The sequence below is a fragment of the Botryllus schlosseri genome, chromosome 10, assembly GCF_051294905.1.
Source record: "Botryllus schlosseri isolate E-star chromosome 10, Bs_hap1, whole genome shotgun sequence".
Taxonomy (NCBI): domain Eukaryota; kingdom Metazoa; phylum Chordata; class Ascidiacea; order Stolidobranchia; family Styelidae; genus Botryllus; species Botryllus schlosseri.
Genome location: NC_137245.1, coordinates 16,967,506 through 17,199,674, shown reverse-complemented (window position 1 = coordinate 17,199,674; position 232,169 = coordinate 16,967,506). Strand labels below are relative to the sequence as shown.

At 41.9% G+C, this 232,169-nt stretch overlaps 6 protein-coding genes and 1 long non-coding RNA gene across 9 annotated transcripts; 3 read left to right on the top strand and 4 right to left on the bottom strand.

The window, feature by feature from the left end:
- Positions 1-14,901: 14,901 nt before the first annotated feature.
- Positions 14,902-122,413, bottom strand: LOC145448144 (uncharacterized). The gene is made up of 15 exons (XM_080326472.1): positions 122,403-122,413; positions 35,406-35,672; positions 34,272-34,441; positions 33,211-33,316; positions 32,099-32,199; positions 30,743-30,859; positions 29,266-29,407; positions 29,061-29,189; positions 24,848-25,012; positions 22,606-22,738; positions 21,465-21,591; positions 20,272-20,329; positions 19,976-20,206; positions 18,757-18,958; positions 14,902-15,420 (listed from the first exon to the last, which is right to left on the bottom strand). The coding sequence occupies exons 2-15, from the start codon at positions 35,608-35,610 to the stop codon at positions 15,183-15,185; spliced, it is 2,124 nt and encodes a 707-aa protein (XP_080182598.1). The 5' UTR covers positions 35,611-35,672; positions 122,403-122,413; the 3' UTR covers positions 14,902-15,182.
- On the bottom strand, positions 50,210-122,683 carry LOC145448143 (uncharacterized). 3 transcript variants are annotated; one of them, XM_080326470.1, is made up of 15 exons: positions 90,786-96,101; positions 83,962-88,886; positions 83,352-83,548; positions 79,595-79,757; positions 79,359-79,526; positions 76,018-76,153; positions 73,267-73,516; positions 71,826-71,916; positions 71,475-71,532; positions 70,637-70,713; positions 70,121-70,574; positions 68,974-69,469; positions 68,770-68,912; positions 52,702-52,893; positions 50,210-51,213 (listed from the first exon to the last, which is right to left on the bottom strand). In XM_080326470.1, exons 3-15 carry the CDS (start codon positions 83,534-83,536, stop codon positions 50,546-50,548), a joined length of 3,081 nt encoding a protein of 1,026 aa, XP_080182596.1. In that variant the 5' UTR covers positions 83,537-83,548; positions 83,962-88,886; positions 90,786-96,101; the 3' UTR covers positions 50,210-50,545. The 3 variants fall into 3 exon arrangements, with proteins under 3 accessions (XP_080182596.1, XP_080182595.1, XP_080182594.1); XM_080326469.1 differs by lacking the exons at positions 83,962-88,886; positions 90,786-96,101 and adding an exon at positions 122,296-122,683 and having other exon boundaries at positions 73,267-73,499; positions 76,025-76,153; XM_080326468.1 differs by lacking the exons at positions 83,962-88,886; positions 90,786-96,101 and adding an exon at positions 122,296-122,682.
- Positions 122,684-126,632: 3,949 nt separating this feature from the next.
- LOC145448102 (uncharacterized) lies at positions 126,633-144,642 on the bottom strand. Its single transcript, XM_080326418.1, has 15 exons — positions 144,407-144,642; positions 141,117-141,266; positions 139,771-139,935; positions 139,627-139,706; positions 138,894-138,976; positions 138,285-138,377; positions 137,744-137,857; positions 135,838-135,908; positions 134,103-134,340; positions 132,191-132,597; positions 130,819-131,010; positions 130,490-130,538; positions 129,470-129,750; positions 127,547-127,601; positions 126,633-126,979 (listed from the first exon to the last, which is right to left on the bottom strand). Exons 1-15 carry the CDS (start codon positions 144,551-144,553, stop codon positions 126,888-126,890), a joined length of 2,217 nt encoding a protein of 738 aa, XP_080182544.1. The 5' UTR covers positions 144,554-144,642; the 3' UTR covers positions 126,633-126,887.
- Positions 144,643-160,355: 15,713 nt separating this feature from the next.
- LOC145448553 (uncharacterized) lies at positions 160,356-169,569 on the top strand. Its single transcript, XM_080326961.1, has 8 exons — positions 160,356-160,515; positions 160,682-160,805; positions 163,383-163,515; positions 165,014-165,088; positions 167,484-167,608; positions 168,562-168,650; positions 168,726-169,058; positions 169,196-169,569. The coding sequence occupies exons 1-8, from the start codon at positions 160,410-160,412 to the stop codon at positions 169,375-169,377; spliced, it is 1,167 nt and encodes a 388-aa protein (XP_080183087.1). The 5' UTR covers positions 160,356-160,409; the 3' UTR covers positions 169,378-169,569.
- Positions 169,570-174,394: 4,825 nt separating this feature from the next.
- LOC145448619 (tektin-2-like) lies at positions 174,395-181,461 on the top strand. Its single transcript, XM_080327061.1, has 9 exons — positions 174,395-174,649; positions 174,819-174,946; positions 175,018-175,164; positions 175,223-175,293; positions 175,726-175,869; positions 178,548-178,770; positions 179,464-179,607; positions 180,611-180,690; positions 180,963-181,461. The coding sequence occupies exons 1-9, from the start codon at positions 174,508-174,510 to the stop codon at positions 181,189-181,191; spliced, it is 1,308 nt and encodes a 435-aa protein (XP_080183187.1). The 5' UTR covers positions 174,395-174,507; the 3' UTR covers positions 181,192-181,461.
- A 725-nt stretch (positions 181,462-182,186) lies between these two features.
- Positions 182,187-230,091, bottom strand: LOC145448618 (ADAMTS-like protein 1). The gene is made up of 16 exons (XM_080327060.1): positions 229,687-230,091; positions 224,610-224,805; positions 224,362-224,541; positions 220,509-220,665; positions 219,670-219,831; positions 201,625-201,680; positions 198,653-198,948; positions 197,481-197,737; positions 193,799-193,981; positions 190,224-190,358; positions 189,627-189,842; positions 189,035-189,218; positions 186,518-186,749; positions 185,835-185,953; positions 184,530-184,741; positions 182,187-182,703 (listed from the first exon to the last, which is right to left on the bottom strand). The coding sequence occupies exons 1-16, from the start codon at positions 229,785-229,787 to the stop codon at positions 182,699-182,701; spliced, it is 2,691 nt and encodes an 896-aa protein (XP_080183186.1). The 5' UTR covers positions 229,788-230,091; the 3' UTR covers positions 182,187-182,698.
- Positions 184,782-185,521, top strand: LOC145448621 (uncharacterized). Its single transcript, XR_013917978.1, has 2 exons — positions 184,782-185,162; positions 185,234-185,521. It is a non-coding gene; the product is annotated as an uncharacterized LOC145448621 (long non-coding RNA).
- Positions 230,092-232,169: the final 2,078 nt, after the last annotated feature.

The following is a 232,169-nucleotide window of genomic DNA, read 5'->3' as shown; positions in this document are numbered from 1 at the left end:
AAGCTTTCTTCTCCCGTAGCAAGGCGGCTACTGGTTGGAATTGAACCAAATTTGGTGTGTAGGCTTAAGTTAGGTAACCTAACAATTTTATCAAGTAGCCAGTACGATTTGAGAAAAAAGTCATTTTTGAAGACCCCTAATGAACAGGGGTGTACGAGTTTTGAGCAGACGTTAAAAGGGTGTACCACGTCGAAAAAGGTTGAAGAGCACTGGCATAAAGTAATGTTAATAGGGAAAGTCATTGGAAACGTTGTCTTACTATTTAAAACGATTAATGACTTGAATGACTGGCTTACCCGACTTCAATCTGCTCTCTACATATTCATCATATTGAAAACGTATGTATCATTCACTGTAAAGAAACGAATGTGGGAATATCCGAAATCAACAATAGCATCAGCTCGGCTCATGCTGCAGCATTCCGAACCTATGAATACCTGCTTTGAAACTTCAGAATTTGGATTGGTACAAGAATAAAAATATTAAATGATTTTGTGAGAAGTAGACTCATATATGGCTGCAGCGTATGGTCTCTTTCAGAAAACGAAGAAACGTCCTGGAGGCTGCACTCGACCACGCCTTCAAAATTAGTAATGTGAATCTTCGTAAAATCTGTCGCATCTGACCTCTAATCATTCATTGATCACCAACAAGCTAAACATATAATTCGAAAACCTGACAGTGTCGTGACAGGGTTGTAACCAAGTCACATGGTTCCGAGTCACGAGTCAATCTTACTTTTGTGGTTTTGACTCGAGTCAAGTCGAGTCATTTTCAATTCATCACCGAGTCGAGTCCAAGTCACAGTATTAAAGTCATGTTTAACTCATGTTTTCAAACCTGCTTGGGTGATATGAAATTCCTAGATTGCCAAACATGCTTATTTTGTCCTATCAGAGTCTCGGCACATGTTTGTTTAGGCAGATAACGGACAGTTCCTGGCCTCGTTTACCGATGCTACAGATAGACGAGACAGGCCGTCAATATGATAACTTTACTAATCTTAGAACTTGAAATCACATATCTGTCTTGTCAGTCTGATACATCACAAATACAAGCATTCATTTTTTATGACGAGCACATCGACGACAGCTTACCAATAGCTGATAGAGAACCAACGAATTCACGTCTAGATGCCTGCTGATAGAGAATCAACAGATGCATGTTTATGTCTGGAGAGGTATTTTTACCAGGCCAGCATGCTGTAAAAGCGTGCATGCAGCTATGTGCACCTTTTGATATTACTGAAAGTTTTCCCAATTGCGTTACAGACTACATCGCAGTTACAGCATTGGGGAAATAATTGTACAACGGGGCTGTTCAAAAACATTTTTCAAAATTTCCGACTACTTCTTAAAATTGTTAGATTGCCTAAAAAAAAACTCAAATTTGGCTTAATTTCAGCCGGTAGAAAGCGATGCCATGAGAGAATATTTTGGATTAATTACAAATAGAGAATTTCGAATTTTACCGGCTACCTCATGATATTGTTGGATTGTGTAAAAATATGATTCATAGCAAATTTAGCTCAATTCCAACTAATTGAAGCGAAGTTATTAGAGTAGAATATTTTGGCTACGAAAAAATAGTCGGCTTACTACTAGTATCTAATTATACTATATGAAAGAATTTCTCACTAAAAATACTCCATTTATTTTCAAATCCAAAATTTTCTCCTCTCATATCATTGATTCTACTTTTTAAAATTGAGCCAGATTCAGCGTTCTTTTTATGCAACATAATAATTTTATCAAGTAGCCACCCAGTAAAGTAAAAAAGTTATTTTTGAACACACCTATTGTACAAACATCACATCACAATATTGGCCATTCATTATCACTCACGTGCACAATGCACATACCTAACAAAACGTCAAATGGACAGAGTATATGTGGAAAAAAAAAACTTGAAATACCAAAGTGCACAGGAGATCCTCAGATATATTAAAGCGATATGGCCTTACAATAGGGTTACCATATTTTTGTAACACAAATTCCGGACGCTTCTTAGCGCCTAATAGCGAATTTCAAAATGAGGTATGAGCACATTGTCGATCAATATGACGTCACACTAGCAACGCCTTGTCCATCGACTAGAGCAGTGGTTCCCAACCTTTTTCGACTCATCGCCCCCTTTTGAAGCTCCACACCGATCATCGCCCCCAAATATTGGAAACCGAAAAACAGCACTTCGTCAGGCCCCCCAAAACGTTGGTCTTTGGTCCCATAGGGTGATAAACCAGACCCCCCTCAGCCAGTGGACTTTTTGTCGCTACATATCGGCTATACCCTACTTCATTTACTGTTTGGTGGTAATCACCGTATTTCGCCTAAACGCGCGAAGCGCGACAAATTTATATAATTCATGTTTCGGTCAATATGAATCGGTCAATATGATCGGGAATTGCATAGATATTGCTATCAATTTTATATCCTCTTTCTGCTCATGTTATCAGATTTTCCGGTAGAGCTGAGTGTGGTGTGTGTTGGAAGAGGTAGGAATCCTAAATAATAATTTAGCATCTTCGGGCGAAATCGTTGCTATATTGACTTCGTTGCATGATACTCTTTCGTGACCTCCTATATCTGCTATCTCAGAAGATATGGAAATCGTCAAAACGTACCAAACTAAAAGACGCACATGATTTCAAATTGGTATTTCTTTACTGGCAAATAATTTTTTCCTTGCGGGATGGCATTTGTCCTGTAGGGTTAAGGTCGCCAGGACAGGAACATTCGGCACCAGTCATTGAGGTGCCTATGGACAATTAAACATATATCTATCGAAGTTTTCGGTCAGCACAAGGGCATTCCTTTTCGGCCAAGGTCTTATCGCTGCTGATCGTTCTGGCATACTTCTCGGAGTCGCATGTTACATGGCCTCTAACTTCATATGTCTTGGTGCGTCGTGGCCCAGTAATGGCCGACGCCGAAGTCTCACATTTCCATATCATTCGTATTTTTGTTGGGTGACTGGTATCCCCAAATCAAGATATATAAAATTATTAAATCGCGCGCAACGCGAAAAATTTTTGAATAAGTTGCACGAGTTTCTAAAAAAGTTACTCCATAATTTAAGTTAATTCACGAAGTAATTTTGAGCTCCCTTCGAGTTCGGGCTCCCCACCCCAATTAGGAGGTTTGGGGTGCGGCAGTTACGGTCCCGACTCCAAAATAGCCGTTTTAACGCGCCATCGCCCCTTCGTTGTTTTCGCCCCCTATCGCCCCCCTCGTCCGTTTTCGCCCCCCTATCGCCCCCTTTGTTATTTTCGCCCCCCTAGACCGCCAAATCGCCCCCTGGGGGCGATATCGCCCACGTTGGGAACCACTGGACTAGAGGTAGTCACGATCCGGTTCAGGAGTACGTGGTTGTGTGCTGTTAGTTGTAGCCCGGGCCGAGACCACATTTTTTCAGCCCCCTCCCGCCAAAATAAACACTGATCTTCGGCCCAGCGTAGGGTAATCGATGCAACTTCTGGGGGCTTACTATATGCATCTGGTCGTTAAATGATCTGAATGAATTATGTCAATAATATTGGTTGTTCCATATATTACTGTATAATTTCATCCTCTCTCCGCCCACATGATCAGAGTTAGCAGTAGAGCTGGTGGAGGATTATGACTTCGAAAATGCAAGAAGCGTAATTGTGCGTAGTGAAGTCATGGTCATGTCACAATGTCACATTGATAAGATTATTTATCAGCCTACTGCCTGTGCGCACTGCACCATGCACTGAGCTATATAAACATTGCACACCTGGTGGTTTTGGTTTCCAACCATTTATGGTCGCGACTTCATTTCCAATATGAAAATGTTCCGTGGCCCAGCTCAAAATTTGATAAGCTGATTACTAATTAAAGATCGGCACATTTTCCCAGACTTATCCACGGCCTGGAAGCTGATTTGATTACGTTCAACATCTTCATTAACCCCAAAATAAAGGCAAACTACCCCCAGGTTTATAACCACTATCTTTGAATAAAGCATCGAAACGGCGTACACCGACTCTACGAATATACCGTTATCTTGTAATTATAATTGCGATTAGGCTACAATTAAACTTATTTCTGTAAATGAATGTTATTTATATTTATTTGTGATCGCAGTTTTTGCGAGGGTGGTAGTCCCCACATTAAAGCCGACGTATGTGATACTAAATCGCGCCTAGCGCGAACAAAAATTTTATATAGCATAAATCTACCCAAAAATAATATTGTTGATGTTGATTTAAGAAAGAATTATGAGCTTTCTTCAAAATTCCGGACATTTCGGCATATTTTCACAATTCCTCCCGGACGCAGTTTTAACAGTGAAATTCCGGACGTCTGGCAACTCTACCTTAGAATAACCCACCTCTACTGAATACACATTCCACTGGTGCACTAGATGCAGGAATTTACAAGCATGTTTGAACCACACTGGATACTCATTCTTTCTAGTCGCCCAAAAATGCAAAGAATCGTCGCCTTCAAATCTACACTAAAGCTTATCAGTCTCTTCCAAGTACTTGACCATCCGAGTCATATCATTGGCTCTGATTGAACTTTGCTTCGATTGTTTGCTTGTATAATTGAAATGTCTTGAGAGTACTTTGATTGCGGAGGATCTATTACCCCTTCATCAGTGGATGATTTTGTGCAATGCACTGCTACTATGTACCATTGTCTGTTGTTTTTACGGCGGCATATCTGATATCAGATGAGTGCAACGAAAGCAGTGGTGCCAAATAGCGATTTTGGCAGAATTCGTCAGATGCGTTGATCTAGACAGCACGATTCGCAAATTTCTTCATCTTCAAGTCATATAAAATAAGCCGAGTCAATGACTTGGGTCGAGTCATGCCTAATGACTCGAGTACAAGTCGAGTCAATCCAAATATTGACTCGAGTCAAGTCGAGTCACAAAAAAATCGTGACCCGAGTCTGACTCGAGTCATTACAACCCTGTGTCGTGAAGTCATTAAAGTCAATAACCTTTGAAGATGATAAGAGAACCATGGAAGGAAGACCTTCTGCAACGCTGATGAACAATGTCCTTAATCGGAACGACACCGAAATCAGGACATTCTCGAAAACTGCACTTTCACGCGAAATTTAATTTATATTTGAAATCATTGATGCTACGCCTTATTTCGATGTATACTTCCATCACCTCGGTCATGGTGCTCTTATAATCTGAACGCAGACAGAGCTAGACCTATATGTAGGCCTATATATAACTCCAGCAAAATACGAGTGAAATATAGGATATGGGACTTTCTGGGTTTGTTTGGCCTCCATATCTGGGTTTTTCCGAAATATCCCAGTGGCATCACTGGTCCGGCATACTTGATAGAGCAATGCGTTTTCTTATATTCCGTCCTGATAATATGTTAGTATTATCATTATTATTAATGGCACATTTACAGTGGCGCTTATCGCCTTTTTCAGGCTTTGTGCGCCACGACACCAATATTTGTAAAGTTCATAATTCTTTGCCTTTCGTATTGTTAAGGACGACTTTCACTCTTTCTCCCACTCAGACAGTCTCTCTCGCTCCCATGCGTCCCCATCGTTGTCTTTGCTGCCGACTTCTAGCACGGCTCACTTTCAATCTGGGCTTTTTCAATGCACTGCAACTGCAGTGAGGTCGGCGATGAGGAGCCCAGAGAAACCTCCTACACATAGAAGTTGGTCCGAACCGGGATTCGAACCACTGCCATTGGTGTCGTCACGCTGGTGCTTACCTAACTGCGCCACTCGCCTCCCCAAATATGTTAGTAGTTCTTCGTTGACACGCGTGTGCTGTAGGCTACTTGCTGTGCGCTTTTGATTCCGAGGGGAAGTAGCCGTTGAAGTCTGAGGGATATTGACCGCAATGGAACTGATACATAAACTTGGCAATTTCTATCTTCCTCATATCTTCTATGTTTAGAACACCAAATATTTTTAACAGCGATTTATCAGTTGCACATCCAGGCTCCCGTGGGGCTTTGGCAATGATACATGTAGCCTACAGCACACGCGCGTCCACGTCGTCCAAATATCACGTGATCGACCGAAAAGATCATCTCTCTATCAAATATGCCGGACCTGATGTGTGAAACAGTATACCGCCGGCCATTCGAGAGTCGACGAACATGTCCAATGTCCATGTCCACATTCAAGTCGAAATACAAGCAATTACTATAGTAGGCCTATAGGCTACTAAATAAATACAGTCCATCCTCAAGATTACCGGACCACGACTGACCTATCGATGTCGCTTATTTTTCTATACTATCTTCTTTACTTTTATTCAGTGTGCATGCCTCCTCTTTACATCGCCTAGGCCAAGGTGGGTGTCTGATTCCATAGACTAGGCTACTCCAAGTCGCTTCGACATCTTCCTTTCTTTTCATCGTATCGCATTTTTGTGATGTATTGAACTGATAAAAATTGCTAATAAACCAATGATGATAATGAAAAGATTCGCGATTGCTATTTACAGGGTTGTAACCAAGTCCCGAGGGACAGTCAATCCAACTTTTGATGGTTATTGAGTCGAGCCCTTTCAGTGGACGGCCGAGAGAGTCACTTATCGTTTCGTCAAACATTAAATTCGACTGGATGTGACCAAAATTATGGTGACGTCTTGCTCGAATTCCGGCCGTAGCAGATAGCCAATACCGAGTAATACGTACACTCGTACAGGTAGGCCTACATAAAGTTAGGTGAAAAAGTTGACTTGAGTCAAATGGAATTCGTGTACCACCTAAAAATAGTACATTGAACGCTCTCTCATTCACGAAATTTCATACTGGTGACGTCATATTTTGTGATACGATTATTGATATAGAATGTTCTTTCCAATTCTCCATAGTTGCTGACGATTACCCCTGACGAGTGTCAGCCGAAAATATTCGGGTTCATTTCAATATGAATATACTATTCAATTGCATATTGAAGTCAGTGGCGGCTCGTGACAATATCGGGTGGTGGGGCAAGGGCCGCAAACGACTTGTTATCAATATGACGTCACAATAGCGTGTTTCAACGTTCATGATGGCCACATGAATTTCCCGTAAACAATGATTTTTAACGTAGGTGCCGCGAGAGGTTTGCCGGTGGCGTGACTTGAAGTGCGGTAACAAATGTTTTATTCATTGTTTTTTATTCAAATGAATATTTTACAAAATGTACGCGAACTAAGAATCGTTCCCATGCCACGAATCAATCATCAGGTTATCCTTAGTCGCATGCGTTATGATTTCGTGGTAGAGATTACGCAAGCGCCGAGTAAGACTATACCAAAAATACACAGACCAACTACCTACAAAGAGCATTCGCATGACACCTTGTGGTGTTTTAATCGTTCCATGCTCAGCAATTCTGTAAAGTGCTGCAGCGCCTCCGACCCGATTTGTATATGGATTCTCGTCCCGAAAGCGAGTCAAATCGATTTGCCCTCGTCCGAAAGTGTTTGGTACACGATCCTGATGCGTTACGACCAGGGGATAGGCAATCAAAGCGGTGGCACCCATAAACGTAAAACATTATAAAAAGCCAGCTGTTATCCATGGAAGATTGAGCTGATGCGCGTAGCAATTCAAAAAATGCGCATGCGAGTAAACTTCTTTCATTAAAACTTGTACGCTATGTCGCGATCCGCTCATGACTGCTGCGCCGTCGTAGGTTTGCGCAATAAGTTTCGACTCAACTGAATAGGGCTGTAATGTTTTTTTTAATACGTAAGAAATTCCGACAGCAGTGCGATCGTCAACAGCCACAAAGCTGTGGAATCGTTCGACTGGCATACCAAATTTCGTGAACCGAAAAATCACTAGTTGTGACAAACACGTAATGTCAGTTGTTTCGTCAGACTGAATAGATAGAAATTCAGCGTCAACAATCTCGGTAAACAAATGCTGTAGAGTGTAGATAGATGTGATATATCGAATCAAGCACATCATTTTGAATAGTCTTTGAGGTACCCTTAGCTACTGTCGCGGTGTCGAGATGTTCGCGCAAAATGCTATCAATGGAAGCCGTGTATTTAATTAGATCCAAAAATACCCCCCTATTGAGAGAGCATTCCTTCTCATCGTGGCCTCGAAGGGGCAATTCATGAACTCCAATAAATTTAATGGCATCAATCACCCGAGAGAGAACATGCCTATTCTTATCTACAAGCTCATTGTGCTTGCAGACTGATACGCGATAACTTTCATTGAGCTGCGACATTACATTTACTCTGCCAAACAATTTATATTTAACTGCACTAGCCATGTGCACTTGGGATTTTTGGTGCGTTTTCAGACGCTCTGACAAATGCTTCAGATCGCGATAACCAATTTTGTTCCAACAAGAGTCACTGCTTCCGGTACCGGCACTGTCGAATAAAAGACAGTAAAAGCAAAACAAGGCGTTTTTATCCTCGCCATAAGTAAGCCATTCATTTTTATCGAAATGCGCTGAAGAAAAGGCACGAGTGCGCTTTCCTCCGGCGTACGATTGGATCAATGGGCAATTTCTAGGCTGATACGGACCTAGTCGCTTTACCTCTAATTTTTGCTCTAAAGGCAGCTGGCTAAACGGCGTACGGAGCAAAGATTCAACACGATTCATGTTCGCACTTGACCTGACTACTTATCTGCAGAAATGGAAATGACTATAAATCGAGAGATTGCGTATGCCTAACTGGAAAGGTCAACGAGTTCGGACACATACGCAATTGTTATCTCATAGATTGGACAAGGAAATGTCATATTGAATCCAAAACATCATTCTGAAGAACTACGGATAGCAGCCTCGGAAATTCGGTCCCGGTACAGCTTGGGAGATTCTGGCCTTGAGGCTGGAGACTGTCACACGACACATACAGCTTACGGTCTATAGCAGGGGTGGGCAAACTACGGCCCGCGGGCCGCATGCGGCCCGCCACACCGTTCTGTGCGGCCCGCGAGAGTCTGAAAAAACGTTTTAAAAATATTGATAAAATGGGTACTAAAAATCGAATTAATGCAGTGACTTGATTAACTTTTTATTAGTATATTTCACCATGATAATTCTAAGACAGTTATTCTCAAACTGGTGCGCGCGCCCCCCTGGGGACGTGAAAGCAGCTGAAGGGAGGCGCTAAGCTGCGCTTTACAGAAAATATTTTCGCGCTCCGCGCGATTTACATCCAGTTCAATGATATTGCTCTGTCTTTAGTCTGAATTACATCTACAAATCTCTCATCCACAGTCGTAACCTTCCATGCCATCAAACTACCCGTTAGGTTTGCTAGCAACCTGGATGCGTTTTGTGATATGACGATAAGGGGGCGCAAGATCTTTCACCACCATAATTGCCTTAAAAAGTTTGGGAACCACTGATATAAGGAAAATACTTAATATCACAGCGAGTTAGCTGCAACGAGATTGAAATAATTTGGATCACGAGAGGGATTTCAGATTGGCCACTCCATTTTTAATAATTTTAGTGTTGTGCTGATAAAAAACGATTCGGGCGTGTCTTAGGTAGGTTCGTTGTCTGTATGCGTAGAATTGGGGTATTTATATTTTATCCACACATAGTAGAAGCGTGTTTGATGCTAACATGGATGCTGTCAGCATTGTGTGTCCTGGAACTGAACCAAAAGTGGAATTGGTAAATCAATGAGCAGATCGCTTCTCTCAGATTTAAATTTCAATCCTGTTCAAACAATCGGCTCAACCGACTTTGATCTCTATAGTTTTGACAAATTGGTTATTGAGGTCCTACAGCCTATGAGATCTCACCACTATATATGTTTCTGACGCGTGTACGATATCATCAATGCAATGTTTTGTTTGGTTTGTTTTAAATAAGCATAACTGTATTATCTCCATGTCCTCACTATATAATCAAATATCAATATTGCGTTTGGTTTATAATCCCAATTTTATACAGTGCGGCCCGCGAATGGATTCAGATGTTGAATGCGGCCCGCGAGCTCAAAAGTTTGCCCACCCCTGGTCTATAGTGTCTATATGTCTGCTGCAAAATCGCCTTCGGAAAATATATTACCGAATAAATACGTGGATGAAAGCCGAAAACTTGGTACACTGTTACATGAAATCATCGAGAAGTATAGCCTCATGACCGTTTTCGGTATGGTACACTGTCAAAATTAATACGAACAGATCAACGCCGAATTTTGCGTAATATTTACTGAGGAATCGGCTGATCAAGCGATCAGCTGTTAGCCGCCATCGAAAACGAAACAGCTATCGCGCTTGATAGGGGTTGTAATTGTGAGCAAATGGCCCGAAGGCCACCATTCCACGGTGAAATTGGCATTGGAGAATATAAAATAAAACTAAATATTTGAATGCAAACCGAGGATGTTAGTAAACTGTTTCATGATATCATCATCTCATCACCTATCTCAGTATAGAACACAGATACACCGGCTTTTGCGTGAAATCCGCAATGCGTTAGGTAGGCTAAGTGTCAGATCAGCGCACATCTCTACCATACTCGAACTTAATAACGAAATTGCTGCCCTAATCATTGAGCGTCAACCTTGAGACTTGGCACAGCGTTCGATACTAAAATCAAGACATACCATGTAAAAGTTCATGACGGATCTAGCTAAGGAGCATCGTTAAAATCAATGGAGACCAATACCGGCTTTGCGTGAAATATGTTTGCGATACATGACCGATCAGCACACACTCGACTTTGGAAACGGAATTACTACCCTAAACTTTGAGTAGAAACCCTGAAACTTAGGACAGTGTTAAATACCACCATCACGACATGACATACCAAGTTTCAAGAATTATCATGGTGTGAAACACCATCAAAATCGACCTGTACCAGCAACGGTCGACTCAACGCATATCACGGTATCCGAGTTCAGATATAGATACGATTGTTACATCACACCTTAGGGGCGAGCAAGCATATTTGCCCCGGTTGCTCGGCCATTTTACGAATAGGAGAGAGTAAAGCAACGTTTCTTAATTGTGCGCAGCTTTGAGAGAATAGATAGTGAAAGCTTGTTATGAGCGCTACCGGGGCAAGCCCCGGCTAGGCATTCACAAAGCGAAAACACAGAAGAGAATTCGATTTGCGCGGAGACTTCGCTATGTATGGGCATTTGCAAGCGAAAGCACAAGAAGAACGCGGGTTTCGCTGTGATCTCGATATATATTGAGCGCTGTGCGTCTATAAATGGTTAAATTGTTATTGAACATAATTTTAGGTGGGGCAATGCCCCAGTTGCCCTATAGGACGAGCCGCCACTGATTGAAGTTCTGTTCCTCCAAGAAGACCGTATAAATATAGAATGTAATATGGAATCAGCGTGTACTCAAAGGTGGTGTGGACACAGAAAAAATTCTCTCCTTCACGCTTCACTTGGGTAGTCCATATTGTTATTTTCGATCCGTTTTCAGTACTGATTAAGTGCAAAAGCCGGTATTGGTATATGTTGATTTTGACGATGTTTCATATCGAGAAGGGTGACAAGATTTTGAATGGTATATCTTGATGATGTTATGTAATAATACTGTACCAAGCTTCAAGGTCCTCACTTCATGATTAGAGCAGGAATCTCGTTAACGAAGTCAAGTATGTTATTGTCGACCCTTCTGAAACAGTGATTTAACGCAAACGCCGGTATCGGTATGTGTTGATTTTGACGATGTTTTATACCGGGATGGGTCACATGATTTGGTATGTTATATCTTAATGATATCATCGAACATTGTACCAAGTTTCAAGTTTGTCACTCAATTATTAAGGTAGTAATTGCCTCAGTGGTTCCGACGCATTGGCGTAGCCAGGGGCCAGCTACGTTTTTCGTAGATCGTCGTTTATGACCATAAAGTACAATATTTCGCACATTATCCGAAATCATCGATATTTATATAAGTACATGCGCCGAATAATCCTGTGCTTGACAAATGAGCCCAGTGGTAGGCTATACGCCGAGGCGACCCGCAAAATATGCAAGTAAGATTATCATGACCGAATTCATTCATCAACTTTGAAAGATTTTCGTGCTGTGCGCGGCTAGGTGCTGGATGCGCCCTGACTCTTCGTGTCATAATTGTCATTGATTTTGATGCGTATTATTATAAGTAGGCCTATTGTTTTCACCGATACCTAATCCTGTTCGCTCCTGTCGGGAGACTAAAAAATGTCATCAGCATTCAAGTGGCCCGCGCAATGGTTCGTAAATCTCATGTGGCCCTTTGGCTAAAAAGGTTGGCCACCGCTGCACTAATATGTGACTGTGATCACTCACCACCGTGATTCTCTTGATTTTTCAGTGAGATTGGTGACCAGGTGTATCATGAAGGTGTCATTACCAGAGGTGGTCAGTAACGAAGTACTTCTACTTTTTGGAAGTACTCAAGTAGTTTTCCTCTAGCCTACTTCTGCTACTTACTCAAGTATATATGATTTTCTCCACTTCTACTTCTACTTCGTAATATTTTGTGATCTACTTACTTACTTTTCGCTATTTTTAGTTTGTCAAGTAGAAGTAGTTTAATCCCCCAATACGGAAGATAGCCTGAGGAATTTCGGGGCTGCTTTCACGAAGTACCAACATTTAATATTCATAAAAGTCAAGTAAAGCCCAGGAATTTTGTTGCGCTTCGCGCACAGTAGTTATGGAGTGACAAATATGTTGTCACGAAAGTATCAGTGAATATAATTCAGGTACCGGATTGCTTGGTTTCTTTCACACCGCATTGTATAGCCCATATCAAATATTTCATCACAGTAAATAAGGCCCACCATAACGTTTGAAACTACCGTTTTTCAATATAGAAATTACGTATCGTATCTTAATCTAGCAGCCCATGACGTGTCCAGCTAATCTGGAAAATCCGGCATTTTTGAACGCTACACCTGATTTAGCAGATCGCCTTTGAAGCTTTATGGACAAAAGACATTAAAAATATTTTCCGCTTTTTAGAAGTGGTATTTGTATTTCACATTCAATTCCGAGTATCATACTTTGAGTTCTAATTACGTTCAGTTCTTTTGTCTGCAGAACACATATTGAAGCATAAACGCAACTGTAGTAATGCCTCTATTTTCCGAAAATGAAGTTACACTAAGTATAAATTTTACGATCCACAATATACTAATCGCGCAAAGTGTTGAAATCGTATCCGATACAACTTCAACTTCTCCGTATTGCTCTTCGCCTAAACTTGGGGCCTTAATGGGGTAGGTCGCCATGCCATGATATTTTCTAAACGGGGTCTTCTAGTAAAAAAAACTTTATTATCGCATTCTCATATCAATACTATAATTTGCATCCCATGATACGAAAGAATGCTCATTTTGTCGAAAATTGATATCTCATGGGATGCATCAATACGAATCAAGCTCTCTGCACGTTCCGCATAGCTCAATTTGCAGCTTTTGACAGTCCATGCGAACGAATTAAGACTGTTTTCAAAACTACTTACTTACTTGAGTAGATTTAAATTTGGTCAATTCTACTTCTACTTCAAGTAGTTTCAGGTTGCTTATGGAAGAAGTACTTCGACTTTTACTTGAGTAGATTTTTCCGTCGCTACTTCTACTTGAGTAGCTTCCTTGACTACTTTGACCACCTCTGGTCATTACATTCTGTGATTTAGAAATTGTGTTGGTTGGTTGAAGAATCGCTTGCAAGACCATTTTACAGCAATATATTTGGCATAAAACTCAAGTAAACGACTGTTTGTTGGTGAAAATGCAGGCATTCTGTTAAAAAACAGATTTTAAGATAGATGAATGTATAGTACTTCCTAAAACAGCAAAATAGGACAAAAACATTTAGACCAGAGGTCGCGGACTCGCGGCTCGATTGGTCATATTCTGATGAGACCCGCGGCTGGTGTCCGAATTCGAAAAAAACATGAGATATTTAAATTCCGACAAATTTCAGCTTCGCAACAACGAAACAAAATCTCAATAATACCATCTCATGCGCTCATCGCCCATCAATATTCATTATATAATAGGGTTACCATACGTCCCCTTTTAAGAGGATTTGTCCTCTTTTTTGACTTTTTTGAAAGTGTCCTCGGAGGACGCCCTTTTGTCATCTTTTTTGAGATTTTGTCCTCTTTTTTGAAAATGTAGGTCGGATTTGGAGGAAATTGCGAGTGATATGCCGCGTAAATTAGCACAGAAGTAACGCTCCGGCGGGTATTTCGCAGTGAAAAACGGCGAATTTAGCTCTGAGCGAAAAGATGACCTTAGTCATCCACCTGAAAATGTGGAGAGAAAAACGGTATTTTGAGTTCTGAGCGGACTGGTTTTGCAACTGAAAAAGTGTCCTCTCTTTAGATTTCCAAAATATGGTAAGCCTATTATATAACGACCTTATCAGTAACGGCAGCATGCTCTCGGAGGCGAATAGGCTCATAGCAACGAATGGGCATTGTCTTGGCGTGACAATTGACCTGGACAGACACAAGCGATTGTATTTTCCTAAATTGCGTGCAGTAGGGTTACCAATACCATATGTCTTCCTATATAAGATTTGTCCTTTTCAAGAAATCTAAAATGTCATCCTTTTTCGCAATTCGTCCTCCTTTATAGCTTTGAGAGTCAGGCGATCGTACAGAGACAACTAAAAATAGTACACGTGAAATATTGACTTTCGTGACTTGTAATGTGTCCTCTTTTCGGACCTCAGAAATTATAACCCTAATTTGTTGTGTATGCATACGTCATACGTCATTCAGCGGAAGTCGCAAAGACGCCCGAACGCAGCCACCCCTGATTAATTGCTGAAAGTACGTGGACACTCGATCAAATATACTTTGTAAAACTCTTTACTTGACAACTTTTAATCCCTTCGTTTCTACTTCCGCCCGAAATCTTACAAATCGCTACTTCTGCTGAAGTACAGTGCTGACTATTCTGCGGCCTCTTCGGAGAATACGGGACCGGCGACCAAAGCAGACGATATTAATCGCGAAAGAAATAGAACTGAACCAGAGAACATACAATGTCCACGCAATATAAATTACAATAAATAACCAACAGACACGGTCAAGGCAGAGATAAACTGTACAAGTGTCGAGTGTGCGACACGCGATCAAATAGCCACTTGAAAACAAACCACCAAGTACTAAAGAAATCAAATAATTTAAGGAAACATATCATTAGCGCGTTCAATATACTCGAAAACGGTGCAAAAATAAATAAGCGTATTGCAGAGTTGATACGAAACAGCTATTTCATCACAGGCTTATGAAATAATCGCAGGCAAATATAGCCCAATGTACGATACGCGACCATAATGCATAACAAGGCCAGTATGTAGACCCACGGCGGGTTTACGACTCCGTATTTATCCAAAATGTCCTGATATTCGACGTAACGAATAGAGTCCGCGCTTACGTTAGCGAGAGACGAAGTTGCGTTCTGGTACGTCACGCATGAGGGATAGTCGCTGACGTCAGAGTTGCACCTAAATTAAAGATGATAGAATATTTGAATACACCAGTAGTTTCCCAACTTTTCTGACTGGGCCACTTTGGTCGCTAATTCAATGTCTGATTAAAAGACTACTCCCAAGCCGTTTCGACACCTTCCAATAGCTTTTTATTATATCGCATTCTTGTTGGTTGTTTTCGAAGTGATAAATATACCAATAAATGTCTGTCTCACCATAGTGTCCTATATGGTGTCGACATAGGCGCCGACTTACGAGGTTACGAGGTGGCGCAGCCACCTCGTGACCAAATTTACGAGGTGGCGGCCACCTCGTACAAAATGCTCAGACGCCCAAGTGATTTGTGACCAGTAATTAGTAATCAGGCGAATCGATGCGACCTCGTTAGAGACGTCTTCGATTTCGATACGCGTGTGTGCCAGGTGCCACGGAGGTTTCGGGGGTCGAACATCCCTATTTGAAACGCGAAACCCCGTCATTTTGAAATGATCGTTAACTCTAATATTCAATTGCAATTCAATAATGGTGTAATCAGTGTTCCACGCAGCGGATGTGCGAGAAATGTGTTGTCAATTAGCGAGAAGAATCAGCTGTGATGATATCTCGCTGACATGATCGAAATTAGGTCGTTCATTCCCGTGCGCGTGGCAATGTCGATTTATCGCGTCTCGATCAAGCCTGGTTGCGCAGGCTTCAACAATCGCATCTGCAATAGGCCCATTTCACAATATATCATCGCTTAACTGCGCAATCGCATTTACATTGGCGGCTTCGGCCTGGCGTGCACGATATCATCGCTAGCCTACACAATAGCATCTGCAATAGGCCTGGAGTGAAAGTTATCATTTGCTTGCCTATGACCTAACTATCGCGTCTCAGGCGTAACATGCTTTGGCTCCTATTTGGAGACAATGCGGTCGAATTTGCGCTAATTAGTGATTGTTTTATGTCATATTGATTCAAAAGCGACATCGCGAAACTGAATAACATCGAATCGCTGCAAACAGGCTTTAACGTGCGAAATTGATTCCCGCTAATACTTGAACGCAACGATCAGAAGATGTGTATCATGTCTCTAGTTCCGAAATACGACAAAGGTTTGAAATCGGTGCCATCGAGTTCGGACATTTTGATTTGCGAAAGCTGTAGCCGAGACTGCGTAATGCGCGCGCTTATTTATTTAATTGTTCGCCGGAGATCAGGGACTCGCTAATTGACAGCACTCCCGGACTCTTTGGCAAGCCTATCATACGCCTAAAATCGTCGATACGAAGAGAATATATTATCGCCATTTACACATGTAAAATTGTACATGACCCGAATCCAATTGATGCTATATTGGTAAATTTGAAAAAAAATACAAATCCCCGTAATTTTTCGACTGGCTACGTGCCTAGCGTGTGCTGAGAAGCACGATCCCAGATCTCCTCTCCCGACCAGGCGCCCAAATATACGTTCTGCTTTTCTTGCATCTAAATTATGTGCGCCCGTATTCGTTTACAAAACCATTCATGAGCCTAGCTATAGCTTCGTGATGGGTAATCGGAGCGCGATATTGGAGGGTGTGTTGGTGTGTGCCTGCAAATTGGAAATTGTAATTACTTGTGCGCAGATTTGTTTCTCTAACAAGGCGTTGCCAGTGACATTAATCGGGAAATGTAGCAATACAGCTTAAACACCGATATAATGAGAAAACAATTGTCGCGACGAAAGTTACTCAAATATGGTGTCACATTCAAAACCAATTCGAATCGTTTGAACAGGGAACCTTCTACATTCCGATAAACTTGATTGCTGGATGTACTCGTATCGAGAACAACACTATCGAATATTAAACTATTAGGCATTAGATAGACAGTGGTTTTCTATTGGTAAGATGGTGGCATGCGTCCGGAAGTGGAATTAATTCTAGCCCAGGGCTGGCCAACCCGCGCCCTTAGAAAGAAATGTGTGCGGCCATCAACATGTAATTCAATTAGTATGCGCTGGCAGCCGTCGACATGCAGATTAGAATTTACGAATTGACCGATGTACTCCCGAAATGCTTCGCGAACGTAAATCGGGAAATGCACCCATGTTTTAATCATCAAACAATTGCCGTGATGCGAGTTGGTCAACGCGAAGCAAGAACCGCAATTGACAATTGCTGATTGGCTGCGCGATTTCGCGTTTGTAATCATCATGATTGTCTGCTTGAAGCATTCGGGAGTTGTGTGTTACTTGCAAGGCCAGTGCGTTGTGTATTTCGTTACTCACGCGGGGCATTGCGCGTGAATAACATTAATGCAACTGCAGATTCCGTCGGACGGACTGGTAGCGCAAGCCGCAGATACACTTCAAATGATCGTACCGTTTTAAGATTTCATTAAATAACTCGATTGCATGGTTTGATATTAATGAGTGCAGGGCCGATATTAAAACGTCACGCGAATGGTTTAACTCTGCACGTACACCAGCGGCATGCAGTAAAGTGCGTTTTCGTGCGGCGACGATGACGTCATCGCTATTATGACGTCACAAGACTTCGCCACCTCGTAAAAAAATAAAAGTCGGCGCCTATGGGTGTCGACACAGGCAAATCTCACGCCTCAGTGAAATTGTATCACGTCACAATTTCCATTTGGCTACAGGCAATTTGACGGTCATTTTTGACCGGCTTGCCGAGCATTAAATTTGGTAAAACGAGTATCAATCGAAAGCTGACTCTCCACTGATTACGAAAATGTAAATTTTATTCCGCTCGTGGCCCTGGAACTCCCACAATCAGTCTCGAATTTTTCATTGTTATGGAGATTGGCATTGGCACGCAACAATGCTGTCTGGCAAAACGAGAGAGTAGCTCAGGACGTAACAATGCCGTCTGGCGAAACGAGAGAGTAGCTCAAAAGAAAAAGAGCCAGACACCATTGTTGCGTCCCAATGCCAATCTCCATAACAATGAAAAATTCGAGGCTGATTGTGGGAGTTCCAGAAACACGAGCGGAATAAAATTTATATTTTCGTAATCAGTGCAGAGTCAGCTTTCGATTGATACCCGTTTTACCAAATTTAATGCTCGGCAAGCCAGTCAAAAATGACCGTCAAATTGCCTGTAGTCAAATGGAAATTGTGACGTGATACAATTTCACTGAGCCGTGAGATTGCTTGTGTCGACACCACGTAGGACACTATGGTCTGACTGACTGAATTGAAATAACTAGTTTCATATTTTGCATGAGTTCTGTGGATGTACCTTTCCCTCTTAAAGAGCTTAACAATCCTAAAGCCAGAAATCCCCCTACAGATACAAAATTACCTCCCAGAATAGAGTTACCCTAGTAAGGAGTTACTACTGGAGCAAACCATACTTACAATATCCTTTCGTCAGAGTCGAACTCGGAATACAACTCCAGCGCCCAGGCGCTCGTTATGGGCGAGCCGTACTTGAGCCACTGCAGCCACGAGGGAATGTTTTTCACGTAATATCCGCCCAGCAACAGAAAGGTGATCATCAGGAGAACCGCCATCACCAACCCGTGGTCGAAGTCCATCGTCGCGGCGCTTACGAAAAGACCTGAAACAGTCGCTCGCGTTATTGGCTGCCAGAATCGCGGCATGAATTGCGAGGTAAAATTTCCAAGCGGAATATTAACGGAAATTTCGAGTCGATCGGCGGTAGGATGTTATGGTCTGATCTGATCGGACTGATCAGAATGATATGATGTCACAATGTTCAAATTCTCAAATTCCAGCCACCAGCGATCACCGAACGATTGTTGCATAGCTATCGCAGGCACCGTGTAATATGATTATTGATTGGTAACGTAGCACTTACACTGTTTTGTACCATTCATAAGAGTTATGTTATGACTAGGGCAGCAGTGAACGCACAACTTCCGTGTCGTCAGCCAACAACTGCCGCTGTTGAACGTTCTTACTCTATTCTTGGCAAGCTACTGCGACACTTTCTACCCGAGGAAAGTAGGAAAGTAGGAAAGTATCTTTCGTTTTACTGCAACAAATTTTAATTATTTCTACCATAATACGCGAAACGTGAGGTAGCTATTGGAATTCTGCAAAGGGGCAGATTTCATTAAAATGAAGTTTTTTCATGTAAAAATTTGTCAGTTTTTGAGTCAAAAAAGTTTGAGGCCAAACTACTTCGTAAGGACAGTCAGTTCCAACCAGAAATGTAGAAAAGTATTACAATTCTAACATTGTGAGAAAACAGCTAATTTGCATACGTTAGGTCAAAATTTGGTCTAAATTAAGTTTTTTAAGGTCAAAAAATGTCAAAATATAGGTTTTTAGGTCAAAATCTTCCCTTCTTAAGATAAAAAAAATCGCTCTAGATGACTGATTGCGTTCAATCGGTCGTGTTTTAGACTGCTTACATTTCAACAGATTAGAAAGTCAATCTTTTTTTATTTTGAATTTTGCCCATAAACCAGAACTACTTTTTGAATCTACTTGCGTGCTTTTCAGACATTCATTTTCTACTTCAACATGAAGTAGCCTGAATTAGATATGACATCGCTTCGATACCGAATCGCTATTTCTACTCCTAATTGAGTAGCGACTCTGCACTTACCCAAAGATTGGGCTGCGATCGCCAGCGCCAAAAGCGTCAGCAAAGCCGCGAAAAAAGACACTGGGTTGTTGGCGCCGTTCATTCCCGCCATCCAATACGTGATAGTGGTGTAGATGAAAGGAAATATTAAGGTCAGAGGCAGCTCGCTGATGGTCTTCGCCAAGTAGTAGGCCGACAGCCTGTACGTGCCGCCCATCCTTTCTTTGTTAATGACGGTTCGCTCGCTGGGAACTGAGATACAAACGCGCCGGGTTAATGACACGCGTGGTGTAGCCACGGACGCTGTCTATACGTACATATCTGCAACACGTCGAAGAGCGGGTCGAAACTGCAGTACAGCGTCGAGAAAAAGAACTGTAAATAAGAGTGTGGCGATTAGTTGTCCGGTTGGGTTTAGTGGAGTATACGGCAACCGAAGACAGCGATATTAGTAGAAAGTTGTAAGGTATCCCATAAATGACGTGAAATAGGAAATACGGACGTCCGAGCGGGTAATTCGGGAGTCGGGTGAAAGTGATGACTTTTTTTTCTAGTCAACAAAGCAAGATTTCCAGTCAACATTACAAAGCCAGCTGTTTTCAATTTCGGTCAATTAACATTTATGGTATGGTAAAAGTGACCTCCTTTTCCGATTTCAAAATATTGTAACCCTAAAAGTAGTTTTGTGATTATGCTATCATCACTTTACTGAGTGAAGTTCTCATACGAACGGCGGCGAATATCCGTCGTATCACGGCAACGTTATATATATTTACGAAAATTGCACCTTTTCGTAGTGGCACTGGTCATTTTGCGAGAAGATGTATTATGCAGTTTCGAAAGAAGTCCACACGTAAAACTGTTGAAAGTATGCGCCACCTCGACCAAATTTACTTTTTCAAACCACATGAGTAGGCTTATGCTTTTAAGACCTTCGTTTTCGAGTTCCACGTAAAGTAGTTTTGAAATGTATTGGAAGTCGTTAATTCTAATTGCAATTTGCGATGTTGCTACTACTTGTTCTTAAATACCAACCTCTGTTTACACGAAACGTATTTGAACTCTACTCCCGGTAGAAACAGCTATTTACAAAATTACTGATGTCTAGTGATCGAAGGGTAATAATCGAAAAGCCAAGGTGAAGGGGTGCATGGTATCCTACTAAGTACAGAATCGCTCTATTACTGTGTGAGATGAGACAACCTCCACGATGTTGTTGTTAGTGGTATTCATAGTTCATGGTCATTTATACCAGGCCGACATTTTTTATTATGATTCTGCATCTGTCGGCTTATACCACGGCCCAATTCTAGGCTTTTAAAAGGCGGGCCAGATGGCGAGGAGGAGCCTAGATAAACCTCCATAACTTCCACGATATTACACACGCAAAATATAGCAAAATCAGGCTACATCTTTTAGAGCCGGTAATACCTTCTCAGATCACGTCACCGTCTCAACACTACAGCGCACGCGACTAGCTAACGAAACAAGATCGTAAAAGCGTGCTCACATAACCGGTGATGTCGTTGATTCGTGATTCTGATGGGTTGCCAACGCCAGTCTGCCACCACATCAAACCGCTGATCAGCGCCACTCCGAAACACTTGATGAATTTCAGCTTCGAGAAGTACCGAGACCTGGAGGTAAAGGAATAGGTAACGCGGGATGCACTTAAATCTGAAACAAGTATAGAGTATAGAGCATAAGTCGGATTTTAACGAAGTTATATATGGACATTTCTCTCAAGTATAGCGTTCGAGCATCGCAATGGTGACAAAGCGCTACGAAATAGTCATGATCTAGAAAAGGGAAATTATTTAGGATGGAGTGTAGCGGACAACACTTGGCCACGAAAGAGATGCATATGTGAACTTTGAACTCATTCTTGCTGTCCTGTCATAGACTCATGGAGGGTGGTGATGGAACACTAGACTTGAATCGAAGTTGAAATCAAATCACTTAAGTATATTCGATTTTGCCCAACCATGCACCAACCAGAAGCGAATCAATCAACAGCTAAAATACAGGAACGTATGACATGTCTGGATATAAACGGGAGAATTCGCGAGTTGTAGATGTCGAGCGTGAGCAGTATATAGAATCGCGGTGGACATCATTATCACAAAATGCCGAGAGCGCGACCGGCCGTTGGTAGCCAGCCGTGAAAGTCGAATAGATTACGAGTTCCGCGTCTGCTCCTAAATTATTCATCGGCAGGAAAATATCATCACGCACGTTTCGGTAGCGGAATTTACAACGTTTGCAACGGAAGAAATTTTCGCGACCTGGGTTTTTCCCGCGCAGCCAGAATAATGTCAAAGAAATTGAGCACTGCGTCGACACTACAGCGTCTATCTAAGACGGTATCACCGCTTTGAGTTCTGCCCATGCTATATATATATATATTTATATATCTTTATTGCAATCAAAGTTACAATATGTTATTTTTGCTGGGGTGTTGTTCTAAACATACAAGATATGAGATGGTCATAGTATCATTGGTACTCGGGTTATAGTAGAATAAGTGGTTTTCAAGTAAGTGGAAAGTAAAGCTGAAAATACTTGAAACAGTCTAAAATCATAACCACTCGAAGTAAAACTGCTCCGTTTCTGACCGCCTCTACGTGTAGGCACCGCGCGTCATCACTTACTTTCCCTGGATGAAGCTCCGTTCCGTGAGCACCATGAGCTGTTTCCAGAACGAGGTGGTCCATTTTTTTCGCCTGGCGGCCACCTCCTCTTCCACAGACCCTACAGAGCATCCGGCGGCAGAATCGCGGCGAACTAGAAACGACAAACGCGACCTTGACGTGCTTGACATATCCCTCGCGTCGACTATTTACACGGTTTTAGCGATCGGGCATACTTGGCGCACATTTCACAGACCAAGCACTCGCCTATACCTTCTGTTTTTGTAACTGCTAACTTTTGAATTAGGAAACGATGGTTCATGTGTATTGTGTACTACCATCACTTACAAGATTTTTAGACGGCGCTCTGTCATGACCACTATGACCAGCCACGTCCAGCAGTTCGATAATTGTGCGTTGTTGTTGTGGTTTTAGTATTCATGTTGCTTCGACTACATCGATCATTTTACACCACACCAGTGCGATATTTAGGGTTGCATTTAAAACAAATGGCTGTTTAAAACACTCCTGCACGTTTTAAACAGTGTTTTAAACAAATTATTTTTAAATAACATGTTGTATTATAGCCTAAGGACAATTACCACCCAATATATAGCCGACGCATACGATATGGGATGGTTGGAACCCTCACAATAGTCGGTTCAACAGCTATAGTTGGTAGATATTTCATCAAAGGAGCTATATTTACCCTATATTTTCAATTGTCAATGTCAATTCACCATGACGTCTCAATTGAATATTCGTGACGTCATGGCTTAAAAAACATGTTTTAAACAAGGGCCTTGTTTTGGCCACGTTTGTTTTAAATTGATTTTTGTTTTAAATGCAACCCTAGCGATATTATTTATTATGATTCCTCATCTGCCGACCTGTAATATTGCCCATTTTCTTTCCAGGCTTCGTGAAGACACGGTTTACGGGGACCAGCTAGCGAGGAGGGGCCTCGCTAGACCTCCAATACTTATTCAATATGCACATTGTAAAACTGCGGACTCGTTGCTAGGCTGGGCGAAATCAAGTTCCGACTTCCGAGTCAAATATTAAGCTTTCGAGTCGAGATTTCGTGCGTCACTCATTATGAGGTCGCGCGTAGGGATAATTTGAAACAATAAAACGCGTGCCGGAGACTACGATATTAATGGTAGCTCCCGCATGTACCTTTCATTCAACTTGATTGGAAGCAATTTCGTGCATGCCTACGATAAATATGACATAAAGCACTGTGACAACGCCGCAGGGTTGATCACTATACTTCAGATAAATATTGTTTCATGAACAGAACATTGAACACCCGAAAATAGGTGTATTTACCGGATATCCACCATAGCGTAGGGTGCAAATCAGTCTATCGACACTTCAGGTAGCGGATTTAGCTTCCACGCCGTGTTACAGTTTTATTACTTTCATTACATCCGTTTGTACTCGGGTGGAATCGACGGTATTGTTTCTACTATTATTCGAATGCCAACTTTGAGCACCTCAGGGACAGACAGCGATCGTCAATTCGATATCAAGGCCGCGAGAAAGAATTGTATCCGGGCAAAATCGTGGACGTTAAACTTCGCCCTTCATTCACAAGCTTACAGGGCTTGTGGGTTACAATCAGTGGCATCAATTGGCATCATGTAACAAGCGATAATAATGACACACTTCCGCCACGCAAGCCGTTCACCACTGACAACATTCATGCGCGGTGTAGACATGATAGCATCGGTAACTGTTGGTTTTAATGGTCTTCGAGTATCACGTCACAACAGTAATAATGGCTTTTAAAGTACAGCAATGTATATTTTTGCGGCCATAAGGAAAGTGATATTTCTAATTTATGGACCATGGCTACTTCGCAATGACTCGTGACTATTATGAGGGTCGATCAGCACATTACAGAAATCGCACCTTGATGAATATTTTTATCTTTGCGTGGCAACTGTGGCATGCTTTACGACGCTGAGACGCGGCCAACCTAGGCTTCGAGGCTCCCGGAATGGAAGTAAAGTATTGGAACTATGTTTGTTGTTGGTAAAATAATGCTACCGTCGTGAAAGCGTATCTTTCGTTACTAGAACTTGTTGCTTTTCAATACTCAACTAGAATCATTACAATCGATATTCAAATCTACAATAATCGGATACGGGTAGCAAATCCGACCTATCAAAGCCGCGCAAGTCGAAAACCTATAATTCTCCTCCAGCAAAACGCGCTACTGGCAGTGTGGCTGCTTTATCGCATACAATACCCGTACCTCCGTCGCCCACCACCAGTATCTCCTCCGTTCTCGCGTTTTCCTTGCCGTTCAAACCTCGGTAATCGTTCGCGTTCTCCTCAATCAACAGCGCAGACTTGTTGCGGTCCAATTCTTTCATTATTACGTCACTATTCGGCGTCGACGGCTTGTCGTCGCAGTTACCTGAAGTGAATGGCGGCGGTTTGAAGTGGCATTTTGCCTGGCGAGCGACGAATTTCAAGCGGAAAAACACACAAGCTTTCGATTTCGTTAACTTGACTTGCGGTTGGCGGGATTCAAGCAGACATGGGCTAATCGTGATTTGTAATCGTAAACGATAACGACGATTACAGTATTTTCAAGCAATCGTAACCGCAATCGACTACGTTCGAAAAATATATCCGAAGTATCGTACTCGATTTCGTTGTAAAAGAACGATTACTTTTTACTTGTACAAGGACTATATCAGCGGTTCTCAAACTATTTTCGATGCGCTCCCCTTTATGACAGTGAAACATTTCGCGCCCCCCTTATGGTGATATCAAAAATGATAAAGAGAGCAATCAGTATGCTAGCAATCCCCACGGATAGTTTGATGGGTCCGTGGACATATAAGCATGCGACATTACAGCATGCGACACTTCGGCATGCGACAATTTGGCATGCGACACATGAGCATGTGGGTTAAGTTACGGGTTAGGGGTAGGTTAGGGTTGGATTTATGGTTGGGTTAGGGTTAGGCTTTAGGTTAGGATATATATAAGGGTTAATTTCAGGGCTATTTTTCGGGTTAGGGTAAGTTTCTGGGTTATACAGTCACATGCTGAAGTGACGCATGCTGATGTGTTCCATGCTGAACTGTCGTTTTCCATTGTGTCGCATGCTCATTGCTCATATGTCGGGCAACCAGTTTGATGGCTTTGAAGGTCTTGGCTGTTGATGAGAGAATTCTGAAAGACGAAATTCTGACAATATTCGAAGCAATAACCATGAAAAGAATGTAAATCCCGCGGAGTTAACTTCGGCTTCGCACCCCCCTTCAGAGGTTTTCACGCCCCCCCCCCCTGCAGTTTGAGAACCACTGGACTATATGATAAACTGAACATTCGTGAACAAGGAATAGTACGTTATTATGTAAGGTTATTGCTAGCAGAACGTCGCGTTTGCCAACTCCACTCAATGTTTCCATGTTGCATCACAAATTATTGCGCTCCAATAAGTGTTCAAGGCAAAATAAATGTAATCGTGAGTAATCGTGATTACTTTTTCATGAAATCGTACTCGACAACTTCGAGATTTTGCTGTAATTGTAATCGCTGTATTCAGAAGTAATCGCAATCGAATACATTGATGAAGTAATCACCCCGTGTCTGGTTGCCGATAGCGGGAATTTCCGCTGCGCCAACCTGCATTCGTTCGCGGTACTTCTGATCGCGCGGTTAACCCGCATTGCGAATGCACCGCGCACTAAACGGTATCGGGGATATTGTGAGTCAATGAACTATCTCGCCACAACTATATGCACAATGGCGATCTGTATATGCTCGCAATACTTTCCGGGCCCCGCTGCGTAGTGAAATATCGGCTACAAGACCAAGCTTGGCACGTTTCGCACTATACAGTTCACCTGTAACATTTTCAGGAAGACCACAAACTACTTATATTTTACATTAGAGCATTAAATATGTCACAATTAGATTAGAATTACATTACTGGCATTACGTTCTAATTACACAGCTGAATTATATAGTTGTCGAGTATGCCGTGTTTATCTGGTCACGCGGGTATTCGCGGATAGCGGATGCACAAAATGAATTATGCTTCGCAGAAGTACGCGCTTGCTGCTGACGCGGTGGGATATGAAAGCGATTTCTAGTTTGTGGAAAATAAGTTGGATGTCGGATAAGTCCGGACATGGCATGGCAACTCATGGATTTATCGCGGATTACGTCAGTTACAGAAAGAAGAGTGGAATTGACTGGCCTGGCTGGTATTTATCAATCCGAATAGAATACCGCGTTTGCGACATCGCTTGATGTAGCGCGAAATAAACGACACACGCGTTCAACAATCGACTGATAACTAGCGCTAGGCAAATCGAATTCACGAATGATTAGACCCCTAAAATCCTAAGGCAGCAATAATTACCACATTATATACACATACACGACATTCATTTCCAGCCAAACCAAATTCACAGTGCTTTGAGACAATGCTCCTCGTTGATCGCTATACCTCACATGCGTAATGTCGTTTTTCCATAGACGCGCCAAAAGTTTTGAATTCTAAATGTTTGAAGAGCTTCTTGGAGGTACAGAACTTCAATATACAATTAAATAGTATATTCATATTGAAATGAACCCGAATATTTTCGGCTGACACTCGTCAGGGGTAATCGTCAGCAACTAGTAGAGAATTGGAAAGAACATTGTATATCAACAATCGACGTCATATTTTGTGATACGATTGTTGATATACAATGTTCTTTCCAATTCTCTACTAGTTGCTGACGAATACCCCTGACGAGTGTCAGCCGAAAATATTCGGGTTCATTTCAATATGAATATACTATTTAATTCTAAATGTATATCCTACGCCGATCGGCTAGTAAGGCTACAATCCGAAGTACATGATGTAACGTATTACCCTCGCAAGATATCATAACGCCATATAACAGGACTCATGACTTACATCCGAAATAGCACGGCAAAGCTGGGAACGCACTTATCGATTTTAAACGGAAATCCCATGCAGTAATCCCATATTATGCGCATTCTGTACTAATCTAAAATCGAAAATATGTGCCGACATCATTAGTATTTCGATTTCCGGGCCCAGAACGTAAACCGATTCTGAAAAGACCAAACACGCCAGGCTCATCTTTGAGATCTGACGCCGAATAATCCGGTGACTCCGCCAGACAAACGTGGATCTTCCTAGTAATTGAAACGGATTATTGCGAAACAATACATGAGATCAGTAGCTAGAAGCCAACCGCTGTCGACATCAACCTGTACAAATGTACAAGCTATTTCCGCGTACGAACGTAGCAACGCTTGACAATCATAAAGCGTAAGTAAATGGCATTGGCAATGACGATCGCGTGAAAACCGCTAACTGGCCAGACATCGAGTTAAGCACACCTTTACCGATACCGGAATATGATGGAAACCCGTTGATTTCAACATGAAAAGTATGGCGAGCGCACGCTATATTGATGCCTTAATAAAACTTCAGCACAAAACGACAAAATCAGCCAGCCGATCGCGAAATTTCATCAAGCTCCATTTGAAGGTCAAATTAAAAATCAAACGCAGTAATAACTAAAATGTAACATAGGTATAATTTCCTGAGTAGATTCACAGGAGTAATGGGGTTGGAGTTCGTTAAAATGCTCCGATTTCGACTCCAACTGCTTTAAAATCCAACCAAATGTTCTCAAATGTCACATAAAGTGTGGTTGCAGTTACAATAGTTACGAAGTATTTCACGTAAGCGGACCTTTGCAAACTTAATTTCTTTGTAAAAGCACAATTTTATTAATTAGAAGAAATATGTTGATTCTTCTGGTAATAGTGATCGCTAAAATGTAATAAAACGTATCATTTTCTGAGCAGATATACAGGAATGATGGTGTCGGGTAGGGCTGTTCAAAAATAAACTTTTTCATCAGATTTCACTGGCTACTTGATAAAACTGTTAGGTTGGTGAAAACAACGCTGCACACCAACTTTGGCTCAATTCGAACCAGTAAACGCGATTTTCTTGCAGTGGAAAGTTTTGAATTTATCATTAAAAAACAATTTTCAAAATTTTTCTGTCAACCCCATAAAATTGTTAGGCTTTCAGTAGAGATAATGCACACCAAATTTGGCTCAGTTCCAACCACTAGAAGCGAAGTTATTGCAGTAGAAAGATTTCCAATTCCATGATTTTATAATAAATATAATTAAAGAGTTGGTCACCGTAAATACTATTTTATTCAAATCCAAACTTATATAAATTTTAATTTTCAAGTAGCCTGTGAAATCTGACGAAAAAGTTTTTTTTGAACAGCCCGGTCGAGGTTATGTGAAGTAAATAACAAGAATCGTAGCTGGAGTCGGAATAGGTGTGTTTAGGTATTCACAGTAGAAGTAAGAATCGGTAAATATCAGGGATATCTAGAGCCGAGTTACAGGCCGCATGTCAAAGGTCACTATTTCATTTCCCGCCAATCTCGAACACGCACCTGAGCTGCTACCCTCTTTTAAGCACAGCGAACTCTTCAAAATCGGGCAATCCGGATTCTTGCACCTGTCCTGATTGCATTCGCTCAGCACATCCGCCATCTCCTCTCCCTCAAGCTTGGCCATGTCCACTGCGATCGAAACCCGGTTAGCGGCGTCAGATCCGAAACCCGGCGCGCGTAAAATAATCAATACTCAGTTACTCACGTATGAAATCGGCCGGGTTGTAGTGCACCACGTCGCAGACGTGCCCGATCTTCGCGAAATGACTGAGCACGTTTTCGGGCGAGCCGTAGTAGGCGACTTTGCCTTTGGAGAGCAGCAGGACGTTGTCGAATGAGAAGAACATCTGGGACGGAATTGCGATTTGTTTACATTGTCGGGTTCGGTCAGAGTTGTAATTAGGGTTGCATTTGAAACAAACGGTGTTTTTGCAACACTGTGTTTAAAATATGTTTTAAACAGTGTTTTAAATGAAGGCCTTTTTAAAAAAAAATGTTTTTTTTTCAAGTTGTAAAATTATACTATAATTGTGTAAATACTTTCCAAAAAACATGTTGTATGAGCCTACGGACAATTACCAGCCGATATAGCCGACGTATATCGATATAAGATGATTAGAACTCTCAAAATAGTCGGTTCAACAACAATAGTACAGATATCTCGTCAAAGGAGCTATATTTACCCTATCTTTTCAATTGTCAATGACAATCCACTATGACGTCACAATTGAATATTGGTGACGTCATGGCTTCAAAAAAATACAATAAAAAACGTTTTAAATAAGGGAGTTGTTTTAAAAATGTCTGTTTTAAATTGATTTTTGTTTTAAATGCAGCCCCAGTTGCAATAACTCGCGCGATGCTCGATTCGAGTCGCAATTTTTCACTGCCTTGACTTGACTCGAGACATTTTCTTAAAATGGAAAATGAGTCGACTTGCACTCCCAGTGGCACGGATGTCGGAATCGACCGCGCTCATTGATGACGACAAATCACTCGGATAACCAGACGTCGACATGCCTTCCTTGCGACGCATCGCAGCAGGAAATTAAATTTTGAAAGGAAACACACGCATGGCTAATCGGGCCGCGCGGACGCAGGCGCCAACTTCTAAATCAATTTCCACGAAAGTAATCCTGATACAGCCGCCTGCGAATATTTCGGTTTCAAGTGCCGATAGCCATATCCACTCGAGATTTGAGGTTATCGTTAAACGGCTCGCCGTTTATCGATCGCAATCCACAGGCATGTGAACCCGGACATAATAAAAACATGTACACTGTAAATACACGGGCGGAATATAGGTATATTTACCATACCTTAAGGTGCAAATCAGGCCATAGACACTGTCTGGTACCAGACATTGTTCTCGCACACATTCCAATGGGTGAAAACGAGTGATACAACAATCCGTATCGAGACATATCCCAAGTGTGTACCGCGTTATGTTTACGTGTTGCACCTTTTCGCGCCTTCTTAGGGTTGGGCACGATATCTGAACCCACTCCTGGGGTACATTTCTATAAGAATTTGCGTGTTTGATTATAGTTTTCAGCCATTGGAATGAGTGTGGAATCGAACTTTTACACCACGAAGTGTCGTTTACATGATTTGCACGCTATACACTATTGTGGAAATCGGGTAAATAGACGATTTTCGTTGAAAGTGCACGGCAGCTATACCTGCGCCGAAGGTTGATGTACGGTCATCAACACGGTCTTGTTAGTCTTGGTGGCGTACCGTTTCAAAGTCTTGGCCAGACCGTAGGCGGTGGCACTGTCCAGACCTGATGTCGGCTCCTGAAACGTACACAACAAGAGGGGCGTTTAAAATCGGACTATGGATGGTGTAAACTTGGTTTCTTTGGGCACGGTTCAGCGCGCTCTATACGCGGTCCCTTTTCGCAGAGAGTCACTAAATATTCACAAACGGAAAGCTGCATATCTCGAGCAAACTTTTGTAACAAAGCGAGTAAAATGTTTGAGATTGTCAAGATGCATGCTCGTTCAGTGTTGATTTTTTTATGCTGCCAGTGCCATGGATAGAGTGGCCCGCAGTTGAAATGCAATAGATTCCAACCAAAGATGTTATAATGAAGTTAAAATTATGACATATCAAAAAGGTTCACAGTGCAGAACCTACCAAGGTTCGTTTGTGAACGTGAAACTCTAAATTAATGAGGTTCACACACAGAACCCGAAGGTGAACCTCACGTTCACACGATCCCTACTTAAGAAGCCTATGTGGTGCGTGCGTACAATTGCGGAGCGATACGCGGTAACGGAATTGCGGTAATAAAATGTAAGCTCCCACCTAACCGAATCCGGCATTACGAAGTCGTGAACGTTACGGTGTTAAAAAGATACGCGTCAACACCTATTCTAAATTAGTGCACAATGCGCATTCAGTCTGTACAAAAGAGACTCAGGCCCCATATTGTTCGAAGAAACGGCTAAATGAATATGGCTAAACACAGCCTACCGCCCCGAGGAGTGAGTACATTTTGAATACAGTGACACGCATTCAATTATAGGCAAGGATGTGTTCGGCTTGTAACGCCGGCGCAAGGTCTGGTTTAAACGGGGAAATGCTAGCCAAAATAAAATGCATTCGCGCTATCGCACTCCTTGAAACCGTAACAGCAGATAAAATTTTACGTCCATCGCGGTGCCTCTATTTTCAACACGGCAGAATCCAAAGTGATGAATCAGCTATAAATCATATTTACGAAGATAGTATAGGGATCGGCAGTGTCGCACCAACAATATCGATAGACCGCTGCTTACGAAATAGTGCTCAGCCACTCATAATTCGAGCCACACTTAATCCCATGATACGATTGCTTTGACCACCTCTGGTTGATACGAAATCAGACTAATAAAAAACATTCATTGCATAATAAACCCCAACAGTCACATCCGGTACAAACTACACCGGTGCGTACAAAGGGCTGATTTGACCGAGTCATATCAATTGTGACGCGTCAATCTCCGAACTGACAAGTCACGCGAAGCCACCGGCTCGGCAAACATACTCACGTCCAGCAGCAATACGGCCGGGTCTGTCAGCAATTCGTTGGCAATGTTGGCGCGTTTCTTCTCGCCCCCGGACAGGCCTCTGACCATGGCACTGCCGATGACTGCAAGGAATATATAATTAACGTTACAAATTTGTCAAATTCACAATGGCTCTGTCGTGATTCAGTCGTGAATAGAGGAATCTGCCTTAGCCCTTGGTCGACGGTGAGAATATTAATATCCATCATTTGGCTCAAATCAAGTTCGACAATGCCATATTAGCAAGCAGAGGGAGTGTCAAAGTATTTAGCGCTGCTACTCAAGCAAGAAGTAGATGTAACGCAATGAATTTCCACTGAACTAGATGTAGAAGTGACATAACTACTCAAGTTTCGGAGAGTGGATTTGGTCGCGGGGTCGCATACTATAAGCAGATGAACGAAATTGCAAGATTAAGCGCGTAAGCGGTGTCTTGTAAAAGCCTAGATGTGGACCGTGCTGCAAGTCGGCAGCTACAGAATAAGAATGAAGAAAACTGGCCTAGTGTAAATAACAATGATAGTCTACAAACACCATGAATATCACAAACAACAACAAATTGCAAGATGTATCTTCGAAACTCTAACGCAAAAACAAGTAGTAACAGTGCTTGAAATATTCCGAACCGGTGATACAGCGGCTATTTCACGCGGTTCTAATGACAATTTCATTCATAACAAGCGACTGACCACAAGACTACTTCCCACATTTCATAATCGAGAGCGCAAAAATGTAATTTTGCCTTAAAATCGAAAATATTTTTCAACTTGGACACTTGACACGCACTAGTTAGAGTGATAATAATAATATTATTAGATGCAATGCAATTACGGGTCGGCCGTAGATATTGTGCAGTTAAAAATGATATGTTGCCGTTACAGCATGAACATTATTACTATATTCCCGGTTATGCACCTTTGTCGCCCGAGCAATTTTTACCTGGACATTGTCATGCCGTCTGTTTTATTAAACGTCACAATGGGTTCACGGCGTCATGCCGTTATCAAGCAATCGGTGCGACCGAAAATTTCATCCCGGCCACGCTGTTGGTAACGTGATGCTCGTTGCATAATCGAGGCAAATGCATCGCTTACTTGTTTTCATGCAATCTCTCATTTCCAATTCCTCGACAATTTCCTGTACGATGTCCTCCTTCACTTTCCGCGGCCATTTCTCCGGGAGACGCAGCTCGGCAGAAAACTTAAATTTCAACACGGAGCTTTTTCGATGCGTTTCACTTTCATTGCCCACCGCCGTTAACCTACATTTGGCCTGCCGCGGATAACTACCTCCAGTATAGCACAGACTGCAATTATAGCATCTGCTATGCGGAGATAGTCATTAACGAGGTTCCTCTACTTTTTCGGAGTACTTCTGACGACTTGCGGTTCATAGGCCTAATAAAGTGGTTTTAGTCACTTTTGCTTAACATTGTATATGGCAAAAAATGAATGGTATGAAACTAGTGAAAAACGTAGATTCAAAAATTGGATTTGGTCAATGGATCACACACTGGCGGTGTCTTATAAAAGCCTGCCTATAAGAAGTGGGCCGTGCTACAAATCGGCAGGTACGGAATAAAAATAAAGAATATCGGCCCGGTGTAAATGACCATAGTAGTCGACAAAACATCATGAATACGACAGCAACACACTTGCGAAATTTCAGGATGTGTTCTCGACTAACGCAACATTACCGATGACAACTCGATTGGCGAGACAGCGTAGTGTTATGATCCACGCAGCCGCAACACCAATGGGTTGCGGCCTTGCTGGTTCGAAACCGACCGAGGTCGACTCCAGAATCCCTACCCACATGTTGGAGGTTTATCTAGGCCCCTCCTCGCCACGTGATCCGCGTGTAGTAGTAACACCACGTTCAGTTTTCAAAACCAGAATTATAAAATGTACGCCTATACAAACTGTTGAAATAGAAGCAGAATTTGTCGAAGCAGTCAAAACTTTCGTTACTACTCCTTAAATGTAAAAGCACTTCGTTCCTGTCTGCCCCCTCTTCTGTTATGTAGCATGAGGCGTTATTTGGCATATTCTTGTTCTCCTTCCCGATATTCTGACTACACCGACTATATATACACCCCAAGGTTGCAAGAAAGCTAAAATATGTGCCTGCGCACGCCATCTCGAACCCAACTTACCATCAGGGTCTGTTTCAGCGTGAGGTTGGGGAAGAAGATATCCTCCTGCAGTACATAGCTGATCATGCGCCGCGAGTTTTTCGTCAGAGGCTGACCGCCGATAGTAGCCCGGCCAGACGTGCTCGCCACGCGCCCGCCGATGATGTTGAGCAGAGTGGTTTTCCCGGAACCTGGAAAAGCGCGGAGGCGATCAGCAACTTCTATTTCTAGCTTTTCGAGAGACGATGTTTTAAGCCTTCTACCGCCTCTCTACTTAAAAACGTTTTTCATGCAAAAGTACTTGCTTTAACGAATTCTGATGTTGTACAGTAGAAATTCGTTTTGGGGTAAGTTTGTATCACTATTACACGCAAAAACGATATAAGAACCTCGTGAAATAGCCTCCACAGTAACCGCTGAATATATATTTTTTCGAAGATCATAGAGTTATTGGAAATTTTGCGCTAGCAGTGGAGATGCGACTTGCAATTTGGACAGTAGCAACCACTGATTAACTGTCAAAATTATGCGAACCTCGATCAAATCTACTTTATAAAACAATATACTTCTCATTTTCTATAGTTCCACTTGAAGCAGTTTCGACACGTCTTGGAAATCGCCAATTCTACTTGTAAAATCCCCGTCTATTTCTACTTGAGTAGCGACGTTGGCTGCTCGACCACATCTTGAAAAGCGTCGCAGCCTCGCGCCGGTTGACGGACTGTTTCACGCGTGATTCACGCGAGACTCGATAGTCACGCCGCTACACAGCTACACAAGTGGAATTCCCGAGGGTGACCGCCGGACTATTGTGCGATTGTGCAGTGTCATCGCTGTGATAACGCGCAACCGAATCGAAAGAACTGACGATTGTCAGCGAGGTTGCGATCGATCGACATTCCTCGAGATTACGCAACGCGCCATCGTATTACTCAGCGATACAAAAAGCCGTTCAGAGTGCAACGTTGCGAGCCCATACTAACGACGCGAATACGGTTCACCGTGATTTCTATACACGCGGAGAGTAGTGGATTTGGTGGCCCCGTCCAATATTTATGATCCTCCCACTTCTGCACTTCAACACAACTGAAACTCGAGCGTATAGTACTTTCTATAGCTGTGTGGGAAGGAGATAATGTATACACAAACACTCACCACTTGGTCCCATCACGGCCATAACTTGACCCGGCTTCGCGCATCCGCTAACATCCGACAGGATCTGTTTCCCTTTCAGGTTCAATTTCAAATTCTCAAATCGCAGTTCCAGTCCCGGCTGCGTCGAGCGGTCGTGAGCGCCGCCAAGCAGCACAGTTGTGGCCTCGCCTTCTACGCTTTTGCGAGGCCCTGACTGTGAAGACATATCGGCGTTTCGCGTTAGATTAATCCTACGTTAGGATGCGTTACTTATCTACAGAGTTACGTCTGAAACAATCACAAAAACAGTCGCGGTAAATTACCGAAAACGCACATGCGACAATTTCGAATTTGCGAATCGCCTACGGCCGAAATTCTACGAAAACTATAAGAAATTTTCACTGCTCCGACTCCAGGTATACCGCCAAAACATGCGAAACATACACTAAAAGAATTGTCGGATATGACGCTGCTAATTGTACCTGAGTCCTAGGCCTCTCAGCAACAGTTAAACTAAAATCATGTCTGTGTAATTATCCGATTACGCTTGGAACAAGATTGAAATTTGTTATAGGATGCATTAAATGATAAAGTTCTATCAGGAGACCAGCATTTCTCGATACGGAACTCTTGCAGTGCTTAGGTGGGTGGACAAAAGGTTAATAACTTTACATTCGAGACAGCTACGACTGTCGAACTGTAAAACACATTGGATTGCCAAAGTTCGAACTGGTTCAACTATCCAAGCGTATATAACATCTAACATCAGTTCAGCTACCACAGATATCATGATATAATCGTAGCCAGATTTCTTTGCTTTAAAATTGAACTATGCTATGCCACAACGCGATACGCGGGCTAACGCAGCCTGCATTTGGGAGGAAGTAGTGCAGTGCAGCAGTAGTTATGCAAACCAACGCTATGCGATTTCCACACTGACAGCTTCAAACTGCCGTTTCCGTATGCTGGACGTTGCGCATTATATACATATGTTACGTATGACGCAATATTGCTTCCTTCACGTTGCCGCTGCCCGTAATCAAAAGATGGCGTAACAACAGCGCAAGAAATGAAATTGACGACGCGTCATGATGCAGCATTGTGAGAGATTTAGAGATTTTCGTGACAGCAACTAGAATTTCACCATACCGAAATTCTTAAAAAATGATATTTTCCAAAAATTCGGAATTCGAAAATTCGAATTTGCATACGGGCTAACACAGGATTGCGTATACGTTTGCGTTTACTCACGAAGTTACAAAATTTTGCTCGTACAACGACGCGCCATGATGCATTATCGCGAGAGGGTTCCAAGTTTAGAGATTTTCGTGATAGGAAGGACGATTTCACCACACCGAAATTCCATAAAATGATATTTTGTTAAAATTTCAGACTAAAAAACCTTCGAATTTGCGTATGGGCTATCACAGGATTGCGCAGACTATTTCGTTTACTCACTAGCTACAATTTTTGCTCTTCCACCGTGACGCAATCCAATCCCACAAGCCCTTTGCAATAGGAAGCAATGAGAATCCGCATTTTGGTATTGCGCAATATCCCCGGGAGCTGACGTCACTGAATCCCTTCGAATCAGTATATTCGTGCAGAGTATCTCACGTACATGCATTTCGATTATCAAAATTGTGTGTCCCACACTCTTTCATACGCGTCATAAGTAACCTGTTGACTTCTACCTCACCTCATTAATGACAGTATAAACTGGCAAGGGAATCGAACGCTTTGGAGTACAAAAGAAATGACTCACTATGAGGCCTGCTATTTTCAATGAATTCGATATAGACCCTTCAAACACAGGCAAGCAACAGCTTCTTGGAGGTACAGAAATTCAATATACAATTGGATAGTATATTCATATTGAAATTAACCCGAATATTTTCGGCTGACGCTGACACGCGTCAGGGGTAATCGTCAGCAACTAGTAAAGAATTCAAAAGAACAAAGTAGGTATATTCTCCATTACGTACCGTACGTACATCCCTACATATACGACAAAAGGTACCGGTGGCGGTACCGTTACTACGAGCTGGCGCTCTCAAAGTTCTCAGATGCTAATTCAACGCAGGCTATTCCGAAAATTCACGCTGGCTAGCCTCTGTCACTTATCATGCGACGCGTCGAAAACAGTTCAGCGCCATCCTTTCAGACACGGGAATACTTTATAACCGAGACCCTCCAGTTGGCAAGATGTTTTCTTAGCGACGCATTCAGCTGTGACGGTCGCTCTGACGGTACGTCGGCGTCATAATTCGTCATCTACCGACCTCAATCCATCTTATCACGAAAAAAGCCCTCCTTTTCCAAAATCATACCATATTTACACCGTGATTTCTGTTGCTATTAGACCTCCTTGTCGATCAGTATCGCCGGGGATTCATGGTCTCTCTCGTCGTACTTACGTTTGTGCACTGTGCAGTTGGCGCAGCTTTCTAGCTAGCACCCTCTTGTGGTTGATAAGTGAACTCGATTATAGTCCGTCCAAAAGTCATGCAATAACTGCATATAGTTGATTTAACTATAGATTACTAACCTACGGGGTTAGTAATCTATAGTTTAACTGCGGTCGGTCGGTCCGTCGTCCTTCCTGCTCGTATTTCGGCATCTGGAGCAGTTAAGCTATTTTGTAAGTGTAGTATCGGTGTTGCGGCCTACCACTCCATCCCGATTGATTCTATAAGTTTGCATAACATAGGCATCGAATTAGAATTTTTGTTATTAAATCAAATCTCAAAGCACGGGCGTTTGGTACATGGAAATTTGCACATAAATGTGTTAACTGTATCCGAATCAATACCATCCTTAAATGTTAAATGCAAAACTAATTAAATATTTAAGGCTAAAACAGCTCAAGTATAAAATCAGCTAAAATGGGATGTTTTGCGGGATTTTCTTTTGTAGCCTACTTTACATCACTTTCCCGCCTAGACCCAGACATTTTCTACCATCATGCTTTCATTATAATGCCCTTGATAGGCCTATCTCCTTCCAAAATATATTATGTCTTGATGGAATCGCTCCCCTTGCTCTTCTGAATAAGCTCCTGTCTTGTCATTAAACTCGGCTAAGTGAGCATCAAGCATTTGTAGGCTACTTTCATGGACATTCTGCACCCCATGTTTCCATACGACTTTACCAAATTGGCAACGAGTTCAGCAAAGTTATCTTCCTTGTTATTGCCCAAGAATCCATTCACCACATCTACACAGCTATCCCAAGCCTTCTTTTCAACATCAATAAAACACGTAGCTCTAAACAACCACTTGTTTTAAATGCAACCCTACATATATATACATATCGAAAACAAAAGAAGCTGTTCAAAACAATTGAGTAACATATGGAAATGAGTCAATGGCAAGTATGAACAGAGGTGGTCAAAGTAGTCAAGAAAGCTACTCAAGTAGAAGTAGAAGTAGCGAAGAAAAAAAATCTACTTTAGTACAAGTAGAAGTACTTCTTTCATAAGCAACCTAAAACTACTTGAAGTAGAAGTAGAATTGACTGACTTTAAATCTACTCAAGTAAGTAAGTAAGTAAGTAAGTAGTTGTGAAAACGATCGTAATTCGTTTACATGGATTATCAAAAGGTGCAAATTGAGCTATGCGAAAGGTGCAGAGCTATCATCCTTATGGATGCATAGATTGCATACCAGGAGGTATCCAATTTTCGAAAACATAAGCATTCGTCCGCATCATGGGATGGAAACAATAGTATTGATATGGAAATGCGATACTATTCCTCTTTTTAACCGAACATAACGTCTTAGAAAATATCATGGTATGGCACCCTCCCCTTATTAGGCCTGTAGTTTAGACGAAGAGCAATACGGAGAAGTTGTATAGGATACGGTGTAAACACTTTGCGCGATAAATAAACATTAATAAAAAATATGGTGGATCGTAAAAATGCCATATGTGTAGTTTTATTTCCGAAAATTAAAGGCATTGCCACACTTGCTTTTATACTTCAACCTCTTATCCAAAAAAGAACTGATATTAATTAGTACTCAAATTATATGATACTAGGAATTGTAAGTGAAATATAAATACTACTTCTAAAAGCGGAGCATTCATTTTGTGTTTTTAGTCCAGAAAATTTCGAAGGTTGGTATGCTAAAACAGCTCTAAAACTAAAAAAAAGTAAGAGTCCACTTTTCCAGATTAGGGCACGCCATGGACTGCTAGATAACGATATGATAAGTAAATGCCAGATTGCGTAACATCACTTTCAGACGTTACGATGAAGTGGCGAGATTGCGCAGTGGTATAATCCGCGGCTGTAACACCAATGGGTTGCGGGTTCGAATCTGACCGAGGTCGACTTCAGAATTCCTATACCTAAGTGATATACCTAAGTATACCTCATCCCCTCATCCGCGTAAGCGGTGTCTTACAAAAAGCCTAGAAGTGGGCCGTGCTATAAGTCGGCAGTTATGGAATAAAAAATTAATAATATCGACCTGGTATAAATGACCATAGTAGTCGACAAACACCATGAATAATACAAAAAAAACGTTATGATGAGCCATAATAGTATATACTGTGATGAAATATTCGACATGGCAACGGGCGACAATGCGGTGTGAACGGAACCATGCCAACCCGCTACCTAAATTATATTCACCGATACTATAGTGATATCATACGGGTTACCCCGTACCCACTGCGCGCGAAGCGCGACGAATATTCTGGGCTTTAAACAAATTAAATGTTGATGCTCCGTGAAAACAGCCCCGAAACTCCTCAGGCTATCTTCCCGTTTGAAGGATTAAACTACTTCTACTTGACAAACTGAAAATAGCGAAAAGTAAGTAAGTAGATCACAAAATATTATGAAGTAGAAGTAGAAGTAGCGAAAATCAGATCTACTTGAGTAAGTACCAGAAGTAGAGGAAAACTACTTGAGTACTTCTAAAAAGTAGAAGTACTTCGTTACTGACCACCTCTGAGTATGAGAGAACGGCATACTACAATCGCATGATACTGTTGGGGTGCTTTAGTCTAGGGTTGTGTAATCTGTGGGAGCAGCACTGTCTGGAGACAAATTTTTTCGCAAGAAATTAAGTAAATGTCACGTGCATGAAACGATAGCTCTGGTGAGGTAATAGCGACTCAAATTTCTACCAAATTGCGGCCCATACTTTAAAAACCACCGGTTTAACCGAGTCCTTTGCCAGCGATAGGTGGGATTCTTTGCTTGAAACCATAATTATGACAAAACTAAGAGTGTTTGGCACGCCCGTAGATAATATTTTGACATTGACATATTATAGCGTTCTGTACACGAAAGGTTGCTGTCGTTGCCGATCCCCGGTATATGTAGACCGACCTAATGACAATGGGGAGATAGTGTAGTGGCGAGCGCCGGCGCATAGTTTACGCAGGCTGCCCTGACTCAAGTCCCGCCGACGGAGGTTATTCCGCGCTCCCCGTTCCCGTGTCGGTGTTCTTACGGCGACAAAAGGCCCAGAAAAATATACGATGAATAACGAAAGAGGACAAAAGCAAGAAAGAGCATTTACAAACTACCGACGAATAAAGATTAACACCAAAGTAGCATGGCTTACTTAGGCCTATACCTGCCAATGCGACAGTGTTGGGATCAGGTCAAGTTATCAAATATTTTCAATTTGGGTCGTGTGATTTCAATGAGTAGATGCTTAATGCATATATGCTTAGGTATATTCGGACTTGGTGCCATGTCATTTCTAAAATACTGAAACGACGTGAGACACCGCGGTTATATGTAAATTGATGAGAATATCCCATTCAATAAAGCAATAGTTCTCACCCGGGTTGCCGATCGGACTGCTGAGGGGTAGGCCTACCGCGAGAAAATAAAGTAAAGTGGGCTGATGTCGACACGTAAAAAATATTGACATCCATAAACTATAAGTAGTGTGGTGATCGCTATCGTCTCATTTCGGTTTTGTTATTATTGCTTAATTGGTTGATTATCTACTGTAGTTCTGGGTATAAAACCATTGCGTTTCTATTCATTGTTTGTCTTAGTTAATAAAAGCCTTGGATGTAAAGAGGTGTATTCGATTCACAACAATTCGATTCACAACAAGTAGCATTTAGGAAGCCGCGGTGACTGAACAATGGTTTTTGTTGCTCTTGTTTTGTTGTATTCATGGTAATAATTTACACCATGCCGATATACTTTATTATGATTCCGTATCTGCTGATTTGTAGCACGGCCTACTTCTAGGCACGGACACACGCACACACCCTGTACGCGGATCGGATGGCGAGGAGGATCCTAGGTATACCTCCAACACTTGCGTAGGAATTCTGGAAGCTGATGGCTAGTGACCAAGTTAGAACTGGAAGACGGGAAGGGGCGTTGACACATACAAGAGCAGCTACGAACGCTGGAGTTAAAGACGGCGCGTGGATTTGTCACCAGATCAATACAAAAACTTCATATGTTAGAGAAATCGAATAGGAGGGGAGGGAGTGTTGACGATTGTCATGCATTATTTTCCTTGCGTAATTCAATCGATATAGAAATTTAATTATTAGTATTATTAGGAATCTTTTTTTTATTTCTTCTCGTCACTTGCGGGTATGTAAAGCGCCGGTCTGACATTTCGGCAGGATATTTTCGATGACGCTTAATTAAATGTGAATCCAATTCTCTTTACTATATTTCTCACCGCTTTCGATCGTTAATATAGGGCCTAATACACTTGCTCAGAATTCTACATAAGAGTATTAGGCAGTTTGAATTGCACCAATTTGCGTCAGAACATTCCAGTTTAGATAGGTTTCTGCGCCTGGATTTCGTCATCACAAGATTTAGAGCCTTGCAGCAGACTTGGACAACTAGATAATTCTAGTTGTCTAATTTCACTAAATTAGAGCGAAGTGCCAGTAATCTAATTCTAATCTAATTTGTGAAACGTCTCGATGCTCTAATTCTAATTCTAATCTAATTTGTAAAATGTTCTTATGTTCTAATTCTAATTCTAATCTAATTTGTCAAATGTCCCTATTCTCTAAATCTAGTTCTAATCTAATTATTGTTTTCCTGAAAATGTCTCTTTGTCCGAGGCATATTGCACTATTTCAGTGAGTTAACAAGAATATCTCCTCTTGCGCAGGGAAATCCAGTGCCAAACCGCCATCGCCTTACTTACACCGCACAGTCATCGTAGATATTATGACGAATAATAGCCTGCTAGAGTAGCTTGTAGTGTGCGAACAACATTCTAGTTTTTAAAACTTTACGTTAGTACATCGCCGTTCTGACTAACATGGGCGGTGCCCATGGTTACCATAAAAGAAGTAATATTTCATTAAAGTATAATAAAAATCGAGCCAAGCTTGGTGTACAGAAGTTAACAACTCTCATGGGTATGGGAATGCACTGTTGTTGTTGTTGTTGTTGTTGTTGTTGTTGTTGTTTATTAAACAAAAATATGTGACGCTTATCGCCTGACGGCCTTTTGCGCCACCCACTGTGATTTGATATGAACTGAATTTTGCTGTAACCATTTCCCATATACAACTTCATTCAATTTCCAAGTTTTTGGGAACTGAGTAATTCAAATTCTAATCTAATTTGGAAAAAGCTTAGTAGCTGTAATTCTAATTCTAATCTAATTTGGAAAAAGCTGTGTAGCTCTAATTCTAATTCTAATCTAATTTGGAAAATGCTGTGTAGCTCTAATTCTAATTCTAATTTAATTTGGAAAAACTGTGTAGCTCTAATTCTAATTCTAATCTAATTCAGAAAAGCTGAAAATTTTCTAGTTGTCCAAGTCTGCCGTGCAGAAACAAAGGTCCTGAAGCTCATGGTTGAAAGATGGAGTGAGGGGGTTAGGGGCGCTGTGAGTTAATATTTGGGAAACGTTAAAGTTATTGACATTCCGCGTTGCTCACGAAACTGCAAAGTGCGTTTTCTAAATGTTGCTATTGGCAATTCTTGTGGTATTTCGAACTGGTTGAATTAATATTTAATTATTGATTGATGTTGCCTTCGTTTGAATGGAGGTCCACCTCTAAAATTGGTAAGCTGCGACTACTAAATAAAACCTCGACCATCCTGCCCAGACGTGCTGAAACAAAGGTTAACACCGTCGCCAACCGCCTAGACCTACTCACGGGTCTATTTGGGAAGATGTTAAAGTTTACTATAATAAAAAAGGTTGGATTCCCCTGGGTTAGGCTTAGTATATATTTTCGTCTACTACGCTTCGTGCAGTGCATCAAAAAGGTCAACAAAGGTGAGACATTTAGCCAGGGCCGTAACAGTACTTCGTCAGCCCCCCCCCCCAAACGTTGGTCCTGGACCCCCCCATAGGGTGATAAACCCAACTTCTGGGGGATCTGCCCCCAGACCCCCCACGTCTTACGCTGTTTACCGCTACTTATCATCTACATTGGGTGTCCGTTTAGTGAGTCAGCTTTTCTCGCCTAAACCCGCGAAATTTCTATAATTCATGACTGAATCGGTCAATATGATCGGGAATTGCACATATATCGCTATCAATTTTTGTCCTCTCTCTGCTCACGTAATCTGATTTACCGGTAAAGCTGAGTGAGGTGTGTTTGAAAAGGTAGGACCCCTAAATAATAATTAAACATATCCGGCTGTATACCCGTTGTCAGGAACAAAACAGCACTTCGTCAGGCCCCCAAAAAAACTTGAGTCTAGGGCAGGAGTGGGCAATTATTTTTCTCCGCGGGCCAAAAGCGAAATAGAACTTACGTTGGCGGGCCGAGTGAAAAATTTAGCCATTTTCTCCAGCGGATTTTAATTTTGTTTCTCAATTAAAATTTTAATGCTGCTCAGCAGTGAATGTGTTGATATTAGGTAATGAGAAAGTGACGGTTAATTAAAACATATCCATTTGCCGTTATGATTCGAAACAATATTTAAAAGTGTAGCCACTAACCAGAATGCTAGCAGTTCCAACGGATAGTTTGATGGCATGGAAGATCATGGCTGTTGATGAGAGAATTCCGAAATATCAAAGTCGGACAATAACAGCAATAACTATAAACTGGGAGTATATCGCGCGGAGCGCGAAAAAAAATTCATCAAACTTCGGCTTCGCACCACCCTTCTGACACATTCACGCCCCCAGTTCGAGAACCACTGCACTGAAATGTATATGCAATAGTACAAAGCTTATTTTATTGGTCGCTGCCTTCCGAGCAGTGTGCCTGCTATGTGTGCCTGCTGTGTGCCTTTATATTGAGCGAAGCTTGCAGTTTCTCTTAACTTCGCCCTCCTTTGACCGAGTGTTTCGCGTTTTTGTCAAAATACCGACTTTAATTAAAATCCTTGAACTCGGCGACATGCTCGGCAAAAACCGAAGACGGGTTTACTTCTTTCTTCGGTATACAAATATTTAGTGCTCTTAATTCTAAACCTAAACCTTCTTCGAATTTCAGTTTTCGGCTTTCTATTTTTGGGCATGCCCGTTCTTGTCCTCTCTGCACTGGTAGAGCTGAGTGAGGTGTCTTTGAAACTGTAGAGCCCGTAAATAACAATTGAACATCTTCGGGCGGGCGGACTCGTTGGTATGACTTCATTGCATGATGTTATTTCGTGACCTCCTGTCTGCTATATCAAAAAATACAGAATCGCCCAAACGTACTAAACTAAAAGCTCACACGATTTCAAATTGGTATTTCTTCACTGGCATATAATTTTTCCCTGCGGGATGGTTGGCATTGTATTTGTAGGCATGAGGTGGATGTATCCTGTCGGAATCTATGTTCAGATAGATCAGTGGTTCCCAACCTTTTTCCACCCACGTACCATTTCGAGGTTTAATGCAGTGTTCGCGTACCACCTACATAAGTAACGCGCATTTCCACCATTTATGACGTCATACTCACGTATTTGACCCATGCGAGGTGTAATAACAAATGCTATTAAACTAGGCCAGGGGTGTTAAACATATGGCCCGTGGGCTGGATCCGGCCCGCCAGATGATTTTATCCTGCCCGCATAGCAATTCTGAGTATATTTAAAAAAAAAATTATCCATCACATCCACAGTCATAAACCAAATTACAACGTCCGCGTTGGCAGTTAAATGTCTTGTATTCATCACAACGCATACGCAGGGCTAACGCCAGATTATGACTAAAGCAAAGGAACACAGAAATATGTCAACTTGTATCGCCGGTAATGCCGCTGTTTTAGTGGTTCTTAACTGTATTCAACCGGACAATCATCGTATCTTCGCCAATTTCATTGCTTGCAAATAACGGTGTTCCGACTCGCTAGAATGAAACCCCTACGATCCGCGTATTATCTATATATGTTTGGTGATAGAGATGGTGTTAACGTGAGGTTCACGTTCGCGTTCTGTGTGTGAACCTCGGAAATTTAGAGGTTCACGTTCACAAACAAATCTTGGTAGGTTCTGCACTGTTAACCTTTTTCATATATTACAATTTTCACTTCATCATAACATCTTTAGTTTAAATTTATTGCATTTCAACAGCGTCACTCTACGAATGGCGTTGGCAGCATAAAAATATCAACACTAAACGAGCATGCACCTTGACAATCTCAAAAATTTTACTTGCTTTGCTACAGAAGTTTACTCGAAATATCAAGCTCTCTGCTGTGAGCTTCACCCGCAATCACACATCATCATGAGTGAAATACACTACATGTAGGTAGTCAGCGAATGATGCTTATTCAACCAATCAATGAGATTGATATCGTTGTCTGATGTAAAAAATCTGGCAGGCGTACTGGGCCAATCTTGACTTCATATGTCTAGTATTGTATCATAAAAACCAAATCCGTGCAATTGGGGTGTTGGCTACTGCTGTATAACTTGGTAATGGGGTAATATCTGTAGCAAGTATAGAAATCCGTTTTACACTCTGCTCAATATCAACGTAGCAATACTCAGACGTCGAATACTTTCTCCAGTCTGGCCTAGACCGTTAAGACGTAAGCATATATTCCCTTACAAGTAGGCCTACTTGTAGAAATTGTTGGCAAGGCGACGGATGGGATTATCATATCGTTTGATAACCCCAAATATGTACTTCAGCATTGTAGCATTATGTGACCCGAGAGGTCGCTAGGTATCGTGTGCAATAATATAGGCTATCACTTCACTAAAATGTAAGGTTTGAATTAGCAAAATGACGTCATGAGGTTCACGTTTGCGTTCACCTTCACACAGAACCTTTCAAAAAGGTTCGCGTTCACACGCATCTGAACCTACCAGAGGTTCACACCATCCCTGCTTGATAATAAAGTATTCCAGCGAGAAGCAATAGCACGAGGCAACATTTTGGATTTCGTTGACTGTCCGGCCTGCGAGCGATTTCATGACCTGGATCCGGCCCGCGATGCAATTTGAGTTTGACACCCCTGAACCAGGCATTATCAGCCAGGGCTGATGGGGTGCATGGAATTGTTTTTTCACCACCATTCACAGGAAGAACAACATAATGAAATAACAACACACAACAAAAGTCAATTTATTTAATGCGATATGGCTGCATTTGTTGATTTACCACTAGCTGGTCGATGAGTGGCATACGTTTGCTCACAGCGCATCGAAAGTCATGTATGGGCGCAACAAGTCGGTTTCGTTTCTTCGGCTTGATAGTCATCAGGAATGAAAATCCCTGCTCGCATTCCCACGTATAAGGGAAAATTAGCAGCTGGGGAATGGCGAGAGACGATGGCTTCAAAAAAACTTAAAATCAAGCTCACCTGAACTAATAACTCCCTTCGGTCGAAAAACAAAAACAAAATCTACTCGCGTACCACCTGGAAGACCTTCGCGTACCACTAGTGGTACGCGTACCACTGGTTGGGAACCACTGAGATAGATTGACTGGGGCAAGGAAAGATCACAGACGATGCTGCGCTAGCATCTATGGAGTGATATTGTCCCGTAGTTAGTCCCTCGCCATAGATGGCAAGGCTGCTGCTGGTGTAGGTTTAGGCCTAGCTGTCGTAACACGGTTTGTGTGAACTTGTGTGCCGTGTATAGGCCTGTGTCTCGTATTGCTATGGTCGTGTGCTTCCGTTATCAGTTTGCATGTATCGCTATGTATTGTGAGTTTATGAGTCTAGTGTGAAACGCTGTTTTGAGTACTGTGTCTGTGTCGTGGAATATAATCTTATTATAACCAGTGGTGGCTTTTGGGGTGGGGGAGGTGGGCGGTCGCCCGCCCCCCCTGGTCGAAGGGCCCCCCCTATTCGGATTATGCGCTTTTTTTAAGGATAATAACGAATAAACATGGAAATCCGTGTACCAAGCAAGAATATGATTCCGTACGGATGTGTCAATCATCATCAAATCTCTGCATTTGTTAGAAAAGTCCCGTACCCCGATGATCAACACGTCTCTGCATGCGGTAGAATTACTTAGTCTTGATGTAGTCTATCCTCAGACACATGCAATAATATACATAGCCGAATCCAGCACCTGTCCAAACCTTACCGCAGGTAAGGTGGGTCTGGGGGGCGAAGCCCCCCAGAAGTTACGGTTAGATACTTATAGGGCCCCCCCCGGTAAGTCTCGCCCAGCCCCCCCCCCCCCCCGTTCGTAAGGCCACCACTGATTATAACCGTATGGCATTGTGTACCGGGTTAGGCGTTTCGTGTTACGAGCGCGCGGAGCAGGCGGCGATCGCAGAGAGACGAGGTACAGAGCCCAGTAACACGACCGCGAACCCTGTAAGGTACTTGACGCCGCACCAGGGTCGCTACGCTATATGTATTTTGTATATATAACGAAGTTTTCGGTCAGCACAAGGGAAGTCCTTTTCGGCCAGGGTTTTCTCGCTGCCGAGCGTTCTGGCACACTTCATGGGAGTCGCATGTTACATGGCCTAAAACTTTATATATCTTGGTGCGGTAATGACCAACGCCGATATGCCTATTTCTATAAATCTTGCGTATTTTTTCTTGGGGGAAGAATACCCAATAATCAAGATATTTGACATCCTGAAATCGCGCCTAGCGCGTAAACATTTTGAAGAAGTTGCATAGATTTAAAAAAAATACTCTATAATTTTGCTAATTCACGAAATAATTTTATGCCCCCTTCGAGCTCGCCCCCTAATTGGGGGGTTTGGGGTGCGGCAGTTACAGCCCTGCATTCAGCTAAATAGACAGGGAAATACGTTAAAATGCGGGATTGATCCACACAGATCGAGAAATAAGGTCAGCCGACATCAGGCAATAATTATATCATATGCAAGTTTACCTGAATCCGAGACCGTCTCGAAAATGTCGGATAATCGTGAAACGCCTTTCTCCAATTATCAACTCTATCATTAAAATGCGTCCACAAGATTAAGTTTTTTTCGGAATGAACAGAGTCTTCTCAGAATTGTTTCGATAGAGCGTACCAAGGCCAACGAGGCCCGATCTGTGATATTCCAAAATAATTTCGAAATTTGAATGATAATCCTCTTATCAACCCAGCGATTATTAGGACTACTTGTGTAAAATTTTTAGTGTTGACTGAAGTTGTAATCCCAGATCGCAAGTCGAATTTGACTATAGGCTGATGTATTTCGTAGAATTGACATATATAGATTATACACAACGGGGTATTTGTTAAGTTTTACCTAGTCGTGCGTTCTCATGAAACTCCTTCCAGGTTGTGTGCAACTGTAACGCAAATTTACCTACACTATCTTAGAAACCATGCCCCGCAAAGAATAGATATGACTTAAACATGACTCATTTACGTACTGTTTCGGTAGCACACGACGATTCGACACCGAAGACAAGTGTCAAACGTTCGACAGTACGGGAGTGCGTTGGTCTGGTTCAGCTTCTCCGATTACGTATTCAAATAACAACAGATTTCGGAATTTCATTGTGCTGGCGAAACTGCAGCGGTTGAATGATCTGCGCTGTGATACCCTCCAGCACGCTGTTACGGCAACAGGATACTTGCACCACGCAATGTCGTTTTGTTGGACCTCACCCACATGCATTCTAACCGAGCTGTTAGGTTTGGCAAGATTATGCATTTCGCTACGTAGATCACAATAACTCTTCACGGGTACGGCATATGCCGTAATGAATATAGCCGTCGTTGGTTCTCAATTGGAAGTAACGTGGTAAATTTTTACAAGCAGTGATATCTAAGTAAAAAATGAAATATTATATGCCTAAAATAATGAGAACTCTTATGTGGAGTAGTCCAACATCATAACTACAGGAGTAAGTTACTGACCTCCGATCTGCTGATCACCTCAAGCAGTTACTCAACATATTCCAGCAAAATTCGAACAAAATATTAGCATAGCGGTTCCGGCAGGTATTAATAAATTTATAATGCTTTTCAAATCTGGACTTGACCTTCCGATTTGGCCGATACCTCAATCCACCGCACACGTTTTAATTTCTTGTCTATTTCTACGAGACTTTTCCTGGATTTCACATGTTTTGTTTAATTTGCTGCCATATGCCGAAATGCTTTTGCTTAACCCATGTGAGCTAAAATGGGAGTTATATTCAACAGACGACAGTTTCGACTCCTTTCGTCCCTGCCATTTGCTTCATGGCTACTTCGAAAATACCAGCGTATAACCGGTGAGAATACGCATTGCTGAATTTTGAAGCACCCTGACTGTTTCTTATAATATCTTTCTGCGAATTACAGCCACGAAGATTGAAAGTGATTGTGTGAAGTGGAATCCAGGGTTCAAAGCGTAGATCTGGAATTGTATTGAATGGCTGCAATTGAAACAATTCGTCACTGACTACGTCCTGAACCAAAGCAAGGCTATCTCAGTCTTTCACCCCCCCCCCCCCCCCCCCGGTACTCGAAAATCACGAAACCAGACTGCAAATTAGTTGCGATTTTACTACACCCACTGTAATTCTCGGTAATTGCAAACGGCGAGGTTAGTCAAATTAGTCGTTCTAACTCGCGCGAGGGAAAGCAGAAATACAAAAAATAAGCACCATCACACCGTGTCGAAAAGCATTATTGATATGAAATTGACAGCTACAAGGACGCGTGCGCGACAAGCAGAGAAACGCCGACAGTCCGTCTCAGTACCATGATGCGCACAAAAATTGCATACGGCTGTTGCTTTTTTTTTCGATTAGTTTTTACGCGTTTATTAGTAATTTTTTTATCATTTTTTTCGTAACACGGCAGTTGAATGAAATAGTCGCTAAATTTTAGCTACACGTTGGACCACAGCGGGGCTGTGATACGGGTTGGGACCAGGCCTCGCCGAATGGTCGGAAATGGCCGGGTCGTGCGCCTGAACCGATTTGCCATTCGGCGAGAATTTAGTGCCTGGTACATTCCCAATTCTTTTATCGACGGGTGGAGCCAGAGAGCCGTCGCCTTTTTCCATCAGAGCCATGGACCGCCTGAGCTGGTCTAAAGCCACGCCTGAATTGGGCGAGGTGAGAGCGGCCGCTGGTATGCAAGCGCGGTGCGGCGAGTCCCTTTTCACTGACGGTATCGGAATGCCGAGAGCCGCCATCGCTTCCACGACAGTGGTGCTGTGTTCGTTTCCTGCATGCAACGAAGCGACCACGTCTCGCCTAGGCGCCAAAGCCGGAACGCCCTGCGGCCTCGAGTTGGCGACGTAATTCAGCAGTCCCAGTCTTCCGCTGGAATCCGTGGCCGGAACGCCTATCGGCCACGATGTCTGTGGACGGTAAACGCTATTGGCCACAGCCATCGGAACGGCGGCCATGCGCGCCCCGACCTGGCGGTGGTGGCTGTACATCGGCGTGTGCTGGATGGAGGCTTGCGTTTGATGCCAGGAATTGTTGCGGGCGAGATGGTCCTTCCTGTCCTTGGCCGTGACTCGCTTGCGATCTGTGCCTGGCAAAGTAGAACAGCTATTACCGATAGAATAGGGTCGATACGACCTCAGATTTGGACAATTAGGTAATTCTAGATTAATACGAAACGCCGGTAATCTGATTTGGAACACGGGTGCAGCTATAATTCTAATTTTAATCTAATCTGGAAAAGATGGAGATTTTCTACCAGCATCAAACGAGTATAGCTTACACACTATCTCTACGTGATCTGGCCGTAACATGTCAATCAATAAATTAAATACTAGTTAACTTACAGCAGCAAACATATAAGATCAAAATCTCGGCTAAGTAGGGTAATAGTGTAAATATGACGTCAAGAGATGATCATGTATCTTTTTACAATCTATAATACGGTAATTCAAGGATATGTCGTGGTAATGCATTCCAAATGATAGGTCCTGTGCAGACAATCGATCCCTTAGTTAGGTAACGATTAGGTGGAGTTAAGTAGATATTTCGCTTGATGCATCCTCCGCCCTGGTTACACCCTCTGATTTATCAGCGTTGGCTGCACTGAAGTTATATCAACATTTACTCGTAGCGAAGCAACTAGGACTCGTGGCCTTTTGCGATGCCTATACAACATTACAAACAAGAAGTACTGCAGCTGCATTATACCGACCCTTGTTGAATTTAAAACCAACACATAATAAGCTATGCTGGAAGGTGATGTCTATTTGCGAGAACCAACACAGGTTTAGAACTGAGTCGCCATCTCCGAGACCACGGAAATAGTATTATACCGACATCGGCCAAACACATGATTCCCAATGATGCCAATGCGCACTGATTCTCAACAAAATTCGTACCTTCTCCTATACTCTACCAAATTAAGACTATTGTTATTGCAAGACGAGGTAGGTGTTTGAGTGCTCACAGTTACACATCATAACTAGGGCTGGGCAAAATCGAGTACCTGAGTGATTCGATTCTGAATCACGTATTACGCTTCGAGTCGAGTCGAGTTTCGAGTATCACTCATTATGACGTCACAACAGAATATACTGCTTCAAAGTTCAAATATGTACCTTTTATTTCACCACAAAGAATATAATGCCTGTTATCTGTCACATTTAAGATACTTTGGTATTTTTTCAACCATATTGATTTCATTGCACTTCTTGACAATGTTGTCGGATGATCATGACTTCGGAAATGTGATATTTCCTGTAACGTTCGTAGCTTTGTACTATGTCTCGCATGCTGCGACACGGCCAATCTATTTTTCAAGGCTTCCTCAGTGGAAAATAGCATCAAAACCATAGTTCTCGTTGGTAAATTAACTTTCTGTTGCGAGGAGCGTATAATTTCAGTACTCGAAAAAAATCGTCTTCTACTACTCGACTCGAATCATTAAAATTAATACTCGATTCAGATTCGAGTACTCGAATCATTGTGCCCAGCCCTAATCATAACTACATCAAGATACAGCTTTCAGTGCTAGATTTGTTGATAGTGAGAATACGACGAAAGCACGAGTACTCACTTTCCTTCGCTTGAGACGACGCCCTCTTGCGCTTGTGGCTCGCCCGCTGGTATCCGTGCTGAGCGACTTCACCGTCATCTTGTTGCGAATGCGAGGCAGAGCTCGCCCCTTCGACGGATCTCATTTCGTCCAGTCTCTCGCGGGCTGTCTTCTTCACCCTCGCTCCCATGTAGCATTTCCGAAGCTGCTTCACTGTTAACAAAATTATCCTGTGATATCGGTTGTAAAAGCAGCGTTCGGGGGCTCACGATATTAGTTCTTAGAAAAGGGCAACCATTTCACCAATCCTTACCCGAAAATGCGCAAAGAGGAGATGACAGCATTTGAGTAATATAGATATGGTGTTCCGAACTTTCATACCACGTACTCCTGGCAACACCGCCAATTCGATACCGGCATTCATGATAACAAAGGGAAATTCAAATTATCGCCCTACAACAAGCCTGCGGTAAGGAATGAAACTGCATTTGAATGTAAACCGAAACCTGGGGTCTGTAAATAATAAATACAATCGAAAACCTGCGGTTGGTGAAATGTGAGCGAACAGAAAGCTTTAAAAGCACGATCGACACCGGTTACGGCCTCAGTGTACCGTAACATTTAGTGAGCCCACTTTGTTGACACGCACTCTTATAGAGCGATACCGTGTGAGCCAAATCCTGAAGCTACCAAACTACGAAGCTCCTTTTATTTTCATGGTTGAAATAGGATAGGTGTCTGAACATTCCATTCTGATGTCAGTTACAGTTCTTCATTATCATGTGGCTCCCAGTAAGTCACATAAGTCAACATAAATGAAGCAAGGCAGTACCATACAGTGCTATGAATTCAACTTACATCACGATCCAATACATGGCTTTTGTAATTCCGTGTTTGGCATTGCATGTCAACTAGGCTATATAGAAACCAGTAAGGAACTCAATCTCTCATATCTACAGCCCTCATTATATGTCGCGAGTATTTCATTAATAGCAGCAAAGCAGCCCGGCGCCAGGCAATTGCAGCAAAGCAGATTCGCAGAATAACGAGCAGTTCACGAGTTGACAAGCTTATAGGTAGGGAGAGTACTGAATAAACATTGTTGACGTGACCGTCCAAGCCATTTTGTGATTGCCTCAGCTCGCAAACAATACTATGCACTACCTATTTTACTTCGAATGCAGTTATTCTCTAGCTAAAATTGTAGTAGTTACAATTGGCTATAGCATCCACGCACTCGAAACCGAATGGGTTTCAATTCGGAAAGATGTCATGATTCTTGTCGCAAAATGGCGCCCGGACTTGCACCTAATGGTAAGTGCAGTGTTGCAACTGTGACCAATTTCTTTTGTCGTGGCAATATCTAATGTCCGAGAACACTTGAGTAGCTTCCAAGTACAACAAAGTGAATAAATTTCACAAATTTGTTTGACCCAATCGCGATGCAAGCACATAAAAATAGATAGTGTGTACAGCGCATTCAGAATACTCCGCAATAGCGTCAAGTCGACCGCTGTCACTCTGTTAACAAGTTACATAGGCACCGTCGAAATTAAGGTAATACGACGATCCCACGTATCATAGGTGTGTATATATTGATATTTACATCAGCGCGGTGAAATGCCCACAAACAAAATAGCTTATATTCACTGACAAGCCATAACGACGAGTAAAATTCCTTTGCAAGTGGCTTTTTCAACTAAACAATTAGTTAGCAACGGCTACCGCGAACTAATACAAAATGGCGGATGCAACGCCTCGAGACATTTGAGTATGGCCGCTCAGGTGATCAAGACAGCTTCCAAGCTATTCCTCACTGCACAACTTGGAATTAATTGGTTACTCTGTTTATGACCTAACGAGGCGCATACATATATATGCCTGGCATACTTTCCTTACGGCCTGGTAAGAAGATCGAACTATTCTGCAACCTCAACCACCTGTTGCAACACTTGTGCTCGAAACGGCAAGCTAAATAAACCGTGAAATGCGCCCAAAATCAGCCAACTTATACCGACTGGCTCCAATTATGCTATACTGTATCGGTCTTGGACAGTTGATAATTACGATATCGCGCTAGCGATAGAGGCAGATAAAATGGCTGGGTAGTGCTGAAGCGTGGATATTTATATACGTAGTATCATTGTGCGAGGCACCAAGGATTAGAACTTTTAGAATATTTCAACACATATTCTCTGCTCTGCTTCAATATTGAACTTCCAGTCTTAATTCCATCGTGTGCGATATTCGTATCCTGCTAGGTCGTGCGACCAGTAAACTGTGCATCAAATGACGAATATATGCAAAATGTTTCGGAGCGATTGCTGGGAGGGTGCAACCTGGTAATAGCTGAAAAATATTCCCCGAATATCTTGGTCATGAAACGTGACAATACGCAGAAACTTAGAAATACACAAGCTACACGTATGCCCAAAAGCCAAACAGAACTATCCGCAGCGACCACCAATATAGTCTAGACATGGATAGGGCCACATCCGGACCGATAACTGTGATCAAGTAACTATACTTCAATAAAAATTGATAAGGTCGATTCAAATGATGGATACCACTTTTATGGAAGGATGTGATAAATGGAAGGATTAAGCATCGTGGCGGATTAGACCCATGTGGCTATCACGCGCGCTCATCGTGCGGAATGAACTTGCAGTACAGGCCGATAAGCGATCTGACAGACATCCTAGGCTGAATAAACATATTTGAAAAGCGCCGCTCTGATGGCAAGACATCCACGTCGATAAACCCGTCCGCAGCAACATCTACCGTGAGCTAACTTTTTTGCAAAAATGTCCGAATGTTACGCAGAAAGAAACTGCGAGCACGGAATGTGTACTGTATTCCAAGCTTTACACCTGAATTAACATCACCCACAAACGGAAGGCCAATCTTTAATCATTATTTCCGCAAACCTTCATCATCCATCACCAGGCATCGTTGTATATTGGGTTAAATTATGCGAAGAGTGGGCAGCGGCATTTAATACATTCTATTTACAAGTTCTTGTCCAAGGGCTTCTGATTGAATGACTACTTCAAATAGTTCCGGCATCTTCCCATCTTTTTCATTTTACAGATATCTTGTGTTTTCAACTTATCAAAATATTACCAAAACGAAACAGAAGCATAACCTTTCCATAGCCAGATCACGGGTTCCATACTAGACAATATTTATTAGCCTAACCATGATAATAGCGTCATTCTACCGGCGGCTGTGGGATTTATTTTCTCTTGTGGTTGAATCATTAACTGAAAAATTCCGATAACCGCCTTCATTCGCTTTTACGTATACTTCGATGTTAAGTTATATGAATAGTTTGAGAATCAATTGCACATATTGCTATGTTGGAAATAAATAGAAACCACAGAGTCCTCCAAGCTATAGTCTATACTGGTAATACAGAATACATCACGCCCTCTCAAGTTGCTTTACATCAATCTCGTGTTGGCATGCTTCATTCTCATATTATCTGACAAAATGCACGCTGTGGATGTGTGGTCGCCTGCTATCGAACTTTTCCGACGTATGCAATGAATTATTCCTCACTTTGCGCTGAGATGTAGTTTGAAAATAGTGATTTCCTTTTCTAGAAACGCACTACGGCCTTGCACACCCGCACCACCACTCCCTAGGAAAGCAGAGCTGCTTGGACAGATTTCATAAAATCCACTTATTTCCCTATGAAATGTATTTTAAAGGCATTTCATCAAATACAGCTCCAGCCCATCGCTGGTCTACACGGTATACAAATCACGGTTTCCTATAAACATTGTGCAATATCATCTCGCGGTCGCAGTCACCGCTTTGGGCGATTCGTGACATTTTGGCCAGAATGAGAATTGACTTTTGGTCGACTTAACTACAGGAATTGTATACTGCCTTGTTGAGGATATCATCACGAAGCTTTTCTTGGAACTTAAACTAAGGTGATTACGACGTCATTGGATTACATTTCGTGGCTTGTGGAGAACACCGACGGCTACTGCTTTCTTGAGTTAATGTCGAATAATAGAGATCGATAATAATGGACGAAGGGGGCATCCATTTATGTAGGGGTACCATATTTTTGACTCGGAAAATCAGAAAAGTTAGTTGATCAAGACTGAAAATAGCGGATTTTTCTATTTTTGCTGGGAATGTGGAGTTGACTAAAAAAAGTTCGTCACTTTCGATCGAGTCCCGAATTAACCGCTCAAACGTACGTATTTGCTATTTAGCGTCATTTATGCCCATTTTCAGTCGAATCTGTCCATTATCTTAGCTGTAACAGCTGTAAATGAGGACGAATTGACAAACAGAAGGACATTTAGGCGTCCTCGGAGGACATTTTCAAAAACCTGAAAAAAGGAGGACAAATCCTCCTGAAGGAGGACGTGTGGTAACCCAAATTTATGTGAATTATGTCACTGGATCTTCATACGCACCGGCCGAGTACTGCAGCGCTGACCTTTAACTTAACTCAACTCAAAAGGTCGCCCTTTTATCAATGCCCCAAAAAGTTTCCACACTGGAAGCATTAAAAGTCGGTTATTAACTGGTAAAGGAATTGAAAAAAATGTTTAGAAGTATGCGTTCCTGGAAATTTTGTGTTTTTTACCACGCATGTCTCGTACAGATATGCTTAAATATATACGATGTTATGTTGAACTATACTGTGGGACAAATTGCTGTATCAATAAATTAGCACAACCCAAAAATGTGAGGGACAAATACGGACAACGATAAGTAATTTGACTGCTATGGGCTGCTCACACTTTATTGGTCATCCACACAGCCTGCTCGCACTTTATTGGTTCCGTTGGTTTGCTACGTTCATGCCGCTGGACAACCACAGTGAAGCACGGGCGGTCGATGGCTGTGCGATGTGCGTTCATTGCCGTTCACGTGAATCAGTTCAAATCTTTTGGTTAAACGATGTGAATGTGATGACGAATTATATTCGTCGCTCTTTTCAATGATTTCGAACCAGAAACTCAGGGCATAGTTCGGAACAACATAATATAATTTTTCTTGAAAACGAACGTCATTCGTCACTCAATCGAGCGATTAACTTCACGAATACTATTGGTGCTGTAAGCATCTGAGCCTAACGGTCAATATTCAATTCTTGAAAATCTGTAAAATTGCTCAACATGTGGACACGAAGGTGGATGGATTGAAATGTCTTACGTTAACTATCGGGCCCACAAAGACCCCTTATTCGCACCCAGTATTGTTTGGCTGCTCAGAGAACATTTTGAGCCCGAAAAAAATCTTCGCACCGCTGGACCCAAACATCGTTGTATTTTAATTGGAAATGACCAACTCTGCCAATGCGCAGGAATGTGATCTCAGGATCTCGTTCTAGGCCTTTTACGACCCACGCACGGAATAGTGTAATTTTCCAAGGCACATTCTGGCGAATTGTTTAAATTAATAAAATTTCCGGGCATGCCAAGTTTCACAGGTTGGTATTCATGTTCTTTTATAGCGATCTTGTCACGCAGGGAGTAACGGGATGTTGAAATTCAGAGTTTGGACGACAGATATTAAGATTACTGTAAAATTCAGCGATTTCACAAAAATGTTCACAGTGTGAAGCTGCCATTGTTTTCCGACACTAATGTCTGAAAAATCTGGGTTTGTAATCTTTGCAGAAGTGAGGACAAAGACTTGCACAATCCATATAGTACCTGCTTCGCTTTTTTCGGGCTGCAGTCTGCTTTTACAACACATGATTGAAACTGAGATTTCCACAGCGTGTGATTAGATATCGTGATTGTCCGTGTTATTGTTAACGAAGGTTACTATTTTTCAGGGCATGAACAGAGGCTAGACTATTACCATCTGGGGATCGCGTCATCGTATGTTGGACAGATTTCGTTCCGTACGGGGTATGTGGATTTCTGAAGTCATTTATTATTAAAATGTTTTGCAATATATCTGCTGAAGTTTGAATTGAGAATTTCAGATATTTGAGGTTTTACTTTCTACGACGAAAATGTTTGAGTTCCCTATTATTGGCGACATAGTTCCAGAAGTCAGATTGAACTGAGAAATGTCTGGCATACCAAGCTTTTCTTTCTATAACGAAAATGTTTAGAGTTACTATTTCGCGACTGAGTTCCTGGAGTCAGTTCGAACTGAATAAATCTAGAACTTTCGAGTTTTTCCCTAGAAAGCCTAACTAAAAGATAAATCAATCCCGACCGCAAGGAGCTTTGTGACAAACTAAGCTGTATAACCAACTCCGCAAGAGCGGGACATGATATACTTTTGTGCGCCTTTATTCGTAACTGGTAACCAGTCAACGAAAATTATACTCCAGCGTATCCAAAATGGCGGCTGCGGGTGAGTTTTGGCGCACCCACCATCGAAGACCTGGAAGGCGCACCCCGTCACCGTATATTTTCATTTCCGAGCCTTCAAAATAGCTATATCGGTGTCATATTCGAACTGAATGCACGTTTAGCTGTCATTTTCCATGGGCGACAATTGCGTTATCGATACCGAAAGGAGTATTGACTATCGCGAAACGAACTCGGACTGAACACGCCGTCGCTTATCATTTTGTCTTTGGAAGCACCTTCCTTCAAATCTACAGTCAAATTTCGTAACAAAACGCCAGGAAAAACAGTTGAAACGAATTGTTCGCCCATATAGCATTAACGTGAGAATCTTCATGCGATCTATGCAATTGAGGGTTCGAAAAATGCGATATTTCAGACTTGTTGACTAGCGGGATCAGATTATACATGAACAGCAACGTTTGATGTGCAGTACACGCATTTCCGTCATTAATCAGGGCGGGTGAAATGATTTCGCATTTTGATGAACCCGTGTCCAGATATCGCCTTGTGTGTCGACATTAACGGTAAGTCGATAACAAGTGTTGTGGTTAGGGCTGGGCAAAATCGAGTACCTGAGGAGTGATTCGATTCTGAATCACGTATTATGCTTCGAGTCGAGTATCGCTGATTATGACGTAATAACAGTACATATGATGCCATGTACCTTTTTTGCCACCACAAAGAATAAAATGCCTGTTATTCATCACATTACTTATACTTTGGTATTACTTCGGCCCTACCGATTTCATTGCACTTTGTGACAATGTTGTGGGAGGATCATGACTTCGGAAATGTGTTATTTCCAGTAACGTTCGTAACTTTGTACTATGTTTCGTATGCTGCGATACGGCCAATCAAGGTTTCAAGGCTTTCACAGTGGAAAATAGTATCACAACTCAAATCATTAAAATAATTACTCGATTCAGATTCCAGCACTCGAATCATTGTGCCCAGCCCTGTTGTGGTCCTTGAAGGATATTTCTCGGTTACTAAGGTGTGGAAACTGCAGTAAATAAATGCAAACTAAAGCAAGGCATTTCTGTTCAATTTCGCTCCAGTACGAAGCAGTACGAAGCAGTAAAAGCTATTTTATGGTCATAATTGCTTTATTCGTATAGAAACGACCAGTCCGTTATCAGGCGGTCGCAGTCTCGGGCACTTTTCGAAATCGCCTCCATGCGCTGTCCAAAATGAATGAATGAGTGAATATTTTACGGCGATTACGCCTATACACTAATACAGACTTGGTGAATTGGAAATAATTTTACACAGCGTCGTTGTTCTTCCGTTTGTGCGTATGTGCGGAGGGACGGGTCGATTCTTTGAGATACTGATAACTAATTTGCAGATATTTTTTTTGCAAATACTAATGAGGATAGTTGGCTACTTGACAAAGTTTGGTGTTCGAAAATTACATACACTGGATACAGGTTATCGCCAATTATTTCCCGCTTCACAACTACGGATTCCAATTACGTTTAACTGATGGTAATATATTCATCGCATTCAGTTAAAGTTCTGGTAATTTCAAGCCAGAAGCTGCGGGCTTCACCAGCGATGTTGGATATCCAAACTGATGAAACGATGTTTTAGTGTTGAAATGACAAAGAAGTAATAGTGAGAATACTCAATTTTCAACTCAACATATTATTATTGGCACAACATCAGCACAAATATTTCTTACATCTGAACATGATTGCCTCATCTTTTCTTGTTGACACGGCAAGGAACCATAACCGAGACTACAGAATTTTCATTGCTAAATAGTGCTATTAGCATGAAGCCAGCTAAAAGATTTCTCAGACCGATTTATATATAACGAACGTCATTGAGTGGCATATTTCGAGTGATAAAACAAGTGAAAATAAACGGCCGCAAGCCCACAACTAACCTTGCCAAATGGTATATATATCACCAAGTTTTGTTGCATTTATTGAACTAAATATCTTCATCATGCTGGGCTTCCTTTAGTGTCCGATTACAACGCAAACCGTCCAGTATAGTGTTAACATTTGAATCGCAGTGGGCCATACAGTGAAGACACTAAAATGGTTTGTTTGATAGCAAGGTTAAGGGGGTGCCCGCAATTAATACAGGTCGAAATACAGCCGTAAGTGAATTGTAGTGGCATGTCAAAATGGTGGCTGGAACGGCAGTTGAGCCAATTAAATTTTTGGTATCCAGTGCTTGTTTGTAATATAGCCTGCTGAAGACACGTTATATAGAATATTAGCAGTATAACGGATGGGATAGCGGTTTCTGAGCAGTGAACGTTTGGGATGTTCCAAAATGACTTTTTTTTTCTAATTCTACTGGCTGCTTGATAAATTTGTTACCTAAAAAGCACGCTGCACACCAATTTTGATGCAGTCCCCACCTATAGAGGGATTGCTATAAGAGAAAAAAGTTTTGGATTTATTCGATAAAAATAGTATAAAAAAATTTCAAATTTTACTGGCCACCCCATGAAATTGTTAGGTTGTCCGAAAAAACGATGCACAACAAATTTGACTCAATCCGAACCAGTATAAGCGAATTGATTGATGTTCAAAATTTGAAAATTCATATCATAGCATTAAGAGCGGGTAGATCTATAATAAATAATTAAAGAATTTGACACTGTAAATACTACATTTTCCAAATCCAAAATTTTGTCTTCCAATAACTTCGCTTCTACTGGTTGGAATTAAGCCAAATTTCTTGTGCATCGTTTATTTTTCAGTCAACCTAACAATGTCACGGGGTTGCCATTAAAATTTGAAACATTTCTATATTCATTTTTACTAAATAAATTCAAAACATTTTTCTCTTATAGGAATGCCTCTATAAGATGGAATTGCAACAAAATTGGTGCGCAGCAGCCTAACAATTTTATCAAGTTGCCAGTGCCATTCGAAGAAAAAGTAATTGTTGAACAATGAACATCCATTTAACAGCAGGTCTTTATTTTGTGGAGGTCTGGATACAACTCATTTCACGCTACAGCTATATTTAGCAATACGCATATGCATGCTCTACAGGAAAGTAACTGTCCCGAGTATATAAACTCTCCTCTTCAAGACAACTAAATAGACAAATCTTAGTCGAGTGCAGAAGGGTGTTTTCGAACAGTCATATTCGTGAATTTTGTTTTAGGAACATCATCCACCTTTACGAAATAGTTTACTTTTTGTCATGTACTTCACGAGATGGAAACTGCGCCTTTTTATCTCATCAGTATGGTACTGGGCGCAACAATTTGAGTACGCCTGTCAATTGTAATTAAAAGAGTTTAGTAGTGAGAGTCTGTTTATTTAAGTAACAAAAATAGTTACAATACATCATTCCCACAGCTGGAGCCTCGAAAGCTCAGTCGGTCGCCCCCTCAACATCGAAAAAGTACATGTTCAACTCTTGAAGTCATTATTAAATAAAATGAAATTGTAAAGTCATTAGCACCATAAGACGTCATAATATAGGATGCTCGAATACTCCACTCCGGAATGGAATCAACCATGTAGCCTACTAGATTTTGTCCAGTTCTAGTGAGCCAGATGCTTGTGAACCGCTAGGTTCTGGGACTACAGCTAGCCAAGATCTGTATGTCCACAAGTGATGTTCGTTTTTTTATAAATGTGCTTAATTCAAATCATGTGTCGCACAGCGTTCCTCTATCACACGTTTCACGGGAAGCATAAAATAGTAGCATCTAAACAGTTTTGAAAATGATCACTGTGGCTAAGTCGAAAAAATTCAAGTGTAAATTTGCTGTAGGTCGTTGGAAGGCACAATTGCACGTTGCACATCTCTGGAAAGGCTCACGAAAACAAAATGGCGGAATTACGAACGTCCAACGAGAGAATAAGTTTCGAACAATAAATCGCTCGTCTAGCCACGCACGATGTGCGTTGTTACTCCACGGTCACGTAGCAAGTAATCTCAAAACAACGAGTACTGACTGTTCCGCTGCGATTTCAGCACATTTCCACGCGACTAGGACGTTGTATTACGCATGAATGGTCATTTCTCACTGTTTTTAAGCCCTATGAAATTACTATCCGAGCGTCACTGTGCTACCAGCAAACTGTGATAAATTCCCGCAATACTGCGTCGGATTATCGGCAAAATAGTATTCAGAAAGTTATTTCAGAGCTTCCGTCTGGGAGGAAGATTTAAAATATACTCCTGTCGCAGGATGGCTCATGTATTACCGGGACATGCCTGCCTTTCTATCCGATTTCTTAGACCTAGCTCCACTTCACCGTTACGAGATGGACAGTTTAAAGCTTGTAAACCTCAGCACTTGCTTTGTTATCAATTATACTATCAATAAGTAGGTGCAAAGCACAGCCGCCAACATTTACAGTTTGAAAATATTTGCCCATTACACTGAGAATTGTAGCGCCAACGCAAAACATTGCGATATCTTTGCGGAGTCATCGAAGCGCGCCGCGACTCCATCTCCGTTGAAACTAGTATGCAAATATGTGGTTTGATTCATTGAGTTGTTTGTCTCGGTACGCAACTCGTGAAACGCGAGAGGGCCGAGAGAGCGGTGATAAAAGAAACCGTTACTCTGGTGACATGTCGCGCAAAAGTAGTATGGAAATGAGTGTTGATTTGGTATGGGATGGTCGTCGTGAGTGACTGGCGATCACGCGTTGCCGCAAATCCATAAAGTAAAAACGAGATTTAAGACCAACCGTCTGGAATGGAATTACAAGCAACGTACACGGATGGGGGTATAGCTGTCTTACTAGTATGTCAATGCCGTCGTTGTTTGGGTTCACATGTTAAAACAATATCAGCACTGCACCGTGTACTTCGGTCAAATTGTTATTGTCTGCTGCACGCAAGCCCAAACCTTCAAAAATACGGGAGCCGGTTCCTTCATTCTAGTGTTTCTTGATTTACCATTTCTGTCTTTGTCTCTTTGCTCCTACTGAACTTTGGGAAGAAATTATTACTTTCAAATACATACCAGTGACTCTGGTCTTGAAAACTTTGACAGTCATATCTGACCTTCCTGTCAATGATCAGTTCGGCAATTGAAAAGATCATGTCATTAGTGACTTGCATGCTTATATTTCTTATGCTGGGAAACGTCGCCTTCGGTATTTCATGGTTGACGAAATAAATAAACTCTCTCTTTCTCCGTAGACAAAACACCTCGAGGGAGGTACAACGTGACAGACGATAATGAACCGATTTCATTTTTCGAATCCAAGTTGATGTTCAAATTCTATCGTTTCGTATCATGTCCAAACCTGCCGATGGTTTAAATCAGGGGTTATCATTACAGGGTTGTAAGTGTAACCAAGTCACAAGTCAATCTCACTTTTATACTTTTGACTCGAGTCATTTTCAATTCACCATGAGTCAAGTCCGAGTCCAAGTCACGCAGTAGAGTTTCGAGTCCGAGTCATAGGGTTTTGACTCGAGTCCGAGTCCAAGTCATTGTGCTGACCGTTCAGTTCCAAGTAAATGTCATGTGACATCCACTTTTTACAACTCTGCTCGGTGATATCGAATGCTTGGCATTCATAATATACTCATTTTTCCTCACTTTTAACAGTTTCTGTTAGCATTTTCAAGAACCAGTACTAATAAACGAAATTATATTGGTGTGATAACTTTACAATTTTTCCAAATTACAATGAAATGTCTGTGTTGGTAGACCCAGTCTCGAGTCATATGACTTGGTCCGAGTCTAGTCCCCAAAAAATCGCGACTCGAGTCGAGTCATGACTCGAGTCATTACAACCCTGGTTCTCAACCTGTGGGCCATGACCGTTTTCAGTGGGGTCATGAAATTTTTTAGCATCTCCAAGTCTACTCTACTATAACAGGCATATATATATTAAAATTTAATATAAACACCAATAAGTTGCTTCTTCATTTTGAGTAAATTTCCTTTGTTTGGCATTCAGATAATTTAATATTGGTATTTTAAAAGTTGTGCATGTGCATTGTGCAATGGCTACCACTGCTACAAGGAGGAAGTGTGAAGAAAGTGATCTTAAACTTGGCGTTACCAGTCTACAAGACGAAGTAGTCTGCAAGTCTCAAAGTGTTTTATATGTTTAATCAAAGCCGACCATACCATAAGCTTAATTGCATTGTCATTCCATTGCTGTTGCCTTTCCCACCCCACCAAATAAGACATTGTTAGAGCGGAAACAAGCACAACCACCACATTCACTGATTATGGAACAACCAACTGATCTACTATCATGATTATTGTGTGTTGTATTCATATCATTCTATCAGACAGTTTTTTAATTAAAACACGTTTCTTTATTTACTCATAAAGGTCGAAAAAATATATAGGGGGACCATTGACTTTCAAAATTCTCGAAGGAGCCACGGTATAAAAAAGGTTGGGAAATCCTGGTTCAAATTCTACATAAAGTTGCGTGAAATTTGAAAAATATTATGAATTCGAAGTTCCTCAAATCCAGTTCATCTGAAATGAATGGTTATGATCCGAACCAATTGCGGCCAAACTCTTAAAATCCATTCACAAAAACACAGAAACATGATCAATCGTTATCTCCGCAGACGTACCTTCCGTACGCCATTGATCGAAACGGTGTGTGTGAATGAGGTTACTTCTCATCTTGAAGAATGTGAGCAAGTCGAATCGAGGCACCCTGAACGCATGCTGGAATATACCTAATCGATACTCTATGTCTGAAGGCCACAGAATTTTGAAATCGAGTTCGCGCGAACCTAACAAATTACTGCCTTCCACAGAGTAATGGAGTGGAAATCCCGTACGATCCAACACAATGACGTTACGGAAAATTTCAATCTACAAGACAGCGCGCGACTCAAACGCCCGCGCTTTTGTTTGTCCAGTGTAGCAGTTCCAGCTCCTGACGAGAGGAGAATTGATTTGCAAACACGCTGAAACTTGCTAGGATGCCGAGCTCAGTAGAATGATCGCTATGTCACAGGGAAGCCAGATGGTTTAGTCAGATCCAGCATCGCTATTCGTGGTTTAGCCACGATAGCCCTATGTACGAGTGTAGCTCAGTTATTGAGATTAATTGGTAGAAGTACGGGTTCCATTGCTCGCGGGCGTAGTAGGCATGGGCATTCATTCGGTTACACTTTGGGCTCAGAAAGCTATACGAGTGAGATTTCAACTATCTAATTAACTATTTCTATCAGCTATCTGGTACATTTCAATATGTTCTGGTATGACGAAGATTGGTTAACACCTCGAATTTACAGGTACATCCTATATTTGTAACGCTAACCCTTGTCTGCCACCAAGTAACTCCGCAAAAATTACACACGCTACCATGTCTGCATTTCCAGTAGATCATTTTTAAGGTTAACGCTACACTCACTAGCTCAGGAGCTGTGAACTCCATACGTGGTGTACAACTAAGACCCCATTCGCTGCCCGCGGTGCTTGTAGCGTCATGTGCTGACGCTGGGGATGCACCTAACTTGAAACTGCATTCTCGAACGCGCGCACGAGCGTCGCGCGCGTAGCCGGCAGTTTTTTCTCTTGAGCAGACGCTCTCTTACGCAGTGTCTACTATCACGCACCGGGTGCCATTTATTATGGATTGCAGCCGGAGCCGGTAGTGTGTAGGTACCGCGGATTAGGTGTCACAGCCAGCGTCCGCTCTGGCAGGACATAGCTATATATCCAGATGTAAAGTTGACCTTCAGTTCAGTTTTTTTCACTCTAGTAAATTAATTAACAGCAGGATTGCGATGGGAGGATAGGTAGCGTTTTAGTAGAACGAATTATTAGGTGCGACTGTCGCAGCAGAATTGCCGTATTATTTATCAGTGGGATGTCCGTGGCAAAAGCGAGCAAAATAATATTTAATGAATAATTCGGAAGCGCAGCGAACCAAGTGCTACAGCACCAAACAAGTATTTGTAAACTGCTTCAGCAGAATTTGGGATCGTTCATGTTATTCATTGGTCGCATTAGTTATATTGTTGGGAATATGATACTGCCGATAAAGATCAGAGGAAGATTGCGAAATGTGTTCAGTTCAGTTCCGATTATTAATATTTTCATTATGGAAAGCCTAGTCAAAGTCGTTTCAACATCCTATTATCTTTATCATTTTATGGCAATCTTGTGCTCTGAATTTAATATAAAGGAACCATATTCCAAAACACCACAAGATAGTGATAAAAAGAAAAGATAGGAAGGAGTTGGGGCGACTTGAGTAGTCTTGCAATCCAATACCTACAATCTAAATAAGATGCATTTTGTTCATTAGAAGTAACACGAGATAACGTTAGACTTTCAGAAGATAACATTAGACTTTCGTGTGCTGCTTGTTCGCGCACTTTGTCCTTAGTCTTGAATATGCTTGCAAAGACAGGAAAGCAAAGCACTTTATCGTTCCGAGAAGGATTGAAAGACTGCCATTTTGAATGGCCTATATGCATAGTTTCATACACCTTTGCTACCTTGTGGCAAAACAAAATGGCGGACACACGTGAGTGCGATTATTTGTCTGATTGATCATTTCTGTTCAATCTTATAGTGTTGATGTTGACGAAACATGAAACGGCTATTGTAAGATCGTTTCCAACTAAAGTTGAGAGCCGCAGATGTGTCGTGAGCATTCGTGGTTCTGGTAGATTCAATCCCCCAGAGGCGACCATTCGATCAGACTTGTTACAAAAATCCATGCTGGTGCTATATTCGTGTTGTGATTCACGTTGTCATTACTATAACAGGATTGATTGAGTGCTGATTATTCCTGTACCAACAAAAGCTGCTTGATTATGGGAATTTTCCGTTGTTGGATAGTCGGTAGATTCAGTAGCTAACCCGAACTACGGTTCTTATGGTTACAATTGCCTGTTAGGGCTCTTGCCTGTTACGGCTTAAACACAACATAATCGTAACCAGAAAAATGCTGTCATTGGTCCATCTAGGACTCCAAGTCATAGATGTGGTATATTCAGGCCCCTGAGATATCAAATTACCTAAATTCAACTAATGCAGGATTCTGGTGTAGAAGCAAATAGTGCGCTTATGCTATACGTGCCATCTTTCAATTCAAACAGTGATCGAAGTTAAATGGAATTGATCTTGTGACTGCTTGCTGCAATTCCGGTGCCAATTTCGATAGAACGTGTGGCCCTTGTCCCGACAATTTAGCATTGCGGCGTGGTGTGCAACGGTGACTCGGTCAACGGCTGGATTTTTACTCTGTCAGCTTCCATTCCATGATGATACGGCGTAAACACCCGTCGGTTCATATCAGGCGATTGTGTTCGGTTTCGCATGCCTTCCATCTGCCATCGGGTTCCCACTTCGTTAACCGCATATACAGGATGCATCGTAGTTGCTGCATCCGTTCAAAGTTCACTCCTTGCTTTTCGCAATCATTTTATTTCAAACTCGTGCCGGCAGCTCTGCTCTCTAATTTCTTCGCCATATCACTCTCAATGCACGATTTAAAACAGTTTCGTGGCACGTTTCTTACTGCAACTCTTTTCTTCCTACCTATGCCTAACTGTGTGTCTTCCTGCAATGCTCCTAATTGCGTTAAGAATGAATGTGGAAGAAACATTTTATTTTATTCGAAAAATACGACGCCTGCAATTACTCAATTCCCCATTTCAATGGAATCAAATCCACGTCATATGGAAAACTTTCTTCTGATGCTGGGTTAATGCCAGGGCACCGTCTCCGTGATCATATCCGCATGGCCAAGAGTCAAATATATCGCACCATTGGCAAAATAGATGAATAAATCGTATCATTTCTTACCAGGTATGCCGTTCTGGTGCAGTTTCAAATGCTCTTCAAAGATGTTCCGGTGTCTGAAAAGTCTTCCGCACCCAGGCCAGTTACAAGTCTGGCCTCCCGACGAGCGACGCGGTTTTCTCGAAAACCCAGCAGTCAGCGAAGACCTGATTGAAAACTGCGCGTGTCAAACTGTTAACGGTATGTACAGTATGCAAAAATATTCACCCTTCGTCAGTAGGAGGCGATACAAATTTGTGAGATTGCATATGCGAAGCGACGCTAGCTTGCATCATTACCAAGGCGTCCAACGCTTCTCTGGCCTTGGGATCTGTAGACGTGTCGTTGACAGCACTAACTTGCGTGGTCCGAGCCTGTTGCCTGTCTGTGGGCTTGTGCGAGGGCTTCTGCATCGACAAGTCAAGGACACCATTTTCATCCAATAAACCCTCGTGGCTAGCACTTGTCGAGACGCTGGGAGTCGTGGACCCCGACGCTACATCGTCGTGGTCCATGAACGGGTCTGCGGTTGGGGGGGAGGTTGGCGAGTAGCTCACTTCTTGCTTGATCAACAGTCTAGAGCTGGAGACATTGCCCGTGTTTGACTGTGTGTTTTCCCTCTCCAAATAGGGCTGCTTGCTTAAAGGCCCGTCGTAATCGTCGCTGCTAGTGCCTTGTTCCAACGCTGTGTTCGGTACTTGTTCTTCGAGTGCTTCGTTAGATTCTAGTAAAGTGAGAAGGGTGTTAACGTTATGTCGACAAATCGGTAGTAGAATATCGTTGGTGTGCGAAGAAAAATTATCTTAATGGTGACGTTAGCAATAACACGATGCAACAATAGCGAAAATCAAAGTGTTTAGGCGTCACCGGCGATTTGGTATTCAACAAATGTAGATGGAGTGATCGAATGATTAAATTTGAAGCAGATATGTTTACTGTCCATAGCAAACGCGACAATGCTTTTCCAGCTCAATTTTCAGAATGATACTGGAGTGTCCCACGTTTGCATATATCATAAATTAATACTTGACACGTCTTGAGCCTGCTATATAACTCCGACATACGGTTGGTTAAGCGGAATATTGTCGCATCGCTATCAGAGGCGGTCAGAGTAGTAGTCATTGTGGTCAGTACTCGAGTGCCACGAAAAAGTAGAAGCACTCCAGTACTGACCACCACTGTAATATGATAGAAATTCCAAACGCGCCTTTGATTCCAAGAGCGATGTGCTCGCCGACCTAGATTTAAGCACAAAACATGTTTAAAGAGCGGCAGGATCGTGGTTACAGAAGTCGTGTCATGCCGCAGAGAAGTAATTTTAGGCGGGCGCCTCGGGGGCAATGTCACGCCTCTCTCTCGAGCTAGAGGCACTTACGCGCGCCTGTACGGCTTCCGCTTTTCCCAGGTCTTTTCGGCGAGGCCTGCGCATCGGGTGATGATGTCTCGCAGTTTCTAAAAAACTTTGGCGACAGACTGGAGGGCCTCGCGTCTTCCTGGCCTTTTGTCCGCGTGTCGCGCGAGGCTCCGGCCGCTTTCGAGAAATCCAGCGATTGCGCTCGCGCCCAACGCAGCTTGAGCGGGAAATTAAATTCGTTTCCCGACGAATCCGCGGCCGACTCGGACACGGGCGATATTTCGATGCTGGGAGTTGACCCGAAAGAAGCGGGCGACCCGGACGGGTGCCGGCGCCGCGGCGTGGTGTCGACGGTGAGACCGGCCGAACATGGTGTGCCAGACAGATGAGTGTAGTCCCGGTCCGTGGACCGGCTGTTATTCACTGATCTATCATCACTCCATGCACGGCCCTCGCCATTGTCTTCGGCGTCCCCCTGCAAACGTACATCGCGCCATAAAAGCGGACAATCTCGGTCATCGCCTGGATTTCACTTACGTTTCTTGGGGGGATCGTTACAAAGGGCTGTAGGCCGCCTGACGCTTCGCTAGGACTAACGGTGTAAACTGGACGGCCTGGATATAAAAGTGATGTCGTTGCGGTCGTGGCGATAACAATAGTTTTCTACTTCAATACAAGTAGCAGTGGAATATCAAAGGTCTGACTTGCTTGCCAAAGTAGATTTGGTCAAAGGGTTTAATTCTTTCGACAGTTAATCGGTGGTGGCTACTTTTAAAATCGCAAGACTTTGCCATTAACGATGAATGACACTATAGATAGATGCGATCTTCTAAAATACATTGAGTTACCGTGACACAGGCAATTTCATTCGTGCAAGAGATACAAACTTACCCACGACTTCCACGTATTTGGAAATCCAAATTGAGAAAAGTAAGTAGTAAGTTGAAGTAATCTATAAACATAGCCACTCAAATAGTGCAGTAGTTCCCAACCTTTTTATGGCCGCGACCCCATTTACGATGGGAATGCTACGCACCCCTCTAAACATGGTAACCTAATTACTAAAAAAAGGGTCAGCACTTTTGGTCATGGGGTTTTTCAAGTGTCCGTAGGAAGAACAACAGCCCTCCACCGGGGAGTTTGCTTTTTATCGAAAGGAATTTGTCTACAAGCTGTGCACGCGAGTCGAGTTGTTTTGAGTCTTTATCGATTGCGGTGAAGCGATTATCGCGATACGGGGCCATTATCGGTGGCACGCTTTATCGAATTCTCATGATTGGAAATCAAAACTGGCTGGAGCCAGGTCAGCAAGAGATCATTGTTAGCCCTCCCACTAGTTTGTTCAGGTGCGCTGGTAAACCGCATGTGTTCGCACCTGTATTAACAGTGGCGTGGCTCGCAGTGTTGCTATCACAGCGTTGATCTTGGAGTCCCTGCAAAAAAAGAGGAAGATGGTCAAATAGATTATGATAGTTCCCGCTGCATAAATCATGTACTTTTCACAGACAAATGCGCAGTGACCATTGTAAGGTATAATGACTCTCTGTTCCAGGAGGCAATAATCCCAAGAGTGATCAATCTAATGAATGATTACCAAATTGATTGGGTATTGATATATATAAGAGTAACAATATATCTAATCCTGTAATTAGCAGTCAGAGGCATGAATGGCAATTAGGGTACAGGTTTACGTCCTGGGAGCAGGGATATTGGCTTTCTGGCTTACCTTCAAACCAGGATATCGAGTGGCATTTCCCATTTTAACTTGATCATCATTCTGTATCTGATTACCCGAAGCCCTTGGGTGTTTTGGCGACCTGCAAAAAATGTGGGGCATGTAATATTGCTGGTCTGCTTCAAGCCATGGTACCATTCTAATTTGCATGTCAGCCTTTATGGGACCACTCCACATTGTTGGATTATCCACCGATCAAGGATAATCCCAGATATATCAAAGAAAAACTGAAATAACTCCGCTTCTACGGCTTGGAATTGAGTCAAATTTGTTTTGCATAGTTTTTGAAGACGCGCAACAATTTCATGGGGTTGGCAGAAAAACTTGAAAAAATTTTTTTTTGCATTTTTTTGCAAATTGAAAATTTTCAAACTGCACGAAACCCGCGAAGATTGGTTGGACTGGATTCAAATTTGGTGTGCGTCGTTTTTAAGGCAACCTAACGATTTAATCACGTAGCCAGCAAGATTCAGGAAAAATGGTTATTTTTGAACAGCCCTACTCCACAATCATGAAGTGGCATACATAACAGTTTGGTTACTAACAGTTCCGTATCAGGGAATTTCCCCGTTTTGAAACTTGACTCTTAAAAATCAACACCTCCATGCAGAACATGAATCCAACTAGTGTTCGAGATGGTTCCCGCCATTTTGAGGCAGGTTTCGAGTACCCTGCATTTCTCTGTTAGCCAGCCCAAAATTGTATCGAAGGCATGCGGTTGCGGTATGACATTTGATTTGATCTTTCGGTAGATACGCACACATTAGAATACAAACATTCCAGGGCAAGTCGTGGTTTTAGGTTATTGATGGTTGTCTGATTTGTCTTATCTTGGCTTAATCCCGTTTCTTGATCGACTTATGCCGAGTGGGTAATATTAACGTGTTGCTGTTATGGTAGTGTGTAGATGCACCCTAGTGCTGTATGCGAAATCATGAAATTTGCCTACATGTAGCATTGACTAATCGCTTTATCTTAGCTGTTTACAGAGACAACATAGCTCCGGTCACAGCTAAATCAAACGCTCCCTGTCATATCGATCTGCGATGAGCAATTGAGCATGGAATTGGATTTGAGAAAAAAATCAGATTTGGATCCGGACGTGTTTTACATTTTGAAATTCCAGAAACTGTGGACTCCATAGCCGATACCTAGACCCCGGCAATAGGGCATCAAGCAGTAGGCGGTCACCGTGATAGTCTGTCTGTTAAGAGGTGAGCTAATGAAATCCTTAACAGATTGAACAGTCGAATCGCGCTGAAATCAAAATAGGAACTCAAAATTTGCATGAAAATTGGAAAATACTGAAACTATAGCGTCCACGTCCGCATCCTGCCTTAAGTGGGGGCCAGTGAGCTAACACGATTCTTCCCCCGCAGGCAAAAAAGTTCGAACCGTGCGGCACAAAACGCGCCTCACAAAGCGTACTCACTCGGAATAGCTGCCCGGCTGAGCTACCGGTATCAACTGTGGCGGCAACGACTTCATCGATTCCTTGGCAGACGCTTCGATTTCGTCTGGCAGAACCCCCTTGGTTGACGATAGAAGCTGACGTACTTCGTTCAGAGTCGGGCGACGAGCGTTTTTCGCGACGAGGTAAGGGATTATCGTGGTCAGCGTCTCGGAGGTCGGGCTCATCGCCGGCGTGGCTTCGGACATCGCAGCCTGAGCGTTACCGGACACTGCGAAAGGCCAGATCACCAGATCAGAACTAATTACACATGGGGGGGGGGGGGGGGTGCCGGTTTCGCCCGTGAAATAGACGCAGCACTATACTTTACAAAATCTTGGTCAAAATTAACCCAGATGTAATTGTGACAAATGTACGGAACTCAAAACCAAGTATCGGAAACTATTGGTTTAACGACAGATTTGCTGCTGCCTTTTTGATATTATCGGCAAGGTGAAATCGAATTTTGTAGACTGGTGAGTGAATTAGGTGAGTGAATTAGGTCAAACATACGCCACTTAAAAGCAAAGCAACTGTTGGTTACTTCGATGAAATGACAAATTCGCTGCCGCCTTTTTGATATTACACGTGATGTGGTTCTATTGAAGTTTCTGCAAGGTGAAGTCCCGGTAGGAGCGGACCGGATTAGGTGGCGGTGAAAACAACACTTATAATACGCATCAAAATCAATTCCATGATTTTATAATAAATATTTAAAGAGTTGGCCACCGTAAATATTAATCCAAATTTTTCTGCTGCAATAACTTCGCTTCTAGTAGTTGGAATTGAGCCAAATTTGGTGTGCATCATCTCTACTGACAGCCTAACAATTTTATGGGGTTGACGGAAAAATTTTGAAAATTATTTCTTTTGTTTTTTAATGATAAATTCAAAACTTTCTATTGCAAGAAAATTTGCTTCTACTGGTTGGAATTGAGCCAAAGTTGGTGTGCAACGTTGTTTCACCAACCTAACAATTTTATCAAGTAGCCAGTTAAGTCTGAAGAAAACTTTTTTAAACAGCCCTAGTGTACATTCATGACGTAGCGGCTAGCGGCGCGTACTGCGGAAACTTTTCAAAGTTATTGAATGAATTCGGTCAATAATAATGTTACTTGCATATATTGCGGGTCGCCTCTGCATACCGCTGGGCTCATTTGGCAAGGACAGGATTATTTGGCACTTGGACTTATAAATATCAAAGATTTCGGTTGATATGCGAAATATTGTAACTTATGGTCACACATGACGATCTATGAAAAATGTGGCTCGCCCCTGGCTTCGCCAATGCGCCGGAACTGATATTTTTGTCATTAAATCCAAATTTCACGGACAGACTAATCGAATTTTGGTCATTTGGTTTTGGTAATTTATTTTCCGATCATATACCTAATTTCGAAAATTACCTATCGGGCCACTCAAAATCTTCTCACGAGCCATGGGTTGGCCGCCCGTGCTCTAATCAATAGATAAGCGTCCAACTTCTACAATTTGCAATTGAGATATAAAATTGTAATATATTTGGGCTACTAGCAGAAAAGTTGACACGTGGTCGAGAACCATTGGCTTGAACAATCAAGTAGAGCGAATAAGGAAATTAATGGGCGTAGCGATGGGCAAAGTCAATTTCAATAAGTCTTAATTCATGTCCATTAGGGCTGTTAAAAAATAACTTTTTTTCCTGAATCTTACTGGCTACATGATTAGGCTGCCTTGAAAAACGACCCACGCCAAATTTGAATTCATTCCAACCGGTAATCGGGGATTTCTTACAGTTTGAAAATTTTGAATTTGGTTGAAAATTGCAAAAAAAAAAAGTTTTCAAATTTTTCTGCCAACCCCATGAAATTGTTGCTCTGTCTTCAAAAACGATGCAAAACAAATTTGACTCCATTCCAAGCCGTAGAGGCGGAGTTATTTCAGTTTTTCTTTGATAATTCTGGGATTATCCTTGATCGATGGTAACCTAACGAGTTAATCACGTAGCCAGCAAGATTCAGTAAAAAAAAGTTATTTCTGAACAGTCCTCATGTCCATGCACACATGAATTGAATCAATACTCTTTCGTTTCTCATAGTAACCCCTTAATGAGAGTTTCCAGTACAGATAAAATGCACCTGCTTGCGGGCAAACCGTTGCATCAATTTCCCACGGATCATTGAGCGCATTGCAAACCAGCTCACATGGTTACCGGGGGCTGCCGACCGCTCTGCCCCTTGGGAAAATACGTTACATACCAATCATTGATTCCAGACAGCTAACAAAACTAATAATCAAGGCATTCCCAGATCTATATTGACAAGTCCAGAGTAGCAGCGGGATTCAATCGACCTTTGGGAAGAAGCCGGCTAATTAAGAGTAGCTCATTTTTTCATTCTGAAACCTCAAACCCAACCTCAAACTCAAGTTACATATTCTTGGCAAAATTGCTAAGTAATTAGTCGTGATCGGACTTTGAAAAACGCAATTAAGTCAGGTCTGGCAAGCTATTGTCAAGAGATAAAAAGTTGCTAATGGTGGGCAGTTGTTGTTTGTGGTATTCATTTACACCGGGCCAATTTTCTTGAATTTTATTCCGTAGATGCCAACTTGTAACACGGCCCACTTCTAGGCTTTTATAAGACACCGCTTGCATGGATGAGATGACGATGAGGAGCCTAGATAAACGTCCAACATTTGGGTAGGAATTCCGGAGTCGACCTCGGTGGCCTGTGCCACAGTATCGCTACGCACCTTCGACAGCAGTGCTTTTAACTTGTGGACTGATGATGTCGATAGTTGCTTCGGTCGACGGCACAGACAGGGGTACGGTTAGATTATGGTTGGATGAGGCGATGTCCGGTGGGAATGCAATATGCAACGAATTTGTCTGAAAACAAGCGGTTATGAGTCTGCCATTCTGCAAATTCATACGGCAGGCGAATTGTTTCAAACAGAGGTGATCAAGTAGAAGTAATGTCATACATTTCTTTTCGGGTACAAGTAGAAGTAAAAATTTCAAAGTAAAAAAGTAGGCAAAACCTACTAGAGTACTCAAAAAGTAGAACTACCCGACCACCTCCGATTTCAGAATGCTAAACATGAATGTATGTGCAATTGACTGTGTGCTGTACAGTGTACACGGCTCTATTCATAGAGGTCTAGATTGTCGGCAAATACACTCACCATTACGTTCAGAAATTTTTAACAAGCGGCAGTAAGTATTTTATCTCGTATCGCGAAAAGTATTGTATGCTGTTACGCGTGGGTCTTGCGTCTCATCATGAACAATGGAATAGAAATTAAGAACAGTCCTCAGAGTTAACCCCCGTACGGGAATTGCGTAACGCATGATGCCTAAAACTCACGCGCCTGATATCACGCGAGGCACTCCTCGATGCTTATTACGACTGTCGGCGCGAATCAATTTTCCCAGCAACAGTGGCTACCACTGAAATTACATGTTGCTAATTGGAATTGCACTATTGCTACCGTGGCAGCAAAAATGGTGCTACAAGCAATGTTCCCTCTAATTTTCCATGAGTCTGCACACACTCACCAAGTCATTCCGCGGTTACTTGGACAACAGTGCGTAACGACTAAAGGATTTTCTGTGCGCAGAGACCGTGTCAGCACTGCGCAATTGCGCACGTGCGCAGCTTAGAGGGAACATTGGCTACAACATAGGACTTCGGAACCATGTATTTTCTGTCTTGGCAGATATGACGGGGTTGGACAAAATGAGTAAATGGGTGATTCGATACCAGTACCACCTATTATGATAATTGCTCAAGAGGTTCAAATATGTATCTAGTTTGTGGGCACAAAGAAAATGATGACACTTGCACATTGTTCAAAATGATTTTGTTTACAAGTAGACGTAGCAATTTTCAAGTAACGAAAAGTACATAATTGAGGCCCAGTTTTGCTTACAAACTGTCTATTACTAGTCTAAAATCATAACCACTTGATAAGTAGTGAAAGGAGGAAAAAACCTCCTCAAGTACTTTGTATCTCTGATATCAGTAGCCTTGTGCAACATGTTTTTGATGCTGAACTATGGCTAGTCAGGGTTTCGAGGCTCCCAAAACGATTATAGAAACTATTTCTTGTTGATAAAATATTAGCCGAAAAAATGACGGATTTGAGTACGTGAAGCGTTGTACCCAGCCTTAAGTGAGACGTTTTAGTCTCTTAACCGACAACATAACATTATTAAAAACAACTAAGGATGGATATCTAACTAACATCTTCTTGCTACTCTGCATAAAAAAGCAGCGGAGCTAATAATCTAGCGACTGATACTGCGGAAATGGAAAGCAGCCCATAATCGAGCCACCTGTCGTCGGTACCGGGGTTATGTAAATCAGATTAGATACACTGTCATTCAACCGACTCGTGTTGCTTACAATCAATGGGCATCAAGATTATTACAAATTACGGCTACACCATAACGGCAGAACCAATATCCCCGTTCTAATTGCCGTAACCATGGCTGTGAACTAGTTTCATTGAACTTTCTGTTGGTGGAGTACAAGTTTGTTAAAATGCTCCGACCCCTTTAAAATCGAACCAATTACTCTCGAATGTTACTAAAAAGTGCTATTACTGTTGCTGAAGTTCTTTACGCAGGTGGACCTTCACTAACTTAATTTCTTTCTGCCAGCACGATATTTTAATTCAAACAATAATTTGAACCACCAGGTAATAATGATACCTAAAATGTAATAAATGTGTAATTTTTCGGTGTAGATTTACAGGAATGTAAGAGCTCTCTACGCAGTGTTGGCATGACTCGAGTCAACTTTTTCGTACGACTTGACTTGAGTCACTTTGCAAAAATGACTTGACTTGGCGCTTCAGAAATGCGGATTGACTCACGACTCAGAGCAAAATTTACGAGTCAATTTCAAGTCTTTACGAGTCAATTTCAAGTCATCAATAAGTAAATGGTGTCGGTGACACTTGCGATAACAACCGATCATACACTTATTGTGCGTTTCACTGGTCCTCCATTGTTACGTCAAAAATGAATTGGCCGCAAACGAAATGATCACGGCTTACGTTGCCGTAGTAGTAGATTAATAGCAAGGTATCTCTGTTTCTTAGACGACTCAGTGCTTACATTGCGCAGTGCTCACCTTTACCAACCCTCTTGTATGATTTAAATTGAATGAATAGGCTTATAGTTTATGCGTTTATATTCTCACGGATGTGTAGATGGGTAGTCTATTGTAACATATATCAATTTGTTTGAACTTCTGAAGGCTTCGTATTCGATCTTCCATTTTGGCTGATGATTACAGACGGTAGCGTGTAACTATATAGTTATGTATTTTATTAGCAGTTCCACGTGTACATGTGCGATACAACGCCTTTTTGCATGTATATTCAACTTTATATTCGTTATTTGATTCATGGCCAATTAATTCGTCTTTCACGCAGCTGGCCAATGTTATGACTTTGAATCATCACTCATACTTCGAAAATCGATTGACATGACTTGACTTGAAAATCTGCAATGACTCGTGACTTGAATGAAGGTTGTGACTTGATCCCAACATTGGTTCTATGATGCAAATATTCCGGGTTGTAACCAACTCAAAAGGTCCCGAGTCACAAGTCAATCTCACTTTTACAGTTTTGACTCGAGTCAAATCATTCATTTTCAATCCGCCACAGAGTCAAGTACGAGTTCAAGTCAGAGAGCAGACGGTCGAGTCCGAGTCATGATACGTCCAAGTCATTGTGTTGACTGCTCAGTTTCATGTTGAAGTCTTGTTAAACCCACTTTTATTAGCTCTGTTTGATGATATCGAATGGTTCGCATTTATAATATACGTCCGAGTCTCGAGTCATATGACTTGGTTCGGGTTATGCGCAATGACGAGTCCAAGTCGAGTCAATACACAGCTTGACTCGAGTCGGGTCATTTACATATTTTGAGAAGATGACTCGAGAGTCGAGTCATTATGAACCTGCAGATATTAGAAGTCGTTCTGTTTAAAGTTACCGTTCTCGGAGCCAGTATACTGAAGATGTCTCGGTCGCGGCGGCTATCAATCACAGTTTCGGTAAAAATAATAATCTGTCACCTGGCTTTGGGGTTGGTTAGCAACGTGCGTGTTTTGTGGGGTCCCGCTACCGTGCAGGGCCATCGACAAGTCAAACGTGTCGGGCCTCCTCGGATTGACGCCAGCTCCCGTCGTGACTTTGAACGACGACCTCTCGAAATTCAGGCAAGTTTCAACAACATTGGTCATCTGCAATAGACAACAGAGACCCTTACCCCGCGAAGGCCGAATGCAAAACAGCGTAGTTTGCCACCTACCTGCAGGCAATTGGCGGCGTGCAGCACTTGATCGCTATTCTCAGACGTGATCGCGAGACTTCCCGAGTAGATGTAATCCAGCAGAACTTCGAATCCTTTTGCGCTCAACATTTCAACAGTCAATGTCGAACTCTTTGCATGCTCGTACTTGGCGAAGAGAGCCCTGCGCGATATACACCCCTCGTTGATGTGGGTTCATTGAAAGCCCACAATCCGTACGTATCATTAGCGAGAGTGTCAAAAATCAATCCCATCCCGTAAGCTAATTAGACACCGGGCGTCCGAGGAATGTGAAATCAATGGGCCTCAGTATAACGCATGCTCGCTGCACCGTATGAATAAAATATTGCTATTAGCTTTTAATTTTTAAGATTACTGTTTCTTAGGAGGATTTGAATGACCCGATAATTCTTAGAAATTGGCATTTTAGATTCAGTATTATCAGCCAGCTGCTGCAGAATTCGCTGGGTGATATTATCCGATTGATTCGCGGAGTCGGAACATGCAGGTGGTGTAATGTCGGGTTTCCATTTTTTCTGAAACATATTCCGTGACCTGATGATTTCCAGACTTAACGGCCTAGTTTGCATGCAGGCATTCAATATATTAAATAATTAGGATCCTATGACGTTGTTGCGTTGCGTCATGTCATAGCACTGCGCTATTGTAATAAAATGGCTACAAAAATAATGTCAGTTTCAATCTCTGTGTTCAGACACTATTGCTATGGAAACAAAGTGTGTACCGGAACTTGAACGGGTGCTGAAATTGATAATAAAAACAACTTCTGCCCCTCGTCGTATTGGTGCGTCCGGGGCATATCTACCGTCTTTCAAGACCGCCATGACAGAATTTTCCTCATTTACCCAGCACTAATGCACCGATTTCTTCTGCCATGCTTAATTCTAGTGCAGTATGACAGAGTCACCTGATAAACAACCAATTGCAACTGGATTTATTCAATATCTTCAGCAATTAATGTATGTGATCATGAATAATAATTGAAGAGCTCTAAGTTGATTATCCTACTATATGTTTGCTTGACAGTCCTGACATGACTAGTGGTATCAATTAATGTTTGATGAGGAATTTGACAAAATTGCAAATTGCCAACAATCTGCTTATAATTCAGAAATTTCTGAAATACTATATTGAAGAAACCGATAACTAGGAATATTATTTTGCAGTGGCCATCTTACATGTATGTGTGGCAGGTGCAAGGAATGGTTTATTGACCATCTGATTAATGATTGATTATACACAGGAAATAACAAACCTATATATTAATGATCATGATCGCTTGCACCAGTGCCGAACTTGCCCTTCACATCTGTGCCTGTTCCTCAGTTAAGTGTGGAAGTATCCAAATCTGAGTAATTGTACAAGTTCACTACGGCAAATAAAATTTGCACATAGGTTTAGGTCATACACGGTCAACGAGTGAATTATCTCTCCTGTCAGATTTATCATTACGATATGTAACCATGATGATTGACGCAACGCCATCCTAGTATAGGGCTACTGCTTGATCAATGGGGCCGTCGGTACCGGAAAGCAATTTATATAGGATCTGGTGTGCGTGTGGTGATATAAAATTATTTATTTGGCTTTACCATGACCTGCAGTGCCTCAGCTTCCATGTTACCAAGGGCCTATAGCTACAATTCTGGTATCAGATTGTATAATTCCAAGAGTTACATCGGATGAGCGTATTGGCATAATCCAGGCTAATGTGTTTTGGGAGAAAGTAGCATATTTTGAAATTTTGGGGGTATGAAAATTCCAAATCGACCAAGATTTCTCTATGTTCCCACTTTGTAAATCCAACTACTGTATAAGATAAGGCACCACGGAGTGTAGGTAGTTAATTTCTCCTATACTATTGTAAACGTTTTCTATTCTTGATGATAATTCACGGAAAGCATAATGGTATCTGTCTCATTGGTCACTGTGTGGTGTATTGTATCAATACGAGACCATATTCCCATTTCCCAATTGATATCGGCTGCAGACAATGGTTTCCAGTAAAGTAAGGGGACAAAAGCCCTGGTGGGATTTGTGTAGATGACTGGCTATTACCATCCGGACCAGTTTGAATAATCCACCAACCCCTGTCACCTCTCATTGATTAACTGTGTAAACCAGAGTGGCTTGAAAGAGTGTATCAATGACCTACAGTGTTCCTTCTGTTGTGGTCAATGAGTCATCCACCCAGCCATTGTGTCTCACCGCTAAAGCATGCACACATGTATTATGCGCAACTTTTCACAAATATCCAAACTTCAATAGGTCTACCTACAATGTAAGAGTGGACAACTGGCGGATAAAGAAAACGACACTGTGCTATGTATACAGAGCAGCCCGGGTAAATGGATAATTTCCAGCGCTAACCAAAAAACAAACTTTAACATACATGAGCTTTGCAAAATATGGACCCACCACTAGTCAATTATTAAACTGGTCACTATTTGTGATAAGCAGACCTTGACACCATCGTTCTCAGCAGGTGGACAAGCCTGCTCCATGCTGACTGTGCATGACATGTGTCAAGCCCATCATGGTTAATATCCAATATCCAATTATATTCTATAGAAGAAATTTGGGTGAGGCGCAAGGTTGCTTAACTGCTATCGCGCAGTGATCCGTATATTTTTGCTGGCAGGGGACTGAAGCTAAGGGTAATCACAACCCCACAAAGCCGTGTCCCCTGATATCAGAGCAAATTACCCCTGCAGTATTCTATTGGAGATGATGATATACTTGAAGAACATCAATGTTTTGATTTTGCTTATATTTGCATCAGGATATAGAATTCAGAGTGATATTGAATTTCATGGTAATTTTGGAACAAATTCGAGTCAGCACCGACCACCTGATGCGTGCATATATGCCGATTTGAAAATATATAATCCCCTCAGCTCTGAGAAAGTACCATAGCAACAAGGAATGTAACAGGGATATAAGAGGCAATATCCACAGTTAAGTGCTATGGCTTCAAAGTAATCGTCAAATTGCAATGGCTGAGCAATCATGGGTGCATTCACAATCCTACCCCGTGAAGGAATGTGAATATATTCAAATGAATAATGTGTTGAAATAATGAAGAAAATTACAGATGTATTCCTGCAGAAATTGATTACCTATTGGTGGATGAACCCACAAAGACCCCTTTCACTGTGTCGCAATCCCTCCACTTGTCGAACAATGGAAAAGGCATTCAATAAATTAACAATGACAGATTACTTTCCTTCTCAATGGAATGTACATATAAAGTTTCACTTGACTGAATTCGTATATATATTAGATTGAAAAGATTAGGAATATTTGAAAAAGAGAATGGATCTAAGTAGATATGCTATATTAGGTTATGTAATGTACAACCAGAGTAAATGCCAATCAGGCCGTTTCCAAGATATGTCTACAATTAGTTATTTAGCCTTAATAGAATATTACCAATACATTACTTTCTTCTAGGTGGGAATCTGTCAACATTCATGACCACAAGATGGAAACATCTCTGAAGCTTGGAAACTCATTATGCAAATTTATACCAAGAGTAAAACTGACTCATTATCATCGAGTTCTGCAATTCCAGGATCTTGTTATCAAGCCGAAACACCAGTACTTATGGTGCTAGTTGGAACGAATCATTCACTGAAATACTATTCAAATATAAGTACACTTGAAACAACTTCATGGATTTGTAGGCTATAGCGGACGCGGTTTGGTCACAAGATAGTATATCATGATGTCTCACCTGAAGTATAGGCTGCACGCCGCCAAAAGAGGTTTGTGTGCTTTGAACGACTTCTCCTGAATGTTGATGGTGATGTCACAGAGGAAGCCCGCGCGTCGCTGGAGCTGCAATAGCTGCAGAACGTACTGGGAGTGCATCGCCTGCTGCGTGGCCAGTTTCGTGCCGTCCGTCAGATGGCCAGACATATAAACCGAATTCTGTACGAAAATTAGAACAAGTTACTATGTTTACCTACGCGATTTATGCGCAAGGAATGAACTGCAGCTTGTTTGTCTATTGGACGGCGCGGTTGCCTGAGCCACACTTTCGTCGCTGACCTACTAAAAACGTACTATCACCGCAGGCTGGTCTAAAAGTAACGACACGCTTTCGCTAGGTCTGCCTTAGGAAAGTGCAATATCTGTATCAATATACGAAGTTCATCTGATCTTTGACGCGTCGCGAATTTGCAAGTCCAATTCCGCGTTCAAGACAGCCTGATATTTTCAGTAAACAAGCCTCAAGTTTGCGGTAAGCTACACCGCTTAGAGTTGGTTGACAGGCGGCGCTACCGTTTTGCATACGCGTAGTGAAGAGACGCCTAGGAAAAGGTAGCTGCTCGAAAACCTACCCAGCGTGACAGATACTCTCGGTCTGTTGCACCCGACGATTTTACCTAAATTCACAGGCAGGGAATCTACGAACCGGAGCGCTGGGTAGATCATTTACGAATATGCAAACATACTGGCCCGCTGAACTCTCGAGGTATCGCCGAACTCAGAGCGAGTCGAATACATTATCGGGAGACTGCCTCTCGTTTCTGAAAGGGCTCTCGCGCGCGCGGGGGCAGCCGAACTCAAACCATCTTGCCGGGGGTTGACTTTGAATACGCGTCGGGCCGTGACGAGGCTTGGATGTGAATAGTAGACACACAAAAGACAACGGCGAAAAAACGGGCGTACATATGAATAGGTTTTTGAAAGTAACGGGATACTCTCGCTATTATACTGTTGGATTAGTTGCTTTCATTCGAGTAACGCTCTGTTTCATAACTGGCTGCGTGGAACGACTATTCTACGAAAAGAATTTTGAGACGGTCCGCAGATTACACGCGTCGCCCAGAACAACGCACGCATCAACACCGACGTCATTATTACCTAACAGCGGGGTCGTGCAGTGTCGTCGGGTATACCCCCGTGAACTTGCTGTTCTGCGCGGACTGGGGTGGGTAGCCTGATAAAAGCGGAAGCCCATCGGAGCTTGTGCTGTGCAGTGTGCACTGCACGGGTTCATTCGCACGTACGTACGTCGTACGGCGGCAAACAAGGTTGATAAGTTTTGCAATTTACGATCAAACATAGGAAACAAACCACTGATCAGAGTATACAATAAAAATATTATGGACTGGGTTTATTGCATCAAATAGAGCCACCTGAGCAAATTAAGGCATAAACCAAACCGTAAGTTAATAACTTAACGGTAACGTTGTAAACATTGCATATTTCTATTACGATTCACTGAACAGTGAATAACCCGCATCCCTAGAGTGCATCATTGTCACACTTGAATCAACTCCACAGATTTATTCCAATCAAGTATTTCCACAAAATAATTCAGCCTGAGTAAGAACATAAACTTCTCCAAATCTTACTGTCCCGCGTAATGTCTTGTGCGAATAGCGATAGCTTTACGTTGACAATTCGTAATTGCAGAAACATCTGGATCGTAAATAAGAACATGGCAAGAGCCTTTCTACTCAATCCGCATGATTAATAATAATCCATATTCACATCAAATTTACATCGATTAAATTACATTTCACCACGGCCTACACAACGTCATGCAGTAGAATAGTCAATTGTTGGATAGGCCTACCGTAATTCGTTAGTTTCGATTTTCATCAGTTAAAAACGCCACAACATTCGGCGCTATGGGCAGCGAAAAGATTGGAAGTCGAAACGATGTGGTAGAATCTATCAATCATATTCACTCCGTGGTAAGAACGCAGTAAAATGGGGTGCATGTATGAGGACCTGTTCCAGCACCACATTACGACACATCCGAAAAGTCTGGTACAGCAACTCCAATTTCCCGCTGGTTCGTTCGCATAATTTCCGTATAAAATTACAAACCTAAAATTTGAATGTAATGCCATCGCAGCCAGGGTCGTGGGATATCCGAACACGAGTCATTAATGACTCATGACAAAAAACGCAACATTCCTAGAAAGGGGACGAAAGGCATCCACCAATACCAGCAACATTTCCAAGAAAAGATATCCATTCGAAAGGTGTACGATATCACGTGGTATCGCTCGTATCTACACGCAACGCTGCTGATTAGACGCTGTACGAGCGTACGTGTACGTACATTCCTGTTGTATGAGTAGCGCAGAGGGCGCACCAACTACAACGCGACGCAGCGACACACCCACAGCGCTAACTGTTCGCTGTTCAGTATTGAGTCCTGTGTGTCCATCAGAAATATGCCGTTACTTATGGGATCATGGCACTTAGAGATACGCGTCTGATATAGCTTGAACTTGCGTCACTCGCAAAGTGCAACAACGAACATACAATTGCAATTTGATATTTACAAGGCTGGATACACGATTGTGTGATTTTGCTGGATACACGATTGTGTGATTTTGCAAAGAACAACATAATCTAGGACAGTGGTTCTCAACCGGGGATCCGCGAAGCAATTCCAAGGGGTCCATGAAACCTCTAAATTTGCAAAATGATTGATAGCCTAATTCGTAATTTTTTCAAATTAGGGAAACCATTAGGCAGCTTTCCACCACAGCTGGTAAAACCTCATTACTCCCATCATCAGAATAATCGTATGACATGAAATATCCTACTCTGCAAATTCATTTTGATTGCCAAATTGCCAATAACCTACTGATCCAAACATATTGCCGTTAGAGACGTCCATTTTATCCTGTGATATACACAACCACTATTCCAGAATAACTTCGAGATGAGATGCTGATAAAAATGGCTAGGTTGGACGTGATATGTTCGTTTCTTCATTTTGGTGCCATAAATCTTGCGATCACACCAAAAGTGTCGTTGGAAGAGTTACGCTTTAATATTACATTAGCCTCCATCTATCTTCATGGAAATGGATTTTCGGCACTCGTTCATATCAACTCGAAGACGCGGATTTTCAAGACCACGTACTTCAAGAATTACAGCTGCAAAATTAGCTTTGAAATAATAAATGTCTACCCAATTGCTACATAACTAGTATGATGTTATTTTCAAGAAAAGTCATTTTGTTGCTATTTATGACAAGCCTATATACAGTTCATATTTGCAGAAGACAGATGAAAGTCGCGCCATAATTGAGCTAAATTTGAACCAAAACTTGAGGGGGTCCGCGAGGGTACGTGTCGGTCGAAAAGGGGTCCGCGAAGCCAAAAAGGTTGAGAACCACTGATCTAGGATATGAAAAAACCCGCTGTGTAACTCAATTTCTGCATGTGCTAACCGTTCAATATACCGGCACTAGTAATTGTTTAATTCTGGTCGACAAGCCTTGTCCCGTGTATCTGTATAAGTAAAATCTCCCTAAACGCGTATTACCGAGGTAGATAATGACCCTTTGAACAGTGTGTTATGATAAGGATAAAGGCTCTCTCGCTCTATCTTCCGCACGTATTAGGTGCGCGGAGCGCGGTTGCTACTGTTTATTCCTGTAGAGTGCACAGTGCACACTGCACATCACCGGGTATCTCAGCGGTATCTAAGGTGACTGGTTACAGACCCGATAGGTAAAACGTCGGGCGGTCTTATGTTGATTATGGGCCGTGAAGTCAGATTCGCAAATAGAAAAGTCAGGTGTCAGAGATGTACCGAATTCTCTCCTTACTACCGATTTAGTAAGATATCGGAGCTAGAAAAGTTCAGAAATCACATGGGGAGTGGGAAGTCCTCTTAAGACATTTCGATTACGAATAAGTCTATCAGGTACCACACTTGGATGACAGACTTGGACTGGGCAAATATATTACAATCTTCACGCTATTACAACATCATTGGTTGAAACTCGTTGCATTTTAACTCAGGGCCACTCTATGCATGGCACTGGCAGCGTAAAAAAAATCAACACTTAACGACATGCACCTTGCCGATCTTTAAAATGTTACATGCGTTGTTACAAAAGTTTGCTCTAAATATTCAGCTTTCCGCTTGTGAGTATTTGGTGGCTCTATGCTGTGAGCTTGACCCGCAATCACACAACACCAAGAACTAAATATACTACTGCTACACGTTCGGTAGTCAGGGAATGATGCATCTTCAACCATTCAATGAAATTGATATAAAGAATACATCGTTGTCTAATGTAAAAAATCTAGCAGGCGTACGGGATCCATCTTGATTTGATATGTCTATTGTATCATAAAACCCAAATCTTTGCGATCGGGGTGTTGGCTATACCGTACAACTTGTTTATGGGGTATTGTAATATCGGTAGCAAGTATAGAAACCACTGTAGAAATGGTGTGAGCGCGAGGTTCACGTTCGCGTTCTGTGTGTAAACATCAGAAAATCAGAGGTTCACATTCGCAAACGAACCTTGATAGGTTCTGCACTGTGTACTTTTTTCAAATATTACAATGTTTCACACCACGTTATGATAACATCCTTGGTTGAAATTCTTCGCATTTCAACCTTGAGCCACTCTATGCATGGTGCTGGCAGCATAAAAAATGAACAGTAAACGAGCATGCACCTTGCCAATCTCAAAAGATTTACTTGCCTCGTTATCAGTTTGCACGAAATATCCAGCTTTCCGTATGTGAATATTTATTGACTCTCTGCCATGAGCTTGACCCGCAATCACCCAATCTCAAGAGTGAAATGAGTTCGATCATTCGATTGCTCCAGTTAATACATTTGGCGTCGTTTAAAAAGTCAGCGTTGTGGCATAATGTGAACAGAGTCGTCTCTAGGTATCGTATGCAATGTTCATTAATATATCACTTCGCTGAAATGTAGAGTTGGAATTAGCAATATGACGTCATAAGTTCACGTTCGCGTTCACACCATCCCTAGAAACCAGTTTCACACTCTGTTCAAGATCAATGTAGCAGTAGTCAGACGCCGAATACAATGTCCGGTCTGGCCTAGACCGTTAAGGCGTAAGCTTATATTTCCCCTCACCGAAATGTTGCGGGATGATTAGAGCATTTGATTACTACGGTTGATACGTTTGGCGACGTTAAAAAAGTCATTTCGCGTGTATTTCAGAATTGTAGCAGGTATCGTGTACAATGTACGATTGTACGTTAATATGTCGTTTCACTGAAATCTGAAATGTAGGGTTGAAATTTGCAAGATGACGTGACGTCATAGGTTCACGTTCGAGTTCACACAGAACCTTTCAAAAAAGGCTCGCGTTTACACGAACCTGAACCTTTCAAGGCACACCGAACATGCGTTTCTTTGTGCTACAAGTTTTGGCTGTTGTGGCACTACCGGGAGGTTTCAAGGCTTCCACAGTGGGAAGACAGTATCGAAACGATAACATTTTTTTGACAAGATGTAGCTATCTTATAGGGCAGTGGTTCCCAAACGGTGGGGAATTCCCCACTGGTGGGGAATTCAATGGTTTCTGGTGGGGAATAGACGCATTTGTTCAAAATTATATACAGGACAGTCTACATATTCACGGAGACACATGCGCAATTACCGTTACCAGTTAACTGCTCTGGAATACCAAAAACTTCAATATATATACAATTTGCATATCTGTATAATTGTTTAATTGTCCATAGGCGGCTGAATGGCTGGCGCCGAAGGTTCCTGTCCTGGCGATCTGAACCCCACAGGACAAATGCCATCCCGCAGGGAAAATTATTTGCCAGTAAAGCAATACCAATTAGAAATTGTGTGTGCCTTCTAGTTTTGGCGATTTCCATATCTTTAGACATAGCAGATACAGGAGGTCCCGAAATAGCATCCATAATGTAACGAAGTCAATATACCAACGAGTCCGCCGAAGATGTTTAATTCTTATTTAGGGGTCCTACCTTTTCAACACACCTCACTCAGCTATACCGGTAAATCTGATTACGTGAGCAGAGAGGGGATAAAAATGAACAGCAAAATATATGCGATTCCCGATCATATTGACCGATTCAAACATGATATACATAATTTTTTCGCGCTTTGCGCGTTTAGTCGAAATAAGCCAATGCACTTAACATAGGGTTGCCATACGTCCGGAATTTCCCGGACATGTCCGGAATTTCACTGTTCCAAGTAGCGTCCGGGAGGAATTTCTAAAATATGCCAAATGTCCGGAATTTTGAAGACTTGACGTATAGGATCATATTTTTTTCGTAAACAGCATAAAAACAATATTTTTGGGGAATAGTTATGCTGATGCATGATATTTTTCTTCGCGCTGCGCGCGATTTGCTCTCACATTTATTGATTTTAAAATGGAGACTACCACCCTCGCAAAAACTGCAATAAAATATAAATAAAAACAACCTTCATTTACTGGAATAAGCCTAATTGTAATCGCAATTATAGACGAACGGTATATTCCTAGAGATCGGTAAGGCCATTTAAATGCTTTATTCAAAGATAGTGGTTCCAAACGGGGGGAGGGTCGTTTGCCTTTATTTTGGGGTTTGCGAATATGTTGAACGTAATCAGCTTCCAAAATAGCCCGTGAGTAAGTCCGGGCAAAGGTGCTGACTTCTTTTAGTAAAAAGCTCGTCAAATTTTGATCTCGGCCACGGAACATTGTAATATTGGAGATGGAGTCGCGATCATAAAAGGTTGGACCACTGGACGCGACCACTGGATGTGGGGTGTTTATAAATCACCGTGGTGCGCACCGGCATAAGGCTGATAAGCAATCTTATCGATGTGCAATTACGCTCCCTGTATTTTCGAACTCATCATCCTCCACCCGCTGTACCGCTGACTCTGATCATGTGGGCGGAGAGTAGTATTTAAATAGTAATATATGGAACAACCAATATTATTGATAGAATTCATTCAAATAATTTAACGACCAGATGCATATAGAAACCTTATTCATATAGCGAGCACCCCCTACCCCCAAAATTTGCATCGATTACCCTATAGTGCGTGGGCTCAAAATCATTGTTTATTTGGGCGGGAATAGGGGCTGAAAACATGTGCTTTCGGTCCCGGTTACACAACGCACAGCCACATACTCCTGAACCGGATCGTTACCACCTCTGGTCCATGCGCAAAGCTTTGGTATTGTGACGTCATAACTCATTTTTAAAATCCACTAGTGGGCGCTAAAGAGTGTCCGGAATTTGGGTTGCAGAAATATGGTAACCCTAACTTAACAGTAGATAGTAGCTGATAAGTAGCGGGGAAAAAGCATATACTGTCTTGGTGGGGAATGAAGGTCCGGAATAAATCTGAAGTGGGGAATGAAGACAAAAAGGTTGGGAACCACTGTTATAGGGGGAGGAAGCGTATAATTTCGACGCTAGAGAATATCGACCTCATGACTCCACTCGAATCAATTATATTGATATTAGATTATGGACATAACGAAGCCTCTCCGAAGAGTATAGTTGAATGAATCTATTGAATTTAACTTTGAATTGTTCATATTAAACGCAAATCAACGGTCATTGATCTCAAATGGCGGACAAAGGAGAATATTGTGGAATACTGCTGTGGAATATTGTATAATCGCAGAGTCCGATATTATAATAAGCGCATTGCCGGTACAGCGAAAGCACATATCCTTTTTCATCGCTATATAAAGTGTTACAACTAATTTCGGTAACGTTCTGCATCGTGCATTTTGATTCCCACGATGGGAGAAAGCAGACTCTCTTGCTGGTCGTGTACCACAGCGCCAAACCGCGGAATGGATTATCACGGCCGTTTGTGGCTCATGGACTGATGAACAACAAATCCAGTTTGCTTCAGGCAAAACATGCGCCATGCACGATTCCCCACTGACGAACCGAAAAGGGTGTCTATCCAGAAAAATCAAGTGCGCTATATCAAAATCAAGGCAAATTATTCGGTATTTTTCTACAAGCTAACCACGTCGCAACATCCCAGCATAATCTGAAATCAGTAATGTTCCAACCCTGCAAATTCTTCGCTATCTTTCTACGAATATAACCAACCACGTTACAACTAACTCAGCTACTTCGACGCAATCCCTGTTGGCGGATAGTCGACGACGGGAGATCATCACAATCCGCATATTTTCAGCCGGAAGTCACGCTCATATTGATTTGTGAATGCGGGAATCAAATTTGCTGCGCGAAATCATTAACCAACGATGGGATTACCTCTGGCATCGAATGACGCGCGGGCCATTTGTGATGGATCTTTGCGAGCCCCACACGACCTGAACCTCTAGCGGTGGTTCGCAGTTGCAAGTTTGTGGCTGCGTTCGTTTGAAATTGTTTTCTGGGTGGTTCTCGAGCGCAGCATCTATTTAGAACAGATTTTTCCACAAAAAAAATCGACCAGGTTTAAGAATTTGTCAATATATACGAATTTTAGCGCGGTTCCGTGTAATTCTCAGTTAAGATCGTCCCTGTAATGTAGGTTTCGGTACATGAGAACGCACACCCCACGCACAGAACTACAACTCGGCACCAAAATACCCTTTTTTACCCTTGCTGCATGCCCGAGTAGTCATGCTGCATGCCTGGGTGGTCATGCCACACGTAGTTCCAAGGTCAGGCGGTTACAATTGAACTTATAGTGTGGCACGTTTGAGCTAACCTCAGGCGGGCTAAGAGAAGTGACTAAAACACTAGATTCACTATAAAATGTGCCTATGCTGACCAACTAACAAAATTTATTTAACAACTGGACTATTTCTTTCGCAGTTCGCGCAATTCCGCTACATGTGTTCGTAGTTGTTATGCGGGGATCGATATCTAATTTTATCAATATGATTCTGCCGCGCTGTGTTCGCATATGTTCGGCTCGCGGTTTAATCGCGTTATTTATATCTGCCCCACTAATCGAAAACGTTGCGCCACCCCGGGTAGAAATATAGTAATTTCGCATGAATATAAATAGACGAAACGCCAGGTCCTTTGATCGCCGCGCCCTCGACAATACGCTAACATTCCTAACAACAACATTGATACTATGGCAAATAACAAGAACCGCAGACTTCCGATTACTTGACAGATAAACTGTCACGGTATACTTGATGAGTATGGAATCTTCAAATAGTCCGGCGTGCACCAGTGCCGGACGCGGAATTTAGTTTTGGCGCGAAACGAAACGGTTTTGACAATGTCCGATCGGATCGGTGATGTATTATTCCGCGACCGAAAAACTCAAATAACTCCGCTTCTACGGGCTGGAATTGAGTCAAATTTGTTTTGCATCGTTTTTGAAGGCAGCGCAACAATTTCATGGGGTTGACATTTTTTTTTGCATTTTTGAGTGAATTCAAAATTTTCAACCGGTACGAAATCCGCGATTATTGGTTGGAATGAATTTAAATTTGGCGTGCGTCGTATTTTGAGGCAACTCAACGATTTAATGACGTAGATAGCAAGATTCAGGAAAAAAAGTTTTTTGAACAGCCCTTGTACACTGTACAGCAGGGGTTCTCAACTTTCCTTGCGTAACGGGCCGCATTTTAACAGCAAAAAGCGCTGCGGGCCGCAGAACATTATTATCGTATATTTGTGGACTATACTATTATATTTAGGCTAATATAGCCTATATTTACCAGTCGTGTATGGGCATTTTGTTTGTATGCATTCTACAGCATAATGGACAGCGTTCGTAAGCTTTCAGTTGCTGTTTCTAGTGAGATTGTTGCGTAAATCCCTTCATGAAGCGTGCATTGCATTCGTTCCCAAGTCGGTATGTGCACCTTCAAACCCTTGCACCAGAGAACTGAACTCTCTGTTTCAATGCGTGAGCGAGCAAGTATAAAACTACGGTAACTGTTTCTTTACAGAGGCCATTGTCACTTTAGGCTCTCTGTGATATGAGAAGAAGTCTCACGTCCGGGGAAATTTCTGAGCAAACCAATCAACCATTCTCCTTTCCTTCCATGGCTGATGCCCTGCACCAATAGTTACAGAAGTCAGCTTTGTTAAGTTGATGTTGTTTGCTAGTCCCATCTCCCCACGTTTGCCCAGCCAGCATTACGTCTACAAATATATCCACTCTGATAGAATACCCCAATACAATTAGCGTTGCAATGTCCGTAGATTTTGTCCAATGCTAGGTTAAAGTAGTCTGCGGGGCAACGTGTTTCAAAACATGCGACAAAAGATTAACTGACATTGCTGTTACCATTCTTGTCACGGTTGAATCAGACAACTGCAGCTTCGAAATTTGTTAGGTGAAGTTGTCCTTGCTGCTAAACTCCGGAAACAGCGGAGATTCGCACAGTATAGTAACGTTTTGTTGGAGAAACACCTTTTTTAACAGATTTCATGGGTTTAGCGATATACCAAGCAATTTTGAATCATGCGTTTTTAACGTCGTCGGCAATCTCAACAATGCCTCAAAATATGGATTGCTCAGCCTGAGACCTAGCTAGCAACGTTTTTTTCTAAGATCAGGTGATATGTGTAACTCGAGATGGACTGTCCGAAGACCTATTCAGAACAATAAGAATCTAAACTCGACCATATATCGAGAAACCAGAAAACATTGAAGAATGAGAATAAATCAAACGAAACAGAGACAGAGCGATAAGAGAGCTTTAGTGGCTAAATTGATACCGTATGCACCAATACTGTGCCGGTAGTAATTGCGATCATATTGAAAGATCTCGCGGGCCACAGAAAAAGCGTCTGCGGGCCGCATGCGGCCCGCGGGCCGCGGGTTGAGAACCCCTGCTGTACAGTGTACACTGTACAGTACTGTACGACGTACGTGTACGACTGTACGAGTGTACGTACGTGTACACTGTACACGGTACAGTACATATTACACGAAATTAGATTATGCATCTTACTTAACCGTCCTAGGCTCCTAATATTGTCATTAACCGACAAAAATGTTTTAGTCTGTGTGATATTTCTCGGCGCCATCTTTCGGTGCTGGATTACTTGTGGCTCGCGCTGGATGTTTATGTAGGCTATACCCGCTGGCCGTTGCAGTCGCAAGAACTTTGCATATGCGCATGTAATACGGCTCGAGTATAATCCCACACGTAAATGATTCCGCTTCGTGGCATGAGCCATGAATTTCTGATCACGATTTGTCTCAGACGCAGAATAAAAGCTAGCAGGGAGCATATTGCTTTTGCGTTCACATAGTCAAATTTGAAATTTGGACGGGCCCACTACCAATGATTTTTGGCGCCGACAAAATGTCCTTGTTGTAAACGGGGTCGAGTGGACGAAGAAAAAACCTTGTGCTTTAATCAGGTAATGTTTAAACGTGTTTCTAATGCTGATATAGTTAATAGGAAAACCTTCCCGGGTGACTTCTTTAGTAGGCGAACCTGATATGGCTATGATTGACACAAAATCTTTGCGTGGGTTGCGGGTACATTCGTAACCTAAGCATAGCAATAACCCAAATTCGCATCGCGAAAATTGCTACATTGTCGCTCGCATTCCGAAATATGTTTGAAATATAATTCTTCACTTCAAACATAATTTCACTCGTGAAAGTGAAAGCATTTCGAAAATTAAAGTGTCACGTTTTTCAACAAACCAACACGCAATCAGAACTTGAAATTGGCCGCGTTTCCCAAACGTATATAGTCCATGATAATTTTTAACCCGCATACGCCTGCCAATTAAAATGATTTTGAAATGAATATAAGCCGAACAATCAAGGAGAACAAGTAATACAGCGGTGTCGCCATATTGACATAAAGTACGATTTCTTTGACTTGATCATATAACTTAGCGCTGGCGATCCGCCTATTCGATGTACGCCCCTAATCAACCGCTATTGCTTTCTATAACGGATATAATCAATTAACATCCACTCGCAAAATTGGCACGGAGGCTTCGAACATTTCCGTGGCTATAATTTGGCGAATGCTACCTTTCTCTATCATGCGATGGACGAATAACGGTCGGGCCACAAGAACGTAAATTTGGTGGTTTCCCACGAACCGCCGTTCTAGTTTGGCGTAGCGGTCAAAAGCAGACTACTGCTCGATTCACAGTGCGAATGTGCAGCAGCGAATGCAATAGGCATAGTAAATCCGAAATTTACACGCTCTTGCTTTCGATAAATTCATCAGGCAGGAATTATCTATAATTCAACACGCTCGCACTGGTATTAGATTTATATTTACAATGCTGCAGCCATTTTTGGCGCGGTACGAAGTTGGCTGGAGGCCTTTGAGCAGTAAGCACTGAAAACTGAAACAGTGACGAACTGACGATATGCGCTTTAAACCGGGCTCCCGAGAGAAAATGCGTACTGGCGTCGCCAACACTTTAAAGATTAACAGGCGAAATATGCGTGCCACAATCCTTCGTTCCGAATTGCGGCCTACGTATCGACGATTCCTTATCGTAAAAACAAACGACAATGGGCCTCGGGCGAAGAATACATCGTTTATTATCAGAATATATTGTCTGGGGCGGCGTAATGGCGTCTTGGAAAGAGGTCATGTAAATAAGCAGCACGGCGACCTCGATTTATACAATAGTTAGCCAAACGCCAATGTATGCCAGTACCCAGCGTCTCATGCGAAAACACGGCACCTAAAATAGCCACCGATGAGTAGGGCTGGGCACAATGATTCGAGTACTCGAATCTGAATCGAGTATTAATTGTAATGATTCGAGTCGAGTAGTAAAAGCATTGAAATTTTACGCTCCTCGGCACTGGAAGTTAATTTTGCAACGAGAATAATAGTTTTGACAGTAATTTCACTATTGAAGCCTTGAAACCTTGATTGGCCGTATCGTAGCATACGAAACATATAGTACAAAGCTACGAACGTTACTGGAACTAGCACATTTTCGAAGTCATGATCGTCGCACAACATTGTCACCAAGTCCCATAAAATCGGTATGGTCGAAAAAATACCAAAGTATCTTTAATATGATGGATAACAGGCATTTTATTCTTTGTGGTGGCATAAATGGTACATATTTGAACTTTAACATATCACGTTCCGCTATGACGTCATAATGAGTGATACTCGATTACTCGACTCGACTCGAAGCATATTACGTGATTCAGAATCGAATCAGTCAGGTGCTCGATTTTGCCCAGCCCTACCGATGAGCGAAGGAAAAGACAAAAAAGCGTAATTTGTTGCTATTTTAAACCAACGTACGTGCATAAATTACAGTAGCTCTAAGATAATGCCAATCGTTGCGTGCCATAACCGCCAACACATCCGATAACTGTAATTTATTTCTGACGTACATCCGAGGATATGAGATGAATAAACTCAAAATCCAAGCTACTCAGTAGGCCTACTCATCATTTAGCACAGGGACCGGCAGCATACGGCCCGCGACGTGATTTTGAGCGGCCCGCAGAGAGTTTTCGGTCGTACATGTTAATGCGGCCAACGGACGCAGTCTGCCGCAATCCTCAACTTAATGAATTGATATCTTGGTAAATTTGGTAAATATCCCAATCCCTTGTTCGTATACAATGCATTGTACCTGGGGCGCGCAACATAAGGCCCGCTGTCACAATCTGCTGCAATTCTCCACTACTAGCTCAATACGTCAAATTATAGTGAATGTACCTTATTCATTCTTTTTTCGGACACAAATGATAGCAATTTTTAGTTATTCTTTTGTTCTTTTGTTTTATCCGAGTGCGTCATGCAGCCAGAGTTCAAAGAACCAGTTCACATCTTTGATCGACCCCAGATGTCTTATTGACTTCAGCAGCTACTGAAATACATTACATTAATAAATTCATTGAATACTGTTTTGGTTTCTATGCTTCAAACTTAAAATTTATATGAAATACGTTTAATATTTGTATAGGTGGATCAATACACGCTTAATGTATCGATTCAGGAATCTGTTCCGCCAAGTACTTCATTTCCCCATATTCTCACGACAGGAAAAGTTGCCCGCCCCCTGATTTTGCACTAAAGTTATTGCCGATTCGCATTTTGTTACGGCATATATCTAACCAACGGCAAGCCGCGAACATATGTTGCGATCATTATGTGCTTTCTTCCAAGATGCTAAAATGATGTTGCAAACCCCAAAACTCATGATGACGTCAGACTGCAGAGGCAAACTCGGAGAGTCCAACTTAGAGTAGGCCTATCCCATGACGAATGGAATGAAAGCTGTATTATTTGTTTTCAGCAGTTTCCATGTTACCTAACTACGAGTAGGCTACCTAATCACTTGCGCATCGTACAAAACCGTTTTTGCTCCGAGGCCCGGTTTCAAAATGAGTTTTTTTTTAAAGTAACGGTCTTCAAAGAATGCAAATGTGCAACATAGAAAATTTACCACAGGTCATACACTATATAAGGTCAGTAGAGGGTGTCCATTGTCCAAACGCCCGTGTCCAGTGAGAGAGCAGCACAAATGTTTTGATGGAAGATATTAACCTGATCAGTAGGGCGATTTTGTCAGAATAAGACAAAATTTTGTCAAAATTGTAGCGTTAGGTCAAAAATTGTCAATATTGTTTACAACCTGGATTTCGTTTATCGTAGATGTTTGCACTGTCGGTAAACTTATCATTTGACATTTTACAGCTTATAGCCTACTTTATATAGGCCTGCGAGCCTGCCATTGTAGACGGCCCGTTATATGCTCATGCTCATTGTGAATAGGGCTGGGCAAAATCGAGTACCTGAGTGATTCGATTCTGAATCACGTAATATGCTTCGAGTCGAGTCGAGTAATCGAGTATCACTCATTATGACGTCACAAAACCATAATGCCTGTTATCCGTCACATTAAGGATACTTTGGTATTTTTCGACCGTACCGAGTTCCTTGCACTTCTTGACAATCTTGTGCGATAATCATGACTTCGGAAATGTGTTTTGTCCAGTAACGTTCGTTGCTTTGTACTATGTCTGGTATGCTGCGACACGACCAATCGAGGTTTCCAGGCTTTCTCGGTGGAAAATAGTATCAAAGCTATAATTCTCGTTGATAAATTAACTGTCAGTTGCGAGGAGTGTATAATTTCAGTACTCGAAAAAATCGTATTTTACTACTCGACTCGAATCATTAAAATTGATACTCGATTCAGATTCGAGTACTCGAATCATTGTGCCCAGCCCTAATTGTGAACGATAAACGGCCGCATCCGGCCCGCCACGGCCAGACCATTTCGTCCGGCCCGCTAAGCTATTTTGAAAAATGGCGGTATTATCCGGCACATTTTTTACAAATGTTGAGATTTTTTGTACGAAATATCATCATCACATTATCCCTCAAGATAGCGAATGCCGAGTATATGTTCAATTGTTCGTAGGTCACATTATGAGCATCCGACAGTGGTGTTGTGGTTTCACTCTAGTCACCATCAGCAAGGAAAAGCCGTCATTCGCGTCCAATTCCGAGAAGGCAAAATATGCACACTCAATTCCGAGTTTTACGGAAAATGGACCAAAATGAAGTTGCTCACAGCAGTGAAACCGCCATAGTGAAAAACCGGTATTTGCAGGTTACATGGAGGATATAATTGTTACACTAAAATAGAATTCAAATATCTGTGGACGCACTCCCAATTTCGCTTATGACTTAACAGAACCTCTGCATACGGAGAAACCAGAATCGCGAAATAATATTAATGAACCAGCTTCAATATATCTCTCGTATTCCTCATAACGCATACAGATGAGGTATATCGTCCTTACAACTTATTTTTTCGCAGTTTATATTACCATATGCAACCAGCCATATACTTAATTTTGGTGATTCCATTGTTCGCTAATAAAGGTGTTGATAGAGTAGAACCCTATGATCCGCTATAACGTGATATATTATTGTGTAGGCCTAATAATTGAGTATTCAAAACAAAAACAAGGGTATGGAATTTCAATCATTTGAATGGTCCGGCCCGCGAACCATCAGAAGGTTTGAATCCAGCCCGCGACGCAATTTGAGTTTGACACCCCTGGTCTTCGCCATACCGGACAATATATTCGGAGTCTGAGTATTGTTGCGTTGATATTGAGCAGAGTGTGAAACGGAATTCTATACTTGCTACCGATATTACCCCAGTTATACAGCAGTAGCCAACACCCCGATCGCACGGATTTGGTTTTCATGATACAATTAAAATATCAAATCATGATGGACCCCCCTACGCCTGATAGATTTTTTTACATTAGGCAACGATATCAATTTCATTGATTGGCTGAACAAGCATCATTCACTGACTGCCTACATGTAGCGTATTTCGCTCTTGATGTTGCGTGATTGCTGGTCAAGCACACACCAGAGAGTCACAAAATATTCAGAAAAGGAAAGCTGGATATTGCGAGTAATCTTTTGTGACAAAGCAAGTAACAATTTTGAGAATGTCAAGATGCATGCTCGATAAGTGCTGCCTTTTTATGCTGCCAGCACCTTGCATAGTATGGCCCGCAATTGAAATGCAATAAATTTCAACCAAAGATGTTATAATGACGTGTAAACTTGTAATACATGAAAAAGGTTCACAGTGCAGAACCTATCAAGGTTCGTTTCTGAACACGAACCTCTAGATTTCTGAGGTTCACACACAGAACGCGAACGTGAACCTCACGTTCACACCATAGTGTCCTATATGGTGCCGACACAGCCAAATCTCACGCCTCAGTGAAATTGTATCACGTCACAATTTCCATTTGGCTACAGGCAATTTGACGGTCATTTTTGACCGGCTTGCCGAGCATTAAATTTGGTAAAACGGGTATCAATCGAAACCTGACTCTCCACTGATTACGAAAATATAAATTTTATTCCGTTCGTGGCCCTGGAACTCCCACAATCAGCCTCGAATTTTTCATTGTTATGGGGATTGTCATCGGGACGCAACAATGCTGTCTGGCGAAACGAGAGAGTAGCTCAAGAGAAAAAGAACCAGACACCATTATTGCGTCCCAATGCCAATCTCCATAATAATGAAAAAATCGAGGCTGATAGTGGGAGTTCCAGGGACACGAGAGGAATAAAATTTATATTTTCGTAATCAGTGCAGAGTCAGCTTTCGATTGATACCCGTTTTACCAAATTTAATGCTCGTCAAGCCGGTCAAAAATGACCGTCAAATTGCCCGTAGCCAAATGGAAATTGTGACGTGATACAATTTCACTGAGGCGTGAGATTTGGCTGTGTCGACACCATATAGGACACTATGTTCACACCATCCCTGCCTAGGCGACATTGTCAGAATGAAGCAACATGGTGTGTCCCCAGCAGTGTACGCGCAACTTGAGTGTAGCCAGCCAACAACTGCTGCTGCTGCTGAACGTTCTTTCTCCATTCTTAGCAAGCTTAGTAAGGACAGACACTTTCTACTCCGTAACGTAGCTAAGTATCTATCGTTGAACTACAACCATAATGCATGGCGTTACTGCTGGAATTCTTCATAGTTCAGATTTTGGGTTTTATTCAGATTTTTCATGTAAAAATTTACATGTTTCAAGTCAAAACTGTATTTTTTCAGGCCAAACTACTTCGTAAGGACAGTCAGTTCCAACCAGAAATGAAAACAAGTAGTACAATTCTCACATTATTTGGGGAAAACACCTAATTTACTTACATAGGGCCAAAATTAAATTTTTTAAGGTCAACAAATTTCAAAATTTTGAGTTCCCAGTTCAAAATCTTTCCTTTTTAAGTAAATAAAAAATCGCCCTACTGATCAGCATTCTTGAACACTACCATGAACCTTCACTGAACCTGCAAAAGTATACGAAATTTTCGTGGACCAGCAACCAACTTCTCGAGGACTACAGGTTGCCATCACTATTTTGAAGAGCTGGATTCAGCTTCGCCAAGTTTCACCGCACGCACCGCGTATTTCATTGATGTTTTGTTTCTGAATACATGAATTTCTAGGTCCAAACAGAATCCATGATTCTGTAGTAATGACGAACACGGCCACGAATAATAAACGAGGATTCGTATTTAGACTGATACAGTGATGCCAGATTACGGATGATACAGCTGTCTAGTTTCTAGATACCATGCGAAAGACAGGGGTTAGGTGTTGTACGCACACAGTAATTTTTTGGATTCCTACGCCGCAGTGAACTGCTTGACTGTCAAGATCGTCTGCATACACAAAGTTATTTTTACTTTTCGTGGCTGCGCATGAGATCCCTTGGCATTGACCCCTTTACAGGTGAAATCATTGAATTTTTGCATCGTAATATGGCACATCGGACTGTACCAATGATTGTACACTGTACAGTTTAGTTCAGCGGTTCGCAAAGTGGGGGACAGCGCCCCTCCTAGGAGCGTTCGCGAGCACGAAGGGGGCGCTGGCCACGAAACTGGCGATTGGGGGGCGTCGGCTATAAAAATGGGCGGTGAGAGCAAATGGGGCGGTGTAGGTTTAGAGTACAACGTGTAACTGTTGAGTAGTGTTGAAATGATTGATGTGTAAAGCAGTCGAATACTCGGTAAAAATGCAAAATCGATTCAGTCAAGGTAACTTGGGGTTGTAGGTCTATTCAAGCATCTGTACCAAAAAGTTCATTGTTCTGTTGTGTCATGGGTGTATTTTCACACCAGCAAACCAAGGGTGCTACATGGGTGAAAATACACATCCTTTTGGCTAAGAATGCACCTTTATCCGTCTTGGACGCGTAGCCAGCAAAAAAATAAGGGGGGAGAGGGGAGATAAAAGGGGGGTTTCCATTTTTTCTAATTTACTCATATAGGGTTAAGTACATGAGTAAATGCCGATTTTACATTCTCCTCGTGTTGACGAGCATACGCGTATGATAAGCTTGCCAACGAGTCCGGAAGTGCTGTCAATTAGCGAGTCCCTGATCTCTCGTGAGCAATTAAATACGCGCTCTTCTCAGCGCGTATTAGGTAGCCTCGGCGACGATTTGCGTAAGTCAAAATGTCCGAGTTGTTATGGAATCTGTCTTATATGACACCGATTTCAGGTGGTGTCATTTTTAAAACTCAAGCCTTGACACACATCTTCTGATGACTATGTGTCAGTCTTAGCGAAAATCAATTACGCACGCAGGCACGTACATGTTTGCGGAAATTCGATGTCACTCTTCAATCACAATCGCTAATCATTGTCTCCAAGGCATCGAAAAATAGGAGCCAAAGCATGCTAGCCCCGAGCCGCGATAGTTAGGCCAGCGATGATATCTTCCGTACCAGGCCTATTGCAGATGCGATCGTGTAGGCCAGCGATGATATCGTGCGCACCAGATCAATGCAATGCGATTGCGCAGGCAAGCGATGGTATAGTGCGCACCGGGCCTTTCGCGTTAATCAGGCCAGCGACGATTGCCGAGCGCGCGGCTATCAATGACATAAGTTCGCCATCATCTCAGCGGGGGATCGCGACCCCCGAACCCCGTGGCTGCGCGACTGATTCGTCTCATTAATATATACCTGTCATTAATACAGAACGACTTTCGTTTTATTATTTAGGCGTGGTGAAGAAGTGGGTCGGGGTGCGCTGGTACATTATTGGTTGTTCAGGGGGCGGTAGCTCAAAAAAGTTCGAGAAACACTAAGTCGACCATATCCACCAAACTAAGCGATCAATTTCTTGTAAAAAAAACGGATTGACTAGCCATATCGTCAAGCTCAACCCAAGGGCATATCAAAAATGTCGCTGAGATAGGTCGTTACAGGCCCTGCTTTCGCTCGACAGATCGCCGTCTTCACCGGAGGGTATCTGAATGCCTCGGAGTGTAATACGGCGACGAAGCCAAGATCCGATGGATATTATCGGGAGTGGGTGGGGGCAGTTGAAGTTGCACCCACGCACCTTGCATAAAGAACCAGTCAGGCATATCGTATTTGTGGTTTTGAAATTATATGGTACAAAATGTGACAGGATAGCGCCATTCCATGTGCAGTGTGCCTGTGCACATTTCATCTGCACCAACACATTAATTCGTACAGAATGTATTTGGTGACTTAAAAGTGACTCGAAATCCGTAAATTCGAGTCGACTTGGTGCGACTCGGGCCAATTAATAAATTTGCGTGACTCGATACATAAATTTTGAAAATACTTGGCTCGAGTCAAAATTTGCATCGACTCGAGTCAATTGTGGCACTACGGAGTTCCCGAGACTGTAGTATGCCCAGTAAGTCTTGTATCGCAAATAGAATTAGGAGAATGCAAATTTTGTAGTAAGCCGGTCAGAGTAACATATTACTACATCAGGTATTGTTGACCATGACAGCTGAAAGGGTACTAGAATAGCGCGTTGAGCTAATCAGACCTTCTGATTTCATTTCGACACCTTTAAGAATAACCTGAATTCTCGTACCTACATCTCGCATCCCGGGCTCAGAACCACTGGCATTGGCACTGTGAGCACCGTCTTACAAAAGCCTACAGGTCTCCCGAATAATACCATCGACTAGTGTAAGACGGTTAAAGTAGTCAATAAACCGGACAACAAGCATTGAAACCGTGGGCATCGACCTAACTCGCCATTTGCAAACGTTATTTGATCTCATCTGACGACTTATATTACACAAAACTACCGTCCAGGCGGCCATACTCACTTCTATTGGTCCATTAGTCGAGGAATCATGAGAAGAATATGAATCTATCCACATGCAGGACAATTATATTCGACCGCCCTAATCGATTGCGGAATAACTAATCAGTGACGTGTCTAATCCTATATACCCTGTGCAAGGGAAGGATATAGCATTGGACATGACAATCAATGGGATTTAGAAAATAACGAACCTGGTCAGGTGACGCGTCATTTAATATCATGATGAATACTCGATGCCAGCCACAGTCGAATTGGGGGAAGGCTCAGTAGGGATAAAGCTCAAGCGAGTATAGGTATGCTGTATAATCGAATCGGTGATCAATGCGCAGAATTGCAAATTGGGATTTCGAATCTATCGCAGTCGGACTACGTCAAGAGAGGAGTAGCTCAAGTCGCACCAACTTCACATTCATTCGCCGCCTCACAGTAAGTGCATAAGTGATATGATAAAAATGTGAATGCGTGAATACTAATTTTGCATACTGTTCATTGTCAAGCGAAAAGTAGCTTTTGAACGCCTTCAGCTAAGACAGGGGCGGGCAACTTCTCCAAGCGGCGGGCCGGATATACGAAAATTAAGTACTTGGCGGGCCGGATTGCTGAATCGATACATTATTCGCCCATTTATCCACATATACAAGGAATAAATTGTATTTAATGAATGTATTTTAACGACAGCAATGCAACTTCAAAGCCATTTCTCGCCAATATTGACGAAGACAATGTTGATTTGAGAACAGCATTGTCATACAGCAGGGGTGGCCAACCTTTCTGCCAGTCACGGCCGCATTTCGACTACTCATGTAGCCTACGGCCGCATTCCAGGGCATAGTCGTAATGAACTAGCAGGACGCCAAATACTCATGTTACAGTGTCCATGTCCATTTCCGGTGAACTCCGTATTAATCTATTTTATAATGTAGGCTGTTCATAATCGCGCCAAGCGCGCAAACTTTTTCAGATCTAGTCATCAATTTCGTCAATAAAATTAGTTTTACATATTATTTCTCCGCCCATGTGATCAGATTGATGGAGGGCTGTTTTCGAAAATGTAGGGCTGGTTGTGAAGGATGATGCATCTTCGGGCTGGCCAATTATTATTAGTCACTTTGCTGCAGGCTGTTCTTTGCATTTCTCGACCTCCCGTCAGGATTGTGATAGTGAGGAGCACACGATTCGCACACGATTCCGAGTTGGTATTTCTTTATGAGGCGCATCATTTGCCTCTGCTGTTCGCAACTGTGCTGTGGGCAACTGTACTGATTGCAAAGTGCGCAACTATATTAACATCGAAAAATGAAGTCGCATTGAATCGCGCCCTGCGCGAAGAAAATTTCAAGAATAATCAAAATCTTTCAAGAAATCGGGAGTCAATTCGTAAATTCAAATTCCATGTCGACGGCCACTAATACATACTAATTGAATTACGTGTCCACGGCCGCACAATTGCTTCTACGGCGGCAGGTTGGCCAACCCTGTCATATAGGCACCACCATGTCTGCTTCTCTCTTATCAATCAACACACGGTGCAATCCTTCATTAAGATTTCAAGGCGTTCAATAAGCCCGGTACTTCAAATTTACCAAGATATCAATGCGTTAGGGTTTAGTAGGTGACGAGATAGCGTAGTTGCTAAACTGTGTGGCCTATCTATCTCGATATTGAATTCATGCGGGCCGCGGCCTCGAAATTTGAAAGTGGCCCACGACGCGTTTTCAGTTGGCCACACCTCGCATAAGCGGTGTCTTACAAAAGCCTAGAAGTGTGCGCCGTGCTACAAGTCGGTGGCTACGGAATCAAAAATAAGAAATATCGGCCTGGTGTAAATGACCATTGTCGTCGACAGACACCATGATCACCACAAATGACATTAGGGTTCAGTAGGCGTACATCGTAAATGCCGATAATGCAAGTCTTCTCGCTTAGACGAACTTACGCGTAGGCTCCACCCTCGCTCGCTGCGCATACATGTGTATAATAACATACAGTCATTAATATTTGATGTATGTAAGTAAGTAGTCGTGAATTTCGGAAGACTGGGGCCGGCGGGCCACATTATCATGTAAGACGAAAAACTGTCCGCGGGCCGGACAAAATCCCTTCGCGGGCCGTATGTTGCCCACCCCTGAGCTAAGAAGTCGATAGCATTCAAAAACAAGTTTAACTGGCGCAATGTGAAGTAAATTCCGCCGACTTCGATCTTTTTCCCTCTCACAGGCTTGGCTGAGTCGAGCATTGAGCAGCGTCCCCTGGCTCTCAAAATCGCCCACAGGAGCAATATCGTCAACTGTGGGAGCCACTGATTTCGTATTAACAGACGAGGTTGAACCCGGGTCAGCAGCAGGAAATTGAAACGAACACCGGTAACAACACCCAGTAAAAGATTCAAGGGTACAACACACATATATTACAGACAGTCTTGTCAATGCACTCCATGCTACATCTTCCACAGCGCAGCCAACGATGGAGCGCGCTTTAGGGACCAGTAAAAATGAGGCGAAAACTTGAACCGCACAGCCTACCCGACACGGCTAAACCACCATTTATTCAGGAAGCGGTATTCTTAAAATAGAAAGCCGAGAATAGAGCGATGAGAGCAGGGAGAAATTTACCTGCTTATTGTCAATTTAGGGCGGGGCAAACCCGAGTGCTTGTGTGATTCGATTCTGAATCACGTAAAACGCTTCGAGTCGAGTATTCGAGTATCACTCATTATGACGTCACAACAGAATATAATATGTCAAAGTTGAAAAATGTACCTTTTATCCCACCATAAAGAATATAATGCCTGTTATACGTCACATTAAAGATACTTTGGTATTTTTTCGACCATACCGATTTCATTGCTCTTGTTGACAATGTTGTTGGATGATGATGACTTTGAAAATGTGTTGTTTCCAGTAACGTTCGTAGCTTTGTACTATGTCTCGTAGGCTGCGACACGGCCAATCAAGGTTTCAAGGCTTCGCTCAGTGGAAAATGGTATCAAGACTATAATTCTCGATAGTAAATCAACTTTTAGTGATGGGGAGCGCATAATTTCAGTACTCGAAAACATCGTATTTTACCACTCGACTCGAATCATTACAATTAATACTCGATTCAGATTCGAGTACTCGAATCATTGTGCCCAGCCCTAACTGCCATGCACTGTACAATTGCACAAACCAATCGCAGATGTGACTGCCACGAAACCAAACGGATCGCGAGGCGTCAATACCCGCCGAAGTCTCAAAATTACCATAAGAAAACAGTGACTGACCTACGATACTTAGTATCGTAGGCCCCGGACTGACAGATATTGATGTCATCCTCCAACACCAAAATTAGTACTCTTATCAGATGGGTAACCGGTACGCATTCTGATGGGGAGGCAGTTGTCAGGGCGATATGAATTCCACAATTGTAGCGATCGTTGTTACACAACAATGCTAACGACGCCAATGAGTACACTGCAGAGAATGAATACTTATAATTAGGGTGTGGCACACCGATTCGAGTAATAATTGTAATGATTCCGAGTACAGATGTGAGAGACAAGTTGTCGAGTGATAAAATTATACGCCTCTTCCCACTAACACGTTATGTAGCCTATACTATCAACGAGAATTCGCGATCAACCCACAGCATTGTGAAACATCTGATGAAATAGTATTGATGAAAAAAACACAAGATTTCGTGTCGTAGACCAGTGCTATTCAGCCCTTTTTGGTGTGGTGCACACCTAAATTGTTGTGACGAAGTCGTGCACCCATTTCAGCGCGGACCTACTAAAAGTTACCGCCAATGGGTACTGTCGACTAAAAAAGGCAGTAATCCTGCCAGGCTGGCAAATCCGTGTATATATATTGGTGTGCACTACTTAATATTCTTGTGCCGACTTAAAAAAATATTAGCCAGCCCCGTGGTTGATTTGATTAGGCTACCGCCTATTTCAGAGGATGTTTCCCGTATAATAAGGTCGGCACCTCCGCGAGCCTCACTCGCACCGTATAACCGCTGCTTCAGATTGCCATGTTTCTCATGCACCCTTTTGTGCTGGAGCACCCAACACATACTATGATGCACCATAGGGTCCACCGTGCACACCGGTTAAGAGAACTGCATTGTTTCATTCATTTGCGTTCGCATAGAAGGTAGCCTATATATCTGAACCTTACACTTTGCGCATCATCTATGCTCGTGTGACGTCATAATATGTGATACTCGGAGCAATTCGGAGACTAATACTCGGCCCAGTAGGCCAGTACTATATGCTGCAGAGTCCTACTTATAATATACAATGAACCCAAATCAACCCTTCGAAAAATGAAAAGAATTCATCACCGAAACCTCGGTAGTCGGTAGTACGTACAAAGTGTAGAAGTGTAACCGCATTTGATTAAGCCCTACCCCCAAGGCATAATACAATTGTCAGCGAGCCCATAGCCCAGACAACGTTGCTAAAGTTTCGCGCTCATGAGCGAAAGATTGCGGTCTACGCCGGAATGCAGCTGCTTATTAGCGCGACCGCCAAACGCCATGACGAAATCACGATAACATCAACGGTGCGATTGCGCGATGGCACCGTTATCTTGTGTGTTTGCGATCTCGTCCCGATAAACATTTTACCGAAGCCGCCGCCGACAGGCAAATTAGCGAGCGAGTTCAACTTGGCCCGCCAAGCCGGCAGTGTTCAGTACCGCGCTCGCAGCGAGAATCTCCCTGTAAAGGTCATCCGCAACATCGGCTGCAGTAATTCAACGAAGTGGATTTACGTTAACGGAGAAAATTAACGGCCGGCCGAGAGAAAAAGAAAAACTATTAGCGAAAGAGAAAACGCCGCTCGCCATCACAATGATACTGATCTTTGGGTCTGCTATAAAGGCTGGAATGTTGATAAAACATCCGTAACGTAACAAAAACAAGCCATCTTTGCGAACTATCACTAGCCAAACGTATCGCGCGGTCGCGTGACACATGCGACACTCAAGTATGTGACTGCACTGTCAAAACGAACTAAACCCTAACCCTGACCCCAGCCCTAAAATAAGTCTTACACAAGTGCTGCGTGCTCATTGCTCACATTTTCACGGACTGCAACTCAAACACCTGAACTTGAGAGGCAACAATTCTCGCAGTATCATGTGGATCGTATTCACTTATAACCAGGCCGTGTTATTTTTGGCATTTCAGGAGTCAGATGCCAAAACTGCCAAAAATAAAAATTTGAAAATGCCAAAAATAAACAATTTTTGGCATATGCCAAAAATAACACGGCCTGCCAAATAGTGTATTTCGTTCATGTTGTTGTGTTAACAGGACCGCGTTACAAGCGAGAAGAGCGTTTGTGAAAGGCAGGTTTCTTAATCTGGGTCCAGCCCACCCATTAGGGGTGAAAGCATGGTGTCCTAAATGGTGTGGGCACAGCGAGATTGAACGGCTGACTGCACTTGGTTTACGTCATACTTTCCATTTGTCCAAAGGCAATTTTACGACCATTTTTGACCGGCTTGCGCTAAGCGCTAAATTTGATAAAACGGGTATCAATGAGAAGCTGCCGCAGCACTGACCATTAAAATATAAATTAAATTCTGCTCATGGAACTGGAACCCCCAAAATCAACCTCGATTTTTGCATTGTGATCGAGTCGAACATTGTGACGCAACAAACTGTCTGGCTGGGCTGCACAGTCTCGTTTTGCCAGACAGTTTTGTTGCGTCAATGTTCCTAAACAAGCTAACCTTCACAGGACTCTTCCATGCGAGTTGGTAATATTAAAGCCACCTGAAGTGACAAAAGTCCTCCGAAAATATATCGGTAGACTGAAGGAGAAATGATAGTCGGGCTACTAAATAGATTGTGTTGAGAGACAACACAGGAAACTCCTGGAAAAGGATCAGGAAGAAAATTCTTTCCGCGATGAGATCGATGGCACTGGCGAAGTGATCTCTTTTCATAATGCATGGAAGCCGGTTCGGCCCTCCAAAGATTTTGAAGCTCTGAAAACCTTTTGTGGATGACTGGCAACATTCTTTCCCTCAACGGCTACTGTTGAAGCCGATATTTCCCAGATTCGCTGGGCGAGAAATGAATTTAGGAGAAACTTGGCTGACCTGAGTTTGGAATCACTGTTACAGTGCAAACGATCTAAGTCTATTCAACAGCTGTGAAAATCAGCTGTTGAGCGTGTTAGGCTTTTTTTTTTGCTTATTGGCATCGATTCCAATGGATACTGCACATTTTGTGGTTTCGTTTGATATTATTAAACTATGAAATCGTTAGGTTTTTCTTCTTCTTATTGTTTGTTGGCACTGATTATACGTGGATGCTGCACATTTTGTGGTGTCTTTTGACAAACTAGCCCAAATAAAGCGTTTTTGTGACTAATTCGAGGCTGAAACTATCTGATTAGAGGACGATGCCAAAACTGCCAAAAATAAAAATCGAAAAATGCCAAAAATAAGTTATTTTTGGCAGTTTTGGCATATGCCAAAAATAACACGGCCTGCTTATAACCCAATCTCGGGGTTTTGTTAAAGGTCAAGACGCACCAGGCCTACATCATTCGTTTTGGCCGTGATTGACCGCGGGGAATTGGGTGCGATCAGTAGTCGAATTGTAACTGTTGCGGTGGAGCACCGCGTGTAGTGACATACGCAGTATAGAATGCGGATCGAAACCGAACCTCCATCCTTTGCAATTGCCGATCCCATTTCCAATATAGAGATTGACGCTATTGCAAGGCACTTTTTAAGGTGACGCTTCGCTTACTAGTCTCTGAGAGCGAACAGCTGAAGTCACACTGATGTGCACTGAAGATTCGCTAGATTACTGTCCCACCACCGATCAAGCCGGAAGTGTTAGATTATTATCTAGTCCGAGTACGCCCCTGACCAAAACTTGAAAATTAAGAAATCATGTCCAATCCGAATCCCGTACGTTAGCTGATATTCAGTGTGTGTCAAAACCGAACAACCTCACAAACGCCACAGACGAACAAGCCGTGGCCCAAGTAAAAGTTACCCGCCCCTTTCGGGTCCTAATTTGAGCGATAAGAGCACTATTGCCACCCCTCCCAATGTTCATTTTCGTCAGCATGATGTTCGATATCAAAACCCAATAATTCGCCCCGTAGACGCCTATTCTTTCTCTCTGCCATTTGCATTCATGTGCACTGTGCAGTTGATCATAAATCCTAAATTAAATGTCCTCACCATATATTGTGAACCTGCATCCCGATTGGCTGGTTCGAGCTGCGATGGTTAGACACTAGACTAGGGCATGGTATGGTATGGTATGGAAGTATGGTATGGTATGGATCGATATTTTGGTATGGAATATGGAACAATGCAAGTATGGTATGGAATGGAAGATTTTAATCTATGGTATGGAACGACATTTCCATACTTCCATACTTTGATGTTTTATACGTTTTATCGTGATCTGTGCAAGCTTCATGAAGCGTACGTTGTTCGCTGTTCACGGAATACGATCGCTTTTGTTATGTGTGAACGTGAACTATTGAACGCTGTGTAGGAACAAATACACGCTTGTGCAACGGTTTTAGGAGCATTTGGAATGACATGATTTTGTGATGTAATAATGACAACAATAATGTTGATCCTATATTCTATTGAGTCTAGACACGACGTCTCCGAGCATAGTCTATCACAGGGATGGGCAAACTTTTGAGCTCGCGGGCCGCATTCAACATCTGAGTCCATTCACGGGCCGCACTATATAAAATAAATTGGTATTATAAACCAAATCGCAATATTGGTATTTGGTTATATTGTGAGGACATGGAGATAATATATGTGCCAAACATTGCTTCTGGTGATATCGTACAAGCGTCAGAAACATATAGGGGCGAGATTTCATAGGCTGGTCGACCTCAATAACCAATTTGTCAAAACTATAGAGATGAAAGTCGGTTGTCCCGATTCTCAGAACAGGATTGAAATTTAAATCTGTGAGCACTGAGCAGCGATCTGTTCATAGATTTACTAATTCCACTTCTGGTTCAGTTCCAGGACTGACAGCATCATAACCATGCTAGTTTCAAATACGTTTCTACTATGTGTAGATAAAATATAAATATCCCAATTCTACGCATACAGAAAACGAATCTACTTAAGGTACGCGCTAATCGTTTTTTTAAGCATATCACTGAAATAAATAAAACTGGAGTGGCCAATCTGGAATCACACTCGTGAATTGAATTATGTCAATCTCGTTTAGGATTTCTGTGATGTTTAGCATTTGAAACCTTTCAAACTGCGTGCGTCTTGAGATCGGGCTGTCGCGCCATAAATTAATCATAAAATAATATCGGAAATATTTACTTTAGAGCAGTGGTTCTCAAACTTCTTAAGACACGCCCCCTTTATAATGGTGAAAGATTTCGTCATTACAAAACGCACTCGGGATGCTAGCAAACCTAACGGATAGTTTCATGGCATGGAAGGTTACGACTGTGGATAAGATTTTTTAAATAGGAAATTCAGACTAAATACAGAGCAATACTTCTGAATTGGATGTAAATCGCGCGAGGCGCGAAAATTTTTTTCAGTTGCGCAGAGCATCGCGCCCCATTACATGCTTTCACGCCACCAAGGGGGCGCGCCTCCCCAGTTAGAGAACCACTGCCTTAGAATTATCATGATGAAATTAAGAAAAGGTTTAATCAAGTCCCTGCACTAATTCGATTTTTAGTACGCAATTTATCAATATTTTTAATCAGTTTCATTAAACTCTCGCGGGCCGCACAGAACGGTGTTGCGGGCCGCATGTGGCCCGCGGGCCGTAGTTTGCCCACCCCTGGTCTATCATGTGACGCAATAATTGGTAATGTAGGCTACGCCAACTACCCCATTCCTTGAGTGAAGGCAGCTTACAGGCAATCATGATGCAACGTACTAAATGCTCAATGTGATTGACAATTACATTTCTTCTGAAACATTGTCCGCACGTTTATACTATTTACATACCAAGATATCTTATTGGTCATATTTCAAACGCTCTCGAATTAGGATTATAGATCAGGGAGTGGGGTAGATATAGTTTCAAATTCTCGCCACGCTAACCCCAACCAAATACTGTACTAATAATCACGCAGATCGCTGCAGTATTGATCGCCTGCAGCTGAGATATTTTATGGGTGCGCCTATATTATAAATTATTGTGCGAGTAGTTACTTCAAACTTGCGTGTGCCTCATCTGTCGATAAAATACATCCATTAAATACAATTTATTCCTTGTATATATGTGCGAATAATTTATCCATTCAGCAATCCGACCCGCCAAGTTCCTAATTTTCCTATATCCGGCCCGCCAACTGAAGAAGTTACCCGCCCCTGCTCCACAAGAATATCATCGCATTTCCGGTACATTGCAATGTCACTTCAAAGCCACTTCTCGCCGATAATGACAATACAATATGGGTTTGAGAACAGCATTGTCGTACAGGCGCCGCAATGTCTGCTTCTCTCTGATCAACTAACTCACGGTGCAATCCTTAATTAAGATTTCAAACGTTTGATAAGCCCGGCACCCAAAATTTACCAAGATATCAATTCATTAGGGTTGAGTGCATCGTAAATGCCGATAATGCAAGTCTTCTCGCTTCGACAAACTTACGCGTAAGCTCCACTCTCGCACGATGCGCAGTGCGCACACCTATATAATAACATACAGTCACTAAAATTTGACGTTTTGGCAAGTAGTGGGGAATCTCGGCAGACTGTGGCCGCGGGCCACATTATCATGTAAGACGGGAAATTGTCCGCGAGCCGGACAAAATCTTGTTGCGGGCCGCATCCGGCCCGCGGGTCGTATGTTGCCACTCCCTTTTATGGACGGTCCCAGAAAACATCAGCTGACTATCTCATTTTTCTCGTGGAAGCTGTAGAGTAGACGTACACGGCACCTCACCACCGTGAACTAAACCTCACCAAAACAGACTCTGTAAAACTATTACCAGGAATTAGATTCGTATCATGGCCAGTTAAAGCAATAATGACATCCGAAATATCAATAATATAGGTGCTATAAATGGTACTATACTTATGATATTGAAGTATTCGAAAGTATGGAATATGTATCAAGTATGGTATGGAACAATGTTGGTATGGTATGGAAAATTGCAAGTATGGTATGGAGAGAGTAAGGCAAGTATGGAGTATGGAAAATTATCGTTCCATACCATACCATACCATGCCCTGCACTAGACAGCCATGGTTGCGCTGCCGTAAAATCAGATCGCGCGCGAATCTCATCTGAACTATCAATAGCAAGCAATATTGTACATACATTTTTAACCCGTCCCAAGCTTAGGCGCTGCGCTAAGATTGTGGGCAGAATTGGCGGCACTGTCAGGACAGATTTCAAAATATGGATGTAGTACTGGAATTAAGAAGTGGACATCAATGTACCAAATATTGATAACAATTCGAATTCAATAGTCAATAGTACGGTCATTGGTTATCCACTCTCGTCTTGATAATACACGCGCAAGGTAATAAGACGCGCCACTGACCGTGGAGTTTAGTGAATGAACTGCAACAATAACAAACAATAATTATATTGTCAATATTCCATTCGAAGCTTTTCGATCGATTCTGATCAGGAGCCAACGTCAGTATATGCGGTTAACCAAATGCGAGATTTATAAAGAATCTTGTCGTTGTTTCGTAATAATCACAAGTCAGACTCGCGAACTGCTTTAATTAAGATGATTAACACAAACGTGACGTACGATGCAGACATTTTCCAGCGTAACAAACTTTTCAGCATTTCGAGGATAAACAGCGTTCGTACGGCGGTGGCAACAAGCAACAGAAAAATGTTAAAGCGTGTGCCCGCACGGGCAGTAGCGCGCGCGTCATGAATGAAGTCACGTACGAAACCGCAATCGAAATAGCAAAGTACGGGGCCTTTTTTTCATCAAAAAGGTCGCAAGAAGACCGTGGCACATCCGACAAAACAACACCAGTTGCCTTCACGCGGGTTCGTGACCACTAGACTGGACTGAATACGATGGATTATATAACATGTTAACTGGACAATGATATCGATTCGAGCACGAGTCCCAAAAAGGAATTCGAATTCACGGATTCTAAATGGGCATGAATCTATTCTTCGCGATACTGGATTAGGTCTCGGGTTTTGGAACATCAAATGTTCCAGAGGGACTTTCGGCCGACTTCTAGAAATCGTATACCGTGTTCGGAACAGAATCCTGGTTTTAAAATTATCCGTGAACTCATCTCCGGATCCCGGCGCAACGTCGAAGGTTCAGTCTTGTCGAGATCGGTGCGTACGGAGTTGCGTGCGTAGAAAATCGTACCTCATGCCAGCACTGAGCGTGTGTGATTAGATCACATGCATTTTGTGATATAACATTCAGGGTTGCCATACCGCCCGTGATTCTAAGATTTAACTTTATTTTGAAGGGCGGTGACTTATAAACTACATTGTCCATATTTTTAAGTTGTGTGATTGAAAATTGACGAAAGCGATGAGCTTTGTTTAATTCATCAGTTTACAAGTTTCGCAGATAATCGTATTTGCATGTCCTCAGCTTTTGTTCCATGTTGATGGCAACCCCGTGTATATTGAATATATTCCGTGATATTAGACACTCCTACGCTTTTCCAAAGTGACACGATAAGAACGTACGGCTACAAGAACTCGTTTCCAACAAAATGATTTCAGTCAGTGCTGATTTACTGTATCTCAGTCGAATTCGCCCTATATTTAACAAAAATTCTCAAAAATGAGGACAAAATCTCAATAAGGAGGACATTTAGGCGTCATTGGGGGACATTTTCGAAAACCTGAAAAAGGAGGTAACCCAATACTAGGTGAATCCACGACAGGTTTAATCGGAATGCACGCTGTCGCGAGTTCACGGTTATTTGGAGTCGAATGAAAAATTGACACAACATCACGCAGCCTGTAGCATATAAAGCAAGAATGGGCAAGGAGTGTGATGTAGCGTGTAAATACGTCCAAACGCGATACGATACGGTAGGGTTGCGCTTGAGGAAGACAGGTTACACCTGTACTACGCCCGGGCGCCACGAAATGCTTACAACAAATCGAATTTTCACGGGGATTTTAAGGGCAGAGATGCCACGCCCGGGTTTTCCACGCGTATCTGTTTTTTTTTTCAACATCATGATCATTAATCAGTTAGCAAATTAATTGATAGTTAGTAAGATCATATGGCAAATGGACGCACTTCCGTTCGCCATTGCTGATCGATTCCACGTTACAGTAATGGCGGAGTTTCAGGAGACTGTCACTACGAAAATGAGAACGGCTTATCGTGATGCGATGGAGCTTCAAGGGGTATTAACCGTCATATCGGATAAAGTCATGTTCACAGAGTAACTCAGTGGTGGAATCGTTGTCTTAATTACTAGTATCGCTGCAAGAAGTTTGTCGGGTTGCAATAACATGTAACTGTATTGTATGCATAACTAACCTACGGATAGATGCGCAAAACGTGACTGACGGTTAAGAACCCAGATGCAGCTAGCATTGTCTGGGGTAGATTCGAAATGAATTGCCACTCGGACACCACGTCTGGGGCATATTAGGACTTCGTTGCCACTAGGACATCATATCGGGAGTAGTTGTCCGTTGTCTGTGGTTATCTGGAGTATGTTTGCCCCTGTGTTCCGCAACTAGGACATCATGTCTGATGTAGACTCGGACTCAGTTGCCGCCCAGTCAACTTTCAAGCCATTTCATCGCTCCGGCGACGTCACACTGCAACGACTGAACCAGACCTTTCATTTCGTCCAGCTATTTAATATTATATCGCTTTCAGTACCAAATAATGGAGAAACAAATCATGTGGTCCAAAGGGGGAAGCAGGATGGGTTCTCACCGGTTCTCAGCCTTGTTCTAGTCACAGACCCTCAAAGAAAACTTTCAAGCTCACGGACGTTCAAAGAACCAAATTCAATATTAAACCCCATTTTTAAAAATAAATTTTCACACGACCCAACAGCAGCCATCACACTACAATCCGTCCCCGAATATTACTCCTTCGAATCTAAGCGACCAAGAAAGAAAAAGAACATGTTACAGCCCTGCACAGACACCAACCCTACATCGGTCTAGAAGACCACACAATCTCACAAAGGTCCGGTCCTTATTTCATTAAATTTTATTCAAAGTCAGGGTGAGAAGTCAGTAGCTACCAGCATTTGAAGCGACTTTTTTTTCCTTGCGAACATGCCCCAGACTTGGAACACGAGTGGAAATAATGATGTCTGAATGCTGGCTGGCGTACAATATCTGTTTACAAAGTGACCAGTTTTTTCAAACGTTTTCATCCCATTCGATACTGAATCTGCTTTTATCAATGACTTGATCAAGAAATTTTGAGACCCCTCACTAGGCCTAACTACTGAGCTGCAAGGAGTAGAAATTTACAGCGATAATTGCCTTGTCTTGAGTACTAATGCTGACTAGCCACCTCTTCTTAATATTATGGGTAGGGCTGGGCAAAATCGAGTACCTGAGTGATTCGATTCTGAATCACGTAAAATGCTTCGAGTCGAGTCGAGTAATCGAGTGTCACTCATTATGACGTCATAGTAGAGTATTATTTGTCAAAGTTCAAATATGTACCTTTGAAGCGACCACAAAGAATATAATGCCTGTTACCCATCATATTAAGGATACTTTCCTATTTTTTCGACCATACCGATTTCATTGCACTTGGTGACAATATTGTGGGATGATCATCACTTCGGAAATGTGCTATTTCCAGTAACATTCGTAGCTTTGTACTTCATATTTCGTATGCTACGATACGGCCAATCAAGGTTTCAAGGCTTCAACAGTGAAATTAGCATTAACTCGTTGATAAACTCCCCGTTGATAAATCAACTTTCAGTGGTGAGGAGCGTATAATTTCAGTACTCGAAAAAATCGTTTTTTACTACTCGACTCGAATCATTAAAATTAATACTCGATTCAGATTCGAGTACTCGAATCATTGTGCCCAGCCCTTATTATGGGCTGGGCTGCTTTACCAAGAGTGACATTTTACAAATTGGGTCTTAATTCATCATACGGTGCCTGGATGGCTACATAAATATTGTAAGCTGTGGGTGTGCACTGCGCAACCTTTTAGAGAAATGAGGCAGATAGCCTATACATAACGAAATGAAACCATGAGGCACATATGGGCTCGTCTACCATGTCTAGTGTAGTTGCAAGACCCACTATCTCAAAATGAACTGGTGATTGCGAAGCTTATTATTTATAAAGTTCGAAATCGAACTACATATACCATCAATGCCTAATATATGAAAGAAAATCAGGCCAAATTTGCTAAAAAAAGTCACCTACAAAATCTGCAGATGCATTGCATATCTTATCTTGGCGATTTTAGTATTTTTAGCCGATCTCTTAGTAAACTTGATCTTAGCTCAGATAAGCTAAATTATATACCCATTTTGCAGACCGCACCCCGTTCATTATTGGCTCTACAGGCGTCATATAGCACTTGGACCACAGGTAGCACGCAGCATTCTCCTGTTGTAAAGAATTTTGTTCACGAGGGATATCTAGTTCTAAACCCCCTGTTTGCTCACAAGGTGCATTATCCATTGCATACATGGCCTTATACCAGTGGTTCCCAACCTGTGGTACGCGTACCACTAGTGGTACGCGAAGGTCTTCCAGGTGGTACGCGAGTAGATTCTGTTTTTTTTTTTTCGACCGAAGGTAGTTGTTAGTTAAGATGGGGTTGAACACAAAGATTGTTCTCCAATAAACTTCAGGCTTAGCATGGCCTCCTCGCACTAGACTCAAGCTTCTCACACTATTCCCCAGCTGCTAATTTTCCCTTCTACGTGGGAGCGCGAGCAAGGATTTTTATCTCTGATGACTATATCAAGTCGAAGAAACGAAACCGATTAGTTGCGCCCATGCAGGACTTTCGATGCGCTGTGAGCAAACATATGCCCCGCATCGACCAGCTAGTGCAGTGGTTCTCAAACTAGAGGGGGGGGGGTGGTGATGAAAACATCTGAAGGGTGGCGCGAAGCTGCAGCCAACTGAAAAAATTTTTCGTGCTTAGCGCGATTTCCCCTTATCACATTGTTTTTGCTCTGTGTGTAGTTCTAATTGCATATTTCAGAATTCTTTTATCAACTGTCATAACCTTCCATGCCATCAAATTATTCGTTGGGATTGCTAGCATTCTGGTTGCATTTTGTGATATGACGATAAGGGGGCGCGAAATTTTTCACTATCATAAACGGGGGCGTGTCTATAAAAGTTTGAGAGCCGCTGAGCTAGCGGAAAATTAGCTAATGCAGCCATCGCATAAAAACAATTGATGTTTGTTGTTTGCTGTTATTTCATTATGTTGTTCTTCTTGTGACAGGTGGTGAAAAAACAATTTCATGCATCCCATTAACCCTGGCTGATAATGCCTAGTTTATTAGTATTTGCTATTACGCCTCGCATAGGTCAAATACGTCGTTATGACGTCATAAATGACGGAAACATTTTTGACCGCCTTCAGCGCGCGTAAGTTATGTAGGTGGTACGCGAGCACTGCATAAAACCTCGAAATGGTACGTGGGTGGGAAAAGGTTGGGAACCACTGCCTTATACGGACGGAAATACTTAATTTTGCCACAACTTAGCATCTTTCTCTGCACTCCGGTGAATGGGTATAGCTAAGCTGCTAGTTGCTATAAATCCCATAAATCAAGAAAAAAAAACTACAAACACTATAATTATAGACATGTGGCTGGATGTGCCGATGGGTTCAAGACCAGGGGTTGGAAGAGTTTACACAGATGGTTAATCCTCCGCCATACGCACAAAAGACTGCAGTCCAAGTCCAGGGAAGTGCCCGGTGAGGCACAAATGCAAGGAAGAGAATAGAAAGATCAAGGGAAATGTCAAAAAGAAACACAGATGAAAGAGCAAGATGGAATAGTGATACATAAAGTGCTAATATTATTAGTAATACCAAAAGGCCTAAAGTGGATATTAGATTTATAGACTGCAGGCTAATCAATGCCTGGTTGCTTTGACATATTCCTATCTGCACTCTACATTGCCTTGAGAGTACGAAAATAATTGAACTGTTGACGTAAATATATATTTGAAGTTTTGAGATATTCTATGTTGATGAACAATCGAGTTATGTGTGAACAATTAACATTGTGCAAAACTCGAAATGGTACAAAAGTAAAAAGTTTGGGAACCAACGCACATCAGTGAATAATTTATTACCTATATTATTTATTATTAATTTATTAATTATGACACGGATCCAAAAATAAGCCAAGAAATTCAATTTTCGGACAAATTTGATGAAATATAAATAAGGTCTATGATATTGCCCTTCAGAAATAAGAACATATCTTATAATGACGATATGGAAACCATGTATATAACCAAATCATGAATAATTATGCTAATCATATTTCTCACACGCTATTCGTCAGATGTTAGCCTTTCTATGTAAATAATATTGATCGCTCAAAGCATAGCAAACGCACTAAAGTACACTCCAGCATTGGATGTGTGTCAAATCACAGCCATCAAGTGGCCGGTTTAAATTTCGCAAGTATTCCGTATACGGATAATAATTGATTGATGATATTAATCAAAAATTTCATCATACCACCATGCCATAGTCAACGATGATGAGGATTTGACGTAGCCATCAACATCCGATTGATTTCCCCTCTCACATGTTCAGACAATTACTGGATATGACTATCAACATAGCCTAACAAACAATAGTCAAACCAATGCACTTGTCAACACTTTTTAATCATAAACAAATTCAGCTCAAATGTCCATAAAATCAGAAATATGACGGTGCCGTAAGCATAACCTTCTGCAAAAGTATACCTCCCTCACACTGAAACATGTGAAAGATAGATTGTACTTGGTTGCACAGTTATAAGATAGTAATTCTACAGATATCAACTTCCTACATCAAACTAGCTTCACAAGTACATAATAAGCCTATCGATTACAAACTTTCTCACATTGGCTCCTTTATAACCTTGCACTGCATTTCTGATTTCAATGGAACACAAAGAAGTTATATATTCTATATAGCTGTGTTTGTGATTTAACCAAATTTGGTAATTGTTATGACAGCATGGTTGAAAAAAACTTTTTAAATCTCTTGTCCATCTAACATTGCATGTATTTTTAAAGTGATATCATCATGTTTTGATGGTACAATGAAACCAATGACATGATAGCTAAAATATACTTGGGCCTCATTCAATCTCGACCTTTCCATCTTGCAACAATCTTCCATTTGGAATGAGGCAATGTCATGAAACCTGAAAAGCCAGACCTTGATATCCACCTATCCTTTGTATATTCGTACAAGAATATCTCTATGTAATAGCATGCTAATGTGTGTGACTCATCCTCAGAGACTAATGATTGCTACTTCTACTTACAATAGAGTAAAAATTTACAACACTACTTCTAGTTCAGAACTAATGCAGGACATATTAACCAGCTATGCATAAATGTTGCTGTAAGGTAGCCTATGTTTTTACCAGACACTTGCGACATTCAACAACATTCTGCTAATTAAAAATGAAACAATTCCAAGTCCCCTACACCATATTCAGACTGTCAACTTGATCAAATACAGTGGGAACTAAGGATTTATGCCTGTGTCATGATAATGATACATGATCCACCCTAAGCTCCATGTAGGATGCGGTACCTTGCAAGGAAATGCATCACTGCTGATCAATCTATGCAGCAAGCCGTAAATTCTATGTTGTATGGCACACATTAGCTGTTAGTCACTGGAGCCTAGGCTTGGGTTGAGTTAAAAGTAGATGGCATACGGTAGCGACTGAAACTTGTTATCTCTCTGACACGACATGAAAAAATTGTAGCTAAATAAATAGTATGGCAAAAAAAAATTGTTAGTGCTCCATCATAGAATATCTAATAGGAACGACTAATAATAAATTATGCATTGTTCGGCATGCAGGAGAAAGTTACTGCTGGATTCATTCTGTATGGTCAACGCTATCACGAATACACAAACAACAAATTAACACCAACATATCATATGGCACCATTTTTCACCAATTCTTACTCTTTCGATGACTAAATCACACTCTCCTTGCGAATATGATCTAGCTATACTATCCTTTACTAATTATTTACACTAGTCACTAGACATTTTCAGCAACTGCACAGGGCTTTTCCTTTCCAATAATACTCAAGTAATTGATTCTAATACATAATAATAATTCATAAATGAACACATAGGTATATGAATGTAATCATTTTAGATTCACTTACCTCTTCTTCGTCTATCATTCCTTCCACCAATCTTCTTCATTCCAGAAGTTGAGTTCTTCATTAATGCTGCTATACATCACAAATATGCTATGGTAACCATTTCCAACTATAATACAACGCAGCAATGTCAGACACCCAGTTAAATATAAGTCTGAACCTCGTGGATTCAGTAGGTCGCGCACATTCAATTGCATATCTTGAGCGGGTGATCAAATAATCGACCCCACTACAGAAATGGTGCAATTATAAAGTATACAGCTACCGTACGCATTGAAAAAGAGAGAGTCACGTTACATATTTTACTACCATAGCTTTGTATCATGCGATCACGTAGCAGCGATTATACTCGAAGCAACGTGCCCCGACGTCTTCCGTAATTCATATGCGATACCAAGTCCAAGTCCCTGCAGACTTCAATAAATGCTAGATACCGTAGGCTTGAGATTGTTTAGACCGAGACCAATGAACCGTGAAAGAGGACATTTGCATTTCTCTCACGTTTGCGTTCTTCGCAATTCCAATCAATTCAATCAATCAATACGGCCGTAAACCAAACTTTACGCTGATTGGTCGAGAGACAATCGCCATGGATACGACGCAGCAACGGAGGACGCTGCATTTACTTCAACATATAGTCGGCACTACGATGTATTCCTATAGCCGTGTAGACTGTATAAAAACGACAGGATTACAGTTAAATGTTTATTTCTTCATCAATAATGAAATTAGGAAAGGAAATAAAATATTTAATAACATATACTGAAATATAATGCCGAAATACTACTGTGTTTATGAATGCAGTGCCACCAATGGCAATGAACTGGGGAAGAACAGATTTTTCCATTCATTTCCTTCCAACGCAAAGGTCAGGAAGGCTTGGGAATGCAGAGTAAGAAGGCAGGATTTCAAGCCTACTTCCACAAGCTTCATTTACTCCTCATCGCCGACCTCACTGAAGTTGCACTGACTTAAAAAGCCCAGAAATCACAGTGAGGCGAGCTACAAGTCGGCAGCTAAAGAGCCGATGAATCGCGAGCCGATGCATGAGAGAGTGGAAAGAATGTCAAAGACAAGAATAAATGCATTGATCAGTTCGAATACTGTCATGTCGTGGAGCACAAAGCCTTAAACAGGCTAAAAGCACCACTGTTGTGTACAATAATAATAATAATAATAATTTGCTCCTACCAATTTTGCAACGAAGATTTTGCTGCTAGTGCAATATAGATATACCAATACAGTCACGTCTAAAGAGAGGTGCGATTCCCAGTCGCAATCTCCGTGGTGAAGCAGAAGATTATGCGCATTGCAAAGAGGCGGACCCTGAACTCCATGCCGTGTCAACTGTCTTCCTGCAATGTTGTGGATGCTGCACATGCAAATCTTACATTGTCATCTGGTGATCCTGATCTAGAATCGCCATCGTGTAGCCTTGAAATGGAATCTTCAAATCCATCACCGAAATCTTAGGGTGAGAAGCCAACGAAGTCGGCCATATGCAGATTTGCTACCTAAGCCCACAGAACATCAGAACAGAGAGGATGTGCAGAATGGGGTAAATACATAGGGCTCTTCGACTCACAAGTAGCAATTTTGGTAGGGTTTTGGACTGCTTTGCGGGGAACAATTAAGACAGCAGGTATACTCCATATGCAACATCTATTTTCAAATCACTTCAATGACAGTACAGTATGAACAGGTATTCAATATTGTGGGGGTTATTGCACGAAGAAAGCGCCATTCAAGACTATACTAAGCATCACGCATGTGAATGTAGCAAAGATTGGTCATGTTCTTTTTCCATATGGATATCTGGGTGCTTCACATGATAGAGTGATTCTAGCTGAGCAGACCTCATCTGCACTGGTGTGCTTGAGGTATCGTAACAGCACATGCAATGAGTTCATGAAATTTGAACTTGGGCAGAAATCACAGTTTTTATTTGACTGCTGTTAGATAAATACAAGTAAATCACTCTTATTGGCATCAAATTCAGGCCCAAATGTATGCCACAAATAGTCCTGCCTTCTTATACTCTGCCTTCCCAAGCCTTTCTGTCCTTTGCGTTGGAAGAAAATGAATGGAAAGATCTGTTCTTCCCCAGTTCATTGCCATTGGTGGCACTGCATTCATAAACACAGTAGTATTTCGGCATTATATTTCAGTATATGTTATTAAATATTTTATTTCCTTTCCTAATTTCATTATTGATGATGAAATAAACATTTAACTGTAATCTTGTCGTTTTTATACAGTCTACACGGCTATAGGAATTCATCGTATTGCCGACTATATGTTGAACAAAGTCACTCAACTATAGTTGAGTGACTTTGATGTTGAAGTAAATGCAGCGTCCTCCGTTGCTGCGTCGTATCCATGGCCACTGTCTCTCGACCAATCAGCGTAAAGTTTGGTTTACGGCCGTATAAGATGCGCAGACTCGCCTCCAATGTAAGTTCAGTTCAGTTCAATGTTAGCGACACTGATGCGCATCAGCAGAAAGAAGATGACCACTTGATCAGGTGAATACGGTTATTGTGAATGCGCATTGCGCATTAAATTCACGGTATTTGTTCCGCATTGAAAACTCCTGTGTTTGATGACTTTTTCATACCTGCTAAACATGTCCATTCCCATTACACGAGATCCTCGTCTAAAGGAAACATCTACTTACCCCCACCCAATAGCAACCTAACTAAGAGATCTATTGACTACTCGGGACCTATCATCTGGAATGCATTACCACCACATATCCGGGAATTGTCTTATAATAGATTCAAAAAAGCCCTACTTGATCACCTCTTGTCGTTACACTAACACTGTTGCCCTACCTCGCGCAGACATTGCTTCATTGATTATTTGCTACTATTGTTTGATTTTTTTTCTATTTTCCTTTCTTAACTAAACATTTTTTACAGCCAGCCTGTTCAGAGTCAAGTGTACCTGTTTGATGCTGGTGTGATCAGACTAAATGACCTTCACGGTCTTATCGATCATTCCTATCTAATACCGAATACTGTGCACGCATATTTTCTGTACCACCATCACTGCCGTTTGTTATGTATTTTGGTTCGATGAAAATAAAGACTCTCTCTCTCTCTCTCTCTCGATGAGTAGGGCAAGTTTTTGTTGCAGCTAAATCCGTGGAAAGTTGCATTTATTTTTGAAAAAAAGTTGAAAAGTTGCAGAAGTTGCATTTTGCTCGGTTGACTAAAAAAATGGTCAATTTTCCGGCTCAGTTCCCGAAATACCCGTAAAAGCGTTACTTCGGTGCTGATTTACGGTGTTACAGTCGAATTTGGCCGTGTATTTCACCAATATCGAAAATACTTTCATGAAAAATCGAGAAAGTTGCAAAAAGTTGCATGGAAAAAATGGGCAAAAGTTGCACTATAGGACGAGTATTTAGGAAGCTGTAAAAAAAGTTGCAAAAACTTGCCCTATTGATGAACTTCTTAGAGGTACAGAATTTCAATCTATATTACTGATAGAAAAATGTTCTTTCCGATTCCCTACTACTTGTTGACGATTAGCCCCAACGATTGTCCGCCGAAGATATTCGGATTCATTTCAACTGTTCAATTAGAAAACTTGATGAAAGTTGGGATATCAATTGCCAGATCGCAACCGCGCGGCGATATCCTCGTCGCTAGTCAACATTTATTGTTTATGGACTTGAGAAATTAGATTTCACTGCTTCGGCAACTTCACACGTCAAGGACTGAGCCAGAACTTTTTATTTCGTACTCCGTTTGAATATTTTATCGCTTCCCGTACCAAGAGAGCTAAATCATGCGGCCGAAAGGACCACGCAAGCAGGCTGTATTCTCGCCGGTCCCTAACGTTTTTCATGTCAAGGATCCCTCACAGAAGACTTTCAAGCTCACGAAATCATAACTAACTACATTTAATATAAACCGATTACTTCGATCCTGCAGCATTCGAAAGGTTCGTATGTTTTTTGTTTACATCAGACTTTCTACAAGATACTTGCTCTGTCACCCCACTTTTTAGAAGAAATTTCTATGCAAGCAACAGCAGCCAGCAGATTGCAGCCTCTGGTATGATCAGACTAGACGACCTTCACAGTCTTATCGTTCATTCCTATCTAATACCGAATACTGTGCAATGTGCATGCATATTTTCTGTACCACCATCACTTCCGTTTGTTATGTATTTTGGTCGGATGAAAATGAAGACTCTCTCTCTCTCTCTCTCTGTCGGGATATTACTCCTTCCAATAGAAACCATTGGAAAAAAACTGCCAAGCCCCTGCACAAACACCAATCCTGCATCCCTCTAAAACACCTAACGACCTCACATAAAGATCAGGTCCGTATTTCATTCAATTTTATCCAAAGTCAGGGCGCACAGTCAGTAGCTACCAGCAAAGCGAAAGCGGCTTCCCTTTTCCGCCCGGCAGCAAAAGCAAGGGAGCGGAAACGTATCAAACTGAAGAGAGAACAGAAATTGACAGGAAGAAAAATCACTGGAAAATCGTCCCAAACAGCGTTTTGCAAGGTCTCGGGTGTTTCGAAACAACAAGTCTTCTCGTCGGTGATCGAAATCCTGTTGCGGGCATCGTTGTTGGATTACGCGGCCTGTTCGCTCTGGTGAGGCCTGTTGTAGGTCCGCGTTCGGTTGTAGCCGCCTCCCCCGCGGGGGTTTCCACGCCCCTGTCCGCCTGCAGTAAGTACAAAAGCGGCGTTAATGCTTTACATACGTTGTCGACAGCTATCACGGCGTTATTACAGAAACCAGATTTAAAAAAAGATCAGCCGGCCAATTAGGTACTTTCAGCTTTCCGAAGTATTTGAGTAGATTTTGCCTTCTTGCACTACTTGATAAGTCTTAGAGTACGCCCACCTCTAATTGAACCATTTTGGGGCATAACTGCTTACTTTTACCGCTTTCTATTTTGAAAAGTAGAAAGTAGTTTAGGGATAAGATTGTATCGATTCTATGCCCCGTATTGTCGCAAGAACCTGAAGAATAACAGTTTTCGGTATTTCGGGGCAAAATTAGGACTACGATACTTACATTTAACATATAGGATATAGCCACTTCTACTTGTACTTAGTCAAAATTCACGTTACTTCTACCTCTACCAATGACGTATTCGACTGCCTCTGTAAATCATTACACTGACAAAGGAAATGGAAATGATTGCTATCCCAAAACCCGGATTTCAAAAGTTCAGACCGTGACTTCACTAATTGCAGCTATACTTGTCAAAAAACGTGTGACCGACCTCGATTATTTCTCAGTCCGCCGCCGCCACGTCTGTAGCCGCCAGAGTAATGGTCCTGCAAAAATAGCATTCCGTAATCAAGACTCGCATTCCACACGCAAGTTGTCCGAGAAGATGCGATGCTATAGAGCACATCAGCAGCTGGACATAGGTCCGGAGGAGGTATCTAACCCAGTCGCAATGTTCCGGGTCGCGAGCCATATTGACTTCATTAGTTTTGACACAAGTCATTTTCAATTCGACACCGAATCAAGCTGGGGGGGGGGGGGCAACGGGTCGAGTCCGAGTCATAACGTTAAGACTCGACTTCACCAAACAATCGTGACTCGACTTGAGTCAATTTGTGTATAGACTCGAATTGTACTAGAGTCATTGCGCACGACTCAAACAAATTCATATGACTCTAGACTAGGACGGCCAAGACAGACATTGTAACTACGAAGAACAGTAAAGTCACCACATTGCTAATATTTCGTCTGACAGTCCTGACACTTGGAAGAGGGCCAGAAACTGTTAAGACTGAGGAAAAATGCGATAATTTGAATGCGGGCCATTCTGTATCACTTGAGCAGAGTTTGAAAAGGTGTCTATTCAAACGGAAAAAAAGTTTCCGCACCTATTTTTCAATTATCACGACATACGCGACTTGAACAAGTCATATAGTATGAGCAGAGTCACATGACTTGGTCGAGTGATGCGCGATGACTCGAGTACAAGTCGAGTCAATACACAAATTGACTCGAGTCGAGTCAACAAAAAATTGCGACTGAAGTCTGAGGAACTCGAAAGACAGTTTAAAGAGCAATTTGAGGCGATGGGTAACTGTCTGCTATTCAACAACATCAAGTGACGACTTCAAAAAGGCGTATCTTGGCAGAGGTGGTAAGCAATGGAGTGCTTCTATTTCATCGTCTTCGACTACCCGCACTACCTACTCCAGTGGATACACAAACCCTTCAGATTTGATCAAGTATAAAGTAGTTTTTGGATCACTAAGCATTACTTTTATGAATGAAATTGTCATTACAACTAATATCTTCTTTCCAAATGCGCGCGTATTAACGACAATGCACCTTTACATCTTGAGAGCAGTCACCTCCGTCTTACTGCTAAAAGCATGCAACGTTCCCCGCCAAATCTACTTTACGTAACGAGTATTTCTGAGACATCTCGCTCTACTACTACTTCATGTAGGTTTAGCACATCTTGGAAATAGCCACTTCCAATAGTAATTGGGTAGAAATTTGTGGCACTACCAATTCCGCAATCTGAAAAATCATATTTTTCTTCTACTTGAAGTAATTTTAGCATATCAGGCTCAGAGTCACAAGTCAGCCTCACTTTTACAGTTTTGACTCGAGTCAAGTCGAGTCATTAACGATTTATTGCCGAGTCGAGTCAGTTCGGTTTATTGGAAATTCTCATCAGTTCAATACACCGCAAAAATTGCGATACCGTGAAAAGACAGCGAGGTGTCCGAGTCATAGAGTCGTGACTCGAGACCGAATCCAAGTCATTGTGTTAACTGTTCAGTTTTGAGTTCAATCCGGTGCAACCCACTTTTTCAACTCTGCTCGAGTGAGATAGAATTACTCGCGTTCATAATATCGTCATTTTCCTCGGTCGTAAGAGTTTCCGGCCCTACTTTCCGATTCCAAGTATCAGATCTGACAGACGAAATAACGTTAATGTGGTGACTTTACTATTGTTCAAAGTTACAACGAAACGTTTTGTCTTGGCCGTCCTAGTCTCGAGTTATATGACTCGAGACAAGTCGAGTCATTTTACGCATTTGAAAAATGACTCGAGTCAAGTAGAGTCACCAAATAATCGTGACTAGAGTCATTAGAACTCTCTTTCTACCTCAGTGACAGTTCGCACCGATCTGCTGTTCGACCAGTCCCGCACGAAACACCCACTCACCGGCTGGTTGCGATATCCGCCGTTTCCGCCAGACTGGCTGCCCTGGAAATTGTTGTAATTCGACCGTCCCGCGCCGTCAAAGTTTCCGTTGTACCGGCCCCGGTAACCGCCGCCGTTGTTGTACCGCTGCTGGTAGCCACCGCCGCCGCCGGACCTGTAGCTGGGATTGTACGGCCCACCGCCGCGACCTCGGTGTTGCGCCGGGCCGGTCTGCGTCTGTCCCGGGCCGCCACGACCTCCAAAGGTCTGCTCGTTCTGCTGCGGCGATCCGCTGCCACGATCTAAATACAGGCAGAGGTCGAATTACACAGAGCGTTTCGGATGGACTCGGACAACTAGTTAATTTTAGCCGTCTGATTAGAGCAGAATGCGGGCAATCTATTTCTAATCTAATTTGATGTTTTCGTGAAAATGCTACAGAACTGTAAAGTGCAATACGAGCCATTCCCTCGCTTATTAGAAGGTACTCAGAATTGATAGGAACTGAGCCCGATTTTTGTTGCATTTCCTTTGCAAATTCAGTAATTTGTATTCGTAAATTTACGTAAATTTCTACTCACATTTATGTAGAAATAGAAATTTCTAAGACATGTCAAAAAGACTCAAGTGCAACTAGAAAATGGAAGGCCTGAAAAAAGTAGAGCGTACTTTTAGCCGGTAATCCAAGGTGAATGCATTCGAAATTGTCAAGATCCGCGACTACCATGGCCTACTGTCTTTAGTAGGCCATGGACTAAGGTAGAATAGCTAACGACCTCACAAATAGGTGCGATCTTCGAAAATGCATTCAGTCACCGTGACACAGGGCCCCTCAAACTTGCCCCAAAACGAATTTTTACTTTTCAAAATCCAAACCGGAAAACGTGTGCTGAAAAAGCACAAGTGCAAGTAGCCTAAAAACGTAACAGCAAGTAACGCAAGCGGACAACACCCATTCGTAAAAATGCAGAAGTACGCATCTCAAACACGTGGAAAAACGCTATCTCCGGCAGCTCTAAAACAGATAACAATGATGCACACCTGATACGGCGCTCCTGCCCACGTCCCCGCGGCCTTGCTCTATCATACTCTGCAAAAGAAGAGGACGATAACACTGTACGACTGGCAAAATCTCCACTACTTCGACACGAGGCCTCTCCCGAAGACACAATATCTATGATCTCGAGAATTATCCATTTAGGGACGGTCAATGCTTTATCGCAGATCGTATGTAACATATCATCAACATTTCATGGCGTAATGACACTACTCTTCATCGCGATCTATGCAACCGACTCTAAATGTTTGCCTATGTCAGAAATCATGGCCCCTCTCCACGAGCGCGCGCTCAAATAAATCTAGGGAAATACCTTATCTCTGACCGCGTTATCTTGCGTCGAGCTGGCGTTGGACCCCAGAGGGATTTCGTCGCCTTCAAACGGACGGTAGCCGGACTGCTGCTCGTTGGGCAGCGGAATGTGCGGAACGGGAGAGCCAGAGCTCTGGATTTGATGGGGCTGCATCACGTTCTGGATATTGGACGGCTGCGCGATGGGGTGCGTCTGTCGAGAAATCGGTATGTCAGTAAGTCTAGCGAGACCCGGAAAGTTCAAGTATGCGACCACAAACAATATAACGCCAATTCTACACCGCGTGAAAGATAATTTGGAATTCTTTCGACCTTACCTACTTCGTTGAACTTTGTGATAGACTCATAACACGCGAGTCGAATAAATCTGGTCAGAAAATATTCCGTTTGCAAAATAGTGTTGGGCTCTAGCAAGCATATATGCTTAATTCCACGACAATGCAGCGATTACCCCCCCCCCCCCCCTCCGACTTGGTGCTTCGTACCCCCAAAGGCTCCATGGAGCCCTGGTTGGCAACCCATGATCTAACATGGTTGTAACCAAGTCACAAGTCAATCACACTTTTACAGTTTTGACTCGAGTCGAGCCATTTTCAATTCATCCCGAGTCCGAGTCCAAGTCAGCAAGGAAAGGGTCGATTCCGAGTCACGGTATGATGACTCGAGTCCAAGTCATTGCGTTGGCTGCTCAGTTTCCAGTTAAAGTCTTGTTAAACCCACTTTTTATAACTCTGTTTGGTGATTGATATGGAATGGTTGGTATTTGATACATACCAGGGGCGGGCAACTTCTCCAGTCGGCGGGCCGGATAGAGGAAAATGAAGCACTTGGCGGGCCGGATTGCTGAATCGATACATTATTCGCCCATCATCCACATATTATACACGGAATAAATCGTATTTAATGAATGTATTTTAACGACAGCAATGTCACTTCAAAGCCATTTCTCGCCGATAATGACGAAGACAATGTAGATTTGAGAATATCATTGTCATACAGGTGCCGCCATGTCTGCTTCTCTTTGATCAATTACCACACTGTGCAATCACAGTGTCCTATAGTGACCGGCTGGCCGAGCGCGAAATTTGATAAAACGGGTATAAATCGAAAGCTACCGCGGTACTGATTACGAAAATAAATTTTTATTCTGCTCGTGGCCCTGGAACCCATAAAATCAGCCTCGAATGTTGCATTGTAATGGAGTTTGGTATTGTGACGCCACCATGACTCGAGTCATAATAACCCTGTGATCTAACTTCGGTACTAAAAAAAACATCTATTAGTACTCAACTCATATTGTTAGTTTTAATACTCGATTCAGAGTGGAGTGCTAGAATCAATATTGCCTACCCCCAGTAGTGGAGGGCACTCACTTCATCCTGCGCAAAGACAGCTTCGCCCGACCCCTGTCCGTACGACCTGTGCGTGTCGCCAAATGTCGTCTGCCCCAGTCCGAGATTGTCGCCCTGCTGCCTGGGCGGGTGTCCCATCGTGTAATCCACGTTCGCCTGTGCGGCCGGCATGAACGCATTGGAGCCCGGCGCGTTTTGAAATTTACTGTCCCGGTCCGCCGTGTCCTGCCTGGACGCGTCGCGTGTCGGGTCGACCGGTAAATGTTCGGAACTGGCCGCCAGTGCCGCGGGGTTTATGATCGACTGGTCGACGCCGGGTGCATTCTGTGTGGTTTGAAACGCAGATTCGAGGGCCGGGCCTGCTGGACGGGACCGTGCCGGCTGGCGTAGGGTGTCGATCGCCGGGTACTGAGTCGCGGATGTGTTTGCTGAAATAAGAAATTTGGTGTGCAGGCTTCAATTAGGTAACGTAACAATTTTATCAAGTAGCCAGTACAATTTGAGAAATAATGTCATTTTTGAACACCCCTACTGTACAAGCAAGTCAGTAGCTTGATGTGTTCGCAAAGTCGAGGACATTGTCAAGCCGCAAGACAGATCACAAGTCAGAGTGGATATAATAACCAATATGATATACGCTGATGCTTTGATGTCTCGACAGTTACCGCAGGGGAAAAAAATGCTTTGCAAACCGTACAGCACAGAGATCACTTTCAAAGTAAGTCTCACAATCGAGGCGTACTATTCTGGTGAATCTAGCAAATTCACCGTTGCGCGGGGTCACCACACGTCAAGGATTCGTCCTCTTTTTTGAAAATGCCCTTGCAGGACGCCCAAATGTCCATTTTTTGAAAATTTTTAATAAATGTATGTTAAAATTAGAGGGTCTTTCGGGAGTTGAGCCAAAAAGACGACCTTTTCATTCATAGAAAGTGGGTAATTCGGGAGACGAGTCGGAGAAATGATCTTCTTTTAGTCAACCAACTACAAGCACGCAATAAATTTACCAATTTTTACGGGTTTTACCCCTGTATTGTATGCCGGAAAGTTTTCAAAAAGTGCCCTCTTTTCAGATTCCCAAAATGTGGTAACCCCACCGTTGCGTACCGACATCCTGAGAATCTTTGCCAGTGAAATTTAATCGTCTCAAAAGACGTCAATTACTTTGCTATCTGCGCTCGGGTACGTTCGATTTGTTTATAAACAAAGGCTTTCGCACTCAAATCTCATTGTCGGTGGACATTGCAGACTACTTACGAAAGATCATCTAAATCGAGTGTTCGACTCAAAATCTACGAACACACATTGCCGACACAAAGTCAAACGTACAAAAACGTTTGCCACGCGAGTTCTTGAAATTTTCGACGTCGGAGATATGCCGCATACAAAAGATTACCGACATAAGACCGCGACAGCACCAAAGCAAAACAGCGCATTTATAAATTCAACAACGCAGACCGAACACTTCCCCGCGTTTCGTCGATTTCCTCAATCAATACGCTCAACGTGAACGAGGTAAATCGAATCAGCGCAACGAAAGACGCAGATTACCGCCACGCGGCAGATGGCGGGCAATCAAAAAGTCTGCTTGAGCAGATGCGGCATCGAGCTGATCACTCAGTAAGTCAAGCGGCAGCGGAGGCATGATGTGAAGTAAAAAAAAAAATGCAAACATCAATCGTCTGGGCTACAAGATTTCGGCTCAAATAACGTAACAAAATCCAGATTTGAACAGGGATTGCGAATCCAGCGCAGAGCATCTTGGATGTACAGAACTACAATACACAATTGAATAACATATTCATATTGAAATAAACAGGACTATTTTCGGCTGACACTCGTCAGCAACTAGTAGAGGATTGGAAAAAACATTGTGCACATCCGCAACGGTACAATTGTGTTTCAAACTGTTTCAAACAAAGGAACGCCTCACTTTCACGGTCGATGATGGATTCCTGCAAGAACTGACACGGCCCCTGGACTTCGGCCAGGACCTCCTGTATTCGCTGGGCCTCGTACGCTCGTCTCATCATGCTCGGGCTGTCGGAGGTGTACTGGAAACCGTCGGAATTGTGGAGATAGTCGCCGGCCGCGGGTTTGTCGGCAAGCGTCGCTTGCTGGCGGGCGGTTGTCTGTTGCCATGTCGGCGCGGCGTTCACGGACGGTACAAACTGTTGTGACATTATTTTCATCACCACAGGAACAGGTAAAAATAAAATCAAACTAGGATACGAGTAGCAACAGATAGATATGTATATAGGTAGGATTAGGTGAGCAAGAAACTTTTCACGAAAACGATTCACTGCCACGATGGCCTAACCATGGACTCTTAACCTTTCCGTCTTACGGACAGCTGAACCTTCACAATTCAAAACAAACTGGAAATGTAATCACGACAAAAGTGTGCGACTAAATAGCTAAGAACTTTGACAAAAACTTTGATGTTCACGATTTGCACAGGTTCTATTGAATTGTCTCCGCAAGTCCAGTGAAAACTGTCAATTTGATTTCGGCCGTTGTACTTGCCATAGTACTTGCCCTTCTGTTAGAATCATTACACAGTCAAACGTCGGTATTTCGAATTGTCAAATTTCAACCATGCTTCTCAGCTGCCGCCAGCTATAAATATTGACTTTAGGGCCGCGTTTCTGGCGCAACAGTCACAGCATCATACTAGAGATCGACCGATATTGATTTTTACAGGCCGATGCCGATACCGATATATCCGCACACTCACAGGCCGATAACCGATATCATAGACCGATATTATTATGAAAGGAGCAGAGAACAATTTCACCAAAAATATTATATATTAGGCAAGATGGCGCTTGTTCAGGCCACAGAAAGCTGAACAACAAACGAGAAAGCTGATATTGAAAAGAATTATGGCTTATTTGTGCACATTCGTTGAAAATTGGAATAACCCAAAAAACAAAACATGAGACAGAATTGCAGATCAGTACAGAAAAGGTAGATTGTAATGCAGGAAGCATTGTTTCTCTGCGTGCTCACCCAGTTAAATTCGTCCTGCAAGGGTAAATCTCTCATATATCACTCTTTACGTCGTCGATTTCTTGAGATCGAGAAGACGGAGCATTGAATTTCCAATAGTTTTGAATTTTTTTAAAATATAGAATATCGGCCGCAATATCGGCCTTCATAGGCCGATATCGATAATCGGGAAAGCTCTAAATATCGGCCTCGATAATCGGCCATTTCGATAATCGGCCGACCTCTACATCATACGTCAAGTTCAAAACAGAATACAAACTCCATACTACGTCGCAATACCACAAATTACTTTCTACATCGCTTCAAACTATGATACATCATTTCTCTGACTAACGGACAGGCCTTTGACGTCTTGCTGCCGAGACGGAATTTTGAAATGTATTTGATAGACCAATGAGAATTGTTGATTATGGTAATTATAAAGTGTTCTATTGAATATTAGTTAATATCAAGTCTGCTATTAAATATAGTGGGACAAAATCAAAAATGACACGGAAGTCATGTAAACGCTCGAGAGCAAGCAGACAGACACACGGTTACAAGCATGAACGAGAAATTCAGAATCCCGCTTCAGGTCCTATAATGAAATTATTATCAGATTCCGCATCGTTTCGATAGCACACACCGAGCGCGTGCGACGTGCGTACAGTACTCACTTCTTCCGTTTTCAGAGGTACATCTTCGGAGAACGAAGGGGAGGTTGGAGTATCCGAACGTGGGCTGACGGCTGGAAAGCGAAGATATCCGGCTAACTTGAAGCGCGAGACAATGTTGGTTGGAACTAGGGTTACATTTGAAACAAATGCTTGTTTAAAACACTTTGCTCAAAACATGTTTTAAACAAAAGCCTTTTAAAAAAATTGTTTTTTCAAGCTGTATAATTATGTTATAATTGTGCAAATATTTTCCAAAAACCATGTCGTATAAGCCTACGAACGATTACCACCCGATATAGCCGACGTATACGATATCGCATGGTTGAACTTGAAACCCTCAAAATAGTCAGTTCAACACCTATATTACGTAGATATTTCGTCAAAGGAGTTATATTCACCCTATATTTTCAACTGTCAAGGTCAATTCAATATGACGTCGCAAATGAATATTGGTGACGTTATGGCTTTAAAAAATGTTTCAAACAAGGGCAATGTTTTTAATTGATTTTTGTTTTAAACGCGACCCAGGTTTGAACAGTCCATAGATATTACCATGAAGCTAAATTCGAAACACATCTGGCAGTCATGCTTGGACCACATTTCAGCAAAATATATCCTGTACTGTACAGACATGGGGTAATCATAATAATCAATTATATTTGAAATATATTCGACGCATACGACATCATATCTAATCTATTTTTTAGTAAAACAAGATTGAAGGTATACGTACGTTCGCTCAATTATGAAATGGCAGAATTTCATGTATATTTAATCTAAGAATCCTATGGCCATACTTGAAACGGGCACCAATAGTCATTTTGCAATTCTTTACACAACATTTGAATTGCCGTCAGCCATTCATACACATATAACAACATGCAGCGTGGGTTTAGCTGGAATGAAAATCGTCGGGGTCGAGAAAACGTCAGCTTCACAGTTGGGCAATCAATATATTGTGATGTGACAGATCAGGCAGTCTGACAGCAATCTTTTTATTGTCTTCGACACTTCAAGTACGGTAGCCTACGTTCTCACTCATGGCACAAGTTCAAGGAAGCAAGATAATTGTAATCATGAGTAATCGTGATTACTTTTACGTGTAATCGGTTTTGTTGTAATCGTAACCGCGCGATTCAAACGTAACCACACTCACAATCGATTACATTGGCGCAGAATTCACCCCTATATCTGATGACGTGTATTATAAAGTGCCAAATATTCTGGTTGCACAGAGTTGACAAGAGCCAAGACTAGGGTTGCAACACCAAAAACATGTTTTAAAGACACACACCCGAATCCATATTGATGGCCCATCGCGAGGTGTAAGGCACATGCCACACAGTTTCACTAATACTACACCAGAATACTACAACTACAATAGATTACTACACAGAAAGTCAACAATCAATGCACACACGGACATCATACACGTTTGCCACGCAAGTGAAAGTCAATAAAGTTAAGTGGTCAACCATCAGATAAGACCCATCAATTTGCAAATACAACCGCCAATTAGCATGCGGTCAATCGAACCGATTGCATTATGAACAATTGGTGACCAATCGATATGCAGCCGTGTGCGCTTGTTGCACGCATCAATCAATACGTGCAGCCGCATCAATCAATTGATACCGCAAATACTGATTTCAGAATGATGCAACGACACATGCTACATAAAGAAAGCTCCTGTCATGATTCTGAACCTCAAAATGCGGTATAATCCGTCATTAGGATTGGTTGGGACGAGAATAAGGTGGGAATATCAATCCAAGCTGCTGTTTGACCGTTATCAGATTATCTGATCACTGTGAATTCGAATTTCTTGATCATTTTCTGTGGCCTGTCATCATCTCGTAAAAAAGGAGCGGACTAATGGGACTATCACAACAAAAAATCACATTACCGCTATCTGCTACATGCTCTTCACCGATTCCATTTTCCTGAGATAATTCTTTATCGTCATTTGCCGCATCATCAGACACAGACTCCGATTCCACACTATCAAGTCGGCTTTGGCCTAAGAAGGAGACGCACATGAAAATAGTTCAAACCCAAGTATCGAACATCAGGATGACAACTCTAATTGGTACGAGACAAATTGGATGACCACATAATCTCCGCCTAACATCCAAAATTCACAGGCTACACCTACTAGTGATGATATAAATGTTTAAAAATTTAACAAAGAATTTCACCAACATTCAATATCACTGATACACATCAATACGACAGTATGGAGCTATTACCCAGTCTAGCGAATTAATCAAATTTGATATATTAGTACTGGTGAATTAATGGTTGTGTTGAGTGGAACCTTACATCATATCATAAGCAGAAAAACCAGTCTGCAATAGCCCGAGCGATACGCGACTTCAATTAGAGGAACTAGGCTCCTAAAATCAATCATACAAAACGACAATACAGCATTAACATTAAAAACTCACCAGCTGCGCCATCAGCAGCTTCGCAAGAGTCCACCAATTCTTCAAAATATCCGCATTCAAAGATTTTTTCCAGTAACGTCTTCAAGTTCTTGTCTATAGAGATTCACCGGTCAAGGACCCAATAGCGACCGCTAACACACACCCAGTTACAGCATAGGTTTTATAGCCGCTCCCCATCAAATTGCATTTCATAAACGCAAAACCACAATTGATACCAAGGCGAATCCAGTGGAGAAAGTCAGAAGCAGCCAAGCACCGTTTCATTTAACAACCATCAAAAAGAATATCGAACACCCCGCTGAATCCAAATCCCATTAAACATCCACATTGCGGGCCAGCAGTACACATAGTGCTTGATAGAACACTATGCGATCAAGGCAAAGATTTCTCGAGGATTTAGCAGAAAATATGAATCTTAACCAGAAGTGCAAATCAATTTTAAAGTACGACACCCATTCAAATACAACCCAAAATAGTCTTTGGATTTGGCTAATATTGAGTCGACTAGAATAATTTCAGAGACGAATGGTACGATCCCAACAACACCAGTATAAATCCTAGCATGGGAGCGCTCGTATCTAACGCAATTCTACTTCATAATAAGGATACATGTTGTTCCCACGACGGCCTTCGACCTTGCCTCTACCAACTCGTACATCTGAGCCCCTGCTTTATTTCCGTCCTCCAAAACGCTGCAAGTGAAAAAGGCGGCATTACGGTTGATACGGCCTACCTTGTAATACGGAATATCCGGTAACCGAATAGCTGATGAAGAACAAAACAGAATGACGGTAGCGTCGCTAACCTTACATTTAGTGAGCAAGACTATAATGACTTGGACTCGGACTTGAGTCAAAACACTACGACTCTGACTCGACCCTCTTCTAGCCGACTTGGCCAGATGTTGAATTTAAAATGACCCGAGTCAAAACTATAAAAGTGAGATTGGCTTGTGACTCGGTTACAACCCTGGGTTCTGCAAAGCACTGCTGAAAAGCGGTTCTTAACCGGTTCAATTTCATTCTCAATAGCAAAAAACCTATAGTCCACACCGAGTGCGTGGTTTTAACAGGACTTTGCCTCGCATAAATCTCATCAGAACCAAGGATAAGATGTGCAATATCGAAAAGACGGCTGAAAACTTCTTCACTAAATTCAAGTTGCAATGCTTTGTTTTGAGTCGCATACTTTTCTCCCGATAACATTCTGGTTTATTTTGATTTTGGAAAGCATACCGGCCTGCAAATTTTGTCTCGAAATTTCATCAGTCAGAAACACTGATGTAGAACATAAAAGCTGGTCATATAGCCAGCACCGCCTTTATGAAGCATGACTAGCTTACTTTGCGCCGGCTTCGTAGGACTTGGCGACGTGCAGCTCGTAGAACTTCATCAATTCGTCCATTTCAGATTCGGTGACCGACTGGGTAAGGAGACAAAGAATACTCGGTAAAAAAGTACAGACGCACGAGCACTTCGGTACGTACTACAGCTCCGTTCTTCCCCTGCTGGAAATCCTCCCGGTACGCTTTGTTGTCGTGAAGCAGCTCCATCACCCTCATCGCGGTCACGACGAAACCAGCCTTGCCGCATTCGGCCTCTTCGCGTGCCATTTGCTCTTTCCTCAACGCTTTACGCTGCTGCTTCGACACCTTCCGAATATATTTTACGAGTCACGCACAGCCGGCACGTTACGTTTGAGACCAGTGGCTCGCTAGGAAGTCGATGCCGGGGCTAAGGCTGACGTATTGCAACCAGCATCGAGACCAGGGATTTTCATTCCGAGCATTTCTGGGATAGCCTGGAGGGGTGGTTCAAGACTTGGAAAGCTTTACGAGGCTATTGTCGCACCTATGTATGCATAATTGCATATGCACCGATCGTGCGTGTATATCAAAAGTCGGTGTGTACGCCAAAAAAATATCGAGGACAAATATAAAATATATAACGTCCCAAAATCCAGTATCAGAGTGCAGGAGTGTTACTGTTACGATCACATCCCAAACCCCCTAAATCATGATACAAATCAACATTTTTGGGCTATTTTGACGACTTGAAAAATTTTCTTGTCGCCTAGCGCAGTGGTTCCCAACCGGTGGGGAGTTCAATGGTTTCTGGTGCGCGATAGGCCCATTTGCTAAACACTATATACAGGACAGTTCACATATTTACGGAGACACATGCGCAATGACCGTTACCAGTTAACTGCTCTTGATTGTATGCATCGAAACTTATACTGAGTGTTTTTCACAGAAACTCATTTTAACTCCAGATAAGCAATGATGGCGTCACAAACGCATCCATCACGACCAGTATGACGTGAAATAACGCTTTCGCTAAATTTTGAGGGTTACCGGTATCGGTTCACAATACGTTTTACGTTTTATGTTGCAGTTACAGACGATTGTCTTGCGAACTGGTGTGATTGTGTGTCTCGTGTACTCAAACAAGTAAATAGCTTCTCCGTAATGACAACAGTTTTGGGTGGTGGGGAATGAAGGCTCGGGATAAATCTGAAGTGGGGAATGAAGACAAAAAGGTTGGGAACCACTGGCCTAGCGTGATTGTCATTATTATATATTCTTTGAAATTACAATAAAATGTCGGTCTTGGCCGTCTGAGCCTCGAGAGATATGACTTGGTTCGAGCTTCAAGTCATGCACAATGACTCGAGTCATTACAACCCGGCGTTGAGATAACTTCAACTTATATTTGACTGGCATTTGCAAATTTCAAAGTTCGGCTTTTGATTTTCCTTTTCAAAAAGTCTTCGATCATTTTGTAACACAGAGATGTCAACATTGAAATCTCCTGAAATCAGGCACAGACCAACCTCATTCGTTGTGGCTTCCAAATTTTTGATCAAATCCTTGGCGAATTCCAAACTACCCATCACTTCATCGAACTTTGCAGCCGCCGCCGTTTGGTCTGGGTCCAGCGGCTTGCCGTCCTCAACCATTTTACGGTAGCCATCGAGTTTTGCCTGTAAATAGACAATTACAATGAACCGCACCAATATCGTTGTGGTAATGATAAAACATATCCTATGTGCTTTCCATAATCCTTGCAAGTATACTATATAGTTATTGATCTCCAATTCACCTTGCCTGCTGTATAATATGGAATGTTCAATTAATGAACATTGAACAATCAGCAGGCCTCTAAAATTTTTCCAAGTACGGTACGTCAACGTATAATGACTAATGGCGCAGTTTTCATGTAACTTGAGAATTATGCGTTTCAGTTGCGAACAGCCAAGAGCTGTTGTTGGTCAAGAGGCCATGTTGCAGACGGCGTGAAACAAGACTGTGCTATGGCTGACATAACACCAATTAATACCGAACCAAGACAGCAATGATGGACTGACTGATTACAAAATCCGAAATGCTTAATTATTTTCTAATTTCTTCCGTTTCCGGCTATCACTCCCTATCAAAATGGTAACCGGTGAACTCGGCCCATGACGAACTCGGCCTATTGAACTCGGCCCATGACCAACTCGGCCTATGACCAACTCGGCCTATGACCAACTCGACGAACTCGGCCTATGACCAACTCGGCCTATGACCAACTCGGCCCATGGTGAATTTGTTAATAAAAATTATTATAAATGTTGTGAATTGTATTAATTGTGTGGAGACAATGGTGAATTGGTGGTGATGGACATGTCGTATGAATGTTATTACCAATGGGGGCAGTATCGTCAAGGAATAGGGCAGAGGTCTCAAACTCAAATGTGCTTGCGGGCCATTTTTCCAGTTTTGACGACGCCGCGGGCCGCAGCATTTATAGGGGTATTCTATGTCTTTCCAAGTAGACCGTATTTGGCGGGAATGAATTTTCCTATTGAAAGTGAGCCGATCCAGCAGACTGACAGTAAACACACATCGTCAAAGTGTGATTTACGTTTGTATCAATTTAGGCCTGGCACAAAAAGAATCATCACATTTATAACTATTTGAATATAATTGTTGTTGCACTTGATATATTTATTAACTATATGATATAGTCACCATATGGGTGGACAAATGTATGATGCCATCGTAAAAGCTATCAGGTTATAATTTTCAGCTACTATGAATATTTTGAATCCAACAGACTGATAATAGAGACTGATCTGATATCAAAACATTTTCAAGTTGAGCATTGTAATTCCAATCCAGGATTCGTGTATACTTCTGATAAGTAGGCTATTTATCTCATGGCCAAATATCTTCAAATATAATATAAATATATTAATGAATGTGTCCAAGTGATTGAAATGTCGGAACGCCGAACGGCCCATTGCTGTTACATCGTTCGGGCGTACCACTACGGTACTCGGTACCTTTCAGTGGCCTTTAATAATATGGTTTAGCGACCAAAGACGTAACTAACAGATTGCCAATGGTTGCCATAACTATACTTGCTTAGTTAGCGAAATACCAAGCTGCGACCTTCTGATCTATTACTAATCCCCTGATACGCGACTAGTTTGTTGGGTCGATGGTTCTAACAAATTCACGGCATTCCGAGTCACTTCAAGTCCACTCGAGTCATTTTCATTTTGTCATCGAGTTAGCCCGAGTCTGAGTAATTCTAAGAAAGGCCGCCTCCAAGTCCAACTCACAAATTTCAGTCTAGAATCGTCTAAGGGTCTGGTTTTATCATCATGAATGGGAAATCAGCGAAATAGTGAATGTTCCACTGCATGGTAGCGTTTGCAATTGACGTGGTAGTGACGTTTGATGAATAGTTTAAGGCTTTCGGAGCAATTTAAGAGGGAATTTTCACTTTATAACCTGAAAATATATATGTGACACTTATATTTTGTAAAATTAATAAAAATCTAAAATGTCGTCGCGGGCCGCACAAAATGCTCTGGCGGGCCGCGTGTTTGAGACCTCTGGAATAGGGCCTAGACAGAAAAAACCTCCTTGCACCAACTCAACTATTAATGTGAATTATATTACATAATTATATTATTATCAAGTGATTAGGTTAGGGTTATGATTAGGGTTATGATTAGGGTTAGGGTTAGGATTAGGTTAGGTTAGGATTAGGGTTAGGGTAGGATTAGGGTTAGGTTAGGGTTATGATTAGGGTTAGGTTAGGATTAGGGTTAGGTTAGGATTAAGGTTAGGGTTAGGCTTAGGGTTAGGTTAGGATTAGGGTTAGGTTAGGATTAGGGTTAGGTTAGGGTTAGGATTATGATTAGGGGTTAGGGTCCAACACTCCCAAATTAACCATTTTCTCCGACAAATAATACAATTTACGACGTTTATAATCGTTCATACTAAGAAATTCCACACGGGCGGAGTTGGTCATAGGCCGAGTTTGTCATGGGCCGAGTTCGTCATAGGCTGCGTTCGTCATGGGCCGAGTTCGTCATAGGCCGAATTCGTCATGGGCCGAGTTCGTCATGGGCCGAGTTCACTGGCAATCCCCACGTGTTATGACGGCGGCAAGTAAAACTTCAAATTCTGAGAACTGCAATACTGCCCTCCCCCAGCATTCGTACGACATGTCCATCACTCCCAAATTAACCATTTTCTCCGACAAATACTACAATTTACGACGTTTATAATCATTAATACTACGAAATTCCCCACGGGCCGAGTTGGTCATAGGCCGAGTTCGTCATGGGCCGAGTTCAATAGGCCGAATTCGTCATGGGCCGAGTTCACTGGCATTCATCAAAATATGGGACTTCCACTAACTTTTCGCCTAGGAAATACGGATAAAAAATATAGACACATTATCTATTCACACCAGTCGGTATAATATCTGTCTTCCGATCTTGGCTATTCGCAAAATGGGAAATTTGGCAGTTGCTTTGGTCAACCTAAGTATTACTTATGGTAATTTGCAGTATTTCTTTGGTCATTAAGAGAAGTAGAGCACGAATTCCCAATTGAAAATACCAGTATAAACTATATAAAAGTCAAACCGTTTTGGTGGTTATAGCTCATATATCGTCACTCAAACCGACTGATCTTATTCTATCGTCATATACGCCCGTACGGTATCCGAAGACATATTTCACCATTCCAAATAAATCATCATCGCAACTTACCACCACTACGAGAATTTGATCAAACCACTGCAGTAACAAAGAAATATCTGCAACCAAACAAAAATTACCTTCCTTTTATCCAAATTACGAATCTTTTTCTCAATGAAGGTTACGACAAACTTCAGGGGATCTTGTGATATTTTCTCATAATTGGGTGGCGCTTGTGCCGCACTCTGTGGCTTCTTTGATGATGTGCCTAATCCCTTTTGCACCATAATGGCAATTTATTTAGGGCGACAATATTTGCCTAGATTCTAGCCGAGACAACCTATGCTTAAACGAAAATACTCAGGTAAAATTGCACTGGCCTCAATACAATTCAGATCTTTTCCTCGTCTTGCAACCTCTATAACAGTGGTTCTCAACCTTTTTGTCTTCGCAGACCCCTTTTGGACCGTCATGGACCCCCTGAAGTTTTAGTTCAAATTTAGGTCAATTATTGTGCAATCGTGATCTGTCTTGTGCAAATGATATCTGTAGGCTAGTGATAAACAGCAGCAGAATGATTTTTCTTGAAAATCACATCATACTATTAATGTAGAAATCAGGTTGACTTTAATCATTTGAAAGTGAATTCTGCAACGGTATTTCTTCAAATACGTGGTTGTGTCTTGAAAATCCGCGCCTTCGATTTGATACTAACGAGTGCCGAAAATACATTTCCACAAAGATAGGTGGTGGCGAAGTAATAATAATGCGTTGCGCCTCCGACAACACATTTGGGTATGATCGCAACAAATATGGAACTAAAAATCACATACAATTTTTTTCAATGAACATATTACGTCGATCCTGGTCATTTCTATCTAGCAACTCATCTCGAAGTTTTTATAGGAAGATGGTTATATGAATATCATAGGAGAAAAGTGATCTTTGTAAACATTTCGAAGTCAACGTGATTGACCATACTAATCCAACTTCTTATTTATTTTACAATTCCCAACCAAATATCTCTAGACAGCAAAATATATATGTATCAGTAGGCTATTGGTCATTTAGCAAGTGTCTGCACAGTAGGATATTTCATCTGTGACGGCCATTCTGCTGATGACCTGATGTTAGTTCTGTAGTTTTACTGGTAAGGAAGCGAAACTGCCTCGTGATTTTCCCAATTCAAAGAAATACAATTCAGGTTATCAACTATTTTTGTAAATTTATACCGTAGGCTTCGCGGACCCCCGGTTGAGAACCACTGTTCTATAATGTTCAGCTTTCCCTCAAATTATAAACCAACGATCCAACCTTGAAAACAACACAATTTGATTTAGATATTGCCCTCTGCTGCCATAAAATACAAGTATATAGCCTACACAGGTAACACTCGCGCATGGTGCTGTGTAATGCCTAAGTTGTATTATGCTGATATTTAAAAATGATCCCGACTACAGTGCTCTATTATTGCGATAAAATTTGCTATTTAGGCACCAGCACGATCAAAGCGACTATAACGGGACGGGAAAACACCTTACTCGATGAAAGAGCGAGGAAATCTCAAATCTGGTGGCCCATCATGTCAGTATGATAAGGTGTTTAATAAGCGTAACGTGCTTCGGGCATCGAAGAAAAAGAGTAACAAAGAAGTATATACACTTTTATACAGTGATTTGCAGCGATTTTTTGGCAATTTATTTCAACATAAAACGTATACTATCATATGCATACGCAGCGAAAAAATCAATATGATTGTTAGAATGAGAAGATTATGATAAATGTATCAATTATCATGTGATCTGGCAACCACATTGTTAAGAGCAATTCTAAGATGTATATGCATGTGTATACCATGTATCATCATCATCATCATCATCATTGGTTTATTAGCATTGTTTATCAGTTCAATACAACACAAAATTCGATGAAATGAAAAGATGGGAAGGTGTCGAAGCGACTTGGAGTAGTCTATGGAATCAGACACCCACCTTGGCCTAGCTAGGTGATGTAAAGTGGAGGCATGCACATGGAAGGCGAGATCGATAGGTCAGTCGTGGTACGGCAATCAGTATCAATTTCATCATTTCAAAACACCACAAGACTGCGATACAATAAAAGATAGGAGGGTTTCGAAACGACTTGAAGTATTCTTTGAAATTAGACACCCACCTGGGCCAAGATGTAAAGAAGAGGTATGCACATTGCACACTGACTGAAAAGTAAAAGAAGCTCATACAAAAGAAGGGCAAGCGAAAAAATGAGGTGCCATGTGACGGAAGGCGAGATCGATGTGTCAGGTTGGGGTCCGGATCGGATAGAGCAATGGTCCCCAAACTTTTCAATGAAAATTACGAAATAGGGTCCTTTGGTAATTCTTTCAAATGTATCGCATTTTTGTGGTGTATTGAACTGATAAAATTGCTAATAAACCAATGATGATGACTCACAATCCCTTGCCAAATTCGCACAAAACTAAACAATTATAAAATAATCAATAATCGTCGGATTATATTTTTATCTGAACAAGACACACACGCTGTACAATAGGATAAGACGCGATGCGATGTAGTGAACAGATACGACATGTTGTATTTTGTGATGGTACTGTAACGGGTGTAACTATTTTTTTCGACCAGCTCGGCTATGTTTGGTTGCGTTTTTGACAACGCAACCCTAATATCATAGCAATTTACAACGTACAACGCTACGTTGTAAATTGCTATGCTAATATCGTCTATCACATTCAACCCGTTCAAATTCACATTCTTGCCCCGAAAACACAAGTCTTAGTCTTCATATGCTGATCAATCTAATCTCTGGCGACGAAACCTTCAGACCCCCTTACATCCAGGACGTTGGAGCAGACGTATATGTTGAATTGCTCCAGCTCCGGTTGCGGAGCTTTCTTCTATCATACATTAGCTCCGGCCTCAGCTCCGGAGCCGCATTATTACCACGGTTCCGGCTCCAGCTCCGGCTCTGAAAACTATCGAATAGGTCTGTCTATCAGGGGTGGCCAACCCGCGTTCCGCAGACCATATGTGGTTCGCGAGAAGGTTTTTACTGGCCCACGAGGTAATTTCCTACCTATTCTATTATCGAAATCCTGTTATAGTGTCGAAAATGAATTGCTGAGATTGTGAACTTGCAAGGCCAACCAAAAATTTGATTAGTCTGGCCGCGACACATGGGATGCTGATGACTAAAATACTAGTTCCGACGCATTGGCAGTCACAGTCCAGTCACATTTTTAGTAAATCGCTGTACATTGCAATAAACTAAAATAGTTGTCAAATTTTTCTTCACGCTTTGCGTGTTTAATTGTCACACGATTTCTTTCTTGGTAACCTACCCCCTCCTGAAAATGAAAAAAAAACTACTTTAGCTGATTGAGTCTTACTATATTCGTTTGCGCTCGCAGAAAGACTGTCGACGATGAAATGTAGGCACACTCAAAATGATTGTCCCATATTAGTGGAAACCTTCGATATCGATATGACATAACATTGTTGGGTTGTATTTTTCATCTGAAACAGTCACACACAATGTACAATGCGATAAGACACAATGCGATGTCATGAACAGATAGGAGGATGTCGAACGACACGCATCAGTAGCGATCCCTTACTCTAACATCCACCGTGGCCTGGAGCCCCCTATGTCACAGTTCTTTTTCGATGTTGATCTTCTTTGAAACCGCGGCCCTTTCTACTAGTCCTTTCCATTCCTTGTGAGTGCTTTCTTTCGTCAGGTCTTTTACTGGGCTTTTTTTCGCCGTAAGAACGGCAACGGCGGGGGAAGATAAACCTCCGACGGGAATCGAACCCGCTCCGTAAGATTGGTAGGCGCTTATCGTAACCACTACACTATATCCCCGCCAAGGTCCTGTCCTCACAAACTGAGCCCATCCGGCAGTATACAGTAGACCCGAAATATATTCAAGTAATAATATTATTGACGTAGTTCATTTATAAACTTTGAAAATTTTACGCGCTTGGCGCGGCTGGTGACAGCGCACTCATTCGTCAATTGCATGTGGCCCTTAAGCCGAAAAGGTTGGCCACCCCTGATCTATAAAGATGACTAATCTACCCGTAATAGGCAGAGGTGGTCAAAGTAGTCAAGAAAGCTACTCAAGTAGAAGTAGACATAGCGACGAAAAAGGTGATCTGCAAAAACAGGTGTAACGTCCAACAAGCCGGATTTTTAAGATTAGCATGACACGTTATGGGCTGCTAAATTACGAAACTATAGGTAATTGCTAGATTGCTAGATTGCGAAACGGTTGTTTCAGACGTTATGGTGGGCTATATATTGATTGTGATGAAATATTTGATTTGGGCGACAATGCGGTGTGAGCGGAACCCAGCAATCCGGTACCTAAATTATATTCACTGATACTTTCGTGAAAACATATTTGTGACTCCATAACTACTGTGCGCGAAGCGCAACAAAATTTCTGGCTTTATACTTGACTGTTATCAGTGTTATGAATGTTAAATGTTGGCACTCCGTGAAAACAGCCTCGAAATTCCTCAGGCTATCTTTCGTATTGGGGGATTAAACTACTTCTACTTGACAAACTGAAAATGGTGAAAGTAAGTAAGCAGATCACAAAATATTACGAAGTAGAAATAGAAGTAGAGAAAATCAGATCTACTTGAGTAAGTACCAGAAGTAGAGGAAAACTAATTAAGTACTTACAAAAAGTAGAAGTACTTCATTACTGACCACCTCTGCCCGTAGGTCAGTTATCTATAGTAGCCTAATCTAGAGTCTGTCAGCCGTCAGTAACATCGGATTATAGATAACTAACCTACGGATAGATACGCAACACCAGTCGTCACGCCTGCTTGCCCGGAGGTTATTACTGCTCAGCAATCTGAACGCAGCATAATTGCTAATCCCATAGCTGGTGACCTGAACGCTCAAATTGAATATAGTTGATCTTATTTGAAAGCTACTGTCGCACTGATTTCGAAAATATACATTAAAATCTGATCAGGGCAGCGGAACCCACTCAAAATACACCTCAAAATCTGAAAATCTGCATTGTTGTGAACAATCGCAACCATGTAAGGCCCATTGTTATGGTCATTGTGCTGCGTCTCTGCCATTGTTGGAAACAATGCCGATTTTCAGACTTTGAAGGCTATTTCGCGCTGGTTCCGTTCCCTTAATGAACTTTTAATGTATATTTTCAGAATCAACGTGACAGTAGCTTTCAAATATAATCAATTCTATTTAATTTGAGCGCTCCGGTCGTCAGCTATGGGTTTAGCAATTATGCTGAGTTCAGATTGCTGAGCAGTAATTACCTCCGGGCAAGCAGGCGTGACGACGGGTGTTGCGTATCTATCCGGATGCAGCAACGAAGACATAGGTGCCGCCGTGTAGGCTTGTGACGTCATAATGAATACCTGACAATTGTCGATAACATCATAGTTGCACTTTACGCACTTTACGCACTTTACTCCATGCCAGGGGCGGGCAACTACTACAGGCGGCGGGCCGGATACGGGGAAATGAAGTACTTGGCGGGCCGGATTACTGAATTGATACCATAAGCGACTATTTATCCACCTATACAAGGATTGATCGTAATTAATGTAAACTTTAAGTTTAGAGCATAGAGACTAAAACTGTATTCAATGAATTTATTAACGTAATGATACTTTAATAGCTGTTGAAGTCAAAGGGACATCTGTGGCCGATTAAAGTTGTGATTACCAAGTTCTTTGAACTCTGGATGCGTGCCGGGCACAAAGAAAACAAATAACTAAAGAATAACCTACAGTCACTATAATTTGACGTAGTAATGCGGTGGAGAATTGCGGCACTGTGACCGCGGGCAATATTGTCATGTAAGACCGGAAACTGTCCGCGGACCGTTCAAAATCCCTTCGTGGGCATTAAAATTCTGATGCGGCGTTTTAACACTGGCGCTGTACTCGTTAACATTAAGGCATACAGCTGAATTCAATCTTTCAATGTCCCATTTCGCGTAATACATAGTGATCAATATTTGCGAAACGTACAATTTGGCCAACAAGGTTGTGCTGATGATGAAATTGCGGGTATGCCGATTACCCCCGATATTCACAGGCATATCTAGCATACTGAGGTTCGGCGCTCATGTATGAAAATTGAACATTGAACATTGAACATAATTATGACTGCTCTGCTGTTAAGTCCCCAGGAACATTGTTAGTCGCCAAAGGTTCAAAGGTGGCGCCAAAGAGGCAAAGATTCATAAATTCGCGAAAGCCTGCTGTTGAATTATGTGAAATCAGCAGATATGGTTGTTGCATATATACAGAGGTGGTCAAAGTAGTCAAGAAGACTACTCAAGTAGAAGTAGAAGTAGCGACGCAAAAATCTACTCAAGTACAAGTAGAAGTACTTTTTTCAAAAGCAACCTAAAACTACTTGATGTAGAAGTAGAAATTCCTGGCATAAAATCTACTCAAGTAAGTAAGTAGTTTTGAAAACGGTCATAATACGTTCGCATGTACTGTCAAAAGTCGCAAATTGAGCTGTACGGAGGGTTCAGAGAGCTTGATTCATATTGATGCATCACATGAGGTATTAATTTTCGAGAGCATAAGAATTCGTCTGCATCATGGGATGCAAATCATAGTATCGCTATGGAAATCGCTATGGACGCTAATCTTTGTTTACCCGAACACCCCGTTTTAGAGAACGTCATGGGGCGGCGCCCTCGCCCATGTTATATGGTCCATAGTTTAGTCGAAGAGCAATACCAAGAAGCTGTATCAGATACGGTGTTAAGACTTTGCGAGATTAGTATACGGTAAATAAAAAATCTGACGGATCGTAAACATGTCACACTACAGTGAAATTTTATTTTCGGAAAATGGAGGCATTATTACACTAGCTTTTAAACTTCAACATGTAAGTTCCCCATGCCATGCAGATCCAGACAAAGGAACTGAAACTAATTATAACTCAAACTAATGATACTGTGAATTAAAAGAGAAATACAAACACTACTTCTGAAAAGCGAAAAATGTGTTTCATGTCTCTTGTCCAGATAGCTTCAACAGTGGTCTGCTAAAACAGGTCTGCCGCTCAAAAAGTCAGAGACCACTTCTCCAGATTAGGGCACGCCATGCTGGGCTGCTAGATTACGATATGATTGTGGTAAATTCTAGATTGTGAAACTACTAGTTTTAAACGTTATGATGGGCCATATTTACTGTGATGAACTATTTCATATGGACGATAATACGGTGGGAGTAAAGCGAGCCACGCTACCGCTACCTAAATTGTAGCCTCTTCACCAATACTTTCGTGAAAACATACTTGTCTCTCCATATCTACTTTGCGCGAAGCGCGATGAAAATTCTAGGCTTTACTTAACTTTTATGAAAATTATATGTTAGTACTCCATGGAAACAGCCCCGAAATTCCTCAATCTCTCTTTCGAATTGGATGATTATACTACTTCTACTTGACAAACTGAAAATAGCGAAAAGTAAGTAAGTAGATCACAAAATATTACGGAGTAGAAGTAGAAGTAGCGAAAATTCGATCTACTCAAGTAAGTACCAGAAGTAGAGGCAAACTACTTGAGTACTTCGAAAAAGTAGAAGTACTTCGTTACTGACCACCTCTGCATATATATTATCATCTTATGCAATACGTCGGAGCCGGAGCTATATAATCCTCAAATAACTGGCTCCGGCTGAATTTTATGTACAGTTCCGGCTCCGGCTCCAGCTCATGTGAAAATGCACGGCTCCGGGGCTCCGGCTCCAAAGCCCTGCTTACATATACGGGTAATTTCATCATTAGGGGAGACCGGGGACAATTGTAACACTTTTTGTATTTTCCAGCATTAAGTGCTTTTCTCGTGGAAATTTCACTCCCAAACTTTTATATAAAGAAGCCAACAACTCGATAGTTGATATAAAAACTAAATTGGAACTGCATCAATAATCAATCATGGAAATTTTGGGTCGCAAAAATCACTGCTCAAATGTTACAATCGCCCCGTACCCAGGGGCAATTGTACCACCCTTGCGGGGCAATTGTAACAGTGTTATTTATAACTAAACACAAACGAAATGAACACGAAAACGGAAGCACAAATTGTAATATTGCATGAAACTAAAGGACGAGACGTTTGAACGCTTCCAGGCTACGCCCCATCGCATTTATGGCATCTGAATGCAATATCACCCTTCGAGTCTTGTTCAAGCACCAAGTGTACAAGAAACACATTCATTCCATCATCTCTCTATCACATATTCGGCCTCTTCTACCAAGGTTCTGTTGTTCAGCGTACATAATGGGTTGGTCATTCGGTAACCTGCGAAGGTGCGAAGTCGACCTGGCTAACATATCTTGGTTGAATGGGCCGATGATAGTATAGCAAAACGAGGACGCAACATTGTGTGGCGTCAAAGCTATAATGACATTCTTCTGTGCTGTATACAAAATCAAAATAAATTGTTCACATCAAATATCAAAATGTAAGTGGGCCATGATCAAAGTCAGAGGACGAGAATTCAGTCATGACTATTGAAGTTCGACACACCAAAAGTCGATCAACATGAGAAAGGGTGGTTGAATCACGAAAATAACCGAGCCTTCAGATTCACATCACCACTATTGTATGGCCGTTTCGACAGATGATCATGTTAGAATTGGTATCGCAGGGTAGTATCTGTTCTGGTGAACTTCTGGCTGTTGCAGAATTGATAACATATTGTAACGGGGCAAAAGTAACAGAGTGTTACGATTGCCCCTGACACGCTCGATCATGATTAGTGTCTCAGTATGGTACCTTCCCGGCGATGCAAGTCCTATTCTTTCTATCATCACGGTAGACTATAGTAACATTGTTCCAGCTACATATATTACGTTGTAACTACTTGAGGTAATATTCGTCTAGACAAATTATTCCAGACCAGAAAAACTTTACTCAAGGGTCAAAAATTTCGTTTTTTGCAAATTATTCCGGGGTTTCGCATCGTAGCTCAACGTAACTCCAGGTATAATAGGGGATATAACTATTGCATGCGCACTTAAAATAACAAGCTGATTTCTCCATCCTACTAACGGTGAGGTCGATTGTTACATTTGCCCCTAGTTACATTTGTCCCCGGTCTCCCCTACCCTTCATACATCTGATTCACAAACAGTGTTACACAATTCACAAACGAGCCGAAATTACTACCAACCATGCAGTGTCTTGAAAAATCATTGTGCAGTTCTTTTGTTGTTACACGAAACGCGGGTCATATTAGCACCGCACGAGGCACAGATTGCAATGACTTGACTATTTCAGTGCCTTTACACATCAATATCAAAGGTTGGGTCAACAGCAGGCGGTGATCAATTTGGGCCTTGGTTTTATCACCACTGCTCTTTTTGGCAGCATACTTCGTGGAGGCGCATGTTATTGGCTCAACCCTCAAATGTCTTGGTGTGTCCTCGGAAATGATCAGCGCTGAAATGCCGATGATGTAAAGTACAGGCAGGCTGCACAATGCACACCACTACAGTAAAGCATTCGAATGGCTCAAAGGGATACTGTCATAATTCCGAAAAAAGACTTATTTCTGCGAAATTATGCGTATTGTGCTCGAGACTGCGAATACGCACAACAGTCAAGAAATGTAGCCTATAGTGACATTAAATCACGCGAAGAACGACTTTAGATTCAATCTGAATAACTCTGTACCAAAATACTCAATTTTAACATGTTGATAAAGGAATAATCTCGGGTCACCTTTCGGATCCAAAAGGACAGCGGACTCCAGTTAGGGAACCATTGGGATATAGTGATAGAGGATCCATGTACATTGTACACCTACCAGTCGTCCAGTAGGCTACCAATAGTGGGTCATGGATAGACAAAATTTGTCATTCAGAATTTCATTGTCACTATGTATAATAGTGCTTCTCAACCTGTTTCATCAGCTCCCGACCAACTTTTCATCCAAATTTCATTGCGCGACACACCAGACCCCAATTCGCGACTAAAGTTTGAACCACAGCTCGTGGGCGCCAGTTTTCATGTTGTCAGCGTATTATAATAATCTGGTCGCGTCTAGCGTGTGTACGTGTTCATTTCCGGAATCAGGTCAATGATATGGGCAATTGCATATATTACCATAAATGTTTGACCTCTGTCAGATCAGAAGATCAGATTTACCAGTATATAGAGAGAGTTGAGTAAGGCGTTGAGTAAGGCGTTCTTCAGGCGTTCGCGATGACAACTGATGTATTGTGACGTAAAGAGCCAATGACGCAACCTTAAAGTGTAAATTATTCTCTGGAGGCCTTTTCATCACAATCGTTATATTGTCTTCCAATATGTGTTGAAGGTTAAAGTTTTAATGGCAAAATGAATGTAATCGTGAGTAATTGTGATCATAATCGTAATCGTTTCTGTCTGTCTTTTCCATTGTAATCGTAATCGACTACTTCGAGATTTTGCTGTAATCGTAATCGCGTCATTCAGAAGTAATCGTAATCGCAATCGATTACATTCAAGAAGCATGGATATCTAGAACTACGGGATAGGACACTACGCGTGTGACGTCACAAGCAGCGACCCAACGCAGGGATATCCAAACGCGAAACAGCCGTAGGAAGCGGAGGATTTGCCTGAAGGCTGTGCAAGTGTGCATGCGATTTTCTTCTAGATAGTTCTAGATATCCCTGTCAAGAAGTACTCACCTCATCTCTGGTTGGTGTGTCGTGGCGGTGTAATGGCCGGCACCAAAATGCCTATTTCTACAAATCATGCGTACTTTTTCTTCGCAGGCGCAAAGAAAATTTGAAAAAATTTGAATAAATTCTCAGACAAATATTCCACAATTGATGACGAATCACGTTGATTCGTGAGCTGATTTTGCCTAACCCCGTCGAATTTCAATTCTCAAGCTTACACAATAACGTATACTGCCAAATTTCACACTCCAATCAAAATGTCTGTCACAAAAATCTGGCTTACGAAATATTGTGAGCACGGGAAAGCAGAGTTGTAACCAAGTCACTAGGCTCCGAGTCACAAGTCACTTTTACAGTTTTTACTCGAATCATTTTCAATTTACCACCAAGTCAAGTCCGAGTCTAAGTCAGCCAGCTGAAGGTCGAGTTCGAGTCACGGTATTATTACTCGAGTCCAAGTCATTGTGTTGACTGCTCAGTTTCCAGTTAAAGTCTTGCTAAACCCACTTTTTATAACTATGTTTCGTGATATCGAATGGTTCGCAATTTTCCTCACTTTTCGCAGTTTCTGGTCGCATGTTCAAGTACCAGTATCAATAGACGAAATCCCAATAATGTTATTTCTCTAGTATTCTTCAAAATTACAATGAAATGTCGGTCTTGGCCGTCTGAGTCTCGAGTCATATGACTTGGTTCGAGTCATGCGCAATGACTCGAGTCCAAGTTGAGTCAATACACATATTGACTCGAGTCGAGTCATTTCCGTATTTTGAGAAAATGAATCGAGTCAAGTCGAGTCGTCAGAAAATCGTGACTCGAGTCGAGTCATTACAACCCTGCGGTAAAGTGACTTGTGACGGTCATGGACGCAAAAACTAATTTAGAGGAAAACGTATATTAGCTCGTGCAGTATTGAGAAGATAAGGTGTTTGGAATAATTGGGAGATTGATTGGGAAACTGTATCATTTAAATATGCTTCGGGACCCATCGGCTGAGAAGCGCAGGATCATTTCAATGAGCCATGCGGCCAATGCCCCGAATATGTCAATGACTTCTTTACCTCGGAATCACAAGCGCACAAGTATAACACTCGCGCGTCCACGTCGTCCAAATATCATATGAACGACCGAAAAGGTCATCACTCTATCAAATATGCCGGACCTGACGTGTGGAACAGTATTCCGACAGTCGACGAGCTTGTCCACATTCAAGTCGAAATACAAGGAATTTCTACTAAATAAATACTGTAGTCCGTCCTCAAGATTACCTGACCACGACTTGGCCTATCGATATCTCCTTCCATGACATTCACATCATTTTTGTCGCTTGCTTTTTTCTATGCTACCTTCTTTTACTTTTCTTTCAGTGTGCACTGTGAATGCCTCCTCTTCACATCGCCTAGGCCAAGGTGGCTATCTGATTCCAAAGACTAATCCAAGTCCTTTCGACACCTTCCTAACATTTCATTGTATCGCATTTTTTGTGGTGTATTATACTGATAAAAATTGCTAATAAACCTAACCGAATTCGAATTATAAAACCATATTATGATGCCATTGCGTAAATCAAACAGCCAACCTAACCATTTACTGGTTAGCAATAAGATCATGGTTGCATATGCATTACCATTAATATACATTGGAATGAGCCTTTGAAAGATTTTTGTAAGGCACAACCATGTTCCCTATAATTTTTCAATATTCTGCGCAAGCACACCCAACTCCCCGTGAAGAAATATTTATAATGACTCCCTACTCTACTGTGAGCTTGATCCGCAATCGCACAACATGAAGAACGAAATACACTACATGATGCTTATCACACCAGTCAATAAATTGATGTAAAGAATACATCGTTGTCTAATGTAAAAAAATCCAGCAGGCGTACAGGGTCCATCTTGATTTGATATGTTTATTGTATCATAAAAATCAAATCCGGGCGATTGGGGTGTTGACTACTGTATAACTTGTTTATGGCGTGATATCGGTAGCAAATGTAGAAACCCGTTTTACACTCTGCTCGATACCAATGTACCAACAGTCAAAAGGCCGAATACATTGACCGTTGAGGCGTAAGCTTATATTTCCTTGCAGATCCTCGTCGAAATTGTTGGCAAAGCCGCGGAAGATATTGATTTTATGGGATTTTTATAGCATTTAATTGCTCCAATTGATACAGTTGGTGACGTTTACAAAAAGTCAGCATTGTGGCATAATGTGGCCTGAGTCGTCACAAGGTATCTTGTATATCACTTCCCTGAAATTTAGGGTTGAAATTATCAATATGACATCAGGTGGCGTCATAGGTTCACGTTCGCACCATCCCTAATACATCGAAGATTTCGGCCAATAAACCCAGATTAAAATCAAGACATCAAGCGACATTGAATCGCACGTGGCGCGAAGAAAATTTCCAAGTCCATAATGTTGTATAATTTATGTTGATTTACGAAAGAATTTTGACCCCTTCGAGCACGGGCCCCTCCAATTGGAGGGTTTAAGGTGGCAGGATGTGTCGAAACGAGGATTCCCGCCAATAAAGTATATAGTTCTTTGTCGAACGCGGGGTGTATAATTTCGGTACTCAAAAAAATCAATTCTTGCTACACATTACAATCAATCGAATGATTGTGTACACTACAGCCGTAAGATTAACTCATTATTAAGATATTACAGCCAAGGCAGAGAATTAGCGACGTGAAAATCAGAACTATAGCTCCTTACGACTATACGTTTGGGCGATTCGACTGAGGTTTATAATCAGTCCTCCGCAATATGAAACATTTCGAAAGCCATATCTAATCATTCGAACATGGAATTGACGGAATTTCCATTACCCATGTATCACTGATACCAATTCGAAACTCATTATATAAGTTATAGAATCATACGGGCGAGGTGGTAAGTTTTTTAGGGTAGTGTGAACACTGAACATCTTAACATCAATTCATACTACTGGAAGGGTTCATGACGGGTAATAATACGAAATTCGGCTGAAATACCAATATATATTTGTTGGACTATTGAGAATATCGATTAGAACCAGGACCGTAACAGCACTTCGTCAGCCCCTCCCCCAAAAAATAAACGTGGGTCTTGGGCCCCCATAGGGTGATAAACCGGACTTCTGGGGGGGCTTTGCCGCGCCAAGCGCGAAAATACATATAATTCATGATTGAATCGGTCAATATGATCGGGAATTGCATATATATTGCTATCAATTTTTATCCTCTCACTGCTAACGTAATAAGATTTTCCGGTAGAGCTGAGTGAGGTGTGTTTGAAAGGGTAGTACTCAATAATAATTATTAATAATTAATTGAACATCAGAGCTTAGCTGAGTAAGGTGTCTTGGAATCTGTAGGGCCCGTAAATAATAATTAAACATCTTCGGGCGGGCAGACCCGTTGGTATGACTACTAGGCTACTACAAGATGTTATTTCGAAACCTTCAGTCTGCTATATCCAAAAATATAGAAGCGCATAAACGTACTAAAATAACAGATGCACACGATTTCAAATTGGTATTTCTTCACTGGCATATAATTTATCTCCGTGGGATGGTCCTATTTGTCTTGTGAGGTTCAGATTGTCAAGACAGGAACATTCGGTGCCAGTCATTTAGGCTCCAATGGACAATTTGAACCTATATGTATTTTGTTTTCGGTCAGGATGAGGGCAGTCCTTTTAGACCAAGGTTTTCTCGCTGCCGATCGTTCTGGCACACTTCTTGGAGTCGCATGTTACATGGCCTAAATCGTTACGTCTTGGTGCGTCGTGGCGCAATAATGGCCGGCGCCGATATATCCATTTCTATAAATCTTACGTATTTTTTCTTGGGAGAAGAGTACCCAATAATCAAGAAATATAGCAACTTGAAATCACACATAGCGCGAAAAAATGTGGAAAAAGCTGCATAAATTTTCAAAATACTCTATAATTTATACTAATTCCCGAAATAATTTTTAGCTCCCTTCGAGCTCGCCCCCTCCCAATTTGGGGGTTTGGGATGAGGCAGTTACGGTCCTGATTAGAACACGGGGGATAGGGTAATGGTGAGCGTCGGCGCCGTCTGCCCGGGTTCGAGCCCCACCGTCGGATATTATTCTGGCCGGGCTCCTTGTCCCCCGTGTCGCTGTTCTTACGGCGACGAAAAATGCCCGTAGAAAAAAGACCCGATAAAGAACGAAAAAGAGCAAGAAATAGCTCCTAAAAAGAACCGACGAATAAGGATTAACATCAAAGAAGACTGTGACATCGAGCAGTATGTCGAGCTGGATGCCAGTTCAAGAAACCCCATGCAACTGGTCACTGGTTCGGCACCCCTCTATCCGTTCATTACATCGCATTGTGTGTCATGTATATCGCATGCTACAGCTACATTGAGTGTGTGTCTGGGAAGAGGAAAATATAATCTGACGATTATTGATTTGATATTGAACCAGAATGTATATATTCCAATCTGGTTCAAGTCGGGTCTGATTCGATTGATCATAAATAGGCTTAAGTCGATTGTGAATTGAACAATGGCCTGAAATTATCTCGAAAATAAACATAAAGTCGAATATGTTTGTCTGTATGTGTCACGGATAGATTTTGAATGCTTTGTACAGAGGTATTGATGAAATGATAGGGAGAGATGTTAAAATGGTCTGGGAGCAAAGCGCCCATAATTTGGTTGAGTGTCCAATGGGAGCAGGACCAGCGTTTTGGAGGGAGCCTGGAAAAGTCTACTGTTTCGGTTCTGCAGCGGTGCGGTGGATTGTTATCCCCTTAGTCTGAATGTACAATGCACATAAATAGTGGCTTATTCTATTGTCGTTGAAGTATAGTTTCGATGGCTCATATTTCCGGTGCCGTACTGCAGTACCGTAGTGAGTTTCTGAAAAGGCTTCCTGATAAAATTCATACGCTTCCATGCACCGCCGCAAACCCTTTACACCTGTCACACGTATAGTAGGCTGCGTACTGCGTATGCGTGATCGCGCTAAATTGATCAAGCTATACGTTTGCCGGTTAGCGCATCACGTGTCAGATCAGTACACATTGGCCTATACCTCCCGGAAACAATCAAATTTCATGGATATTTAACCGCGGCACAATATCACGCGAAATGTAGCTTCAGATGTCACGTAATGTACGCGGGGTCGTATCTCAAAAGAATTATATTCTTTCGAATGGTATATCAAACGATATCAACCAGGTCTGGATCATGCGGTGCGTGAGAGGCTCATCTGTCCGCATCTGCTATGAGTGTAAACTAGAAGATCTGTAGAATATTTTGACAATAGCTGCAAGGACTAACTTCCTTCCGTAAATTGTCAAACGCTCTCAAGAATACCAGGGCCCCGCAACTGGTACATATGGTATATATTGCAGTGATCTTAGGTAGGCATAACATACTTCGTGGATTGATATTGATGTTATGTTTGCATGTTAGCAGCAGATATGTGTCGAGATTGTAATGATTGCATAAAATTTTTGGTGTACTTGCTTAATGTCTGTCTCTTCGCACTTGGGATCGCAGTTGCCGCCTTTGGTGAGTATGTATAGTTCAGTATTTGAATTTAGCAGCATAGCAATGATATCGAGCTTTCAACAAGCGGCAATTTATGCATTATCAGACCCGAACAACGCGTTCATGAATTTATATATATAAATCAACTCATATCGTGTTTGTAAAGACATTTTTGGTAACATTTTAGCTGGTTACACTGCATTCAACAAGAGCAGTCAATTGCACAATGTTCTCACCGCGATCCATCTACCGGGAACGATGACTGGCCTGTATATTATGTTCGCAGGAGGAGTTGTGATCTCCGTTATTGCGTGAGTATAGCGATAGCTTATAGCTATACGATTGATGCATTTACATTTTACATCCAAACAATCATCCGAATTAGTGCTTTTTTTCATCCGCACAAACGAACCGAAAAATTTTATACAAAAATAAAATAACGAGTCTTAGAACTTTTTTCTTCAAATGTGCATATAGGCTACCGCTTTTGGATATCAGGTATCTCATTAAAAGTACAACCATCTTCCCTCATTTTGATTTCAACTATTTATTTAGCGCAGGTCTTTATAAGAACTATCCATCATTATCTATCCAAAATAAAGCGTTAGAGTGAAAAATTCTTGCTGACAGGCATCGCTTATGGCACAACGGTCCCGGAGGCTCCAGTTCATCGAAAGGGTTTGAAAGCCAAATCTTTGTTTTAATGATTCTGTATGATGGATTGGAATATAAGCCAAAACTTCATGCCTTCATGTTCCGGCGCGAAAGGCACCCAGCGGCCGTTTTCCAAATCCTTAAAATTTATGCCAAATATAGCCTCTACTTTATCAGTGCAATGTAGCATTTTTTGTATAATAGGGCAAATATGGTGCTTTGATGTTTTAGGGGGTCGAAAACCCCTTAAAATATGGTGAAATTATGCGCAGAATGAGTCGAAAGGAGCAAAAATGTAGCTAATTTTGTACACAATCTGCTCTGTATTCAGCTGTATTTCAACTACGGCAGTCATTAAATATATCCACTTTCTTCACTCGATTTGGAAAAATGCATTGCATGAAAATGTAATTAGTGAACGCGGTATTCCTATATAGGTAATTGCAAAAACGAAGTCGCAGGCAATCAAGATTACCCGCCAATTCGGCGTGCCTGACATATCGCAGGCCTTGAAATCTTATTAGGGATTGCACGTGTGTTGATTGATCAGATCAATCAATCGAGTGAAGCAGACTTAAAAGTGCCAGTATGACAAGACCGTTCTCAAGTCCACATTTTCTTCCTAATCACCGGCGACGAGCATCGAACAGCTTTGAAGTGACTTTCACATTTCAAATTATAAATCAAGCCATCGACATTCCCGTTAGATCAGTGGTTTTTGAACTTTTTAGAGCGCGACATAGAGCTACCCAAACCTCACACCTTGAAATGAATGCATTTTAATGTTAGTATATGCTACGTTTTATGGGCATACATTCAATGCACCCAACATCAATATACGCAACGCAAAACTAAGTCCGGTATCACGCGATTCACGAACGAGCCTGATATATATTATATATATGCTGTACTACGAACGTAGGGCATATTTATTCGCTTTTATTGGGCTACTACTCACCAAAATCGCAAGTATTGTGGTTAATAAATATCACTGGACAATTGGGCATGAATTCCCGATAGATGTACCACGAACGAATTTTGTCGAAAAACATGCTTATACAACATATTGCCTCAATTATTATTTTATAGTCCTCTCTAAGCCCACGTGATCATAAATGCCTGTGGAGCACATGTAGGTTGTGTGGTGTCTTCCGAAATTTTGGGCGCGTAAATATTCACCCCAATGGAGTCGTGTCCATGTCCACTGTCCAGTCCATGCGTAACCACTTTTCTGCCCGTGTCGCTAACTGGCTGTAGTACCCAACACAGCTCACTTCGACGACCACAAATTACCCAGAGGAGATCGCGAGAAGCACGAAGAAAGCTATTTGTTGCACGAAATTCAGCAAATATCCTATGTATATTAAACGATCACTGTGGTGCGATCGCGACCCAAATATGGTCCCTTCACAATTCTAACTGCGGGAAATCTCATCGCGATTCGCACTTTCATATATTGATTGGGTAATAACGAGGGCAAGTTTTTGCAACTTTTGCAAATTTTTTACAGCTTCCGGGAGCTTCCTAAATACTCAGACTTTATGTATCGTATGATGTCTTAAGCTGTTTGAAGGAATTTTATATTGAAACTTTTTGCAACTATTTTTTCATGCTGCTTTTTACTGCAACTTTTATCGAGTACTGAACTATATGTAAATATATCACTTGATTGATTCACTGTGGTTCAAATTTGAAGTCCTTCCTCATTTGACGGACGCCCGTGCGATTACGCCGTAAATCACGTTATCACTATGGGTCACCTTTCCAGGCTTTTGATTTTGTTAAAATCGCCAACACTGAGTTTTGCTGCAATGCCTTGGTTCAAGTTTGCAGACTTAGGGGTTCGGGGTGTGGTGTTTGTATTGTTTTATGGATTATCGATTTGCTGTTTGGCATTTTCGTAAAATCATTTCCGCATTGCGGTATTTTCTTGCTGCGTACCAGCAAATGTGAAAAGGGAAAGTATAGGCTACCAGATTTAGCAGTTCTGCAAAAGTTGACAGCAAAATGATGTCATAGGTTGTAAACTTGAAAAATTTTGAAATGTATACATGATCCATTAAATAACAAAGAAAGAAACTGAACAAGCAGTCAACCTGCGAATCTTAAACTGTTGGTTTTGTTAAAATTAAGTGCAAATTTCTAATGATTTTAGTGCCACAAAAACTTGCCCTAGTAATATTATATGACTGTATATCATTACCGAAGATATGAATGGAAAATCTTGATTTCAGAATATTGACATGCTTGGCTGCTTACAACGAGAACAAGCTCCTCTTATGGCTGACATTCTTCTTCGTCCTGTTGCTGTTTATCATGCAGCTTGTTGCAGTGATTTTGTGCTTTTACAAGTTCGAAGTATTGGAGGTATGCGAGTCACGTATCACGCGTATCGCACAAATCAATATAATAGTTGTAAATTATGAGTTTTAGACAACTACGTTGCGATTTGTTAAGTTGCTGCGAGACTATACAGATATAGGTGCGACCTGATAAGTAGGACATTTTCATACCGATGATTTTCAGCCGGGTATTTCGTTACTAGAGCTACTTGGGGAATATCCACACATTCACTCAAGCAATTGCGAAAAGTTAAAATCTTCAGTCGTTTTTTTAATGCAACTTACAACAATGTGTTATTATAAGTGTGACCTTCGGAATATTGTAAATTAATTTGCAGATAACGAGTCTCTCCTTAGGATTACAACAATCCTATGAGTCGTTTCTGGACCTATTATAACACATTGACCACAATTGAACACAGACCACGCAGGGATCTCTAGAAAATTTAAAGGTAGCTATAGCTTACCTCTGGATCTCAACATCCAGCTAATTCAAAAGCATGCACAATGCACGCACAATGCACAACGCACAATTGCACATATACTTCTATAGATTCTATACCGGTTATTTTAGCATTGATATACGCAGATTGGCGAGTGCTATACATTGAAGTAAACTGAAAATGCATATCATTACTATACTATTATGTCGTTATGTGATAGATCTTCATTCATTCTAGCACTTAATGTACGCACAAGTTTTCGGGGAATTATATGCTGAGTAATATTGGAATTATTGCAATTTATACTTGAACTATGAGCCGTTATTTGGTTAGTAAAATTGTGTCGATTTTTACTCTTCACAGAGACGATATATATCGTAGGGTTACCTTACGTACTCTTTTAGGAGGATTTGTCCTCTTTTTTGAAAGTGTCCTAGGAGGACTCCCAAATGTCCTCTTTTTTGAGATTTTGTCCTCTTTTTGAGAACTTTGGTAAATACAGGGCAAAATTTGACTGAGATACAGTAAATCAGCACTGAAATAACGCTCCGGCCACTATTTCGGGAGCTGAACCGGAAAGTTGATCTTCTTTTTAGTCAACCAACCACAAAGTCCGGAAAAATTTACCATTTTTTCCGTAGGTTACTCCACAATTGTAAGTCGGGAAATTTTGGAAAAGTGTCCTCATTTCACATTTCCAAAATATGGTAACCCTAATATAACGGTCTTTGACCAGCAGAACTCAAGATATACCCTTGTCTGACGGGTATTCATCCATGCATTTGACGCTATAGTCTGTAAGAATTCTCTTCCCCGCTTTCAGAAGCGGCCTTGGACGGCTTTAGAAATAACCAATATTCCTCAATTTATCATTCATATACAAGAATTGACTACAGCTATTCAAATAAACAAACAACATCTGTCGTCCATTGTATAATTGACCATCTTTTAGAGGTCAATCAGAGCCGCAATACACTGCCTTGGAGCCGAGGTTGGGAATCACTGCTCTAGAGTGTAGATATCCCTATGAGTCTGCCTGCTTTACGTTATGTTTCACCTAATTTTATAACCATTTTGTAGAAAAATCTGGCTGTCACGCTTCGGAAAAGCGTCGCTCCGACTGCAACTGGATCTCTATCTTCAAGTACTTTCATGGTAAGTGTTGCAAATTACTTTCATCAGTAGGCCTACGGTACTTGTTGCATAGCCTACTGTATACATCAGGGGTCGGCAACCCCCATTTGTTACACGCGAAAGGATTTGACGCAAACGACATATTATATAACCATGTTTTAGCAAGAAGTGAAACAGAAGTTTTTAAACTGCACGAAGCTCATACGTGACCCTTTCGCAAATCTACATAAATTAGAGCAGTGGTTCCCAACCGGTGGGGAATTCAATGTTTTTTTCTGGTGGGGAATAGATTTGTTAAACTATATGTACAGGATAGTCTATATTTACGAAGACACAGGCGCGATTACCGTTACCAGTTAACTGCTATGGAATGTATGTATCGAAAATTATGTAGCGTGTTGTTCACAAAAACTCCTATTAAACTCTGGATAACCAATGTGGCGTCGCAAACGCATCCAGCACGACCAGTGTGACGTGAAATAACGCTTTCGCTAAATTTTGAGTGTTACAGGTATTGGTTCACAATACGTTTTATGTTGCAGTTATAGGCAGACCCCGCCTCAGAAAATAATGAGCCACTGCGTCGAAATGCGAATTTGGAATCAAGCTGATCTCACGAAAGGACATATCCTTTTAGTTTCGTCTGGTATAGGCTACGTATAAGCGATGTCTGGAGCAACGACAACCTTTAGCGGTTTATCGCGACCTTTGGAGCTTAGCAGACAATCTAGTGCCAGACCAACCTTAATGCGATATCAAACCGACTTGCATGACACACTGATACAAGGGTGGGCGCATTTTTCATCACTAGGCCATATCATCGTAAACAACATTGATTGGCCTATCACTGATTGGATATGGTACCGAACACAGTTGGCTGGAAAACGACCAAAGCAACCACAGAAGATCGAGCATTGCGCGAATAGAAATGAATGGTGCAAATATTACGTACATTTAGGCGATATGTCTAGAGCGGTAGCGACCGAATCTCTGGCGTAACCGTGGCCGTTGTCAGCTGCAGATAAGCGTTTTGTGGGGTTCCTTGTTTAAAACGCTAAATATGACAACATTAAAAATGTTTGCCAAGCCAGTTGATAATAATTTCACATTTTTTGACATTTTGGCACGCTGCATACAAAAGGTTGCCGGCCCCTGGTAAACATTATTCACACAATGTGGCCTAACAATGACTGAGTCTACTACTATTTGTGGACCACTTCGAAATACATATATATTAGAGTTACCATATTTTGCAATCGGGAAAGGAGGACACCTTTACCAAATCATAATAGTTGGTCGGAACTCAAAACAGCCTATTTTGCAATATTTACTGTAATTTTTGTTAAGTTGACTAAGAAAAGGTCAATAGGTCATCTGTATCATTCGAGTCCCGAATGACCCGCTCTAACGTCCGTGTTTGACGTCATTTATGCCGATTTTCAGTTGAACCTGTCCATTATCCTAGCTGTAAAATCTGCAGTTTATGTCATCGATTGCATAAATGCTGCACCTCTTGATTGAGCATTGAGCAAAGTTGAATCTCGTTGTGTAGAATTATGGCGAGCCCTGTTGCTGGTTACGCGAGGCTGTGATTTGACGAGTATTTCAGTTATCCATAGTCCTGCGGCATTGTGTATTACCGTGGAAATAGCCCCCTATACAAATATTGACGATGTTAGTTACAGTCAGTTTATGATTTCGTAATCAGACGTGGCATTGCACGCAGCGCTATGCAACGAATGTGACTTAACTAGAAGGTGGACAGGGTTTGATATACAATAGATTGGCACTGAAGTAAAATGCATGAAACGACATCATGAGATTTCACTGGGATATCCAGACTAGTCTAGATATCCCTGAGATTTCAGCCCGGAGTGATTCAGTATTCAACGGTTTTAGTAAATGATAATAATGTGAATTGTAGTTGTGTGCGAGTAGGGGTTTGGGGAAAATAAAGTCTTTGAAGAGACTCTTTTAGGTACAGAACTTCAATATATTATTGAATCATACAGCTCACTGCATTTAACCCCAATATTTTCGGATGAAACTCGCCAGCAACTGGTTTGTCCACATTGAAGTCAAAATAGAAGCAGCCTTTACTGAATAAATACTTGTCAGCGCTTGAGATCTGATATATCGACTTATGAGTTATGACTGATGCCACCTCATTTTTTCTGTTTATTATGTTACCTCTCATTGCCTTTCACCCAGTGTGCATGCCTATTTACGTCGCCTAGGCTCAGGTGGGTGTCTGATTTCAAAGACTACTCCGAGTCGTTTCGGCACCTTCCTATCGTTTCACCGTATCGCAATCTTGTGATGTCTTGAATTGATGAAATTGTTAATAAAGAACTTCAATATACTATGCTGTCTGGACATTTCGGCTTCCTATGTATTCATTCTCCAAACGCTTTAGATCAGGCTCATCTTCGGATCTCTGGAAACACAGAAAAAATGCTGCGGATTGAGTGGTCCGTCGGATTATGGTTCTCAAATACCTGCTACGTGCCGCCCTCCAGCTAAATCTAAACAAAATCCGAGGTATTCTGAATTTTATTTTATAGTCACCGCGGTGTGAATTGTGTATGTACTGTGTCGGAGTTGTACCAATATTATTAATGCGTGCATGCGAATAAGTATTTTTAAAGCGCCTGAATGACCATTACTTTGACCATAGTGTCCTACATGGTGTCGACACAAGCAAAACTCACAGCTCAGTGAAATTGAATTACGTCACAATTTCCATTTGGCTACAGGCAATTTGACGGTCATTTTTGACCGACTTGCCGAGCATTAAATCTAGTTAAACGGGTATCAATCGAAAGCTGACTCTGCTCTGATTACGAAAATATAAATTTTATTCCGCTCGCGGCCCTGGAACCCCCACAATCAGCCTCGAATTTTTTATTGTTGGTGAGATTGGCATTGGGACGCAACAATGCTGTCCGCTCTTTTTCTCTTGAGCTATTACGCTCTCGTTTCGCCAGACGGCATTGGGACGCAACAATGCTGTACCATCAAAGGTGATCAACAATGCTACGCAAGTAGAAGCATAGAAGTATCGTCGTATATTTCTACTCAATTACAAGTACATAAACTAGAGATTTCCAAGACTTTAAAAACTGCTTCAACGAAAGTAGAAAATGGAAGGCTAAGAACTACTCAAGTAAGTAGTTTATAAATGTAGATTTAGTCGGGGTGATTATAGTTTTGAAATTGAAAGATGTGTCTACACGATTAACGCAAATTACTAATGGCCCTACAAATCGTATTCAATCTTCCGAAATATACCCAGGCTATTTCGCTTCATTCCCAGGACATGAAATTTCACTTATAAAAGTAATGCAAACTCATCTATAATGAATTCTTTCATGTTGAAGTCCGTTCCAGTCTCGCTCGAAATATAGTTTATTGTATTTCGCTTGGTAACTTCACGTAGATAGGTTAAGACCATAGGACCAAATGGCTCTGTTTAAAGTATAGGTCAAATCTAGATCATATGGAGATTTCGAGCCAGTTATGGAAAGCCAACTACAACAAGATCAAGAAATCGACGAGGAAAAGGCGGGAGTGCTGGCAAAGAGTGAGTTTCCCATGCGACATCCCTGTATGCTGTGTGTTGCTCTACATAAAGATAGCTTCTATTTTCGTTCAACAGCATCCGCATCGTCTAATGGCGGCCCAACATCTTCGAGTATCTCAATCGTCCATACCAAGGCCTCGACGAATGGACAGACAACAGTTTCTCACACATTATCATCCATTGAAGCCCCTTCCACCATATCATCTACTGAAAAAGCGAATCGCGTGGTACACTCGGGAACCCACGCCGCAGTGATGCGTTCGACGCAATCCGTAGGAGCTGCACCGACAACTAATGTTCCTGAGACGGTGTTCATTTCCAGAACAACTCGTGGCAGAGTTGCATCAGATGTTACTACGCCTCAACCATCTACTACTTCTACAACAACAAAAACAACTACAACTTTAAGTAATAACGAATAATATATATTCACCAAATTTTATTGGATAGAATATATAGGCTAGGCCTACCATACGCCTATCATAATGCACGTTACCAATATAATTCAGCTGAAGTGAACCATAACCTGACTCTTATTATTTCAGAACCGACTCCAGTTGTGGTCCTACCTGCTCCTTATCAAACAGGATGTATTCAGCGATTCAAACCGGTGATGTATGTGGCGGGAGGAGTCGGGATATCTGTTCTGATAGCGGAATTTTTATTGATCATTTTCATTGGATTGCTGTTGTGTAGTGTGGGGAAAGAGTATGAAAATCTGGCCTAGAATGCGGTGTTGGCCAACACTAAACCGTCCGAGGCTTTCTCAACTGAACATTCATTCGGTATTTGACGCCTGTTAGCCCGAGAGCGACGATTTTGATGCGCGAAGTGACTAATTGATTGATCATTCAAAAGACTTTATTAGTGCACGTAATGAAAATTTGTTTCTTAAATAAAAGAATTCGACCTCGTCAAATTGCCTTCATGTCACAAACAGAAAGTTAGACACATGTCGGCCTCAAGTTCGTTCATGCAGACTTATTATGAGTACGGCTGGGCACAATGATTCGAGTACTCGAATCTGAATCGAGTATTAATTTTAATGATTCAAGTCGAGTGGTAAAAGACGATTTTTTCGAGTTCTGAAATTATACGCTCCTCGCCACTGTAAGTTAATTTATCAACGAGAATTATGGTTTCGATACTAATTTTCACTGTTGAGGCCATTGAACCTTGATTGGCCGAATCGTGGCATACGAAACATGTAGTACAAAGCTACGAAGGTTACTGGAAATAGCACATTTCTGAAGTCATGATCATCCCACAACATTGTCACCAAGTGCAATGAAATTGGCATGGTAAAAAATAATACCATAGTATCTTTGATGTGATGGATAACAGGTATTATATTCTATGTGGTCGCATAAAAGCTACATATTTGAACTTTGCCATATTACATTCTGTTATAATGTCATAATGAGTGATATTCGAATACTCGACTCGACGCATATTACGTGATTCAGAATCGAATCACCCAGGTACTCGATTTTTCCCAGCCCTAATTATGACGTGGGTACAATTTCCTTGAGAAGTAATTTTCAGTAGAACAGCAATTGTATCTGATGTCAAAGTCGGGATTTGGAGAGGCTTTAACCCCATTGGATAGCCACTGCGTGTATTACTTTTGTTATCCATGGCGCGGTCTCTCCAACTACAGATGCTTAACTAAATTGTGATGGTATATCCTCTATGAAGGTATCCTCAGCGATGGTGTGAATCTCTGAAAGGTTCTGTGTGAACGCGAACCTGTGACGTCATATTGCTAATTCTAACCCTACATTTCAGTGAAGTGCAATATATTAATGATGTAGGTACATTGTACATGTCCATTAAATCATTAATATATCGCACTTTGTACAATGTACATTGTACATTGTACACGATACCAAGCGACGACAGAGGGCATATTATGCCTCAATGCTGAAGCAGTGCTTTTCAACCTTTTTGAGCTCCATTCACACTTAAAAAAAATCATTCGCACCAGCCAGCCGGAATTCACTGCACAAAAAGAAAAGGAAGAAACTGCCACTTTTGTATTCGAAGAGTTTCTTGGAGGTACAGGGCTGCATTATTTTACATTCAGCGTATCGTATTATTGATTAATCAAGTACTAAAAGCACTACAGTAGAAAAATCACCGATATCGCACTCCTGTAGTTCTCAAGGTGTTCGTAGCTCTCGCCGGGGGTATCGTGCAGTGATTTCCTTCGAAGCAAGAACAATATTCACCCGCAATATTATCACTTTTCCGCTAAATCGACAAGTTACGTCATTGCGATGTAAATGTGTTCGCATTTAGAACGCATAAGTGAAACTGCACTTGAATCGTAGCATCAATGTAGTGACTAGCACCTTTGGTTAATTTTCTGACAACATTCGAAAAGATGCTTCGCCGTACTAACGTACTAAGGCCGTTCAAAAAAAAGTAATGCTATAGAAACCCACACAATCCTAGTAATTAATGATGGTTTTTTATGGATAGGCTTCATTCACTTCTTATCTACATGCAATGCACAAATCATCGTTCAAGAACAAAGTATGGTATCCTTGTTTGTTTGTTTTTAGGGGGAATTAATGGTGTTTGTCGACTACTATGGTCATTTACACCAGGCGCCGATAATCTTCTTATTTTCCGTAACTGCCGATTGTAGCACGGCCCACCTCTGGGCTTTTTGTAAGACACCACTGACGCGGATGAGGTGACGAGGAGGAGCCTAGGTAAACCTCCAACACTTAGGTATCGAAATTCGGAAGTCGACCTCGGTCGGACTCGAACCCGCACCCATTGGTGTTGATTTTACCGCGGATTTTACCACTGCGCTATCCCGCCACATGGTATCCTTGTGGTTGTCAAAGCCAACGCTTACACCTTCATGAATTTACTTGCATAAGGTTCATGATTAACACACAGTTATATCGGCCAGGGTTGCCAACTGCTCAGTAGGGTTATTCAAAAATGACTTTTTTTCTCAAATCGTACTGGTTACTTGATAAAATTGTTAGGTTACTTAATTTAAGCCTACACACAAAATTTGGTTCAATTCCAGCCAGCCAAATACCGGAGTAAAATCCGGAAAAATTGGTAAATTTATTCCGAGTTTGTAGTTGGTTGACTTAAAAAATAGGTCATTCTTTCCTACTCGACTCCAGTCATATACACTTTTGTTGAATTCTCCGTTGGTTGAAAAAAGGTCAACTTTTTGGCTCAACTCCCGAAATACCCGTCGGGGCGTTACTTGAGTCCTAATTTCCTGTATCTCAGTCGAATTTTAACATAAATTTAACTTAAATTTTCAAAAAGAGAACAAATCTCAAAATCATGACATTTGGGCGTCCTCCAAGGCAACTTTCAAAAAAGAGGACAAATCCTCTTAAAAGTGGACGTATGGTAACCCTAGTTATAGCAATCTATAGTATAACCACCTTCAAGTCTCATCGCCGACCCCGCTGTAAATACAGCGCCTTCAAAAAGCCCAGAAGGAAGAGAGAGCCGAACTCTAGAAAGATGGCAGCAGATACCAGAATCACGCAAGTGCGAGGAAAAGACCTCGACACGACCTTGTGAAATTATGAAATCACTTACGAAATTACTGTGCAGGCGCAAATGACCCAAGTGTTGACAAGCGCCAATTGTATTGATACAAACAAAACAAAACCTTCAAGTCTAAATACAAGCCGCACGCCAACGCGGGAGTTTGATTGATTGAATTCACCTAGTCGTTTCGACTTATTGCTTTATTTTCATTACATTCACATTTTGGTACAAACGATGACGATCAAGGATATAAATTTCGCTGGGACGTTTACAACAATTTGCAGATAGATTCGGAGAAACGAAAGATTGTTATAAAGTTTAAATTTGACTTATAATCAAAGACCATGTTTAACTACGGCAAGCCGTTTTAAATGCAATTTACAAGACCTTATGTTACAACCATAGCCAGGCCGTGTTATTTTTGGCATTTCAGGAGCCAGATGCCAAAAATAAAAATTTGAAAATGCCAAAAATAAGCAATTTTTGGCATATGCCAAAAATAACACGGTCTGCCAAATAGTGTATTTCGTTCATGGTGTTGTGTTAGCAGGACCTCGTTACAAAGCGAGAAGAGCCTTTGTGAAAGGCAGGTTTCTTAATCTGGGTCCAGCCCACCCATTAGGGGTGAAAGCATGGTGTCCTAAATGGTGTGGGCACCGCGAGATTGAACGGCTGACTGCATTTGGTTTACGTCATATTTTCCATTTGTCCAAAGGCAATTTTACAACCATTTTTGACCGGCTTGTCGAGCACTAAATTTGATAAAACGGTATCAATGAGAAGCTGCCGCAGTACTGATTATTAAAATCTAAATTATATTCTGCTCATGGAACTGGAACCCCCAAAATCAACCACAATTTTTGCATTGTGATCGAGTTGAACATTGTGACGCAACAAACTGTCTGGCTATTTCTGAGCTGCATAGTCTCATTTTGCCAGACAGTCTTGTTGCGTCAATGTTCTTAAACAAGCTAACCTTCCCAGGACTCTTCCATGCGAGTTGGTAATATTAAAGCCACCTGAAGTGACAAAAGTCCTCCGAAAATATATCGATAGACTGAAGGAGAAATGATAGTCGGGCTACTAAATTAGGCTTACCATATTTTGGAAATGTAAAAAGAGGACACTTTTTCAGAAATTTGCAAGATGCAAAACCGGAGTAGAATTCCCAAAAACCGGTGAAATTTTCCCACTTTGTGATCGGTTGACTAAAAAAAAAAAAAAAATACCGTTTTTCTCTCCACATTGCCAGGTGGATGACTAAAAAAAAAAAGGTCATCTATTCGCTCAGAGCTAAAATCACCGTTTTTCACTCCGAAATACCCGCCGGAGCTTCACTTCTGGGCTAATTTGCGGCATATCACTTGCAATTTGCTTTAAATCTTACCTACATTTTCAAAAAAGAGGACGTATGGTAAGCCTATACTAAATAGAATATGTGGAGAGACAACACAGGAAACTCCTGGAAAAGGATCGGGAAGAAAATTATTTCCGCGATGAGATCGATTGCACTGGCGAAGTGATCTCTTTTCATGATGCATGGAAGCCGGTTCGGCCCTCCAAAGATTTTGAAGCTCTGAAAACCTTTTGTGGATGACTGGCAACATTCTTTCCCTCAACGGCTACTGTTGAAGCCGATATTTCCCAGATTCGCTGGGCGAGAAAAGAATTTAGGAGAAACTTAGCTCACCGGAGTTTGGAAGCACTGTTACAGTGCAAACGATTTAAGTCAATTCAACAGCTGTAACAATCAGCTGTTGAGCGTGTTTGTTAGGCTTTTCTTTCTTTTTTTTGCTTATTGGCACCGATTCCGATGGATACTGCACATTTTGTGGTTTCGTTTGATATTATTAACCTATGAAATCGTTAGGTTTTTTCTTTTTATTATTGTTTGTTGGCACTGATTATACGTGGATGCTGCACATTTTGTGGTGTCTTTTGACAAACTAGCCTAAATAAAGCGTTTTTGTGACTAATTCGAGGCTGAAACTATCTATTTAGAGGACGATGCCAAAACTGCCAAATATAAAAATCGAAATATGCCAAAAATAAGATATTTTTGGCAGTTTTGGCATATGCCAAAAATAACACGGCCTGACCATAGCGGTTACAACTACGCTGAATCGAATACCGCATTAACTCTTTACTGCCATCTATCCAATATATTGAATAAACTAGTTGCTATGGCGACTCATTGGTAACGCTCTCTTCTGTTCTCAGCGTCATCGCTGCCGCGTCGCGTCTTAGCTCGTTTAGTTTTGAGGATCTGCGGATGTCAGGAATCTTAGTCGCGGCGTCTATAGCTTTCTAGTATTAGATAATGGCTACGTTAAGCATGAAACCGACCCAGCGGTTCGCACCGTCGGACTGGTTCACATCGAACGACGTGATCTCAGCAAATGCAGAGAGGTCAAGGGTGTCTTCACATCAGATTCGACAGGAAAGTCGTGCACTTGCTAACGGTAAGATATATACACGCCTACTTTTATCATGTATATTTTCGGATAGACTTGATAAAATATTCCGAATTACGCCACGTCGATTTACCTCATGCAATTTAATCCATGGCCAGGCTTCGCCCGATGGTGTTCCTTGCTCCTACTCTTACTCTTGATGGTATGAATTATTTAGTAACTGCCAATCAAACGAAATGGGATCAGCATGATAACAACACAAGGCTTGCTGACCGCGTTGATGATATCACAAAATGGAGAGTAACTCTGGAAAGATGTCTAGCAGATACCGACGCCGAAATACTGGTAATAACACACAGCCCACATCAAAACTCAGAATGAAACCATGCGAACAATCGAATCCTTTTGTATTACAGGCCTTGAAGAGATCGAAATTAACAACAGAACAAGCCCTCGAGGCGAAGGCCCTCCCCCTTGATGTTGCCATTGAATGCTTGACCTTGCGCGAAGGGCGCCAATCTATTGACATGGTCCGTGATAACGTCGAAGCCGAACTGCACAAGGTACGGTCGGTTCCTGTCCACGGCGTTATAACTTTTGACATTTTATGTTGGCCTTTAGGAAGTAGAGGTTATCAATGGCATCAAAAGACAATTGCAACAGAGGATTTCAGAATCTTTTGAGCAACTGTGGTAAGATATTTTAATTCTTAAGGTGGAAAATCTTTAAATTGAACTATAAATCGCCGCGGTGACGACATTATATTCGTGACGTCAAGTCATTGCCGAAATATGGCTTAAAGTTTGTATTCGGGTCAGCCCACGGTTGCAGTCAGTAAATCGATGGTAAAAGAACGACTTTTGTAAGTCTTGTAGGAATTCGCGACCTTGTGAAGATTGTATGTAGAATATTTAAGGCTAACCAATATACATTGGTATCGGTCGGAATACGGCAAATGGATGTTTGTAGTGAAATCAGATATGTGTAAATGAGTGATTGTTTCTATTAAGTGAATATGCCACTGTTCCGCCTGTACAATGTATTTCACAATCATTTCCAGATACTTGTCTGGACGTGTCCTTCCGTCAGCGCATGCCGTGAAATGACAAGGTTCTTGTTTTCAGTCGATTGCAAGAAGCCCGTCAGCAACTCCAGTTTGACATCAAAGACAAGAACGAGTCTCAGGGGCTCGACAGTGAATGTCACGGTTTGCATAATGGTTCCTCCGGCATCTCGCACAAACCAAACCCAGCCAGAGTTCACAAAGAGTATGTATTATTGCGATGTCAGCCACGGTATTTCGCATGCGAGCCCCACATCTACTTTACCTGTAGCCTACCTAGTGCTGTATCATGCATAGGCTCTTCGTCACCGGTCCATTTTTATATTAAACGTGTATGTAGACTTGTAGATGCTTGATGCAGAAATTTGTTAATTTCACATTCGGCAATGGTACTGAAGAGTTTGCTTCCTCTCAATTTAGTTGTTCAGTCACTGCTGGCGATATACTTTCGTCAAGAGGCTCTACAATGTGGAGCAGTGGTTCCCAAACTTTATCGATGTGAGGGCCAAATTTAGAATTTCAGAATACGGTCGGGGCCGCACGAATACTACGGCTATGAAACGGACCCAAACAGTCATCATGGCTATTTCGGAGTAGTTTTATTGCCCTGGCGAGATTTCAAAACTGTACACTGTTTACCGCTACTTATCTACTGCATTGGGTGGCCGTTGAGTGAATCAACTTTTCTCGCCTAAACGCGCGAAGCGCGAGAAATTTCTTTAGTTTCATGACTGAATCGGTCAATATGATCGGGAATTGCATGTATTGCTATCAATTTTCATCCTGTCTCTGTTCACGTAATCTGATTTGCCGGTAGAGCTGAGTGAGGTGTTTGAAAAGGTATAGGCCCCCTCAATGGTAATTAAACATATCCGGCGGTATACCCGTTGTCAGGAACGTAACAGCACTGAGTCAGGACCCCGGGCTCCAACGGGGTGATAAACTGACCACGCATCACGTTGTTCGCTTTTGCCACGAAATTAAAGTTGTACTGTTTAGTGAGACAGCGCGACGCGCGAATATTTCGATAATTCATGATAAAATCGGTGAATAAGGTCGGGAATTGCATTGTTGTCCTCTTTGCCCTCGTAATCAGATTTACCGGTAGAGCTCAGTGAGAGATGTCTTTGAAACTCCAGACCCCGTAAAATTAAACATCTTCGGGCGGGCGGACCCCTAGGTACGACTTCTTTACATGATGTTATTTCGTGACCTACGGTCTGCTATATCAAAAAATGTAGAATTGCCCAAACCTACTAAACTGAAAGATCACACGATTTCAGATTGGCATTTCTTCACTGGCATATAATTTTCTTTCCTGCGGGATGGTATATGTCTAATGAGGTATAGATTGCCAAGACAAAAACATTGGGCGCCAGTCATTTAGGCACCTATATCAACAATTAAACCTGTATGTATTTTGTTTATATAACGAAGTTTTTGGTATTTCGAAGTTTTTGGTCAGCATAAAGCAGTCCTTTACGGCCAAGGCTTTCTCGCTGCCGATCGTTCTGACACACTTCTTGGAGTCACATGTTACATGGCCTAAAACTTTATATGTCTTGGTGCGTTGTGTTGCGGTCATGGCCAACGCTGATATACCCATTATTATAAATAGGACTACCAATTATGCTGCTTTTAGCCGGCTAAGCAGTATGCATCTCGGCGTATTCAACCGTGAGTCACGTGTTGCACCTCTAGTTATCATAGGGTTACCATGCGTCCTCTTTTAAGATGATTTGTCCTATTTTTTGATTTTTTTTAAAGTGTCCTCGGAGGAGCCCAAATGTCTTCTTTTTTGAGATTCTGTCTTCTTTTTGAGGATTGTGGTTACATATAGGGTCAAATTCGACTGACATATATTAAGTCAGCACTGTAGGAACGCTACTGCGGTTATTTCTGGAGCTGGACCGGAAAGTTGACCTTTTTCAGTCAACCACTTGTTAATGTGAAAGAAAGACTGTATTTTCCGGGAGTTGAGCCTCTTTTTCTTTTTTTAGTCAAGCGACCAAGAAGTGGGAAAAATTTATCATTTTTTCAGGATTTTCCTCCGGTTTTGAAAGTTATCAATACCTATTTATATCCATAGCTACTGCTCGTTCAACTGGAAAGTTAGGGCACATTGCATTGAAACAGCAGTGACGTAACGTTAGCAGTCTATACTCACAACTTTCCTGCAATTCTATAATTAAAAACTACAGAGGCTAAGCCGAGCAAGAGTATTTTATAAATATAAATTTTATTTTGTAGTCATAACTCGATTTCTTAATATCTCTTGGGGGCCGCACTTGGGAATCACTGATGTGGAGCATATATATCATGTATAAAGAATCAACAGTCGATACATGTGAATCCGCGACTTACTCTGAAAGAGCGTTTATATATCGTTTCTAATAGTTGTACTCAAGAGTATTTCAAGCATGGCAGTCTCGAAAAAATCCAAATAAATATTCATGTGTATATAATTCAACTGACCTATTCTCAATCAATCACAGGGCTTCTAGATGAATGATGTTTAGCGGCGTGAAATAAATCGTTAAGCAATTTCAGGTATATCTAGAACTAGAAGTTTTAGATATCCCTGAGCAAATTATGTGATTGGATCGGAAAAGGTAAACCCCTTCACAAATTATACAAATCTATTGTCCATGAACCACGGTACAAATTACAATGGGAATCATATCCGCAAATTGAGCGATTAGAGACTACAATCGCATCACGTGAACGCCGTATTGTTGATATCTCCCGTCGAAATGTAGGTCCTACGGTGCTACACCCGTGAAATAGGTGATTCCCTTCAAGCCATAATGTTTTCTAAGTACCAAAGTAATCATAGGCTACGTTAATAGCACCTTTGGTATATTTTGCTATACGCTGTTACAGGTGTACCACACCAGAAGCTTGGCACCAATTCTCGCAGTACAACAAAGACCGCGCCGAGGATGAAATGCGCGCCAGCGTCACGTTGAGAGAAGCAACAGCTGCTACCCTCGCAAACACCAAGAACGAACTGGAGGCGCAGAGAAACGCGACCGAGTTCGCGTACCGCAAGCGCATCCACGAGACAGAAAGAGCGGAGGGCGAACTGGAATGGCAGAGGAAAACTGTAAGGGCGCACCGAACGCGTGGTGGTGAAAAATGTCTCTTGTTTTGCTATCTACTTCATCTATAGTCCGTATGCTATACTACAACTATCCTGTCCGACTATATTATTCCGGTCGATTTCGCCTTTGCTTCCCTTTAAACTATCTTGCTGTGTTGGTGTCGACCAGACTAGTCCAATCAAATCCTAGATATATGTCCCAAACAATATCTAAAATGGCATCCTTTACTTACGCTGCTATCACGTTATACGTGAAAGTAAATGTTATATCCATATATGTATACCATTTGCGCAATAATTTGATCAAAATCTGCCATTTAACCACAGTGTCCTAACGATTGTACATTTGCTGTTGCCTGTAAGAATGAAACTTCATATATCAACCTAATGTGTAACTCACACATCGCCTTCATGCCTTCAAACCTGCTGCGGCTTGCCGTAATTCTTTTCGGCATAAACACTATTTTATGTAGGAAGGGGGGAGATGTATAATGCATATGCACCAAGCCTTTTACACCTGGCCCAAAATCCCGTTCTATATACTATAACCTATTCGGTTGCACACACGAGTAAAACGACACTTCATGCATGGGAACGAGAATGACGGGATTTCGAGATATACCCCGCACCCGCATGTAACGGGTGAGTCAGAATACCGAACCCAAACGCTCATCGTTTTCTATTTCCTTATTTCAGACGAACGAAGAAATCGCCGAAGTGGAAGCTGACATCAGAAATATCGAAGAGGCAATTCGTGCGAAAATAAATCCCTTGAAGGTAGCCCACACCAGACTGGAGACGAGAACTTACAGGCCGAACGTGGAGCTTTGCAGAGACAAGGTAGAATAATATTACCGACTTCAGTTTCGCACTGCCTTATATTAGCATATGGATCGTGCCTTACGTCATGTCTGAAAGTTCCTGCTATGTCGGCCTATATTGCATGGTCTCAATGTTGATAAACCGGGATTTATCAGTAACTAGGAAAACTCGAAAATCGAACAAATTCGAGATAGAGACTACTTTGCTGCTTGATTTGCGGTAGATTATAAATGGTAGCACGGAATAACTTGGATCTCATAACGTTGTGCAGTGCGCGGCAATCATCGTGGCTCGGCTGATGGTTTCATCTATATATTATCACGCAACAACTCTAACAATTACCGTTGTATATTCCGGGGTCGATATACCTGTAAGCGATCCAACGTAGCACTAAAATATCCATAGTATAATTTCCACGTCAATTTTCAGAAGATGCGGCGATACATATATATTTGACTACCGATCAATTGACATGAATATCTCGTATTGTGTGTACATTTGTCGGTGGCAAGCTGTTAGATATCATAGCATTGTTGCAATAATTTTTTTCGCGGATGTAAATCAACTCGACCTCTTCTCTTATGCGCTGGCCAACGGGCACCTTCAGAGCGCATGTGCAAGTAGTTACGAACAATGGACCAAACGTGGCATTGTTGCTTTGTTCACGTTGAATAATCCATGTTTGGTTTGGGGTGACCATAATGAAAACATTCTCATTCGCACCATAGTCATTAATCCTCCGTCCCTAAGACTCCAAAAATTTGCTCGCATCTCTTTGTATCTACAGTAGCACGATGATATTACAGTATATTCTTGTTTCCGTACCAAGTATTTGTGGGCGGATAGAATTCGTAACCACTCTGTGCATATGGGGTAGCCTACAGTGGAACAAAGGGTACCTTCAAATTCTTGTCGTTTGGTCTGTGATGGAGTAAATCCTACAGCGTTACGACTTCATGAAGAAGCACATTGCCATTGCTGACAATTCGGCGTGATACTAACGGGACTTTTCATATTTCAGCCTCAGTACGGTCTTACAGAAGAGGTCAGGCAAATTGAAGGGAGCATCGCTGCTCTCAAGGAAAAGCTTGCTCAGGCACAGTAAGATGATATTTTTCAACTCTGTCTTATCATGTCTTTTCTCTCTTAGCCACCCAACAATGTTGATTGTTCAATATATGTATTCTATTTTGATATCTAGACTGTTACCTAAACGCAGAGCGCGCATTGTTGCAGTTGACGCACATTTGAGCGTATTCTAGCATCATACAGAACAAATGCGACCAACACTTAGGACCCCTTTCATATTTTCATGTCTGAACGAGTACGTGTGTAAAATATCACACGGGCACTTACAGATAGCCTTTTTCCAGCCACGCCAGGGATTCGCTGTACAGAAACCTATACCGCATCGAAGAAGACCTCGCGTGCAAGCGCAACTCGCTCGACCTGGACCGCAGATGCGTCGACGTGCGCCGCAAGCTCATCGTTCCCGCCGAGACCTTCGTGGCGCAGCGGCCCGACGACGATTTCTCCCGCACCCAGCAGCGACGCTCTACTCCCTCCAACCCAATCAAGACAAGTCAACTCGAGCTGGAGTAGAACGATCGCGCACCACTAGAAAGACTGACTTTTTCTTTTGTCGCTTTGTATGAAAGCCATTCCGCTTCTTGTTAGGATTAGCGAATTCGATTCCACGAGCCTAATGTACTGCACTTTTCGCGTCTGCCCTTTGCTGAATGGATACTGCTGGATTGTCATTGTACTTCGGTGTTAAGCATTGCCTTAATCAAGTGCTCTTGTTTGTAGCTAATTCTTGAATGTGTGTCGCTGGGATTACTTCATAGAATAAACGCGACTTATTAATCTTCAGACGGGGGACGGACGAGCAGGCCCGACAGAATGAACGTGTTGGTCGCAGATTAGAGGGATAACGTGAAAGCGCTGTATGTGTACGTAACAGACAAGGTTTTTCGTGAGATGCCTGCAGGTGCTAACATTACTTTTGGGCTGAATAGTCGCGGCGCAAAAGTGGCATATGGGCAGTTTCACTTGAACGCAATTGTATACACTGAAAATTGGGCCACAATGTAAACATATCTCGTTATTTTGTTTAGTCCCAAGGCACGATGTCACACTTTCATCTTTTTGCAGTTAATTCTCTTGCACCCAATTTACATATTATTATATATATTCTTCGAGCAAAATCGGCTATTTCTCTGCGGTCTCTTGTTTTCGGAACAGTTCTTAAAACATGCTCGCGGCGCCTGTTGTATCTAACAATATCTAACCTGGTTTGGGCATCGCGCATTGAACACGGACAACCGCACCGCTTTGTGCCACCCCGGCATTTTATCGGGAGCATGGTGTGTAACGTAAAGTCACGAGTAACTGCAGATTACTGTCTAAAGAAATTCGTACGAAAGTTCGGCCGCTGTCTGTCTGTGGTCAAGGTTCAGAAGAACGCAAATGTCATGGAAAATCGTTCACCCCGAGCGGCGCGCTAAATTCTAGTGATATTTGCGGCCGAGATATCTATTCGCGAATCTGACTATCCCATTCGAAGACAGACCTTCCACATCAAACCTACTGTAAAATGAGATTAAATAGATTCGGTTTCAATTGATACTATCCCGAGATCGGTCGCGCAACAACGGAAGTGCAGTAGAAACAAATTCTCTAAAACAAAACATCAACTGCTCGCAGTGTTCACCCGCACGCGCTAGTGCGAAATAATCTCGGCGCGATACGCATTACAGACTCTAAAACCGCAAAAGAGGTTGCGGCCGCCCGGGATCGCGCGCGCCGCATACGAAAGCAAATAAGCGAATAATTTGTATAAAAAAAGGATCAGAACGTAACGAACTAAAAATAAATGCATGCATGTTGACACGGCGGGTGTGCAAAAGTACTGAAATCCTAAAAAATAAAGAAGCGAGAAAGGTGCTGATTTCTCCAGAAACGAGGTATAGATGAATGCGGTGCAAATGCGCCCCCTCGGCGCCGGTGCCATCGCGCCCGGGGGTCCTGGAGGTACCGGGAGCGGGCAGCTCATCATCCTGCCGCGCGGGATGCGGCGGTGTATATCTTACGGAAACCGCCGGCCGTGTCACCCTGTAAGGTTAGAGTGGCATGGTGATGATTGCATCATTCGTACGTTATATAGAGGGGTCAAAGCAGTCAGTGTTGAACAGAAATAACGCCGTTAATTTCCACTCAATTTTTAGCTGATGCAGTGTTTCATAAAACGTGATCAAAACTATTTCAATTGGACATAGTTTTGTCTGCGGAATTGAAAGTGGTCTTAAAAATACAGCCACCTATAACCGCACTAATACTCTATAATATTTCACGCCTTTAAAATGGACGATTGGAATGACCATATTGGCGTGGTCGAACTTCAACAAGTCTTGTTATGTTGTGACCAAATTCACCGACATTATTATATTTGGGCGCTTTATTTGGCAAAACTGTTATGTGTTATATGGTTGGGGTAAGATGATATATAAGATAGTGGATTACAAATGCAATGAATGAATGTTGTTAACCAGGTTGACTCTGCTGGTACTGTGGTCAAACCTGATTGAAAATACTATTTTGAGATCTACACGCATACTAATCCAAGCGAGCTCGGACTACAAATCCGAAACGAATGCCTAACACTAACTGGAGTCACAGCAATCATCGATACGTATCAGATAACAAGTCAAACACTGGCAAGTGTCAGGTTACAAACAATAGCCTAAACAAGCCTAAATACCCGCTTTGCTAACATGATTGATATCGATACCGCATCCCAAGCCTGCGCGCATAGTACACTAGTACAGTGTACGACACGTACAGCCTTATATCACAGTGGGAATGTGACATAACTTCTACTACCAGACGTTTTTACTAATAAAAATCATGCGAGCCCGGTCATAAACTACACTAAGTAACAAGCATTACCAAATGCATGCTACAAAAACACCTTGAAGTTATTCATATCCTATACACGAAGTTCTTGAAGGATTATGTTTTCGTTACCAAATGAAGCGGTCAGAGTAGCCATCAAATAGCACTAGCAGCACTGCTGTGTCTAAGTCAGTCAAATTGTTCGTAGCAACGTATCGTCATACGTATTTCTCGGTAATATCGTGAACTACCCTAGCAACATAACTCTGTAAATCAAGCCAACGCAATACGTCCTCGTTTGACCATATTGGAAGACCAAACGTGTGTACGAAGCTTAACCACGCCAAGTATCGCAACCCCGCAAAGGCATCACCATCACACGTTGACACGCGCTAACAATAACAAGCACGACATTTCGAATTCAGACATATATTGCCGTCTTCCGCTAGCAGCCGCACGATTGCACGCGACAATCGCATTCGTCCTCAAAATAAATCATATAGCTTTAGCAGAACCGTTATCAAAAAGTTATAGATTTTATGGCCCACTTAGTCAACCAGATTTGCGACCACCCGACAGCTATGAAGATTCCACATAATATCCGCACACATATATATAATACCGAAGAGGCTAAACACACCACGATAATATCAAGACCTGCCTCATATTTGCAGAGGCGGCTATTTTGTTATAAGCTAAATCTACTTTTTGAAATACTAAAGTATGCTTCGTTGAATTACACCACACTTCTAATTTAGTTTTCCAAGTACTCAAGTAGTTTGGAAAAGTAACTTGGGCAAATATTCTACTTTCACTTGAGGTAATTCTGACATATCCCCGACCAAATATACCTTTCATTTTCTATTTCCACTTGAAGTGGTTATGACATATCTAGAAAATAGCTAGGTCCACTTGTAGTTGAGTAGAAATTACGGCGACACTTCCATTTGTCTGGTTAGCCTAACTAGAGCCAAATGCTGATAATGTAACTCTAGTCCAATTTCTGAAATGTTTCTTTGCTCTAATTTTAATTCTAATCTAATTACCGTCGCTGCAAGGTTTCTTCGCGCAGGACATCGTAACAGGCGGTCTGGTGGCCGCGTCGCACGACGCCCCCGCGCGCTGCCGCCTGTGGCCGCGATACACGCAGTTCAGTATCCTCGTCTGAATGCCGCCCGGTCCGCAGCTCTTTGAGCACGAAGACCACTTGCTCACCACCCACACCGGCTGGCATTTCATAGTGAAGCAAATCTCACGCCTGAAATTAAAAGCGCGGGATATAACTTCGCGTCTACGGGCTTAGTACTTTCCGCGAAGGCTCGGATTAGATCGTATCATCGGATTTGAGGATCGTGCCGTTTTATTGCGCCGGAGATAATTTGCGGAAGGCTCACGCGAGAGGATGAGCCTTGGTAATGGTGTTGGCTAAGGGCTAAGCAAATATACCAGGTAGTACAACTTGATATTTATGAATATTCAGAATAACACGATCCCGGAGCTTTCAATCTTGAGAATCAGGAGAATAGCAAACGCATCAGATTTGAAATTGGTCCATACAAAACTCTCAAAGCCGTTAGCGTACGCTGTGTGAAAGAAAGTCCAAAAGATTTAACATTATCTATTCTGAGAAGTTAAATATTTTCACTAGAAAACGTACGTATATGACTTTAACTATATCGGTAAGTTGTTAGTGGTACCCTACGGCTGATTCTTCAACAGAATTGTCGAGTGTAGCCATTGTTTGTTACAGTTGTTTTATAGTTGTGTGCGGATCTTTTGGGAATCGTGGGGATTGACGAAATTACTCTAATTGTTGACTCGTAAACCGCAAATTGTGCTGGGATGACGCAAGAGATTGGGCAAACAGGAATTTCGAAGGTTCTGGGAGAAGTAGCAGTTCGGCACGGAAAAGCATGCTGCAAAAAAATGACCACTATTCATGGCACGACTTTCTGTTGAAGTGATCGACCACAACAACTGTTACAAAGATTTATGGTTTTGGTGCGGAAATATACACATAATTTTCCTTGTAACAAAAGATAAACAATCCAACTTTATAATACATTTTTTTCTGTTACGACGTTTTAAAAGGTTGTACTCGAAGGTTAGGACTCGACACGGATTGGAATCACCAGTCCATCCCTAAAGACATAATATCCATGCTGAATTTTGTTGCCACAAGCGGGAACGCCCCGATAAACTAGAGATTACATATATGTGTTCGAATTCTGCTTTTTAGTATCTGAATTGCGACAGCCAATTTTTCCACAGATGACCCATGCGTATAAAAATGGATACATCTATCGTGTGTAGCCAGGTATTGATATTGAATCACGGGTTTTCAAACGTACCATTTCGGCCTTTTCGACTGCATACAATTCAGGACTGATGTTCGTCGTCTTTTACCGTTCAAGCAGTGAACGCGCCGTACTCGAATGCCCATGCCCCTGCCGTAACATTTGTCTCCGCACTGCAAATGTAAATGTGAAAAACGAATTTAAAGCAGCCACCATCCAATTCACTGCACTAAAAGCATATGCTACCTCGACAAAGCCACTCAATTGAGTACGTTTCATACCTTCTGTTTTATACTTCGACTTGAAATTGAATATATTATTACATTACTTCAACTTATGATTGTGCAAAAATGCTGAATACATTGACCACTTCTTTCAAACTGGCGAATAACCACCACGATTTAGAGTTAATTAGGCGCTCGTGATTTGTATCATTACGAATGTTGTAGCCTTTCTCACATCGCGTTTTTTACTCAAGAGTCTAAACCACACCGTAATGAGTAAGCATCTCTCACTACAGGGGTCAGTATTTGCTTACAAGGACTAGGACACGTAGCGCTGCATAATTGCAAAGCATTTTCAACCTGTACTTCAGCATTTCGTACAGCAACTGAGTAATAATGCATCTAATGGCATTATCTTAATGATAATCTACACTTTACAAGTCACCTTAGTTTGACTTAAACCACTAACTGCCCGTAGACGCATTTAAAAGGATCACATCCGTACAAACCCACCTCCGACCACGGCCCGGCTGCCCAGCGCGGGCAAGAAGTCACAGAACAAGCTTCCACGGACACCGGCCTTCGCTTCTGCGTCTGCGGCGATATCGCCCGACTCGCTTCGCAGAACGCGGGCTCGACTGTGACGGAAGAATTGTCGGCGCCTTCCACTCGACACGTGACTTTTCGTCGTCTGGAACCGGCCCCGCATGTGGACGAGCATTCGCTCCACGGGCCGATTGAAAATCTAAACGTCACGATGGAGGTTATTGCAAAGGCTGACTAAGTTGCGGCCTAGGATTTGGCATGCAGTTCTAGCACACGCGAAAGTACCAGCTATGAAGTCAACAACCCAATACCCGGAGATGGTCACTAACGATGTAATTCTATTATTTTGGAGTACTCAGATGTTTTTGCCGACAAGATATCGTAATGATGGATCGTCTAGGTTCTTTGTCGGTAGGTCGTAGGTTCAATCCCCGGCCGGGTCAGACCAAAGACCTGATTAGTAACATTGGTATCCATGACTTCCCCGCTTGGCGCTCAGCATTACCGGGATAGCATGGATGGGAGATGCAAGTCTTAGCTGCACCTTCCTTGTCCAGAGGCATATGTACGTCATGCGCTAATGGTGTGCGTATGTAGAGCATAGAGATCGTGTGCATATGTACAAGTACATCATGAGCCGGTGTAATTGCCGTAAAAACATCACGGACAAAAATATACTACGTATTATTCCTATATTCATTACTTACTCAACTGGTGGTTATGTTTTTCGCCTACAGCCACTTCTACTCTACTACTTCGGGATAAGTTTGCATCGAGTTTACGAGTGCAAATCATCAAAAGAACCGCGTGAAATATCCCCTGTAAAACGGCAACCCAATATATCGAAGATTCTAAGTGTCATTAGTAATTTTGCCTTAGTCGCGAATACACATCATTCAATTTCGCGGGGCCACCTCCGATTAACTATTAAAACTGTGCAATGTACTTTTTGAGACTACTTAGTCTTATTCGAATACATTTCAGTTAGTATGCTTTCACTTGACATGTCATGGCACTTGCTACTTCCGCTTGTAATAGAGTACATATTAAGGGCGTTACTTCTACTTCTATTTGATTAGCAACGCTGACTAATTTGAACATCTCTTACAATACCTCACAAGAAAGATATTTGAAGCTGCTTGCATGCGTCTGTGGTGCGATCTATTTTTAAGCCATGACCTAAAGTCGGAGCTTTTCGTTTCAAAACAGAGCGATTTAACGCTGAGTGCTGAATTTACTGATAGTGGATGAGTACACCGCAAATGTATAGTTAAAATACCGGATTGTATGTAAACTGCCTAATGATATCCAACGTCTGAACATGTTTTACCTTATTTGGTCGAATTTGACATTGTTGAGTTGAATATTTGAAGTGGACACTCTGTAACATCGCCACATAGCAGTACATTGCTTCCGTCATTCGCGTAAGTCAAGTATTTCAACGTACGTGTATAATTACGTGCATGTCACAGTCGAATGGAAAACCATAAGATGAAGCATTCGTTTGTTTACATGCGTTTTTTCGCTGTCCGAATATTTCGCGGCTTCGTAATACGGCCAAGTTACAAAGACGACGTCGATTTTCAGAGTGTGTCATCAATGTTTCTCGACCTTTTGAGCTCGGACACCGAATTAAATCAAAATCAACCCTGAATGTAATTGCGACAAAAGCATGCAACTCAAAACAAATAATTAAAATTCATGCAAGACAAAGTCCTGTTTAAGCCACCAACACGATTTAGACTGTTCAGATTTTTTTATGAAAGTAATGCGTATGCAACCTCTGCGTGCTATAGATTCTATGAAACCGTCAAATGTCGCTAAATTCTACTCTCGCGTCAAGTTTAGTTTAAAGCTTCTTCTTAGCTTTTACATAGTAAGCTATACTGGTTGTAAGCTAAACATAGTTTCCTACAACATTTGTAGCATTGTCACGTACGGTACGCTAAATACGAAGTAGACCATGAAGTCTATATCATGTCAGAAAGCGTACTAAATTTGTTGTTGTATTTCTCTGTTTGTTGGACAAGACTTCATGGGTGACTCCGGCCTTGAAGACTCCGGCCATATCGGATCTCTCAGTCTTTACCATGCCATATATATTATAGGTAATTATAAAAATATCTCATTTATGAATGGTTGTGCAATGCATATTGCCCTATTCATGTATTTCGTGGTTTATGAATAAAAGAGTTCTCTCTCTCTCTCAACCTCCTACATTTAGCAAATTAATATATATCAGCCAGATCGGGCGCACAGATCCACGGGAGGGCGGTTGAGGACCACTAATATACAGCATCGTTCCTGCTATTGTCAGTATTGAAAGAAGTTCTATTACATCGGATATGGTTAGACAGGGCATTCGAGGTGGACTTTCAATTTAAAAGAACGCAATATAGCTCGATAGCATAGTAATTCTCAACAGAAAATCAGCGACAGCAGTGTAACGAAAGCAAGTCACACACCGAATATAGTAACACTCACGTAGGCGGACAGCTTTTTCTGTTACACGGAAACGCGCGGAGCGCCGGTTTCCGGTCAGGGTCGCACTTTGAATCCGCGGCCTGTTCCGCGCCTTCCCTCAAACACTTGGCCGTTCGCTGCCGAAATCCGTTACCGCCGCAAGTGTGGCTGCACTGACCAAGATCCCCAACTTGCCACATGTACTCTGTAGGATGGATACGACATCGTAAAGATAAAGCAACAACGATAGTGACGCAGCGCGAAAACAGCCGATGTCCGAGCAACCACACGTACAGTGATAGCACGGGTGGTGACGTCATCAATATAGCAATGTCAAGGCGTAAACATGCCTTGTATTCATGGGAGTACAAACAACGCTCTAAAATTGCACTTTAGTAAAAGTGGAAGTAGCGATTTTCGAGTGATTAAGAAGTAAACATTCCACTTCTAGTTCTTCCCAAAATAATGAAAACTGTGAAGTAAAAGTCTTAGTAGTATAAAATCATAACCACTTAAGCAAGTATAAGCAAAACCTAATCGAGTAGTATAGGTAGGGTGCCACGTTACTGACCACTCCCTGAATGGCACAGAAATAGAACCCATAGCATCTTACTGGCAATTGCGATTTCCAGGCTAGCCGTCAGATTCCCGGCTTCGTTGCTGGCGTGGCACGAATACACGCCGTGGGAGTCCTGGTCCACGCTTGTCAAAAACAAGACCTTGCCATCCACCAAGATTTCATACCGCGATTCCGGCAGGGACGATCGCAGAGGCGCACGTCCCAGAGACCAGGACATGTCGAGATGTCCGAGTCCCTTAACGGGACAGCCTGTACAAAAGTGTGTTGATGTGTAACGGGCATAGTACGCGGGGGAAACGTGACGAGATAACATTTGCGCTCAAAGAAATCGCCGTTGCTCAAGTCACTTCCCAGTGTTTAGAAAGAATGCATGTTATAATTCATTGATGTGATGGAGTTGCATGCCATGATATTATCACCCGCGCACTGTCTTGTTTACTGTGGAATAGAAGTAATAAAGCAGAAGTAGTGATTTCAAAAACAAGTGAACGAGAACCAAAAGCCTTGAATATCCTATCTCCATTTCAGCACAGGCTTTACAGTAAGCCTCAGTCAAAACACTAAGACATCCCCATCGATAATACGCTGATATTGGATGATACGGTTTCGATACCCATTACAGACACTTACCAATAAGCGCACCGGCACCGCTGTCGATTTTGTAGATGGGTCTCTGTTCACTGGCCATCAGCAGTCGCGGAAGGCCCTGCTGAGTTTGGAACGATCTGTCTTGGGACGTGAGGTATTCTTGCAGCTTGGGCGCTTCTGCAAAAGTACGCCACCATTCAAATCACGACGTGACTAAACATTCATTATAAAGTATAGCGACAACGAATAATTTCATAAAGTCATAGAGGGGCACATTGTCCGGAGAATTGGTGTCGAAAGAAATTCAGTAACGGAACTACAACATGACGACGTAAAAGTCACGTTAAGGCCTCTGCACACTGACCTCGCGACGCAACATCGCGAGTTGCGCGTTGCGAGTTGCGAGTCGTAAGTCGCGAAGCAATGCACACTGGTCCCGGCAGTGCCCACAAGCGGCAACTACAGCTCTTGCGCGTTCTGTCCGAAGTCTCGCAATGGATACACATTGCACAGCTCCCGATAGATCGCAAAATGAATATTTCGATGGGTATACATGGGTTTGTCAATGAATAAGATGACGTCTTATATGCACACACGAACCAATATCATATTTCAATGCTGAAAACGCATAATCTGGGTGACCCAGCAGTTAAAGGCGCTATTTCCGGTTGCCGATCCAAATTTCTGGAGTTCTAGCTGTAGCCTATTATGGCTACAAACACCAAGCCTTTCTGTATTCCACAGCCTCAGTGACTGCATCAACTGTCAAGCACTCATACTAGGCTTACCATATTTCGGAAATGAAAAAAGAGGACACTTTTTCAGAAATTTCAGACATGCAAAACTGGAGAAGAATTCTCAAAAACCGGTAAATTTTTCTCACTTCATGATCGGTTGACTAAAAAAAAAAAAAAAAAAAAAGGTAATCACTTCCGCTCAGAGCTCAAAATCACGTTTTTCACTCCACATTCCCAGGTGGATGACTAAAAAAAAAAGGTCTTCTTCTCGCTCAGAGCTGAAATCACCACTTTTCCCTCCGAAATACCCGCCGGAGCTTCACTTCTGCGCTAATTTGCGGCATATCACTCGCAATTTCCTCTAGATCTGACCTAAATTTTCAAAAAAGAGGACAAAATCTCAAAAAAGAGGACAAAAGGGCGTCCTCCGAGGACACTTTCAAAAAAGTCAAAAAAGAGGACAAATCCTCTTAAAAGAGGACGTATGGTAAGCCTAACTCATACATTAATTTCTCGATATGATAGAGAACAACATTCAAATGCATTATAATTTTATTGTAAATGAATTGAGTCTTAACAATATTCAAATATAACTGGGATTCTTTCCTTTTCAATCTTCGAATTGCCCTCAGGTATCAAGCATGGAAACTGATCCGTAGGCCTGGTTGATTCATTCTCCATAATGATGCATAGTCCATTTCTGACTTATAATATTAGCCACTACAATTCGTACCGAAGTCTGATAAAGAGGAGAATAGACGAAATCTAACATCAAGAGTTACACTGCTGCTACCTAGTCAACAAAAAGATTTTCAGACGTCGTGTTCTGAGATGTACCGGTATCTGAAATATACATCAGTGAACCCATGACATACCACGATTATATGTACCTGCTTAACCCAGTTTCCAACCAATGTACATTGTACAGTCTGTACAGGTTAAAATGAACCAGACAAGGTATATATATAATAAATCCACCTGTAGACATACAATGACAGAGTTTCGCGGTATCGGTACTGCCGGAGCTGGTTGGCCTTTGGTAATTAGTAATTACCAAGTACCGGTACTGCTTACAGTAGAATGCGCTCTTGCAGTTAAGCTTCAAGTTTTAAAATGTCCTCAAATCAGTCTAAATTCAATGAGGAAACAATTATAGATGCCAAAACACGCAATACCCGGACAAACTATTGCGGTGACATAGAGCTAACGATCAGTAACTGCTGACCAGTCGCTCGCAACTCGCGACAAAGTTGAAAATTCTCAACTTTGTCGCGGAGTTGCGCAACCCTGTCGCAGACGGCATGTTGCGAGTTGACGGCGACTCCGGTCTGCATGGTCCAGTCGCAGACAGGCGCGATTCTCTCGTTTTATCGGGTCGCGAGCTCAGTGTGCAGAGGCCTTTACAGTAGGATCGGGATTGTGAGTTCAGGTAAGGGCAACACATTTTCGCAACGACTGTTCAGCCGTGACCTTACACGTACTGTGACGTCAGAAAGAGAAAAGTCGTGGGGGCGTGGCAATGTTTTACGCTGCGCCCTTGCAAAAACTCACTACAATGGATATAACGAAGATTGTGGTTATGAACAGCCAGTCCTTTTCAAGTTTTCTGCCAGTCCGCCACATATATTACAATATCATATCTCAAGTTGCATAATCCAAGAAGTTGGACGCATGTCCAATTGTCCATCTATTAATTAGAGAAATGTGATACTAATCTTGAAATTGATTTAGAAATTTGGAACGTATTTTTCTGTATCGTACCGTTCAATAGAGTTCATGGTCTACTGTGGAATTAGCAAACGTCACAACGCTGCATGCGTTGTGCCAAACTGTATAAATGTAGATTAAAACTCGTTTAATACCAGTCTAACGTGAAACCTAAGAAGACTTGTCATAATATATTTCGTTCAATTTCAACAGTAATATTTAGCTACATTTGACAGCATAACAGAGGCAAAGTCGCAGCTCTTTCAAAAGACACCGAACAATCAAAGTCGTTTTTAACGGGACTTCGCCTCGTGGAAACTTCAGTAGAACCACGCATAACGCGCGTAACGTCAAAATGGCAGCTGCAAATCTCTCATTATATCTAAGCTTCCAATATTTGTTTTAGAGATGCAGACATTTGCCGCAATTTCGTTTTGCGTTACTTTTGATTTATTGGTTGACCGATCCGCAAAATTTGCTTTGAAATTATACCTGTTCCCAAGTTAAAAAGTTTGAAAACCGCTGCTATTGACTTTTCCAAACCTCCGAAACCAATATAGATATTTTTCTAGCCGCGGGCCGCTATACTGAAAGGCTCATTTGTGGCTAAGGATCTGTTTGCATAGCCGGTATCGCTACAAAACCCCAGGCCGCTGATAACAGGTATCTGCGCGATGTTACGCGGTCAAAACCATAACCCACACTGGCACCAATTCTGCGGCCGTTAACCTCCGCAGTTAAAGGTGTGAATTACCGACCAAACAATCATCTCAGCCGTGTCAACACAGCACGAAATAACGGCGTTCCGGCACAAGCCAACGGCCAAGACATATCCCGCCTCGAAGATTTTACGATATTCGACAATACACCGAATTTAATATAATATATTTACATTGGCTAGTACGTGGATTACACTTCCCGCTCGCACTCCGTATGTTTACCAATTCAAAGGATAAGTAACCAAAATCCGACGGAATAATGGGTTTGCCCAGAGCGGAGTTCAATTTCGAGAAGTTTACACAGCTTCGCACAGATCTCACCTGCTCTGCGCGTCATAGGAATGAACAAGGCACCCCCGCTATGCTATGATAATTGAAACAGCTTTATTCCGGGGGTACTCACGGGAGTAATGAAACGGGTGGAAATGAGCTGGTAAGTATGGCGGGTAATTACCGAATAAAAGCAGCGTCGTGCTCCGATAATCAGTTCCAATCGGGTTGGTGGCCTCGCAGTTGTATAATCCTTGATCGACAGGCCCGGCGAGGTCTATCAGGAGAGAGTTATCCGGCAAAATCTGAACGTTGTCTCCGAGTCCGGCGACGTCTTTCTCCCAGCGTACTCTCGGCGGAGGGAATCCTGTAACGCACATTGTGCAGAGGTGTAGTCAAAGTAGCGTTGCTACAGGAAATAAGAAACAACGGAGCCTACGATCGTATTCCCAAGGCATGATGAAACCACTTGAAGTGCAAGAAGAAAATGGCGGCTTGGAAACACAAGCTATTCGCAATTTTGTGGTTTTTGTGATCACTAATATTTGAAGAGCTTCTTGGAGGTACACAACTTCAATATACAATTGAATAGTATATTCATATTGAAATGAACCCGAATATTTTCGGCTGACACTCGTCAGGGGTAATCGTCAGCAACTAGTAGAGAATTGGAAAGAACATTGTATATCAACAATCGTATCACAAAATATGACGTCACCAGCATGAAAGGAGTTCGTGTACCACCTAAAAATAGTACATTGAAAGCTCTCTCATTCACGAAATTTCGTGCTGGTGACGTCATATTTTGTGATACGATTGTTGATATACAATGTTCTTTCCAATTCTCTACTAGTTGCTGACGATTACCCCTGACGAGTGTCAGCCGAAAATATTCGGGTTCATTTCAATATGAATATACTATTCAATTGTATAATGATCACTAATAACACTACAAATAGGTGCAATCGTATAATATATATCTACTCGCCGTGGCACATGGACTATTTCGTACAGTTCTTATGACAATTCCACTCACAAAAGTAATGAAAACTTACTCTGGACTTTCTTTCTACTTTTCAAAATCCAAATTGTGAAAGGTAAATTGCCTAACACTAAGGTTGCATTTAAAAAAACTGATGTTTTAAATAGCGTTTGAAAGTGTCATTAATAGGGCAAGTTTTTGCAACTTTTGCAACTTTTTTTTACAGCTTCCGGCAGCTTCCTGAATACTCGTAAGATATGTAGGATGCTGTTTTAAGCTGTTTGAAGGAATCTCATAGTGCAACTTTTTGCAACTTTTGTCCATTTTTTTCATGCAACTTTTTGCAATATTTTGCAACTTTTTCGATTTTTCATGAAAGTATTTTCGATTTTGGTCAAATACACGGCCAAAGTCGACTGAAACACCGTAAATCAGCACCGAAGTAACGCGTTTACGAGTGTTTCGGGAGCTGAGCCGGGAAATTGACCTTTTTTTCAGTCAATCTGGGAAGTTGACCTTTTTTTTTATTTTTTAGTCAATCGAGCAAAATGTGGTCTTATATTGCAACTTTTGCAACTTTTGTCAAAAATAAATGCAACTTTCCGCGGATTTAACTGCAACAAAAACTTGCCCTAGTCATTAAAATAACAAAGTTGTGTGTATAATTATGCCATAATTGTGTAAATAATTTCGAAAAAAACGTACAGTATGAGACTACGGACGATTTGCACCCAATATAGTCGGCGCATACGATATGGACGGGTTCAAAGATGTTTTTCTGGTCCGTTTAGGACAGGAATCGGAAGCCTTTTTCGGCAAAATAGTCATCCTTACCATATATTTTCACTTGTCAACGTCACTTCACTGTGACGTCACAATTTAAAGACTCGTGATGTCATGGTTGAATTTTTTTTAAGTTTTAGAAAAACTTGTTTTAAAAACGGGCCATGTTTTAATCGTGCTTGTTTTAAATTGATTTTTGTGTTGAATGCAACCCTACCTATAACAATGTTCATGTGGAAGCGGAAGTAAGTCTGCATTCTACAACATAACCACCTGATTGAGTAGGTAGTTGAATTATGGGCACAACACACAACTTCTGAAAAATAGTAGTACTTCGTCGCTGACCACCCCTGACCAGGCACGACATGAATAAAAACTTTGGAATGTACGACACTGATTTTTACGAATCGGATAGCATGAGATTAATGTCCGCGGATGGCTGAAAGGTCGCGGAACAGGTTTCCGAACCTATATAACACCGGATCCCAAGTGTCGAATTTCACAAACCAGCGGCTAAAAGCCGAGCTAGTGTAAACTCATGGCATGTAATAACAGATGAATATACTAAATAACCTGAAAGTATCGAAGTCTAAGCGGCCAGATGTCGGGAAAATGGGAGTATTGAGTTTCAAATATAGTTGAGTTTAATGGACGCTCCAAGCGTAATTACGTTTGAAATGGACGTTACGGCCAACAGCTAAAATCACTGCGAAGACTCCAAGAAAAAAACGTACGGTATAATGCAGTTTCTTATCAGATAATTAAGTTAACAGAAAAATCATCCGGTCATTGGTTATTACGCAGGCCCATTTCCGCATGCTATACTCGTGAAAGTACGTCTCGACATAGCGGTTTGGTGTTCGCTGTCAACATCATTACATCGGTACAGGGCTTGTAGGTAAAAATTGCGAAATTTGGAAGTGACACACTTCGCAAAATATTTTGGTCGGCTCTTCACTGGTATTGCATATACCTTGCACGCTTTGCAACATTTTTCAGTTGACTGTTCTCGGTTATTGCATACAGCTTGCAAGGTCCACAAACGGAGAGCGTCAAAAATTTCACGGACTTGAATTTCTGATGAAGAATATGGACGCGCCGATAAAATCCATTGCGCACGACCATTTCCGGCGGGCGATTGACAACCTCTTACGTATAGTCGGATTCGGGAATTTCCCATATCAGCAAATCCATAATCGTTATCGTCTCTTTTCGCCATATAGGCGGTTAAAGTGGAGAGATAACGTATAGTGGTATGATCCACAGCTGCAACACCAATGGGTTGCTGATTCGAGTCCGACCGAGGTCGACTCCGGAATTCCTACCCAAGTTTTGGAGGTTTATCTAGGCTCCTCCTCGCCACATGATCCGCGTAGGCGGTGTCTTATACAAAGCCGAGAAGTGGGCCGTGCTGAAAGTCGGCAGACACGGTATAAAAATAAAGAATATCGGCCTGCCGTAAATGACCATAATAGTCGAGAAACACCATGAATGCCACAAACAAACCGTGACACGGGGGCTATTTCGCCCAGTGACTATAACAGGTTTACTTAGATACGTGATCGAAACCCGCCCAAACTTTAAAAAAATACAAAGTGTAAACAGTGACTGTATTTGCCTAAAAACCGATGAAGTAGAAGTGGGGTACACGACGTCAGTATGCAATTGAATAGTATATACATATTGAAATAAACCCGAATAATTTCGGCCGACACTCGTCAGGGGCAATCGTCAACAACTAGTAGGGAATTGAAAGAACATTGTATACCAAGAATCGTACCACCAAATATGACGTCACGGACAATAAAATACGAGCGATCGAGGGTTGAAGTATATTTTTAGGTTAGACGCGATCTCGAGATCTATTTGAGGATGTAGTTCAAGTAGGCAAACTATAGGCTACTTGAGTACTCCGAAAATATAGACCGTCTCTGCTTTTTTGCTCTGGCAACGCCCCTACACAGCCTATCTATCCGAGACGCTGCTGCGGATTGACAATAAAAGATAATGTATATTAATAACGCTCCAACTACTCTCCAACTAACTGAATTGGAAGTTCGTACAAGTCTGGGGATCACGTTTTATAAACACCGCGTAATACCTTCGACTGGACACTTGATCCGTATCGAAGTCCCGGGCGACGCCCTTATGACGTTGCCGACCAGAGCCTCCACGCGCGGCCTGTTGAGCTGCTGGCTGTCGTCGAGATGCGAGATGATGCGCGGCTTTTTGGCCACGCTCAGTATCGTGCTGGCCGCGTACGCGCCGGCCGAGTTGCGCGCGACGCAGGTGTAGTTGCCGCCGTCCGATATGAACGGGTGGATGATGCGCAGCGAGCTGTCGCCAAGTAGAGCGTGCCTGTAAATACGGTCAGGCGGGTGAGATGACGCCTTTATAGTCATCATCACAAGAATAGCCAACCAAAAAAAGTTCGGTGAGACTCCTAGCGGATCTATGAGAATTTCAGACTGTTGAATATGCACGTTTGCTAAAAATAGTTGAGTATCCCTGCTATATGTAGCGTTTGGTTGCCCGGCATGTAAGCATTCGACACAATGAAAAACTACACGCGATACTTTAGCATGGAACTTTATACCACAAATCTAACTTAACCCTATCCACAGAGTTAACCGTTATCCTAGGGTTACCACCATACGTCCTCTTTTAAGAGGATTTGTCCTCTTTTTTGACTTTTTTGAAAGTGTCCTCGGAGGACGCCCTCTTGTCCTCTTTTTTGAAAATTTAGGTCATATTTAGAGCAAAATGCGAGTGATATGCCGTAGATTAGCACATAAGTGACGTTCCGGCTGGGCGAAAAGTGGACCTTTTTTTCAGTCAACCACTGGCAATGTGGAGCAAGAAACGGTATTTTGGGCTCTGAGCGTGAAAGTTGACCTTTTTTTTAGTCAACCGATCACAAAGTGGGAAAAATTCACCGATTTTTGAGAATTCTTCTCCGGTTTTGCAAGTCTCAAATTTTTGAAAAAGTGCCCTCTTTTTAGATTTCCAAAATATGGTAACCCTACATTATCTTGACCCTAGCCATCGTGACGTAATTTGTTCGTGGCGTATCAGTTAGCGGCGTAACTGAGGGAGAAACGGGGCTATTATTCGATATCACGTTTTTGTGAAAATTTCACTCACACTGTTTTCTTATAAAAATTTAAAGCAAAAAAATAAAATCAGTTTTGCTTCAAACGAAGACTAACGAAGACTGCTTTGACCACCTATAAACATAAAAAACAATAATATAATAATATAATAATATAATACCTGTCGTCTTGATGTATAGGCTCCCCGTTTTTCAGCCATTCCGTAACAGGTGGCGGATTGCCAGACGCCTCGCACAAAATCGTCACGATATCTGTGTCCGACACGGTCATTGTCCCGCCCACGTACGTCACAATGTCTTCGCGAACCCTAACCGGCAGACCGTCCTCTCCCGGAGACGTGATGAAAGGTTTCGTGACCCGCGAGTTTCTGTTGTTTCTGAAAGCTTGTAGTTGCGGGGTCCGGGCGGCGGGTATCAAGTTCTCTGGGCGCGGACAGGGCGGCGTGGCGGTTGTTCGCTGTAAAAATGTCAATCCTTAGGGGTCCACGAATTAGTTTTAGGAGGCCCGTAAAAGTGCAATGCATCATCAAGAAACTACAAAAATATGTCATCCTTTGAGAATAATGTCATAAGCGCAACTGTGACTAGCTTGTCTAGTCATTAGATATCACATTTTAAGGCATGCAATAGCCGAGGTAGAGATGTGATTGATGTGATGACCATCCAGTAATCGGCTTCTGAAATTTTTGGGTTCGAGCAAGTCCCCCCCCCCCCCCCCCTACCCACAAAATAAAATTGAAGGCGTTCGCAATCAAAAAAGTTTAAGAACCCCTGTGTTAAGTTCTTGTCGGCACACAACGCAAACAAGTTCAGAAAAATAGCAGTAATGAAGTTATGTCTCAACGCTTGCTGACCGGCATAATGGGGTTTCCATTAGAAATTTGATGCAGACATCGCATATTACGCTCCCGCATGCGTTGGAGATGACGGTTATGTGTTCCGTTCATTCACCGCGCGTACATTTTTGTAAAAGAAAAAATGTATCGCATCTACCGAACATTCCATACGTGGACAAACCGTACCCGCGTTAGAGATTCTGTTAATTACGCTACAATTCGTACGGTGCTTCCGGCCTGAAATTACGATGTAGCCTATTTCCACGAATCAACGTCATTTATCAGACGAGGTATTTGGTGAACACCATCGTCATAATCATATGTATCCAAGACAAGTCAGGAGTATATACCACGCTATATAGAACGCACGGCTTTCGTTCGAGGCGTAGGAGGAGCCTAAATACCACTTGGTAATTATTAGGGCTGGACACAGTTCGTTTGTTAGTGATATTTATGGTGTTTGTCGACTACAATAGTCATTTACACCAAGCCGATATTCCTTAATTTCGATTCCATAGCTGCCGACTTGTAGCACGGCCCACTTCTAGGCTTTTTAAGACGCCGCTTACGCGGATGAGATAGCGAGGAGGGGCCTAGATAAGTACGAATTCTGAAGTTGACCTCGGTCGGACTCAAGCCCACGCCACAGCCCATTGCTGTTTCAGGTGTGCATAATACCACTACACTATTTCGCCATACACGAGTTGGAGTCGAAAGTGCTGTGCTCCGTTCATTCACTCCGTGTCCGCGTAAATTTTTACAAAAGAATAAAACGAATTGCATCTACCGAACAATCTTTGCGTGGGTAAATCGTACCCGCGTTAGAGATTATGATAATTACGCTACAATTCAAACTGTGCTTCCGGCCTGAATTTACGATGTAACCTATTTCCAGGAATCAAACGTTATTTCTCCGACGAGGTCTATGCTATTTGCTGAACAGCATCGATATAATCATACGTATTCAAGACAAGTCAGCAGTATATTATATAGGCTTACCACGCTATAAAACGCAGGGCTTTCGTTCGAAGCATAGGGGAACCTAAATATCCCCTCGTATTGAACTGAGCACAATGATCCGAGTACTCTAGTAGTCTAGCAGTGAGAAATGTTTTTTTGAGCACTGAAATTATACACTCCATACTACTAAGAGTTAATTTCTCTAAGATAATGATAGTTTCGATTTTTTTTTGCTGTGCAAGGCTACAAACCTCGATTGGTCGCATCGCAGCATTCGAAACATGTAGTAAAATCTATACACGTTAGTAGAAATGACATACATGTGAAGTCGGGTTCACCTGAAGCATGTTCGAAAAAATACCAAAAAAAAATGTATGTGAAGTAAAACTAGCATTCAAATCCTTGAGGTCGCGAAAAAGGTACATATTTGAACGACCCACATGCATACTGTGGATTGCATACCGAAATTGCCAGTACAGCTCGATATTTTACGATTCGAAAACATTTCGTGTTACAAATTACAACAAATCTAATCGCACCATGCTCTTAGGGTTGCATTTAAAACAAAAATCAATTTAAAACAAGGCCCTTGTATAAAACGTGTATTTTACAACCATGACGTCACGAATATTCAATTGTGTCGTCATAGTGGATTGACATTGACAATTGAAAATACAGGGTGAATATAGCTCCTTTGACGAAATATCTGTACTACTGCTGTTGAACCGACTATTTTGAGAGTTCTAATCATCTTATATCGATATACGTCGGCTATATCGGGTGGCAATTGTCCGTAGGCTCATACAACATGTTTTTTGGAAAGTATTTCCAAAATTATGGCATAATTTAACAACTTGAAAATTTATTTTATTTTTTTAAAAAGGCCTTTATTTAAAACACTGTTTAAAACGTGTTTTAAAACACCGTTAGTTTTGAATGTGGCCCTGACCGGATAACTGGATTACTAGGGATAAGATCGCGCGAAGATTTATACAGGTATACTCTCTGTCGTGAAGAAACCGGTATCGCTAGTTTTCGCTACACCTAATTCGATTACCAACGTAAATAGCAATATCACGTCGAGCGGATATTTTCGGAACAAGACTACAAAGGTAATAATTTATTGCCGTGTTCCGGTGAGGACCAGCCTCGGCGGAACGACATTCGTCATTTCCCCGAAACCGACAAATCCCAACAAAGCAACGTTGAAGCAACCATTACGCGGGCGTAAGAGGGATTTTGCCATAACATTAGTCTTTCATTCTTTGGGGGATTATCTAGTGTTTCTGCATAACACGCTTCGGTAATACAGCTTCAGATGTTTGATTTGTACTTACGCGCGGGTAGCTGCGGGATATCCTGGATCGGCGGCAGCGGTAGAATCTTCGTCTATCTGAATAAAGCAACATAGTGTCTCGTTTTACCGTAGTACTTAGACCTTAAAAGGCTGTGATGGTAACGTAGGCCATAGGCATTGGGGCGCGTGAACTCACAAGCAACGTTGGCGGTTGCTCTATAGAACAGTCGGATGTAGGAGGCGGTGCAATGCAGATAGATGGATGGAAAAATAGGTGTATCCGCTAGATTGTCACCATGGCTTGGGACGTAAATCATTCCGGACTTTCTGGCACGTAATTCGAATTCTACACCCGTTAAAGTTGGTGTTAACGAGCCAAATGCACACACAGACACGCAACTTGACACCGATTGCTTAATTACAACGGCAAGTTTGTGCATGTGCACCTTTTGCGACATTCTTTTACAGCTTCCGGCAGCTTCCTAAATACTCAGAAGTTATGTAGTATGGTGTTTTAAGCAGTTTAGAGATTATTATATTGCAAATCTTTTCAACTTTTCTCCATCTTTTTCATACAACTTTTTGTAAATTTTTCGATTTTTCATGAAACTTTTTGCAAAAGGTTTTTCGATTTTCCATGAAAACTTTTGCAACTTTTTTCGATTTTTCATACAACCAACTTCTTACTCGAAATATTTGGCACTACATGAAAATAGATCACTTGAATATATCACTGTCGTTTCAATTTGAGGTCGTTTCTGATTTACGTACGCTCAGGGTAGACCGCCGAAAATTATATTTTCACTCGGTCAATTTTTTCAGGCTATTGATTTTGTTGAAGTCAACAGCATTCACTTTTCCTACATTGCCTTGGATACGGTTGGATTCTAGTATTTCATACGCTTAAAATTTCAAGGAACTTGTCCATAAATGCAACTTTTTGTGGTAACTTTTGTGAAAAATAACTGCAACTTTCCACCGCAACCAAAACTTTCCCTATTAATTCCAAATAAGCTTATTAATATTGGAGGTAGAATTGGCATGCCAGGCGAACAACAGTCACAATTCAACTACCAGACCTAGTTAATGCAATCAATGATGGCTAAGACTAGTGTATCATCAGAAATCATATGTACGAGTTCAGTGTGTGTCTTGATCTCCATGGAACCTTTGGGACTGACTCAGTGAACCCCTGCTGCTCCGTGTATGGTTGTATTTAAAACAAAAATCAATTTAAAACATATTTTCTACGTTTTTTGTTTTGTTTTAGCCATGACGTCACGAATATTTAATTGTTGCATCACAGTGGATTGGCATTGCCAATTGAAAATACAGGGTAAATATTACCCTTCGACGAAAAGGGCTTCCGATCACTGTCATAAACAGACCAAAAATATCTTTAACCAGGACTACATCGTTATGCAGCGCTTTTACGGTCGGCGGTCATCGTCATCAGAAAACCCATTCCGTACCAACGATCTATATCCACGCGCAAAACCGGTTGAACCGACGACGATTTCGAGGGTTAAAGCCACCGCACATCGTTTACGTCGACTATTTTGGGTGCAAATCGTCCGTAGGCTCATATAACTTGATTTTCGGACGTACTCAGTACTTACACATTTATGGCAACGTTTGAAAACGTTTGAAAAACAAAGTTTTTTCAAAAAGGCATTTGTTTAAAACACTGTTTAATTAAAACATGTTTTAAAACACCGTTTGTTTCAAATGCAACCCCAGTTCCGTGTAACATGGGTTGAGAACCATTTCTATAGCATGTAGCGTCAATAGCGAAGGCCATGTTTACAAAGAATAGTTAACAGTTGGACACTATATTCTCTTATGAACAGACATGCGACGGAATAAGAGAAAGCAAACTAAGGATACTGTCCCCCGCACCGGAATTACATGGATGCTCCAAACCATTGTGCACACGCGTGATTTCATAGCGATGAAGGTTCTTAAATTGTACAAAGACGTCTCAGCGATCAGGACATGACAGAAACTAAGGCTATTAATCATACCGGAATATAGGCCTTTGAGGTTTCGACAAGATCCGGCTTCCAGTTACCAACTTGACTGACGAAATTCAGTGCTTATATATCGGATAAACAGTACAGAGCAAAAGAGCATACAGTGCGGCGATGAATCTATCATCTCTTGACAAAAGTGGAATCACGACTATAACGCAAGACGCTGACACGGGACGTAAATCACCGTTTCGCGGCGGAAGCCACTTAACTTTGTAAACATGTCTTTGTTTGTGTACGTGTCACTGTGTTTGAAGCCGTGTATGTTGTGTGCCACTGTAAAGTCAATACACATTTATATATATACATCAACTTTGCACGCTTTGTCGCCAAATGTCACCTCGAATGATGACCGGAAGGGTTACATTTCTACAAAAACTGCGACTACAAAAGAATCGCCGTGAGCCATCATCATATACCGGCACCTTGAGTGAGGACACACATCCGTCTGAATTCGGCAAAACGGATTTTGCAGCCGTTTGGTAATCCAGACCCTGATTCAATAGGAAAGGGTTGTGCAATCGGGCTTTTGAAGTGTATGGAGTAATTCTACATAATTCTAGTTGTCCAATTAGTAGACTAATTACAGCGAAATGCCGATAATGTAATTAGTGAAAGCATAGTGTCCTATATGGTGTCGACACAAGCAAATCTCACGGCTCAGTGAAATTGATTCACGTCACAATTTCCATTTGGCTACAGGCAATTTGACGGTCATTTTTGACCGGCTTGCCGAGTATTAAATATAGTAAAACGGGTATCAATCGAAAGCTGACCCTGCACTTAACGAAAATATAAATTTTATTCCTCTCGCGGCCCTGGAACTCCCACAAGCGCCTCGAATTTTTCATTGTTATGGAGATTGGCATTGGGACGCAACAATGCTGTCTGGCGAAACGAGAGAGTAGCTCAAGAGAAAAAGAGCGGACAGCATTGTTGCGTCCCAATGTCAATCTCCATAACAATGAAAAATTCGAGGCTGATTATGGGGGTTCCAGGGCCACGAGCGGAATAAAATTTACATTTTCGTAATCAGTGCAGAGTCAGCTTTCGATTGATACCCGTTTTACCAAATTTAATACTCGGCAAGCCGGGCAAAAATGACCGTCAAATTGCCTGTAGCCAAATGGAAACTGTGACGTGAATCAATTTCACTGAGCCGTGAGATTTGCTTGTGTCGACACCATATAGATAGGACACTATGGTGAAAGGTTTCTTTGTTCTAATTCTAATTCTAATCTAATTACTGGTTTTCCTGAAAATGTTACAAGAGAGCTGTACAGTGTACAGCAGTGATTCTCAACCGCGGCTCTCCGAGCCGCATGCGGCTCTCGACTGCTCTCCGTGCGGCTCTCACTAACGATGTGAAATCATTGATGCTTCTACGGAAATTCTAATTATTCATGATCATAAATAAATCGCGCCTTCAACACAACAAATGTACGTTTATGTTCACGTTTACTGACGCGAAGGTCATTCCCTGATCACAATAGAATCCTACGTAATACAAGTTGTACGGGTTGTGACGTAACATTACCGATAGTAATTTCGGTAGGCTTTAAATCCGAACCTTTACTGCTTTACTGAAGGCTCTGACCGTCTGACCTAAGCCTAATCAGGTGTCTGTAATGAGACGGGCGAAGTTTATTTCGCTCGAGACGGCGGCTCATATTAGAATACGGGTGACAAGAGACTCGGTCAATAAGACAATCAACGTTTGGGGTAACTGCAGGTACTTTATTTTCTTACTCTTTGCTTTGATCTTGATAGCGTTAGAAAATATCGGAGACTTTGGTTCAATGATAATGTCAGGTTCAGATCAACCTGCAAAGAAATCTCGCACCCTTGTGCAAGAAAATCGGGCCTTTCAAAGTGAATGGGAAGAGGCGTATTTTCAAATTGAGGAAAACGGCAAAGCGAAATGCCTTCTGTGCCCTATAATAATAAACGGTGTAAAATCTTTCAACGTTAAGAGGCATTATAAAACACATGCGGGAAAATACGACGTCTATCAAGGTGAATCAAGGAAACGGAAGTTAGAATGTCTGAAAGCAGAGCGTAGCAAACAAGGAAAAATGTTTTTAAAAAAAAAAGAACCCGAAGAGGTAACAATAACATCATATAAGATCAGTCATCTATTGGCCAGCAATATGAAGCCATATTCTGATGGCGAAATTACGAAGCAGGCTATTGTTTTGTTTACCGAAGACAATTGTTCTCCTGCCATTCAGCAGAAAGCTAAAAAATTGCAGCTTAGCAATGATACAGTAACGCGTCGTGTCGATTGCATATCCCAAGATCTGCATGAGCAACTTATTCACAAGTCGCAAGATTTTTCTTACTACTCGCTTGCTCTTGACAGCACTAACGACATTACCGACATAGAGCAATTAGCTGTATTCATCCGGGGAGTCATGCCAGATTTCAAGATTTGCGAGGAGTTTCTTACTTTGCGATCTATTCATGGCACAACGAAGGGAACCGACATGTTTCGTGAATTTCATGCTACTCTTCAAGAAGCGCATTTAGACCCATCGAAATTATATTCATTGGCGACAGATGGCTGCCCAGCAATGCTCGGCAAAAATCTAGGTCTTCAAGGACTCGTCAACAAATGGCGTGCTGAACAGAATCTTGACGCTGTGACTTGGCAACACTGCATTATACACCAGGAAAGTCTTGTTGCTAAATCATTAAAGATGTCCAATGTGACAGATATAGTAATATCGACCGTAAATTGGATTCGAGCAAACGCACTTAACCATCGAAAATTCAAGGCTTTTCTCACCGATATTGATGCTGACCATGGAGACTTGATCATGTTCACCGCTGTACGATGGCTAAGCCGAGCTGCATGCCTCAAAAGATTTTACGCGCTACTTCCTGAGATTAAAATATTTGTCGAAGGAAAGAAAGACATCCCTCAGTTGGGAAACGAACACTGGGTTGCTGACTTGGCGTTCATGGTGGATATTACCTCACACCTGTCGTCACTAAATCGGAACTTACAAGGAAATAACAAGCTCTGTCACGCCTGGTACGGGACAGTGTCTGGTTTCATTGAGAAATTGTGTCTTTGGAGAAAGCACCTAGAGGAGGGTGTTACGACACATTTTGTAACGCTTTCAAACCACCGACAGAATGGATCATTCAAAACATATGACCAGGTTATTAGTACCTTGATTGACGGGTTTAAACGTCGAATAGAGGGAATGCATCATTCCGTACCCCTGATGAATATATTTTCAAACCCAATGGCAGTAGATGCCGCCACTGCCCCTGATATTTTTCAGATGGAACTGCTGGACTTGCAGTCCGATATAGAATTGCGACTGTTGTTTCAAAGCAATGGACTCCTTGAATTTTGGGGTGCTGTTCCTGAAGAAAAATACCCCAACCTGATAGCTAACGCATCGAAGAATGCCTGCATGTTCGGTTCAACCTATGTATGTGAAGCCCTTTTCAGCAAATTAGTGAGGATCAAAAGCAAATATCGCAACCGATTGACTGATCGTCATCTGAAACAGCTCTTGTGCACAGCTTCCTCCACGATGAAACCTCGTTATGACAAACTTGTGAAAAATCAAATTCAATTTCAAGTTTCGCACTAAGTTGCAAAATAGATAGTGATCACCACAGATTTAGCGTCACGCCTTGTTCATCCAAACTCAATTCACATGCTCTCGGAACTCAGAAAGATTGTGGATTAAGTCTCAATAAACATGTTGTGACGCTAAATCTGTGGTGATCACTATCTATTTACTATCTGGAAGAATGTAAATTGTAAATCATCCGCAATCGGCTTCAACGGTGAAGGGTATACCTCGGTATACCATCGGTGAAGGGACGTGGCTGGGTAACGTCGTTTCGGAAGTTGTCCGTATGGGGAGTGCCCGCTGTCACAGTGTCGTCTGGGGAAATTGTCGTATTTGTTTTGGCCGTCGCTGTTTGAGCCAATCGCGGTTTTGGCCGTCGCTGTTATGGCCGTCGCTGTTGTGGCCAGTCGGTGTTTTGGCCGTCGCTATTAAGGCCGTCGCTATTTTAGCCGTACACCATTTCGTTGATACCATTTTTGATGATATTTTTCTATTCTCAATAAATTACGTTATTCGTGCCATCATGCGGCTCCCGACAGAGTTGAGGTTCATAAAATGGCTCCCACAGTGAAAAAGCTTGAGAACCACTGGTGTACAGTGTGAAAAGAGACTTGCTGTACAGACGTCTTCCGATCTCATGCTTGTGAGAATGATCTATAGTTTTTTGTTGTGTATCTTTTTAATTATAATAGAATGCAATTTCCAAGAGTTTGCCAATTCAGAAATTCTAATTATAACGTATTTGGTTATGCTCAAAAATTCTCGATGTCCAACTTTGCGGCACAGGCTAGATCCGAATACACAAGACTATATATAAAAGCGGTAGCCTATACAACGAAAAGCAGGCTCAGACCGATTTCGATATACACACATTTTCAACAGGCCGATGTTAGTGAAGACTAGCACTGTGACACCGAAACGTTGCCACAAACGAATTCCGCGGCGTGTGCAGCGAAATTTAGCCAGCATGCGAATTTGTTTTGAATCGCATCACAGATGAAGTTGATGGTTGCGGTGGCGGAGAGAAGGGTTATTCGCAGGCCGTGTTATTTTTGGCATATGCCAAAACTGCCAAAAATAACTTATTTTTGGCATTTTTCGATTTTTATTTTTGGCAGTTTTGGCATCGTCCTCTAAATAGACAGTTTCAGCCTCGAATTAGTCACAAAAACGCTTTATTTGGGCTAGTTCGTCAAAAGATACCACAAAATGTGCAGCATCCACGTCTAATCAGTGCCAACAAACAATAAGTAGAAGAAAAAACCTAACCATTTCATAGGTTAATAATATCAAACGAAACCACAAAATGTGCAGTATCCATCGGAATCGGTGCCAATAAGCAAAAAAAAAAGAAAGAAAAGCCTAACAAACACGCTCAACATTTGATTGTTACAGCTGTTGAATAGACTTAAATCGTTTTCACTGTAACAGTGCTTCCAAACTCAGGTCAGCTAAGTTTCTGCTAAATTCATTTCTCGCTCAGCGAATCTGGGAAATATCGGCTTCAACAGTAGCCGTTGAGGGAAAGAATGTTGCCAGTCATCCACAAAAGGTTTTCAGAGCTTCGAAATCTTTGGAGGGCCGAACCGGCTTCCATGCATCATGAAAAGAGATGACTTCGCCAGCGCCATCGATCTCATCGCGGAAAGAATTTTTTTTCCTATCCTTTTCCAGGAGTTTCGTGTGTTGTCTCTCAACACATTCTATTTAGTAGCCAGACTATCATTTCTCCTTCAGTCTACCGATATATTTTCGTAGGACTTTTGTCACTTCAGGTGGCTTTAATATTACCAACTCGCATGGAAGAGTCCTGGGAAGGTTAGCTTGTTTAAGAACATTGACGCAACAAGACTGTCTGGCAAAACGAGACTATGCAGCTCAGAAATAGCCAGACAGTTTGTTGCGTCACAATGTTCAGCTCGATCACAATGCAAAAATCGTGGTTGATTTTGGGGGTTCCAGTTCCATGAGCAGAATATAATTCATATTTTAATAATCAGTACTGCGGCAGCTTCTCATTGATACCCGTTTTACCAAATTTAGCGCTCGACAAGCCGGTCAAAAATGGTCGTAAAATTGCCTTTGAACAAATGGAAAGTATGACGTAAACCAAATGCAGTCAGCCGTTCAATCTCGGTGTGCCCACAACATTTAGGACACCATGCTTTCACCCCTAATGGGTGGGCTGGACCCAGATTAAGAAACCTGCCTTTCACAAACGCTCTTCTCGCTTGTAACGCGGTCCTGTTAACACAACACCATGAACGAAATACACTATTTGGCAGGCCGTGTTATTTTTGGCATTTTCAAATTTTTATTTTTGGCAGTTTTGGCATCTGGCTCCTGAAATGCCAAAAATAACACGGCCTGGTTATTCGGGTAACAAAGGTATTACAAAAATGTTGAAAATGGTAGCTGTTCTGACTGCACAATCGCGATTCGTCAAAGAAAGGCGCATTTGTTGAAAATTGTAATTTTCACGAATGCCAGAGTTGTAGTCATGTGGTATTTGTATGAGAGACTCTGTACATAGATTTAAGGATGGTACGAACCCCTGAAAGGCTCTGGTTCGTGTGAACGCGAACCTTTTTGAAAGGTTCTATGTGAACGCGAACACGAACCTACGGTGTCATACTAATTCCAACGCTACATTTCCGTAGAGTAGTAGGCCTACATCATGTACAGCAGTGGTTCTTAACCTTGTCTCCAGCGCTTCACAAGGGGAGTTTCGGATTTTGAAGGGGGCGGAAACGCCCAGGGGGCGATATGGGGGCGGTATGGGGGCACTGAAGAAAAATGGCCTCGCTGTAGATGGTTTAGTAAGGACATATGATTATATAGTAGAATAATAGTTCTATATATCCCTGAGTTCTCATTGCAAACTAGCATTCGACAAAATCTGTCAAATCACAACGTTTTACGTTGCGCTCATCGCGAAATATCCGCCGACGATGTTTCAATGAATGCAGTGGTTTATTTTAATTCATGTAAAATGAGTTTCGCGTACTGCTGGATTACCAATTCCCCGTTAAAACACTCCCTTCACGCAAGCTACGCCAATTCGTTTTGACATCCTCCTATCTTTTCATCGTATCGCAGTTTTGCGGTGTTTTGAAATGATGAATATATTAATATATACTGATAATGATGGTGATAGCTCGGGTTATTCTCCACAAAATGCTTTGAACTAGGCATTATATCTTGCTGCTCAAATCGTGTCGAAATCGAAAAGGCACTGTACCGTAGAACTTTTGAGAGTGATGCCCTTTGTACATTAAAGATGCTTGAAGCTTTTTGGTCAAAATGATTAACTAATTATGGGCCTAGCTATAAAATTAAATCGTCATAATTTTTTATCATAGTATCATAAAGGATGATACTGCTTAATAGTGTTGTTACCCAAATTCATGTTAAAGGTAAGAGCTTGGTTCAGTACTAAATTTAACGTGAGAAAAGATCTCTACCACATTCTCAGTTGATTTAGTAGTCACACAAAGCAATAAAACAAAACCCAACGCAATTAATTTCCCCGTAAATTGTCAATCGCAGAGGAGAATTCGAGATGTGTGCATCGATCTCGAACCAAATGCTACGAGCCCGTGGGGCTTACCAGAGGGTTGTTATAACAACCTGGATTTTATATCGAAGATAGCACATACAATTATTATACCGTTAATTAGTCGAGTGGTTTTTTTTTGAAAGGGGGCGCTGGAGAAAAAAAGGATAAGAACCACTAATGTACACGATAACTATATGGCGACGACATTATGAAACATTCGAGTAACATGCTCATGTAACATCACCATCACCAAAGGTAGTAACTCGAACAATTTCGAAATGATTACATAAAATCAATATCTTCCATCGCTTTCTCAACAATTACGACGAAGAAGCGCAAGGGAATAAAAAAAATGGCCTTTTTTCAGAGTTAGGTGAATAAATTTCCCGTTTACAAGTCCTCTTTTTTGGACACGTAAATAAGGGAGGGGAGAAAATTTGTGTCGAGCTTGATAGGGGGCGATGAGTCGAAAAAGGTTGGGAACCACTGGTTCAATAAAAAAAAACAGGTGTCCAAAAGGTGCCCTATCCTGCTGTCACCAATGTCAAACAACGTCTCAATGCTTATAAATAATGAGAATGATCATAGCGCAACCTTGCATGCGGCGCCCGTAAGTCAGACATTATGTGGACATCACTTTTATAGAGGATACATGAATGCATGTAAAGTATATGTGTTCCGCAGTTAACGATGCTCATTACGCCTACATCTGAGAACAACCGAATCGAAGAAGGTTTTACGGCATATTTACAGCGGTAAAATCCGTCCCAAAACAAACACGATGTGCCCTCGTCAAGCTGCGTTTGATTTTGCAGTCAACAATCAACATCTTGGTTTATAGCCTTATGTGAAGCGTTGGTTTCCCGCACAATTGCTACGCGGCCTTGGTTCAGGTGGATCAAGATAATTGACTTAATTCGCTAAGGAAAGATACATATCTCACGTCCAAGATCACTTGAAGTAATTGTAAACGATATGCCGTGGACTTACTTTTTGACAGCTTGTTATTGAATGGATCCGACAAGACACTTTCAATCATTCGCAGTTCTACCTACACACATTGTCCGGTAGAGCGGTTTCGTATTTTGCATCAATAATAGCTGCCGGTACTGAACAGTGAACACACTTGGGTGCTTCACGTTTCCGAGTTAACGTTTCGTTTAGCGTGATTTGGAAATAACACACTTCGACCGGAATTTGTTTAATGGTTATACTTCCCATAACCCGCATACCAGCCTAATAGAAGTATCCTCTTATCAATTTCGTTACGGTTTGTTTAAAAACATTTCGCAAGTAGATGCAGCTGTAAACCACATTGTAGAATTCCAATATTTTGAACAGCTTAAGCCTCTCGCTAAGACGGCGTTTAGTGGACTTCTCGAAGGCGTGCACTGTGATTTCGCATAAGCATGTTAGGAATGTCATTTGCTCAAAAGTGGCCGGTTATATGTTAGCAATGTTGGTTCGGTAACGAATCTGCGGTGTTGAAACGATTTTCAAATGCGTGAAACCTCGGATCTGAATGGGAATCTGGATATTTTTTTTTCAGACCAGCCGCCATTGGAGATAAGAAGAGAATGTATTCGTACCAATTCCACGATTTTAAACCGCTAGTTCACAAAATTACACCATACAAGTTTGGACATTACTAATTCCAAACCGACTAACAGGGTTTTCCGAAGATCCATGGATATATGCATACTATCATATACAAGTATACTTAGATTTTTAGTGACGCATGCCCTCAAAGAATTTAACTTTACTGTGAACTGCGGGCGCAAGGTGCTTTTGCCCACTAACATAATTTCCATTTGTACATCGTGACGTCATATGATTTCATTGCAGTGCTATGAATCTGTGACTTCATTTCATTGCTAAAACCATTCCGCTCCAGGCTTATCCATAAGCCCGACTTGGCAAGCTAGGGAGTTTCCAATTTATCCCGACTAGGCTACAATTAGAATTAAATGTACACATTTTTTTTTCAAATTAAACCAGAATTAGAATTGGAGGTACACAGTTTTTTCTCCAAAAATAGACTAGAATTAGAATTATGGGTACAGTTTTTTTTTCAAATTATATTGGAATTAGAATTACTGAATCCGCGAAAACAATTGAGTCAAGTTCAGTCAATATATCATTCATACAGTTCATTCCCATGAGCAGGAGAATAGCAAATGTATGCACAGCAAGTTTGGCTCGCTTCGCGCCACACAGTTCTCCCGTAGCATTCACAGGAGCACCGGAAATTAGATTCAAATTTAATTAGAGCATTGAAACATTTCACAAATTAGATTAGAATTATATTACCGGCATTTCGCTCTAATTAGTCCAATTAGATTTAGGAGTTATTATGACTGCAAATTACTCCGTATATTACAGCACATACACATGCCGGTTCAGTTGCAAGATGGATTCACCCTGGCAATGTACACCTTGCAGTTACATACACAATTACCAATCGAAAAATGCGGCTCATTAATATTGCCTTGTAGTTATTTTCCTATTATGGTACCGCTGTTTGCGCAACTGCAATACTATAACTACGGGTGATTGATAACTTCCATAATACAAACCGCTCATGCGTACCGCTCATGATGTACTACGTATTTCATCAAAGGCCTGTGCTAACAGTAAAACGCGAACACTCAAAACCCAATCTGTTTTACGGCGACGGGTCAAAAAGCGAAAGTTTAAATCACGGGTGATTTCATTACAAAAACGGCTACGACATGGGGATAAAAATCGCTAATCCCCGGTTACACACATCGTCGGGAAATCGATACTGGCGGAACAGAAATCGGCTGATTTCATACGGCATTTACCTCGATCGGATTTCGTAGGAATTGCGTCGAGGCTCAAAAGTCAAGTATTCTCGCACCGCGAATAATCCTTATAAATACTGCGAGAATGAACGCGAACACCACCTAGTTTGAAATGAATACGAACCGTGCCCTAATAATACCGAACATAGTATTCTGACTTTTGTCATAAGCGCCACTCGATATTGAACAATACATGTTTGTTTGTTTGTTTGTTTGTGGTGTTCATGGTGCTTGTCGACCACAATGGTCATTTACACCATGCGGATATTCCTTATTTTTTATTCCACAACTGCCAACTTGTAGCCCAGCCCACTTCCACTTCCGCTTACGCGGATGAGATGGTGAGGAGGAGCCTATGAATAAACCTCCAACACTTGGGTAGAAATTTTGGAGTCGACCTCATTGTTGTTTACATCAGCCACAACCAAGAAAAAACATTAGCAAGAAAATCCGGACGCAGTCAGGTTCCGGTTCTTAACGGGTGTCACCAGCTATAAAATCTGCACTCGTGACTTATTGGGGCATTCTAAATATTGGTAACGTAATGAACTCGGGCTGAGATGTTTTTATAGTTTGCATCGTGATCGGGTCCGGTATATAGGTTCATTAGCTGGCCAACTCCGTAAGATCCAATCACCATTTCATCCCGCGTGCCGTAGATCAGCGCCGTGCAACGTGTAGTTTTCAATTTGGCTTTAGTCCGTCACATTTGAGCTAAGAGAAAGGTCTATAATATTAGAATCGCTGCGTGTGCTGATTGCGAATATGACTATTTTGACCAAATTCCGTCAATAACTTGAAACTTTTTCTGCGCTTCGCGCGGTTTAAAACGTGGTATTACTTTTTATTTGTGTATACGTATAGCCCGGAATCGCATTTTATTGAGAAGTCTGGCCATCGCCGCTACCACTTCTTAGTGGGATGATGGGCCTTGTAATTATAATCGGATGCTTATGTCCGGCCCGCGGTTTCACTGCGTTATTTATATCTGGCCGGACTGCCAATAAGGTGGGACAACCCTATCGCGGACCATGGTTCGTTTGAGGCTGAACCATTCTCTTTGAGCAGCGGACTTTTCACATCTATAGAAAGATGATATGACTGCTATGCGGCCATGCGCGATCGGGCCAACATCACTACAATGTTGCTGCATGGCATTCACCGATAGGTAACGTCCATCATGAAATACATCAGTTTAACTCTTATTCAAAGTTGCACAGTATGTTACTCCGCCGTATTGTGTACAATTAGACTTTCCCGTGATCTTGGATGGGTAGAATGCTGAGGTGGTCAAAGGTAATGTAGAAGTAGGAGTGACCATTTACCTGCAAGTGAAAATGTTGCCTGAAGTATATTGAAAACTATTCAGAAGAAGTGAAGCAGTTAAAATCGTAATCACTTGAGCAAGTAGTGCCATTAGGCCAAAGAGTAAACGTGCTGCTTCATCGCCGACCACCTCTATGTTAAGAATGTTACAATTGTTACATACATACATTCTTTGTGGCGATATGGCGTAGTGATATGATAGCGTAGTGATAATGCGTAGTGATATGCTGGTTCCAAAATTCCTGCCTATGTGTTTATGAGGTTTATCTAGGCTCCTCCTCGCCACGTGATCCACGTAAGAGGTGTTTTATGAAAAGCCTAGAAGTGGGTATTTGTACAAGTCGGTAAGTATACGGAATCAAAAATAAAGAGTATCGGCCTGATGTAAAATGACCAATGTAGTCGAAACACCATGAATATCAAACAAACAAACAAACAAACATGGGAATTTTTAATTGGACATAGTTACAAATTATCTCAGCCTCGTTATATGCGGGTGATCGTGATAATCCAGCAAAACAACTGGAGCATTACGCATAATTACACGACAGCTTTCGAATACCCAAAACCCGCCCGCTAATTTAAAGCAAAGTGACATGTTTACGGTGCGAGGATTTACATTCAAAGCTCAAGTGGGCGAAAACACGAAAAGTCGGTAAACAACACTATGTTTTGGTTACGGAGCCGGCCTAAAATAACTCATTATAAGCCCAAAGTCTACGTAAGCGCCCATTACAGTGCGCCGCACGGATTGTATAGAGACCAGGCGTGCAGTCTTGCAATCTGGTTACCGGATGACGTAATGAAAACAATAGCGTTCGTGACGTATCGGTATTAACATATGTATCGCCACACGGATGAGTCTTTGAAAACGGTATTTCCGTCACCCGTGACCAACGTGAAATAAAACACACACGACGCCGCGCAGAGTCACGCCTCGCCAAAGGTACAAATCACCGAATTCACGGATCCAGGTGCGGAAACGGGGTCTGGCTTCTACGTGGGTACGGCGGTGGGAAACTTTTCACGGGCGCTAGGGTTAAAAAGACTGAGGACGGGCGAAATGCGAAGCACACCTGCGCGTTCAATGGGACGGAACACTCGGAACAGGTACGTGTTTGAGACAGCGATGCCTGTCGCGTTGGACATGTTAGGATATATAGTTGACATTTTTCTGGGGGATTACAAATCACGCTGTGCTCATGAATACCTGGTTGGAGATCGAGACGGACACCCGTCGGGGCGGCGCGTCGGGGAATGAATTGTTTTTATACGGCCGCGATTATACAAGGATTTCGAAACGCCTGAATCCTGTCGATGTTAACGTCTGCCACAGTTGAATGATATATTCCTGTTGAATATATATTCCCGAATGTTTTCTGGCGACATACGTCATGGGTCATCGTCAGCGACTGGCGGAGAATTGAAAACAACATTGTATATCAACAATCGTATCATAAAATAGCCGGGTATATTTCAATATGAATATATTTTTCAATGGTATACTGATGTTCTGTGCCGACAAAGTATCTTTAACCAGAGCGGAGATTGAAAATGTAGACCTTAGGAGTCTACAGGCCAGTGGTTCTAAACCTTTTTAGCTTTGGTACCAGTGATTTGCTCGAGTTTCGAAATAGATTTGGCAGACCGGCGAACCTTGTAAAATCCAGATAAACCCAAAATGTAATTGTGACATATGCAACTCAGACGTAAATATTGGAAACTTCAATCAAATGACAAATTTCCAGCTGCCTTTTTGATATTTCACGTGCTGCACGTGGGTGCTGTTAAAGTTTTCGCAAGGCGGAGTCCTGTTAAAAATGCGCGAACTTGATATGGATTGTTGGGGAATGGGGATCTTTTGAAAGACTGGCCAATTTGCCGTTCGCTAGCCCCTGTTATACTGCGAAACGCAGGTAAATTTCAATGTCGAAATTTAACTATGTTATATAATAAGTACTCTTGCCTTTCATATATAAATGGCCGCGAGCGAGTAGTAGGCTATACTTTTAAACAGTTTGGTACAACACCTTCAGCATTGCGGCGTAGTCCAAAGTATGCCATGAACCTGATATTACGAGACGATACAGAAAAACACGTTTCATGTTTTATTTCTCTAATTAATGGACAACTTCTTTCATTTTGGACTTGAGATATAAAAGCGTAATATTCTTGGCGGGCCGGCAATAAATTGCAAATCTGCGGTTGAGAACCACTGCCATATTCAACGAGAATACAAATAACATTTACCTTTCCTACAACGGATTCGAATCTAAGCGAAATTTATCAATCAAGCGACTCTATCAACGGTGGAGTCACATCTTCCCACACAGCAACATCCACTTCCATATAATGACTTGAAATTACGCAGAATGGCCGACAATCAGTAGGCAGTTTAGGCGGAAAGCGTGGAGGTTTGAGGAGGTATTGTCAAGTCAATGTGCTGAATATAGGAACGCGGTCGGCGCCATCAAAGCGACAAGAAGCCTGCAATCAAATTCATATCATATTTATAAGCTAGCGACGTCGTATCTATTATGATGTCAGGCGGGAACTTACTCGCTTATTACCAACCAAAGACTATTGCGGCAACCAATTCTCTCGCTGAATCCCTTACCGGGAAACATTATATCGGGACCAGAATATTTTTTGAGGCAGAGAATTATGTGAGAGCAAGACATGTGTGATATTGCTGTATCTATGACAGCAGCGCGATCCGTGAATGCATAGTTTTTCGCACTGGGTCATGTAAATGGTCAATGAGCAAAGCTCATATCACCTATAGATCTCATACTCCGCTACCCTATCCTATTATGTCACACTCACTCGACTTACGTGACTAATAGTGCAAGCATTCCGAAGTAAGGCAAAAAGCCCCGGTATTGCCACAGCAATGCAGTCATTTTTAAGAATGAGTTTGATTGCGTTGCGTTCGGTGATCTTAACCAACCGATCCACACCGTACTCGCTGCCTCACAGAATTACTCTTCGGCCATACCGCCTGTCAGTCATATAACAACAAAACTACCTACAAACACCGCGGTAACAATCGAAACTGAGGTGAAATCAGAGATGACAAAGTATTCAGCATTACTCCTCAGGTAGAAGTAAATTTCTTCTCAATTGCAAATAAGGTGGCAATTTCCAAGAGCTGCCAAATCTACCTCAACCAGACCTACAAAATCAAAGGCCTGAAAAATACTCAAGTGACAAGTTTTCAAACGTAAATTTGAACGATTGTTCGCATACATTTAGCAGTTAATCCTAGGTGGCAACTGTTGAAATCGCAAACTGCATCTTCGCGACTAACACATAATAACCAATAACACTACTACTAAGCACAGACCAGTAATAGTTCCTCAGATATAAATGTAAATTTTAGATCGCGGCAGCACCAAAGCGATCATTTATTGTACTTAATTTCTGCCGAATTCCATGCAAACACGTTCTCGCTCTTCGTGCGACCTCATCTCATTTCGATTCACCGTGTTGGGTAGCCTATACTACGCAACAAGCGGCACGCGCACGCAATTAGTTACGGCAATATGGCCGGATCATCAAAAATGTGCCTGCCAATGTAATAGCCTATATTACACAAGACGGATTGATTCCATAGATAATGTTAGCTTGACATTTCGTTTCTCTATTCTAGAAAAATCTAGCTTGAGCGGAGGCAGGAAGGGAGAGACTGAGTATTGATGTCAGACATCGCAGTCACGTTTTCCAACTTGCTTGTCATCGGTTACTGCGGTAACACGTAAAATCGGATCGTGAAACAAAACAAAAAGGTTTGATCTCAAGTAGTAGCAGCAACCTTTCACATCCTAAAGGCGCGCATTGTTTTCCAGTGCGTGTTTTAGTAAGTGCCGATTACTATGATTCAGGGGTCCGCGAGGTTTGCAATTTTTTGCAAGTAGTCCATGACTAAAAAGGTTGGAAGCTATTGATGTACGCATAGCGCACAATACGATAGAGTCGCGCATTAGGATAAATTTCAGTGACACTAATGACCCTGCATCAATTGTTTTCTTGTCCAATAAATACACATAGTCATGTAGCGTACTACAATTGTTTGCTGCCGCCTTATCTTATATTTTTGTCCATGTGCCAGGCTTGGGTTGCAAGACGTTAATATAATAAAACTCAAATTTGGATCGCGCTGTAAAAAGTTTGAAATCGCGTCTGGGGTATGTTCGTCCTGCGTTGCGCGACTCGATCATCATGTCAGGGGTAGATTCGGACTGTATTGCCACCAGGACACCACGTTTGGGACATGTTCGGACTCTGTTGCCACTAGGATATCATATCCGGGGTATGTTCACACAGTATAGTGACATAAACAGTCAGAATGTGCCCCAGATATGATGCACGGGCGGAACACAGTGCAAACATACCTCAGATATGATGTTCGAGTGGCAGCAAAGTCCGAACCTCCGAACATACCCAAGACGTGGTGTCCTAGTGGCAATACAGTCCAAATCTATACAAGACATAATGCTGCCCGGCCTCATGCATACAATATCTGTTTACGAAGAGACCAGCAATCGCCAGCTGCATTTGGGTACTCAACCGTGAGTCACGTGTTGCGCAACTATCCGTTGGTTAGTAATCTATGGTCAGGTCAGGTCAGACCTGCTCAACGTACAAAGCCTGCTAGATATCAATGCATCCAGAACTTCATTTTACAACTTTAGCTGTGCCTATCATCATGTGTGACTTAGCAACAACAGACCAATCCGTCCAGCTTACCTTGCCGGACGCTTCTCCGTCGCGTCGATACAATGCGCCGTCTAGTGATAGAATTCTGCGTACCATGTCTCCGGAACACTTTGGGAGATCGACCTCTAATCCTCATCAAGTGTTGCGCCTTCTTCTTTCTGCTGCGGCTAATAGTAGATTTAGCGGGCGCTCCTGTGAAACATTTGCGACAATGGACAAAAGCACCTTGCAGAGATGACCAAGAATAGTCATCGTCGGTACTCAAGTAAAATTACAAGTAGGTATTTCCAAGTAATTATCACAGTAAGTATTCTAGGCCTGATGATAGCTGTTAAGTAGCAGCAGACAAAACTACTATATGTTAGACTTTGGAAAGCAGAAATTAGGCTTGGAATATGCTTCCTTCACGTTTAGGCGTGGAATTGTGAAAGCATCCCCCGTATGATTGTAACTACCTATCTGTAGTTTCATTCATCATTTTGCATTAGTCCCGAATCTGCACCCTGCAATTTCGAAACCATAGCCTCCGTTGCTTGGCTGCTAAACGTTTATGCGACTTCCCGACCAAATCTACTAACGATTCAAACTAGTTATTCGAGTATTTGCCAGATCTTCATATTCTGTTTCCACACCAAGTAGTTTTGATATTGTAAGAAATCGCTAGTGGAAATTGACAGTGTTACTTTCATTTCAACTTAAGTAGGAACCATGACTACTTCTACTTTGGCCATATCTTCGTATATGTGAAATTAATTTAATATTGAATACTTAATTATCTCAATTTGCAATCTTCTCAAGGAGCCACAAGGGGTTTGTGAACCTCTGGTCGGGAGAAGACCCTCAAAAGTCGCCGCCCCGCAACATCATACCTGGGCACTTCCCCGCGTTGCATTTCCGATTCGTTTCGGGCGCGGTGAGATGCTCGCAATAGCTCGTGCTCACGGTTTCGGGAACGTGACCGTCGGCCTTGATTCGGACGCACTTGATCTCGCGAAACTGTGTCCCGCCACCGCAAGAGGACAGACACTGCGCGAGATTGAAGCAGAGCTTTAGTACTCGGTAGTTTTTTTCTTGTTTTGTGGCAAGTTTGAAACACATGCCCAATTAATTATGCAATAGCGTGCAGAAATGACACGTTGCCATGTCGCATCCTCATAGTGCACCGGCTGGGGCGAAATCGCTTACGTATATTCAGCATAGCAGAAGGCTTTCAAAGTGTGCAGTAGATTTATACATACACACAACTGCACTCAAGTAGCTTCCAGGAAAAACCTATAACGTTTTACATTTGAATTTGGTAAACAAGTGAATAGTATATTCAACTTTATATTGAAGTTCTGTACCTCCAAGAAGCTCTTTGATTTTCGTAAACTAGAGAGTAGTTTTATGACATGGCTGCTCAACTTTTATAAGTGAAATTGTCATCACAACTGGGCGAGATATCCCCTTTATCGGGTTACTGAATATATATTCGAAGATTGCGCCTATTTATAACATAATCACGTCATTGTGCGTTGTTCGGGATGATGCATCCTGCAATTGTGGAAGTGTTCACATCAAATTACCTGTTAACAGTTGACAACCCGTCGACCAATACTACTTTTTCATTGTATTACTTTATTCCTTGTCATTTCACGATTACTCCTGACGAGTGTCTGCCGAAATATTCGGGTTCATTTCAATATGAATATACTGTTCAATATCATATTGAGGTTCCGCACCACTATGAAGCTCTTCAGTTAGTTCACAGGGTTTGGTGTGTGCCGGTAAACACCGCACGAGTTCTATTGCGAAGATTTTGAAATCAACACTACAACACATGAAAGGGTTTCGACCTTTATACTGCTACAAACACCAGTGCATAATGTGGAGCACACGGGCTCTTCCATATCTCTTTTCATGACATGCATCTATTTACTCTCAGCATTAGCACAAATCTTATGTTCGAGTAGGAAGAAATTAGTAGATTGTATCAATGAAAGGATCGGTATGACTGCAGCTACTATCTATAACATGATACACTGTCATCGATAATGTTTTCGGCGTGCGGTGCTGAAAGTCTGAGTCACCCACCGCGCTGGCCTGATTACCGCATTAACTGAAACTTACACCGTTTACTAACAAACAAGGAGATAAACACCGGCTCAAATATTGCTCATTAGCAGACGCAGTTACGGAGAATGTACGCTTATGGACAGATGCTGAACGGGCCCTGTGCACTATACAGTACAATAGAATCTACGAAATATACGTACAAGGTGTTTACACAGCAGACCATTTGTCAATGGTGATAGTAGTGATATGTTGCGGTGGGCGGGCGATTATATTTACATCACTTGGTCAACGATTGATATATTAAGTAAGCAAATACCAAAATGTTGTGCGATTTCGGAAACATTCTATCCTAATTTTTCATATTGAAATGAACCCGAATATTTTCGGCTGACACTCGTCAGGGGTAATCGTCAGCAACTAGTAGAGAATAGGAAAGAACATTGTATGTCAACAATCGTATCACAAAATATATACAATATATACAATATAATAATACAATATATACAATATAATAATATAATATAATAATACAATATATATATACAATGTTCTTTCCAATTCTCTACTAGTTGCTGGCGATTACCCCTGACGAGTGTCAGCCGAAAATATTCGGGTTCATTTCAATATGAATATACTATTTAATTGTATATTGAAGTTCTGTACCTCCAAGAAGCTCTCCTAATTTTTCCGGGAATATACTCATCATTTGTAAGGGGTGTGCAACGCTACCCTACGGCGCACATCCCTCGGGGCAAATAATATAGGTAATAACCATTATCTGCATGACAAGCGCATGCGTAAACATATTTTACAAGTTGTCATAAAATAGCTATCGGGAGATATTGTTACATCCCTCACAGACGCAGCTACTCGAGAGCTACTCGGATTTCCCAGAACGCTACGCTTTCAGAACACCAGGCCCATTGTCAATCGTTATGATACGCCCGTAATTGGCCTCCCATTTTCCACTTACTCCTCGCAAAGGGGAAGGTTTTAGGATGATATCATGGCAATGCGGCGTGGAGAAAACGGACTCCTCGCGTTCGACGGAATCTCGGTGTAACCTCATACATTTGAAGGGCTGCGTAATGACTTCTGGCCGATATTTATCACGCGTCGTTCGTTTTGAATTACTCGGATTAGAGGCACAATGTGGTCGCTGTGTGGGGACGCGTTCCACGATCAGTCCATCGTGTGTAATCTCGTGATGGAATCACGTATCGCGGTACAATACACGAATATATTATACTTGAGATGGGTGACAGATGCATAAAAATAGAAAGCCAGATCATGTTCCGACGTTGGGGATTTGGTTAAGATTATTTTCAATGCCCGGTCTGTCCGTCCACGACGATAGATTAAGTCAAACGTCTACATTTCAAACAAAGCTATAAAGCTGTGTTGGACAAAGGAACAATTCGGATTCTAAAAATTAGTTAGAATCAGAATGATAGATACACAGTTATTTTTTTCAAATTTGATTAAAATTAGAATTACTGAATTCGAAAATACTAGGATTTTCAATTGAATTCCTAATTGAAAAAAAAATACAACTTAAATCAAGTCCAAAGTATATCACAACAGAGGTCATTCTCGGGAGCACGAGAACGAGAAGGCAAATGCCTGTCCACAAAGCCTGTCTCGTTTCACGCGATACAGTTTTTCTGTATGATTTTCAATAAAACCGGAAATTAGAGCGTACAAACATTTCACAAATCTAGACAATTGCATCGGCTATTTTGGACGACTTCACTTGAATTGACCATACAAAACGTACAATCCTTTATATGGATTCCTGTAACGATGCAAGTTCACAGGGATATCACTGTCTGGTGAACGAAATTATTTCCAACATCTGCACCACGAACGAATGATACCAAGGTCCCGTAACCCCACGATTCGCTTCAAAATAATAGGCCGATTATGCGGGTTCAATATGGGTTGATCATTACGGGCCACTTCGAGATTCGCCAAAACAGGGATTCCCTGATTCGCCCTTACACCCGACGGAATGTTTTGGATACATAGCGGTAAGTGTCGGTGACGGCGTCGGAAAATATTCCTTCTACGGGTACGCAAACAATCCATGATTATCTTGTACGGAAACTAATTACCCGTTTCTCGCTATCTGTTGCGATAGCGAGTCACGCGGTATCGAGATTGAGTCACACGCAACTATGCGGGAGAGGCGGCCCGAGGAATGCAACTCCGTGACGGTGTCAACGGAATGTTCGGAATCAAAGATAAGGCCGAATCTGCTGTTACGGAATTGACACGCATGCTGTGTACTGTGTAGGTATAGCGCCTTGAATAAAGTAGACAGATGGACAGTTGGACGGTATATATTGCACATTCACAGTATAGTAACGGTATCGTTTCTGTTTTAATATCTAATCTTTAGCGCTGGGAAGTCGACACAATGATTCGAGCAAACTTTGGACAACTATTTAACTCTGGACTAGATAATTCTAATTGTCTAAATTAGCGCGAAATGCTGATATGATCACGGACGGGGTTGAACTTTGTTGGGCATACTTCTCATGCAAGGTGTCGGACACTGGCATACGCATTTGATGTACATGTAACGACACTTACAGGATAGCACACACTGAACATTTGTGGACACTGTACACAGTGTACAGTACCAGTAATGGATTTTCAACGCACCTCGCTCCATTTCCTGGTGACGTAGCGAGCCGGGCAATCTCGCAACCCGCATCGTTTTCGCAGTGAAGGTCTCCGCCTCGGACAGTAATCGGGCGAAACAACCGCGACTTTACCGTTGGCCAAACGCTGTCGACACCTGACTTTTCGCGTATGGAACCCCCTACCGCAAGTCTTACTGCACTGGGTAAAATAAAAAATATCACCGGTACGGGAATACCATCGTGATTACCGTGCAATGTTCGAATTACCTCTCCCCATGTATCAGATTCCCATTCAGGAGCGCAGGGAATTATTGCACAACTCTTCGTAGCGGTTGGCTTCGGTGAGGGACATGTCCATTCCGAAGTGGGAGCTCCTGATACCCCGTCAACGCACCGCACTAAACGGCTCTGCGAGCCTCTGCCGCATGTCTGCGAACACGGACTGTAAACGGCTATGTCCCATCTGTGATGCAAGGGTACTATTCAACGAAATTCATAAGTAAGCTATGTTTGGCATTGGAGACATAGATGGAAGCGGTTTAATTAGAGGCCGATAACGGCCCGATCCCTAAAGTGTGTGCGAAATACTGGTATTAGATGCGATTTCTGCGACGATTTATTCGCTGTATGACTTCATGATGACCATGAATCCAACTTGGGCAATTTTGACATGACACCAGACCGGCATTTTAATACATCGAGATCAAATTTCATTGCTTTATTTTGAGTTTATCTATATATGTCTTGTCTATGTAAGGTATACTTAGTTGCTGTGGTCGCTAATTAATACAAGGCACGCGTGTAGAAACCACAATCCTCGATATATAGTTACATTAAAGATTAGGAACCGATACTGTGATGTACTACAAGAGGTAAACGAATGGACAGACAATATCTATTATTATATATTCGTCGAAGCAATCTTTATCTCCCGGGATGTATCAATTGCAACACAGTCTGGATAAAATGCAACAAAAACAACTAGCAGCCCATACTAACTCGATCACTCATCTATAGGTGAACTGGAATCTCAGGGCCGCAAAATGTCATTGAGTAACGTGAGGTTGTTAAGGTGATAGGGATAATCTTCACCAATCGTATATCTTGTTACCCACGGTAATACGTAATGTATTGCAATACATACAAAACAAATGATAGCGAACTCGGCTCATTCCATATTCAGTTGATCGATAATATATTTAAATACTCCCATGCGTGTACTCAATATACCGTGGTCGATGTCGGTGAGCGCGGCCCAGGGTATAGGAAAGATTGACTCTATAAAGTTACTCAAAACCAAATTACGAACACTGAATGGTTAGTAGGGATGGTGTGTACCCCTGAATGGTTCAGGTTCGTGTGAACGCGAACGTGAACGTCGTGACGTCACGTGACGTCATATTGCTAATTCCAAACCTGCATTTCAGTGAAGTGGATGCCTAGCGACGACTCGGGCCACATAATGCCACAATGCTGAAGTACATATTGACGCTTTAAACGTCGCCGAATGTATCAACTGGGGCAATCAAATGATATGAAATTCCCATAAAATCAATATCTTCAGTCGCTTTGTCAACTATTTCGACGATGACTTGCAAGGGTTATAGGCTTACGCGTTAACGGTCTAGGCCAGACCGGACAATGTATTCGGCGTCTCAGTATTGATATGTTGATATTGAGCAGAGTGTAAAACGGGTTTCTATACTTGCTACCGATATTACCCCATTAACAAGTTATACAATACAGCAGCAGCCAACACCCCAATCGCACGGATTTGGTTTTATGATACAATAAACAATTAAACATATGCTGAAATCAAGATTGACCCCGTACGCCAGCTAGATTTTTAACATGAGAAAACGAGATCAATTTCATTGATTGGCTGAATCAGCATCATTCGGTGACTACCTACATGTAGCGTATTTCTCTCTTGATGTTGTGTGATTACGGGTCAAGCTCACAGCAGAGACTCACTAAATATTCACAGGGCAGCTGAATATTTCGAGCAAATTTTTGAGATTGTCAAGGTGCCTGCTCGTTAGTGTTGATTGTTTTTTATGCTGCCAGCGCCATGCATAGAGTGGCCCGCAGTTTAAATGCAATAAATTTCAACCACAGATGCTATAATGAAGTGAAAATTATAATATACGAAAAGGGTTCACAGTGCAGAACCTACCAACGGTTCGTTTGTGAACCTGAACCTCTAAATTTCTGGGGTTCACACACAGAACGCGAACGTGAACCTCACGTTCACACCATCCCTAATGGTTACTCTTCCTGTCATCTCTGTATCCACCACATAATTCGGATTACATATCCGTATTATAGTATTAATATCAGCTCATTGGTAAATGCGAATGATGGTATCGTATCGTGACACACTCCCGTATCGATATTTCCGAAATTCAGTAACGCGGTTAGGCGCAGGTGTCGATGACATCGTCTAGTCTTGAGCATACGTTATCTGGACGTCTGTCCTCGATAGTTACCTCATTTTATCGACTTGTGTGACCATGATCCTAAACAAAATATCGCACTGTACTGGGTTATATTAATATCATTATTATTTGTGTGACACGCATTTCGTTCCCGTACGAGCTTCTACAGTTAGTTACGTCGGACTTCCACAATTACATCTCCTGAACGCCGGCATGTACTGTGTCTGGAACTGCGCATAATTTCATCATGGTTTGTCCGGATATCATTCCATCGCGCATTCTGACGCAGCGATTGTGTTGGGCTCGACTTTGGTATACTTTTAGCTCAATGTGTTACCTTACTCGGTCCAATCGTCCGATGTAGCTGAAAGTTATATTTCCAGCAATAACTATATTTGAATGCTGTTTCCTATAATTACCCGCTTTCTCGTCAGTGGCGAACAAGACCTTAATACGTAAAAGTGTCACTTGGATCTTTTGTTATGTTGGTAACAATAATAACGTTATTAAAACACGTACATATGTATTGAGTGCAGTTGGTCGATATTTGAATCATCTGCATCAAGGTAGAATTACTGTAATTTAGCCTTATATAGATAAGTTTAATTTTCTGGTGGCGACAAACAACCACGGAAATGAGCAATATAGACCAAAGGGCAATACTTCACATTTATGATGATTCGTAGATGCGCCGTAGCATTGAATAAGTCCCCATACCAGAGACTTGTCATGAATAACCTTTATCCACACTCCTAAAGTTGATTTCACAAATGACTAATGAACGCGAAACGACTCCATATCGATATTCAATATCGTATCACCATCGTCTGATGATGATTGGGGTGTTAATCAAGTTCAACAATTGAGCATCTTATGAAGAATCATGACAAGATCTTCTTATTTCTCACGATTTCTGGTAGTTGAACACATCACTCTGACTCGGCGTGCCAAGATACGGACAATCGGACATATTCTCAAGTGGCAATATCACAGAAGTACCGACGCCTGCTCTCCTCGACTTCAATCACGTGGTTGATTATGCGGATGAGGGCGACAGCCGTGCGGGCACTCGGCTTCGCGAAGTGAGGCCTAGCCCTGATTTCATTTGCCCTTGTCATATTATTTGATTTTCATCACAAAATCAATTGTTGCGGTGATTTAATAGACGCTTTGAACTCAGGGTCACGCGTCAAATAAAGAATACGGTACTTTCACGAGAGAATAAGGCAGGAACTTAACTTGAACCGTAATCCCGACATATTATGGCGCGCTGAAGTGGGAAGTCATTAATTTTATACCGCTTCGTTCGATAATTGCACCTCAATATGCCGATGTTTTTATGAACTAAACTACGCTAAAATTGGACGATCGAAAGCCTGCATCCTTGTGTACTGGAAATATGGGGAGGGCAAAGGGTATTTGATATCTCAGGATATTATCAATATTAGTAGACGCTACACCAAAGATAACAATGACAGCTACTGTGATAATACATTCCCATTATGTCGAAGTCGTAGCGTAGAGGGATACGCTGCATGGTTTTACCAGCCTAGAAGAATGGCTGTGCAGTGTGCTACTGTGCAGTGTGCAGTGTGCAGTGTGCAGTGTGCACGCACTGTGCACTGCACAGTACGTGTTTATAATCGCAAGTTTGTACTGATGACTGCCTGTTAAGGTTGCCATATGTCCTCTTCTAAGAGGATATGTCCTCTTTTTGACTTCTTTTAAAGTGTCCTCGGAGGACGCCTAAATGTCCTCTTTTTTGAGAAATTTAGTTAAATGTACGTGGAAATCGGACTGATAAATATGAAATCAGCGACCATGTAACGGTCCGACGGGTTTTTCGGGACCTGAGACAAAAAATGACCTTTTTTTTATCAACCAACGGAATATCTCACAGAAAGCCGGTACCGGTAATTCGGGATTTGAGCCAGAAAAAATTTATCATTTATTCAGGATTTTACTCCAGTATTGTAAGTCTGAAAATTTTGAAACAGTGTCCTCTTTGCAGATTCTCGAAATATGGTAACCCTATGCTAGGTATGTATATCTATATCATTGGGTGACTGCGCGCGTCCAATCCTACACACACGCCATATGTCCGTGAAGCAAAATCCCGTTAACCGGAAGTAATACCGGATATGTCACCGGCTGTGTCAACGCATGTCAACAAAGTGTGTTGTCCTTAAAATGAAGTTGAAAAATCGAATGGCGTCTGATGCCAAATACACCGACTTACCAACACGATGTCGGTTTTACACAATACATTTCTGGTCACAACTGGTAATTAGTGCGTTGTTGACTGTCTTAAGCAACAACTAACAAGCTATTTACATTCCTTTGTACAAAATTTACTCTTCCGTAAAACCTCACACGAATCGGCGGCCATTGCCTGGAAAAGTGTAAATCCCGCCGCTCTGGCAAATTAGACTGTATCGCAGCAACTATTATTTAATGAAACGCCCAAATAAACACTACAATGCGCCCACTATGTTATCTACTAATCGTAGCGATGCATTTTCGCAATACTACGAATGCTTTCGGTAGAAAACCCCGGCGAGCAATATCGCGTTACCTGGCGTACGTACGCATAAATAGCGGGGACCTTGTTCTTACGGTTTGGTCAACTCGGGGGATACTGACGTAAACAGAATGTGTTTGGAAACTTCAAAGTCACGACAAAGTGATCTCACGAATATGGTTTAACATCAGCGCTATCACTTGACGATGCTATCGCGCGCCTACGACCTACCGCACGCGGCGTATGACGAATGACTTACTAAGGCTAAGATAATAGAATCGTTTGGTATACACACAAAAGTGGACGTAAATTTAGCGAACATCGCAACAACTGCGCGTACGACTATCTGCGCGCTTTCTTGGATCTAACGTTTTAAAGATCTTACCGTGATGGCGACTCTTGCGTGAAGATTGAAGCCTGTACTCCTACCAACAAGTGACAGCATATGCTCATCAGGATAATATCCATAGTCTTTATTATTTCCATATTCCATATAAAATATAACAAAGTATCTTCAAAGTATCCGCGCTCTGGGTTCTATCCCTCCTCGCAACTTGACAAATAACAATAATTCATCGTCGGGCACAACGCCGCATTTAGTACCCTTGTCTTCTGACGGCTCGCACAGATTTTACGCCCAATTTGATTCCGACAACTTACTTTGTTTTTCACCGTGACCACTTTTCTGGCATACGGTATAGTGTTCTCCACACGGTATATGTCACTCTCTATACGAATAAATAGTGCTATCTGAATATTCTAAAAAACGGTCATACAGTAAAAATTCGACTAGTTACTGACGATTAACCCTGCCGAAAATATTCGAGTAAATAGTGCTATCTAAATATTCTAAAAAACGGTCATACAGTAAAAATTCGACTAGTTACTGACGATTAACCCTGCCGAAAATATTCGAGTATTATTTCAATATGAATATGCTATTCAATTGAACATTGAAGGTCTTTACAACCAAGAGTCTTTTCATGTGATCGTTCTCAAATACTTGACAGCAATGCAGTATTTACGTGATATTGTTTCTGCGTATGTATTGTATGATACACCTAATGACGTTTGGTGCTCTCGTAGAAAATAATTATACTCCTCGGGTTACAAGTTATTACGTCGCCGTAGGAAAAAAACACTATCGACACCACCAATTTTCTTCTATGATTAGACTCCAACTCCGATTCGCACTTGAAAACGTACGCCAGACACAGCCCGCCTTCCAAGAACCTATACGCAACGATACGCCAGCGAAAGACGTGATAAAGTTTATAGCAGCAACTATAGGATTACACAACAAGAACATACTTTTTTTCAGTATGAAAGAAGAAAGGAAACGCTCCTCATTATATGCTTAAGGGGCGCTGAGATCAAAGACGCGCCTCGAATGCGGTTTGGAGCGAGGGTATTGCTTCAACAATCCGAAAAAAAGTGGAAAGAGCTAAGTTACCCCAAGTATACAACTACAACAATAACATCACCTTAAAAGATGTAATGCTATGTTAACAAACTGACTATCGCAAAGGCTTACTCCCGTCACAGTCACGTTGAGATATGCTAACAAAATCTGGTTACATGCGACATTGCGTATATGAGAAATGTGGATGAGATTAGGGCGTTCAAGTCTTTGAGAAAATCGATTGTGACGTTTCATGGCATTCACTTACGTTACATAATGACGTCTAAATCAAACTAGTGAGGATAACGAATTTGCGTCGCAGTTTTCGTCTCAGGTTACAATGGATAAGGTATGTTAAATGGCACTTGGTGATAGTAATAGTGACGTGTAACGTCCGGTGTAGTCACCTCCCTAAGATCGTTTACCTTCAGGACTATTAATTTATATTTGAAAAATAATAGTATATTCCACAACCCATTCGTTATATGAGTATGGTGCTAGCATGAACGCCAGCGACGTTTTGCGTGACGGCATGAATTTATGTCAAAAAACTGGTTTCCGCCTCTGAAGTTTGAATACCGATGTTCGAACACTATACTTTCTGGTGCGACATAGACATTCAGACAAGAGGACAAAATGCGCTACGCCACACATGTAGTTGTTGATATGCACAGCGTTCTTTCCAATTCTCTACTAGTTGCCGATGATCACCCCTGGCGAGTGTCAACCGAAAACATTCGGGTGTATTTAAATATTAATATACTATTCAATAAATTGAAGTTCTGTACCTCCAAGAAGCTCTTCACATATAGTTTTATTTGAAAATATTTTCGTTATTAAGGGGGGTTAGTTATATACTAGTTATCGGTATCGGCGTGAAATTCGAATCAAGTCTGAAAATCACTCTATCGGGACTTAACAACGAATCAGAATTTTTGAAATGCAGAGTATATATTCGTAATATTCCTTTCCATTCTTATATGTCTCATAGCGCAATGTTCGCAGGTCTAGCTGATTTTACATTGCCTCGCATGATTCCTGAAAAATATCGTAGGTGACATTCCTCCATAACTGATTAATGCTGGTATAAGCAACTTTTCTGAAGCATCTAGTTTTTGACCGAGGCCATAAAACCAAAAGAAACCACGTACCTTAAAATAATTAATGTCTTAAGAGAATAAATTACGACCTAACTTCATTTCAAGTGCGCAACCATGCAACAAAATCGGAAAATCAGTGACATGAAAGACTAAAACGCATAATTTATAAATAATCTAGGTTCTAGGTTCTTGAATTTCTATACATATTGTTGTGCTGTAGCAAACTCTTCCTTGGTCACTACAACAAATTTGTTTGGTAAATATACGTGTTACTAGCATAGTACAACGATGTGTATTGGTAAATAAAGGCGATACCAGTATATATTTACAGCCAAATAGCACTGACCGCTAGGGTAAATGTAATAG

Coding starts and splice junctions, on each gene's coding strand:
- LOC145448144 (XM_080326472.1), bottom strand. CDS start 35,610: ATGTCTTCACAGTCAGGGCCTCGCAAAAGCGTAGAAGGCGAGGCCACA. Junction 18,959..19,975: donor GATCGCAGCCCAATCTTTGG/GTAAGTGCAGAG, acceptor CGACTGTTTCAG/GTCTTTTCGTAAGCGCCGCG. Junction 15,421..18,756: donor GACTCTGACGAAAGGATATT/GTAAGTATGGTT, acceptor TCTTTAATTTAG/GTGCAACTCTGACGTCAGCG.
- LOC145448143 (XM_080326468.1), bottom strand. Junction 79,758..83,351: donor GCGTGCAGCCTATACTTCAG/GTGAGACATCAT, acceptor TATATCGCGCAG/GGCTCTCTTCGCCAAGTACG. Junction 76,154..79,358: donor CTAACCAACCCCAAAGCCAG/GTGACAGATTAT, acceptor GCTTGTTTTCAG/ACAAATTCGTTGCATATTGC.
- LOC145448102 (XM_080326418.1), bottom strand. CDS start 144,553: ATGGTGCAAAAGGGATTAGGCACATCATCAAAGAAGCCACAGAGTGCG. Junction 139,707..139,770: donor AGGGGAAGAACGGAGCTGTA/GTACGTACCGAA, acceptor CTCCTTACCCAG/TCGGTCACCGAATCTGAAAT. Junction 126,980..127,546: donor CGGACTGAGAAATAATCGAG/GTCGGTCACACG, acceptor TACTTACTGCAG/GCGGACAGGGGCGTGGAAAC.
- LOC145448553 (XM_080326961.1), top strand. CDS start 160,410: ATGTTAGCAGCAGATATGTGTCGAGATTGTAATGATTGCATAAAATTT. Junction 160,806..163,382: donor GTTGTGATCTCCGTTATTGC/GTGAGTATAGCG, acceptor TCTTGATTTCAG/AATATTGACATGCTTGGCTG. Junction 163,516..165,013: donor ACAAGTTCGAAGTATTGGAG/GTATGCGAGTCA, acceptor ACCATTTTGTAG/AAAAATCTGGCTGTCACGCT.
- LOC145448619 (XM_080327061.1), top strand. CDS start 174,508: ATGGCTACGTTAAGCATGAAACCGACCCAGCGGTTCGCACCGTCGGAC. Junction 174,650..174,818: donor AAGTCGTGCACTTGCTAACG/GTAAGATATATA, acceptor TGAATTATTTAG/TAACTGCCAATCAAACGAAA. Junction 179,608..180,610: donor TGGAGCTTTGCAGAGACAAG/GTAGAATAATAT, acceptor TTCATATTTCAG/CCTCAGTACGGTCTTACAGA.
- LOC145448618 (XM_080327060.1), bottom strand. CDS start 229,787: ATGGAAATAATAAAGACTATGGATATTATCCTGATGAGCATATGCTGT. Junction 198,949..201,624: donor TATCCCGCAGCTACCCGCGC/GTAAGTACAAAT, acceptor ACATTTTTACAG/CGAACAACCGCCACGCCGCC. Junction 186,750..189,034: donor AGAAAAAGCTGTCCGCCTAC/GTGAGTGTTACT, acceptor CGTGACGTTTAG/ATTTTCAATCGGCCCGTGGA.